The sequence below is a fragment of the Ahaetulla prasina genome, chromosome 2 (genome assembly GCF_028640845.1).
Source record: "Ahaetulla prasina isolate Xishuangbanna chromosome 2, ASM2864084v1, whole genome shotgun sequence".
NCBI lineage: Eukaryota > Metazoa > Chordata > Lepidosauria > Squamata > Colubridae > Ahaetulla > Ahaetulla prasina.
In genome coordinates this window covers 125,261,540-125,464,925 of record NC_080540.1, presented here as the reverse complement: position 1 = coordinate 125,464,925, position 203,386 = coordinate 125,261,540, and the positions used below count along the sequence as shown (strand labels likewise).

Genomic DNA, 203,386 nt, shown 5'->3' with positions numbered 1-203,386 from the left:
GAAAGACTGTACAGTGTTATACCATTTTGGGCCATAGCTTCCACAATCTCTTGTCCTTGGTCTACTGGTTGGGATTAATGGCTATTGAAGTCCAAAACCTAACAGTTAGAAGAGACCATTAGACCCTCTGTTCAGTTCAGGAATCCAAATTAAAGCATACCCCAAAGATGCTGATCAAGTTTCCATTTGAAAGTCTCCACAGCATGGAACCCCGCCACCCACCCACAGTAATGGAACCCCGCTGAATTTTGAACTGCTCTTACAAGCACAATTTATTTATTCAATCTGAAAAAGACATCCATTATTCTGTGTCCTGTGTTCAGGAACGAGAGAGAGCAAGTCTTGAGATTCTTCTTTGCAACTTCTTTGAGTACTTCAAGTTCTCTTGCCCCCCTCAGTTCCCCTACACCCATGCCCAGTTTTTCAGCCTTCCTTCATAGGATTTCATTTCCAGTCCCCAGAGTAAAGAAAAGCAATTATTTCCTGTAATATGGAAACTCTATTTCTGTTTTATGTTACCTAAAATTTCATGAGCCTTCCTATAGCTCTTAAATGCTATTTGAAATCAATTACTCTTTCAAGATCATTTGTCTGGTGTGAACAACCAAACCTACATGAGTAGAGTTCAAACTAGTTACTTTATTGTTTTTTGCCTGTTATACAGGAACATCTCCAGACTGGTAGCTTTTGCCCGAGAATGACTAGATAAGGATCAAAGGCATTGAGGAGGAGAGGGGAGAATCAGACCTAGCCCTCTAGTGTTTATGTAGTGAGTCCAGGCTCTTGAGCTGTCTTCCCATCTGGGATGGTTGCTCTCCAATGCATTTTCTTAAATATTACAAAGCAATGTAGCTCACATTTAATATCTTCACATCTGATTTCTGTTTCCTAACTGAAGAACTTTGTAATTGTCTCTATTAATTTTCCTTCTGTTATTTTCAGCTTATTTTTCTAGTTTTCTAATTTGATTTTAAATTTTACTTCAAGAGTGTATTAGTTATTCCGCCCAATTTTACATAGACTGCAAATTGGATGAGCATCTTTATTCAAATCGTTAATTTAAAAAATTGAAGCATACAGAACTGAAACTTTTGGCACATTATTTAATACCACGCTACAATTCAGTGAGGAACCAATGATGATCCCTTGCTCCAAACAAGCAAAGTGCTTGTTTGCAAGTGCTGTAAGCAAAGACCATTTTTATATCTTTTTGACACATGTAATCATTGCCACATTAAATAGGACTACCTTGAGTAGCTTAGAGAAAGAACCACAATGTTCTCATTGAAGTTGTTTCAAGTGAATCAGATGGCCTTTACTATACTTTTGGCACTTTAGGTATTTCATTACAAGAAGTTAAACATCAACTTTTAAGGTCACCACTAAAAATACTAAATATTGGCTTCCTTTCAAAAATACATTTTTGAGGCAAGAAAAGTAATATCTCTCGAATCAGACGGACATGCTGTAAACAAATCAACCAACCAACCAAAAAAATTCAAATTATAGTGTATATCAAAAGAAGGTAAATTTGGTTTGCAACATTAAGATAAACAATGTAGCTTGGAATACATCTCTTCAATGACCTATATGATTACTTTTATTTACATAATTTCTTTATTTTTATTATAGCCAGAAAAGTCATGAGCAAATTCCACAAGAACCTGTAGGTTTACTGTAAACATTTTCAAAGAGCTAATTTCAGGAATGTAGAAGTACCTCAGGTTTCAATTGTAAATAAAAACATTTTTTTGCTATTTTGAAAGGAGAAATGTAAGATATTTCTAATAATTCATCTAAGAAGATACATTTAATTTTAGGGAAGGAGAATGTGCCTATGCACTCAAAATAAATAGTGCAGACTAACTTTTCAATACTTTCTCCATCTACTTTAAGTTTCAAGTTCTGATATACTTGCCATCTTTCCTCTTTGGCCAACTGCCCCCTTTCTATTCCATTTTTTTTCTTTTATGTTAGTTATAAGATGGCTTTTACATAATTCAGCTGACACCATGTGTACACTAAGCCCAAGCAAGCTTTTAGAAATAAACTAATCCTTTCAACAATAGACTTCTGTATCTTTAATGTTAAAAATAAAAGGCAATGGATCTTCATTTTGAGACATTTCATAAGAGCTAACAAGCTTTGAAGGTTAAAATATGTCAGATTTCTCAAATCTGTCTCTAAGAGAATGAGGGCTACAGAAGCTTGTTTTTTTTTAATGAATTAAAAAATAACGAAATTTCATGAGTTATAATTCCCATAATCCCTGGCTTGTCATTATGCAATCAACGTTGTCTGTTAAAATCAATAATTGTTCCAGTGCTTCTCTCCCGTTTTTTTTGTTACCAGTTAAACCAGAGAGATCTGACTTTGCACAGATATAGGAAATTAAAATAGGAGTGGGAAGGCTGCTAAATTGAATTATCTTCTACTTGGCATTTCCTCTCAAACCTTTATTCCTTTCCTCAAGCTTCAGAAGATTCATCAAGAAGTCATCTGAATTTAAGCCAGACTAAATTCCACAACAGACTTGATGAAAGCTAGAACAAAGCAATACTTTTTCTGAAACCCAATCCTTAAATAATTCCTATGATCATCGTATGCCTGTACAGATTCAAGCTGGGGACAAAGCATTTCTCTCATGAGTTATCTAGCTGTGCCTTTCAAAAAGCTGTGTTTGACCTTGTGCATCAAGAGGAGAGCCCTCGTCTCCCTAGCAATATAATCTAGTAAAAATCACCCCATGAATCACTGCCCTCTGAAAAATGAGTTCTCCCTCCCTTGCTGTCAACCAGAATTTATGTGATTTGTGGGTCACTGGCTCCCAAATGCATAAGGTATTGAAATAAACAAAATGGCCATCGCATAAGAAATTCACAGTGAGGGGACCTATTGATATATCATCCTAAACACCAGCAATCTCCAGGTTTGGAAAGGGAATACAATTTTTTTCTCAAACTTTTTTTTTTTTTAACACATCTCCCCAAATGCAGACATGTCTGAACAATCTGTTTGAATATTTGAAATAATAACATTTGAAATCCTTGTTCATGCCCAGGAGCATGATAATAGCTATTTGGAATCCTTATTTATCCCCAGGAAGGCATACCAAGAAAAAAAAAGAGAAGAGGAAGATTGAGAGAAAGGCCAGGTTAACTTCCTCTCCCTCCTCCCCAATTTCTTTTATTGAATTCTGGAAGGAGAACAGCTGCCACATTCCACATCTCCTCCTTGGAATTCCAAGCATAACTGCTGGGTTGTCATGCAATTGTTTTTAAAGAAACTTTTGGATGTTCTTAAATCACACTTCTCAGCAGGTCTGGCCAACATGATCCATGGTGAGGCGACTTAGTAGTTGCAGCTTAGCAATAATTGGAGAATCTTTCATTTTCCATCACTAAACAAAAAGAAGAATGGAGAATGGGAAGGAACTAATTGCTGTTTGTCTGTGTTGACGCAGAGGTTGATGACTAGACTTTGTGGGCTGAACAAACCCTGAAAGGAACAATCAGCAGGAAAAAAAATTCAATTTCATTCATTTCTGATACTTTCATGCTGCTATCCTCCATAACTGCTGCGAGAAGAATACAACAGAAATAGAACTTAAAAATATTAAGGTGGTGACTATATACTCGTGTGTGTGTATGTTTGTGTGTGTGTGTAGCTTAATATTTCACTATTTTTAATATATGTATATTAAAGATACATATTCCCTCTATGCCTGAAGACAACAGTTTTCAATCAGAGTGTGTGCCAGTGAAACATGGACACTAACCTCACAATCAATACAAAAGCTGTGATTGCTGCGAAGAGGCATGGAAAGATACATGCTTGGCATTGCAAGACAAAATAGAAAGAACTTCACATGGATTAGAGAAGAAAGGAAAATATATGATATCATCAAGATCGTAAAAGAATTGAAATGGAAATTGGCTGGTCTCATAGCAAGAAGAACTGATGGCAGGTGGACCAAGGCAGTCATAGAATGGATCCCACTTGATAAAAAGCGTCCACAAAAGAGACCTAAAACAAGATGGATCGACGACATCAGCAACTATTGCAGGCCCAATTGGCAAAAGAAAGCTCAGGACCATATTGGTTGGAAACATGCGGAAAAGGCCTTCATCTTTCTGCAGTGGATAGACAATGGCTACTGGCTGACCATAAATGAAAACCTAACAACCTCAAAGAATTAGATTCACCCATTTTTTTTTTCAGAAATTCATTTGGGAAGAGGTGGTTCTTGTATGTCAGGGCAAGCCTTTCCAGAGGAGGGATACCTCCACTGAAAAAACCTTGCTGCGAAATATCTGTAAATGGAATTTCTTTCGAAATAGGCACTTCAGAAGATGTCTCCCAATTAGGATAAGCAAATTCATTTTGGAGAGAAGAGTCCTGGAGGAAGCAGTTCTTAAAGGTGATAACCAGTGGTGGGATTCAGTTTTTTTACTACTGGTTCTGTGGGCATGGCTTGGTGGGTATGGCAGGGGAAGGATACTGTAAAGTCTCCATTCCCTCCCCACTCCAGGATATGGCAAAATCCCCATTTCCTCCTGATCAGCTGGGCCTTGGGAGGCAGAGAATAGATGGGGGAGGGGCCAGTCAGAGGTGGTATTTACTGATTCTCCGAACTACTCAAAATTTCCGCTACCGGTTCTCCAGAACTAGTCAGAACCTGCTGGATACCACCTCTGGTGATAACTAGATTTTCATCATCTTTGTCTGCCTCTCCTCTGCAACACAGACACTTTAATTTGGATTCCTGAACTAAGCAGAGGACCTTCTATGGTCCTCCAGCCAACCAAATCTTTATTACACACTTGAAGGGCATAACGAATAGCTTGGAGGAAGCAGAATTGCATCTCTCTGTCATTCATTCAGGGGCCATTTATAGAAGTGACATTAGGTCACCTCTAATCCTGCAGACCACAATTCAGCTGTATTTATTATCATATTAGTGATGACTTGCTTTATTTCCAAAGGGGCCACATTTTAATTCTGCATTTCATTTGAAGGGAGGCAAAATGTTGAAGATAACGGATAGCATCTAGCGAAGGGGAATAACTGGAATTTGGTTCTGTTTTGTATTTTAGGAGTTTTACTTTTAAAAGGTGCTCACAGGTACTCCTCACTTAATGCCCCTTTGTTCAGCAACTGTCCACAATTACTTATGGGCTTGCCACTAGTCCTTGAAATTTTAACCATTACAGGACCCTCTGGATAAATGTTCAGGCCAGCAACATTTATAATAGCCCCTCTTGCCCCTACTCCCCCCAATTGATTTTCATCATTTTTGTCTGCCTCTCCTCTGCTGGGCTCACCATTCTTTTTTTTTTAATTTTAATTTTATTTTGTCACAACAGTATAAGTAAACATCGACATAAAGCAACAACACATCATAAAATAAAAACATATATATAAGTAAAAGTATGCAATAACTATATTAATTTGATATAATGAAGGGAACAATAGGACAGGAATGGTAGGCACTTTTGTGCTCTTATGCACGCCCCTTATAGTCCTCTTAGGAATGGGGTGAGGTCAATAGTAGACAGTTTTTTGTTGATGTTTTTGAGATTATGAGTAGAGACTATAGAGTCAGGTAGTGAGTTCCAAGCGTTAACAACTCTGTTACAGAAGTCATATTTTCTGCAATCAAGTTTGAAGTGGTTGACATTAAGTTTGAATCTATTGTTTGCTCTTGTATTATTGCGATTGAAGCTGAAGTAGTCTTTTACAGGAAGGATATTGCAATAGATGATTCTGTGTGTTAAACACAGGTCATGTCGGAGTCGGAGGAGTTCTAAATTTTCTAATCCCAGGATTTCAAGTCTGGTGGTATAAGATATTTTGTTGTTTTCAGAGGAGCGGAGAACTCTTCTTGTAAAATATTTCTGGATGCGTTCGATTATATTAATGTCTGAGATGCGATATGGGTTCCAGACAGGTGAGCTGTATTCAAGAATAGGTCTAGCAAATGTTTTGTATGCTCTGGTTAGTAGTGTAGAGTTTTTGGAAAAGAAGCTGCGTAAAATTAGGTTTACAACTCTTAGAGCCTTTTTTGCTATGTAGTTGCAGTGGGCTTTGGCACGTAGGTCATTTGATACGAAAACTCCAAGGTCTTTAACAGGGTGGGGGTCACCTTTAAGGTAATGTCCATCGAGCTTGTACTTATTGTTGGGGTTCTTTTTTCCAATATGTAAGACTGAGCATTTGCTGGTAGAGATTTGGAGTTGCCAAGTTTTAGACCAATCGGATACAAAGTCAAGGTCTTTTTGAAGGGTTGAAGTATTCTTAGTGGTGTTAAATAGTTTGACATCGTCAGCAAAGAGAACACAATGACTTGAGATAAGGTCACAGAGATCATTTATGTATAGTATGAAGAACGTTGGTCCAAGAACGCTGCCTTGGGGAAGGCCACTTTTGACAGGAACAGGATTTGATAGAGCGTTGCCAATTTTGACCACTTGTTGTCTGTTTGACAGAAAGGTGTTTATCCAATTGTGAAGAGGTCCTGAAATGCCGTAGGATTTTAGTTTTAGGAGAAGTTTATCATGTACTACTGAGTCAAAATCTTTGCAGAAGTCTATGTAGATTGCATCTATTGCTTTTCCTTGATCAATGTTAGTAGTCCATATGTTTTTGCAGTGGAGAAGTTGTAAGTTACACGATATTTTTTTTCTGAAACCAAATTGTTTATTAGAGAGTAGGTTGTTTGTTTCAAGGTGGAGTGTAATGGATTGGTTTATGATAGATTCCATTACTTTGCATAGAGAGATAGGTCTGTAATTTTCAATAAGTAATTTTCAGTAAGGTGCTTCTTGTACCTTCCCCACATGGCAGTATGGCCGTTAAGTGAACCCAGGTTTCTCCATTGACTCTACTTGTCAGAAGCTCCCTGGGAAAGTCAAAAGTGGCAATTGTGTGACCCAGGGATGCTGCAACCATTGTAAATGCATCCTGGTTGCCACACCAGGAGCCCTGATGGTGCAGTGGTTAGAATGCAGTATTGCAGGCTAACTCTGCCCACAGACTGGAGTTTGATCCTGTCTGGTTCAAGGTTGACTCAGCTTCCATCCTTTTGAGGTTGATAAAATGAGGACCCAGATTGTTGGGGACAATATGCTGACTCTGTAAACCATTCAGAGAGGGCTGTAAAGCACTGTGAAGCAGTATATAAGTCTAAGTGCTATTACTAAATGCTATTGATCATGTGACTTTGGGGATGCCGTTATGATCATAAGTGCGAGGACCAGTTATAAGTCACTCTTTTCAGCACCGTTGTAACTTCAAATGGGTATTAAATGAACAGTTGTAAATTGAGCACTATCTATATGTGATTATTCTATCACTAATTGCTGGGCTCCAAGCAGGGGTAAGTCGGGTATATTTTTTTGAAGTTTTATCCCTGAAATGTTTACTTTTGCTGAGACCATGAGGTCTATAGAGAGCAAAAAGATTGCATCACATACCCGTACCAATGAATAGTTGTCTCTCCACTTTAAGGTAAAGGTTTATGACTTTACATAGAGAGAACCTGCCTACAAGATCAAACCTCAGGAAAATGTATCCTGACAACTTCCCCTAAGGCAAACCATGTCAGTGTTCTCTAAGTTATTCCAAAACAACTTGAAAATAAATAAGTATGCTGTAGCATATGCTTTTTGCAGGTAACAGCCTACCTGCCCAGAGGGGAAAATGGTGTAAATTACAAAGAGAACCTGTGTCATACGACACTATTCCAAAGCATCCCATTAGTCAGGAAATAAAACTAAGTCATATTTTGTGTATTGAGAAAAGAGCAATTGCTACACAGTAAGACTGTAGTCCAACAATCCTAAATTGAATGCTTTGCTGGTAGTATTTGTGTAGGGTTGGTTCATATTACTCAATTCATTCACACAACCAGGAGATGCCATAAAGCATTTCTTAAGTCTTTAGGGTGAAGTGTGCTGTAAGTTAAACTAAAACTAGTGTTTTGTATCTTTATGAAAATTGTGAAGTGAGCCAGCAAAATGTAACGTTTATAGTGCTGGGCTAGGCTCAGGCAGACCCACATTCAACTGGGGTAGCAGAGTCCACAAAGCATTAGAAATGCCTGCTTCTGGGTCAGCTCCCTCTTGACCTACCCAGAAGTAGATATTTGGAATGCCTCCATGGATTGATTGAACAGGATGATTTCTCTTCTCTCTAGAGGACACAAATTTGTACTACCTTGGATCCAGGGCTTTTTTAAATTATAATGATGATTAGTATTTGGAATATAAACCCAAAACAAACTACAGCCAATGCAACTCCTATAAAATTAGTGTAGTATCATTATGCAGTTCTCATATGGACCACCACGTTGCATGAGTTGAAGCTTCTGAGTACAACTTTATGACTGCATCTCCTAGTGATGGAAATTCTGATGTCAGTTGCTGTTGTAAGCTGAGGACTACTTGTATTCTTCAAGAACAGCCATCCCAAACTGAGAGCACTGGAGTATTTTGATTCTGAAGTAACAGGGAGAGACTGTTGCTGAAGCTTCCCACTTAAAATAATAATAATCTACAACTGGCACACTAGTAACCATAAGTGTAAGTATGAGTCCTAAATTAAGGACTTATTTCTTCAAGGAGAATACAATGCCATCCAGAGTTAATTTAGGGACTACCAGAGAATCTGCTGACACCACTCCGTCTTATGGTGATTCGGTTATAGTCTATTTTATCACATCCAGATTTTTTACTGGTGAGGCCACAACATCCATATTTTTTGAATAGTACAAGATGGAGATATATAACTGGGTATCATCTACATATTGATGATACCTCACTCCAAACCAATGAATGAGCTTTCAATTAGACCTATATAAATGTTAAATATGGGAAACAGTACTGTGCTTTGTACTGTGCACCCAGTAGTGAACTAACAATGGACTCAACCATTCCTTCCCCACTAAAATCACCTGGAACAGCCCACTTAGGAAAGAGAAGTATCGAAAAACAGTGACCCATAACTCCCTATCCTTGCAAGTTCTCAAGAAAAATATCCTTGTTGATGGTATCCAACACCACTGTGTGGACTGGGTGAGAAAAAGTTGTCATTAATATTGAATAGAAAAATGTCCTCTTTCAGTAGAGGCATACCACCACTGTCTTCTTCACCATTCCTCTAAAAAAGGAATTAATCCTCTCCTGAACCCTCCCACCCAGAGCTGCCTGAAGGAGCCAAATAGGGTAACAATGATGAATGGCCAAGATTGTGCTGCAGAAAACTCCATTTAATCAGTTTCTATAAGCAGGAGTCCTAATTACTCCTTTTGATTCTTCCTATGTGAAATCAAGATCTGAACAAATGTGAATTATTTATTAGTGAAATATTTAGCAAGCGTGTCATAGCAACCTAAAGGAAGGTCTTCCAGCCCACTTTCCCCACAGAGATACAGGTCATTAATAATAGAATGTCATTCTACTGATGGCGATAAAGATGGAGGAGTCATAATTTCTTGCCACCATTACTATTTTCGGTGGATTGTGCCTAAGGGTATATGGAAGAAGATGCTCATATACACTGCCTAGAAGTCCTGCAGAAAGAGGACATATTTAATACTGGACATAAACCAGTATTATCAAGGCAACTGGGAAATGAGCAGACAATCCAGAGGCACAGTCCATGAGGCCTGACCAGGGCATGTAATATCATTTACTTCTATGTAGAACACAAAAAATTAGTAACTTATAAAAGGAGACCATTAAGTCAACCATAGTGAGTAGACAAGACTCTGTCACTGAAATCCAAATACTTTGCTTTGCATTACTGTAAACTGGTAAATTGGCTTCCTTTGTGCTTTACCATCATCCCTAAAAATGGTCAATAAAAGTAGTATTGCAGTTACCTCTCTAAGATATTAGTTTCAAAAAGGTTCCATGAATTCATATATTGTTTCTTTATATGGCCTATATATTATACTCTGATGCGTCACCTTTGGATGAGTTTGACATTGTAAAATGTGTTGTAGAAAGAGTGTTTGTAAGTTAAAAAAATAATAATTCGGGACTTAATTTAATGGACTGTACAGTTTATTTTACATGAGATGAGACAAAGCTTTTCAACTGCATAATACAAATTTGCTAAAATAGGAAGAAAATACAAAGTTTATGGAAATGTTTGTACATAAAACAATTTTTTATAGCAAATACTTTCAACATTTAAAGGATAGATCTTTAGCTGGGGTAAATCAGTGCAACTCCATTGACATTAACACACAGGAGACATACCTGAACCAACAAAGTTTCCCTTGAATCTTAACAAGCATTTACCTCTTCAGCCACAGTATTTTAATGATACAATTGCATGGGACAAAAAGCCATATAACAGTGTTCACAATGATTAAAGACTCATTGCTATTATTAATACAGAGGGCTTACAGTAGAATTAGGTTTCTATATGCCAAAAATCAGCAGTAAAGTATTATGAAACTCAAAGCCATTACCGCTGGCAAAAGACATATTTTATTGTAAAAAATTAGAAAGTGTTTAGTAAAAGGGTATAGAATAAAAATACCAGGTGTGCAATGCCATTTTATTTTATTTTGTTATAAAAATCTGCCTTGGAGGAGAGTTGGTGGCTGGCCAAATCTATCCTCCCAAGCTAATATATTTGAAAAACAATTATTTGGGATAATGAAAATGAATACATTATCCGAATTTTTTTTTACCTATAGCTTGTGTTAAGTCTAAAACATTTGGAAATACAAGTATGAGTAAAACGAACTGTTCTGATATCAAGGATATACTGCAAATTTAGATAATTTAGAGAAAAGCAATGAAAAATAGATTCTCATGAAAATTAGTTTCAGAAATGAATAAAGTTTTTATCTGCCCTATTTCAAAAGCAATGGACACATATTAAGCATGATGATGGTTCCTATGAACACTTAAATGGAAATGTTTACTGCCTAGGAGTAGTAAATGTATATAGGGTTTAGGTTTTGCTAATTGTAATCGGTTATAAATTCATCTTGCTAAGTTTTTGATTGCAACCATTTTCACTTGCTTGTTCGGCAACCAATGTTATTGCTACTACATAGGAATGACTACTACTAAGTACTCTAACATTGAAGATGGTCTCTTTTTTTTCTAGATTTGATCTAATATGTTTTAGGTTCAAAAGATCATTCATAGCATAACAAAGACCTATGTTCCTTTATAAATTCAAAAAAATATAATATAATTGATTCAAACCATCTTCCATAAACATTTATTTGAAAAAAAACCAACCAGGTAATAAGCAGAATCATTTGTAAACAGCATCTGTTTGGATCTAAGATCACCAAGCCTGGAGTTTGCTGGTTAAGCATGATATGTACCAGTTGTAAAAAAAATGCCAAAATTTACACGTAATACTTTATTATTGTTAAATCTGTAATAAAAAATGTTCTATTAAAATTCGCAAAGTGGATTTTTACCTCACAAGTGCAAATTCTCTAAAGTCTCTAGTTATAATCCCATTCATCTATATTCAGGAAAATATAATAGAACATGTTTCTGCACTGACATGAACAGGACTGAAACAAATCATTTTAAAACATCATAATTGGCACCTGAATTTTAGCAAAAAACCAATATTTGACTCTATTATAAGAGTATGTCAAGATCAATGCAATCACATATCATAACGTGCTAATCTATTTTTGTTTTAATCAGGCTTCTTTTTTTAAAAACACACACACGCACAAGTTCACACATAGTATTATATTTTTATATATATAAAAATAAAAAGCATATTTTTAAACCACAAAAAATGGGCGCTTGGAACACCTAAGCCAAATTAAAAAAATGACATTAAAGCTTAGTGCAGAGGTGACAATTTCTAAAAGTTCAGGAGCCACAATTCAGGTTAGAGGTTGAAATATTTTGGTCTGTTTTGGGCTTGTGTGTCTATTTAATGACCAGAGAGCCTTGGAAAGCAACCACTACCATTCCTAATCTTAAATCTCTCCCAAACAAGAAAAATAACCCAAAGAATCACAATGAAATTTGGTTACATTGCTACTCAATTTTAATGATACGCTAAGATTACCACTTGGGCTCCTTAGCATTTCATGGTGATAAAATTTCATTTTATCTCAATTTCATTTTAAATTGTATTTTATCCAATTCCATTTTAAATTGTTTTTATCAGATTTTAGTAATGATTTGTGTCTGGAATTTTGCACTTTGATAAGGGCTAATCAATAAAGTAAAGTAAAGTGTGAAGGAGATCAAGGTCTGCAGGTTATCTAATCTCGGTTGGTGTAATATATAAAGTTGATGAGAAATTATTGTGCATTGTCCATCAACAGATTTAGCAAGCAAATCATGGTACATGAATAGAGAATGCATTTCAGCACTTGTCTAGCTAGAGGGTTGAAAAGATGCCACCCACCATCCCAAAAAACCAAAATTAAATACTTTTGAGTATATATATATATATATATAATCAGAAAACTTCATTGTCTCAGAAACAGAAACCTATAAGATCCCTGCATTGGAAAATATCAAACTAGCAAGGATATACTACTCTTCTTTTATAGCTATTATTGCCATGCCTTGTTCTTCAGGAAATGATACTGGCAAACTGCCAAGACATCTTTGAAGATGTTTCACATCTATTTTGGGTTACAAACATTTTTTGTTGACATATTTAGCTGAAAAGCAAATGAAAGTTACAGAAACTGTAAGCAAGAAAATCCATATAGCATTGGCAACATTAGATGCCATGTGGTAGTGCCACCTCCTGGTACAATATATAGTGTGCAAGACTACACTTAATAGCAAATGTCCATCATGTTGCTAAGAATGATTGGAGAGCATTGTGCAAGTTATCCATGATTTGTTTCAAATGGTCAGTTCAATCTGAATCATCAATTCAATTTAACTTTGCACAAAACCCCAGGGAACTCTAGAACTGATCCCAAAGCAATTGAAACTGAACTGAATCCTACAATTCAAAGAATGATTAAATCCAATTCCCACCTAAGCTTCATATAGCTCTTCTTTTCTTTTCCTGTGAATGCTATGTCTCTGAAGTTTAAAATCTATTTTGATCAATGCCAGGGCCAAAAAATCATCTCTTTGGGCTTATCTCAATATATTTAGCTATTTTTCCAGCTGCTTTCAGCAGAAATAACACCCATAATAATTCTTTGCTATGCTTTGACAATACATTAGTAAAGCAAAGAATATCTTACTGGTGGACAGAAAAAAAATTCAAGGTATTGGACTACATAAAATTTATTTATTTACACTATTCACATATCCTTATCCACATTATCTACATAAGCACTGGTATTAACGTTCATAACTATACTTCTAAATTATCCCAATAGATACTTCTTTTCTTCCGGTGGCTCTGGAAACTATGCTTCTGAACAGCAAGTTAAAAATCTTTAATGAAATGTTGTCACCAAACTATTAACTCCAAGTTTCTTTGAAAGAAGCTATAGCTTTTCAATGGATAAATCTTGTAAATATACATGGTGTGTAGAAATTTCCATCAAAATACTTGAAGTGCAAGTTTTTAATCCCGTTTTTTATATGAGAAAATTGTCTTTAACTAAATGTTCATCCTGCTGTCAGAAGAAAAGCACAACAGCATTCCAGATGATCCCATTTCATCTGTCTATTTAGAGGCATATGATGCAATGTTTAAGTAACTATTAAAAATACTTCAAGTAGCTTTCTTAAGTCAGGGACACTATAATACTGATTGAAAATTGAAAGAATGGGTTCAAATCAGGGGTGAAATCCAGCAGGTTCTGGAGAACTGGTAGTGGAAATTTTGAGCAGTTCGGAGAACTGGCAAATACTATCTCTGGCTGGCCCCAGGGGTGGGATGGGAATGGAAATTTTGCAATATCCTTCCCCTGCCACACCCACCAAGCCACGCCCCCAGAACCAGTTGTTGTGACCCATCAGCAGCCTACAGAGCTGTCGGCGGAATCGGACTGCGATCAGCCTGTTCCTAACGCCCGCAGAAGAGCTGCCAGAAGGCAGGAGCAGCTCAAGCAGAGAGGTCACCTCGGGAGTAGGGCCAAGAGATGATTGGCCCGTCCCATAAGGTTTAAAAGGAGATCAGCACCGATGTCTCAGTTTGCCGGAAAGCAATGTTGCAGCTGCGCTCTTTGCTCTGTTCTCTGCTCTGGACATTTATCAGAAAGGACCTTGGCAGTTATCCAAACTGAACTCAGGTTTGTGATAACTGAAGAACGTTTGTTTGTTGGTGAAGCCTTTGTTTTGTTTTGAGTTACCCGGCGCTGGAATAAATTAATTCTCAGCTGTTTGAATGAAGTGTATTTTTACTAAGGACTGTGTTTATTGCTACCTGCTTGGGTCTGGGTCACACCACCAGTAGTTAAAAGATTTGGATTTCACAACTGGTTCAAATCAATGTTTCAGTGGAGACACAAATTCCTTTAGAAATTGAAAAAAAACAACTCTAACTGCCACTGGAATTACAATCAGTACACCTCAGGAAGGGGTTTCCACTGTGGCCATCAGTGACTTGCTTTGTACAACATGCCCCATATTTGAGTGGTAACAAATCAGAGGCATCAAAACACATATTGTTGATTCTTTGAGAACATGGCCATTAATAGTCTAAACATCTATTTTCTAAATTTCAAATATTTGTGAATAAATCTATGAGGGGAAAAAAGGATCAGAAGGTATCCTAATAATGGTTTCTCTCAAAAATAACCTTAGAACAATTGTTATAATCTTGAATGTGATAGTGGCTATTTCTGAATATGAAGAGGAAAATCTGAACAAAACAGAGCAAGTAATACAGATTTGTCATTCCAATTCCCGCAAAAAGAGGAAATACTGTACGGAAAAGCTAATCCAACTATTTACTGATTGACACATATCTCCCATTTATTTACTAAACATTTTCTTTTAATCAATCTGATATTTAAATAGCTCAATCCAAACTCCTTCATGGGTTAATTGCTTGGGATATTTTTCTCTTGTGTTATCTACCGAATGACTTAAAAAAAATTCATCTGGCTATTCTGAGACAATGGTCTTGTCTGTCACTTTCCCTTTCTTTCAATTTTCTTGAAAGATGGAAACTTAAAGCTGTTTTTATGATGGCCTTTCTCTGCCACTTTCACATCCAACCCTGGGTTAGTAACAGAATGGAGACTCACCACGCCAGCAGAAAGCAACTGTGATGGTAGTTGACTACAGTGCCCATCAAAATCTGCATGTTCTTTGATGGCAATCAGTAGTTGGTTTTACCTTGCCATTCCTCCCTAGGCCTGGGCTAAATAGAGCAGAAATTTTTGCTGCATGCAGGAAAACCTGACAGAAGAAAATGTCCTTTGGTAAGATTTAAGAATCTTAACAAGAATCTTCATCCCTGCTGCAGGGGATGAGGGAAAAGAGAGAGATGTGCATAGAATTTGAACTTTTTCATACCTTTATTAGCCTGGGAGGACAATGCCTTAAAAGCATTGGAGGTTCTGAGTGCCTCCAAAGGTGTGCAACTTACAGCTGGAATTTCAGCATGCTGTGTCATTAATTTAACAACAACACTGTTGCTTTTTCCTTCCTTATGAACCATAAATATTGCTCTCTTAAAGATGTGTTCAATTCCGATACAGGAGAATGTAATTCTGAAGAGCAGGTAGGGTTGCACTAAGAAAAGGGAAATCTACTTGCTTAGGCTTTCTACCTGTATTAAAACAGAAATAATTTAAAGAAACTTATAAACAGAGCAGGGGTCCCCAACCTTGGCAACTTCCAAGACTTGTAGACTTCAACTCAACTTCAACTTCAGCAAAGCTGGCTGAGGAACTCTGGGAGTTGAAGTCTACAAGTCTTAAAGTTGCCAAGCTTGGAGACCCCTGAAATAGAGAAACCATACCTATTTTTGACCTTTCTTCACTGAATTCAGGATCGGAAATTCAGTATTAAATCTGCCCAGCCCCATTCACAAGAGAGACATAATATTAAAGTAAGAAAAGCAGGTGTATTGTTATATTATAAAGTTCACAAGAGAACAGAACCGAGATTACATAGCAGAGGATTTGCTGTGGTCAGTAGATTTGCTATGGAAGAACCAAACTAACTGTGTGCTCCAGATCTGATCTGTGACAAATCACACTGACAAGCATTGTGAACAAGCTAGATACTAACTAATCAGCAAAATAAAACAATAAGGATCAGCTTACTCATTGTGGGCAGATAATACAGGATGAAAATCCAAACAGAACCCAGAATACCACTTTCTATTCAGATACTACAAAATCTGTAAAGAACATTGTCATATATGAGGTGGTTTCTCAATTCTCTGAATGCCAATCCTTATATAAAATGCCACCATCTATTTTCAGGACAGGAGGAACAACAGATTCACGGGAGCCTCAAAGTTTGTAAAAGTGCAAAGATATTTATAGCAAAACTTTGGGAAGGAGCCCTCCAAATAGCTTAGTGAGAACAGACTATGTCCAGTGAACATGTAACATGATTGGACCAGTGGTGGGTTGATACTGGTTCGCCTGAACTGGGGTGAACCGGTAGTGGTGGCGGTGGGAGGCTCCGCCCACCTGCCCATCATCAAATATGATATGCGCATGTGCAGAAATGGTGCGCATGCGAGCGAACCGGTAGCAAAGGTAACTGAAACCCACCACTGGATTGGAAGGGTAAAAGAGTGGCATAGTCACAATATTAAATAAGAAGTCCTTCATACTACAACATTACATTGTTTATCTATGCTTGCATTCATCTCTAAGCCGACATGGAACTAAAAATATGCCAAATATTGCACTTCTATTTCAGTAATCCAAAGTGCTTCCTTTGGAAAAAAAATGCAATTCTCTCTTAATATTTTTCTCTCTAAAATACTTGATTAGAAAGAGAATTTCACAAAGCATTGCTATCTTGTGAATCCTGAAAGGAGAATAAATCAAATCTTGAGCATTGGGAATGTTTAAAGAATGGGAGCTATGCAATTAAGAGAGATTAAGCAGCTAGAAACCACATTAAACAAAATCAGGTTGTAAACGTCTGGCTAATCTGATGAACATCCAAGCTAAATATGAACGGATATAAACATTCCGAGAAGCAAAAGGCACAAAGTACACTTGAAAATCATCCCACAACTGTAAGTCATACCAAAATGTCATGTAACAGGAATGCAGTGAGTAAGATTTGCAAAGGAAAAATAAAACCCAATGGCAAATCCATTGCAATATAAAAGGGTAATAATAACAGGCACATTTAAAAGGCAGTGAGGTGTTGAACTTCAAAAACAGAAAAAGAGTCTCACAGGTCTGACATGCTAATCCTCTTCTCTCTCTGCGTCCCTAATATATGGGCTTTCGCATTCTACCTTTTGGAGTCAAGGAAGTCTAGATGTAGACATATCACCAGTCTAAAACACAAATCAGAAAGCAACTGAGCAGTGGAATGTTCCAAAGAGCAAAGCTTAAGAGAAAATATGCAGGTTTCACCCACAACTGCTTTCCATGGTGAAAGAAAACTTCAACAAGAACATTCAAGTGAGTTATATCTTGTCCTACAAAAAAGGAATGGAAAAAGTAGCACCAGTGTTTTTAAGGTTTTGGTTACTACCTTTAAAGCGCTCCATGGCTTGGGGCCTGGGTACTTACGGGACCGCCTACTGTTACCTCACGCTTCCCACCGACCCATACGCTCACACAGAGAGGGACTTCTCAGGGTGCCGTCCGCCAAGCAATGTCAGCTGGCGGCCCCCAGGGGAAGATCCTTCTCTATGGGGGCTCCTACCCTCTGGAACGAACTTCCCCCTGGCTTGCGCCAAGTGCCTGATCTTCGGACCTTTCGCCACGAGCTGAAAACGTATTTATTTACTCGCACGGGGCTGGCTTAAATTTTAAATTTTCAAATTTTAAATTTCTAGATGAATTTTAAGGGTTTTTAGATTTTAAATGTTTTAAATTTCGGCCAATTATTTAATAAGTTTTTTAATTTTGTTTTAATTGTAAATTGCTTGTGTTCTTATCTTTGGCTGTAAACCGCCCTGAGTCCTTCGGGAGAAGGGCGGTATAAAAATCTAATAAATAATAATAATAATAATAATTTGAGTCTGATGGGCCAAATAAATTTGAAAGCCCAATGGTTTTGAAGAAGCTGGCTAAAAGACTTCTACCAAGCTAAAACAAAGGGATTGGTGATTACTTTCCTTCAAATAACTACAGGTACTCCTCGATTTGCAACAGTTGATTTAGTGACCAATGAAAGTTACAATGGCACTGAAAAAAGTGACTTATGATCATTTTTCACACTTACGACAGTTGCAGCATCCCTATGTTCATGTGATCAAAATTCAGATGCTTGGCAACTGGTTCATATTTATAACGGCTGCCTTACTCTGTGGTCACGTGATCCCCTTTCGCAACATTCTGACAAGCAAAGTCAATGGGGAAGATTCACTTAACAACCATATTACTAACTTAACAGCTGCCGTGATTCACTTAACAAATGTGGCAAGAAAAGTCATAATATGGGCCAAAAACTCACTTAACAAATGTCTTGCTTAGCAATAGAAATTTTTGGCTCAGTTGTGGTCAGAGGTAGAGGATTGCCTGTAATGGATCCCAAATAACAGATGTTTTAAGTAGATCATCAACTGAGACTTTGCTCTCTCGCTATCACCCCATGGTTATGTTAATCATGGCCATACAGGAATAACTGCATGATTGCCATAAATTGCATGGACTGAGAGCATCTGAGCTTTGCATGACATGCTGAGGGCTGAACTCGAAAAGTACCGAGACTATGGTGACCTGAGGAATTTTAAGTAGTGAAATTAGCATTTTAAGCAATTGCAAGCTTACAACTCTCATGTTGGCCCTTAATAACTCAAATTCCCAAAAGACAGAGAAATGGTTCCAATCTTTTCACCCAAACCCTGCGGAGCATAAAAAGGAGTCTGGTGAACAATGTGTATTTTTCATCCTTCATATAAAATAATAATGTTTAAAAGACATGTAGAATTTGAAAGAAAACATAGATTAAGCTAGTCAGGAAAATACACTGTAGTATTTGAAATAATTAAAGCCAGAGACCTACGAATCTATTTACAAGCTTCTCAGGGGCGGGTTTCAGAATCCATCGCTACTGGTTCATTCATGGGCACGCGCGCACTTGTGCATACGCAGAAACGTCCGAATGGGTGGGTGGAGCCTCCCACCACCATTACCGGTTCGCCCGATCCAGGGCGAACCAGTAGCAACCCACCACTGAAGTTTTTGTAAAATTTTGGGAATTTTTCTGCAATCAAATTACATTTTGCCATCACCAATCACTGGAGCTTTCAGTGAAAAAAGAAACTAGAAAAGCAAAGTAATGGGTAAGATAATAATGAAAGATACAGAAAAAACAAAAAAAGAGACAATTGTTAGTTATAGAAAGCAGCAGATACACGAAAACCAAATGATCAGGCAGTGTTTTTACATTTACAATTAAGGTGCTTTGACTATTTTTTTATCTAAAAAAATAAGATGGATATTTTAAATTAAGTCAGATTTAAAATGGAATCTTAAAATATAATTTGGAAAGAGCAACTTTTGTAATATGCTACAAGCAGTTTGCTTGATGATCGTGAAGAAAGTTAGAGTGGAATGTACAAAGAATTGCAGTCCATTTTATCAAAAGAACATATAGTTAAACAGTATCAAGTATGGAAAACAGAAAAAGCCCAGGAATTAATGGGCAACAACTAAAGGAAGTTCTGAAAACAGTCAGTTAGAGAAAGGTTGCAAGGAATAATGAAATATCACAAGCTTCAAAACAGGAAAGGAACTGAATAGATGCCTTAGAAATTCTTTTTATATTGTTTTTGATCCAGGCCTTAATGTACTCACACATACCAGCAGGATAAATTGTACTTTTTTGCAAATCTCGACAGTCAGTTTCTTGGGAAAAAGACAAAATATATATTTTTATTATAAACCTGTGATGCCTTTGGAGATGAAAAAAGAGATTTTGTTGATAATAGAAAACAAGCCGAAGGGAAAGGGAAAAGAATCAATCAAATGAGGGCACATTTGAGTGGTAATTCACAGGAATAGCTTGTGTGCCAGTTTTCTTCATACTGTATTTATTAATGTAAGCATCAAATAATCCAGCAAAAACAATGCCATCTCTTACCCCAAATTTCCTCCTATATGCTTTTAAATTTAAGAGGCTCAAGTTATCTATATTACATTTCTGTAGTTAAAGTTAAAACCATTACTTTGAAAACAGAAAGGACAAGAGCTATAGTGCTGATGGAAAGTCTGGTCGAAAAACTGACAAATGCATTCCAGGAAAAAAAAAATTAAGAAATAAAGAAATGAATAGTAGATGTTTGTGACACATGTTCAAACAAAATACTTGGCAGTACAAAAAAAATTAAAGCTCTGATACTTGAAGCAAATATTTGTCCTGTACAAACACCATTGCAAGACAAATGAAAAAAGGAGGGGAACAAAGAACATGGTGGTTTTTCCCCAACGGTTTCTGAAATAAAGGAGCTCAGGATCAATTGATAAGGCCTTGTAGTACCATCATAAATAGCTGCACTTCTGAAAATATCTAGCTGTATAATGCATCTTTGGCTGGATTCATATAGTCACATCTTAACTCACTTGTGCTGATTTTTGACCATCTGATAGTTTTATAATGAGACTTAATATGGCCTGAACTCTGTTATAAAATAAAACACTTTTTAAAAAAATAGCTGCCAGAGTGTGGGAACTCAAGAGCCAAAGGCTTGCAAAATCTCCCCCCACCCCCCGTACCCAAATTTCACTTGAATTTTGCTGTGTCATCAATGCAGGGATCTCTGTGACATGAGCCACAAAATTGGAAATCAGGGAAGACATATTGGCAGAGGCAAGATCCTACACTCTAAATAACCTAACACTCATGTAGGTTATTTTGCAGGTTGCGATTCACTTTGAATTTGGTTTCTTGCACTCTTCCAAAGACTCTTGAAGCACACATGACAAGAGGCAACTGTGTCTTGAAAGTGCTCTTTTTCTATTGGAGGGGGGGTGGTTTCAATGGTTCCAATTCTCTGATCATTTCTGCAGATCCTGGAGAAGTCAAAAGATCACAAGTAGCTTGAGGATTGCAGCCAGTTAAGTACCTGAGACAGTATAAAAGGGGGCCAACCCAAGCGTTTTTCTTTGGGTGACATTGTCTCCTGACCCACAGCCTCCTTTTCTTTACTCAAAAAAGCCTTTTCACTGTAGCCTTGCAATAGTATTTGCAGTTATAGGAGACAATGGTCATTAAAACATAACACTCTACACAGATATTATCCTCACAACATCCCTGTGAGGTAGGTAAGCATTATGAACTCCATTTCATAAAGTGTAGGTGGGAGAGGAGGTGGGAGGGGGGACTTTAAAACCACCTCCCCAATCCCACCTAATTCAGTGGGGAAAGTTCAGGAGGATCTCCCTGCTTCCAGAATCACATTCAAACTCATCCGTCCATAGGTTTGGCACAGCCTTATTTGTGTCTTAACATTACAGTACAAAACAGAGCATCATGCAAGGGGAGTAGCACAAAATAGATAACCACAGAATAGCAAGATTCTTTTTGTACCAGCAAACAGACCCAGCCATTGATCATGGGAGCTGCACGTGCTTGGCTGCTAGGAGCCAGTTTCAAAAAGAAGGAAAAAGAGTAGCTTCTCAACCCTGGAATGTTGGATGTTTAAGGCATAGCACTATAGGAATGGAATAATGATCAAACATGACAGAAATAGTCCCTACAGACAATAATAAATAGATACGGAAGCTGACAGTGGAACCTCTCTCCTGTTCCTCCTCTTGAAGCTGTATGGAAATCCCTCGAACTGGGTGGACTCAAAAGCCCACCTGGTCACGGAAGTCTATATCTCCATATCCACAGGTCTGATGTTACCGGTTTTGTGTTCTTTTACCCACAGTTCTCTGTCTTTGGCTGGATCCACTTTCTGAAGCAACTGATCCACAGGTTCCACTGTCTGAAAAACACAAGGGCCACACGCCATTGTTTTCCAATATCTACAAATGAATACCTGGTAGACAGTTAAGAATATAGTACACTTGACGAGCCCATTTATTTTTCTTCTTCAACATGCAGGTCTGCTCTTTTAGGTTTGACTTCATGGAATTAGGCATTATAAATGCCCACTTCCAATGTGGGTCTTGAATCCTGACTTTATACTGTCAAGAATCTCATTTCAAGGGCTCCACGTGACTGATCCTGACTCAAAATAAACAGTACTTATTGAGAGAGCCGAGTTATCTGCTTTTATGCAGTCATATACATTAGCAGACAAAGGATTCTACATAAGTTTTCAGATTTCTATAAAGCTTGCAGAAGTACAGCATGAGAAAGGATTCCAAGATAAGTAGACTCACACTTTGGTTGAACATGTCTGTCTCGTGTCGCAACTGTGTATATTGGCAAAGGTGCTGCCGAATCATTTCCACCCTCTCGACTTCTAGCCTCTCAAGTTCCTGAAATGAAAGAATGAAATACGTTCACTAATGGATAAGGAATAAAGCCCCACCACTGTGAATCAAATATAAAGCAAATGATTATTCATTTTAGTCTGTTTTGGTACTTTGTAATTGCTCCCTAAAGCAAAGGTGGGCAATCCACAGATAATGGACAATTTTTATGGCCCTTGGGAGCCCCCAAAATCATGCTATCAAAATTAGATGGCAAGCCAGGCTAGGTGTGATTGTTCATTAAAAAGTAAAATAAAATCAGAAATAGTACAACAAATTCCTTGATAGGTTTAATCCCTTAAAATATCTTATTTTATTGAATGCTGACTTTCAGTAATACAAGCAAAACAAATCAAAATTTCTCACTATGCTACACTGTTGTGACTCCCCTTGAAAATTTCTCCTTTCCTTTTTCTCTCCTTTCCTTTTCTCCACACTTCAAATATAATGCATAGTTCTGATACGAGTGGACAAATAAATATTTTCTCAAAAATTGTAAAATTGAAGATAGGCATGTATGTGCTAAATGAGTCAATAGTGTGAAAAAAATACAACTTATTTTTTATGTGTTTATATTTGTGCTGTCAAGTCAGCTTTTTGATTCCCTGTGACTGTCTAGACTAGTATCTGCAGTTTTCTTGGCAAGGTTTTTTGGAAGTGGTTCATCATTGACTGATTCCTAGGGCTCAGAGTGACTGGCCCAAGGTCACCCAACTGGATGTGTGCCTCAGACGGGACTAGAACATTTTATAATATTAAACAATTTTAAAATGAAGACATTAAAAACAGTTAAAATGGCAATTAAAACAAGCTAGTTGAAAATGTTCATCATCGCCTTTAGAACAAAAGAATATATTTTTAAAGGCATTTTTTTAAAAAGTTCATAAAGATGCCAGGGCCCTCAACATTGCAGGCCATGCATTCCAAAGAGCTGAGTTAGTAACCAAAAAGGTTTAATCTTGACTCACCACCAGACAAGTTCACAGAAACTGTTGACAAACCTCCTCTAGTGATCTCTTAAAGCATGGAGGTTCATATAGGAAGAACCATTGCTTCAAGTGGGGGATCTACATAGTGACATGATATGGAGCAGTTTCTAGACAGAAGGCTAGGAAATGTAAAGGGCAAATATGGGGATTTCTAAACATGTGATGGGACTGCTGGTTCCAAAGGTAGCCCTATTATTATTATTATTTTTAAAAAAAGATAATTTTAGTCTAAGGAAGGGAGAATATACAACCAAGTTTGAGCAAAAATTCAAGTACAGGGATTTCAGAATTGGAAACACAGTTTTATATATAAAATCGGCTAAAGGTAAAGGTAAAGGTTCTCCTCGCACATACGTACTAGTCGTTGCTGACTCTAGGGGGCAGTGCTCATCTCCGTTTCAAAGCCAAAGAACCAGCGCTGTCCGAAGACGTCTCCGTGGTCATGTGGCCGGCATGACTCAACGCCAAAGGCGCACGGAACGCTGTTACCTTCCCACCAAAAGTCGCCCCTATTTTTTCTACTTGCATTTTTACGTGCTTTCAAAACTGCTAGGTTGGCAGAAGCTGGGACAAGTAACGGGAGCTCACCCCGTTACATGGCAGCACTAGGGATTCGAACCACTGAGCTGCCAACTTTTCAATCGACAAGCTCAACGTCCTAGCCCCTGAGCCAACGCATCCCTTTAAAATCGGCTAATATAAGTAATTACACCCAAGGTGGGAAAAAACCCATTTTACTTCTGAAATATGCACTGTAGGACGAGGCTATCATTTAACTTACCAGAGAGGTGGTTACCATTTCTTCAAACCATTTTGACTGAGCTTGGTTATACAAATCCACACAACGCATGAGATCATCTCCTAGAAAACAAATTCCCCAAAGCATCATGTGAGTTCTTCTTGCAATTCATTCACCTACCCAAAGGGTGCTTTACTATTAATATCAATATGCCATTATGATTTTACTTTTTGATCTTTCCTGGAATTGTATTGCAGCTATGCAGGGCAACTGTGCAAGTTTAGTGAAAGATGCTGCTGCTTTGAGGAAATGCTATGTGACAAGACAGGTATTACATAATTGCCTTCTTGCATATCAAAACACTTTTCTGCCTTTCAGTATGAAGCACTGCACTACACAGCCCTAGTAGCTAATTCAAACTAATTAAGAAAAAAGCAAAAACTAATCTCTTCATCCTTATTAGAAGTGAGAAAGTCATTAAGAAACATATTGCAAATTCAGCTGGTTGATCGGCATGTCTCATTAACTTCATATTAAGAATGTTTAAGAGAAGATGAAGAAACAAAGTTCAGTGCTATTACTGCCTACCCTTTTTCCCCCTTTAAGGAAATCTCCCTAGGTTTCCCTGACCAAAGAATAATGAAAAATAATATTTGACTACAAATGAAAAAAAATATTGTTTCCTTCCTTTGGAGATTCCAATTTATAAATTGCATTCTTAAGTTCAGATACTAGTGATCAAATTATACTTAACAAAGAATCCTTAGGTGAACAGAGGTGATACACCATCCACATGGAAGTTAAATATAAAATCCTTCTGCGATTTGATTGCATACTGCCTAGTTTTGTGTAGTGGATTTGAATTTGAAATAATGAAACAGTCAGTCAGTACTTTATAACACTGTTTATTGGGCAGAAACAGAAACCTTCAAATTTCTTTTGAAATTTTCACTGTACTTTGCAGAATTGCACATAAATAGTAAGGATGTGTTCAGATTTGCAGAAAGATGTCCTGTTTAAATTTGGACCTCAGCTGTATACAGCCTACGTCAACTTCTATTCACTTCAGGATTCAATGAAACATACAATTTGACCAGCAGTAAATAAACTTTGCATGCAGCTGTAAACAGAGGCACATATTAGAAAACTAAATGGGAGGATAATTTAACCAAGACTAGATGAATCTTCACACAGGTTTGCCTATTGGCAGTTTTGCTGCCTGAAACAAACACACTTTTCAGTGGCTTTTGTATGCTTGTTTCTTTCTAACCCAGTAATTCAATAAGCCCCAAATTCTGCACTGAGATAGAACAGTAGGATCTATATTAACGGTATACAATAATACATATAAATTTATTGTAAAGTTGACTTAGGTGATAATTTGACTTTCTCTTTCCTGCCATCTACTGTACAATGCAAACAGTATTATTTTTTTTTACAAAAGCAAATATAAGTAATTTCAAATTGAAAAAATATAAATGTTAGCTCCAATTCTGTTTGTCATGGAATTCAGATAGATACATAAAAAAGAGAAATATTTTAAATTGATTTATTTCTACAGTACCCAAAAGTTCACATGATTCAATTAATTTAAGAAATATTGGTACAGTGATGACATAGGTGTGGCTTGCCTTCTGCAGCTGATGCTCTCCAAGTATGTTGGAGACTCTCAAATCCAACTGATAGACCAAGGAGGCCTTCCTGACTGGAGGTATAAGAGATGGTCCAACCCAGCTGAAGATTGTGCTGGACTCATGTCCTCTAATACTGGCTACTTTTCCTTGATTTCCTTACATGCATCTTAAAAGTGAAAGTATGGGATAACTATAATGGTCTATAATGGAACTAAATCCTGGAAACAAGATCAACAGGGTCAGAAGATCCAAACTGGTTTTTCATATATGGTTTATCAGACAAAATATAGATAAAAACCTAAAGAATGAGTTTTGATCAATGCCAAAATTTAATGAATCATGCTTTTCTTCCTAGCTAAATCAATAGAAGGATTTTTATACCCCATTTCCCTTTGACATTCAAATTTCCTTCTTTCTGTGTCTTTGTACCGCACAGTGTCCTCATTCTACATACACTCACCAGCTTGAGTAGACTTCCGCCTGGCCTTTTTAATTTCCTCTTCTGTCTTGTTGCTCAGTTTTATCTCCAACTGCTGTGTTTTCATCTCTAAATCCTTTTGCCTCTCTGTTAATGCTTTTCGAGCCTTGAAACAAACCAAGAGTCATAAATTTCTTCACAGAAAGAAATATCTGTCTGCCTTTTCCTTTCCATAAGATTTATTCTTTTGCAGACTAAATCACTGCAAAAACAAAGTACGTGCTATGATCTTTGTAGCTAGAACATCAAGGAAATGAACAGGTGTACTATCTCCTTTATGAGACCTTGAGCACCAAACTATTAGGAACCAAAGTACCACCAGTGTCTGAAAAAAGGTGGTATCTAGGTGATACTATTGAGGAGCCCTAGTGGCACAGTGATTAAGTGCAGTATTGCAGGCAAACTATGCCCACAGTCTGGAGTTCGATCCTGATGGGGCTCAAGGTTGATTTAGCCTTCCATCCTTTTGAAGTCAGTAAAAATGAGGACCCAGATTGTTGGGGGCAATATGCAAATAATGCTAACATTGCAACCCGCCCAGAGAGTGCTGTAAAGTACAGCAGGTGATATTGAAGTCTAAATGCTATTGTTGTTTGGAACCCTATTTTATTTAGTTACTTTAAAACATTGCTGAATAGATTACGCTGTATTTCCACAAGTTGGCTCTTTTCAGGACCTTTTTGCCAGCAGAAGCAAAGGATAAAATTATTGACCTACTCATTTCACTTATCAAAGTTGTCCAAACTAGTAATTAAACATATTCAGTATTGTTTATGGGATAATAGGACAGCATCTTCTGTTATACATTAGAACATAGGACATAAAATATAGACTAGAGAACATGGCATAAATAATCTTGTCCTCCTGTCTCTATCCTGGTACTTTCTTTTCTTCCCAGGGTGACTTTCCCTGCACTAGTATGGCCAACCAGACCACTTGGAGTGATGGCTTATAGCTTGAAGAACCATATTTTTCTTACAATCAAATTATATATGCACTATTTTTTCAAATATCTGCCTGCCTGCCTGCCTGCCTGCCTGCCTGCCTGCCTGCCTGCCTGCCTGCCTATCTATCTATCTATCTATCTATCTATCTATCTATCTATCTATCTATCTATCTATCTATCTATCTATCTATCTATCATCTATCCATCCATCCATCCCAAGGATTTCTTTCTTTCTATCTATCTATCTATCTATCTATCTATCTATCTATCTATCTATCTATCTATCTATCTATCTATCTATCATCTATCCATCTATCATCTATCCATCCATCCATCCCAAGGATTTCTATGACAAGCTTTTGAGGATGCACACCAATTTTGCCTTATTTATGAGAAATTCTTACCTTTTCCACTGCTGCATATCTACTAACCAGCTGTTTTCGCAAATCAGCAATATGATGGTCATACTTTTTCATATCTTTCTTGAAGTTTTCACGGAAGTTGAGTAGTGGTTTCTCCACTTCTGCCTGGAGCTGGAATAAAGGAAAAAAAAGGGGGGGGATGGTTTAAGAGGCTTTAGATGCTAGGAACTGGGGCGGGGTTGGGGGAGAAATACTTTGATTTAGCATAGGAGAAATGGGGATAATTCTTTCTTTCTTTTTGAACTTCAGAGCCAATTAGTTTCTATACATTGTGGGGTAGCAATAACCAATGTTGGCTAAAAGCTAATATAAATGAGTCAGATTGGTTTATAGTTAAAAAACCCTAGGAAATATTGATAATTTGAACTAAAAAAGAGAGTAAAAGAAAAGTCCAATCTATCTCTATCCACCTATCAAGAAAATTATATGGACAGGTGCCTGAAGTTATTAGGACTTGAAGTTAACCTGAAAAAATAAATGCTATTCCTTTTGAATGGAAGGAGGAACTGAAAAGTGCTGTAGAAAGTTCTGAAAACAAGAAAAAAGGCTAAGTGATATAATCATGGATTTCATATCTATTTTGATCCTCAGATGTCTGTGTGAAGCAAACATTTCAAAGCAAAGAGAGAAAGAACATAATCCTGGAAATTTCAAAGCAGTTGCCACTTCTACAATGAGATATATATGAATTTTTTCTCTCTCTCTATGTTGAAGGGATGGGCAGGGTTAACAAATTATGAAACAAAAAATGAGCCCTTAGGATACAATTCATTTGATTCCTGCCAGTTAGAATAGCCTGTTCTAAAATTTCAGCATTTCAGAGAGGAATCAGTTACTTTCTTAACTGTAAATTAGCTACAAATTGACTGTTACTTTCTTAACTGTAAATTAGCTACAAATTAGCTACAAATTGAATCAGGACATGGTTATCTAGGCCTTTGTCCAAATATCATCAAATTATAAAATATTGAGATTGCAATCTTGTACGCGATGATGAAAACAAGAGAGGTTACTTACCTAATAAGTGGCCAGTTCTTACTACTATTACCACTACTATTGGTATCTTGATGAGCACTAGGATATTATTTTGGGGGGAGGGGAACTGAAGAAATGATATTGTTCAATCCAGAAGTGTCAAACTCACAATGTCACGCTGTCATCATGTGATGTATCGCGACTTTCCCCCCCTTCGCTAAACCGGGGGTAGGCATGGCCAAAGAGTGATGTATCCGGCCTGCGGGCCGCGAGTTTGACACCCCTGGTCCAATCACTGATAAACGTTAGCACATACTTAAATTTATTCTATTGCAACCCATAACTTTTGGGAATGAAATTTTGTCAGGATCAGGAATGAACAACGCAATCTCAGGTAATCCCAGGCCCATAAAAACATTTATTTATTTATTTGTTTGTTTGTTTGAATACATATGATATATATAAGTATAAGTTTGAACTGAATCCATAAAATGAATACAATTAAAGGGAACATTAGGACAGGGATGGTAGGCATGCTGGTACTCTTATGTACGCCCCTTACAGACCTCTTAGGAATGGGGTGATTACATGATTACATTTGACAATTTAGAGGAAATGATTTGATACCTTAGAGGAAAATTTAAGATGAACCTCTGCTTCATCAGCCATGCTTTTTTTTAGCTGAGACCAAGATTCGCCGAGTGTCCTGCAATGCATAAACCTGGTTAATAAGAAATGACTTTTTCATTAGGATCTGAAACTCATCATTACCACAGCTAATGGGTTTAGCTATTAGCCAAAGCACAACGTTTAACATTATTCTCAATAATTCTCTCTCTAAATGTATACTCCTATTTGAATTCAGCGAAGACATAATCATGAATATCTTTAGAAAAATCTTATCCAAATCTCAATATTAATAAATGAAACTCACAATATAAGGCTTAAAACTAATGCTTATTTCAAATAAACCATCAACTTTTTTGTGTTCTTAGTTTTAAATTCAGAAGATGAAACTAATGAAACAGGAGATTTGGGTGAATTAAATTATACTTTTGGAAAACCAAAAGTTAAATCTAATATAAATGTAAACATGTCATATGAACTGGCTTTAAAATGTGAATTAACTCCAGATAATTTTTCTATAAAACTCCCTTAAACTTAAGCTTGAAGATTGCTTAGAGCAGGGGTGTCAAACTTGATTTCATTGAGGGCTGCATGAGGATTGTATTTAATATATAACAGAGTTGGAAGGTACCTTGGAGGCCTTCTAGTCCAACCCCCTGCCCAGGCAGGAAACCCTACACCATCTCAGTCAGATGGTTATCCAACATTTTCTTAAAAATTTCCAGTGTTGGAGCATTCACAACTTCTGCAGGCAAGTCGTTCCACTTATTAATTGTTCTAACTGTCAGGAAATTTCTCCTTAGTTCTAAGTTGCTTCTTTCCTTGATCAGTTTCCACCCATTGCTTCTTGTTCTACCCTCAGGTGCTTTGGAGAACAGCCCGACTCCCTCCTCTCTGTGGCAACCCCTGAGATATTGGAACACTGTTACCATGTCTCCCCTAGTCCTTCCCCTCATCAAACTAGACATACCCAGTTCCTGCAACCGTTCTTCATATGTTTTAGCCTCCAGTCCCCTAATCATCTTTGTTGCTCTTCTCTGCACTCTTTCTAGAGTCTCAACATCTTTTTTACATTGTGGCGACCAAAACTGGATGCAATATTCCAAGTGTGGCCTTACCAAGGCATTATAAAGTGGCACTAACACTTCACGTGATCTTGATTCTATCCCTCTGTTTATGCAGCCCAGAACTGTGTTGGTTTTTTTAGCAGCTGCTGCACACTGCTGGCTCATATCTAAATGGTTATCCACTAGGACTCCAAGATCCCTCTCACAGGTACTACTATTGAGCAAGGTACCACATATACGACACCTGTGCATTTTGGGGTTTTTTTGCCTAAATGTAGAACCTTACTTTTTTCACTGTTGAATTTCATTTTGTTAGATAGCGCCCAATGTTCAAGTCTGTCAAGATCTTTCTGTAACTTGAGCCTATCTTCTGGAGTGTTGGCTATTCCTGCCAGCTTGGTGTCATCTGCAAATTTGATGAGTTCCCCATCTATCCCCTCGTCCAAGTCATTGATGAAGATGTTGGAGAGTACTGGGCCTAAAACAGAGCCTTGGGGTACTCCACTGCATACTTCCCTCCATGTGGATGTAGTTCCGTTGAGGACTACACGTTGAGTGCGGTTGGTCAGCCAGTTACGAATCCATCTGGTGGTGGTGCTGTCTAACCCACATTTTTCTACTTTATCTAGTAGTAGGTTATGGTCTACTTTATCAAATGCTTTACTGAAGTCTAAGTAAATTATATCGACAGCATTCCTCTGGTCTACTAATTTGATCTCGGTGGGAGGGGGAGCAGGTAGCCATGGCTGCGGTGTGTGTGATTAACTCAACATCACTCCTGTCAGGGGTGCCTGTGGTAGCCCAAGTGCTTTGCCAGCAAAAATGGGATCCCAAACTCCATTTTCAGCCGTGATGGTCCCCTGCAACTCACTGTCAGCAAAATCGGAGCTTGGGAGGGCCACCCTCCCAAGCTCCATTTTTGTTGGCAGAAGCACTGTGGGTCAGTCCTTCTCTGTTTCCAGGGCAACCCTGCGGGCCAGATCTAAGCACCCCGCGGGCCAGATTTGGCCCATGGGCCTTGAGTTTGACACCCCTGGTTTAGAGGGATGGACCTTAATGATTTAACTAATGAGGGTATTTTGGTTCTTTTGGCAAAATCATTTACTATGTAAAATAATTGGAAATAAATCATAAAAATACAGGTTTTAATTTGTTCTGATGACTGAAAAGAAACTAGATTTCTCAACATTAAATTTGTTAAATGATTTTTTATGCATTCTAAGCATAAGGGGCCATAATCTTAAGACATTTGATGTAATATAATTCAGTAGCTAACAGTGGAAATTACAAATCTATGGAATCGAACTTTACGTGTCATATTTACATATTATAACATATCAAGCCAAGAGTTTAGCACATGTGGAATGTGCATGATAAATTTACCAAACTATCTATATTTTGAGCATTTTTACAAATACAGCAGATGGACAATTTAGGAGAAATATTTCTATAGGCACTTAGAATACTTCAGAAGCAGGGGTGAAATCCGACCAGTTTGGGTGAACTGCTAGGGATTATTGGCATCGGTTCACCGAACTGGTAGTAATCTATTCCATATATGACTGTTCTAAAGGGTTTGAAAAATATTCTGTTCTTTCGGTATGGATGACATTTTATAGATTTGTTGTTATAGTGAAAGCTTTTATTTTAAAAATTAACTGGAAAGTCCCCATGCTTTGACCACATTACTGTATAAAGAGTCACCTTAGGTCAACTAGGTTTCTTATTTCAATTGCAATAAAATATGACAAGTTTGGACATCATTTTAAAAACCCAACCAGTTTGATCTTTGCCAATTCAATTCTTCCTTCAACTGCTATAATATTATATAGCTTACATATCATAGGCATATATGGAAGAATTAGACAAGATGGTCCAATAGTCTAATATTCTTCTTGTAGAAGAAGATGACTCTCCTAATAATGCCATCAATTTTAGAGCAGACTGTAATCTGGCAGGTAATTAGAATACAAAAATGCAAATTTACCCTTCTTCCTGGGCAGCCAGGGAGTTCTGTGATAGTTTAGATAGGTTCTTGGCATATTCTTCTTCAATTTTTATTCTGGGAAAAAAAATACCCACCATGACATCAGCCAAAAGCTATTATGTATTAAAAATGTAGCTTGTAATTACAATCAAATGCAGTACATTTAGCAACTCACCTCTTGGGAACCTGTATTTTTGTATATTTATAGATTTACCCACGAAGTTTGCCAAGAAAATTAATAATTTAATAATTTCACTAAACTCATGGATTATAATCACAATCCTATATAGGATATCCATGAGTGTAATGAAATTATATAGGTCTAAGTGCTATTTGCTATCCTATATGCCTCTGTTAACGGTAATTGTTCTGCAGTTGATAAAGCAGTGATAAAAGAGGGAGGAATAGAATAAATCTTAAACTAATACACAAGATTTGTATTGACCCACTTCTTTCCAAAAGTTTCCACTGATAACTTATTTGTCAAAAAAGTCCTTGCATGCACAAGGAAAGAACAAAGAGCAAAGCAAAGCATGATTTACAAAGTCTAACAAGTACAACCAGTTTTCAAGCTAAAGAACATTCCCTGTGCTCTGAAGAATGAAGATTTGTTGATGCCCATGTTTTGTCAAAGGGATGGTAAACAGTTTTTATACTTAAAAGCCTCCATTGAGTCATGAGAACATTTCACTATTAATTCGCCAAAGTATAATTGTAGGAAATGAACTGATGCTGCAGCCCCTTCATTTTTCTCTCTCTCTCTGATCAGGCAGACAAGTCCATTCATGGAACAGAATGTTCCAATCGCCAGTTGCAAGTTGCTCTCCCTCCTATTATTATATGGAAAACGATTTAGGAGAATGCTCTTTTTAAAAGAAAAATTATAAATAACGAACAGCTATAAATAATAACTGTTTATCTTTCTCTCTTGGTTTATCCTTCCATGTCACACAGGCATTTTAAGTTATTTAAACGACCAGAGCTAATGAGAGCATTTGGGTGGAAGGGGTGGGGTGTGGTGGAGAGATTTCTGAGATATGTCAAAATCAGCAAGAAGCATGACTCATCTGGACTCGGAATGAACTCAAGCAAATTACACTCCTCTCTTTCTGTAGCAAATATTTAAACGGGTCCTTAGTAATTATAAGAGCTGTTTTCGTATTTAAAAAAGCCACCTGAGGAAACAGTGCTTGCTGGTTTTTAATCCATCCAGCCTGCAGCAATGACATTATGAAACAGAGCTCCTGAGATTGAAATTCCTACCAAGGAAATGATTTTTGACAACTCCCTCTCTCTCTCTCTCAATGCTGCACTCTCTGAAAATCAGAAGGAAAAGATGCTTGAAAACAATATGAGGATAGATAGGAACTGGTATGATTAATTGAAGATGATGGAATTTTCTTAAGATACCCTCTTTATAAGAATTAGCATATTTGTGTTGCTACAAACTTTTGACTGTTGATATTTTGCTACATAGAAAAAAATCTTTTGCTTGTTTTCTCACCGTAGGTATCTTTCTGTATATAAAGTGAGAGAGCAGAAAGCGAGAAGATATTTATTTATTTATTTATTTATTTTGTCACAACAATATATGTAGGTATCATACAAAAAGATTATATAGTATATAAACATATATATGAGTAAATATAGGAGGTATAAGCATATATATATATATATATATATATATGAAGAAGAAAAGAAAAACAACAACAACAATAGGACAGGAACGGTAGGCACGTTTGTGCGCTTCTATTCTATTCTATTCTATTCTATTCTATTCTATTCTATTCTATTCTATTCTATTCTATTCTATTCTATTCTGCACGCCCCTTATGGTCCTCTTAGGAATGGGGTGAGGTCAATAGTAGAAAGTTTGGTTAAAGCTTTTAGGATTATGAGAAGAGATATTACAAGCAATGGCTGTAATTTGTTGAAGATGGAGCTATTTTTTTTTTCTATTTTCTATTTCTATTTTCTCTTTCTATTTTTAAAGACCACCCAGAAATTTAAGCTGGTCCAGTATGCAGCAACTCACATCTCATTTGCCCATCGTGATACTACTATTTACTCCATATTGTTGTTGTAGATGGATTGGCTACTACTAGATCTCCAAGTATAATTCACAGTACTGGTTACTATCTTTAAACCCATTAATGGCTTAAAGTCTAATATATTTCAGAGACTGCCTTTCCCAAATTTGCTCACCAGATCCTGCCAATCATAGAATCCCTGCTCAGGACTCTTGGGTAGCGTGACAGGAGGGGCCTTACAGGTGGACATTCTCTTTGACAGCTTCCCTCCTATGAAACCCTCAGCACAACTCTGGGTCATCCTTATCCTTACAGTCTTTCTAGCTTTTCTAGAAGGCCTTTCAGGACTGATTCTGGAACCCTGTATTCATTTTTATTATAATGACATTGATTCTATTTTATAGCTGTCTTATTTTTATACTATCATGTTTTATTATATATGTTGTAAACCACATGCAGTCTGTTTGGATTTGGAGTACACAGGGGGGTCCTCGGGTTACAACGGCAATTGGGACTGGAATTTCTGCCACTAACTTATATGGCTGTAAAGCACACTGCTTGACAATCCCAGCAGCCCCTGTTGCTGTTGATAAGCAAAGAACACTTAGCAAGTCTTTCCTTCTTAGGTGGCTAGCAAGCAGACCCATGGGTGAGCTATGAATGGGTGGAAGTCATGGAGCGTGGGTGGGCAGGACCAAGTAAATGGGGAGATAGATGGGGAGATAGATTCTACAGGCAGGCACGAGTGGGAGCTATGAGTGAGAGCAGGTGCAGGAACGTGTGTAAATGGGTGCTACAGGTGGGCATAAGTGTGTGTGGACACTACAAAGTGCAGGTGGGTGCTATGGAGCACAAGATCCCCCTGCCACCAGAGGCTCCTCTGGAAAAAAAGCAGCAGGAGTGTCTTGAACTTCTACTAGTTTTTCCATTGACTTTACCTAGGGGAAGCCAGTAGGGAAAATTGCAACAGGTAATCACATGACCTCATGATGCTGTGATAATTGTAAGCCCTCTGTTACAATTTGAACGGTCACTGAATGAATGGATGTTGAGAACTACTCGCATACCATTTCATCAATAAATATATACACGAAACTATTAGTGTTGTGTTCGGCGAGCCGCCATGTTAAATGAGAGACGGTATCCTATTGGTTAAGACGCATGGCAACCCAATGGGCGGGAATTCTTAGTGTGTTGATTGGCTCTCCTGTTTGACAGCAGGTTTATATAAGAGCTGTCAAACGCAGGGTGCCAGCCATTATTGTTTTGAAGTTGGCTTTCATTAAAGGTTGCTTGTTTACTACGCTCGTAGTCGCCTCAGTAATTCCTCGAACCCAATACACAATACTGGCGACGAAGGTGGGATTCTGAGGTGATTAGCGTTCGGACCGTCCAGAATTTCCCTCTTCCGATTCGAACCGGCCGTTCGATGGCTCCGCCTGTGTTTGCCCCGTTCCTTGTCAGCGCGGAGACGTGGGAAGCATACGAAGATCGTTTTGAATGCTACTTGGAAGCCCACGATTACACCGGTCTGTCCAGCAACCGTAAGCGGGCGCATTTCTTAAACGCGTGCGGTCCTGAAGTGTTTGCCACTGCCGGGCTCTGGTGGCCCCTCTGTCCATTCATGATGTTCCATGGGATACCTTGAGGAGAAGTTAAAGGCACATTACGCGCCAACCCCGTCCCGAATTGCTCGACGGTTTAAATTCCGGCATCGCTTACAAGAAGAAGGGGAGCCCCTGAATCTATATATAGCCTCCCTCCGAACCGCTGCCCTGGAATGCGAATTCCAGGACCTAGATGACGCCCTGTTGGAGCAGTTAGTCTGTGGCGTGAGGGATCTTCGACTGCAGCGGCGTCTGTTAGCGATGAAAGATTTAACTCTCCCGATGGCATTAGACGAAGCACGAGCTGCCGAGATGTCGGAAAGGTCTACCGCTGACATCCGGCGCTTCCAAAATTCTACCAGTCAGTCCACGGGGGTGCATCACGAAGGCGACGATCCTGCTGACACCTCGGATGAGGAGACAGAAGTGGACCGCCTGAAGACCTCACCGCCCGGAAAGAAAAGGCTGCAAAAGAAGAAAGTAGCTGCCTGCCTCAGCTGTGGGGAGTTTCATCCTCGTGCATCCTGCCGTTTCCGTTCCGCTATTTGCCGCCGCTGTGGCAAGTCGGGGCATATTGCCAAAGTTTGCCATTCTGCTGGGCAGCCGCCAGATGAGTTAAAGTATCGCGCCCCAGGGAAGCCCCCTATGGGTGAGAACCGTTGTGATGTTGCCCAGGGGCATGGGCCCACAGAGGTCGTATTCCATCAGCATAGTTCAGCTGATTCTAAGAAACTGTCATTGACTGTAAAACTGGAGGGGGTGGCATGTCCCATGGAAATAGACACGGGCTCTTCACGGTCCATTATTTCTTGGGCTATCCTCAAGCGGGTAGTTCCTTCTTTTCTCTCATGCCGGTTGCAACCCTGCCCCGTCCGCCTTCGGGACTATCAGGGCAAGACAATTCCTGTCATGGGCCAAGGTCGTTTCCATGTGGAGACAAAAAACTTCAAAGGGTCCCTTCCCCTAATTGTTGTTAAGGGCTCCCTCCCAACACTATTGGGGTTGGACTGGTTTAGTGCTCTGGGCATGGGTATCTCGGGCATCCATTCTGTCTCTGGGGATAGTTATGACTTCCTTTTTACGGAGTTCAGCTCTGTTTTTGACGGCTCCTTGGGGAGGTATACGGGGTCCCCAATTTCATTGAATTTGGATCCACAGGTCGCTCCCATTCGATTGAAGCCCCGGAGAGTTCCACTGGCCCTCCGTCCCAAAGTTGAAGCAGAGCTAGATAAACTAATTCGGCAAGGGGTGTTGGAGCCCACGGATCATTCTAGTTGGGAGACACCCATAGTAGTTCCCATAAAGCCTGATGGCTCTATTCGCATATGTGCTGACTTCAAATGCACGCTGAATAAGGCTTTACAGGCTCATCCTTACCCTGTCCCAGTGGTCCAACATTTACTTCATTCCTTGGGCCCTGGCACCGTTTTTGCCAAACTAGATTTGGCTCAGGCATACCAGCAGCTTCCGTGGATGATGCATCTGCAGAAGCACAGACCATTGTCACCCACGAGCTTTCAAATGCCGGCGCCTGCAGTTTGGCATCAGCATTGCTCGGGTCTATTCCAAAATTTGATGGGCGGTTACTTCAGGGATTGCCTGGGGTCGTCCCTATTTCGACGACGCCCTAGTCTCCGCTGGTGGTCAGGCCGAACTCGTCGAGAGGGTGAGGGCTGTGTTATCCGCTTCAAGCAGGCTGGTCTCAAGTTGAAACGCTCCAAATGTGTCATAGGGGTCCCTCAAGTAGAGTTCTTGGGGTATCTCGTGGATGCTAAAGGCATCCACCCTGCCCGCTAAGGTGGCCGCCATTAAATCTGCCCCTATTCCGACCTCAAGGACGGAACTGCAGGCATTCTTGGCCTCCTTAATTTTACAGTGTGTTCTTGCCTCACAAGGCTTCGGTGGCTGAACCTCTCCACCGCCTGTTGGACAAGAACACACCGTGGTCCTGGAGCCCCCTGGAGACTTCTGCCTTTCAAGCTGTCAAGGAGTTGCTCACTTCTTCGGCCGTATTGGTCCAATACAATGCTGACCTGCCACTTGTTTTAACGGCAGATGCTTCCCCCTTCGGTATTGGGGCTGTGTTAAGCCACCGTTTTCCCTGCGGCTTGGAGGCCCCTCTCGCATTTTACTCGAGGACTCTCTCTCCAGCTGAACGTAATTATAGCCAGCTGGATCGAGAGGCCTTGGCCTTGGTGGCCTCAGTTAAGAGGTTCCACGACTATGTGTATGGCCGCCGGTTCGAGCTTGTCACAGATCACAAGCCGCTATTAGGGCTTTTATCCGGAGACCGGCAGACACCAATTATTCTGTCGCCCCGTTTGTCGGTGGGCGGTATTTCTGGCCGCTTATAACTACTCCTGACATACCGGCCCGGCAAGCTGATCGCACACGCTGATGCGCTCAGTCGTTGCCCGTGCCTGGACAAGTCCACGATCCGGCACCGGTTCTCCGGTTCTCCTCATTGAGGACTGGGAGTCCCCGTAACGGCCGTTGACATTGCGGCTGCCTCTGCTGCCGATCCCATTTTTCGCAGGTGCTGGACTGGGTGGGCGGGGTTGGCCGTTGAACCCCGCGGCCACTGCGGCCGCGACATTCAGGCCGTTCCTCGCCAGACAGCACGAGTTGTCATCTCAGCGAGGCTGCTTGCTGTGGGGACATAGGGTCGTTGTTCCCCCCGCACTTCAAGTTCCCGTGCTTTCCCGGTTGCATGAAAGTCATCCGGGCATCGTCCGGATGAAGGGGTTAGCCCGGAGCTATGTCTGGTGGCCGTCATTAGATAAGGACATAGCTAACTGGGTTTCCCAATGCCAAGCATGCCAGATGTCCAGGCCGGCGGCTCCAGTCGCTGCCCGAGAGTGGGAAAACCCCAGGGCCCGTGGTCGCGGATTCATTTGGATTTCAAGGGCCCATTCAAGGGTCGCACCTTCCTAATTGTGGTGGATGCCTATTCGAAGTGGGTTGAGATAGCACTCATGGCATCCACCACTTCAGAGGCAGTGATACAGGTCTTGTCCAAGTTGTTTGCCACCCATGGGCTCCCTGATGTTCTAGTAACAGACAATGGACCGCAACTAGCTTCTGCCACCTTCTTGTCCTACCTGGCATCCCAGGGCATCCGTCACGCCCCAATTGCGCCATATCACCCGGCTAGTAATGGCCTTGCTGAAAGGGCGTGCGATCGGCCAAGGAAGCCCTGGCCAGGTTGGACACGGGACACTGGTATGAGAGGGTATCGGCCTATCTGTTGGCCCAGCACACGACACCCTGCCCCAGTACTAACAGAAGCCCTCTGAGTTATTAATGGGCGCCGCCTAAGGACCACGTTGGACCGACTCCACCCGGTTATTCACCCAGACCACCCCTGACCTGCTCCGGCCGCCCGGTCCTTCGCAGAGGGGACCACGTCTATGTGCAAAATTTTGGGGTGAACGCGTTGGCTACCTGGCATTATTTCGGGCATAACTGGTCCCTGCTCTTATAGGGTCCGCCTCGAAGGCGGCGGACGTGGCGGCGCCACGTGGACCAACTACGAGGGCGACCGTTAGCCATTCCCCTCGTGGCGAGAGGAACACCCGATGCCCGCCTGGTGTCGTTCCCTCTAATTCTGTTCCGGGTTCCAGCCCTCCACATGATGCCGTCAGCGACAACCGACCGCCCGACCTACCAGGGGGTGGAACTTCTCCCATCGTTGTGGCTCCACCTTCTGGGGCCTCTGCAGCGCTGCAGGTCCAACCTCCTTCCATTCGTGTCCAGCCGCCGTCCGTTCCTGAGTTACGGCGATCCACCAGACCGCGTCGGCCCCCGGCATACTTACAGGACTACGCATGCGCGATCCGGGGGGGAAGGAGTGTTGTGTTCGGCGAGCCGCCATGTTAAATGAGAGACGGTATCCTATTGGTTAAGACGCATGGCAACCCAATGGGCGGGAATTCTTAGTGTGTTGATTGGCTCTCCTGTTTGACAGCAGGTTTATATAAGAGCTGTCAAACGCAGGGTGCCAGCCATTATTGTTTTGAAGTTGGCTTTCATTAAAGGTTGCTTGTTTACTACGCTCGTAGTCGCCTCAGTAATTCCTCGAACCCAATACACAATAATTAGAGTAAAAAAGGGTAACAAACCCACCCTTCCATTTGCCGTCTGATCTCTGAATATTAGTTGTGTTTAACAGAAAATGCTCCACTAGACTTGTACATGGAGAGAATCAGGAAACATAAACCCAAACCACAACGGAGTCAATTTAGCTCATTAATGAGTTTTCTAAGTTACCTTTCTCGAATAAACTCTGCCATTTCTTTCTGCATTTGCTTCCCTTTCAGTTGTTTCTGCAGAAGAATTTCAAATCCCGAGACCGTACTGTTCCCTTGGGGGTCCTTCTTATCAGTCTAAAGAAAACGGAACAGCAAAAGAATGGGCCAGGTGAGATGTGTTAGAAAATGCAATCACATCCTTATACTGTTAACAGGCATTTGCAAATATGCTGGGAGATATCCAGCTGTCATAACACCCTCTCTTCCGTCCTAATATACCAGAGATATAATTGGTGCTAACAAATCTGCCAGGATTTCTTTAAAAAAAAAAAAGAAGAAGCAGCAAGTCATGGGCACCTGAGCTTGTTCTTGCACTCAGGAAAAAAGCCATTCAATAGCAGGGGATTTTACAATCACAAGAACTGACAATGACTATTGTAAAAGGATCTCATAATGGACTGCTTGGGATTGTACAGATTGAAAAAGGAACAGCCTCTTCTGAGGAGTCCAGGGTTTTGGTTAACTGGGAAGCTGAAAGAACATTCTGGAAAAAGGCAGTGGCAATCCAATTAAAATTAACAAGAAGTCTTCCTAAATGCAATCTCCAGTTCAAGCTATACTTTACTTTCTTCTCTGAGTTTGCAACTTCCAGGAAATTCTACCTTTTTTTATTATTACTACAAACATCTTCACGCTCACTTTTCACAAGTTCAAGAATGCTTACAACCCAGTATTAAAAATTAAACAAACTTGAAAGATTTAGCAAACTGGTGAACTCACTTCAGGTGGGCAAGTTCAAATCCAACTAACAAGTTGAATGTATTGAGCTCCAATCTATCTATGGGGTTATCTATGCCAGATGAATTGCAACAAGAACAAAACTGGTTGTATAGTCCCCCTAGTGGTCAGTAGTGAGTATAAACAGTTTGAATACAAACGGGTGGGGGGTGGTGTTGTACAGTGAGGCTTCTAATATCAGGCTCAGACAAATTGACATTTATAGGTCATTAATCCAGGAGTACAAGACAAATGAGAAGGGAGGTAGACCATTCATAGTACATTTGGTAAATTTCATTTTCTTTGTCTCTGCGTCAACCAAAAATTAACCAAAAGTTCTTGATGCTCTAAGGTAACATGAAATCAGTTACTTGATTGAGAAAGATATCAACCTAGACTTAGTATTTTATTCACCCATTTAGGCATGATCATGCTTATTGACATACACATTCCTTTCTTACTACAACTGTTTTGGAAACCATCTCTGGTGAATAAGACATGATGAGATAGATGCAAATGAGCTGAATGATACATAAAACACTATTTCTATATAAATTGTTAGGTTCAGATATGGCTGGACACAGTTTTATGGCTCTAATGGCTACAGTGATTACAGACTGGAGATGGAGATCATTACCCATTTATATGCAGCCACCGTCTCTCAAACATACACACACACACACACACATTCACTCTTCCTCTTTTCTTGGGCATATGGTCAACGAACAGAACAGAGAAGCAAAAAGACTTTTGCAGCATCCAATCTGGGTCGGTCACCGAGACCAGAGGTGACTGTTTACTGACTTGTGCTGGAGCCCTTCTTCAGGGAACTTTTCTCTCTCTGTGTTTACATAAAGTGTGTTACACTCCGCTAGTGAGAAGTACCCTGAATTATGCTCGAGCACAATTCTGAAAGCTCAGAAGACAAAACCTCTGGTCTCAGTGACCGACCCAGATTGGATCCTGCAATATTATCCTGGGATATGTATATTTGGCTTCATTAGTGAGAAAAAAACTTTTGATTGTCCCAATGTAATGCAACTTTCAGATTACTGGTTTTACACTATGAGAAATTGCGGAGGGAGAATTTATGCTGTGCAAACCCAAAGTTGCTGATCAACATTACTAGATAACAAGTGTTCAATCTGTGACTTTTGAAAGGAAGGCTTTTTTCTCCTTCCCCTTTTCTTCCCTCCCTCCTCAAAATAATTGTTTTTTCTCCAGCAACATATAATAGGAACCTACTGAGTGATCTGCTTGCCTGATAGGTGGGGAAACCCTTTTTACAGCTATGAATCACTCATCTCTTGTTTAGAGCATTGCAGACTGGAAGGCCAGGAAGTGATTCTACCTTTTTCCAGTCATTTGGTTTTAACAATATGATTCTGCCAGATTTCATACGTAAAGAAAGATAATAACTTTTGCAGTGTCTTATGCATCAACTTTTAGGCTTCAATTTTATCATGTTTGCTATCAGAGATGTTAGCAATATGTCTCATCCTGTGTAAAGCTCAACTGCTGCAGTAAACAGCATATGGGAAACTGCTCACTTACCCAGAAATAATCACAGTAGCTCCATTCAGAAGGTTTTAGCAACTGCTGTTCTGGCATTGTGTCAGGATGGGGAAAAGTCACACAGTTTATCTAATAAAAAAGAAAGTAATATAAATATGTTGGACATGCAAAGCAACTCAGAAACCGAGAGATGCCACATATGTAGAATCTGGATGCTTAAACAGGACATAGATATAGGCAGTTATTGGAGTGATTCTCTCTCCAGCCAGAAGATGTCATCAAAAGCAGGTAGAAAGAGCTTCCTCAGTCTGAAAGCTTCTGCAATATCTAGAAAAAAGACCCGGAACAAGATAGAACCACAATTTGAATTACATTTTTTTTTCCTTCAGAAAAATCTAGAAACCCTTCAAGACAAAGCTATTTCTTACAAACCATATGTACAGAACTATTCAGGTGAATTAATTCCAAAAGCAATTAAACCCAAAAAGATGGCTGTTATCAGAATATATTAATCACAAACACATGGTTATTAAGGTATATTTATTCAATTATCTATATACCTAGAACTCACTAAATTAGGGCACTAAATTCTCTATGAAACTTGCTAGGTGGGTATTAGTATTCTCTGAATCCCATGGGTAGATAAAAAATCCACATATAATTTCTTCAACTGAATGATAAATGCAGTATTTGTTTAATGTGATTGTTGACAATGATATCGCATGAGTTATGCATAAATCACTACAGGCAAGTGACTTCCAATAATTTTCAGATATATATTGTGGGTCCTTAAGAGAGAGAGAAAGAATAATAATAATTAAGGATTTCATTTTCATGCTTCTTTTCTCTAAAGTGTACAACTGATCGCTGGAAAATGTTCACTAGTTAAATTTATGAAGCCTGCTGAGAGACCGTTTATTTCCTTCATTTCAGGGAAAACAACAAGTATACAAAAACAAATACCTAAGTTTCCAATTATCATTGTTTTCAATATACAAGAAATACCAACTACATCAGAATGTTCTTTATATACCTTTTGAATCACAGAATTATAGAAGACGGGACCACTTATGGAGTGGGTCTTGTAGTGAGATCTAGTGAGATCTAGTCCAATCTCCTCTTCAATAGAGGAATCCCATACGATAAGACTTTCTTGCAGATGGCATTATACCTCCAGCAGATGAAAATCCATTATTTGCCAAGACAATCTTGTTTCACTGTTAAACAGCTTTTGCTATTAGGATGTTTAACCAAATACAAATCTTTTGTATTTAAACCCATTGCTTCCTATTTTGTCCTTGGAACAACCTGAACAAACCTACCCCATTTTCTGTGTGACATTTTTTTCAGATACTTCAACATAGCTGACAAGTCTCTTTGTTGTCTTTTCTTTCCAGACAAGAAAAATGCAGGCCTTTTTCATATAATGGAGAATATACTGATATTATCCAGTGTTATCAGTAATAATTGTGCAATTTTGTCATTGCTCCAACCATATATGATTCTATGCATTTTGTCTGGTAGGATGGACATGGAATATGGATGAGCATTTTTCCAAAACAAGAAATAAAAAATGTACAGATTATTTTTGTGGAGCAACAGGTATGGTTATTGGAGCTGTCTAGTGTTTCAAGACCTGAAACGTGTGAGTGTGATGACACTCAAGTATCACCTATTCGTAATTCCCTACAAATTTTTAAAAAACAAAACAAAACAAAACAGCTGCATCTTTTCTCGGGATCATGCAACAGTCCCCAACTGCAGCAAAATCTCAAGCTTGGTTACAAATAAATCACAGATAGATGCTTCCTGTATATCTCAAAAGTCCTTTTTTGCCTTGAAATTCAAAGCACCTAAGGGCCCAAGCATTACCTTCTGATTTTATAGGAACAATAAACCCAAGATGGTTGTAGCACTTTTATAAGATGGAAAATCTTCCTTCAAGCAGAATAGGTTTTTTAATCAAGTATTGCAGGAAGATGGAGAAATAGAGTGTTTTAAGAAAAAAGCATTTCTGTAACAAATTGCCAAAGGCACGGGCTATTGTTCTATTTTTGTAGAGTTATATGAGTGCTCATGCTCATAAACTATTTTTTAAAATGTAAAATACTTCTGGAATGTATCTTTATATGGTGGCTATATGTGCTATGTGGGCAGCATCTAAGAAGCATCTCTTTCCTTCATACTCAAAATAGGTGTTCCTGCTTGCAGTGGCACTGCCTATGTTTCTAGTATTTTAAAAATGTTTTCCAGGTCAGAAATGCTACAAAACTCTGAGAAAGTTAGATTGACCAGAAATTGATAGGCAGAAATAAACACAAAATGGTAAAATTGTCCATTTTAAGACTACTCTTACAACTCTGCCTATGAAAAATCATTGCCTGTTTTCCACCTGTTTATGTCCCTTAAAAATGGTTATTATGCTGTTTTTGTGAAGGAAAAGAAGAATATATGAAGATCCCTGAAACGAAGACCAAAATCATAATGAGTACTTCATTCAAGTCTCGGAACAGCATCATTGGGGACAGTCGAAAAGCTATTTAAAAATAGTATCCAAGGCATGTTCTGAAAGACAACATCTTGTCCAACATCTCTTGCTCGCAGTTCCTCTCATGAGGATTCCAAGAAATATTGAATGACTTCATTTACAGCCATGACTTCTCTATGAACACTTGTTGGCATCTGAAGGACGTGGCTGCCCAATGGAACATCATTTGGCCATAATGTGGTTCGGGGGCATTTCCAGATGATTTAAATACCGACTAAATCCTTTTAACAGAGTGTCAGTGTTGAATGTGACTGAGTGCCAAAAGCACAATTTCCTGTGAACTTGCTGGAGAAGCAAATGCTGAAAGTCACAGCTGCACACCTCCTTGGAATATGTATGTTGTGCAGGTGTACAACGTATATATTGCAGGAAAATGCAAAGAGAGTAAGAATAATCATTATGTTCACACATCAAAGGATCTTTGCTGATGCGACTTTGAAACGTTTGCCTAAAGTTAACAGTGTTCTGTGTAAAAAAGATTTTGGGCAAGAATCAAGATATTTCAAGTGTTACAGATTCCTGTTAGCATATGAGTAGGAGGCTGTGTAGTTCCATCTCCAATACTACATGATTAATTTTGTTCTTCTTTTCCATTTTCATACACTATGCACCAGCAAGTACAAGTGTAAGGCCTTCTTATCATGAATGTTGTATTTAACCTCTTAAGTTTCAAGAGTTGATTGCATAAAAAGGCACCCTGTTTGGGACAAAGGATCTATGTCACTATTCAACAGCACTACAATGTGGATATATTTATAGATATCTGATTTATCCACAATATTTTAATTGGAGGAACATTTTTTAATGAAATTATAATAATGGGAGCATAGGGAACTAATTTTTGACCACAGAAACACTTGCTGGGAAAAATCGCAGTGAATTGGTAAGTACTCTATATTTTCCACCAAAACAAAATAGCTGTTTTCATACCATATTTTAGTACTATGGGAATTAATCTAGGGATAGCATCTCCTCTTGTAGGACATCAAACATTTGTGCAACCTCCGATTTTCTTCAACATCTGCAAACCAAATAATGGTTTGTGCCTACCTGGAGACACTGCCATTATTTGGCTGTTCTTATACTAATGTCAACTTATATCTTGTTGATATGCCCAAAGTCAGACATTCTGAACTGTGATATACAAGGAAGAAGACAAGATGGGGACAGACAAGTGAGCCTAGCAATGATTGGTGCTAGTATCTCAATTTCCAAAACATGATTTCGTATTATTTATAAGCAGCATTCTCTGAGACTTTTTCAAAGTCTCCTGATCATCTGATATATTTTAATAGATTTAAGAGATTAACAGGGTTAGAGGGGACCTTGTAGGTCATCTAGTCCAACCCCCCCGCCCAAGATCCTACACCATTTCTGACAAATGGCAGTCAGGTCTCTTCTTGAAAGCCTCCAGTGATGAAGCTCCCCTAACTTCTGAATTTTTTATTCTGAAGCAAGAAAAATCAACAGATAGTTTGCGGATTCCAGTTTCTGGAAATCAATGGTGAACATCTGAGATATTCAGAAGAACATAGTTGAAAGAGACTTTGGAGGTCGTCTAGTCTAACCCCCTCCCCCCTCCCCCGTTCAAGCAGGAAACTATGCTATTTCAGACATTTCCTTTAGAAATGATGATATTTCTCAATGTTGAGTTTGGAACTTAAGAAAGGAATGGAAAAAAATCTGTAGTATTGGAGGTGCAAAATCAATCCACTTCAGGAATTAGGTTAAAGAATATAATAGTAATAACAAAGTACAATTTTTCTTTCGTTCATTTGTGACTTACTGTGATTATTCTGACTTTGTCAGAAAATGACATTGCTTCAGGCAAATTCAGAAACAATGATTTCAGAAGTAAAGTTAGCCGAGTTGACATTACTAAACACTTATTCTGGTGTAACAATTCCTGAAGTAGTCTAAAGCACAAATAAACAATAGAGTGAAGGCAACCAAATAAAAATGAATATCCTTTGTCAAAATTTGGGGCTGTTTTTTGGTAACCTGCTAGTTGGAAATCAATGTAAGGTATTTATTTTGGTTGCTAACCATTTCATTGAGAAATGAAGCAATCTGCAATTCATTCAGTAAATCTGATCCTATTGCAGCCCTTCATCAAAACAAATCCAAAATCGCTGTGCCACAATAGAGATGCATTCCAAAATCCAAATGAGCCCGTATTTTCACAGCCCAGTGTAAATCCGAAAAGGTCTAAGTTTATACAACACTAAAAGTACATTTCAAACCTGTACAAACTGAATGGATTTCAAAAAAGAACATCAACACCTATATAAATAATCATTCCACTATATACCAATTCCCTGGCGTTCTCTCTCTTACTCAATCATTGAGGGATGTCATGTTGCTTCAACAAATTTCTTTATTGTTTGCAGCAAAAAGGCAGACCTCACATATCAACAGAGAAGCATTTATAGCTTTTTCATCACTGCTTTCAAATTTTGAACATGTGATCCATGTTTATGAGCGACAATGGTGTGAAGAATAAGTTTACATTGATTTAAAAAACAGAATTCAAAATATAACATCTCAGCCATCCACACTGAAAAACAACTTCAAAATGTATATATTTTGATGTATGTATGTATGCTAGAGAAAAATAACTGTGTACGCACACACAAAAGCGTGCACGCACACGCATACACACACACATACAGAGAGAGAGACACAGACACACACTTATTTTTCTCTAGTCACTGAAATATGAAAGGAAAGCCATCATAGAAAACAGTTTCATGAAACCTTGGTGTCAACTTTTTGCATTGTGTACACTGTTCACAAGAACGCTCCATTCTTTATATGACTTCACTAGCAATAAATTGTTTGAACAAAACGAACAAAAACTGCTCCAACTGCAATTTAAAAATCCCAGCACACAGAAGGGTCACCCACCCTCTCTTTTGCTTTCTGATGTTTCTTTCCTATCTCTGTGTAACAGGCTTTTTGCTAGCTTCAGCCTTTTAAACATGGCTTCATTGCAGCTACCGCTGAGGAGAGGAAGAACCATGTTTACATCTGGAAAACATGAGGCAGACCCCAGCACACAAAATCCTGTCTTCACCCCCCTCCAGCCCGGCCTGCAGTGCTACTTGCTGACTGGATCACCATAGCAACTGGATTGGTGATTATCACTCCAGGATTCTACTTACCGTAAAGGTGTTCTCCTTATTTTGCTTTCGAGTAGGTGATGGAGACCCAGGACTCTGAGGAGAGAGGCAAGAAGCATCATCAAAACTGCATTCCACATCCGACATGGTACGTTTCTTGGGAAATTGTGTGTGTGTAAGGATATGTGTATGGAGGTGGTGTTTAAAGCTGTACGCAAGTCAATTGTGAGCAGAGTCCCTTCTGCTTGATTCCTGGGTTAGCCTTTTCCCATGTCTGGAAGTGTCACAGCTTGGCAGCTGGGCTTTTGCATGGGAGAGTTCTGTACTGTGATCCTGAAGCAGCACATAAGCTCTGTATGGCCAGATAATTCATTCGAAAGAGGGTGACCCCTCCCCTTCCAATCACTGCTTTGCTTTGGAATTAACCCTTCAACTGCACACCAACGCTGGATTTGGACTCTCTTGGTACTAAGTCTAAAGAGTTATCAGAAACTCCACATGTATATACCGCGGTTGGTGTATATCAACAATGTTTTGACTGTAGGTTCAGACACCTTTCATTCCCCCTTCTCTTTCTGACGGCTTTGAAAACTCAGTCAGAAGAGGTAAAGACATATTTCCTAAGTAGAGATAGGGAAGCAATTCATTTAACACAAGCTTATCTAATTGGCATTTTCCAGAATTAAAATCTGCACTCTTTCAATGTCAAGATACAGCTCTCCAAAAGAGTGCATAGTGTGGTCTTTACATTAGTGGAATGATTTGCACAGAAATGCATGCATTGATACAAAAAAATAAAAATAAAAAAAAAATAAAAAAAAATCCAACACATTTAAAAAACAAACAAACAAACACCCAGCTGCCTTGAAAATAAATAAACACAGCCAGCCAGCATTAGGAAAAATATGGTCTTCTAAAATGCAAACTGTTATAAAAACACGTGAAAATGAACAACTCGGAAAACATTAAACCCTGAACAAAAGTAATTGCTTCATCCAGCTATAGCTGTCTGCATGTGAAGCTAAAACTACAATGCAGCTGTCCCTCAGGCTTCCTCTACTTATATTTGCAAAAGACTAAAAGCTTTACAAAGCATTCCTTGCATAAAACTGACAGACACAAAATGAACTAAACAAAAAGCACTGGGTGCAGCGTTCTATCAAGGAGACAGCAGCTATATGTTTAAAGCTGACATTTGCTCTGCTATTCCATCTCAAACCCCATGCAACAGCTAACAGCAGCATGATGGACATGTCTTGCTCCATCCTTAATTGCATCCATTATTCTTGAAAGGTTCATTTATTGTCTATATCTCTTACAAAATAAAGAAATAAATGTACACTGTATAGCCCAGCACTACACAGAGCAACAAAAAAAAGTACTTCAAAAACAGAGCTCACCTGTTTTGTTTTGTTTTGAATTGCATATGATAAATTGATAGACAATAGTAACAAAAATCTAGGAAACAGATTTAATATAAAGAATAACCAATTCTTTAGGGGCCATATTCCTCAGGTTAGAGCATCTCGCTCTAGTCCATCTTATCTGCATTATAGTATAGTCTGGAATCAGTGGTGGATTTCAAATTTTTTTACTACCGGTTCTGTGGGTATGGCTTGGTAAGCGTGGTAGGGGAAGGATACTGCTATCCCCTCCCGACTCCAGGGGAAGGTTACTGCAAAATCCCCATTTCCTCCCAATCAGCTGGGATTTGGGAGGCAGAGAATAGAGGGGGGCTGGGCCAGTCAGAATTTTACTACCGGTTCTCCAAACTACTCAAAATTTCTGCTACCGGTTCTCCAGAACCGGTCAGAACCTGCTGAAACCCACCTCTGTCTGGAATAGAGCATCATGCTCTGCCTCCTCTCTGATTTCTGGGTCAGAATTTCTTTTTCCTTCAAAGCATCGTTATGTAAGTGAATCAGCTTCTCTTAATTTCATTTTAAAACAAAATACATCTTTTATCAATCTTTAATCCAGGGCATGAATGTGAGAGCCAAGAAACGCTTTAATCTCTCACACATTCATATCTTAAAATGTCTCAAGGGATTTTTTTTTTTAAAAAATAACACTGTTAGCATTAGTTGTTCACATGTAAAGAAAAGGAATCACCAAGCAGCAGGCCAGTATTAGTTCTACAACAAAATTAGGGCTGATTGCTAATTTTACTGGAAAGAACCATATAATGAAGAATTCTAAATCCTCTGTTTTCTTTATAAAAATAATCGTTAAGAGCCAGTTTGGTGTAGTGTTGAAGGTACTGAACCAAAAACAAGACGACTGTGACTTTTAGATGTGCTATGGCATAAACAACCGGCTGGATGATTTGGGACCAGTCATTTCTCTCAGCCCAATCCACTTTACAGAGTTGTTATTGGGGTGAAAATAGGATAAATACACAACCGTGAGTTGTGTATTAAAAAAAAGGGCAGAATATAAGTAACAAAAAAAATTGCTTTAAAGCTACCAGCTTTGCCTGTATGGAATGTACTTTCATGCTCAATAAACTGCTAGCAGCTTCAGTAGTAAACCTAAATTATCTGAGGTTTCAAACCAGCAAATTGCTTTGGTTAATATCAAAACTTCTTTGAACCAACTGTTTGTATCACATTAGCTAAAGATATTCCCTTTTCCCCATCCTTTCCAGTTGGCTGACTGGGTTGAGTCTTGCATTTCAAAGCCAGTATAACAAAAATCATTTGAGCCTTGCATGAAACTGCTCTGATGACTGACTGGCCATTTCAAATCACCTACAGCTAATGCGAATATGAAATCTATGCACTGTATATAGAATAATAAATAATGAATAATCTATATTTTTTTATTTATTTATTTTATTTACATTTATATCCCGCCCTTCTCCGAAGACTCAGGGCGGCTTACAGTGTATAAGGCAATAGTCTCATTCTATTTGTATATTTATAAAGTCAACTTATTGCCCCCCCCCAACAATCTGGGTCCTCATTTTACCTACCTTATAAAGGATGGAAGGCTGAGTCAACCTTGGGCCGGGCTTGAACCTGCAGTAATTGCAGGCTGCTGTGTTCTAATAACAGGCTTCTTACAGCCTGAGCTATCACGGCCCTATATAGAATAGTGTGCTCAAAAATCATCTAATTCTGTGCCATTCAGATACAATCCTAAATAAATCCAAAATAAAGACCCTTAATTTAAATTCTTACACCAAGACCAGATGAACTCAACGTGATCGCTATCCTGGGTGCTACAAAACAATGACAACAACAAAGACCAAGATAGACACACACAAGAAGTATCTACAAAGCAAGGTTCACTCCCAAAGTGTTCAAAGTGGTGAGATATGCCAGAGACATAAAGGAAGATACAGAATATAGTAACTATTCAATCTGCCTTTTCAGCTAGAGAGAATGAATCTTCAAGAAAAGTAAAAACTCAATCCAGAATTTGTTTGTTCAGTGGACCTATTCCAACCATGCATTTATTTTAGAAATGCATTTATTTCAAGTAATTGTTAGATTCAAAGTTTTGGAGAATGCATTCAATTTCAGACTTAGTTTTGTATGCTAACTTTGTGATTTTCTACATACATCAAATGAAAGTCCTATTTAATTCAGCATTCTGTTTCCATAATGGAAATATCAAATACCTACAGGAAGTCCACAAGTAAGGTGTGAGAAATCTTCACACTTGCATTGCACTCTCAGTGTAAAGCCAACAGTTTGCACTGAGAGATATATTGCTTTTAAAACTATAGGTAATACACACTATGTATACTATCAACTATGACTGATAGAAATTGAAAACTTTATATTTTTTTATTTGTTCCTTTGAAAGATATTCAAGTTGGAAGTCAAATCCTAACATGCAACAGTGCATTTTATATTCTATATGATAGAATAGAATAGAATAGAATAGAATAGAATAGAATAGAATAGAATAACAGAGTTGGAAGGGACCTTGGAGGTCTTCTAGTCCAACCTCCCTGCTTAGGCAGGAAACCCTACACCACTTCAGACAAATGGTTATCCAACATCTTCTTAAAAACTTCCAGTGTTGGAGCATTCATAACTTCTGGAGGCAAGTTGTTCCACTGATTAATTGTTCTGTCAGGAAATTTCTCCTTAGTTCTTAGTACTTAGTTCTTCTCCTTAGTTGCTTTTCTCCTTGGTTAGTTTCAACCCATAGTTTCTTGTCCTGCCCTCAGGTGCTTTGGATAATAACTTGACTCCCTCCTCTTTGTGGCAGCCCCTGAGATATTGGAACACTGTTATCATGTCTCCCCTAGTCCTTCTTTTCATTAAACTAGACTTATTTTATTCTTATTTTTTTAGTAATTATAGCCTATTTCTCAGTTCCTGAAACCATTCTTCATGTTTTGCTATATGAAGTACATCCTCTTATATACCCTGAATTTTTTAACCTTATTGGATGAAACAGCTCTAGAATTAAATTATCCTCTCAGTTTTCACCTTTAATTGTTTAACACCGCTTCCATTTATCACTTCCTTTTTCCTATGCTATAGTAGCCATAGATGTTGTAAACCTTGAGTCTAAGAAGCAGCCCTTGCCCTTGATAATTTGGACTGTCCACTGTGTTTACAAGAGCACTTACCTCAATAAAGTAACCCAGGAGAAAGGAGGGGGAGGGAATTTGTTTTGATGCCTCAGGAAGGTAATGTAAAAAGTAAGGTGTGGACTGAGTCAGGTGTAGCCTTATGAAAGGCTAAACATCAGCAGAATCCCCCACAGTACCTACTCCAAGAGTTATGGAAAGAAAGAAAAGGGACTAATTTTTGTTCTTAAAACAGAATCTTCATTGTTTAGGGTCCACCCTGTTAGCATCTTTAACATGCTTCATGTTGCAAAGGCAAAATTAATCTAATTTACAGTGACACTGCAAACATTAACAAAAATACTGGATAATGTTAAGAATGAAGATACTGCCAAGTATTGGAAATCTCAGCTGTCAGTGGGGCCTCTGCTTTTGGCAGCACTGGGGGTAGGGAGGGAAGACAGAAAAGATTGAGAGGAGGAGAGATTGAGGGCCCACGCAGTGTAGAAGGCCAGCAGAGCTGTTTTGACCAAGTTCTTCATGTTCTAAAAGATATGACTTGCTGACTCAATCAAAGCTTACAGTAGCAATTTTTTCTGAACCACCATCCTCTAACAAATTAATTGTGTTGGCAGCACATACTTTCTGATTTGCTATTCTGCAATATAGTACATATTCAAGGGGCCTCACAAAATGTTGATGATGACAATGAACCTTTCAATAACTTACAGGAACTTCCTAAAAATGGTGCTTCCTAGGTATACCTTGCAGAAGGTACACCTTGCAGATATCCAAGAATTTAACAATGGCAACAAGACAGCTAGTTTGTTTGTTTTTTCCATAGGAGAAGCTTAGGTTCATATTGCTATTCAATGATGTAGCTAGTCTGTGCAAGTAATATTAATTTGCCTACTTTCCTGAATAATGCCAGAATGTATTAAACAGAATTCATACCTGTAGAGGAAAGCCAGGGTAAAATATAACCAAATTCTATGAGCTGGAACGTATTACATTGGAGGTAATAGCTTAGACTGATGTTTTGTTTGTAGTGTTTGCTCTAAGATTGCTTTATCATTCACACAATGTAAACATTTGGTAGATGTAGAACAATATAAATTTTCCCTGACATTTGTCTGAAATGCTGATAATAAATGGAAAAAGGAAGAAATGGTAAGAGCCTAGTCAATGTATCTTTTTTATTGAAAGAATATGCAGAGAAAATGCAAGTATCACTTGTGAAATTGCCCTGCAAGTTCTTTCCCTTAACATTTGGGAAGGAGCTGTATCTTATCAGTGGCCAAATAATAAAATAACAAAAGAATCTGATAGGCTTTAGGAAGAGGTTCATAATTACATTTCTAATATGCTATTGTAATCTGTGATGTAACATTTCCTCCATTATCACCATGTGGGTATTGTAAATGAGAAACTGAAATTGACATGTAAACTGCCAAAATTACTTTGCAATGTCATGGCTGGAAATGACCAAATGTATTTTAATCCATAGAGGTGCAGAATGGGGATTTAAATTTTGGATTCAGTGTTGCATTCTAGAATACTGGGTCTTTATAACTCAGCTATATTTAGTCATCATGTCTCACCTTTTAAGACATGCAGAACATTCAAAGCAATTTCCTCATCACTCTGGAAATATTGAAGAGAGTGACAGAAGATTTCTAGGACTTGTACTTTACATTTTTATTAATCACTTGGATGGCGAGATGGAATGCAACTGATTAAATCTGCACATTATATAATATTAGGGAAAGGGGAGATAGCCAGTATCATAGAAGACAAAAATAAAATCTTGTTATAGACAAATATGCTTAATTTTTTTAAAAAAAAATGAAATTTAACAGAGACTTATGCAAACTTAGGAAGTATGATTTAAACGTACAGATATAGTTTGGTTTATGTATGGCTTTGTAATAGTACTTAAAATATTTTGGAATAGTTGTTGATTACAAGTTGATTATGAATCAATAGTCTGATGTGGTTGCAATAAAAGTTACTACAATTTAGGTTTCATGGGTACTACAATTTTTACTTTATTCTGAATCGGTTGGCTCACAGCTCAGGCATTATGTTTAAAGTACTACACTTTAGGAATTCAGATTACTGTAAGTAGTGCAGGGTCAGAAAAGGACAACCAGTGATATCAGGGGACTAGGAACAATAACTTCCATTGAAAAATTGGATATATTTCATCTTGAGTAGATTTGAAACAAAGAGAAATAAGAGCGTTCTCCAAATTCTTGAAGGATGTCACACAACAGAAGGTTAAGACCTATATTCTATTGTCTCAGCGGTAAGGACACCGTGTAATGGACTTAAATTTGAATTAAAATGTAAAATGATTATTAGAAAAAAATGGCTAATCATTAAGAGCAAATTTTATAACAGTGGAAACTATTATTATCCAGAATAATGGTGTCCTTTCCTTTGCAGGATGGGTTCTAGGCAACTATCTGTCCGAGAAGCTTTAATTTGGATTCCTACAATTAGCTGGGTGGGGGCTACATTCAGTGGCCTAAATGTCCCTTCCCATTCTGTGATTTTATAAAACCAATCGGAGTTGTTAATGAATGGCTGGAAACTACCGGGAGCACTGGGTTGCAATTTAGTGATGCAAAGATCACTTCAGGATATCCTGGTGTTTAGAATGTAGGAAAGTGGAAATTTCTCAAAAGCCTCCTAGCACAGCGACATGCTGGACTGGTGTCAAGGACTGTCATTATCACCACACTGTTATACTGAGCACAACAATTATACATAGAATTCTGAGGCACGTTTGACCTAAAGATCTAAACCACGTATTTCTGCAAGAAAACTTCAAGCCATCTTTCAACATGTTCCAAAATAGTAATAAAAGAGGCTCATGGAGGATTTCCAATACCCACTTCCCGAGTTCACACATATCATAAAAAATGTGAGAAACATAGATTTGATTGAAGATTTTAACCAACAAAAAAAAAACCAAAAAAACCTCCATCTATGAGGTAAGGACCAAAGAGCAAAGAGTAAGCAGACAGTTAGTGTAATTGCAATTAAAACTTGGACAGAAAGAAAGTACATTGCACGACTTGCCTGAAGAACTTCCATGATCACAGATGGCCAAAACTGAATAAGATCAATAGGAGCTTTGACATATAAAAACAACAGAGAAAGAGAGATAGAGAGAAATAAAAAGAGAGAGGGGAGAACAGTAGTGGGTTTCTACCAGTTCGCCCCGGTTCGGGAGAACCGGTAGTGATGGCAGCAGGAGGCTCCACCCACCAGCCCAGACATCATCACGGATGCTCTGCGCATGCACAGAATCTGTGCATGCGCAGAAGCGCTGTGCGTGCACTCCCATTCTAAACCAGTAGTGAAGGTAAGTGGAACCCACTGCTGGGGGGGAGGGAGGAGGGAGGGAGAGAGGTACTTCAGAACTATTAAGACTTTGAGATTCACAGTATAAGCTTGGACTTTGCTGTGGAGTAATGGTGATTCACAATTTTTTTTTAAAAAAAAAAACAAATTTCCAAGCTTCCTTGTACTTTAAGTTACCACTAAACCTGTTTGTAAATAAAGCTAAATTTATTAAGAGAGGAATCCTGAAGCACATTATGTGAGTTTACCTGAGGGTCACTGCTGATTTTGCGGAGACTCATGTGGCTTGGCTCTAGCTGGGATGCCAACGTGCCTGGTATGTGATATCCGTTCACTGTAAGAAAAAGACATGAAGTTCAGACCAAGGAGGCAGGAAAAGAGGGGGTGGGTTTTAAGTCACGTTAAAATCAAGTATTTTACTTGACCTTCCTAAATGGTGATTAACATATTATTTAACACTCTCCAGAACCAATTCAGTAAATGAAATACAGTATTCCACAGATACTATCCATCTCGTTGTTAAATGAAGAAATATTTATTTTATTTTGTTTATTTAACCTACTTGTGCATGCTGGGGGTGGGAAGGAGGGCTTCCAAATGTTTTTTTTTTTAAACATAAAACAGATTACAATTACTATTAAAATAAGCAATAAATATTCCAGCAATTAAAAATCAAGTTAACAAATGTTTTTTCTAGATGCTAAAAGAATGGGGACTAATCCCTAACCCAAAGGAGAAGATTGCATAACTGAGGAGAAATGAAGGTGCTGGGGAAAGGAATCTCTTCAAAAGATTTTTCCTGTATAACCTGGGAATTTGGGGTTTTTCAAACTCTATTCATGGAAGAGATCTATAAGGATCTGAATGGCTTCTGCAGAACTAGGGGAAAAAACTTTTCTGCATGGAACTACAGAACAAAAACTCTTGGCAAGGGAATAAGGCTTATTCTCTTGAACAGAAAGGGTTTTTTTCCCTTTAGTCTTTTGAGGAAAGGAGATTTTTTCCCCCTCTTTGTCAGTCACTTAGAAAAATTACTACAAATGCCGCTGAAGAACAGCATCGAGATGAGAGCAGATGGCTTAAAACTCTCTGCAAGGGACGATGGGCAAAAAAAATCTGAACGTATTCATTTTACCATGATGCTGCTCTTTGGGATGCCAGTTTTTTAAGGTAAAGCAGAAAGGATGAGACTTGTCAGCTGACATTGAAAAGCCTCAGGGATTTTTTTAGAAAAAAAGTCAAATAGAATAGTAGCTGTCCAGGGCTGTATGTGGCTTATGGGATGCCAATTGGACACGCCTCTTTAGGCGTTGAAAATAGTCTCTCAGCATCACCAACAGGACATTGCTGAAGTATTTTCAGATTTTGAAACAAAAAGCAACATTATTTGTTAAGACACACTTAATGGAATGTGATTATTGTAGATAAATCTGCCTTTAAAATCATATGGCAAAATTAGGTAATGAAGTGACACACACACACATTTGTCTCTCTCTGTGTGTATGTATAGCTATATGTGTATGTATATATGTGTGTGTGTGTGTGTATACATATACATATACATATACATACATACATACATACATACATACATACATACATACATACATATATATATATATATATATATATATATATATAGGTCTTCGCTTATTCGGGTTTTCTCCCGTGTAAAATTGGAAGTGTCTTGGCGACGTTTCAACGAAATCCCATTCGTCATCAACAGGCTGGGTGCTTACAGCTTCGTATTTCTAGGAGAAATGTATGATCGCAGCTGTTTCTTCCTTTTAACTGCTAGTGGGGGTTTGAACTGATTGGTTGGGAGCTTGGCTGTGTTCTGATTAGTTGGGGGTTTGGCTGTGCTCTAATTGGATGGTGGGGTTGGCTGTGCTCTAATTGGATGGTGGGGTTGGCTGTGCTCTGATTGGCTGAGGGTGTGTTCTGTTGGGGGGAGCTTGGTTGTGCTCAAGTTGGTCTGAGATGCAGGGGGATTTGAATTGGTGAGTTGCATTGCTGTTGTTTGGCTTTGCGTTCGTGGTCGTGCTACATCTTTATGGTGGGTGTCAGTCTGTTGCATGTATGGATTGGAGGGGTTTGAAATGGCTAATAATACAGCTGCGGTCTGGCTTCTGGTCCGTGGTCGTGCTTCATTATCGGTGTGGGTTTGAGTTTGCTTTCTGTATGGATGTGTGGTGGTGACATGCTGTGTGGCACTCGTGAGTGTGGGTCTTGCATCATTCTTCATGTTAGGGACTCGTTTGTCGATAAGGGCGGGTTTCCAAATGGCTGGTAGGCGGGAGGTATCATCTCGTTTGTTCATGCTGTGTGGGCGTTTTTCTATCTCGATGACTTCTCTGATTATTCTGTTGCTAAAGTGTTCAGTTTTGGCGATAGTTCTGGTATTTTTAAAATCAATTTTATGTTCTGTGGCTTTAAGGTGCTGGACCAGGGAAGAAGTTGGTTCCTCTTTTTTGATTGAGTTCTTATGTTCTTCAATGCGTGCACTTATTCTTCTGTTGGTTGTCCGATGTATGTGGTGCTGCAGGCGGTGCATAGGATTTCATATACTCTTTGATTTTCTAACTCAATTTTGTCTTTGGGGTTTCTTAGGATGGTGGATATTTTTCTGTTTGTGCAGAATACTGTCTTGATGTTGTGTTTGTGGAGGATCTTGCTGATTCTGTCTGTGGTACCTTTTATATATGGGAGGATGGCTTTGCCGTTTTCTTGTTCTCTGTCTTGGATTTTAGTGGGGGTTTCTTTATGGATTAGTTTGGTAATCTTATTTCTTTGGAATCCATTGAATGTTAGTACATTAGTGAGAGTGTATAGTTCGGTTTTTATATATATATGTTTTCTGAGGTTTTCGCGGGTGTTTGTATGTAGGTCTTTGGTTATTCAGGTTTTCTCCCGCGTAAAATTAGAAGTGTCTTGGTGACGTTTCGATGAAGTCTCATTCGTCATCTTCAGGCTTCAGCTTCATGCTTCTAGGAGCAATGTGTGATCGCAGCTGTTTCTTCCTTTTAACTGCTAGTGGGGGTTTGAACTGATTGGGTGGGAGCTTGGCTGTGTTCTGATTGGATGGGTTTTTTTGTGCTCTGATTGGCTGGGGGTGTGTCCTGTTTGGGTGGGGGCTTGGTTGTGTTCAGATTAGTCTGAGTTGCAGGGGGATTTGAGCTGGTGCATTGCTGTTGTTTGGCTTTGTGTTCGTGGTCGTGCTACATCTTGATGGTGGGTGTCAGTCTGCTGCATGTATGGATTGGAGGGGTTTGAAATGGCTAATGTTGCAGCTGCGGTTTGGCTTCTGGTCCTTGATTGTGCTTCATCATCGGTATGTGTTTGAGTCTGCTTTCTGGGTGGATGTGTGGTGGTGACATCCTATGTGGCCCTTGTGAGTGTGGGCCTGGTGTCATTCCTCGTGTTAGGGACACGTTTGTCAATAAGGGCAGGTTTCCAAATGGCGGGTTTGCTTTCATAGGAAAAAAAATGAAGGCAATGATGAGGATTTTCCAACAACAGCAAGGATTAAAATTGTCAAAGCAATGGGTTTTTTTTTTTAACAGTAGTAATGTACTGCTGTGAAAGCTGGACACTGAAAAAAAGAAAGACAATGAATTATGGATCCGGGGATAGTTACTAAGACTGTGAATCAATTCTAGAAGGAATAAAGATTGACTGCTCCTTTGAGGAAAGTGAACAGCAAGCACGTACTTTGGTTCAGAAGAGTGGATAATGGAGTAGAAAAACAACACTCAGCAAGGAATGGAAGAATGGAAAGGTAACTTATACGGTGGGTAATCAGGATCAGGGATATCATAGGAAGATCCTTGCAAGATTGCAGATTCAGAATATGTCAAGGTGGTAGGCATATGCAGTGGCCACGCAGAATTCCATTATTATTTTGAGGGGTTTGGTGACATATTTTGATTTCTCCTTCATATTAAGAAAAGTCTAGAAGTTTAGATTTTATTCTGAGTTAACCTGTCTGTTTTTTTAAACTCTTATTTACTGAATAAAAGAGAACGGATAGGAGGGAAGGAGAGTGTCTTTACATAGCTGCAAACCTGTGAAACTCATATGCCATTCAGTCAAAGCCAGGTCTCATGACCTTAAAAGGGCCAGAAAGTCATGGTATCCTAGTTTTTATCAAAACCTGGAATTGTTGTTGTTTGTAGGTACCCTCTGCACAAAACCTAGCACTGGGTACTGTGGAAATTGGAGTTCTCTGCTCTCATGTTTAAGGAGCTCTTGACAGCTTATTAGAGATTTTGATTTCATCTTGTTTGGTATATATGCTTTTTACGCAGTGGTGGGCTGCTGCTGGTTCAGACCGGTTCAGGTGAACTGGTAGTTCCAACCAGGTTGGGCCTGCCCACCCACCCTGATGCTATCATGTCCTAAATAATTGCTGGTTTCTTGATGCCGTGCACATGTGCACGCTCACATTTTTGGTTCTGGGCGAACCAGTTGTTACAACTGGCAGCAGCCCACCCCTATTTTTATGTTATGCTTTTAAATTCTTAAAAATCTCTTTATTCGCAGGTGCCCTTATTGTCTCTGGATCCAAAATAACCAACTGATGGGGTACTTGATCACTGTCTTGACTCTTGGCAAAACAGCACACTGCATTGAGCCACTGAAGTTTGAACCTGATTTGATGGTACCTAAATATTACTCACAAGCCATATCTCTGCCAAGGAAATTCCGTGCATTCTCCTAGTGCTACTTTCTCTCTAAAGATAAGACAAATATATCACAGGGATTTTCCCATTTTAATGCAGATAGTAAGAGCTTTTATGATCCCCTCTCCTTTTGCAGAAACTAACTGCATGCACCTGTGGATGATTTGTCCCCTACCTGTAGGCAAGGAGTTCTTCTGGCTCACAGAATTCTTTGGAGTTCCAGGAATACTGCTTGGTCGCTCCCAAGTAGTCTCTGTTAAAAATAGTAATAATATCAGTATCAATAGTCACAATCACTAATAGGTGCACATAAGGCCTTTGTTTTCTACTCCACTTCTATACAACCACACATAACGGATCTTATAAATGCCAATCGTCACCAGACAAAAGTGTTAATTCATGAAGAAATGGGCTCTTTCATATAGTGTTCAATGCCAGTTCTTTCAGAGAAAATGGTATTCATTAAGATCCCTTTAGGCAGTCTTCCCACTTAAAGGAGGAAGTTGCTCTACAAGCTCAACAGCCTACTGTGATTCTAGTCAGTTATGTGTCAGATTGAAACACCCTACACGTCTAGACTGTGGGAGTCAGAAAAGCTGGAAGAATACACCTCAATGCCTACAAATCCACAGACTGGGATTGTTTATATCTGTTATTATATTAGCCAACCACTACCGTTTTCTACAATATGTCAACACTCATTAGAACTGAACTATCAAACTGCCTTGAAATATGTAAAGGAAATAGCATAGGTAGAGTGCATTTCCTATGCAACTGAAGAATCACAATTATGATGTCAACAGGCTTTCCTTTAGAAAATAAGGGTGGTCTGTGCCTAGCTGTTTAGCAGCAATCATGTCCCCTTTCACTGATGTATGGTTTTTTTTTCCTACTTCAAATCAAGCATTTTTTGCTGAGTGCAAAAATGTCTCTTTATTTAGCTACTGGAACATGAAAACATCATCTATTTCATCATGCATTTCATAACATCTGGGCTGAACAGGGATGGAAACAAAGTGTTAAGGAATCACTGCAGCTGTTTCCAAATAATAATTGCAGACAACATCTCTGACTGTAGATGGTGCTATCACTTTGAATTAGCCAGAGACTGCAGCTCCACCTTCCAGGTTATTTCTGCAGATCAGGAATTGCTGCAAGTAGAGATGATTTAAAGCATCTACTACAGTGTTTGTATTGAGAAGCTGTGTGCTTACTTTCTAAGAGCCAAACAGGTAGTATTCAAAGAAGGGAGCAAATCTACATCTAAAATCTACATGTGAAAATGCTGCCAAAAAAAAAAAAAAGTAGGGAGGAAAAGCTTGGAAGAAAGGGCACTGATAAGCCAACACACATAATAATTGATTACAGACTACTGAAAAAATAGAGTTATGTACCAGCAAGATTTGGTGAATGATGGCCAATGAAATTATCAAAAACTGTAAATCAAATATCTGCGTAGTTTAATACTACACCAGGCCAGCAAAATACTATGCTGACTTGTTCTTTTCCTATTATTTTTTTTAGATTTCCAGTTATTGTTTTCTCAATCTTCCTTTTTCTTTGGACACTGATGGATTTGTGCTAATTTCTGATCTGTGTAGCCTGCATAACCAGCTTAGTTCCTGCTTTGCAATCTATCTTGTGGCATTATAATATCAGGTTTTGTGTGTCTCACTGGTTTCACATACTAGTAAACTATAAACATTCAGAATGTCTTTCTGCCAGATCACACTATGTTCACATGAAAAATGGACAAGTATCACTCACTGATTGCATGATTTGTTTTGCTTCTATTGCAACAATAACACAGTTTTCTGTACACTGTTTTGCAACTGAATTCCCTCCAAATATCCTGTCACGTATCATAAACACCATCTCCTGGTCCGCAGTACATAAACGTGAATAAGAGGGCATTAAAAACACAAGAAAGACATCAGTATTAGCTATTGAATACCGTTTTCTAAGCCTGCTGCTACCTTTTAAAAAGTATAAAAGATAAAATCCTTTTTATGCAGATTTTAATACACATCCTACTTCTTCAGAACAATATATTTTAACTGGAAAATCTAAAATTTCATGAAGCAATTCCACAACTCTGCCTGCTAAGACCTTTTGACTACTGTAGAGATGACAAAGCATCAATATGAATCATGACACCTGTAAATATACTGCACAGTGGCACTGCCACTTACATATTGTCCTTTATCTTAAGTGATAAACAAAAGATGTGATAACACTTACAGCATAACTAAATCAAAGCTACCATAAACACAGCCTCCCCGAAGAAAAGGTCTATATGGAAATACCTTACGTGATTATTCACATGTTCTCATGCTTGGGGTTTCTTTTCTTTCCAAATTATGTTTGTGGTTGATGGATCATATAATCATCCCTCGTGAATCATTACATTTTAGTACACTGCAATTAGTAAGCAGACCTCTGGTTCACATGAAAAAAATCCACACTTTTCATTTGTTTGCAGTGATTCAGATTATGAATCCATTCGCCCAGTTAATGTATGAAGATAGACCATGATTCCTATAGCCATAGTGTAAATGGATGCAAAAGCTGAATTATGGATGTGTTAATGGATAAACTTGTTGCTTTTCCAACATACTGTAAAAATATTTACAGATCCCTCACATCCTGGACATAAACTGTTTCAACCCCTACCCTCAAAACGAGCTATAGAGCACTGCACACCAGAACAACTAGACACAAGAACAGTTTCTTCCCGAAGGCCATCACTCTGATTACCAGGCTGAAGGTAATCAACAACTGGTAGATGACCTGAATGAGTTTTACTGCAGGTTTGAATGGAAACTACAGCCACCTATCTCCACAACCCCCATCTCAGACACACCAACAACAGCCAAGCCTCCTACAACTGACCCCATTTCATTGGGTTCACAACTCCTAGTGATCACAGAAAAGGAAGTGCAGGACCTATTTCACAGACAAAAGCCAGGAAAAGCTCCAGGCCCAGACAAGATAACTCCTTCTTGCTTAAAAGTCTGTGCTGACCAATTGGCCCCCATCTTCACCCATATTTTCAATAAATCACTAGAGATGTGTTATGTTCCTTCGTGCTTCAAACGCTCTACCATCATCCCAGTGCGGAAGAAGCCCACCATCAAAGAACTGAATGACTACAGACCAGTTGCTTTAACATCTGTAGTCATGAAAACCTTTGAAAGGCTAGTGCTTTCCTACCTGAAAACCATCACGGATCCGCTGTTAGACCCCTTGCAATTTGCATACCGAGCAAATAGATCAACAGATGATGCTGTTAATATGGCTCTGCACTACATCCTACAACATCTTGAGTCTCCAAAGACCTGTGCAAGGGTCCTTTTTGTAGACTTTAGTTCAGCATTCAATACCATCATTCCAGACATTCTTCTAACTAAGCTAAACCAGCTACAGGTACCGGAACAGACTTGTAAGTGGATCACAAGCTTCCTAACAAACAGGAAGCAGCAGGTGAAGCTAAGCAAGATCACATCAAATACCTGTACAATTAGCACAGGGGCCCCCCAAGGCTGTGTGCTCTCCCCACTTCTCTTCTCTCTGTATACCAATGACTGCATCTCCAATGATCCATCTGTTAAGCTACTGAAGTTCGCAGATGACACAACAGTGATTGGTCTCATTCGAGACAATGACGAATCCGCATATAGACAAGAGGTCGAACGACTAGCCTTGTGGTGCAACCAAAACAATCTGGAACTGAACACACACAAAACCATAGAAATGGTGGTAGACTTTAGGAAGACCCTTCCATACTTCCACCTCTCACAATACTAGACAACACAGTATCAACAGTAGAAACCTTTAAATTTCTAGGTTCTATCATATCGCAAGATCTAAAATGGACAGCTAACATCAAAAACATCAATAAAAAGGACAACAAAGAATGTTCTTTCTGCGCCAACTCAGAAAGCTCAAACTGCCCAAGGAGCTGCTGATCCAATTCTACAGAGGAATTATTGAGTCTGTCATTTGCACCTCTATAACTGTCTGGTTCGGTTCTGCAACCCAACAAGAAAAACACAGACTTCAGAGGATAATTAGAACTGCAGAAAAATAATTGCTACCAACCTGCCTTCCATTGAGGACCTGTATACTGCACGAATCAAGAAGAGGCCGTGAAAATATTTACAGACCCTCGCATCCTGGACATAAACTGTTTCAACTCCTACCCTCAAAACGACGCTATAGAGCACTGCACACCAGAACAACTAGACACAAGAACAGTTTTTCCGAAGGCCATCATTCTGCTAAACAAATAATTCCTCAACACTGTCAGACTATTTACTGAATCTGCACTACTATTAATCGTTTCATAGTTCCCATCACCAATCTCTTTCCACTTATGACTGTATGACTATAACTTGTTGCTGGCAATCCTTATGATTTATATTGATATATTGACCATCAATTGTGTTGTAAATGTTGTACCTTGATGAACGTATCTTTTCTTTTATGTACACTGAGAGCATATGCACCAAGACAAATTCCTTGTGTGTCCAATCACACTTGGCCAATAAAATTCTATTCTATTCTATTCTATTCTATTCTATTCTATTCTATTCTATTCTATTCTATTCTATTCTATTCTATTCTATTCTATTCTATTCTATTCCATTCCATTCCATTCCATTCCATTCTATTCTATACTGGCTGAGAATTCTATGAAGTGTAATACAATACACTTGTATTACTGAGGTTGCCAAGTAGTGGAAGATTGTATTATATTATATATTTTGTTTGAATGCAGCTGTTTCCCTTATAATATTTGTTTTATTCTTAACACTTATAACAACAATAGAAATATATATGGGAAGATATAGGTAGGAAATACAGGATATAGAAAAGCTAACTGATCTACCACCATCTGCGTTATTTCTAGGGCTATTCATTCAAGGCTTTCAAAAGAAGTGCTTTGCAATGGGGAGGAGCACGTACAAAACACCTTTTCTCCAATCATAAAAGAAGTTGCAAATCCCAGTTGCTTCAGAAGCTTCCCTGGCTCTCCCCACATGTATGTATATGCACAGCCCTAGTTTTCAGTACTAGTCATTCAGCAGCCAAACATCCATCATTTTAGTCAAACATCCATCATTTGGAGCTCTGTTAACTGAACACTCTTTAAAAAAAAAAGCATTGCCGCCAGTGATGCAAAAATATTCTTGGCTTAACCATTCAAGTGCAAATTATTAGCCTCTGCAGGTTAAACATAAAATAAAACAGCACCAAAGGCAAACAATTAGCAAGTGTAATATTATTAATGCTAAAATTTGCTTGGCATTCCATTTCCTGTTTAACTGTCTGAGTTAGCAGCTTTTATTTTAGACTTGTTTGGAATGTCTGCAGTGTGTTGAGATGGTAATAGTGAGTCACAATAGGTTATTGCAATGCAGAATCCACAGTGCAAAATACAAGTACTTGATTAAAATGTGGAAGCATTAGCATGATTTGCGATTTGAAGATGGAAAGAAAAACACTGAATAAGTAGTATTCAAGGAGCCCGAAAAATCAATAAATTCTGTCTCTGAAATCTTAACTTATCCTGAACTGTCTGCTGAAATCTCCACATTCTTCTATTTTCTGCTATTGCTATTTCTGCTATTGTCCCTTAATTGGAGAATATTAAAATATATCTAGCTATTTTAGGATTAGGATGAGGAAAGAATTTTCATCCTTTCTTGGTAAAGTATTAATCTTACATGTATTTATACATTTACACATGAAGTGCTGATTGCACCTGATGTATTTGATGTTAATAAAATGGAATTTAGATATGAAAGAATAGATAGATAGTAGCTAGCTACCTAGCTAGCTAGCCCCATTCCAGCAGCTCCTTTCGTGATAAGAAAATAGATCATAAGTTTATGCCTTAAAAATGGTAATAATTGTTCTCCATGGGAAATTGTAAGGCTATAGCTTTTCAATTACTCCCAGGAAATATGTCCTTTTTTGATAAAGAAATATTCAGCCTTCCTGGATTCATAAGGAAAACCATGAGAGTTGCAAAGAAGTTAAATGCCACAGTGGTAGTGTGAGCTACAAACACTTCTACTATTGTTTTAACACCGAGGGAAGCTATTGGAAAAACTTTCTTGAGAAGTTAATTGTCTGAGAAAATACCCATCTCCACAGGAGAAAATGCTTTGAAAACTGAATAGAGTATACTACTTATATAACTCAAAATCTGGGGTCGTTCTGCACAAGAATAGTGAAAGAGCATAGGATAGCTCTTAGGAAGATCTGCCTTAAAATGGAATTATATAGGAAATAATCTAGCACCTGAAGGATGTTCTACTTTGTAGGGTACTTTTTGACCCTCAGGAATGTGAGAAGATAATTAGATTAGATTTAGATTTATTAGCCAACAAGAAGCAATCTTTTCGTATTTTTAAATTGGTTGCAAAATGAGAGTGACATTTACCCACTGTGAGAGTTTTTGCTAGAATAACTAACTGGAAGAGCATCAAATGCTTACAGGATGATAATCATTAGAGACTCAGGACTGATCTGCATTTTTTGCATGAAGAGATCACCTTACAGTTTAGGAAGGGCAGGAAATGATGATGCCATCTTCAGCTTGCTGTTGGGAAGGTGACTTACCAGTTCTTATTCTACACCAAAATCAATATTTCTTCCTTCTGTCACATATTAGGAAGCCAATCCACCTGTTGCACCTCATTCCTCTTCCAATGCCCCGGTCTCTACTGTAGCGACTTTGCCCTTCTCCGGGTCCCCACTCTACCTTGATGACCATTTCATATGAGCTGCCTGCTTTGAAAGAGTGGACTTTCTTTTTCAAGTTAAGTTGTGGAATGGTGACATGCTGGTTTTTTCTTAATTGGCTGAAAGTGAGAACTGTTAACAAAATAAAATAGCAAGAGCATTTAGATTTATATTCCCAGTGTTTTACAGCCGTCTCTAAGTGGTTTTACAGAGTCAGCATATTGACCCCAACAATCTGGGTCCTCAGTTTACCGACCTCGGAAGGATGGAAGGCTGAGTCAACCTTGAGACTCAGTGAGACTCGAACTGCCAAACTACAGGAAACTGGCAGTCAGCAGAAGTAGCCCACAGTACTGCATTCTAACCACTGCAACACCATAAAATGGGAAGGGACTTTGTAGGCTGTGTAGGCCTTGTGTTTTTCTAACATGATTGTGCTTGCTTTTCTAACATGAGTGGGAGCAGAAAGGGAAGCAAGGCAATCCATCAATTAAAAGCTGAGTTCAAGGTGGTTGGACAGAACATCTGGCCAGCAAAAGGGTGACCCAAATGGGTTGAAATCTGGAAAGGGATTTCAGAAGCTGGTTTTATTTCAGCTTAATTACAGAAGGCAAGCTGCTAAAGGCTGAAGTGAGAAAACCCACAGAAAAAAAAGAAAGAATTTATCTTCATTTTTATGATTATTGAAAAAAGTTAGAGATGAAGTAAAACATTTAAGTTGTAGCAATCAATGTCTTTGTCTATGTTAGAAAAGATGTGACAATTCAATCGATAAGGGTTCCCCACCCCAAGGATAAGTGGTGTATAAAAGAGTGAGCAGATAGAATAAACTTTCCTAAAGAAGTTTTGAGACCTTATTTAGATTCAGATAGTCCCATTACAAAAATAACAAAATCACATAAGGAATTGCTCAAATGATACCCCAGTAACAATGCAGTATGCATCCATGGGGGTGATGATAGTTTTTCAATATTTTTGCAAATTATGTCATGTGAATTTAATTACTACATAAATAAATCAAGCCAACACTGCTTATTTTTTTAAACCTTTCAGTATCGAATGCTGATCAATTCTTATTTTCTACAATCTGTCTGTGTGAATGTGTTTACGATTCAGATCTAGACCTATTAATTTTAATATAGTTGTTGCTTTAAAAGAATTCAGAAATAATTAACAGGAGCAAGCTCATTTCCTCTTCCTAACCTTAAGGAAATAAATCTTTGAAGGGAATTGTAGCACTTTTGTCCCTTCAGTAGTAACATCTTGTATTTTCATGCTTTTACAGAAAAATAATTCAGCCAAACATTCTGAATTTTACACATGAAAAGATAAACTATACTGGCACTGCTATCTAGCAGTTATGTAACCAATGATTCCATGTCAACCTGCAGTGTTACACTGCCGAATAATGGCAGCTACTAAAATAACAAGGCACTCCATATTACCGCAGTTAGAAGAATCTGGCTTTTTAAAGAAAAGGCTTGTCAACTACTGGCATATAGAATGATTTTGCACTAAATTGTTGTATTTAATTGACTTAGCAGCCAAACCCAAGTGAATTATTTTAGCTTGCTCCCGAGTGTTAGTAAATTTATTCAATATACAAGATGGCAAAATGCCATATAGCATGTGAAATGAGCACCTCCTGGAAAAGGGGATTATGTACGATGGAGTGGAGAAAAGTTTAATGGCAGAATAGTGGGAGGTGGTGGTGGGGGTCTCAAAAGAGACAGGTATGGAAAGTATCCAGATAACCATCCAGCAATTTTCATAGGAGAAATGCCATCTCTACAACATGGCAGAGGCATGATCTCATGTCCGATCTTTGTGCCATTTGTGTGTTGATGTTACCTGCACAGGAAAAAAGTGGCTTGAACTAATAACAGATTTAACAGTTTAACAGAGTTGGAAGGGACCTAATAGGTCATCCAGTCCAACCCCCTGCTCAAGCAGGAGACCCTATACCATTTCTGACAAATGGCAGTCCAATCTTTTCTTGAAAGTCTCAAGTGATGAAGCTCCCACAACTTCTGAAAGCAAGCTGTTCCATTGGTTGAATGTTCTCACTGTCAGAAAGTTCCTTCTCATTTCTAGGTTGAATCTCTCCTTGGTCAGTTTGCATCCATTATTCCTTGTCTGGCCTGCAGGTGCTTTGGAAAACCGCTTGATCCCATCCTCTCTGTGGCAGCCCCTCAAGTATTGGAAGATGGCTACCATGTCTCCCCTGGTCCTTCTCTTCACTAGACTAGCCATGCCCAGTTCCTGTAACCGTTCTTCATATGTTTTATTCTCCAGTCCCCTAATCACCCTGGTTGCTCTTATCTGCACTTTTTCTAGAGTCTCAACATCTTTTTTATAGTGTGGTGAGCAAAACTGGATGCAGTACTCTAGGTGTGGTCTTACTAGGGCTTTATAGAGTGGTATTAGTACCTCACTTGATCTTGATTGTATCCCTCTGTTAATGCAATTTAGGATTGTGTTGGCCAATTGTGATGCCATGCCCAACAAGTTGCAGATTTTGGTCTCCCACCTGCATGCCTATGTCATACTTTGAATATGAGGAGGACAACTACACTTGGCTAGCTATGCTGACATCATTAAGAATAGATCCTGTCTGTAAAGATATTCTCCACATAAAGGGAAATTTTGTTTGATTTTAAGATTCCTCTACATACTGAGACGTTTACATATATAGGCTTCATTTTGGTGATGGTAGCATAATTCAACTTCCACATCATATAACTAGTGAACATAAGAAAGAGTTGATCATGAAGAAAGGGGTTTTTCAGAAGTTGTCTTTTATCCCTATGAGGTTCATACTTAATAAAATGATTTTCATCATAATAATCCATGGCTGAAACAAAGCTCCTTTGGAAAAGTGGCAGATGAAACCTCCTCTCTCTACTGTGTCAGCTAGTTATAAGGTAACCTCACAATCTTTTCAGCAACTTTGTCTGCAGTTATTTAAAAATTTCACCCATTCATGGCTTCTTTTCTTCTCAGTGAATGTAACATGACTCACCTCAATTCACCAGAATTTATTTTAGGGAAAAAACCCTAATTAGATAAACTTGACATATGTGATAAGTATCAGTAATAAATAATATTAGTACTCCAGTAAGGTGCTACATGCTACATTCAATAAATACCAAAACATATGCACAATTATGAATACTGTTAAGTATAATCCATAAATTGTCTCCTGACAGTGATAAAACTGACAGAATAATTGATTGGCTGAAATTTAGTAGTTACATTGTTCACCTTAAATTACTTAATATAATAACAAGTCAAACAAACCTTCAACTCCCTATCCCCCACATTTTTTTAAAAAATCACCGTTTTATTCCTTCTTCTTTTTAGCAAGATATTGAAACTAATTAATTACATGATGTTGCATTAAATATACTTATGCACAGCAACGGCCTCCTCTAAATATTTATTAAATGCAAATAAATCATTATAAAAAGGAAAATCTCCCTATCTAGATTGGTTTAGTGTGTTGCTCTTATTATTTAAAATACAACTCCAGACTTTCAATCATGTTGCTTAACTGTTTACTTTGAACTTTTATACTACTATTTTTTTTTTTTTAAAAAATTGCAATTAGCTAACTTTGATGTACTCTCCCCAGCGTCAAATACGATGAAATGAGTTACACTGTAAAAAGAAGGAAGGAAGGAAGGAAGGAAGGAAGGAAGGAAGGAAGGAAGGAAGGAAGGAAGGAAGGAAGGAAGGAAGGATACAGTTATATACAAAACAATACCGTTTTTTCAAGTGGTTGGTTGAGATATGACAGGATGTGTCTCCTTGGAATCTTTAAGGGAGGCTCTAAAACATGTAGAAGCAATCCTGCTTCCCCCTTCCCACAACTGTGTCAGTCATGTTTCCACCAGTCAATTTTCTCCAGAGAAACCCTTCTGTATCCAGAGAGAAGACAAATGGTTTCTTCCATCATAATTTATGTAGGGTGGGTGTGTGGCTTAAAGTCTTTCCCCAGAATAAATGTTACTGATTTGTTAAGGCCATATCTTTATGGTGTCTGTCAGAGTTAAATAACAAAAGAATGTTGAAAAGGCACCAAAAGAGAAGAAGAAAGAAGAAGAAATGAACAGTGATGTCTGCAGAGGTTAATTTCAATTGCTGTTCTTTCTTACAACCCAAATCGTAATTCATAAAATAAAATCCAGTCGTAATCTGCATCTAGCCTTCATTATTCCCTGGCTTGCTCCCTTATCTTTAACCCAGATGTAATAGGGCTTCTTTTCTCATTTAGCTTTCAGCCAGCCAAAAGTCCTGCTAAGAGACAAAAATAAAATGAAGTTTGCCAATCTCTTTGATAAAAATCTCACTTGATTGGGAAGGTCATGATTTATTACTGGGTTGGCATGCATTTTTGTGGTATGGAGAAGCGAAAATACAAGGGTACTTCAGAAGACACTTTTTAAGAGAGGCTTTATTACTAAATTGGGAAAGAATCAAGAAAGACAATTGAGGCATTCTCATATTCATTAATATTTAGAAAGGAACAAATTGTTAGATATAATGAACTGTTAAATGAAAAGGGTGAATTAAAAACAATTCAGGATCTAGAAATACAAGGTATAAAGTTGAATTGGTCTTCATATTTGCAAATATGTTCTAGACATGATAAAGATGCTAAAACAGAAGGTTTCTATAATAACTTGACCAACTAGATAAAATTTTAACAGATACAGATGATAATTTAATTAGAAAGCTATATATTTATTTATTAGAGATTAAGTTAGAAGAAGAACAAGTGAAAGAGACTATGATTGCTTGGGGGGAAAACTTTGGGCATGGTATTGACTTAGAAATATGGCAGAAATTGTGGACACAAAATTATAAGATGACAATGTCTAGTGCATATAAAGAAAATTTGTATAAGATGTTTTACAGGTGGCACCTACCTCCGGCAAGAATAGCCAGGATGGGATTCCGCTTGGCGCCACCTTTCTCGCTGGGTGCTAATTTATGGCACTCCGCGCTGGATATTGTAAAAGCCAGTGTAAATAGCTTCGAACAGTTGTTCCTGACTTAATTTTCCCTCTCTGGTTGAGAGAGCAGGGGAAAGAGCAAGGGGGGAGAGAGGTAGCCTAGGGGCTTTGTTTTTGTTATTCAAAGTCCCGAACGGGTCGAATCCCTTTGAATTCCTTCTGCACTCCATTATCCAGCGCGTCTCTTGCAACAGCAGGAAAAGAGGAAGGTGTCCAAGTTCTGCTAACAATTGATTTCTTTTTGTGGATTTCTATAAGTAGGCAGAAGGAGCATGAGTGAACAATTATTGGTTTGCAAGTATTGTTGATTTCCTGACTTCCTCCTTTTTTAAAGAGAGAAAAATTATTATTTTTTCCTTCTCTTAAAATGGCGTTTTAGACTCTGCAAATAGATCAGCCTTGCTGCAAAATCGAAACTGAATGGAGACTTCATCATATTGTGTTGGATTCTGGATTGTTGGATTATATTACGTTGTTTAAGTATTTCATAAGGGGATTTTCAGTAAGAACTTTGCCATGAAGGTTTTTTCAGAAGAATGGATTCGTGACTTTATACAGGATTACACAGAAAGAATGTATTTAATTATTCAAAAATACGAACTCAAACAGGACTTAAATGCAATGGATGAGATACAAATAAAAATGGATAAATATGAAGATATGATCCTGAATAAACAAGTTGATGTAAAGAAGTTTCCTTTAAATAGTTTGGATGAAATGTCAGAATTTGTGCTACAGGAGGCTGTCTCCCGAACTGAAAAAATTTACAGGCTTAATGCTTTTCAAGAATTCTTTCTTTGGATTGATGGAATATATGGTAGTAATTTGTGGATTTTTGAACATAAGGATTTATTAGGCAATATTGTGACTGACTTTTCAAAAGGAGAAATGAAGGAAAGACAGAGATTAATGCATCAAAAAAAATGGCAAGAGACAAAAGTACTATCCTTTGAATTATTAACAGACAAAAATATTACTGTCCCTGAAAGACAAGTGAGGAAGATCTGGAAGAAATGGGTTGATTATATGTTTTATATCTATTACAAAAGACTAGGTATTTGGATTTATACTGGATTTTGACGAGGATGGACTAAATTTGAATAGCTACTGTAATTTTTGATATTGAAATTTTATAATGAGTTGTATTGTATTTTGAATAGAATAATTTTGAAAGAGTTTATGTAAGAAAGACCTGGGGGAAAAATTATATGGTTATAGAAGCTATAAGGGAGATATTCTTTGAATTGGATTGGATTTTTATGTTTTAGTTGGTTTTAAATACTTTAGGATTAATTTGTTTTATTGATTTACATATTTTGTTATTCTTAATTGTTAATTCTTTTATTTTTTATTTTTTTTTCTTGAAGGATTTTGGTTGTGTTAGGAGGAAGTCAGAGCTAGAGAGGGAAAATTGGTATAATAGTTTTGGGGGAAAATCTTCTTAGCATATGTTTGCTTTATTTTTATCTATACCTTGTGCTTCATCTGGGAAGTCAGGGGGGAGGGGGGAGGGATTAGTGAAGGAGGGGGTTGGGGGGGAAAGGGAAAAAATTTTTTTTTGTAAAACATTTTGAATAAAAAAAAAAAAGAATAGCCAGGATGTTCAAGAATAAATCCAGAAAATGTTGGAAATGTCAACAGATACCTGGAACCTACTATCACATGTGGTGGACTTGCATGGAAGCTAAAAGATATTGGACTAAAATAAATACATGGTTGGAGAAGATGATAAAGGAACATATAGATTTTAAACCAGAAGTCTGTTCATTGGGAATTATACCTGAAACCTATAGTAGAGAACTGAGGTATCTGATTGTGAATGTAATAACAGCAGCTAGAATTGTATTTGCAAGGAATTGGAAAAATGAGAAATTGCCATTGCAGGATGAAATTATAAAGAAAATTATGGACTGTGCAGAAATGAGTAAATTTATGTTTGAAATTAGAGAACAGGAAGACAAGCCATTTTATAAAGTATGGGACTTATTTTACCAATGGTTAGAAGGGAAACTATGATAAAGAAAGGCACAGTTTTTAATAGGTTAAAAATCATTGAAGGATATAATTGTCTCAAAATGATGGACAAAATAGGGTAATAAGATAAAATATTGTTCCAGAAGGAACATTAGAGATTGATTAACCAAAATATTTCATTATAATTGGATGATAAAATGGATGATTAAACAAATTAACGATAGGTAATTGTTGTATGCACAAAAATGTTATACACACACACCGGCACATTGTATTTGAAATTTGAATGGAATACGCTTTTAAGTTTGTATGTTTTTTAAAAAAAACTTTCTATAAAAAAATCTCATTTGATTGGGTTATCAGGATTTCATTTACCTTTCTTTCACTCCATCCATTAGGATTTCATATTGCTATGAAATACTAAAAAAAAGGGTGTGTGTGTGTGATTTACAACAAATCACACTATAAAGATGGGGACTTAGATGGGGAAATAGAAGGGGAACTCATCAAATTTACAGATGACACTAAACTGGTAGGAACAGCCAATACGTGAGAAGACAAGCTCAGGATCCAAAAAGATCTTGACAGACTTGAACAATGGGTCCTATCCAACAACATGAAATTTAATGTGGAGAAAAGTAAGGTTTTACACCTAGGCAGGAAAAACCAAAGGTACAAGTACAGATTAGATAGAATGTGGCTCAAAAACTGTGAAAGGGCTCATGGAGTCCTAATGGATGAACATGAGCCAGCAGAGTAGCAGCAGCCAAAAAAGCTAATGCAATCCTTGGTTGTATAAACAGAGGCATAGACTCAAAATCATGTGAAGAATTAGTACCGCTTTATAAATCCTTAATAAGATCACACCTGGAACACTACAACCAGTTTTGGTCACCACATTACAAAAAAGATTTTGAGACTAAAAGTGCAAAGAAGAACAACTAAGATGATTAAGGGCCTGGAAACAAAAAACATATGAAGAATGGAATTGGGTATGGCCAGTCCACAGAAAAGAAAGACTAGAGGTGATATGACAGCAATATTCAGTATCTGAGGGACTGCCACAAAGAAGAGGGGGTCAATTTATTTTCCAAAGCACCAGAAGGCAAGACAAGAAACAATGGATGGAACCTACTCAAGGAGAGAAGCAACCTGGAATTAAAGAGAAACCTCCTAACAGTGAGGGCAATTAGAAAGAGCTTGCCTTCAGAAGTTGTAGGTGCTTCATCACTGGATGTTTTTAAGAACAGACTGGAAAGCCACCTATCTGAAATGGTACAGGGTCTCCTGCTTGAGGAGGGGATTGGACTAGAAGACCTCCAAGGTCCCCTCCAGCTCTATTCTGATTGAAATATATTTTTTAAAAGTTGATGAATAAGAGGGCAATACATTTTATAGTGAAATCTGTAACTTATTCTTGCTTACAGCATGATTCTTCTTTTTTTCAAGTTTGTGCATATATATGTGATAATTATCCCTGTTTTATGAGGTTGCTAAGAGTCAGCAATGGCCTGATGGAAAAGGAGCAATCAATCATACATTGTAAATACTCTATGCACATTTTGCACTGAATGCAAAAAAGGGCCAGCAACAATGTCTGCGGCTAGCTTCATTCCCTTGACCTATTGGCTCAGCTATGAGTGAAAGGACTTGCAACACTTCGATATTTATTCAGGTTTCCCCAATAGAACAGCAAACTTTTTATATTAAGGTGCTTTATAAAAATTTAATTGGTTCCTTTTGGAATAATCAACCATATATTGGATTGGAATTATTACTACTATAGAATGAAAAGAGAAAACACGCCTGCATGCCTTATATCTTTCATAAAGTTAACATTTTCAAGGATGTGGTTCTCTAAATTAAATAAAGATGAATGGTTATCAAATGCTGAATTTTTAAAAATATCCATCAGTTTAAAAAGAAATCTATATTGAGCCTCCTTTTTGCTTTTATAATGCAGCTATACTATAGATTTGTAGTTTGCATTATGATTTTTAAAAAGTTTGGGTAGCTTTTAAAATTCAGAGATTATAGTTTACTAAAGAATACCAAACTGACTATGGCCTTTTTGCTATAACAAATATTTTTATTTACAAAAACATTCCTACTCCATACTTTGGTTAAAATGCTGCGTGCAAAAATTTAAAATCCATATTGCAAAAGTAAATCATCAAAACCACACAAAGTAAATAGCTTGAGCACAACAGGAAACTGATAACTAATTAAATTCAGCAGCAGGAAACAAACAGCGGGTACAACAAACCACGAAAATGTCAAATTTGGAAACTCTCAAAAGTATTTCTTAAAAGTTTGGCATTCAAAGATCAGGAGGGGAGGATGGAGAGTAGAATAAACTTCTTCTAGGATAGTGTAACCATATATCAATGCCACTGTGAAGATAATCAAGTCAGAAAAGTTCCAAGCAATTGCTGGGGAACTTGTACGAAAAACTCAGAAGATGATTTCAATGGACAGCAGATTTTTCTTTTAAAAAAGTCTTAAATCCTTTTTACACTTCTCAAAAGACAGGAAATATTGCAGATATTTGTATATACATATACCCAAACATATACATAGTTTCTGATTATAGCAAGACTCTCCACAGGAAGATCATGATTAAAAGTATCAACAAAAAGATCATACGACATATGCTAAACTATCAAAAATCTACAAAGCAACATCAAGTCGGTGTGGAAAGTATAAAAAGAAAGAGGGGACTTTTTATCATCCATTGTGGACTTGTAAAAAAGCAAAGAAATTCTGGGTGCAAATTCATCCAAAGATGCAAAAGGTATTACAGACTAATAAGGCAATGAAAGTGGAATTATTTCTACTGGGTTTTATGGACACTGTACTAGAAAAAGAAATATAACAAACTAATACTGTGAATAGTAACTGTGGCATTATTCAATGCATAAAAATGGAAGAATAATGAAACATTAGTAGATTGAATTATAAAATTACAGAGTTTGCAAAAATTGCAAAGCTTACCAGTTTGGTCAGGGGAAAAAAGAATAAAAACTTAAAAGAGTGAAAGCCTTAAATGGGCATTTTTAAAAAAAGAATGAATCTGGGGTTTTGGGATTAAAAAGAGTTAAAAGAGGCAGGGAAAACTGAGAGGTAATTACTCACCTGAAGAAGGGAGAAAGTCACAATTCTTTTTTCATTTTTTAATTATTTTTTCTCTTTTTTATTTTTTTATTTTATTGTGCTGAAAAAGTTTATTAAAATATTTTTTAAATTAAGATAGTTTCAACAAAAAGAGCCACATACTCATATGTCAGCAAATATAAGTTGAACTAAGGGGGCACCAAATGCCTAACAGACTTAAACACAAGACTGACAAAAATCAAAATGATTGATATCACTGTAGTATCACTGAATGCTCAAAACTTTCTAAAACCTAAATAAGGAAGGTTAGACATTAGTCTAAAATTATTGGCTCAGCAGGTTGAGAGTAGAAGAATTGGTTTCTTCTTTTCTTTTCCTTTTTCCTTCTTTTAAAAAAATGGTCCCTTCACAGCCTTCTTGAAAGCTACAAGAATTATTTTCCATCTTAGAAAATAATGTACTTCCAATATGGTTGAACTAATCAGAGCTCTTCCACGAGATTGGCTGCATGGACACAGCACAAGAATCATAGTAGTCATGGGTCTCAGTACTCAAGATTTTGTTTCCAGATAACAGAAACTACTTGTTGTAGGTTTATGTATAATTAAACAAGAGAAGAAATTGTTATCATCCATCACCATTCCTATGCTTAGCTAGGACTACTGAAAATTATGGGTCATGACAAATGAGGGAAGCTACAAAGTCTATCTTCTGAAATAGCCTTAAACTTAAAAGGTATGTGTTAGTGAATGTCTGGTTTCTTCCTCCAACGTTTCTCAAACTACTATTCCTACTGTTCCACCGCCACAAGCATCTCAATGAGCCAGGAGCTACTCACGGATAAAGCATATGAACTTATGATCCCTGGGTTACATGGGACATATCAAGAAATGAATTATGGCGTGCTATATCACTAGTAAATTTTAATTTAAAACTTTTAAGTGTGGAATTTTCAGAGAACCCAGAAGAGTGCAGAACATAGAAAGTCAGTGGCAGTTTTATATACTTAATAAGCCAGTTACAGACCTATTTAGTGTAATGAGTCTAGTCTTGTTCATGAAAATATAGAGAAGGCTAATTAATGAAAATGAAGGAATGCTTCATGGTGGTCTGAATTGTAAATCATGTGAAATCTTATTCAAAGTAATAAAGGGTGAATCTGGACTGTGATGCGGAATTTTCAAAAGTACATTTTTTGTTAATTGCACTAGAAACATATCTAAGGAGCAACAAGAATAGAATCAAACTGTTTTATGGGCGTTTTATGAATGATTTTTAATGCAAGAAGACTGAACCTAGACCATACTTGCATAACTATCCGAAATAAAGCAAGCTGACTGTCAAAGAACTGTCTGTTTCCCAGGAGGAAGTACAGCAAATCAGGAGAGCAACCTGTTGTTGGTAAAAGTGGAAATTGTTTGTACTCCAGACCACATTCCTCACAGTTGAGAAAGCTTCTACGCATACCGAAATCCTACACCATTGTTAGAATAGACAACTGATACTTCTTTGTATGGAGGCAGCCTCCCAGCTCCATTTCATAACAATGAATGTGTCCTGTGCTGAAGAGATCATCAACAGACTGACATCTTTCTATCAATCTTCCTTTTCTAGGCTTTGTGCTTTTAGTTAGAAAGTACCAAAAAAAAAAAGAATTATCTCAACTCTAATGATCAATGTGGGCAGTTCCAGAAGATACTATAAGATACTACATTTTCATCTCACTTGATAATTGAATTCATATTTTTATTAGGGCTTTTACTCTCAAGGAGTCCAGAGGCAGATGACAAACTAGTGACCAGCATATAACTCTAGCAGGTTAGTAGACAAATAACCAGGTTATGAATAGTATCTGACCTACAGCAATTCACCAAGAAAGGAGTTGGGCAGGATCTAGAGAACAATGTTGCATCCTTTTCTGGATCACAAGTCTCTTCGTGCAGTCATTCCTGCAATTGGATTGCTGCAACACCCTCTATATGGGGCTACCCTTAAGTGTTCGAAGCTACAACTGATACAGAATACAGTGGCATGACAATTATGGAGGCCCATCAGGTGCATATATGACATCACTGTTATAAGAGATACATTGGTTGTCAGTTTGCTATCTTTAAAGACATCCATGGCTTGGGACCAGGTTAGCTGAGGGACCATCTTTTCCCAAGAATTTCTATCAGTCTAATCCAATGCAACAGATTGACCATCCTGCAAATTCCCACCAGCCAAAGAGTATCAACTGGTAGAAACTAGAAGACTGGTTTTTTCTGTCGTAGCCCCTGACTTATGGAATATTCTTCCTTCAGACATTAGAATGATCCCAGCTGGGTTTTTGGCTATCACATCAAAGAGAATCAACCCTAACATGGGATTTTTACAAGTATTTTAATGTGGTCCATAAACAAGTCTGAACAAAAAGCTGTAACTGTTACAGCTGTTAGAGAACATTTAAGAATCTATCCCAGAAATCAGTTTTGGCCCTGACTCCAAGGACACCCTAACTCTAACTCTAAGGCTAGTTAGTTTAATATTCATTGGCAATGGGATTTTCCCATGAATTTTACTGTGCTCAACAGCAAGTCAGAATGAAATTCATCACTTTTCTTAGAGATCCACTAACAATTTATGCCTTAAATAATTTTTTTCCTTTGACTCCAAGGAGTTCTAACCATAACCTAACCCTAATTTAAGGCTCATTTCATATTCATTGGCAATGGTATTTTCCCATATATTTTACTGTGGTCCACAAACAAGTCCGATTGAAATGCTGTCACCATCACTTTTCTTAGAGAAGCACTATGTATCTGTTCCTGAAATCGGTTTTAGACCCCAACTCCAAGGGGATCAAAGTCAAACCATAACCATAACTGTGGTGATAGTTTAATTTTCAATGGCAGTGGAATTTTCCCATGAATTTTACTTTGGTCCAAAAACAAGTCCGAATGAAATGCTGTCACTGTCACTTTCCTTAGAGAACCTCTAAGAATTTATCCCTGAAATCATTTTTCAGCTCTGACTCCAAGGAGACCTAACCCTAACCCTAATTTTATTTTCATTGGCAATGGGATTTTCCCATATATTTTACTATGGGCCAGAAACTAATTAATTAAATAAATGCTTTCAGGAGCTCAAGATGATATCAAAAGCATCCCCGCCCTCTGTTTTCCCCTGAACAATCCTTTCTTGAAGTAAGGGAATGATTGTCTTGAAGATGAGAGTTGTCTGAGAGAAGGTGACAAAGTCATCCACGGAGATCCATATTGAGTGTGGATTCCCTTAGGATTCCCTTATTCCATTTCCTTAACTATCACTTGATACTAATTCTGATTTTGGTTTGCAAATATTATATCAGAAATACAAAAAGCTATATTATCATTGTAGGATACATTTTTTTAAATTTTATTTGTGTTTAGGATTTAAAAAGTAATCATAAATTGCAAGGTTATCTAAAGATATGCAAGATTTTTTAAAAAAGTCACATCTCATACTCCACTAGGTGGCATATTATTATTTTCTCAAGTAAAATACAAGACTGAATTTTGCCCAATACCCTGTTTCCACCGAAATAAGACATCCCCTGATAATAAGCCCAATAGGGTTTTTGAGAGCTTGGCAATAAGGCCAAGCGCTTATTTCAGGATTCAAAAAAATATAAGACAGGGTCTTATTTTCAGGGAAACACGGTAAACAGAAAAAAGATACAATTTTCACAATATCTGATTGACAACTTAAACTTGGGTAATATGCTGAAATAGCAAAATGGTGCAGTCATTTCATTGTTTGTTGTTCATCACATATTCACAGTTTGATCTCTTCAGTAATCAATAAGCCATCCTGGCTATACTAACTTCGGTGTATCCTCTTCACTATCCTTCAGATATTCTTCCAATGTCCTTTTTTCTTCTTCAACTGTTTACTGCACTTGCTCTTTCATGTTTTTTAAATAACTCTACAACCTTGTCTATACCCTGCTGGAAATAAAGTGTCCTGGTAGTTAGATTTTTTTTTTCTTGAGATTTAATCTGACTTCTTTTACATATTTCTTTCTGGTCTTCTGGCCATCCATGGTTAGTTTCTCTTTTCCCCCCCCTCTCTTTCTTATAGTTGCCTATATTGGAATAGATAGAGCAATATAAAACATGTCACTGCTATCAAAAGGGGAAAAATCCTTCTCTAGCAATTACAAAAAAGAAAGAAAGAAAGAATTGGGCAACTCCACCAAAAATTGCAGTGGAAGTAAATTTGATGGTTTAGACATTTTTCAATTAAAAATCATTCTCAGTTGCTGTTGAAATAAAACCATAGGAAAGCATAATTTGAAAGCCTCCACCAGGAATTCCCTTCTCTGAGCTAAATACTCAATTATCTATTTACAAGCACTTCAAGAGAAAGAAGCAGAATCATTGAAAGAATATTTTTTATTCTCCAAGTGCATTCTTGTAGAATGAGTTCTTTATCAAGAATTACCCGTTATAGCATTGTACTCTGAAGTCCTTGGTGCTTTCTGGGCTTGGTTGTTTGCTTGCAGACATTTTATGACACCACTAGGTAATATCGTTAGTGCTCTGAGTGAACAACCAAGCTCAGAAAACTCCATAGGAGCTCCAAAAACTTCACAGTTCAACCTTAAGCTACATATATTCTCTTCTATTGAAACATTGTACCTGTTCTCTTTAACAGTCATGATAGTTGTCATTCAGGCATGGTTTTTATTAAACAATCAACAATCAAGAAGTATCCTAATCAAGGATCTACCAAGGAGAAAACCACACCCTTGACAAGGCAAGCTACTCCATATAAACAGCGAGCAAAACCCATACTCACCAGCTCTGATGGTATTGTCTAGTTGGGTAATAAAACCTCTGCAAGCAAACAACCAAGTTCAGAGAGTACCTAATACATCACAGTTGGACCTTGAGCTCTATATTCTATCAGAAGATTGCCAAGCTCAGTATTTATCTTAAAATTACATAATTTATTTTTGTCCCTGAGGCATCAGCAGGCACTGCTTTAAAATGGTTTGCAATTGAAGTGTGAGCTCTGATGTTTACTGCAGCATAGTCCCATTCCCTTGTATTGTCTCATCTCATTTTTGGAACTGTTTACCTTCAGAGCACAAATTCCATCAACTACTTCACCAATGGATGGAGATAAAGAAGAGACACTTCGCTCTGAATCGTAACATTTGAACACAATCAAAATATTTTCATTGCAATTTATTGCTGAAAGTGGTGTACATATTAGCATAGTGTCTTGAGTCCCAAATAAAAGGCCTTTGCATGATTAACTGTAACTATTATTTTATGTATTGCCTTTTACCTAGAGTCAGAACTGTATAGTTTTGGGAATATTTATGACAACTCTGCAAAATAACAGTAAAACATTTTGAAGATGTCCTGCCAAGATAAGAGGAATAAGATAAATAATAGAAGTTATCCATTTGGCCCTCAATCAACTGTCACCAACATATGCAGTTTCAGTACCAGGAAATCTACTAAGACAGATTTAGATCACCATCTACTGATTCATCAATTCTGAGTCTAAATAAATCTTCAACTAGTTTAATACTAAGAATCCCGACCAAGTAAACTTTACCTTGAGCTAAGCTTTGCTCCTGAAGACTATATAACTACATCCATATTGCTTGCTTAGCAGTAGTTCAGAAGTTGTTTACTACATTTTTCTGGATTTTTAAAAAACTTTCCAGGGTAGCCTTTAGCCCTGCATTTCCCACCTAGTTCATTTCTTTCAGACAACTAAGATTGGCTAAGTGTTGCCAGGTATTGCCAACTCCTATACAGGATTGATCCTGTTTATCAGTAAAATGGCAGATAGGAAATATAATTGGCACTAATCCTAATACTATCAGCAACATTTTTTTCTGTCATTATGGTCCCAAGAATTGCGGTTGACAAGATCTGTGCATGATTGTATATTATTTGCACTTTTTCATGCAACAGGATTCGTAACTCAAGAGAAAAATAAGTGGCATAAAAAAGGTCACAAGCCACAAAAAACTGTTTAAAATTTTACAGGTCTCATTGACACAAGAAGAAAATACTTTCAGAAACATATTATTCCCCAAGTAAATGAGGTGTTTTCAGGTATTAGATTTGAAAATGTGCATGTTTTTCTTGTACAAAAAAAAAAAGGAGTATCTATCCTCTTTCCTAATGAGTCATTAGTTCCTTGTATTTATTTGAGAAAAACCCTGCTTTTTATCATCTCAATATGGGTCTGCTTCTAATGAATCTTCACCATAACTTGGCAACAAGTGCTACCTTAGCCTTTCATTTATCAAATGCCAGAGCAACGGCTTTGTTCTGCTTCTGCAACTCAGCAACATCTTGTAACATCTTGAAAAGCCAGAATATAGAAGGAAGGTTTTGAAGAACACTTCTGTTATTTGATAATATGCTCACCAAAGAAGTGCACTTCCAAATAGGCAGATCACTTGAGTAAGGCAATGCAAGCAACAAATATAAAAATAAACCAAAAATGTAAATGCAAATTGCACATAGCCATGCTTACTAACTGTTATTAAGATAATTTTGCCTCATTTTACAACTTTTCTTGCCACATTAAGTGAATCACTGTAGTTGTTAAGTGAGTAACACAGTTGTTAAGTGAATCTGGCTTCCCCATTGACTTTGCTTGTCAGAAGGTCACAAAAGGTGATCATATGACCCTGGGACACAGCAGCGGTTATAATTATGAAAATCAGTCATAAGTCACTTTTTTCAGTGGTAGTGTAACTTTGAATGGTCGTTAAATGAACTATTGTAAGTTGAGGATTACCTGTACTAGTTTTTTAATAATTTATATTAAATAATATTAAATAATTAAATAATAATTTAATAGCAATGTCATCCACTGATTAGTATGCTAGCATCAAGACACAGCAGCTGTATTTGTTGGAAAATATTTTGCTCCAACCAGTCATGGATCTAATTCAATTTCATACAATCAGAAGCCTCTACCTGCAGTTGATTAAAACATCATCTACAGTTCTTTGGTTAGAATTTGTAGAAATAGAAACTGAACTAGCAAGAAAATACTGGTTGAACCAAATAATGTGAAGAGAAAAAGAATATCGTTCTGGCAATAAGAGCCAGTTTAGTCTAATGGTGAAGGCACCAGATTAGAAAGCAGAAGCCTGCGAGTTCTAGTCCTCCTTATCCATGTAAACCAACTGTGTGACCTTGGGCCAGTCACTCTCTCAGCCCAAGTCACCTCACAGAGTTGTTCTTGTGGGGAAAAATAAGGGAAGAAAGTGTGTTGGATATGTTTGCACTTTGAATTCTTTGCAATAATAATAAAGGTGGGTTATAAACAAACAAACAAATGAAATCTTGATAATTCAGAATCTGAAGAGAGTTTCAAGCAAGCATCATTTTGCTAAACTAACTGTTTTGAAAGAAAGTGAATGATGAAAAAGACAATCCAATTTCTCTAAGTTAAGCAAATCTGGAGAAAATGCAAAAGCAATTATTTCATTTAATGTAACTTAAATTGCCTTAAACTGAGACTAAAAAAGATATAGTTGCTATGCTGAAGCTTATGATAATCAGATAACCATGTAAAACTTCAACAGGTCAAAAAAAAAAGGAGGGTAAAGGAGATAGGACAGATGCACATACTTTGATAAGTGCACATAGCATTATGTGTGCAAAATATTACTATGCACATGGTGCCCTCAGCAGGATCTTTACACCAAGCATAGCCAACCTTGACAATGTTAATATTATCTATTATCCAAGGAAGTCCATCCATTGGCTTTACCTTCCCCAAGATGCGGGACTGACATTTTGAAAACTTATTGATTTGAGCTCTGAATCAATGTCATGGTGAAATAAAACAAGGAAGCCACTATATGACTTTAATCTGACTTTATTTGATTTTCAGCAAAATCGCTTCTTTTTTTTCTTTTTTTAAGAAAAAAAATTTCTTCTAAATATTACTGGCAATGGATTTGAGGAACGAACATTTTAGCAATATATGCTGGAGTAGCTGGCTGGTTGCAACATTTGGAACACCAAACGTTTATGCAATAGCATTAGTAAGAGAAACACCCCGTTGTATTTGTACTGTCTAGCAAAACCTCTTGCAATATAATTCTTTAGACTGAACCAGAGCCAAATACAGACCTAGAAGACACTCCCTAGAACTGTTTAATACACATAGCAAACAGTCAACAGGAAAATCCTGGCTAGCCTACAGTCCTCCAGAAAAACAACTGTACCAATTATGTCTATATGAGCAGATTGGGGTGGGGGGGGGAGAATAATGATAAAAGTATCTAGACAACTCAGAGAAGTAGTACTGATATACTTTTATTCTTCATGCCAGGTTTGGGAGCCAGAAAACATCCCAACCCATAGGAATTGCTTATAGGGAAGATTTCATTAGTCTTTTTATGTAATGTGACATCCTGGTCTCACAGAGATAAGCTTTGTGGTAGTATCCCAATTAGTGCAAAATGAAATTTCAAAACTCTCATTAAGGCTGAGAATTGTATCTTATGAGAATAGTTAACCATGAGATTTGAGTTGCTTCAATAAAAAAAAAATAACTTGCCTTCTTGCCTCAAAATTAGCTGGCAAAATTTATGGCTCTTTTAACTTCTATCTTTTTATTTTTAACTGGAGTTTTAATATTGTGTGTGTGTGTGTTCTATCTTGAGTTCCACAGAACTGGAAGAGAAATACTTATTTATTTATTTATTTATTTAAAGTTAAAGGCTGCCAATTTCTAGATGACTCTGGGTGGTATTTGCTGTAAAGTAAAAAAGAAAAGAAAAGAAAGCAAAAACAGAGAAAATCTTGAAAGCCTAGACAAATACAATGTCCCCCCCCCAAAAAAAAAAAAACCAAAGAAAAACTAACAGGTACTCGGTAGCTACTTTACTTCTAGACCCAATAAACTGAACTAAAGCATCCTACTAATCATTAATGTATACAATACCATTTCTTAAGAACTTGTGATTTACATTTCCAATGATCCCAAGTAGTTTTATTTTTATTTATTTATTTTGTCAATCATATATAAGATAACTGGTAAAGGTATAAACATGATTTGGATAAATGAAAAGAGTAAGTAAAAAGGAATATTAGGACAGGGACGGTAGGCACGCAGGTGCACTTATGCATCTCAGACTGTGAGATGATAGATGTGGGTGGGATGGGATGGGTTAGGGTTAGGGTTTCCCTTGCTAGGGATAAGTATTATTTGATTTAGTGAAGTTAATATTAAGGTTTCATAGATTTAGAAGTTCATCTTGCTTATTAAGTTTCATAAACTCGAAGGCAGAACAGTACGGTGAAGAGCAGAAAAGCTCACATTCCTGTTACCATAATCTCAATCCCATTGAAAGCCAGTTTAAGGCACCAGACTGGAAACCAGGAAACTGTGAGTTCTAGTCCCACCTTAGCCAGTTGGTTCTACAGGTAACAAAAACAGAAAGATATTGTCATGGCTACAAAAGATAAAAGTGGGTGTAAACAAATATGTAAGTGCAGGGAGCAAGGCAAAGAGGTAGGAAAAAAGTGGTAATTTCAGTTAATACGACTATCTTGGTATTTCATTATATAGTAATCATGGCAGTTCCTTTTAAATATTATTTAGTCTAAGCACAATTCCACATGACATCTTCAACCTGCTTCTTTCATGTTCTGAAACTATCTGCAAATTTAACTGGCTTAAGAAATTGCTCTCCAGTTTTCAAGCTTCAGCAACCACTCAGACTAAGCATTCTGTCCAGATGGCAGTTACCATGATCTGCAATGGGTTCGCTTTCCCCTGCTTCTTTACCATTGTGCTGAGAAAACAAGTGCCAATTGCTTCCCTTCCTGTGGGTGGGTTTTTGAGGATATGTCATTTCCATTTCTGTTTGCAAATGAAAATCCAGAGTTCATAGAATTATAGAATTATATTTGAGGGGCTGCCACAAAGAAGAGGAGGTCAACGTATTTTCCAAAGCATCAGAAGGCAAGACAATATACAATGGTTGGAAATTAACCCAAGAGAGATGCAACCTAGAACTAAGGATAAATTTCCTCACAGTGAGAACAATAAACTAGTGGAATGGTTTGCCTTTGGAAGTTGTGGGTGCTCCATCATTGGAGGCTTTTAAAAAAAGACTGGACAACCATTTGTCTGAAATGATATAGAGTCTCCTGCTTGAGCCAGAGGTTAGACTAGAAGAACTATAAGGTCCCTTCCAACTCTGTTATTTTGTTCTGTTAAATGTAAGGGTCAGTCTCTGCTTAGAGTAAGAATTGCTTGTTCACCATGGCAACAATGGACCAGTGGGGAACAGATATTCTTGCTGTCCATTGAGTAAGGAGCCAAAGTCTTGTCAATGTCACCCTGCAACTTGAGCTCATTCCGTAAATACACTTTCCCAACATTTAACTTTGTAAGACTCATTTGGAGAGGTTCAACAAAAGCTTTATTACTGTTAGGGATTTCTTCTTCTTCTTCACAATTATTAGGAAGAGGTTTGGGGTTTGCTTGCTTCCTTGCTGTACTTGCCCACATATACACACAGAATATTCTTCTTCCCCTACCCTTTCCTCTCCTTGCAGCCTTTCCTTCTTCTCTATCAGCTACCAAGCCTTTTGTCCCTCCATTGTTTCCTTCTTTTACGTCATTAAAAGCAATGAAGCAAGAAGAAAAAGGCCCACTATTTCACCATAGTCCTTGTTAAAACAACAAATGAAAACAAAGAAAGATCTACCATTCCACCAATTTACTAGTGGACCATGAAAGGAAGGTCCACAATTTTACTGACTGAGCAACTCAGAACAAATGGCTATGGAGGCAGTGACCAGGCCTGGCCAATTGGAATAGCCACACTATTTATTTTGAAATAGGGCAGAACAGATAAGACTGCACAACACCAGTTTGGCAGCAAACGTTTTGCTGCAGGTACAGTTTGCCTTTCTACTGGACTATGGGGCAGGCTGAGAACACCATGGTCTCCAGAATTTTTAAGGGGGACACCACTACACCTTTCCTAAGGAAAAAGCTCTATACAGCCACACTGCATAAGAAAATGATATTTATTGCCAGAAAATGTAAAGGGTATGGAGATGAAAATTTAGCAACTAAAATAAAAGTCTACAGTACTTTGTGGAAGTAGAAGAACTTGGTTGTAGTATTCAGAAGACGGTTAAGGGAAACCATCCAATCATTTTTGATTCAACAGATTGAGCATGGAATCAATTACTTCTTCAAGTCACATACATAGCATATCAACTCTTTAAGAATAATAGATGCTTAATAAACAGCATGAAAACTATGTGCCACCCCAGTTGTTTGAGATGAACAAAAAGAAGGCATTCAATAAACCGTATCTCAGAATAGCAAAATAAAGCACTCTTGGGAATGGCAAAAACACAACTATTTTTTTGTCTAGAGACAGAATGAATGTGTTCTCTGAAGGATTTATCCCTCAACTGTATAGCGCAAGGATCACAGCTGAATTACATCAGTAACAACTATAGGAAAGTCCTCCAATGCAGAAAAATACCTTCTAGATGAATACACCACCCACACTATAAAAAACTGTGGCCTGCTTCCTAACATAATAAGAACACTTTAACCACTTCCATTCTTTTACTAGTAGACCATGAAAGAAGGAAGAGGAATCAAATATAGTTTTAGCAAGTCTGAGAACTAAATCAACTCAACCTTGAATCAGACAATTGTTTGTTGTACTTTAATTAACTACTGTATTAACTTCCTTAACAAAGTGTAGTAGTCATACAAAGGCATAGGCTATCTGGAGGCGACATCAGAGATTATCATTTCCAAATATACAAACAATGAATTATTAATCCACCTTGGCTTTAATCTGAAATTTCATGAATTCAAACAGCTCTCAGTGGATGACTGGACTACGGGAATCTCAAAAAGGGAAACAAGCAAGTCAACTCTTGCAGAAATAGTTGCCTTTATTTATTTATTTATTTATTTTTATTTTATTCAATTTCTATACCGCCCTTCTCCCGAAGGACTCAGGGCGGTGTACAGCCAAGTAAAAAAATCACAATATCAATATTAAAAGAAATTAAAACAAGCATATTATAAAATGGCCAAATTTAAAACAAATTAAAATATTAAAATATAAATAACCCAATAAAATTTTAACCCAATAAAATTTTAAGCCAGTCCCGCTTGAATAAATAAGTGCGTTTTCAGCTCACGGCGAAAGGTCCGAAGATCAGGTACTTGGCGTAAACCAGGGAAGCTCATTCCAGGCGTGGGAGCTCCCACAGAGAAGGCCCTACTCCTGGGGCCGCCAGCCGACATTGTTTGGCGGGCGGCACCTGAGAAGGCCCTCTCTGTGAGCGTCTGGTCGGTGGGAGGCAAGCGGTAACAGCAGGCGGTCCCGTAAGTACCGGGTCCTAAGCCATGGGCGCTTTAAAGGTGGTGACCAAAATCTTAAAGCGCACCGGAAGACCACAGGAAGCCAGTGCAGACTGCGCGGGAGTGGTGTTACATGGGAGCAACGAGTTGCTCCCACTATTACCCGCAGCTGCATTCTGGACTAACTGCAGCCTCCGGGTGCACTTCAAGGCAGCCCATGTAGAGAGCATTGCAATAATCCAGGCGGGAAGTTACGAGGCATGGTGACCGTGCATAAGGCATCCCGGTCAAGGAAGGCGCAACTGGCGCACCAAGCGAACAGTGGAAGGCCCTCTTGGAGCGGCCGCCAAATGATAAATCAAGCGACAGCCGCCCATCAAGAGGACTCCCAAGTTGCGCACCCTCTCCGTTGGGGCCAATAACTCGCCCCCACAGCCAGCTGCAGCTGCAGCTGACTGAACAGTGCCGGCATCCACAGCCACTCCGTCTTGGAGGATTGAGCTTGAGTCTGTTTCTCCCCATCAGACCCGTCGGCTTCCAAACACGGGACAGCACTTGACAGCCGTTGGGGTGGTCCGGGGTGGAAAAACAGCTGCGTATCGTCAGCGTACAGATGATAACTCACCCCAAAACCACTGATGACCTCGCCCAGCGGCTTCATATAGATGTTGAACAGGAGGCGATAGAATCGACCCTGAGGCACCCACAAGTGAGGCGCCTCGCGGTCGACCTCTGCCCCCTGTCAACACCGTCTGCGACGGTCGGAGAGATGGGAGGAGAACCACCGATGGCGGTGCCTCCACTCCCAATCCCTCCAACCGGCGCAGCAGGATACCATGATCGATGGTATCGGCCGCTGAGAGATCTAATAGGACCAAGGCAGAGGAACACCCCTGTCCCTGGCCCTCCAGAGGTCATCCACGCGACCAAAGCTGTCTCCGTGCTGTGACGGACCGGAAGCGGACTGGAGCAGGTCTAGATAGACAGCTTCATCCAGTGCTGAAAACATGTTCAATTATTTGTCCTTTTTTTCCACCTGTGAAATAAGTGAAAGTGGGGTGGGGAAGGCCTGAACTACTACTCAGCCATAAAAAGACAATTTGATATTTAGAGTCTGAGTCCTATGAAATCAGTCAACAGATACTTGACAAAACACATTTGCAAAGTGCTATACTGAGAAAGGTTACTACCTTTAAACTGTTTTCCAGGATCCCATTTCCATTAGCCAGAGATGGCATGCTTCATGCTCTATGATGTTGAAAGCTCTAGTCCAAAAATGTCTTATTTATATAAGTAGAATCTTGGCAGTTAACAAAACCAATACAATACATACATACTATGGTAGGTCCAAACTGTAAAAATAATAAAACAGTGTCATAAAAGTGAAGCGATGATAAAAGTAGATTGCATCACTTCATTTTCCTCTGAAAATGGCTCTCTGAAACATTTTGAGTTTTTAAACGTTTATGGAAAACTACAGATGGCAATCTCGGCTCCTGAGGGCTAATGCATTCCCACTGAGAAGAAGCACCTGTAAGCTTCAGTCTTCCTCACTTATGGAGATAGGCAATCACTAGCCATTTCTGTTGCCATAAATGGAATATATAGTCTAGGTCCACCTTGCAATCAGTATCTTTTTTACACAAGCATGCCTACCACTTGCTGCAGTTTTCAGTAATTGCCTTAAGCCAAAAGGTAGTTTTTTTCCTCTTCATGAAATGAACTGAGATTTTGCCCTGATGCGGAACAAAAGGTTTTCTACTAAAAATGGATAAATATTTGCCATGCAACACATAATTAACTTTATTAGTACCAACAGTTAACATTTATCTCCAATTTATCTCCAGCTTATGCTGATGTGTCTCAAGATTCTAAGTCACCAAGAATACTTGGATATTTGGAACTGCGCTAGGACACATTGATTTTTGTCCATTAACTTTCCACTTTAGTGTACATCTTAAAACATAATGAAAAGGAAAGAAAAAGCATATAGCTCAAGAAGGGTCTTTCTCTGCTTGAACTTACCTTGTTTCTCTCTTCAAAAAATGATTTAAGTTGAAATAATCAGATTTTAATCTCAGACATCAGCCATGAACATGGGGTATTTAACTTCTGTCTCAAACAGGGAAACTATCTCTATATTCATTCCTGCCACTGAATTACGTATGTGCTCTGTCAATCTTGATTTGCTCACAAAAGGACAATTTTCGCAATCTGACCAAGCCCAGAGTTATATAATTCCTGAAATTCTAGCAAAGTAGAATCTCTAAATTGACATAAATTGGCACAACACAGACGTGGCTTGATTCACCTAAAAAAAAAGGGACCCACTGATAATGGCTGAGGAGTTACTTAAAGACAACACAATATCTATGTGGTCCCAAATGATCTCCAGACAGAAATAATACAGGCAATGGGGTGTGGGGGTCATACTGAAAACAAGTGCTTTGGGAACTATAGGATATATATCACAGTGAACTTGGAGAACCTATTATAGCAAAAGCTAAGGGCAATAATACTTTTGAAATTATGTTACAGGCATATGGAGATCAGTGTTTCAAAATTTTTTACTACAGGTTCTGTGGATGTGGCTTGGTGGGCATGGCATGGCTTGGGGGCGTGGCATGGCTTGGTGGGTGTGGCTTGGTGGGTGTGGCAGAGGAAGGATACTCTAAAATCTCCATTCCCACCCCACTCCGGGGGAAGGATACTGCAAAATCTCCATTCCCTCCCCAATCCTGTTTTTAGAACACAGAGCCTGCAATTACTGCAGGTTCGAGTCCGGCCCAAGGTTGACTCAGCCTTCCACCCTTTATAAGGTAGGTAAAATGAGGACCCAGATTGTTGGGGGGGCAATAAGTTGACTTTGTAAAAAAAATATACAAATAGAATGAGACTATTGCCTTATACATTGTAAGCCGCCCTGAGTCTTCGGAGAAGGGCGGGGTATAAATGTAAACAAAAAAAAAAAAAATCCAGGAGAAGGTTATTGCAAAATCCCCATTTCCTCCCGATCAGCTGGGACTCAGGAAGCAGAGAATAGATGGGAGTGGGGCCAGTCAGAATTTTTACTACCAGTTCTCCAAACTACTCAAAATTTCTGCTACCGGTTCTCCAGAACTGCTCAGAACCTGCTGAAACCCACGTCTGGCGGAGATGCTTTTGTCAAAAAGAAAAAAAGAAATTTCATATTATCTTTCGCCTCCCTGTTTAAGACAATCTAAGAAGTGTGAGACGGAGAGCAGAAAATATTATCCACAAATATAAACGTAGGTATATGTATGTAGGGTTTCCAAAGAGAAACTTCCTGATACTCAATAATACAATTATGGGATAAATGGTTTTGAATCCTCAGAAATAGGTGTCCCAGCTTCTCCCGTTGCTTACTCTGTACAACCAAATTCTGCATTTTCTGAAGTAATTTTTCTTAAAACTGGAACCGCCTTCCTGCATAAGTTACCCATCAGAATTCCATAGCAGCTTGTTCCTGAACAGAGGTGAGCCAATTCTGCAGGCATGAAATTCTTAAAGAGGTTGCCTATTTTAGTTTCAGAAGGGTCACATTAAAGCTAATATTGTGATCACCGTACATTTCTCCATACCGCTTCCTGCTATTCTCACAAAGCTCACTGTGGCGTGGCATAAATCAGGGGCAACTGTAAGACATTTTTTCTTCCTTTCAAAAGACATAAAGCACCCTATTTTCTTGTAGGAGAAATGGCTGTTTGGCCATCTAAAAAGTGATACTGTATGTACCAAAACATACAGTAGCTAGGAAACAATTGTCAAAACAGAAATAGGAAAGCATCAGGTTTACTTGTATTAGGAACAGTAGTTGACAGGAGGGCACTAGCTTTCTTTTTAAAACAGAGTCTGCCATTCTTTCGAAAACTGCAAAAAGTTGTAATTTTTTCTAAAAGCCACATTACTTTTTTTCCCAAGGGTAACAACATAAGATCGAGAACTCTTCATTTTCCAAACAACCAAAGACACAAGCAGTAAGCCAGAACTGAACATGAAATTCCCACACTCTGTGAAAGGAGTGTATTTTCTCTTTCTTGGGTACAAAGTGAACAGATTTCCATGAGAGGGTCTGACACACCAGAGGCAATTGTGTTTATATCATGTACTATTAGGTTCCTCAATATCAGAATTATATAGAAGTAGTTCTCAATTATAACTGATCGTTTAACAAATATTTGGAGTAACCTCATGCTTTTTCGCCAATAAAGCACTTCTGGCTATCATAAAATGTCCCACTGCTCCCCTTCCCCCAGACAGTCACATGACTGTATTTGAGTGCTTGGCAACTGGCTCATATTTACAAACAGTTGTGTGTCCCACAGTCACATGTCTGTGATTTGTGAGATTTTTTTGCTGGTTTACGGGTTTTTTTGGCCAATTTCTAGCAAAAAAATGCCCACTCGGGAGAATGAATTTATTTAATAATTCCCTTAACCATGATTCCCTTAACCATGTGACTTGTACTTACAAACTGCCTGATTCACTTAGCAACCAGGGTAAAAACAGTCACAAAATCAGGTCCAATTATATGGATGCCTCAATTTATGAACGCCTCAACTTACAACTGAAATTCCGTTTCCAAATACAGTTATAATTTAAGGATTACCTGTTTTAGAAACAAAAACATGCTGGTAGTATTTTCAATGCATTTGTAATATAAGAGAATGTGGAAGGGAAATAGCTGTTGTTTGGAAACATGTTAGAGGAATATTTCAATACACTCCATCCCTTTAGATTTATATCATATGTCAAAGAGAGAGACTCCAGTTTAGACCTCACTGCCAAGCTTGAAATAACCTTGGATTAAGAAGGAACAGAAAAAGAACATTAGATTATTTCCTTTTTCAATCCTTTAAATACCCATGGCATGCTGTGAGAAACAGCTCTAGCATTCTAGCCCTAGGCCCAAAAAAGTATTTTTTTTCCTTTCAGTGCCTTAGCAAAGAACCAGAAGTCACTGAAAACAGCCCACAACAGCAGTAGACCAGGAACATGAATCCAATTCCCACCAGCAGCAGAGTATATTTTGTGATTGGGCGATGCAAGGAACCAACTGTTTGAAAAAAATTGAAAGTCTTTGAAACTCTTCCTGTGTGACTTTGTTTGAAAAGTGGGACGTGCTCCAGTGCAGCAACATCCATGTAGTATTTCACCACGGAGACAGATATTATGGTACGGCCTTGGTTGAATGTGCTGAACATGAAACTGTCTTTCAAGGGTTATTCACAAACTTCATCTTCTCCCAAAAGTAACAACCTGGTTTTTAATAAGGATTCATTCTTGAGAACATTCTGTACCTTTGCAAGCAGTGATATTCTAAGATTAAGTCTTTCCCCAGCTCAACTGAGAGTGATGATAGGACTTTTATGAAAACCTGGAATTAACACCATACTCTGAGATTCTCCTGTAGAAGCAGCTCTCAGTAGACGGCAAATAAGCTTTAGACCATAGCAGAACCAAAACAATTCACTTGTCACTGCCCCCAAAATAGTGCAGAGAATCCCACTTTTAATTTCTATCTACAGCTGCTTATTCTAATCATATGGCAATGCTAATTATTGAGCTGAGTGGTCCCCTGTATTTTCTATTGCATCAATTTTGGCTATTAGAAAAATTACTGTTTTGATATCATCCTTCTATTACTAGCTTTTAGTTTAGTTCTATCAATAACTTAGTAAATCTGTCATCTTAGTAAATCTACCTGAGATGCACAGGTAGTCCTTGATTTATGACCGGTTGCTTAGCAACTTTCCAAGTTGCCACCTGCACCACCTGTCAAGTGATTAAATGCTCAGCAATTTACAGATGATTCCAGCGTCCAACAATTAGGTGGCCACAATTTCTTTTCTTTTCTTTTTTTAACTGGAAATCGATGTTTATTTCCAGTTTCTGACTCCTCCCCAAAGCCTTCTGCGGACAATGGATTTGCTTAATGACCATGATGTTTGCTTAACAACAAAGGTTGCAAAAAAGGTTATAAAATTAGGTGCACTCCTGTGGTGACCTGCTTAACTCTGCTGGCATGCCTTACAAACATAATTCAATTATGGTTTAAATCAAGGACTACCTATGTTATTAAACAGGGTGTATGGAGTATTCAGGGTGGGGTAGCACCTCTCACATGCATTGACATCTCCCAATTCCTATGGACCTTTAAAGTCCTGTGGCGATGGGCAAGTGACGAAGCAGCAGGTGTGGATACACTGGGAGCTGTAGCCACGGACCTGCACACAGGTGACTCAGGTTTAATGGTCGTCTTCTGGCTGACCAAAGCAACAGCTGGATTCGGCGTCTACCTGAGTGACTGAGCAGCCCTCTTTAGGACTGCACTGCTCACCTCCATAGTAAAAAGAAGGTGCCCTAAACATTGTTGCTTCATAGAACCCTGGCCTAAACTTCTATACTTTCAGCCATTTGCAATAAAAGAAAAATGTGATTACTGTTAAAAAATCCAGAAAGGAAGGTAATATTTTAATGATAGGTCAATGTGAACTCTAAATTAATTTTCAATGTGCATACACTTAAGATGAAATCTCCAAAACGTTACTACACTGCTCATGTTAAATGGGTGATAATTTTATCTAATATTATTTCACCCGCAATTGCTAGATCTCATTAAACATGAGGCCAAAAGATTTTGATGCAGTAAGAATTACTACTTTTCCAATTTATGTTTGTTGTTATCCAGCTTTAATTTACAGCGATTTATAGATTTCACTTACAGCAGTTCATAACGGGAACAAAGTAATACTCCCCAAAGAAGAAAAGATCTATATTTGTACCAGCTAGGAAAACCAACTTCCTTTTTCTCTTTTAAAACCTTAAAGAAAAAAAACAAGTTCTCATTTATATATAATTTGTCTTTTCTTCCCTTTCCCCAGCCTCTGTATTTATGTTTCAACCAGTCAATGCAACTTTTAACCAGTCTAGCATATTGAATGCCAGGCTCTGGCTAGGAATAACCCCCTAGAGCAAATACATTCCAGGCTGACTCCAGACAAAGTCATGCTTAGTGTGTATTGATTTAAGTCCATGGGAAAAGTTAATCATCACTAAAGTCCCACTGGTTTCATTGGCTCTAACTTTAAGCATCACTTGGCCCGAATTCAACCTATTGTTTGTAATGCAGTACTATAATTTTTTTTAAGTCTATAGCACCTTTTTTCCCCTCAGAGTCACAGGGCACTTTTTCTGGGGTAAAATTCATTGGACATTTATTAATTTTAAAGTTCAAACCTCTTTGAAAGTAAAGCTACATAAAATCTGATGAAATATATATTTCACTTTGCAATTTTGATCTTCTTTGTTCCTGACTAGAAAGTCAAAGTTAATTTATAGCCGACATGCTATCCCTAACCGTAGTTGATAATCCAAGAAAATCTGAAAAATGGTCTAATCTTAACAAGAATTTGGGGTGGGAGGGGGAATAAGCTCCCCTCTGTATATGCTCATGTTGCAGTCAAATTTTTTATCCTCTTAAGGTTTCCTTCAAGAGATAAACCCACCCCCGTGAAAGTGACTGCATTTTAGGAATACAGAATATAGAAAGGAGCCTATGGTTCACTTTATCTACAGGAGTCTTCGACTTATGACAAAAACTGGGAAATAAATGTTGCTGGTATCCTTACGATTTATATTGACTGTTTCCTAATATGATTTGATTGCTTATTTTGTTTCCTTTGACTATCATTAAGTGTTGTACCTTATGATTCTTGATGAATATATATTGTACACTGAGAGCATATGCACCAAAGACAAATTCCTTGTGCGTCCAATCACACTTGGCCAATAAAGAATTCTACTGAGCATTAAGCAAAGTGAAAATCAAGGAACTCATCTTGTGACCAGATCCAATTTTACGACCATTTTTACCACATTGTTAAGCAAAACAGGCTTACCCTGGTGACTTTGCTTATTGGAAGTTGGCTGGGAAAGTAGCAAATAGTCATCATGTAGCCACAAAATGCTGCAGTTGGTCGTAAACATGATCACATGGCAGTGGAGTGGTTGAGTTGCAACTTCAAGGTCAGATCATTTCAAGATCAGATCAGTGCCATTGTAATTCCAAATCATCATTAAATGAATTGTTCTCAGTAAAGGCAAAATTATACTTCTATTTGAACCAAATTCAGACACGAATGAAGACGAATATATGTGTCCTGGGATAATGTTGCAGGATCCAATCTGGGTCGGCTGCTGGACCAGAGATTTTGTCTTCCGAGATTTCAGACTCGTGCAGGAGCCCCAAGTTCAGGGAACTTCTCTCCAGCTACAAAAAAGTTCCCTGACGATGGGCTCCAACATGAGTCCGAAAGCTTGGAAGACAAAACCTCTGGTCTTGGTGACCGACCCAGATTGGATCTTGCACATTCAGATAGCTCTTTTTCCTCACAGTATATACACCCAGAAAGGTCGTGTATATTGTGTTGGCTGATGTATGGAATCAGGTGGCCCAAATTTTCTCCTCCTTGGATAAAAGCTGAGCAATTGTCTGTGTTTAGGTGGACTAATGAAAAGCTATCACACATCCATTTTCTTTGGTCCACAACTTTTTTTCATATCCCTACATCCTATTATTATTCCACATGAAAATAATGTAATGATACTTTGAATTTATTGCCAAGATCACAGTATATAATCTTTGCTCTTCATTTTTATCCCGGGTGATGGTCCTGCTCAGGGCAAGTATGTTGCTTATTAATGCCAGCCTTGCTATATTTCATTATAACATTTCACTGATTTGGATGACTAGAAAAATGTTTTAGGAAGGTTATATCCCATGACTCCATGCACAAATGTTGGTTCCATCTATGAGAATTGTATAATAATGATTGTACAAACTTAATGTTTAGAATGGCTTATGCTAAGAGATACCTAATTTTCTATATCTATATTGAAAAGCATATTTATTTTATTTAGTTTAGTATCCCATTTGGACCCTACAGAAGGAAGTAGAAACTAATCATTAATCAAAACTAATGAAAACATTTTTCCTTCACCTTTGAAGTGAAGTTTATATTTGCTTAGAATAGGAAGTGTTAGGTGTATAAAAGTAACATTTCTTATGATTCCATTCCTATGAAAAGGAACATCTAAATATTTATATAGCAATAATTTATAACAGGCTTTCCTAAAATTCGAGACAAATTAATCTGGTGGTTAAAAGATTGAGAAGAAATCCCGGAGACTTTCCTAAATACAGCTAAAGATAGTCCACAAAGCAGAATTTCCACATAAAATGAGGATTAGGGATTTGTTTCATGTTAAAAAAAATCTTGCTTGAATATGACAATTTTTCAGAATGGAATCTGATTAAGGTACACAACAAGAATACTTCGTAAAGAGGGAAAACCCAAAAAAGGATGTGTTAAATTTTTGCCTGCACTGATGCAAAAGGAACTTGTAATTACTAAATATCCTTCTTTCTATGGGATAGATGATATTTCAACAATACAACTATAGTTGCAAAACATTTCAATACCACTTTCCTTATTTCAGGTCAAATAAGGAACTGTTCCCCTTTTAAGTAGAAACCTCAGTACCTGGTTTGATTTTAACTTGTAGTCTTTAATGTCTAATGATAATTTACCCTCAAACTATTCTACTGACTTGTGCACTTATTTTCTATGAAGCCATGTTTAAGAAGTTTCTTTGTCATGGATGACATTAAACTAGAATAACTCCCATATTTTGATTTTATTTTCCTATTGTTCTTCTTTATTATTATTTTTTTCACTTCCTGATAGCATGGATGTAGTTTTCTTTGCAATAATATGGAAGTGATTTCCCATGGTTTTATTTCATTTTTTTCTAATCTAGTCTATAGTCCTCAGTTTTCCTAGTGGGGTCTCATTCATGTACTGATCAGCTCTGACCTGCTTAGCTTTTTCTAGATGCCTCAGGAAGAAGAGGGGGGAGGAGGGGAAAAAATAGAAGTATTAATAGTAGTATTACTAGTTGAAATAGAAGTATTAGTTCAATCCACACCCATTTTCAATGAGAGAAGGAAAATAAAAACGAATATATTGCATTATGACATTTGTGTATAATATGAAGATGGATAAGGATCAGACCCATAGATGTTACATGATCTATTTTGCAGAATAGATATCGCCCACTTTTTTTTTTACTTCTGTTCAGTTGTGCCTAGTTCTCAGGCACTGCCTGGGCAAGTCCCTGCAGTTTTCTTGGCAAGAATTTTCAGAAATGGTTTGACACTGCCTCATTCATAGGGCTGAGACAAAGTGATTGGACTAAGTCATCCAGATGGCTTTGTACCTAAGGGAGGGTGGAGGGCTAGAACTCATGGTTTCTAATCTGGTGTTTTAAAGGCTACACCAAACTGGCTGTCTACTTTGCCATTTTATTTAACACCAAAACTGTCCCACATATTAATAGCAGTGTGAAGAGATATGCAGATGTGCCTTTTCTGCAGTGTTTCTTGGACTGTAAGACACTGTATGATCACATGGTTTTTCAAGAGAGCTATAAATCTTCAAAACTGAGATATTTCCAATGTTGAAAAATATAAGATCCATGTACTGTCATTAGAGATGTATTTATCATGGGGGAGGCGTGATAGGGCAGGGGAGGCCCAACTGTGTGAGACTCAGCAAAGTAAGAAGTGGGTCCAAGGACTATGGGGACCCAGCCAGATGAGAAGTAAGCCCAAAGGATTCAATGATGTGAGATGGAAGAACGATAGGCAAGTGGGGGCAGTGTCCCTGTGGTCAATTGTAAGGGTAGGTGGATTGCCAAGCACCCAAAATGTGATCACGTGACCATGGGCCGGATAGCTCAAGCTGGTAATAGCTTGTTATTAAGAACACCGAAGCCTGCAATTATTGCAGGTTCGAGCCCGGCCCAAGGTTGACTCAGCCTTCCATCCTTTATAAGGTAGGTAAAATGAGGACCCAGATTGTTGGGGGGGCAATAAGTTGACTTTGTAAAAATATACAAATAGAATGAGACTATTGCCTTATACACTGTAAGCCGCCCTGAGTCTTCGGAGAAGGGCGGGGTATAAATGTAAAAAAAAAAAAAAAAAAAAAAAAATGGGAGCAATGCAACAGCTGTAACTTTGGTCCAGTTCATAAGGCCCTTCATTCAGTGCCATCATAATTTCAAATAGTTTCTGAATGAATGGCTACTTGTATACTGTACATACAGCGCAAACCTTTGAAGCAGTGTGCTTCAAACCTGAGGGAGCACATACAAAGCTCTGTATAGCAACCATATATTTTTCCAAATCCATGTTGCTGTTTTGGAAATAAGTCTCCCCATAAGCATGCACACCACTTTGCTATGCTGAAATCTAGGAAAAGAAGCATATGCTTTAATGATTCACAAGTACTGCTTCGTATGTACTCCCTCATGTATAAACAAATTTGCTGAAAGGTTTTACATGATCCTACCTGCAACTTCTTCCATCACTTTGATATGCTAATCCCTTCATTAATTTACCTGCCTTGCAGCAAACAGAACTTCTGTTTCCCCATTTTTTGTAATGGGGAAGTGGTGAAATCTTTTAACTTTCCAGGGAAAAACAAAAACTGCCTCTGTGCCTGCAAAAAGCTAAGAGAGATGATTACAGTTAAACTGTGAGCCCAAGGAGAAAGGAAAGAAAGGAATTCAAGGATTCTGAAGTTTTTAAGCTATGTCCATTATGGTGTAAAACTCTATGAAAACATTCCTCAATTCTTTTTAACCAGTTATTTCAAGCTCTTTTTCATTTGCTTAGAACTTCTGAACTATAAGTTTGTTCTCCCCAGGAGTTATCCTCTCAAAAATGATTTATATTTTTTTAAGAGCATCCAAATTATTTGGTCACTTGAGAACTGAAAAGGAAATACATAAAATTTAAGCACTAAATATTTCTAGGTCTGACTCTAAACAGGAAATCAGTAAAATGTCACATAATTATTATGGCTGTTTTAGGTGCAGAAGATTGAGCTAAGCTTGATTTATGTTGAATATTTTCATAATTTATAACTACTTGCATATTTACATGCATAGCAACCCAGAAAATGTTAACATTCAATTCTTAGACATCCAAATGCAAGATACAAAACAAATTAAGTCTTCCTTGAATTGAGTTTGATTCCCGATGGTTGTATGGATACAGCCAGTCAGTTTTCTTAGCAATAGCACTTAGACTTATATATACCCTTTACAGCCTTCTCTAAACAGTTTACAGAGTCAGCCTATTGCCCCCAACAACTCATTTTACCCACCTTGGAAGGATGGAAGGGTGAGTCAACCTTGAGTCTGGTGGGATTTGAACTGCCAAATTGTAGGCAGCCGGCAGTCAGCAGAAGTAGCCTGCAGTACTGCATTTTAACCACTGCGCCACTGAGGCTCTTAGAAACTATATGGAAGTTGTTTGCCACTGCCTTCTTCTGGAATCCTTTTTTGATTTCTCAGCTTGGACTTCTTTACAGCCTTGCATTTATGTTCTAAAGGGATCTGCTCCTGCTTAGCTTTTCAATCAAAGTTGGCTAGAAGTTACCGCCTGCTATGATGCAGAATGCAGGTAGTCATCAACTTACAACCATTTATTTAGTGATTGTTCAAAGTTAGAGCTAGACTGATAAAAGTGATTGGGCGATTATTTTCGCAGCATCCTTACAGTCATGTGATCAAAATTCAGGCACTTGGTAACTTATGATAATTGCAGCATTGGGGGAGGGGGTTATGTGATTACCATTTGAGACCTTCCCAGCGAATGTCCGACGAGCAAAGTTAATGGGGGGAAGCAGGATTCACTTAACAACCACATGATTCACTTAAAAACTGCAGCAATTTGCAAAAATGGTTGTAAAATGGGGGCGATTCACTTAACAACCACCTCACTTAGCAGCAGAAATTCTGACGCCAATTGTGGTAGAAGGTTAAAGACTACCTGTAAGTAACTCATCCAAATATGATTCATTTTCTTGTTGAATTAACTGGTTAAAAATGTTAACAACTATAAGTGCATACATTTTATTATCATTTGCTGTGCAATTAATATATTTGGCCTTTCAAGGATGAGTGAGAAATTTAAAATTGAATTTTTAAAGAAATTTAAAAATTCACAATATGAGCCTCTTTGGGGTATTTATTTATTTATTTACATTTATATTTATTTACATTTATATCCTGCCCTTCTCCGAAGACTCAGGGCGGCTTACAGTGTGTAAGGCAATAGTCTCATTCTATTTGTATATTTACAAAGTCAACTTATTGCCCCCCCAAAAATCTGGGTCCTCATTTTACCTACCTTATAAAGGATGGAAGGCTGAGTCAACCTTGGACCTGGTGGGACTAGAACCTGCAGTAATTGCAGGCAGCTGTGTTTTAATAACAGGCTTCTTACAGCCTGAGCCACACCACGGCCCTCCGCAGGTAGGCTGCTCCATTGGAGTCAGCTCTGTTCAAAATGGCTTTCAGTATGGTTGCTTTGCTCCTTCGTTCTTACTGTCTACATTCAATTCCTAATCCCAGTAAAAACCCTTCAGTTTTGGGAGGAAACGAAGTAAGACATACAAAATTCACCACTTTGAGAATAGAATATTTTGCAGAACTGCAGACTGTACTGAGTCTCTTCTGGTATGTACCACTCCGGCAGGCAGTTTTTAAAAATTTCCAGAAGTAAATCCTCTGAATCAGAAGAGGTTCAGCATGTCCCATACCTAGAGTTTTGACAAGAAGCAGACTTGTTTCCTAGTCAGATACCCAAGGGCAGCTCAAACAATTTCTGGCTTACTTCTGGCTTACTCCTAGAATGGCATGGTCCAGGAGAAGTTTAGCACAAATCAAGATGGAAAATAGAACATTTTCAAAACATTCTGTCCCAAAATTGTACAGAGAATGTCTGGTAAGAGAACAGAGGATATCACTTTCTTTGGCAAAAAAATGAAAGTTTTATTCTGGGAATAATATGAGAAGAGATTGGAAATCTAGAGAAAGGCAGATAATCAGGTTCTCTACAATGACCAGCCAAGAAGCACAGTTAGTTTATGGATTGTATAAGAAGGTGTTTGGCTACTCTTCATGCTGTTAAGTTATGTTTCCTACCTTTTATGTTAAAGGAAAGGAGGAGGGTTTTCTAAACAAATAAAACTAGTGTGTAAATGAAGCTTACCATTGGTGAAGGTGTTCACATAATATCTTCGCCCCTGAGGAGACATATAACTTTGCCAGCCAGGTGGAAGATGACCATTTTGAGAATCTTCTCCAACTTGAGGAATGACCTTCCTAGGTTTCTGTTGAAAGAATGACAGAAAAAGCAAGGTTTTTCAGAGAATCTTCAAAAGAGTTTACAGAAGAGGTTATAGAATGAAATTCAAACACACCCTTAAAACTTCCTGGGAACAGAATATAGTAGTTTGAACACTCAATACTTTTCAGATTCCAAACATCCCAATTATCTTACCATCTGCAGTTTGGGAAATCTATTCAGGCCTTTCATAAAAGAAACATTACGAGGGAAGAGGGAAGATAATGGAATGTTGTGGAACCTGTACTGTAGCAATTCAACAATATTCTTATGGTGGTTGGAAAAGAAACATACTTCATGCCCTGCCTGAAAGGCAAATTCATACATTGTCTATGTTTATACTATCCGTGTGCATCAACAATGTTAGTAAAATCCACCAACTGGATGAGTTTTAGCAACCAAATGCTGCCCCTATAAAACCATTCTGCAGAACTTAGGGACCAACAGCTGTATAAATATTTTGCTGGTGACATTCATCATAAACTGTTTGTTAGGTTAGATACAAGGAAACTGGCTCACGTCTTTCCAAATCAACCAAAACCATTGTTCAAGCATTCTTAAAACAACAACACAAGTACCATCTTGCGGATTCACAATTTAAAGCAAGTGAAGCTCAAGACTGTCACTTTGCTTCTATCCACCTAACACTTTAGGATCAGGAAAATACTCAACCTCCTCACAGCATATTGCTACATTCTCAAGACATAATTCATCATATATTGTCCAAAAGAGACTTCTGCTATGGTCACTGAAATATGCAAACATTGAGATATAGATGGCAGATTTGAGAAAGGAAGAGGCAGGAAATGATGGAAGAAGTGGATGTGAACCCAGTTGCATCAGAAGCAAGAGAATCTGTGGGGATAGCAAAGCACTTGAACCTATAAGAATATATTCAATTACACTGCTCAAAAAATAAATGGAACACCTCCCAACACAATGTACTGTATTTAATAAGAACATTTCACTCCTTCAGATGTAGGATGTCTTACAGTATTTTTGTGTTCCCTTTATTTGTTATTTTATTTATTTTTTATACTGTAAGACATCCTAGATCTGAAGGAATGAAATATTTTTATTAAATACAGTGTGTTGTGGTAGGTGTTCCCTTTATTTTTTTGAGCAGTATATATTCAGTCAACAGAAAAATTGTTGTAGTTCATGCATCGTTACATTCCTTCCTGCAGCTTCCTGAACAACCAAATCTGCTCTGCAGTCAGAGGTGGGAACAGTGGGATTATCCAGGTCAGAAAAGTACACAGTATACTGCATTAGAGAAGATAGCAAGGACAACTCTCATGCCAGAAGTAGACTTCTACTCAAGCTAATGTCACGTATAGTAGCAGTACCAAAGCACTGCGAAAATCATCATCTGTGTGACAAAAGAAGAAATACAGCCTTTTTTCAAATCCACAATCATACTTCCCATTACCGCAATTATACAATACAAGTACATACCGCACCCGGTAACAAGGGAACAAAGTGCCATGCAAAACAAAGCAGCCTATGGATTCTTTTACCAGGCTGCGTGGAATGGGTGGAGAAAACAAACCAATTAGACTTCCAGCTCATCATCTTACAACATCCCTATGCAACTGCAGTGGAAGAAACAACAAGTTGCAAAGCAGAAACATGGCTGGGCATTGCTCCAAGTTGATTACAAGCAGCTGTGCATTAATAGCTTTTGGCTATGTCCATTACAGCTGGGAGACTTGGGGGCCAGCTCTTCTCTGACCAGCTACAGTACTACTCCAGCTCCAAAAGTAGGCTGCAGGGAAAGACAAGCATAATACTAAGGCCCTTAAGTCTCATTATCACAGTAGCCTAACAGTATTACTCATTACAATGGTATGTGCTGCACATGACTCAGTTCTGCTCTTATGCACAATACTGCTGTTCATTACCAGGTGTTCAAGACTCCATATAAGTCAGGCATTCATGAAAGATTCCACTAGGTCACCACGACCACGGATATATTCCACTGTCTTAGGGCTTTCCTGGTGGAAAGTAGGATCTCTTCTTTCCCATAAGCAGAATCCACCTTTGGAATCTGAACTCCTGGCAATGATTTGGTTTCTTTACTTCAACTGTAATGTGCTAATGCTATAGGTTCATGCTCCTTTCATAAACAGATTGGCAGAACTGAAGCAGATAGAACAGGTATATGGGGTGTTCTTGAAGATTGAGCCACAATGAAGAATTTCAAGACTTTCCACCAGTGAGTATAGAGAGAAAGAGAGATTAAAATTTAGATTTTAATGAAGTTCACTAGCTTCTGTTTTCGTTTTGGATTGGTCTTACTTAATAAGCTAACAGACTGCCTCTTCAAACTAGCTCTAACACATAAGAAACTTCACAGGTAAAATATTTGATCCATCCGGTTCAGCACTGCATGGAGTACATTGACTAGCAATTGCTCCCCCAGGATATACTGGATACATACCTTACATTCTATGCTAAGGTCACTTTGACATTATTACCATTTTAATTTCTCCAAATCTCAGAAACATTTTGAAGGGGATCAGACTTCAGTGGAAAGAGCACGCAGGCAAGAAGTAATGAAAACAAGGGGAATTTGACAAAATAATTATCTGCTTATTTTGCCTGAGCTACTGAAGGGGACTTGCAGAGCTCTCAAGCTACCTTTTCCTTTAAGGACCCAAAACTTGGGGGCTGGGAAGAAGGGTGAGAAAGAATTCCTTCATTTAAAATGTTCCTTTCAAATGAAGCCACTCTACCTCAAAGAAACAACCCCGCCCAGTTTCATGGTGGTTTCAACTATACAAGGCTGAGTCAAAAATGCTGCAAATCAGGTCAGTCGCATTCCAACATTGCTGGTATTGTGGAAATATACAGGTCCAGGGTAGCCTGCAACCTGTCACAGAAGACCCGTATGGAAATTCCATAACAAACTCTCCAGTTTTAACTTCAGTGTGGCTGCTGGACACTCTTTCATGCACACAAAACACACAACATTGTTTTGAAAGGCAGAATTTGTTTTATCTTTCCCCAGCCAAATAGCAACAGAAAGGAAATATTGACTGTTGGTCAGTATTTTTCCTTCCAAAGTAAAGGGAAGAAAATGCATGGGTAGAGTGGAGGATAGGCAAAGAGGGAAGAGAGTATATATTAAAAAATGAATTTGTGATTCTACCTCATTGCCATTTTTACAGGGAAACTCTGAATGTATGGACATTTGATAAACCAAAAGCAAGACTTTTGAGTATTCCATTCATTCAAATGGTTACTAGTCATTGGAGAGACTTTATGTTGATAAGCAAGATTCTTTATTTTTATTTTATTTATTTATTTATTTATTTTGTCATATCAGTATATATAGGCATTAACATGAAATGAAATAGCTATATAATATATAAGCATATATATGCATAAGTATGTAATAACTATATTAATTGGATATAATGAAAAGAAACAATAGGACAGGAACGATAGGCATTTTTGTGCTCTTATGCACATCTTGGAAGATGTCACGCCAATGTTATGTGAGTGCTCTAGCTGCCTCTTGTTTTCCACATATTTTCAACTGGTTTTAACTTCTGTAGCAATTTGGCACTGAGTTACTTGATGGAATACGTGTACTTTCAGGAACTGTTTGGAAACTTGCCTGTAGTCCTTATATACGCATTACACAAGGAGAAGCTTTTCATGTACAGACTTCTCCCTCAAGAAATGTATTTAGCATTGTTGTTGTTGCTGTTGTTGTTACTATCATTAATACCTAAAGATGATTCTCTAAAGACTTATTTTTGGCTTAATTAATGTTCTTGATCTATTTTGGAATATTATCTGACTAATTTTAGGCTAATGCTTCACTATATTTTATACTGCTTCTCAGCTTTCAAGGATTATTATAAAGATTTGTGACTATAGTTACTGTTTTGGTTGTTATTGTACTATTAATTTTTAAATGATGGTCTATTGTGACAGAACTCTCGTATTAAAATATCTGTAATAAATATTCACATAGAAATGTTCCTCAAAATGAGAGACAGTTTACTTTAGTTGTTAAAATGTTGAACTAGAAACAGAGAGACAATGAATTCCAGTCCTCTTTCTGGCACAGAAACCTGGATGACGTTGGGCCATGTTCCCTCAGCCAACTCACCGCACAGGATTATTGTTTGGGGGGGGGGTACATTATGTATGCCCCCATCAATTATATAAAGAACCAAAGATATAAATCAAATAAATATATACTGGACGGGATGAGGATTGCAGAGGAATATTCAGGTTTATGGTACTATAACAATCTGACATTAAGCAAAAACTCTTTGAGTTGATAAGAAGAGTCCACCCCCCATTTCCTAAAGTCCATAGTTAAATCTCTGGGATTTATGGACAACTGGAAGAATTAGGCTTTCTTTCCTGAAACCAAGCAGGTGGGATAGTACAGGACACTTAATAGAAGACCCTGAAGTCCTCTTCCAGTGGCCAGTGGGAGGAAAACAAACAATAATAATGCTGAGTTTGGAACCTCTTGTGATAAGGTCATCATTCCATCCATATTCTAGAATCCCAGCAGGGTATTTAAGCAGTCACAGCTGCATGACAATCTATAACTGTATAATCAAGTCTAAAAAAGCTACTACACTGTACAGTTAGAATCATGAAAATAAATCTGTCTACTTATTCAGTAATTGCAATTTTGCACCCTCTCTTAGCACCCATCTGTGTACATCTGTCCATACAAAAAGTGAACAATTTAGCTTTCTGTAGAAAGACTCATTTCTACACATAGCCAATCTGTGCATATGCTGCTTTCCATAACAGCATCATGTGGGGTTGCTACTTTTCGCCAAGAAATTAAAGTATACATCAGCCAGCTTGAAGAAAATAATTGGTGTTCCAAGGAGGGCTATAGAAGCAGCAGTGTAGAACTTTAAAAAACAAACTTATGAAAGGTTTCTGTTTCAAGCAGAATCCAGGCAAATACACAACACATGTACTGTTGAATAGAGTCTGTGACTTTTAGAAGATGCTCAGCTGTTGACAAAAACAGACTGTTACTGCATGTCTCTTTCTTCTATTCAAGTGTGCAAGAAGATATCATCTCACAAGATGAAGAGAAGAACAATCATCAATACAACAACAGCATGTTATACATTATTTTTTTTAAATTATAACTATAGGGGGAAAATATAGGGCTGTTGCTTATATGGTTTCTCTTTAAAAAGTTATTCTTCAATGAACATAATCAGTCAATCCTAAAAATGTAGCCGAGATGTTTCTGGATTCAAATGAGCCTGGGAATTAATCTTATCTACAAGATTTATTTACTACTCACTATGTAGATCCTATTTGAGGTTATCCAGCAGTATTGGTGAAGTACTGGAAATGTACGTATATGTTTAAATTACTTCTGAAAAAGTGTTCCAAGATTAAAACATTGAGACTTTTTATCCTGAATGTAAAAACAACTTTGGAGGATATAACGATTCATTTATCTCCCTTACATACATCAGTGCTTTCATTTAATATGCACCGAGAAAGAATCTTTCAAATTAGAGGCAAAAACTGGGAATAGCACATTCTACAGGAATTGATTACAATTCTACTGTGGTATGTTCACATATAACTGCTAAGTTGTTTGTTTGTTTGTTTGTTTATCACATTTGGAAGCCACCCATCTTCCTCACAGAGCAATTCGGTGCAACTCTCACAGAGAGCTTCTCCAATAGTTCTTGAAGTTGAATGCCTAAGAGTTGAATATCAGGAGAATTCCCTTGTCACCTCTCCCTCAAAATAGCCCTTGAATTGTACATCAAAGAGGCAGCGAGGTATTTGTCCATTAAGCAATAATGTTTAGAATAAAATGAGAGAATGACGTGTGCCAAAAATATTGTTTATAACAATTGGATATATAAACACTGAGATCCTCACAGTGAGTTCCAGAAGATGAACTGGCTATTGTAAATGCAGTCTAATAATGCCTATTCCTGCACATAGTGCATACTTCATGAAGAAATGTATTGTGAATCTACTATGTAGAACAGAAAATGAGATTCTTCTGTTGTTTGTAACACAGTCATTTTTTTTTTTTGCAGTTTTCTGTGTGGAGGTCTAACAGTGTTTCCTCTGTTCTTTGCATATTAGTAGAATTCTGGGGCAGGAGGGGGTTAGGGAGCTCGTGGATATGATATGGGTGTTTTGCATGAACAATGCCGCTATCGCATATTTTAAAAGTCAGTTAGCTTCTTCTGACACAATCTGTTTAAAAAAGATACAGAATATTGCCCTCCCACCATCAATCTCAACCGTCAGGATTTCGCTCTAGGAGTCCAAGGACATATTTTGCTTTAATCATACTCAGCAGCTTCCTGCCAACCCACAAATTTGCCCCAATTTGTTATATGTTCCCAAACACAAAGAATTTACTCTCCCACACAATCCCAACATTTTTTTCATCGTCATTATTTAGCAAGATCTTTAGCTTGTTTACAAAGCCTATGTCTACTTCTTTCAGCAATGCTTACACAGCTCTTTATAACCGTTTAATGGACACTGCACTAAGCCTGCATTAAAGATGCCCCTTTAAACGTGCTTTTTCTAACAAGTAGTAAAATTAGATACATCCTGACCCTTCATACAGTGTGGGCTGTTTTAATCAGAACCACTAAATATCTTACAGTGGTGACTCTCAGAATTCGATCTAGGTCTTTTGCAATTCCCAAATCCATGCAGAGCCAAAAAACTCAGATTAAAAACTGTGTCCAAAAGTATAGGTATGACTAAATTTCAAGTTGAATCATCTTCTACAGACATATCAAATCAAGCATTTCTCAATGTATCAAATTTACCCCTACAGAATGCCATCTTACCAATGGGAGCTTTTGCCAAACCTCTTGTAGAATCTATGATCCAAGCAGAAATGACTGAAACCTTCCCTTCTGTTTGCAAGATGAGGACGGAAATTACCCACTGCCTGTTTTGCTGTCCAGGCACAATTAAACAGCCAATGCCTTATGTGAAAACTCAGAGGAAGAGCAACTACTTAAAGGGATCTCTTTTTATGTGTCAACACATTTCAGCACTTCACTCTTTCTTTGGAAATCAAAAGGGTGCATTCTAGAGGCTTTCCAGATGGGAAAGCTAGTGGAAGTCTTGCCAATTTTCAAATGTCTGTGTAGGTGATGTAGAGCACAAAGCAAGGGTCTGTATCACTGACCTAGTGCTCCCTATATACAGAAAGGCTTTGTCCAGCTTTCCTTGGTCCGGTCCCAGCTTCCTTGGCCTTTTGTATAGCCTGTCTGTCTCCCTACAATCTTTTCCCCTGACTTCATATAAAACCAAGTCTTTGTACTCAGAATAACTCAACTTTCAAACAGTGTTGTAAAATTAAACCCCATCACATGATTCAGTGGGCACTGAAAGAATGCAAGACCTAGGAAATATAGGATGAATTATGTTTGTTTATGCAGTCCTGAAGTGGGCCCTTATCTCTACTATTTTCCAAAAGAGGAAAGGTGCAAGCATTGCCTTTTTATACAAGAGAAAGAGAACATCCTGCTTTCTGCCTTCATCGTGAATTAACTTTTTAACGTCAATACATAACCAGTGTTATAACATAGTATAGGTATACTCCTGCTTAGAATCTTTTAGAAAAACAGTAGCTGTTGACAATGGCCTTGAATTAAAGTGATATGACAGAATGTAAGGATATATTACAGCACAAGCTTGAATTCCACACTTCCTGAAAAAAATGTTTGTAGATCTTTTGGCATAGCATTAATTTTTGTGGAAAAATGACTGTCCAATTCCACAATGTATTATATTACAGTGATACTGAAAGTCTGAACTGTTATAAACTGTACTATCAGCAAGATATTGGCAACTTTTTAATTAACAGAAGTGTTCTTAAGACACAAAAGAGCTGAAGACAAAGGTCTCAAAGGATGCTACCAATCTAACAGTCAAAATTTCCATAACTTCAGGTTTTGATTCAATATGCACAAGATGTATATCATCTTATGATAGATAGAAAGATAAGATAGATTGATTGATAGATAGATAGATAGATAGATAGATAGATAGATAGATAGATAGATAGATAGATGGATGGATGGATGAATTAATTCATTTTTTATTGGCCAAGTGTGATTGAACACACAAGGAATTTGTCTCAGTGTACATATAAAGACAAGATACATTCATCAAGAATCATAAGGTACAGCACTTAATGATAGTCATAGGGTACAAATAAGCAATCAAATCATGCTAGGAAACAATCAGTATAAATCGTAAGGATACAGCAACAAGTTACAGTCATACAGTCATAAGTGGGAGGAGATGGGTGATGGGAACAATGAGAAGATTAATAGTAATAGTAATAGTACTGCACTTAGTGAATATGCTGGTTACAGTTTCCACATTTCAGTATGAATTGTGTCAGAAACTGCTATTTTCTTTTCCTGACAAATGTAAACTTCTGTTTTAAACCTCTTGAAAATATTTATCTCTCTGCCAGCTTTATCATATTGATAGTGTATTTTCCAATTGAGATTTATTTTGCTTTGCTTTTTTAAAAGACTTTTACATGACCATTTTGAAATCAAAAACATAAATTTAGGAAGGAGAAACAACTCAAATCTAATCAATCAACCAATCAACTTATCTTTTTAATTGAAATTTCAAATGTAACATAAGATCCCATTTGATGTGTTTCCCCATAGAGAGGATACTTTAGCATCAATTTATTTAAATGTTATTCAAGACTGGCAGCTCAAAATCAAAAGTACTGTAACTTTCTACGACAAAAAGAGGAGAGAGAAAGAGAGAGAGAGAGAGAGAGAGAGAGAGAGAGAGGGAGAGGGAGGGAGGGAGAGAGAGATAAAAAGCCCCCAAAGCTATCTTATACATCCTAGTGTTAATCATTAATTTGGGAAGAGAAATGGTCATTGGTCATTCCACCAACTATTTGAAATATCCTGTCCAAAAAGGGACACTTTTGGTGCTTCTTTTAATATTCTGGTGCTTTTTATATTCTCCCTTTTATTTGTATTCATCCACATTAAAAACAAGAACAAAAAAACTCCCTGAAGTCTATATTCTCAGTGGTTGTATCATATTTTAATTTAATAATGATTTTATCGCATATGCCCATTAGTATTCTGCTTGGTCAGTAGCTGATTGATACATTTTATAAAATTTTGTTCTATAAAATGAACTAGTCATGACAATGACTAGTGCTGCATATGGTGATTCCTCAGATGAATCTGCCACGGAAATGGCTTCACATGATTTCCTGATTCATCTTGAAAAGGATACCCTTCACAGTGAAAGTTCAACACTTGCTCAACAGAAAAAAATACTTCTCATTTACAGGAAACCCCTCGTAGAACACAGGGATCCTAAAGAGGAAACATCTGTGTATTCATAATGGGAATGTATTTTGCACTCTGAGATGGCTAATCCTAAGAGTTCACTAGTATCCAAGGCCAATTTTGCAAATAACTCTAGATATAAAGAGATGTATAGGCAATACAATACTCTGGAACTGTGAAATATTGCTAGCACAAAGCAAAGCTTTTTAATAGCCATAGCAGTTAAATGTTTAATAATTTATATACTATAATAATTTACATACTATACTTAAGCATTTAGGGGCGCCATGGTGACTAAGTGGTTAAGATGCTGGGCTAGTCGGCTGGAAAGCTGGCAGCCCAGATTCAAAATCTCAGTTCCACATGATGGGGTGGGCTACCAGCCTCGCCCTACCTCCTGCCAACTGCAGTTCAAAGCAATTGATAAATAGGTATCACTTTGGCGGGAAGGTTACAGTGTTCTGTGTTGTCATGCTGTGTTCTATGTTGTCATTTCCACAGTCATGGTCACATGACTGTGGAAATATGTATTTGGACAGCACTGGCTCAATGGCTTTGAAATGGAGATGAGCACTGACCCCTACAGTCAGCAATGATTAGCAGAGTAAAATCCGCAGGGACTCCCTTTTTACTTAAACATTTAATTATGAATACAACAAATATTTGGAAACACTAGAATCATTTGTATGCTGTTCTCTTCTAAGTATCCACTAAATGCCAATTCAGTGTTGCTTCTACATATAATGAGCAAAACGCTTCTTAACTAAATAGGCATCATCTTATAGATATAAGATATTTATCAGGGGTGGGTTCTACTTACCTTTACTACCGGTTTGCAACGGGAGCACAGGTGTGCATGCGCAGAAGCCCCTTGATGACGTCGGCTGAGCCTCCCACCAGTTTTACTACCGGTTCTATAGAACTGGACAGAACCGGGAGCAACCCACCACTGGTATTTATATCTAAATATTTCATGCTAGTCTCAATTATATCTCATATTTGAAGTGAAGTAATGAAAAAGATTACCTATTCCTCACAATCTTATTTTCAATAGAAATCCTTAAAAAAGAAGAGGTACATTATGGAAGAGTAAACTTTAAATGGTTAAATATTTCAAGTCATTTTAACTTTATTTACAAAGAAGATATAAAAATGAAAAACATACACACAGGAAAAGAGAACAGAAGCTCCCACATGTTATATTGACTAATACAAAAGAGGAAAGTGCTTCATATCACTGGACTTATTTTACTAAAATGGTACCATTACAACAATTTCTGCTTTATTTTTATGATAACAATTCTGAAAATCAGGAAGGGGAAAGCACTGTTTGACCTTATTGTATGGCTTAATTTTGAGATTCACCTTGGTATACAGATGTACATGGAAAGCATATACATAGACATGTTACTAATCTGTAGAAAAAGAACAAATATGACACATACTATGCCAGGCTGACCACTGAAATCTGAAGCATCATGTTCAATTGTTTAAAAAGCTACAAACACAAACCAAAACACAATACAGATATCTCCCAGCCCTTTATATACCAGATTATATGGTTCACTATAACTAAAGCTTTCAAACAATATGTAACAATTATCTTAATTTTGGTGGTGAAGGTTGTCTAAAGACCTTATACTTTAGCCAACGTAATAAAGTCATTAGCCATTAGACTGGAAAAAAAAAAATGAAACCAAGATAAATCACTTTAGAATTTTTTTTCCACCTGGACTGCTTTTCTTCTTTCATATAACCTGTAAGCCTTTTTCAATTGAAAAACAAACTGAAATCAAAAGGTGCTTCACAAAGTATTAGTTTAAGGGTGTGCAAGCATGTTACTATAAGTTTTGTTTTTAATTTTCCACCCTAAAAAAAAAAATTGTCTTTTAATTGAATCATACAACTTGTAGGTTATATTAGAGGTGGAAAAAATTCTGAAGTGATTTATCTTGGTCTGGTTTTTTTATATCTCAAACATTTGACATTTTAACGTGGGCTCTGTGTGTGTGTGTGTGTGTGTGTGTGTGTGTGTGTGTGTGTGTGTGTACTTCACATCCACTGTATCTATCTAAATTGAATCTATCTTTCAATTCAATAAAACAAAGAATTGTTATTCCTTAGGTCCTTCAGTAGAGAAAAACAGCAGGAAGGTGGAAGTTGCTCCTGCTCCCACTGCTTTTTTTGTTCACCTGTGGTCATTCTCTTTCTCTGTTAAGGTAAAGGAATATCTGTGAAACCACGAATCATTGGGCCATGGGTTGTCTAGTCTAAACTGTGAGTCTTCATTGTCAAAAATACAATGACTGCCAGCTTTAAAGGGAGATTAAACAATTTTTTTAAAGAATAGAATAGAATTTTATTGACCAAATGTGATTGGACACATAAGGAATTTGTCTTGGTGCATATGCTCTCAGTGTTTTATGAAATATATAGCTATCAATAACTACCAGGCACACTGAAAATAAATTATATTCACATTCAGTGTCAGTAATATCTCTAAATACCACTTACTAGGGATCATAGGCAAGGAGATGCTATTATACTCATGTCTTGTGCGCTTCCCATAGGGATCTAGGAATAGATGATTGGATTAAATACACTTTAGGTCTAAGTGGTTGGTGCTTATTGGCTGCATAAAGCATATTAATATATTTTATTACATGAAGTGCAGAAATTACTGTCTTCCAAAGAATTCTGGCATGAAAAAAAAACCTAACTTTTTCAATTCCTTGTTTGTAGCACAGTGTGTAATGCAGATGATTTCTGGTTGTTCTTTCAGTGATGCTGAAAATATTATTTAATTCAAATTGACCTAAATCTTTTCCATCTCAAAATTTCAGGTACTGAAAATGAGCTGACCAAAATTACATCTATGCTTTGCAGAAAGTTCAACCTTCTGCACCTTCAAGTAGAAAATTACTACAGGGGCAAGAATGAAAAAGAAAAACCAATCAAGTATTGTGAAATCTGGCCTATGAAAACTGATAGTCCAATTCAATATAAATCAGCTTCTTATTACTCAGATAACAGAAATGATCAATACTTAGAGCATATCTATGACATAGTGTGGCATTTGTCTCATGTTGTAATACAACACATTACAAACAATACATGGACAACTATGTAAATGTGTTGCTTGTTAACCAAATCCAATAAAAAAACAATATAGGAAAAGTCACATGACCCAAGAAATCTTTCTCGCTCTCCCTCCTCCCCCCAAAATAACCAATAGTTTGGGGTCTCATATGGGAAGTAAAGAATAATTTTATCACTGTGGTAATGTCCACATCATTCCTCAGCACCCTTAGTTCTCATGTAGCTGAAATTTTAGTTGTTTCTTGCAACTTTATAGAACATTTGGTTTCCATGGCACCAGATATACCATGTGAGATTAAGATTATATTTAGAAACTGGAACAAGGAACATGTGAGCACCCAAATAGATATGCTACTGTTGTTATAGTAACCAACAACTTCTACCTATCAAACTGAGATTTTTTTCCCCCTGTTGATAGAATTCCTTGCTGAACAAAGACCGCCCACCTCAGAAATTTTACATTATCAGGAAATAAACCCAAGCTTCCTTTTATTCCTTAAAGCAATCAACAGAGCCTGAAGCAATGTTACAACAGCTATGACTGGATGTCATTCAACAGTTGTACTAGGGTATGTCATGAATTTGATGATATTATGGTGCCACATGGCCCCTGATGACCTTTCTGGAATTATTCAGCCAGCTGAATGGTTCTGTGCCAATAGTATACCATTCTTCCTACGGATACACTCTTATGATATTGGCAAGATAGCTCAATAAAGGGCTTTGTTGCCCTTCTCAATTGTATAAAATAAGTCTGTTGTTGTTTTTAGTAATCCTTGAAGGGAGTCACAAGACAACAACCAGGCCAGCTGCAAAACAAAAGCTTTATCTATGGCTTGCATCACTCTTTCAGAGAGAAAACAATGCAACTTAACAAGGAATATGTCCCAGACTTAATAAACCAGAGATATTCTACTCAGGGCATGTCTAGAAAATAATAATTTGTGACTTCTTCAACATCAGGATGGGAATTAAATGTCTATTAAGTCACCTCCTTAATCCAAAGATTTAAAGACTTTCCTTTATGCTTTTATCCAGACTTCCCACGCCCTAACCAATTAGAGATTTAATATATTTACAGTTTCCTTTAGTTATACATCTTTCCAAATAATCATGTGTGTGTGAGAGAGTACATCTCCATATGCAAAAGTAATGTATGTTTATCTCTTGCCAGTTTTGGCTCAAGTCATTTTATACACTGAAGCAGATGGGCCTACTGCAAGATAATACTTTAAAATGACTTGCTAAACATTTCAGACATTGATGTCCAAATTCTACTGATTCAATAATCATTATCAGCCTTTATGAAGCCATCTGAAGCTTTTTGCTTCATCTAATACATAACGTCTTGTTCTATTTCTTAGTAATTTGCTCTGCCATTGACAAATAGTGCAAAGTTCTTGTGCACTCATAACTACATCTATTTTCTATAAGTGTTTCCTATTTAAACAAGTGTAGGAGAGCCCATTGCTCAATGTTCATGAAGCTGTGTGACAACCTGTTTCCTTAATTTTACCAAGTACAAAGCTCTTCAGGGAGTTGAAACATGGCAAATAGCTGCACAGTCTTCATGCTGGAAAAAAAATGCATGGGAATATTGCTAAATTACACAGTCTTTAATGGCTGATATAAAAGGAAATAGGCAAAATCAATTTCATAAAGAAGGATCAATGGTGCATTTTTCCCCTTTCTTATCTGGATTAGAGCTGATGATCAAAAGAATCCTTAGACATCAGAAACTGAGGTAGATATAAGCATGAAAAAAACTTAACTTATTAACCATCCCTTTGAGTTTCAGATTTTTCTTCTTAAAATATACATTAAAATCCTGTATATTTTAACAGAAATAGAAACCCTGGCAGGAAAAGCCATAGAGTATAAGATTCAGCTTTCAATTTATATAAACCAGCCACAAGAACTAGAAAGGACACAAGATTTATTAGGAATATATAGTTCCTTTGAAGTAAAAACATTGCCCCAGCTCAAAAAAGAAAAAGAAAAAATGGAAGATATCTAAAACAAAATAAAATCTCAATGAGGATCTTCCAATTGTACAAAACTTAAGGGAAAGGGAAAGTTTCCCCTCGCACATATGAGCTAGTCGTTGCCGACTCTAGAGGGTGGTACTCATCTCCATTTCAAAGCCGAAGAGCCAGCGCTGTCCGAAGACATCTTCGTGGTCGTGTGGCTGGCATGACTCAATGCCAAAGGCACACGGAACGCTGTTACCTTCCCACCAAAGGTGGTCCCTATTTTTTCTACTTGCATTTTTACGTGCTTTCGAAACTGCTAGGTTGGCAGAAGCTGGGACAAGTAACGGGAGCTCACCCTGTTACACGACAGCACTAGGGATTTTGACCCACTGAGCTGCCAACCTTTCGATCGACAAGCTCAACGTCCTAGCCCCTGAGCCACCGCGTCCCTTTGTACAAAACTACAACTATATAAATAAATCTTAAAATTCCACATAGTATATTTCTTGCAGTAATACTGTTTCATGCTGTACTGTAGGAAGAAATTAAATGTCTGTCTGTCTATCATATTGGTATAGCCATCCATCTCACAAGAAAGTGACTCATCCTTGTAAACTTGGGCTAAGAGAATGTGTGTTTGGTCCTAAGTGTTTCCATAGTTGAGAGTGGATTTGACCTTCAGTTGAACTGGATTTTACACCTTAATCATTATTCACTACCATTAATTTAGGCAACACTTTCATGTTGTCTTAACGAGAACTTGCTCTTAGTGTAACATCAACTTTGGCTTCAATGCAATAGCTAATAAGGCATGATGCTAGTCAAAACTAAGAGAAGGAGGAAGAAGAGGCTACATGGCTGCAAAGAGTATGTTCCTCTGCTTTCATTAGCCAGGTGAAAAGTGTCATGATACTGCTTTCAATCACTCAGCAATAGCTTGCAGCGAAAGGGGATTATTTTCATTATTCTTTCATTCCTTGCTTAGGTTAACTGTAAGTTTGAGTCCTCCGGCTGTGCTCCTGGGTAAGAGGAATTAAAACAAAAACAGCCTAGTTTCTCTCTGCTTGGTTACCTTACAGGCTAGCAAGCAAACATAAACTTGGAAATAGAAAAGAAAAAAACATAGAGAAGAACTACACATCAGGATAAAACAGACATTATAGCACAGGGGTGTCAAACTGGTGGCCAGTGGGCTGGATGCATCACGCGCAGGCCTTGCCCCACCCCAGCTCCACAAACAGGAAAAATTTCGTGAAACATCACGTAACCGCAATGTGATGCAGCAAATTTGCCATGTTACAGCAGTATCTACATGCCTTCCAAAGTTTCCCAATTGACAACGGTGACATTTCTATGCAAGAGTGAATGAACTCCCTCTAGTAAGTCTACTGGACGATTGCAAGGCCAATGTATTGTCTGAAATGCAATCTGAAGTCATGCATTGCAGATCACTCCAAATAAAAGAACATTAGGCAAAGGATAAGCAAGTCAAGTATACTCAAGTACTACATAGCATTTACATCATTTATTGGCTCACATTATACCTTTGGAATTACTGACCCAGCAAAGAAGTCAGTGAACCCATGGCAGAAAATCTATAACCTGAAAAAGTAGATGATAATGAAAAGGTGCTTCATGTAGAGGTTTTTCTTCTAATAAACTCCTTTCTTTCCCTCCCCACACACATATATAATGGAAAAGTAATAAGAGATCAAGCAGAGGATCATAAAAGTATTTAAAACCCAATGAAGCAAGGCCAAGGGCACTTTTCCTACAAAAATATATAGCAGAGCTTTTGGAAGTATGTTTCAGAAGAATATTATGCCCTCAACTAAACAGATTTAAACTAATTCATGTGCACATAAATATATATTTAGAGAATACATAACACCAAAGAAATTAAATAAAAAATAAAAAGAGCCAAACTTTGAGGGGGGAAAATCCACTCTTCACATCTGCCAAAATGCTACTCGCTGGCAAAGTTAATAAGCTCTACTATTAAAAGCAACGAAGTCTGAAGCTTCAGAGATGAATACAGATCATCCAGCAAATGGCAAGGTGATCCCCTCTCTTTTCTCAGCTTCAAAATTGGGAAGAATATCAAGAATTGTTCCCCAGCTGCACTGCCAAGGCACAGACTAGCACTTATCACCACTATGTGCTTTGTTTGCTTTGGAACAACAAAACAAGAAAGGGAGATGTTCAATTTCTACCCATAGTCTTTGTACCAGAAAATAGTCAGAGATGGACATGCTACTTCTGCCTCTAGCTATTAGAATAAGAACTTGGGTGGAGTATCTTTCTGATGGGAGTCTGGCTCTCTTTCACTTCAGTTTTTCCACATGTAAAGTTAGAAGTGGCAGATAAAACACTGAAGGAACATGGTATGCTTTTCTATAACAAAGATACAAAAAATACCTTTGTGAAAAGGATAATGTCAAATAAACAGCAGTACACAGTCAGCAAGCACTGATGTTGTTACCTTGTTGGGTAATAAAACATCTGCAAGAAAACAACCAAGCTTAGGGACCACCAAGGACTCCTAAGTACACAATTTAACATTAAAGCCTACATTATGTGGGTCTGTCAGGGTATGAAGAACCAGGTCCACAAAGGATAGTATATTACATTAACTTAAAATCCAGAACTTCTGGGCCTAGAAAAGAGGTTTTAATCTTCATGTGTGTTGTCAGGAAAAAAACCAAAACATCCGCTTTGTTCCATTCCACAAAACAACCCATTCCTTACATTCCTTTCAAGAACTCTTCACACACAGAAAAAATTCCATTTCAGAACCTTCCCTTTCCCCTTCCCTTTCTAATTATAAACAAGCCATCTCCCCTCTTTAATTTCTTGCCTTTGTGAATTCACACCAAAATACATCAGGCCTCAGATTATAAATCAATTTTCAGTACTGGGTGCACATCCTAAAATGCAAGTATAAAATCACCTCTGAACATGTGCAAAGAATTTGGTCTTAAAATTCTTCTGGGCAGAGTCTCAGACCAAAGTTTGCAGTACAAGTGTGAAGCCCATCATGATTTCTTTTCCAATTTTCTCCCATCCACCTCTATTCTCAATCTCTTTGCTGTCCTAGCAACTTGACATGATTTATTTCCAAAAAAAGCAAACAAACCTGTAAAAACATTTCAATGGACATTTCTTAACATAGTATTACTTGATTTTGGTAGATATCAGAGGAGTTGGAAAATGAATGAAACTATTTCCTTTGAGTGATGTGGTGGCTCAGTGGCTAAGATGCTAAGCTTGTCGATCGAAAGGTGGACAGTCCAGCGGTTCGAATCCCTAGTGTCATGTAAAGGGGTGAGCACCCGTTACTTGTCCCAGCTTCTGCCAACCTAACAGTTTGCAAGCAAGTAAAAAATGCAATTAGACAAATAGGGACCACCTTTGGTGGGAAGGTAACAGTGCTCCGTGTGCCTTTGGCATTTAATTATGCCAGCCACATGACTACGGAGATGTCTTCAGACAGCGCTGGCTTTTCTGCTTTTGAAACGGAGATGAGCACCGCCCTCTAGAATCGGGAATGACTAGCACATATGTGCGAGGGGAACCTTTACCTTTACCTTATTTCCTTTGAAGAACATCTTCAGCCATCCACTTCTCTCAAACATCAGAGAAAAACAGCCCATGGTAGCACTACTTAAGTTACATTTAGTATTTAAAATTGAAGAAAAAAAACTTGGGAGAGGGATCTATATTTGTATTCAAAAGAAGTAACTAATCTAGGAGGTATAAAACAGTCTGGGTCTTTTTTTTTAGCATCTGGGATACAGGTAGTTCTCAACTTTTAGCAACTGTTATGATAGACCCCGAAAAAGGGACTTGTGATCCAGATTCAAAGTTCTAATGTTCACACCGCCCCCCCCCATGGTCATGTGACAACATTTTGGGTACTTGGTAACTGGGCCACATTTATGTCATCTGCAGCACCCCACAGTCACGACTGCCATTTATGATGTTTTTGCCATTGGCTTTTACTTCTAATTTCCAGCAGAAACTGCCCCCTAGTAGTTCGTTTAATGTTCCCTTTATGAGCACCATGTGTGCTGAAAGACTGCCACATTTACTTAACAACTTCCTTAACAGTCATAAAATCTGGTACAGACATATGATGACCTGCTTTGCAACCATCACTACTTACAGCTGAAAATTACAATTTCCTGGAATGGGAGACCCTTCCCAGAATCACTTGTGTCTTAGTGACTGTTGATCTGGATGATTATAACTTGGAAATGGACAATGTAGTGGCACAAGGGGTTATAAGCATACCTCAGAGCGACCATGTAACAGTGCTGCTTTCCAAGCTGTATGGTTGTCCGTAGATTTCCAAGAGCTAGTTGTGACTCATAAAGCCTTTTTATGGCACAGGACCTGCTTATCTGTGGGATCACTTGTCTGCAATTACTTCTGTCCATCAGATAAAATTTGACAGAGTGGACATGCTCCAGGTGCTATTACTTAAGCAGTGTCATCTGGCAAGATCTAGAAGTTACACCTGAAATTCAGGTTAGCCCTGATGCTACCTGCCTTTTGAAAGGGCTCTTATGACATGGCTTTTCCACCAGTCACTGCATCCAGAGTTTTGGAGCCTTCCATTATAGTTTTTAAAATGATTTTTAGATAAATTGCCTTGTTTTATTACTTTTGAATGTTTGTTCCTATTGTTGTTTCATTGTGTGTGGCTTTATTTGTGTATGCTGCCCTGAGTTACAGGTCAATTAGGTGACTGCCTAAATTGGCTGAATAAATAAATCAGCAGACAGATAGACAGACTATAATGTGATTTAATAAAGAGTCAGATATTATCTAGGAATATTGTTTTGCTGCCTACAATGGGCCTCTGTAAAATACAATTCCATGCTTATGTTATCACAATTAGCATCACTAGTGTAATATGATTAACTTGCTCTGACAAATAAGCAAGACTTTTTTTTAGAAGCTGTGAGCATCTTTCAGTTTTGTATAGGCAAAACTGTAATATAAAATTCATTTTTATATTATTCCTGGGAGACGATTGATCATGAAACAAACAAATGATGTTACCAATATGCCTGGTAGGTAAGTTGAAATGAAAGTATTGTCATTTTTAGTGCTTCTTGGCTTTGTTTCAAGGTTCCATAAATGAAGTGATTACATTTGCAAAACAGTGGCAGAAAATTTAAGAAGTCAGCAAAAGTTCAGAAACTGCAGGGAGTATTTTTAGTTCCTAGTTGAAAAAAGGTAATGTAATTACCCTTCAAATACCCAGCCTAATTCTTAGAATAGATCCTGCAATTAATTACAAACCTGCATGGATTTAAGGGTGCTACCGACTCTTAATCTTTTGAAGCAGCAAGGCTGTTAGTAACAATGCATAAGGGAGAAGCTTTATCCCATTACATCATCTGGCCTACTGAGCTTCAGGTGGAAACAATTCAGATCTATGATTCACATTTTCTTGAGATTAAGTTCCCACTGAATAAACTTCTAAATTACTGATAGGGGGTTTAAATGGGTTTAAATAATTTAATGATGATTCAGACATGTGAATCTTCTTTCACTGAGTTTTTCTTCACAGCCCTATTATGTCTTTCCGATACTTCTTTTGGGCAGTGCCAGCATAAATTGCCCTTATTTGGTTTTGCTGAGTGGTGATCTCTTTAAAACTTTCATGTTGGACAATTTAAGAGCAACAACTGGGAGATTCCTTCAATTTTACTTTCCTTCCCATATAGCATTATCTATTAGCAGGAATATTATTTACCAATTAGTCTCCCAAATGTGATCTGGGACTGGGATTAGAGATGAGAAAGAAAACAGTCTAGAAGGTTAAACTGATAGTTAGCCATAACCAATTCTTGCTCTGATTTTCAAAAATATGTATATTAATTTAACCAGTGGATCATTAGACGGAGAGAGTTTGTCTAGTGAAATTCAAAAAAATTAAACCAGAAGATCACATTTGATTTAAATAAAACTTTATTTGAAAATTTGGATTATTTCTGATCTGTGATCAATGAAAACTATAGACACTTATACAGTCAACAAACAGATTTGGTTGCAATGTCCTTTTTCAAAATCTACTTGTTTCTTTCTTATTTCCATCCTGACATGTAACTGTTTTGCTAAAACTTGAGGCAGAGGAATGAGATTTTTGTCCACGGCTCTTAAACTGAGCAGTAGTTCCTTCCAAGGGAAATCTTTAGAAGAGACTCATCTGCAAATTGCAGACCATTCTAGGAATAGTCTTGCCTTGAATATGAAGTGCTAAACCTAGTTTTCCCTATGCCACTATGGAGAATCACACTAGCTATATTACATATGCACACATTTTCTCTTACATACATGTGTGCAGGATGATCATTTAAAAGGGCATTCACTTTGCTTATTTTTTCTACATCTATATCTACATCTAGCTATATCAAATGAATGGGTGGGACTCTTTAGCACAATTCTTTCCCCTTCTCCTGTCTTGCATACATTCATACAGATATGCACAGCTACCCACCTCAATTCCTTCCCTTCCGCCCACTTCCACCTCTTCTCCAGACCATAGGATTTGCAGCTGAAGTACAAATCAGTTAGAAAATAGAGTAGCCATTGTGCTAAATTCCTAAAGTGAACATTCACCAGCCTGCAAGATCAAGAGAGTCAAAGTGTATGAACATACCCACCATAGATAGGAATTTGGGTCCTGCCAGACAACAACTATTGCCTTATACACTGTAAGCCGCCCTGAGTCTTCGGAGAAGGGCGGGGTATAAATGTAAACAAACAAACAAACAAACAAACAAACAACCCAATGACTCAGACATAGGTTGTAATTTCTACAGTTTATGGTTACAAAGAAGAAGCACTAGTGGGAGTAAGATTCTCTGCATTCCCTAAAATAAACCAAGCCTTAATTTTGAAAAACTATGCGTAAAATGAGACTGCGCAGATATTTTGGCTGCCCTAAATTTGAGGAATAAAGGATATGGCATCCCATCTCACTTTTTTCCACACTGTATCGTCCAACCTATGAAAATTTGACCTGATGCATTACTAAGTAACTTGTGATAATCTGACCTGATGCACTACTGCATCAAAGTCCCACATGTATGCATACATCCCAGGTCAACCCAATTTTTAAGGAACAGGTCTAATGTTTTTTATTTTTTCAAAATAACTGTAAACTTTTCAAAAGAATAGTTTATAAGTAACCTGCCTAACTCCGAGTAATGCTCTGGAAAGCACCATTCAAACATTACAGGGGGAAGATGGCTTTGTAAAAGCTAAGCTTCTTCTGTTGCCCAAGACAAAATGGCTCAGGATCAAAGAGGAGATAAGCCTGAACTGGCCAAAGGGAGCTGGACAAATCCCAGCGTTATCAATGTGATGCTGTATAGGGCAAGGCTTGTGTTGCAAGAAGGAAAACAGTATTTTAAAACTATAACAGCTAAAGATTACTTAATTAAGATGCTTCTTTGGTAAGCTCAGGATAAGATGATGGCAATATCATATAGATATGTCTTTTTAAAAAACGGTTAGCAACACATTTCTGTTGTAGCTAATGGGCAAATTCATTTTTTCTTATATAAACTATCAGATCTAGGGTGTAAAACAATGGATGACCACTAGAAGGATGAATAACATTTTATCACTTTGTTGCACTTACTGGTGGTCCATATTTTTGCAGTCTAAAGCTGAGGACACATTTGTATATATTTGCATGCTTTATAGCCAAATCAATTAACTATTAATTTTCTTTGAAATCACCCCTTCCTGTCTCTCCCCATTCAACAATCAAGAATTGTTTTAGGACTCTGAGTGTGCCCTGGAAAATCAACAGCATTGATCAGGACCCAAAGTTCCCAGCATAAGTTTCTAGCCAGCATCCCAGTCTAAGCATGACTGTAGCAGGTTTAGGCATCTATACAAATTGATTTAATAAATTTACTGGGCATCATGGGAATCGTAGCTGTGATATATCATGAATATGAACTGTCTAATTAGTATGCATGGTTTCTGGCACAAATCATTCCCATTTTTAGGGTAGTATAGTACAATGGTTAAAAGCTCACTGAATGACTTTGGATTTTTTCTCCATTTCTTTCATATGGTTGCATATATATATGTGTGTGTGTGTGTGTGTGTGTGTGTGTGTGTGTGTGTGTGTGTGTGTGTACAGCAGCGGAGCACTGAGGCTAACATGAACAGAGATACTTGCCTTGAGCTCCTAGAGAATAGACATGATGTACAGTATATTTCATAAACAAACCCCATTAAAACAAGATTTGAAGTGGACAGCACTATTAAAAGTCATTTAGTAAATAATTGCAAAGTGGTTTCCAGTCACTGCTTTACTTACCTGGGTCTTCTAATAAATATGGGTAGGAATACAGGTCATGTTCCAGGTTGCACAATACACTTACTATAAATTGCAGCTATTGACCCATAATAAAATACGGTGGCACACTAATGGACATTTCTCTTGTGGAAAGGAGGTTAAGAATGGTATCTAAACAGAATTTCTGGATAGATCGTGACCCTTGCACATGTGAAGAAGGCTGACAATATTGTCAATCAAGTACAGTTTCCAAAAACACTATAACCTACTCATGATTCATCTGAGTCCAGTAGTTTCTAGAAGAAATATTATTTGTACATGTTATAACAATGCAACAGCCAGACAAGCAGAAAGTATTAAGAAATAAGGTGAGTAAAATGTCTCATGGGATGGAAAACCTGGTTCTAGGGTTCAGCTTAGTATTGTGAAGGTGTTTCTTCAGATCTATCCATTTTATAAGAGCAGTTCATAATATTAAATCGCAAGTATTTATAATTTGTAAATGAATATAATTGTGACTTTCCACAAAAGGACATACAATTCCATAAAATTTATAGATTAAGCTGCTACCTTTCAGTGAATTTCCCATTATCTTCATGTCAATAATGACATCCTAGTCCCTGGTACAAGCAGCCTTAGCAATAATAGCAGTCAAAGGTTGAAATACATTTATCTGGAAATAACTGCCACCAATTTGATACACCTTATTCCTCCATTAGACATGCATAGGATTGTTCTGACAGTGTGTTATTTACAATGCTTAAAAACTGTAATCTTATTCTCATGTGAGAATAAATGCCACCAAACTCAATGGGGCTTCTAAACATTTTCAACATAACCCCTTGGATTCCAATGCAGTTTGCCTATGAGAAACAATCTAAAAATATATGATCTGATTCATAAGAGTATTTGACTTAATTAACAACCTTTCTTTCTGTCAACCCCATCTCTAATAATAGGAACATTTTAGCAAAAGACGGTGCTGGAATAGTCTATACTTATTCCTAGATCAATACTAACAGTGAAGTATTGCCAAAATTAATGGTATCAGCACACACATAGAAACAGAAATTCAAAATATACATTATTTGGTAGTACTTTTGGCAAAATGCCTCATATAAAGTCTATTCTTAGGATAGCAGAATATGCTCATACCAACACAATTTGATTTATTTGCATGTTGACATAGTTTTCAGCTCTTGAAATAGTATGCATTATTAAAGTTGTGAAGTGCTCTAGATTTTAATAGGAATAAATACTCTGGAGCACCCAACAACATATGCATAAGCAGCTGACGGTAATTTCTTACAGCAGCTGCATCATTTTTCAGGATTATGCTGCTGCTAAGGACCACAAGAACTCTTGAAAAAACATAGTGATTATCAGGAGTTGCTGACAAGGCTGCACAAATGTTTCTCCCCTTGTATACATGTATATCCGCACACTCACACACCCTGGAGAATTTATTTCCCTTCAATGCCAAAGTTCTGCACAACTCTTATAATTAATAAAGCTGTAGGACTCCGTGCTGTCAGGAGCTCTACCTTATTCTTAACACTTTCTGCTTGTCTGGCCATTGCATTGTTATACTCACAATATGTATAAATAAGATTTCTGAGCTTGAGTAAGAAAAAAACTAAGAAAATAAAATGCAAATTACTAAATAGTATAAACGCATGGGACTCACAGGGTAAATCCACCCCTTATCAGTAGATTCATGTTAACTACAAATCTCTTATTATTCTGAGTATTTGCATCTGGTCCTCATCTGTTGTGATAAAAAAACCTAATAATGTATATACTATAGTTTGCAGAAAGAATTATGATTTTGAATATTGAAGATTCTCATACTGCAAACTTTATCTGTTGGCAGGGTGATTGCTGACATTGAAAAAGACATTACAGAAAAACAAATGGTTCAGAGGAATGGAACAATTCCTCCTATTGAATGAGAAAGCTGAAGTGCTTGGTGTCTGTGTTGCTACTTAAAAGGGGGATAGCCAAATTTAATAGGATTAATAATTATGGTTATTTGATATTGGTTTAGAAGAGCCAGTTTCGTATACTAATTAAGGGACTGGACTAGGAACGAAGAGATTGTGACTTCTAGTCCCATCTTAGGTAAAATGGCAGCTGGGTGACCTTGGGCCACTCACTTTCTCTCAGTCCTAGGAAGGAGACAGTGGCAAACCTCTTCTGAAAAACCTTGCCAAGAAAATTGCAGGGGCTTGTCCAGCCAATCTCCAAGAATTAGGCATGACTGAATGGTAAAAAGTAAACCTTCAGAAGCAGTATGCTGAGGAGCTTATTTGCCAAAGATTTCTGATTGGCAATTTTGGCAAGAAAATCCTGGATTTGTTTCTGGCTTTTGTTCAGGGTCTTGCTAATCATATTCCAAACAGGATGAAGACAGAGATAACAAAATCCTTAGCGACTATGGGTGAGGAAAATGGGAGTCCCTAAAGTTCTTGGACTAATTGGGTCACCTGATGCACAATGCATCGTTTCTTCAACTCTGGCTGAATGTGAACTGTTCTGTGTGGGTTTTATTTCTGGAGGTTTGGTATGTGACCAATGTACAGTACCAAAGGATAAACAAGACTGATGGGGTAATGCATATTGTCTGAAATTTTGATGCAGTGTGCAGAAGTGACTCATTACATAAGCTTTGTTGTTCATTCAAGTTGAAACACGCACTTCAGATTATAAAAAGTCCTTTGTGAAGTTTGGGTTTTATTTACCCATAACAATTTAATATTTTCTTGAATTTCAACTTGTCTCCTACTCTGAGTTAAGTACTGAAGGACTGCCTTTATCACAAGGATTTGCCAAAGACCCAGCCTTCCCCGACTTGTTAAAACTAGGTGAGCATTTAGTCATTTCTAACATGTAATCTATGTAAAATACTAGTGCTTGAATAAATACATATGTAATTTTTACATTCCGAAGAACATTAGGAAAGTGGCAACCCTATTTGGGGTACTATAATCCTATGAATATATAAATCCTGCAAAAGCCCTCTTTATTTGTTTAGGCTGCTGTTCAAAATGTTCCTGCACATGACAGAATGCTAGAGAAGTAATGCTACAAAACAGTGGGCAGCAACCATGCGTTTTTCATGAATCTGATGATTATCTCCCACAACATTCTCCAACACACTATTTCACGGAGCAAGTTTTGAAATAGAACCATCATTTAAACTGTGCAAGGCCTACATGGCTAGAAAGAGTGGGGTAGAAAATAAGACATCTGACAGGATCAATCTAAACATCAATTGATAGACCTAAACCTGATGTCCTCCAAGGGCACTCTGAATGAAATGCTCCAAATTCTCAGCAGCACAGACTTTTGCTATGCTGGCAAAAATTTTGGGAACGGCAGCCTCACATCATTGGAAGAGCAAAGGGCATTGTACTGGGGAAGACTGATACAGAGCAAGAATTGGCAGGCTACTGATATATGTCAGGGTCATGCCCACATACAGTGAACTTCCCAACACTATTCTTCCCCCCCCTCCCCCCCGCCACTCCAGCTGAGTGAACTTCCAACATCAGAAACAAACTTGGCAAAAACAATACTTAGAAATGGCTGGGGATACTGCATTTGCAGGTAACAATAGATATACTTTGACCTCAAAGCCACACTTCTGTATTTTCCAGCCTCGAATCAAGACAAAAATGAACTGAGTGAACTGGGCAAAAATGAAATTTGAAAATAACTGGCAGGTACAGAATTTGCAAGAAAAGCCTTCAAATAAGGAAATGTGTAAGTCTTCCACATCTGGGACTATTCCAGTCTCAGATCAGAATTGCAAGACAAAAATGGAATATCTTTTAGTACACGGTTATACTGAAACCCTAAACTAAGAGTCATATGCTATCAAAAATTTCCATGCAGGCTTATGGAGGACTATCATTGCCATTTATTGATTTGATTTGATTTGATTTGATTTGATTTGATTTGTGAGTTACCCATCTCAACTAGAGGCATCTTCCCTCCCTTCTTGGTACATACAAATCAAGCAAGATTCTTTTATGTCCAGCAATGCTGATCTAATAGGGGTTGTTTTTGTTTTGTTTTGTTTCAGTTTAATAACGGAAGATGAGCCTTTATAAAGTAGTTTAATATATCTGTACATACATTTTTAAAAATCTAAATTTTGTTTACATCATTGCAGAATATGTCTATACATGTTTCTCTCTCTCTCTCTCTCTCTCTCTCACACACACACACACACACACACACACTTTTTCTTGCCAATTTAATCTTGAGTACACCTAGATCTCAGTCTGCTTTCCCGTTTCCATACTTGCTCAATCTCCTTCTCTGATTCAGCAATCAGCTACTAGTTTCTATTTTACTTTCATCTCCCTAAAGATTAAATAAAGACTATTTCAAACACAGAAACAATCCAGGAGGACATGCTGCTATTGAGTGATTGCTAATAAACTTTATCTACATAAAAAGCAATAGCAGTGGCATAGTATGGCTTAGTTGCTCTTATGAATTTCCTTTGTTTGGTGGGAAACAGAGAGGCTCCGTCTTCTATAACCATAAAATTGACATTCTTCCCCTCATATACAGACACATACTAATCTTCCTATATACAACGTGGGCAGAGGTTCGATGTGGAAATAATAGGGCTCCTGGGTGGCCTTAGACAAGTCACCCTCTGTCACAATGTAAACTACTTTTCAGACTTTGAGGATAAACCAAGACCTGGTTACCTTATAAACTGTTATAAGCCTTTGGGGATGGGCAGAAAATTAACACACTGGATCATTTTCAAAAGTTACCACACTAGACAAAAAAACTGTGCTGTCAATAATCTTGATTCAACTAGTCACGCTCAATATTTCTGATTTTCTTTTTCTTAAAAAAAAAAAGCAAATATAAGCAAGAAATAGAAGAACAAGACCTTATTGATTCTTCTGGGGTCCTTGTGGCTTTCAGTTCTCCAACTATGCTACTTTTCGGAAGCTTTCTAATTTGGATGCAGGTCTTAGGATATTTCCAAGTTTATCTGGATGGCCAGAAGATAATGGGTTGAGTTTCTGGTTGATTTCACTGTAGTTTTGTTTTGGGTTCCATCAGGATGAGTGAATGGAGATATAAAGTATGGTGTCATCAGTCTGCATCATGCCACAGAATTTCTCTTTCATCACATCCAGCCAGTTGCAACTTGATATGGACAGAGACACTGATAGCTTTGCTTCCTCTTTCTGCTTATATTACCATGTATACAAATTTGAATATATATGTGTTTGTGTGTGTGTAATAGAATGTAATATAATGAATGCTGTAATATTTTCAAGTTTATCCTTGAAGCAACCCAGAAACATTACTTAGCTCAATAAATGATGGTTCGAGTACTCTCTGGAAAACAGGCTATTATGATCTTATTAAGTCAGAATACCATTATTTGTACAGCTCAAAATTTATTTATTTACTTACTTAATAGCATTTATATATAATTCAAATCTTTAAAAAAACCCTCTGGACGGCAAATTATTAAAAATTCCAAGTAGTCATAGTCATAGTTTAATTAAATGGCCACTCACCAAAACAAATTTTCAGTGAATTACAAAATGTGAAAAGTTGCAGCCTTACCTCTAGAGGCAGCATGTGGATTTACTTATTTTATTTATTTATTCATATTTTTATACCTCCCTATCTCCCTAGGGACTCAGGGCGGTGTACAGCCATCTAAAAACAACATAAATATACAAAGTAAAACATTAGTCTAAAAAACTTATTAAATAGGCCGAATATTTAAAATAGACATATAAATAATAAAACCCCAAGGGATCATGTTTAGAACACCAATCCCTGTGTATATCACCATTTTCAGCTTTACAGTTAATAATCAGGACATTGAATTGGGTTCAGAAACCTACTGATAACTAGTGCAGGGACTGCAAGTTAGGTATAACTTTGCAATAGTAAGATACCCGACTGTTGCATTTGAAATCAACTGGGGCTTCTAGTTCATCTTAAGAAGAAGCTTTATATAGAATATGTTACAGCTTAAGTTACCGTCTTCAGGATTTCCTGAACCCAATAGAGTCATATCTGATACACGAGTCTAAATCAGTTAAAGGTCCCAACTATGGTTTCCTCTTGTTCAGCAGAAGCCATGAGTCCAGAAGGATCCACTGGAATAGAAAACAGGGCCAAAACTGTTTGTGTAGGCTCCTTCTACTTTACCCATCCTTGTATTCTTGCTTAACCTCTCCATTGGCCTATATGATTCCACTCAGCAGCAGCTATCAAAGCATCTCATTTAGTACAGACTGCAATGTTTAGCAAGCCATGCAATATTCTCAAGATGTCCCACTTCACCCTAGTGCCCATCCACTATTCTAATTTGGAACAATCAACCATAACTCTTCTCTCAACCTTCCCTGCACATTCCAAGTCTAAATCTTTCCAGAGGGCCCATAATCCCCCCATATGTTAACTCAGCCACCCAAGCATTTTAGAGGCGCCGAAAACGTCACTCTTCTTAGTTACAAGTACCAGTAGTTATATATGTATACTTAGTTACGTATCTTGCATATCCTTGAATTTGATACTAAAATCAGTACTTCACAGTTGGCTGTTGTTGCTGGATTCCTGAGCTACCTGGTATTTCTCTCCCTCTGCAACCTACAGCCGATGCAGATTACACTTAGGAAGCTAATATCAAGGCTGCTTCTAAATTTCTGTTGCTCTGGTTGCTGCTCCAACCTGTTCCAGCCTCTAGTTCTGGCTTTCTTCACTGTCTTGAATGCCTGTTCTAGCTTCTACTATTCTGAATAGTCTTTGCTGGATTGCATGTCACTGTGTAGGATCTGTTTTCCAAGCTGAATTTTCTGCATTGTTTCTCCTTGTCTACATAGTATCCTCCTTTCAAGCGTCAAAAACTCCTTGGTCATTTCTGCTTTAGAGACTTACAGTGTCTTCATAGCATCACTCACTCATCACTGAGGTGTTACAAAGCATGGTTCCATTACTGTTATTTGGAAGAATAAAGTTATTTGAGACAGATGACTCTAGACATCATTATTGTTAGTGTGGAAATGACCCCCATTTCTGCCACCATCTGGTCATGATTCCATTTTACTTTATCTTTCTAAAAGGCCTCAAAATCAGCTCTCACTTCATATCCTTCATATGTTCCCTTTTCCAACTTTCCATTACCCTTTCAACAACCTCTCAATCCTCAAACCATCCTCTAGTCCACCCAATCCTCTTTCTTATCCTTCAGAAGTCATTTTGTAAAAACATTCTCATCAAAAATCCTCCCACCAGCTTAAACATCCTATCTTACTAGCTCAGTGATATCTTTAAAAAAGTATTTTTCTTGATCTAGTTCAAAATGTTACTGTTATCCTATATAACTCTTTGACAAATTATAGCTTCTTCCCATATCTGTCTATTCCACACTGTTATCAACATAGCCCATCATACTAAAATCTGTGAGTGGTATGTGACTAGCTTAGTAATTTACGAGTGGCATTTTTTATTATCTCCCAGTTTTAGAGTATAGTTATGTATGTATGTGTGTCTGGTTTCCCATTGCCTCCTTCCTAGAGCTGAGAGGCAGTGATGGTTCAAACTTACCCAGCAGGTTTTGTGCCTAAAGTATGTCCCAATTTCTAGACATGTGCCACAACCTCTAAACCAAACTGGCTCTTTAATTCTTTGATGTCTTTTAATTTTCTTGTATTTTGTTGCTATGCTATATCTTTTAATATAGTCTTCATGGTTTAAATGTAATATTGAATTATTTTGCTTTTAAGGATTTCCTCTGTATTTTTATTTATAACCATGTAGGCTTCTAGCCGAAAATAATAAATGTTGCAAAGACATAACAAACAAAATGATTTTATATTAAAACAGAAAGGCCAGTCCTTAATAAAGGATATAACATAAAATATGTTATATTTTGAATTTAAAAATATATTTTGAATTAAGAATTTAATTCTTTCATAGAATACACTTCTCTACTGCCCCAATATGTCCATTATTTTTTGTATATAGTGCCGTAGTGCTTTGTCTATAATGGGTGATTCTTACTTTTTGCAATGTTTATATAACCTAATCTTAAACTGATTCTGCTCCAAGACCTCAAGCATGTAAGTGATTTGACTGATAACGGTACTTAAATATTCAAGGATTATTTCAAGCATCAAACGTGGCATTCCTGGCATTTAAGGCATCTTCTTAACCATGTTTGTTGATCTGAGATTTATTCCTTCTAACATGAATAATAACCCTGCAGCCTTCACAATGTAGCTGTTCATAGCAATTTACAGCACAAAATTCAGGTGACTAAAAATCCTACAAAACAAGGGGAACTTACAGAATATGGCAAAATGTTGTTGATAACAAAAGGAAAAGCAACCAACTCTATAAAAATGATGTTGGATGCTGTAAATACAGAATTTCACTATGAACAAGAAGCAAATCATAATGGAAAACTAAAGAGGTCAGAATTATGGACAGGAAGTAATAAAATGAGATTCAGTTGGAAAAATATAGCTAAGGGAAACATTAGCTAAACAGAATTATTCAGCAGAAGGAAGGTCTTGGGAGAAAAAAAAATTCTAGCAAGTATAATCCCTCCCTCCTTCCCTGCAGCTGGGAAGCATGTGTTACTCTACCAAAATACTGTACAATAAGTGAGAATATATAATCACACTACTATATAGTAAAGACAATTTATAGAAACAAGCTTCTAATCAAAATCTGAAGTTAACACAATTAACTTTGTGTAAGATTTTATTTATTTTTATTTATTAAATTTTTATACTGCCCTTTTCCCAAGGGACTCATTTTATTTTCTGAATTCAAAAAGGAAAATAAAGTGAAATAATACTCTATTTAGAAATAAACAATTTAATATTCTCATGAATGAAGATGAATGTACATGTCCCAGGATAATGTTGCAGGATCCAATCTGGGTCAGTCACTGGGACCAGAGGTTTAGTTTTCAGAGCTTTCAGATTCATGCTGGAGTCCATCTTCAGGGAACTTCTCTCTAGACCCGATGGCAAACCTATGGCACGCAGAACATATCTGTGAACACGCAAGTGTTGCCCTAGCTCAGCTCCAGCACGCATACACGTGCCGGCTAGCTGATTTTCAGTCCTTCCAGGCCCACTGGAGGTCAGGAAACAAGCCTTTTCTGGCCTCTGGAGGGCCTCCAGGGGGGTGGGGAAAGCCATTTTCGCCCTCCCCAGGCTCCTAGAAAGGCTCTGGAGCCTTGGAAAGGCGAAAAACAGGTCTACCCACAATGCTGTCATGTGCCAAAAGCGGGGGGGGGGGGAGAACGGGCCGGTCGCCCGTAAATGCATGAAAGGCACGGCGCATTGAATTATGGGTGTGGGCCAGGGATAAAATGCTCCCGGTTTGGACCGGATTGCGTGATCCAGTAGCGATGGGGGTGGGTAGTTCGGAGAACCAGTAGCAAAAATCCCTGCCCCCTCCACCACCCATGCCTTGCTGTTCCTCTTCTCTGTCCCTGAAGTGCTCGGTGGTGATATAGCTGCAAACGGCCTTAAATGACTGCCGCGGCGCTTCAAAGGGTCCCACTACAGCTGATCAGCACTGTAGGCAGCTAGTAGACCAGTGCCTCTATTTTTAAAGAAGGTAGACCGGTGCATTCCCCAAAAAAGGCAATTAGTAGACCGGTGCCTCTATTTTTAAAGAAGGTAGACCGGTGCATTCCCCAAAAAAGGCAATTAGTAGACCAGTGCCTCTATTTTTAAAGAAGGTAGACTGTTGTGCTCCCATGTTTTGTATACTTTGTTTATTATTTTTATTATTTATTATTATTGGCCATGTCCATTCAGTCACCTGACCACCAAGCCACACCCACTGGGTCACCTGGCCAAGCCACATCCACCAATTAAGCCATGCCCACAGAATCGATAGTGAAAATTTTTAGATTTCACCCCCGGTGTGGGCACACACATGAGCGATCCCCCCGCGCTCCCCTTGCTTTTGGCATATGAAAGCAAAAAGGTCATCACTGCTCTAGACCGACCCAGATTGGATCCTGCAATTTAATATTCTTCTCACGGGGCAGGAAACTAAAGTAGAAGATTCTCCAAAAGGTTTCTTTTGAATACAAATATGCACAGTTATCCTTTCAGATGAAATTTCTGAACTTTATGTATTTAAATAATCACACATGCACATGCACACACTCAGAGATTGTTTCCTTTCTTGTAAAAAGTGGTCTACAATTGAGTATTACCAGTTTTATTTTTAACTCAGATCTACTTTCTCATATGGAAGAGCTGACATGCATACAAACATGCATACAAACATATTACCGTCAAGTAGAAATCAGCACATATCATACATATGATTTAATCCTGCATATTATTTAAAAAGGGATGTGAATTTATTGCTCTAATTCAAATACAGATTGCAGAATTTATACTGTAGTGTTTACAAATTAAGTGAGTGGTAAACAAAGGATTAACCATGCCTCTTCAGTCTGCTGCTTATCCTGCCAAACTGCCCCCTCCTACTGAGGACTATTATACTATATATGTGGAAGCAACCTGGATTTGGCTCCAAATCTGCTGAGCTAGACAAATCAAAACACACTAGCTTTGGCAATGCCTAAATAATTCCTTTAAGTAATCTTCACTTTGTACAGGAAAAAAGAATAACAGTTAGCTAAAAGGTTTACAGAAGTGCAAACTGAGCACAATTAGAAAATGTTGTAATTCAAAAGCGTATGAACAGATTAAAAATTCATGGGATTGATCATTTAAACATTCTTCTATACTGTATGTTGAAACTTCGGGCAGCGATGAAAATTTGTGGTTCCATTATCTCAGAAGATGATACTGTCACCAGATTTGGGTAATGACATGTTCAAAAACACTTTTCTAAAAGATTTTAAGATTATAACAATGAAATTAGCCGTTAAATATAGATCTCAACTGCAAAGTTTATTTGTAAGAAATGAGGCAGACCTTCATAGTGAGTGTTATGTATTATGATTTCATTCTCCAGAGGTGAGAATTTCAGGAGTATGAACTACAATGAGCAACTAATAAAATAATATTTCAGATCAAGATACTTATCTGTTTTAGCTCAGCCAAATGTTTGCATGGATTGTCCTCTACCATATGTGAGGCAGCATACTGAATGAAATGCTTCCAATAAACTGCAGGAAGTCTTATAAAAAGTAAAAACAGCCATGCTGACCATGAGAAAAACAAACAAGTTTCAAACTAAATTTTTTATTAGCTCAATTCAAGGTTGTCAAAGAGTGTACAAAGTTTAAAAAACAGGAGGAGGAATAAACGTGGTTTCAGTTCAGTTACATGATACTAGATAATGAGAGTCTGTTTTAAATTCCTAATAGTCAAGCAGAACATTGACCCTCCTTTTAAAAATAGCCTTACATAAGAAACTTTCTTCCCTTCACAAATACACTTTGATTTCAGTTACTGTGTCTCATACACAGGTAACTCAATCAGCTGTGTTATATTTAAACCTAATAATAATTGCTTAAGTACTGTTCAACTGCCAGTAACTTTGGGCAGTTTACAATTGTTAAAAAAACATTTAAAAGCGGTAACAATACAAAAATATAAAAAGAGCACAAAGAAAACTAATCAGACGGGAAGAAGGAAAAGGAAGAAATGAGCATCAGTCATCCGCACCAAAGGCCCAGGTGAAGAGACTCATCTTCAGTGTCATTTGAGGGTGGCGGCTATTTGAATATTGGGAGGAGCCTCATTCCAGAGGTCAGGCACTGCTACTGAGAAGGCATGTTTCTGGGGTCCCGATTGGTGGCATTGTTTAATGAATGAAAATTGGAGTGTGTCAAGTCTGCAAGACTGAACTGGCCAAGCAGATATTATGGAAGAATGATCGTCCTTCAGACCTTGTGCCATGTAGGGCTTTGTAGGTAGCAAGCAGTATCTTGAATTGTGTAAGTTAACATCTACCTCGAATTTGGGTAACACAAAGCCAGAAAAACAAAACTGAGATTCACTAGTATGCATTCATCTTTTACAACTTACTTCTGACTTTCAGAAAGATAGGCACAAAACATTTAGAGTATTATTTTGGTAAGTCTGCAGTGGCTACTTTCGTAAGAAAAGTTTAGTGCAAATACTTGAAGCACTCTGGCATTATTATTCTCAGAGGTATCTAATGGGATAAAAAGTCTCAGAAAGGCACACCTTCATTACTAAAACATCTTATGGAGCATTATACCATGAACTGTGGAGAAAAGTCAATGTACATATCCGATGATATGTGCTACAATAAAAATTAGAAGTGACATTCAGCACAACATAGTAAGTGAAGAAGATATGCTCTATTTATTTATAGAAGGCATATTAGCTTCCTCAGAGACTGGAATGTTACAAGGTTAATTAGTTGGTTTTAATCAACTCAGGTTCAGCTTCTGAATGAATATAAGCTCATCACCTTGACCTGACTTTAGTATAGGACTACTATATAAATCTTCTGAAGACGCTCCAGTAATCCCTTTGATCATGTTCATCCACCTTATTAGATGGCTTTTCTTTCTACATCCCCCAATTTTACCAAGCATGACCTTTGTTTCCTAGTCCATCATCCACTTGCAAATGTCTCCAATACAAAGGTCTTTTTCTTTCATTTTTCTCTCCGTATCAGTTTTCACAGCCACACCAAAGTTTTGATCTTTGTTAATATAAAAGTATTCTTATTTTCTTCCCTAAAACTAACATCATCTTTATTTCTCTTAACATCCATTATCTGTTCTTGAGTTGTTCACCCACCCACCCCAAAAAATGGGGGAACTACCACTTTCACTTCTTACCATGTGAATTCTATACTGAGAATATCTTTACTTTCTTAACATTTAATTAACTTGGATTTTTCACATTCCATTTTTACTTTCACAGCATTTTTTTTAAATTTTCTTTTACAACATGCTGTTATGTGCATCTTAATTTAATTTATTCAGTTTAGCCACTACCCAACTCCAAATTGACTCTGGACAGTGTACATTAAAATCAAACTAAAATATCTCCAATTCCTAATGCTTATACCTCCAATTTTTATTCCAGCTGCCATCTCTTTCAGTCTGCCACTCTAATATTATACTTGTTTTTATAAATTAAACAGATATTTGGACAGTAGATATTGTTTACTTTCTTTTCTATTCTGAACCATTCTCCCTCTCCAAATTCATTTGTTAAAGCAATTACTTGTTAATTGTGACTCTTCTTCAGAAGAATAATTAGACATCCTTGTATACCAATGGTGGGTTCCACTTACCTTTGCTACCGATTCTCAACTGTGACTGCATGCGCGCTTTGTGCGTGCACAGTGCTTCTGTGCATGTGTAGAACCTTATGTGTATGTGCAGACTGTCCGTGATGACGTCCGGGGTGGGTGGGCGGAGCCTCCTGCCGCCACTACCAGTTCACGGGAACTGTGACGAACCGGTAGAAGCCCACCACTCTTGTATACCAATTAGTTTTTAATAAATTTCACATTTGGGCATAATATACAATTCTACATAATTGAAAGCCTTGATGTCATCAATGAAAAAAGGTAAATTTCCTTCTTCTGTTTCATTGTTCTCTTCATTATCTACCTTAGGTTGGCTAGCTCATTTCCCTCTGACTCGTATGACAGCTGCCTATGCATCTCACATCTCACATCTCTCTTTGTCTCTCTCTCTGTCTCTCTCTCTCCCTTTCCCTTTCCCTTTCTCCCTCTCCCTCTGAGTGTGTGTATCACTTTATTATCCTTTGTATCCTTAAGAAAAACTTAAGTAAAAAACAGTAAGTTAGGAATGGCTGCAATCATGGTATACATCCACACTAATATTTTTCAAATTCCAGGATTTCTATGGAACCTTGGATTCCATACATAGAGCTGTTAGCACTGTAATTGCCTTTTCAGCTTTAAACAATTCATTGGATATATCATTTGACTCTTGTGCTTCTTATTTGACAGTCAATCTGTTTTCTATCATTTTCCAATAGAACGGATGTCTGGCTACATTTACATTCTACAGATGTTTCTATTATTCTATAAACTTGTTTATAAAAGTACCAAACTATCTATTTCTTCATTTTCATTTTCCTCTATCAGATCCCTTATGGGGTTATTCTTGAGTATTTCTACTACAGCTTTAAATGTTTTTGATGTTTTTAAAGACATTTTTGTCCCTTTGTTACATTTTTCAGCATAACATTCTCAACTAAATTTTTGGGTTGACGTATTAAAAACATGCATTTAATTGCTGTACATCCTTCTCGATCAAGCTTTTCATCCTCCATTTTTCCCTGGGTATCATAACAGTTTGAAGTGAAAGTCAGTTTTTTTTTCACTTTGAGATTTGAGGAATGTTTTTTCTGCTTTGGTTTTCACATATCTCTTACCTCTTTGTGTAGCTTCTCAAGCTGTCTTTCATATGAGTTGTGTTCCAGACTTGTCCTTTGTACTGATCTTTTCTTGCCCTGTTCTTATATTTTGCCAGTATGTTCTTCAGATCATATCTTGCTAGCACATCTACTCTTTGATTTTATTTTAGCTTAATTTATGTTCTGTTCAACAGAAGTTCTATTTGTCTGGTAGTGTCTTGGTTGATGGATCCCACTTCTTCTTCTTTTTTTTTTTTTTTATTCAAAAAGTTTTACAAAAAAATTTTTTTCCCCTTTCCCCCCCTCCTCCCCCCTCCCTTCGCAACCCCTCCCCGACTTCCCGGAACGAGCACAAGGTATAGTTAAAAGTAAAACAAACATATGCTAAAAGTTTTCGTCCCAACTTAATTATACCCTACAATCATCAATTCCTAACTTCCCCAAAAGCAATCAAAATAATACATCATAATCATTCAAAACAGTCTGATAACTCTTAGTCTGATATCTACGTTGAATATAGTCAATCCATTTTTCCATTCCTTTAAGTATCTTTTCTTGCGTATTGTCTTTCAAAAAGGCTGATATCTTCGCCATCTCAGCCAAATTGGCAACTTTCAATATCCATTCTTGTATTGTTGGTACTTCTTTTTTCTTCCAATATTGTCCTATTAGTAATCTTGCTGCAGTTATTAGATTTAAAATCAATTTAGTCTCAATTACTGTACAATCCGTAATAATTCCCAACAAGAAAAATTGCGGCAGGAACTTTATATTCTTTTTCAGAACATTTTGTAAAATCCACCAAATTTTTATCCAAAAGGCCTTTATGTCCTTACAAGTCCACCAAATGTGAAAATATGTAGCGTCATCACAATTACATCTCCAACATTTTGCTTGCATTTCTGGATACATACACGATAATTTTTTAGGATCTAGATGCCATCTATAAAACATTTTATAAAAATTTTCCATCAGATTCTGTGCCTGCGTGAATTTAACATTTCTAACCCAAATTCTTTCCCACGTTTCCAATAATATTGGCTCCTGAAAATTTTGTGCCCACTTTATCATACAGTCCTTTACCAAGTCCCTTTCAGAATCTATTTCAAGTAACACATTATACAATCTCTTTATATGCTCCTGAGACTGATTTCTAATTTGCTTTACCAAATTTCCCTCGTTCTGCTCTATACCAATTTTTTGATCTCCCTTCCATCTAGCATGTAATTGCTCATATTGAAACCAAGTATAATTTTTCCCTTCCTCTCTTAATACTTGCAGAGATTTTAACTGCAAATTACCTCTTTCAGTATACAAAAGATCTTTATATGTAATCATTTCCTGCTTCTGTTCTATGTTTATATTTTCTACTGTATGTCTAGGACATGCCCATATAGGAACCTTATAATTTAGTTTATAAGAGTATTTTTCCAAACACATGAAGGGCATTTCTTAGCACATGATTTTTAAAGGCCTTATCCACTTTTTGTCATAAATTAAATATGCATGCCATCCATATAACAAATCATAACCTTCTATATTCAAAATTCTGTCCTCTGTTAAATTAAACCAATCACTTATTGCAGAGAGCAGCTGCTTCATAATATAATTTAAAATTAGGCATTTTAAACCTCCCTTTCCGAGAATCTTGAATTATTTTCATTTTAACCCTAGCTTTTTTACCTTCCCATATAAATTTGTTAATTCCCTTCTGCCATTCCTCAAGATTCTTATCTTTCTTAATTATTGGTATCATCTGAAAGAGGAATAAAAATCTAGGTAAAACATTCATTTTAATAGCAGCAATTCTCCCAGCAAAGATAATTGCAATTTTTCCAAACAATCAACTCCTTCTGAACTTTTTGCCATAAAACCTCATAGTTATTCTTATACAATTTCACATTTGATGACGTAATATAAACCCCTAAATACTTAACCTTCTTTACAATTTCAAATCCTGTTACTTCCTCTAGTTTTTCTTTCTGTTGTCTGGCCATATTTTTTATTTTCACTTTTGTCTTTTCTGATTTACCTTAAACCCTGAGACATTCCCATATTGATCAATTATTTCCAACAAAGATTTACTAGAATTTATAGGGTTTGTTAAAGTAATCACCAAATCATCTGCAAAAGCTCTTAACTTATATTCATACTGTCTAACTCTAATTCCTCTATCTCCTTTACTTCTCGTATTTTATCCAATAATGGTTCTAGAGTTAAAATAAACAATAATGGTGATAAAGGACATCCCTGTCTTGTTCCTTTCGCAATCTTAAAAGGTTCTGTTAAGCTACCATTGATTATAATCTGTGCTGTTTGCTCTCCATAAATTGCCCTAATTATTCTTAAAAAACCATCTCCAAATTGCATCTTTTCTATTAATTTAAATAAAAAATCCCAATGCAATCGATCAAAAGCTTTCTCTGCATCGAGAAAAATAAATGCTGCTGGAATAAAATTTTTCTTTTCTAAGTACTCCAGTAAATTAACAATCTGCCTAACATTATTCCTCATCTGTCTCCCTTTTATAAATCCAGATTGATCATTATGAATTCTTCGCTGCAGAATCAACATTAATCTATTAGCTATTATTTTAACAAAAATCTTATAATCATTATTTAAAAGTGAGATTGGCCTATAATTCCCAGGTTTAGAACAATCCTGTTCCTCTTTTGGTATCAATGAAATAAAAGAGGTTCTCCATGAGGGGGGAATTCCCCCTCCTAGTTGTATCTGATTAAATAATTCCTTAAGTGGACCTAACATCTCATCCTGTAAATTCCTATAATAACTAACTGTAAGCCCATCCGTACCAGGAGTTTTCCCCAATTTAATTGTTTAATTACCAAAATAATTTCTTCCGAGGTTATAGGCCGATTCAATTCATCCGTTTGTTCTAAAGTTAAATTTTTAACCTTATATTCCTTCAAATATTTATCAATATCCCTATTCAATATATTATCTTTAAGATATAAATTTGTATAATATTCTAAAAAAGCTTTTTTAATTTTATCCTGTTGATATCTCTCTTTACCTTTGTATTCTATTTTTTCTATAGTACGTTGTTTTGTCTTTTCCTTAAAGTGTATGCTAACCACCTACCAGGTCTATTTGCGTTACAAAAGTATTATGTTTGGCATATTGTATATTTGTTGCCACCTGATCAGCCATTATCATATTAAATTGATTCTGTAGTAACTTTATTGCATCTTTAAGTTTTTGATCATGTGGGTTATGTATTAATAATTGTTGTTTCTTATAAATTTCCTCTTCTAAATACCTCGCTGTCTTTGTTGCTTATTTCTCTGTCTATTATTAAGATATATTAATACACCTCTCATAAAAGCTTTACTGCAGTCCCAAACCATTTCTATCGATGTTTCATTATTCAAATTATAATCAAAAAATTCTTTCATCTGCTTTTTACATTGATTTACATTATCCTGATATCTAAACAAATTTTCATTTAATCTCCAAGTTCTTCTACCCTCTTTTCCATATTGCAATTCCATCCAAACAGGACTATGATCAGACAAACATCTTGGAAATATCTTAGTTTTCTTCACCCTAAAAAGCAAATCATTAGAAATTAAAATAAAATCAATACGTGAGAAGGATTGATGCCTATCAGAGAAAAAGTATAGTCTCTTTCCTCCAAATTCCGCAGTCTCCATACATCTCTTAACTCAAAATCTTCTATCATATCAAAAAAGGATTTAGGCAGCTTTGCATGTGCAGGTATCTTCTTGGAAGAAATTCTCTTGTCCTTTCGTGTATCTATTACTCCATTCCAATCTCCCAATATAATACACGATTTATAATCCCATAGATCAACTTATCATATAACATTCTATAAAATTTTTCTTGTTGCTGGTTGGGTGCATATATACCAAGCAAGAGAGTCCTTTTGTTTCTATTGTAAGTTCAATAGCAATATATCTTCCATAAATATCTGCCTCTATTAACTTGGCTGGTATATCTTTTCTCAAATAAACCACTATGCCATGTTTTTTCTCCAAAGCTGAAGCAACAAAATGTTTACCTAACTTTGAGTTTATTAGGTACTTTTGATCTGATAATTTAATATGCGTTTCTTGTAAGCAAATAACATTTTTAAATTGTTTCAAATAATGAAATATTTTTCTTCTCTTCTGAGCTGAGTTCAAACCATTGACATTCCAAGTCAAGATTTTATTTGCCATTACTGGGCTGCTGAAGCCTTTGGGCAATCAACTGAAGATCGTCCTCCCGTATCTTCGGCCGTGCTCCTCCCACCGCTTCTGTAGCAGAGTCCTGAACTTTACTTTGAGTTTGTTGCTCCTTTTCTTTACGCTTAAGGGCTCCCCTCGTCAGTCTTTGTTCTTGTGGTTGTTCCTCTGATGGTAACATCACTGGAATCACCTCAGCTTCCACACCCATTTGAGTCTCTTGAATTCTTTTTTCTATTATTTCTATTTCAAATTTCAGCACTGTAGAAAGAAAATCTTTGGCCTTAAGCACTGTGTCAATACGATATCTTCTTCCCTGATAATACACTGTCAAGCCAACTGGAACCTCCCATCTAAATTGAATCTGGTATTTCTTAAGTTCTTGTGTAAAAAATGTAAAGTCTTTTCTATCCCTTAACATCTTGGGAGGGATCTCTTTCAAAACCTTCAACTCCTGTTCCCCTATTTTCAAGTTTTTCTGAAAAGCAACTTGCAAAATTTGATTCCTCACTGTTCTTTTCAAAAAATAAACCACAATGTCTCTAGGAAGTTTCTTTTGCCTAGCAATCCAAGAATTAACTCTATAAATTTTGTCAATTTGATAAGCAACCTCTTGTGGATCAAGTTCAATAAATTCAGCCAGAGCTTCTGATAAAATTTTTTTTAAATCTTCCCCTTTGTCTTCATTCAAACCTCTAATTCTCAGAGCTCCTTCCATCATTCTATACTGCATCACCACCACTTGATCTTCATTTTATCCAATTTGATTTGCATTCCCCATTCTATTTTCTATTTGTTGATTTGACTGAACAATTTCTTGCACCTCCTCCTCCACCACCTCCAGTCTTTTGCCAAACCTTGAAAAGCCATCAAGATATCTTCTCTTATTTTTTATTATTCTCTTTTATTTCTTCTCTTATTTTCTCATTATTATCCATAATCTCCTTAAACCTTTCTTCAGACACTTTCCTTGCTCTTTAATCAGATCTTCTAAAGCTGGTTCAGAACCCTTCTGCCCCCAGTCTTAGGTGGTTTAGTAGCCATTTCAGTTTTAAAATTCACAAAATATAAGTCTAGAAACTTCTCTTTCCCTTTAAGTATAGGAGAGCTCAGTTCACTTCATTAAAATCCACACATAACATTTCTTATCTTCTTAGTTGCACAGACTGTTTAAAATTCCATTCGTCATTTTCACTCCCGTTCAGGCGCCATCTTAGAGTCAATTAGAACAAAGGAAAAAAAAAATTCTCTTTTTTAGAAAGTAGAAGTCAGGAAATCAAAAATACTTGCAATCCAATAATCGTCCGCTTGCACTCATTCCGTCTGCTTAAAGAGATCCATAAAGATAAGACAATTAGCAGAGATGGACACCTTCTTCTTTTCCTGCTTTTGCAGACACGCACTGAAGTCGGAGATGGCAGAAATATTTATGGGACCCATCGACCCTTCGAAGCTCTGCTTAATTAAAACAAAGCCTCTGGGGAGGTCTACCAACATTCCTGCGCTCTTATCTTTCCTCTTTCATCCAGAGAAAAAGATTAAAGCCGGCTTTTCCTGGCTTTTACGATGTTCAGTGCGGAGCCCCTTTAATTAGGGCTCAGCGAAGAGGTGGAGCCACCCGGAAGCTGGATCCCACTTCTTCATCCTCTGTAATAAAATCTGTTTGATTCTAATATTGTCCAGTCAGGGAGTTCCACAGGCAAAATTTACATTTATGGTGCCTTAAGCCAATGTTGGCAATAAACAAATAACCCCCTTCACAAAATTTTATTAACTTACCTGATACACTTTTGAATTTATCCAATCAAAATCTTCCTGTAATTGCAGACTCTTCCATTTCTGTCTATTATATTCCTGCTGCCTGTTAGAAACACCCTTCCTTCCTTCCTTCCTTCCTTCCTTCCTTCCTTCCTTCCTTCCTTCCTTCCTTCCTGTCAGGGTTCCAAGTAACACACCCAACTCAAACTCTGAGGCTTTCAAAGCTAACTTTTATTAGAGATGTCATATTGGCACATCTGGGAAAACCTGAATCTGAGAGCTTTGGGGTTTTCCACACCCAAAAGAAACTTCAAGACCTTGCCCCTCTCCCACATGTCCACCACACATCCAATCAATTGCTGTCCAGAACAGACAATACCTCCTCCTTCTTCTCCACACAGCTGCAGGGCCCCATGCCCTTTACTTTTTATAAAGAATTTTATTGTGACTACGTATCTTCTCTCTATGCAATCCCCCCTCCCAATTTCCCACAGTAGGATTTGTGGCAGGCCTGAAGCCTGAAGGCACAAAGATAGAAATAGGGCTTCCAGATCTGACCCTTCCTTCCTTCCTCCCTCCCTCCCTCCCTCCTCTCTTTGATTCCTTCTCCCTAATTTTGCCTGTACTATTACTTTGTATTCAGGGGTACTTGTATTCAGGGGTACTACCCTTCTATCAACTGGTTCGCCCAGAACCAAAAATGTGAGAGCACGCACGCAGAACCTGGGGGTGGAATCAAAACAGAGATCAGCCTAGAATCCATACATAGACACAAACAGACAAAGTCCAGCCTTCCCTAAGGTTTATTGACCCTTATTTAACTCCAAGCAGGTGATAAATGTTAGTTGAAAGATTCCTGTGCACAGGCTTTTTAGTAGTAAATCAGTTTAATTGGACTTGGTCTTTCATGCCTGACACAGTTGGCTATTTACCTGACTCACCCAGCAAAAGTAGCATTCTATTACTTTGGGTCTCCACCTGCAGCACACTGTTTGCCAAATTTTGAAAACTTGAAACAAACATGTGAGAAAGAGATTGAGGAACTAAAATGTGGAGGAAGCTCCTTTCTTTGTATGATCACCAAAAAAGACATGTTAAGGATCTCCTGTAAAATTCTGCACAATCAGCACAATTAGATGAAATCAGAGCGGTGTTAAATTTACTTGCCATTGTTTTAAAGCTCTATTTCTTCCTACTATTCTTTGAAACATCGGATAGACTAGTTAAGAGAGTTCTGCTTTAAGAGACTGGAGAGGGAAACAAGAGCTAGGAACACATCCAAATTTTGTATCAGTACAAAGGTTTAATATCACAAAATGCAGTTCATAAGCCACTTGGAGAAGAAAAATTTATTTATAACTATACTTACAACAAATGGTCCTTAGCCTGACCCCAAATGAAAACTGTACTATATTATTCAAGGAATTCATAAAACTATGACCTCAGATATCTTGTGAGCATGTTGATTCTCCTTGTCTTTGACAGATCGCTTAGGAAGCTGGCACAGACACATGTTTGCAGCATAAAACACTATGTACAGAATTTAACTATCAAACCATCAAAACAGAAAAGTATCCACCATCCTCTTACACACATTTTCCTTTCCTAATGTTTGTTATTCCTAATGCCTCTTATTCCACATTCTGGCTTGTGGTTATTCTACAGTGCAGTGTCAAACTCAAGGCCTGGGGGTCGGATCCGGCCCATGGGACACTTAGATCTGGCCCGCGGGGCTACCATGGAAACAGCAAAGGCCCAGCCCATGGTGCTTCTGCTAGAGAAAATGGGCTCCCGAGCTCCATTTTCAATTGCCACTGCCTCCTGCAACCCTCGGCTCGAGAGGGCCGCATGAGGGAGCCCATTTTCACTGGCAGAATGCTCGGGCCATCACAGGCACCCCTGACATAGTGACATCGAGCTGGCCACAGTTACCCTGGCCACACTCACCCCAGCCCCCCAAGGTCAAACACAACCCTTATGCCGCCCTCAAGTTTGACACCCCTGTTCTACAGCTTCTGAAATAGGTTGAAGTTTCCTTCCAAGACTGTCTTTTCTATATACCTGTAGCTATTGTAGTGCATTGTTTACTTTCTGATCCGCCCTGCCTAAAACTTGCAGATCTTCCACTGAGGTAGTGAGAACAGGCATATTATTAGAAAAATTAGGATCTGGCAAGATCAAGTCATGCTGTCAAGCATTTCATCTAACACTCTCCTCAAAAGAATACAGTTGCCTACTCCATCTGCCTTGACATAACATACATATTACTACTCAGCTTCAGCTGATGTTAGGAATCCGTGAAATGATTTTTAAGACCTGCCTATGTCTGGCTCTGAATTCTGCTTACTCAGGCTGCAAAGAGCTTAGTTTCTTTATTTCTGTCCTACCTGGATATTAATTGTTCAATATCATTCATAAATTGTTTACATAATACTTTAACCAGAAGCAATAAGCAGAGAATTTTTTTTAATCATGGTAAAATATATTCTAAGGTAGTTCATAAATGCAATTTAGGTATTCATGATGCCACTTTGATTGTTTTATTGATTTACTTTTATTCACTTGAGAATTTTAAATTATCTTTTCCGTAATCACATTTTCATATTGCCTATTCAGGAATCACTCTGTAACATTTCTTTAAATTATAGTTCAATCTCTGTTCAAAAGATTCTTTTCTGAATCTAACAATCATACTTAAAAAGTATGGTATAAATATTCATTAGATATATCTAAGGTCACTTCCCATATCATCTAGCTACAAACATCTGGCTAAAGGTTTTGTTCAAAGTCTCAAGATCACTTTTTGAACTGTGTCCGGAGAAAACATCACACTGAATCAAAACCTGCAAATATCATGTTTGTTTATTGCAAAGCAGCACCCGGAAGAGCAAATCAGACACCAACTATGTTATTGTTAGGTCAATGCTTATTTTCAAGATTGGAACTCCTGAAACTTAATTTAAAAAGAAGCATTTAGGACAAATAGCCAAAACAAGTTGATTAATACCATGATGCTGAAACATTGGACAAGCGCAATGGACTATAGTGCAAATACATAACTTGAAAGATCATGCAATGAATAGCACCTCTTTCATTTACTATAGAGATTGCTCCTGATAATATTCGGAGACTATATACGAACCAGGTAATGAATACAGAAAGAAGTTATACCTGACATAATTGAAGGGACAACTGCAATTAATGAATTGCCATCAGTAACAGCTACCCTAGACTCTAGGGGCCTAGAGTATTAATGTAATGGGTGATTGCACCAGTACCATTAGACATATCATTTCGATGTTCCTATTTAGTTGTGACAAATGTTATTCTATTCGCAGAGAAGCTACCACAATGTCTAGACTTGTAAGTATGATAGACTCTATAACTTCATTGGGAGGGGCAAAGTATATAGGTTTATTGTTATCACTGGCTGATTACACATACCTGTGACCTAGTATTATTTAATTACTCTGGGGTGTACAGATATGTTGTAATTCAGGCTCAATAGAGTTGGTACTTCTAGGGGTTTCGTTAAAGCATACAACAGAGAAATCAATTCCTGACACTAGTGTTTTCAGCTGATCACCACTAAAGATACAACAGGTGTTTTGTCAAAAGCACAGGGGTACAAAAGCCATTAAACACTCAAGTCACATGAATTGGCCTTATCTGAGGCCAACATTTGGCTTCCCTTTTTTGTCTGCATGCTACAAAGAGAAACTATAATAAAGCTTTCTATTATAAATGGAGCTTTCCATTGTAATCTAGAGGTCTCTTTATAATTTTTGGATGGAGGTGGCACGTACATGCGGGCTCAATCTTTCCCATCTCTTAAAGGGTGAAATTACTGAAATTATTTTTTCTATAACATCACTGCAAAATTTCATAAGCAAAACACACATAACAGCTATACTATTCAGAAAAGGAAAAATCAAGTTTCTGTAATGTTTTTCTTCTTCTGCCTGATAGTTGCCATGGACACCAGATGACTGTGTATATATCTGTGTCTAATTAGCCACCCCCACATTGCACCATAGCAACATAGCTAATATTGTTCTCTAAAGAATTTTTTTTTGGGGGGGGGGAGTTTAAAGCATATAGATTTATAATAAATTATATAAAAGTAAGCAATTGCTTTCTTTAAAAGAATAGTCTTGCATACATAAAGTAGTAAAATAAAAAGAAAACATAAATATTATAATATATAATAGGAAGTCAGGCTTGGCTATAAAGCCTTTTTTTTCACCACATTCTTGGCTTGAAAAGTGTTTTCCTGAAGGATCAACACAAAAGAATCAAGATATCTTCAAGATGCTACTCTATTGTGCAGTAGCCTGAGATAAAAAATAATAGTCAAAAATTAGGGACAAAGCTTGAAGGAAGCCAGCGAGTAAAACTATCTTATCTTCTATCTTGTATTATCTTTTTTTTTTTTGAGTCAGTTAACAGCAGCTAATGTCTTGCAAAAAGGAACAAAGGAAACATAAGGGACATGATAATAATCCATATGTTATGACACTATCTCCCACATATATCTTATATCTCATCTTCACATTTCTTTCTCTTCTTATAGAATCATTACAAATCATTTAACATGGCAACCTCATCAAAAACTCATACCCGCTCTACCATTATGGAAAGAAGGTACCTACTCCAAGAAATGTTTATTGTTTAACACATCATCATCATGTCTCTTATCAAGTCCTATTTTCTGACTATTTCTGTCTGGAGTCAATAGATAGTTATCACAGTTTATCAAATCTACATGCTCTGATACGTGTAATGATCTCTTCTTTTGCTTGTACTTTGATTCCCACCAAGCCAATTTCAGTAGAATACCTTTAAATCTTATTTTCTAGAAAATAAATTCCAACAGATGGGTGGAATTATTTTCCCATGTAACGATATAGAAACATGTAGACCAAGTGTCTTTCTGTGCTCAGATCTTCCAGTTCTCACTTTGGCTTATGATATGACTTTGGCTGTACACCGTCCTGAGTCCTTCGGGAGAAGGGCGGTATAAAAATTTAATTAATAATAATAATAATAATAATAATAATAATAATAATAATAATAATAATAATAATAATAATAATAATAATAATTCTATCTGCTATGTCAACAAAGCTAACCAAGAAATTTTAAACTAACTTCGAACATACCTGTACCAACTCAGCCCTTTGGTAAAGAGCATTTTCTGTTGCATTCCAAATGCAGCTAAACAATTAGCTTATTTCTAATATGCATCTTTAAAAAGTACATAACGAAGAAAAAGGTCGTAAAAATGACATCTAAACTGTTATTGTGCTATAATTCTATGTTATGAGCCATTCAGAGAAGTTGCATGGTTGGGCAAAAACCTTGGGCCATCTCAGTTTAATATGTTTGTATGAACAAAGCTTTTCTTATTAACTATGCTGTATTTATGCAACTGAGATCTTATTATGAAATTAGTAATAATTAGCATTATCACACATCTCCATAAACTTGTAAGCTCAGTGCTACTACAATACACAATCATGATAAAATATCTTTATGCAATACAAAATAAACCAAACTATCACTAGCACTCAGTTATCATTTAAACAGTGATTCCATCATCAGGGAATACTCCGACAATAATGGAAAATAAATCAATATACAAGTGAACTCTTGCCTAAAAGACAAAGGAAAATTTACATTTTTATCACCAGTTTAAACCTCATTTGTGATGCCTAAAGTGAATAGAATTGGTGACAGGAGACTATTGAAAAACAATAGTATAATGAATCTCATATTCAGACAATATAATAAATTTCATACAATAGCTCCTTTCTCTCCCATTAACAGTAAAGGATTCTCAACTACACACTGGAAATAAGTGTGGACTTTTCTCATTGAAAAATCAGAATCCAATGGGAAACTAGGCATGAGAAATAGGCATCAAGCTATGAGGACAAGCATATCATATGAAATATTATGACCACATTTGTTAAAAGCTTACTAAAACCTAAATAAAGAACAAGAGGCAATAAATGAATTGGCATATAAAAAGAAACAATAATTTTCAAGGACAGAAAAATATGATGATGATCTCCTGTCACCAATTTCTTTTTTATAGTAATTTTGTTAAACATTGCAGTTGAATAAGATAAAAGCTAATATGAACTAAAAATAAATCAATGAAAAGAAAAAAAATGGAAAAGTAATTATTAAGGCATCAGCCAGCTTTGTTCGTATATCAAGCGTAGCACCATTCTTGTAACCTGTCATTTTTAAAACCACTTTAAAGATCTATCTTGACTTTCTACCTGTAATGGCAGACACATTTAAAATTAACTTCTGGGTCTACTGTTCACAAATATCTTCACTATGTCCAATGTTAAAGTATTTTACTCCATTCTCTATTAATAGAATGGAGCAAATTTAAATATTCTTCACCTTTACAATAATAGTAATATTCAGTTCTTTCTGGTTCCCTCTAGTGTCCAACCTTTAAAGTCCAGTCCTATTTTTTTAAGGACTCAAAACAAAAATATTTTCTCACAGGAAGGAATATTATCATTAATTCCAAAGTTTTATTTCAAATGCATCTGGACTCTTAGTTCATTGGTAACTTTCCAAAATCAACATTCTAATCACCTATTTGCTTTTATTCCCTACCACTACCAAAAAAAAAAAGTCTGTAACTTGTATTTAAATGTTCTTTTCCTAAAGGTTGAAGGAAATTCAACTGGTGCTGTAAAACCTATTGATCCAAAGATTCCTAAGGGTTGAAAAACAGTTAACAACTCATTTCCAAAAGTCATTAGAAAAGGAAGTATGGAAGCATAGTGTTCTTAAATGTCTCAACTGTGGAAGATAACTTGCTCTCATCTCCCAGAGCTCTAAATCTGCTGGAGACCACTGCCTTCTGGTCTTCTGTCTAGAGCACTTCAGGGCAATCTCAAGTCCTCTCCTTTTCTGGAGAGGAATGATCAAAGAGCTGGTCTACCTTCCAGCTCTTCATTCTGCTGTAATCAAGTTCCACTTTTAGAAGAACTGCTTACAGATTGCCAACTTTTCCACAGAAGTCTTTCTTACCTTCAATTCTTTCTATTGCTCAATACTTCTTACTCTTTTTCTTCATTTCGCCTCAAATAGAATAGTATAATTGCTAGATCTATCTATATCAGGGGTGTCAAACTCACGGAGTCACACTGTCGTCACATGACATATGACTACTTTTTCCCCCTTTGCTAAACTGGGGATGGGTGTGGTCAGCGTGTGATGCACGCAGCCCGCAGACCGCAGGTTTGACACCCCTGATCTACATGTACATACTAGGATATTTTTCTTTTCAAGCAAAACAGTATTTTTTTTTTATTTACATTTATATCCCGCCCTTCTCCGAAGACTCAGGGCGGCTTACAGTGTGTAAGGCAATAGTCTCATTCTATTTGTATATTTACAAAGTCAACTTATTGCCCCCCCAACAATCTGGGTCCTCATTTTACCTACCTTATAAAGGATGGAAGGCTGAGTCAACCTTGGGCCTGGTGGGACTCAAGCCTGCAGTAATTGCAAGCAGCTGTGTTTTAATAACAGGCTATCTTACAGCCTGAGCCACCACGGTATAATTAAAGTATAATCAAAGATGTGGCAAAGATGGATTAGAATTAGAATTAGTATGACTGAAACTTGTTGCTGGCAATCCTTATGATTTATATTGATATACTGACCATCAATTGTGTTGTAAATGTTGTACCTTGATGAACGTATCTTTTCTTTTATGTACAATGAGAGCATATGCACCAAGACAAATTCCTTATGTGTCCAATCACACTTGGCCAATAAAAAATTCTATTCTATTCTATTCTATTCTATTCTATTCTATTCTATTCTATTAACAGAGGTCTCCAACCTTGGCAATTTTAAGCCTGGCAGACATCAACTCCCAGAATTCTTCAATTGGGAGTTGAAGTCCGCCAGGCTTAAAATTGCCAAGGTTGGAGACCACTGGATTAGAATTTACAGAGTCCAGTAAAACAACAATAAAATATTTCATGATTTTGCAATTGTACAGGTAGACCTTGCTTAGCAACTGCCTCAGAGAACAACAATGTACAGTTACAACAGTAATGAAAAAGTAACTTTACGATCAATGCCCACATTTACAACTTTTGCAGGTCTGTAAAGCAAAGAAAAGCTGAAGTAATATTATAAGCACAGTCATGATTTCACTTAAATATCCACTCCACTTAATGACCAAATTGCCAGACCCAGTTGTGGTTGACAAACAAAGATTATCTGTATTCGAAAACAAAATGAAGGCTCTTGGGAAATTTGAATATTTTTACTGCTTTTGTTTTACAGAAATTTGCAAACTACTTTAATGGAAAGAATATTTAGTAGCACACAAAATTAGCGGAGACAGCATTTAGGATTATTCACATAAACTCAGCTGTATACAAAAATCCTTATAATCCACATTTCTATATGTTTATTAGACATGAAAACTGAGAAGTATTTTAAGATAAAGGTAAAATGAAGCAGTGTTGCACTGTATTTTTTATCAACTAAGCAGAACCGTCTTCATTCTATATTCTGCACTTGGACAGTGGATAGTGCTTTGTTTCAGGTATAAAACCACTGAAGCAAAAGCCTTAGGCAGTCTTAGACCTAGGCCACTAAAGGTTCATATGTCTACAGCCCAGACAGCTTCCAATTCAGTGCCAGAGACTTTTTAAAGAATCAGGGTTTTAATTATGCTCATCTTATCGCACCCTTTACCCCAGCATACATACTTAAAAAACCTCTGGAAAGACAAAGATACTGAAGGCATCCAGCTAAAAACAGAGAGAAAAAAGAAAAGATTCCTGTGATGAAGCTTGTCAACAAGAGTGGAATGGCGCGGGGGGGAGGGGGAGAAAAAAAAGAAAGAAAATGCACACCTACAAGGGGCAATGAGGGTAAAGTTCAGAGCCCACTCAAACCTGTAGTATCCATGGCACTGGCTATCATCTAATTAGTTTTCAATCAATAAAATCACCCCTACATTATTTATAGTGGAATTATGACATGAGCCAAATGTTCAGAACTCATCTGTTCTAGGCAAGCAGCCATTGTTGAGGAAGACAAAATAAGCCCATGCTGAATCATTTTCTGCAGCACATACAATTTCCCAACACACGTTAGGTGAACAGTTCAGCCAGAATCAGACCTGGCAGCCAGCACCAAACTCTCCTTTTTAATTCTTTTCAGAATACTGGACATTTGAGAAAAAATTAAGGAAGAAAAAGGAAAAGATTGGATCTTTTGGATAGAATTGGATTTTCCAAAACAACTGGAAAACTGTAGCACAATTCACCAACAGATATACAGTACTAGAAACAAGTCAAAATTAAGTGTATAAACTGGGCATAAGTTAATCATTACGAACACTTGCTTCATATGCACTGCTGCACTGACTTTGATGTACAATTGGTTTCACTCAGCAATCTCATTTTCCCACAATCTGTACCTGCTAATACCAAAATTGGATTGTATAGTTCATGCTTCATCATACAGTCTCTCTCAATTAGTGCTTTAGTGCTTTCATCTTTTTTCATGTGAAAGTAACTAACCCCATTATTTTTGCATAATGCATGTAAATTATTGGCATTTAGGAGTGCATATATTTAACATAACTTTAAATATCTTTAGAAACACATGTTTAACAAAAAAACAATGTAAGGCCAGTAAGGGATAAACTAAAATTAAGTGGTAATAGACTGCTGAAAAAATCTTCCAGCAGCAATGAATAGGAAATAAATTCAAGGTTGTCCTCTAGAAGTCCTATATAGAAGCAAGAGTAGTTTTGAACTCAACACAAAACAAATATACACTTCATCTGATGTAATAATTAACCAGACTAATCATATAGAAAAAGTAAATATTCATTCATCCTTCATAGGGGTTCGGTTTAAAAGATATCCTTATTCTTAAGCAGGTGGTACTGGATAAGAAGTTGGGAGGCTGGTGACAACTTTGGCTTGTAGAAAGCTCCCTCCTGTTGTGAATTGCAGTTCCTAGTTACAGCTGGCAAGATCCTAACCCTTAGCCTTATGTGATATGTTTCTATGAATACCGCAGAGCAAACAAAAAATAAAAATATGACTTCTCTAAATTTGATTCTACCACTTCCTAAGTCAATGCTTGTGTCATGCCATCTGCCTGTTTATCTAAGTCACTATTCCACTAACTTCCACATTAGTACTGCTCTACTGCTAAAAGGAAAAACATCCCATGGTAGAAATTTACAGCAATCATTAACTCTATCAACAATTCAATGTGTATTCATGGATGAATACAGTTTGGTAGATCAGATTTGTTCAACTTGCACAAAGTTCTATGTACTAAAATTACATATGTCCATTTACTGTATAAAAGTGTTTAGAGATTCCTGTTACAAGAAATTTCAAACCAAGTTTAAAAACTACTGTTATCAGAAATAGCAACGAAGGTTAAATTTTCATGGAAATGTCTGGTGTATGTAATGAAACAAACAATATTCATAGAATCATAACTTAATTTAAAAACATCATCATTAGATGAATTTGTAACTGGCTGACAAATTGTACTCAATGAGTTGTCCTTAATCTACCTACATCTACCTGGAGGGAAATAAGCAATGGGGTACCACAAGGTTGTAACTTAGGCCCAGTTCTCTTCCATATCTTCATAAATGATTTAGATGAAGGAATAGAAGGGGAACTCATCAAATTTGCAAATAATACTAAGCTGGCAGGAATATCTAACATCCCAGAAGATCAGCTCAGGATCCAAAAAGATCTTGACAGACTTGAACAATGGGCCCTATCTAACAACATGAAATTTAATGTGGAGAAAAGCAAGGTTTTACACTTAGGCAGGAAAAACCAAAGGTACAAGCACAGATTAGGTGGAACCTGTCTTAAAAACAGTAACTGTGAGAGGAACCTTGGAGTCCTAATGGATGATCACTTAAATATAAGCCAGCAGTGTGCAGCAGCAGCCAAAAAAACTAATACAATCCTTGGTTGTATAAACAGAGGCATAGACTCAAAATCATGTGAAGTGTTAGTACCACTTATAAAGCCTTAGTAAGGCCACATCTGGAATACTGAGTCCAGTTTTGATTATCACATTATGAAAAAATGTTGAGACTTTGGAAAAAGTGGAAAGAAAACTAAGATTATTAAAGGCCTGGAGACAAAAACATATGAAGAAGCAGGTATGGCCAATTTAGAGAAAAAAAGACTGAGGGAACATGATTTCAGTACCTAATCTATCAAATGTTTGGAATTAACTGAAAAGTATTGCTTGGTGCACAATTCTACGAACTGTTGAAGACTCCTTTGTGAAACACTGTCAAATGATATGCTAGGTTAGAAGAATCCACACAAGCCAGAATATTTTAGCTCTGTCATGCAGCTTAGATTTTTGGTATTTTTCTGCTATACATTTTGGGTCATGATGTTTCAATTAACAATAAACTCACTTGTTCTGCTATTGTACGCATTCTTATAAAAATTGCACAATAGAAAGAACATAGCAGAGATACATCACAATGAAAATATGCTACAGTGACTCAAAAATGGGAAGAGAGGAAAGGATAAAATAATTTCTTTCAGTAATCCTCTAGTCTGTAAGTCTTCAAAACCTACCCAGTAAATTTATGTTAACAAGCAGAAACCACACATTTATCTCCCAAAATGACACTTAGCTTAGTAGGTTCCTTACCAAGAAAAATCATTCAGCGGTATTTTGTATAATATAGCAAGGGTCCTATGTTTCATTCTATACAATAGCTAAAATATCAATCCTTGTTTTTTACAGTTACTTCAAGAATATTCACAACTGCTAACTTCTAATACCTTAGTTGCTATTAAGTTACTATAGTGTACACTTGGAGACAAATTAAAAAAACAGTAGTATTTAAGATTTCATAATAAAGGAAATGGACGTTGGTCTTACCTGAGACGTCCTTTCTCAGCAAGGAGGAAAACGGCAGTCAGGCATGGGTTAACTCTTGTGTCAAGCTTGTAGGACCGAGTCTTTAATTTGTTTCAAGCCCCGCCTTATCCTGTTGTCTCTCCAGTTTTTGGCGAGGAAGCTGCTCAGACTCTACGTGTCTTCCTGAAATGACAAACAATTAATGTACGCCCCCCCCCCCATGGATAAACATCGGCCCCAGAAGGGTGGGGCTGACTGCCGTTTTCCTCCTTGCTGAGAAAGGACGTCTCAGGTAAGACCAACGTCCATTCTCCAGACAGGTGGGAAAACGGCAGTCAGGCATGGGACATACCAAAGCTAGGTGATTGTCCGGGAGGGTGAAGATAGGCCGATGAGTCATGGGTTGTCGTGTACACTTTGCAAAACTCGTCTACCGAAGGAGGCTTCTGCCGATGCATAGGTATCGAGTTTATAGTGTCTGATGAAAGGCGACGGTGAAGACCAAGTTGCCGCCCTGCATACTTCCTCTAAGGGCGCCTGGGTCGCCCAAGCTGCCGAAGTGGAGGCACTCCTCGTGGAGTGTGCTGTGATGTTCTTTGGCCGAGGAAGAGATTGCAAATCGTATGTCATGGCTATGGTGGCCCGTATCCATCTGCCAATGGTAGGTCCTGAAACTTTGGAGCCTAACGAAGAAGGTTGGAAGGAAACAAGGAGAGCTTCCGTTTTACGAAATGGAGAAGTACGATGTAAGTATATCTTTAAGGCTCTTCGGACATCCAACGTATGCCATTCATGTTCCTTTTGATGTCTGGGTACGGGACAGAAATTTGGGAGAATCAGTTCCTGAGAACGATGAAATAGTGAATTAACTTTTGGAACAAAGGTTGGGTCGAGACGCAGAACTACCCTATCGAGGTGAAAAATGCAAAGGTCTTTGCGTGTTGAGAGCGCTGCCAATTCTGAAATGCGGCGAGCTGAAGTTATGGCAATAAGGAAAGTCACCTTGAAAGTCAAGAGTCGTAAAGAAGCCTCTCGGAGTGGTTCAAATGGCGCTCTCATTAATGTATTAAGAACTTTATTAAGGTTCCAGGATGGGTACCTGTGAATAGTAGGAGGATGCAGGTTAGAGGCTCCCCTCAAAAACAATCTGATGACTGGATCCTTTGCCAGGGACTCTGATGAGCTGAAGGTAAGCACCGAGGAAAGAGCTGCGACTTGGCGTCGGAGGGTGTTAGGAGAGAGACCTGACGTCAGGCCCTCTTGTAGGAAACCAATGATGTGAGATAGGTCAGGATTCCTAGGTGAAATGGACCTCTTTGAGCACCACATCGAAAGCTTTCCAAGTGAATTGGTATATGCGCTTCGTGGATGGCCGTCGTGCTGCCTGAATTGTCGGTACTGCGTCTGGGGGATTGTTGAGACCCGCTAAGATGTCCCGCTCAATCGCCAGACGGTGAGTTGTAACCACTGAGGTTCTGGATGGGTGAGAGCGCCCTGACTGAGAGCAATCTGGTTGTCTGGTATGCGCCAAGGTGTTGTCACTGAAAGAGCTTTGAGGTCCGCAAACCAAGGTCTCCGAGGCCAATGAGGAGCCACTAGGATTAGTTCGGCCTTCTCTTCCAGGAGTTTTCTGATTACTTTGGGAATTAATGGAAGCGGAGGGAACGCATAAAGCAGTTCCGGTGGCCATGGTGATCTTAGCGCATCGACCGCTTCCGCTCCTGGGGACGGGAACCTGGCGAAGAATCTGGGTAGTTGATGATTTGAGGGAGTTGCAAATAGATCCACCTTGGGAAGACCAAATCGAAGGGAAATCTTTTGAAAGAGAGCTGGATCTAGTTTCCACTCCGCTTGATCTATTTGCTGGCGACTGAGGGCATCCGCCCGAACATTTGCTGTGCCTGAAATATGGGAAGCTCGAAGCGAGAGAAGGTTGAATTCGGCCCAGTGGCCGAGGGTCAGTGTCTCTGTCATGAGGGTTCTTGAATGTGTGCCTCCCCATCTGTTTATATGGGCTTTTGCTGTTGTGTTGTCTGTGAGCACAAGAATGTCCTGACCCTTCACTAAGTCGTGGAAGTGGAGAAGGGCCTTGTGGATTGCTCTTAGTTCTAGAAGGTTTATATTGAGTTTGCGTTCCTGTGCTGACCATAAGCCTTGAGCCATATTTGGACCCAGGTGGGCTCCCCATCCTGTGAGACTGGCATCTGTCGATAGGTCAATTCTGTTGGGTTCTCTGAATCGACTGCCCTTGGACAGAGCGTCTGATAGCCACCACTGGAGTGATGTCAGTGTCTTTGGTAGAAGACGAATTCTTGTTAGTGATGTGGACTGGCCTCTTCGTTGATACGGGAGCAAGGTCCATTGTAGTTCCCTGCTGTGTAAGCGAGACCAGGGTACAATTCCAAAAGTGGAAACCATCTTCCCCAATAGTTGGGAAAGAGATTTCAAGGAACTGGATCGGGAATAAATGATCTGTCTGACCAGATCCTTGAGACTATTCTGGCGATCCTGGAGAGGAATACTAATGACTGTTTGGAATCTATGATAGCTCCCAGGTGTAAGATAATGTTGGAAGGTGAGAGGTGGCTTTTGGCCCAATTTATGGAAAAGCCATGTTCCTGTAGTATATGAATAGTGGTATTTAGGTCCCGATGAGCCAAGGGCTCAGATCGGGACATGATGATAATATCATCCAGGTAGAATTGGATACGGATGGGATGAGTGCGAATGTGACCAATTAAGGCTCCCATGACTTTGGAGAACACTCTAGGGGCTGAAGATAAACCAAACGGAAGGGCCCTATATTGAAAATGTTGGCCATTGTAACAGAAACGGAGGTATTTTCTATGTCCCGGGGCAATAAGAACATGAAGATAAGCTTCTGTTAGGTCTATTGAAGCCATGAAATCCTCTGGGTGAATGGCTTCTAAAATAGAATGTAAGGACTGCATCTTAAATTTTCGATAAGCAATGAATTTATTTAAGGATTTAAGGTCCAGAATTGCCCTCCATCCCCCCGAGGGTTTAGCTACTACAAAAAGTCTAGAGTAAAACCCCTTGCCCTGATGAGACTGTGGAACCTGTTGAATAGCTTTGATATTGGAGAGATGAGTAATGGCCTCTTCCATGATAGCACGGTTATGACTGTCGTGAGAAATGGGACAAGGAATAAAAAACCTAGGGGGAATAGAGGTGAATTCTAAAAAGAGACCTTCCCTAATAGTCTGTAGAACCCAAGCATCCGAAATAGTAGATTCCCAGTGGGCGGAGAAAAGGGACAGGCGTCCGCCAATGGGAGGGAAGAGAGTGAATTACTTAGATCTACGGGAGCCCTTCCCTACCCCCACGGAAGGGCTTTCGGGAAGAAATCTTGTAAGGTGTTCTGACCTGATTGTCCTGCTGAAAGGAGCCTCTGGGTTGAAACGGTCTGTGTTGCCGTGGCTGGTAGAAGCTGGAATCGGAACCCCGAAAGGACTGATGACGAGAATAAGGAGTTGAGCGAACGTCAGAGCGCCTGGACAATGATGGGAGAATCTTCCGCTTATCTTTTGTTCCAATCAAGGGGGGTTCAAGTGACTCCCCAAACAATTTTTCTCCTGAAAAGGGTGATGAGGCTAGTCTCCATTTGTTTTTGACATCTGCCTGCCAATTACGAAGCCAAAGGAGCCTGCGTGAAGTGATAGAAGACCCTATGGCCTTGGATGCGAAACGAGCGGCATTGAGTGTGGCATCTGCCGAGTATTCCAGTGCTGCAATGATCTTGTTAAGGTCCTGGTGGGATCTTGTATCAGCTGGGTTTGTCCTTGCTTGTAATTGCTTCAACCAAATGATGGTTGCTCTGTTGAAAAAGGATGCTGAAGCAGCCGCCTTCACTGACCAAGCTGCCACCTGATGCCCTTTTATTAGAACCTTTTCAGCCCTTTTATCTTCAGGACGAAGATATTCCTCTGGGGGTCCCGTTATGTGGGAGGTGGCAGAAAGAGAGACTATAGGATTGTCTACTGTCGGTACCTGTAGGAGGTTGGACATTTCAGAAGTCATATTATATAAGCGTTTGTCTAGGCTGTTTGGAAAAGGTCCAGAACCTGGGACACCCCATTGTCGTTGAACCACATCTGTAAATAGTTTGGGGGACGGTACAGCGTCTGCTGTTATTGCTGGTTCAGAAAATAAAGTAGTAGAGGGATCATCCCCTTTCTCCCTACTAATTCTAGTTGTGGCCACTTCTCCCAATCGGGTGGTCATTTGGGCCTTATGTAATAGTGATTTAAAGACTTGAGGATTAAATAATCCAATGAAGGCTGGTTGTTCAAGATCTAAGCCTTCATCTTCTGAAAGGGCCTCATCCCTAGGGATCTCTCCCTCTGACAAATATTCTTGATCTGAATGGTCAGGAGATACCGTCTGACCGTGTTCTGACATGATGTCTTCAGAACCTAGATGTTCCTGATGAGATCTGGCTGGAGGAGCTTGAGGCCTAGACTCCTGCTGATAACATTGCCTGAAGCTGGATCGAATTGCATCAGCAATGAGAATCCCAAACTCGGAGGAAGCTGTAAGCCCCTGGCCCTGGATAGGATTGGAATGGGCGCTGTTTGAATGGGCTCCTGGTATTAGAATGTTGGTTTGGTCTTATATCATTTCTTGGCATAGCCTGAAACAAAGGGGCCCCATCTATAGGGACTGGAGTAGATCCTGTAGTTGGTTGATCTGGTGACCAATTAGGAGGTAAAGAGGTAACTGATGCTGCCCTGTGGGGGGACTGTTCCTCCTCCCGTGAAGGAGTAGTACTCACAGTGGACTGAGGTCTGGAAGTGAGAGAGGCCTGGTGCTGGGCCTTGGAGACTGCCTTTTCTAATGCCTTATGTCTCCTCCTTTCCTCCACCGTGGGTTTGGGTTTGAGTTCAGATCCCTTACTTTTGGAAGATCTGCCTGTAGGGGCTGATGTTCCCTCCCCTGGGACATCCTCAGGAACCCGGGAGGTGATATTTCTTTCTTTATTGGTCTTTTTGCTCATTTTTTAATAATCCTCAGGAATAAGCAGGCAAAAGCTTAGTAAGAATCGCTTCCCAATATGGCGACCAGCTAAAGAACTTTAATTGCCTCCAAAATGGCGCCCGGAGTCGCGCCAAAATTAGCCGTTCCGAGAGATCGCGCCAATATAAACTGCCCCTTGTGGCCTCAGAGGCAAAGCTCAAGTAAGAGGCCCCACTCTACTTCCCCCACGATTTCACCAGCCGGTGGTATACTTGCGTGAGGAGGGTTCTGTAGCGTCAGCCAAACTGTTCTCCGCAGCTGCAGCTGAGATCGGAAAGATAAGGGCTGTAATAGATCTCTCGGTGCGCCGTTTTAGCTGCTCAGCAAAGGCTGTGAAACGCAGCTTGCAGAAAAACTCCGCCCCCTTTGCAGAGTTGGGAAGCTAAGCAAACCTCTCTGAGCCCCGGGAGGTTGCTGAGGAATGAATCTGCCAGCCGGCAAGATAATAGCTTCTGCTGCTCTCCTTTTGCCGATTGAAATCTGAATCCTTTGTAAATATTGTAATAACGCTGAAAACTTGATTAAATAAAAGCACAAAATAAAACTAAAGCTAGAGCTAACTTAGGAGCTCAGGAAGACACGTTGGTCCAGCTTGGGACCGAGTAAAAAACTGGAGAGACAACAGGATAAGGCGGGGCTTGAAACAAATTAAAGACTCGGTCCTACAAGCTTGACACAAGAGTTAACCCATGCCTGACTGCCGTTTTCCCACCTGTCTGGAGAATAATTATGGTATCTATAAACTTTTGTTCAGTATTAAGGTTTAAGGTTCACGTATATTTAAAATCAAGATACCTTTTTCTTCCTATATATCACTCTTCAGTTAGGGTGAAGCACCCATTCTATGAAAACTAGACCATCCACAGACTTACTCACCTGATACCTATTTTCTTAGAACTCCTGCACACATGTCTTTATGAAATATCTTATCAAATTAACTATGCTGACAGCAATATAAAAACGTAAGTATAAATAATAAGTAATCCAAGTTTAGTTACCCATAAAAACCATCAGCTTCTATGTCATATAAACAGAGCCTATGGTGCCATCTTCTTAAAATGAAAGCTCATTCTAATTTCCAGATGAAGCACCATTAATTTGTTGCTCTACAACCTATTTGGAAAGTCATTCAGACAATACAGTGATTGTAAGAAAAGGATAATCAGGAAAAAGTAAATTAATGAACCTGAATAATTTCAGCATTTGTTATTTTAGCCGCTACAGGCTTTTTTATTAAGCAAGCTTTTGTAGGATATAAAGAAATATGTACAGCTATCTCTCTATTGCACAAGAGAGGTTCATTTTCATGAGTTAGAAGCCTAGTTTTGTTCTAGTGAAAAGAATTGCAAAAGCCCACAGCTGCCAATCAAAGGAAGCTATAATCCTACGCTGTTGTGATGCATATTTATAAGCAAAAATAAAAAGGCAAGCCCAAATAAAATACCTGCAATTATAATCATGCAGCCAATTCAGATGGTATAAGCCAAAAAACTGCATCCTTATAAAAGCAAATCACTGGTTATTGCATATAAAAATGTTCAGTTCTAGAAAATTATGCTGACACCAATAAAATGAACGTGCTTTGGGGCAAACTAAGTTCATCATAACTTTGGGAATTCAAATTAATTATGTGAGTGATTGCTCAATAAACTTGAATAAATGAGCAGAGACGACTTCTTTTTTTTCCAGGGGATGAAACACACTCCTTTAACATCTATAGCATTTAGTACGTGATCAGTTGGAGAAGGATTGGTTTATATAAACCAACTTCTGTTAGGTATTATTCACACTGTCTAGTCTAGGAATGGGAAGCTTGCAGATCTCCAGCTGTAGCTAAATAACAACTCCCAGCAACATCAATCAGAATGACTAATGCTGGAGAGCGTGGCTGAAATCCAATTTCCTCATCTCTGATGTACTCAGAAACACAGTTAGATCTGGACATTGACTACATGTTGCCTTTCTTATGCTTCTCGGTTCCATGTCCCATTCCTTCACCTTACCAATTTCATGAGCAAACCCTAAATATGCTGAACCCTAGATGGGGAAGTGGGGCCAGATGACAAAATCAGGGAAAATACTCCAGTGAGAAGTCCTGCTTCCCACCCCACACACACTTTTTTGCCTGTTATAGAGTTCAACGAAAGGTTATATCTAATGACAATATGTCTGTGCATATCGTCTGTAATGATAATATGATTTCTGTACATTCTGGAGGCCATATCATTCTGGAAAGTGTAGAATAGGGTTTGCTCTGCAGAACATTCTTATTAAACATTAAGGCTAGCACCAGACACTGCTGAGGTTAACAAATGAGAAGGTTTACAATGGGAATGAGTTGGAAGTATATATATTCCTATTGGTCACCCCTATTCAAACCTCTTTTGATTTTGAAACTAATGATGAGTAAATCGCATTTGATGAACCATCCCTAAGGAAGCAAATTTGAAAAGAATTCTTTAAAAAATGTTTTTAGCACACAAGTTGGCATAGTGAAAACAAAAGAAATGTGTTCAGTTTTCTAAAAGACCAAAATAAACAACTTATAGTGATAGGACTGAAGAAGTGAGCTAAACCTAATGCTTGATGAGTAAATGATGCAAGAAACTTAGGAAAATATTGCAAAACAATAACCAAATTGTTTGGCAAAAGAGAAAAGAAAAGAAGAACCATATTAAAACTATCATCTTGCAGTCAAACTAAATGAGAAATTAAGACATTTTGCAATTGGACCCTAATTTCCTATGTTTTGCTTGCTTTCAAACTGAAACAGCCACAAGTTGGGCATGTGTAACTGGGTTAAATCTATCCCATAAACTGAGCTATCGTTCATCTACCTCAAGGGTCTGGCCCGTCAGATGAGAATACATGTAAAGAAATCTTAACCTTTCTCTCCAGTCTGTCTGAGCACTGCACTGAGCACTTGTATTTGAAACATACAGACACAAAGAAAAGTTCCACCATCTCTTCTAGTATAGCTGAACTAGACAGTCCAAATGGGCTTATATACTGAATTTGTACCATAGTTTTCCAAAAACGTATAAGATACCAAGAAGCAAATATTTTCCATTTCACCAAACAACTTTATCCCATGAATCAATATTTCTTCTATTTCCACACTGCTCATCTTGGATATTTAGAACACAGACAGGTGGCAGCAGCAATGGTGGTGAGGAGGGGATGGTTTTGCACGTGCAGCCTAGCTCCTGTGCATGAGCAAAATGAAGCTTGGTGTACTTGTCCGTCGCTTGCCCAACACAGTTCCCAACCGGTTCACGGCCCAGGGGTTGGGGACTCCTGCATTAATGAAAAGGCCTGAATTTATTTCATAGAAAACAAAAAAATAATAAGTTTAAATACAAAAATAAACCTCTTTAGATCAGTGGTTACCAACCAGTGGTCCATGGACCATTGGTGGTCCATGAGAAAATTTTGGTGGTCCACAGAAAAATTATTTGCATTTTTATATTGCATTAAATACTATTTATATTTTTTAAAAAATCATATTTGTGGTCCGCAGGATTTAAAATTATGAATTTAGTGGTCCCTGAGGTCTGAAAGGTTGGTGACCCCTGCTTTAGATAATAGGTATTCATGGTATTTTGCAAGCCAGCTCCAAGTTGGAGAGAAGTCTTTGTAATAAATTAGTTCTTTCCTAAGACAATGCTACTGAATTAAATTGGGACATACAAAAAATCAGCACAGTATCCTGTGCAGTTCTAGGCAGTGCTGGCCATAAAAGATGCTTGACAAGAGCCTGAAACAGTTGTTCAGACAGAAATTGTGCACCAGGGGATCTGGACAAGCATTTGCAATGGAGCCTATTAGTTTACTGGGGCTGAGATAGTCATCTCCTGTTGTGAAACATCAAAGAGCAAAAAACACTTTGTCTGAGCCACAGGAGAACTGTTGTTATTTAGAAGAGACTGGGCTGGGTAAAACAGCTTGTTCTTTTTCCAGACTCACGTAGTTCCCTGTTCAGTGTTCATTCTATAGAAAACCTGAGCTTGGTTCTTATATAATCTGCTAAATATGATTGCCATTGGGGGTGATACAGTAGGAGGCCTGTTTTGCTTTTGTTCGCATCAGCATTTTCCATTCGTTTTCTTTTCTGCTATTTGTTCACAAAGGGGACCAGGCAGATTAAATGAGACACATTTTAACACTGGTGTATGTTACAGATTTATAAAATACTGGGTGGGCTAATTTAGGATATTGAGATATAAACAATTACCAGGGAGATTCATTAAAAGTGTCTCCTATCCCAGAGTCCAATTCTCATAGTTATTATTTCCTGGATTATTCTAGATTTACAAGGCATGTGAAGACAGATGCATAGTAATTAGCCTGTTTGGAGCTGCAGTATTTTATTTAAGCAAACAATATTATATCTATTCATCTGTCTCAAAGTAGACAGTCCTAACGCCTTTCCAGCCATTTGATTTTAGCATAAAAATACCATAGCCATTAGTCTCTCCACACCCCAAATGCTCTCCCTGAAACTAGTACACCTGTTGTTCAGATAAAGTCGAAAGATTGTTGTATCAGCAGGATACATTTTCCAACACTCATATTCTAACATCTTCTATTAGAAAATAGCCATTTTTCTCCAAATGGCTTTTCTTGCAACTGTGAACACGCTGTGGAATACAACCACTGCATAAATGTTATTTGTGCCATTAGCACTCCAGGAACAAGTGACAACTCTCCATGCAGCAGTGGTAACTCTTCGTCACAGTTAAAAGTTATTGCTTTTTAAAATACTTTTAATCACCAGCATTCCAATTCAAGCACTAGGCTGTTCTAGCCTTACAGATGGGTTTAAGAGAAATCCACACAGATTACTAAAACAATGAAACTTTTTCAACATGAGTGGTGCTGGACATCTGGTGTGCCTTGTGATTTTCTACTTTAGTTCATTGCCAAAGGCCCTTCAAATCAAAGCCAATTTACACCATGAGGTCATACAACTGAGAAAACGTTATGTGACTCAACCATGAGATATAAAATTTAATATTCTTACATTTATATCTTATTTTTAAGATATAAATTAATAGCATATAATAACAACCAATAATAAGATCTCTCATGTTCTTATTTTTTTACTTCCTATGAGACCACCAGTACAACAGAGAACCCTAACATATCATATGACAAGCAAAGAGGGTGGGAAAAGGTGGGAAAGGAATTTTATATATATTTTTTTTATATTCAAAGTTTGGCTTCAGAACATTTCCTGAAACAAAATTAGTCTGGAACTGCTTAAGTTTAAAAAAGAATTCAGCTTGCTGAATTCAGGCTTTTATATTGGACAAGGTGGTGTAACTTGGAAAGAATCCAAAGGAATGAACCTGCTTAATAGCAGACCCACAGGAAATAAACTTGGACAAGTCTGGCAGTATTTGTGGTTTATTTATAAAATCTTTACACTACCCTTCAGGATAGTATTAAAAATCAATAAAACAAAATACCAAATAAAACAGGAAAGGCAGAAGACAACTTGAAAATAAGAGGACTTAAAAAGAGCTAGAAATGAATGCATATATTCATACATATATATGATTTGATCTCACAATATGCATTTGCCAGAAAAACATGAGATATTAGACAAGAGCCGGATTCCAAGGCACCATACTCAAAAACTAAAATAAAGCCATACAGATAGTCATCGACTTACAATTTGTTTAATAACCTTTCAAAATTACTTATGACCAGTTCTCACACTTATGACCACTGCAGCATCCTCACAGTCACGTGATCAAACTTTGGGTGTTTGCCAACCAACATGCATTCACGATGGTTGCAGCATCCCAGTGTCCTGGGATTGTCATTTACAACCTTCTTGGAAGGCTTCTGAGAAGCAAAATCAATGGTGAAAGGCAGATTTGCTTTATAACCACATTATTTACTTAACAACTGTAGTGATTCATTGAACAACAATGGCAAAAAGTTCATAAAATGGAACACAAGACATTTCACAACTGTCTTTCTTAACAACAGAAATTTTGGGCCAATAGTGGTCGTAAGCAGTGATAAGATCCTACCGGTTTGCTGAGCGTGCGCATGTACACTTTAAAGAAAATTGAACTTCTGCATTGCTGAGAGCAAAAAAAACAGCTGAGGAGCGGCAATCCACTCTGCCACCCCAATCAGCTGGCTTCGGAAGCAGAAATACAGGTAAGTATAACACAGGGGTGGGTGGGGAGGCCCACTTCAAAGAAAGAGAGAACAGTTTGCTCACAGCTGAAAGTCAGAGCAAACAGTTCTACCGAACCGGTCTAAACCAGTAGAATCCCACCAAAATTGGTCCTATATTGAGGATTACTTGTATAGAAAAACTTGGGTAAAGGACTTTCCAATAGATAGTACTGGAAGATATAGTACTGCATATTGATTTTTATGTAGTAAGTCACAAGAAAGTGGCCTTTCAAAGCCAAACAGTGATGGTGGTAGTGCTTGACAATATAAGGTTTACTGATTAGAGAAGTAAAATATACTTAAAAAGATGAAATTGACCTTCCACTTCTATTTATTTATTATACCCTGCTTTAAATAGTGAGAATTAAAGGGTACATAGTACTTTCAGCGAGAACTTCATTGCAGTAAATATTCAAATCCCATCCCCATTAATTAAATCTGTAGCTTTACAGCAGGATCTTCTCAGTAGTCTCAGAATTATTTAATCCACTTTTATTAGTTTTAACCAGAATCAGGTTTGTAGGTTTTTACCATGTTCAAAAGCCATAGTGTTCTAATTGGCAGCTATTTCTAAGAGATACCATAGTTTGTGTTGAGCAAAGTAATGCTCTTTCCCCTAACTCCTACATTTGATTTGACATTTTAAAAGACTTTCCTGGTTAAGCAGCAAAAGAAACCAGATCGAAAAGAGCCATATTCTCATATCTCTTTATTGAGCGAATTGCTCCCATATCAATTGCTGTGTAAAATTTAAACTTGAATTGACTGGTCATTCTCTAGAACAGGGGTGTCACACTTACGGCATCACGTTCTCATCACATGACGTATCATGACTCTTTTTCCCTTCACTAAAACGGGGGTGGGGGTGGCCAGCATATGACACATCTGGCCCGTGGGCCACAAGTTCAACATCCCTGCTCTAGAAGATTTGCAAAAGATTAACAAGGGATTCTAATCTCAGCAGAGGCACATATATGTGCATGGCTGTGGAGATATATATATATTTCTGTGGAGACATATGTATGTTTGTATGCTTTCAAAGTTCCATCCTTGTTCCGAACACATATTCCTGGGTTAAGCATATGCCTGGTGCCTCATAATTTTATACTTGTTTTCCAAAACCAATATTTGCATTTACTACCAACTGTTGGGCCGTGAGAATCTAATTAAAAATAAATTAGAACCCATAAGAATAATGTCTGTCCATAGTTAGCTGTGAAGAGGGAAGAAAGGCATTCAGCTAAGATTCTGTTCTTATCTATCCATAGAATAAAATCCCTGACAAACTTGTCTTTCTTCTTTAGACAACCCACTACAGATAAGGACAGCTCAGCAAATAGGGGCAAGCAGATCATCCAGTTGCAAAGCTCTCTCGTCATTCCTGGAGTTATACATTATTCTTCATAAAAGAGCTGTCCAACCACAAGAGGACACAGCAGCTATAAAAAGCGCTAATAGCCTACAGTCGTGCAAAATCTATCCTGCCAGCTGCTTCTTCACATCCATGAAGGAGAATGAGAAGGAGTAGATTTGATACATATAACAAAATAATCTTCTCTGAAATGAACAGATGCAAATGTCACCATTCCAAGATCAGCTGCATTTACTACCAACTGTTGGGCCGTGAGAATCTAATTAAAAATAAATTAGAACCCATAAGAATAATGTCTGTCCATAGTTAGCTGTGAAGAGGGAAGAAAGGCATTCAGCTAAGATTCTGTTCTTATCTATCCATAGAATAAAATCCCTGACAAACTTGTCTTTCTTCTTTAGACAACCCACTATAGATAAGGACAGCTCAGCAAATAGGGGCAAGCAGATCATCCAGTTGCAAAGCTCTCTCGTCATTCCTGGAGTTATACATTATTCTTCATAAAAGAGCTGTCCAACCACAAGAGGACACAGCAGCTATAAAAAGCGCTAATAGCCTACAGTCGTGCAAAATCTATCCTGCCAGCTGCTTCTTCACATCCATGAAGGAGAATGAGAAGGAGTAGATTTGATACATATAACAAAATAATCTTCTCTGAAATGAACAGATGCAAATGTCACCATTCCAAGATCAGCTGCATTTACTACCAACTGTTGGGCCGTGAGAATCTAATTAAAAATAAATTAGAACCCATAAGAATAATGTCTGTCCATAGTTAGCTGTGAAGAGGGAAGAAAGGCATTCAGCTAAGATTCTGTTCTTATCTATCCATAGAATAAAATCCCTGACAAACTTGTCTTTCTTCTTTAGACAACCCACTACAGATAAGGACAGCTCAGCAAATAGGGGCAAGCAGATCATCCAGTTGCAAAGCTCTCTCGTCATTCCTGGAGTTATACATTATTCTTCATAAAAGAGCTGTCCAACCACAAGAGGACACAGCAGCTATAAAAAGCGCTAATAGCCTACAGTCGTGCAAAATCTATCCTGCCAGCTGCTTCTTCACATCCATGAAGGAGAATGAGAAGGAGTAGATTTGATACATATAACAAAATAATCTTCTCTGAAATGAACAGATGCAAATGTCACCATTCTTGGGACCTGGGTACTTACGGGACCGCCTTCTGTTACCTCATGCCTCCCACCGACCCGTACGCTCGCACAGAGAGGGCCTTCTCAGGGTGCCGTCCGCCAGACAATGTCGGCTGGCGGCCCCCAGAGGAAGATCCTTCTCTGTGGGGCTACTCTTTGGAACGAACTCCCCCCTGGTTTACGTCAAATTCCTGACCTTCGGACTTTTCGCCGCGAACTGAAAACATATTTGTTTGTTCGTGCGGGGCTTTCTTAAATTGTTTAATTTTAAATTTTCTCTCTGGTTTTAATTGGGGTTTTTAGATTTTTAATTCTTAATTATTTCGGCCATACTGTATAATAAGTTTTTTAATTGTATTTTAACTGTATATTGTTCTTTTTTATCCTGGCTGTACACCGCCCTGAGTCCTTCACATCCATGAAGGAGAATGAGAAGGAGTAGATTTGATACATATAACAAAATAATCTTCTCTGAAATGAACAGATGCAAATGTCACCATTCCAAGATCAGCTGCATTTACTAAAAACAGTAAATTCCATGAAGCAATTCATTGGGTAGGCCTAGGTTTAGTAAGCAGAGAACTATTAGCTGATATAGTAATATACATACTGGTGCTGACCACCCAACCCTACAAGGCAGCGATGGCAAACCTTTTTGGCACCAAGTGCCCAAACCGGAATGTGCGTACATGGGTGCGTTCATTCATGCAGCCACCAGAGCCTCAGAAACTTGAAGACCAGCTGGCCGGTGCACATGCGCACCCCAGCCACCTGGTCTTTGGGTTTCCGGTGCGTGTATGCGTGCATGCCAGCTGGTCTTCCCGTGTGCCGAAGCACTGGAAACCCGAAGACTAGGTGGCCAGCATGCGCATGCACACCAGCCAGCTGATCTTCAGGTTTTTGGGGCTCCGGCATGCACAACGATGCATGGCGGAAACCAGAAGAGCAGCTGGCGACGGCGCACGTGCCCACAGAGAGGACTCGGCGTGCCACCTCTGGCACGGCTGCCATAGGTTCATCATCAAGACTGTAAGGCTAGTTCCCTTTTTTCTTTCTCCTCTGAAATGAACCTGCCCATCCTTTGCATTAAGAACATACTTTAGATTTTTAGCTTGTGAGACAGATGGGGGTAATGAGAGCAGAGCTTTCATGCAGTCTTCCCGTTACTGTAGTATCACTTACCTTCAGAACATTGTTTCAAAAAAGCAATTAATAAGGGGCGTGCATAAGAGCACAAAAGTGCCTACCGTTCCTGTCCTATTGTTCCCTTCATTATAGTATTATATGCATACTTTTACTTATACTTTTACTTATATATACTTTTTCTCTCATGATGGATTATTGTTTTTTTTTTTTTTTTATATAAAAAGTTTTTATTGGTCAATAAAGATTTATGCAAATACATATCAGGTATGGTAAATTTTCATTTTTCTTATACATGATAAGAATTTTACTCAGAATTTTAAACACATACAACAGCCATATGGCAAGCAGGTGAAACGAAGTAGCTAAGTTTCAATCTTACATACACAATGAGGAAGGGTCAAGAATAATCAGAATATCATACGAAAGAGAATAAGAAAAACCAACACAATACCAAATATCTTTATCACTTCCTAGTTTTGGATCTCAGAACTCTGGGTTCAGCCTGACCCAACCCCAGGGCCGCAACAGCGGCAGCCGCCTCCGCCCCATGGTCTATAACCTCCCTTCTTCAATTCCTGGGTCATCTAAATCCAGGAGGGCTTTGTGTTCCTCCACGAGGCCGCAGCCTCCGCAATTGTACTAATTTTTTCGTAATGCCCTCCCGGAAAATCATCAATCCCTCTGGCATCAGCCATCTGAAGCCCACTCCTTCTGGTACAATTTGCTTGATAAAAGTAATATTTCTTTCTCATTTCACGTACCTGTCTGGGAATCTGCCTCAGAATGGCTATCTCCTGCCCCTATAAGTCAGTGCCCCACTCCTATGTTTTCTAAGAATTTCATCTCTCGCCTCTTTTCACAAATTTGACATGAACCTCTCTAGGAACTGCATACGTGCTTGCATATTGTGAATTAACTCTATAAACTCGATCCACATCCCAATTCATAAAATCAACACCTCTCCCAAGAAATTCTCCCAACAGTTTAGTCACAACATCTCTCAAGTCTTCTTGGTCCACTTCTTCCAAATTTTGAAACCTAAGGAAATAAGACATTTTATCCACCTGTAGTCCAGGCACAGCATTGCTTGTCGCCTCCTCTTTCTGCACCGCCCGCATCTCACCCTCCAGACCTTCCACTTTCTGCTTATTTTCTGCTGAGACTTGTTGAGTATCCTTTAAATCCTTTTGGATAGTCACAATTTCTGCTCTTATTTCATCCAGTTTCTTGTCCATATTAGATAACTTTTCCAGAATTCTCTCCATTTCTCCAGCAGTTGGTCTCTGACCTTTTGCCATTTAAAAATTTCAAAATCCTCAGGCAGGCACAGTATCCTTATAATTTCCTCCGGATCCACCAGGGGGCACTCACAGGAGCAACGAGTCCAGAGTATAGTTAATCAACCAGGAAGCCGAAGGGAAGTGATGTCATCAAAATTCTCATAGTGAAGGCGGAAGCTGGACGCCACCATTGTTCCCCAGAGGGAGGGGGGGCCTCAAACCCTCCCTCCTAAATTTCTCCATCTCCTCTTCTCTCCAGAGCTCCACAAAACCGGTAATCTTGTTATTTTAAGTTCTCCTCTCTCCAAAGTGATTCGTACTCTTTCCAGTCGCAGGGGAGAAAAAAAAAACCCCCCCGCACTCCGGAGTACTCCACTCACGTTTGCCGATATTCCTTCCTTCTTCATTCCTCAATTCTTCTCCGCTCCTGTTCACCACCAGGCTGCTGCAATTATAAATCCAAAGCCCCGTGTCACTGGCACAGCGCCCAGGCGACGACCAAAGTAATGGCCGCGGCCTGTGGCCTCCGCACCCCGCCGAGCCTAGGACGCGCCAGCATCGGTCCCCCCAGTCCTGTATATCGGCTGGGAGACCCCTGGCGAGCCGTCCGTACGGCAGGTGTCCTTTTCGGAACACCTGGCCCCTAAGGGCCTCGGCGGCGGCCGGATTCGGACACTGGAGGCAGGAGAAGCCTTCCAGACGTCCGTTGCCACCGGATACCGGAAGTCGTCTCATGATGGATTATTGTTTATGTTGATGATTGTATACTGTTGTGACAAAATAAAATTTAAAAAAAATTATCTTGTTCCAGGCATTTGAGAACTAAGGAGCATTGGCTGACTTTCACTAAACTTTTCAGAGTTTTTAATATTTTGACCTTTTTTTATGTAGGAGTCTGGGTTGTTTTTAATGGTATATTGTTGTAATAAACCACCTGGACTCTGGTGAAGGAGTCATATACTAATTTTGTTTTATATATACATGTGGGTTGGTGGGTGGGTGGATGGATGGGTGAGTGTATTGGAACAATTTAAACTGCCATCCTATGAACTGTGACTATTTATTTGGGATAAATCCTACTAAGTACTGAAAACTATGCATAGAATTGAACATAGAATCCGAACAACTATGCATAGAATTGAACTGCCCAACCTTACAGTAAATAAAGCAGTTCAGACATTAAGTTTTCACTTTAGATATACATATACATATACATACATACACACACACACAGAGAGAGAGAGAGAGAGAGAGAGAGAAGGCTACAGCATACACAACACTGTATTTTTCCCGTCAGTTCACTTCTTAATTTATTACCTAAAAGAAAAAGCTGGGATTCAGGATGCATGCTGGCAAGATTTCTTGCCCATTTAAAAGCATGTAACTCATACCTTGCATCCAAATGAGACACCAGGAAACAGATTGGTTAATTTCTTAAAAATGAAATGAAAATCGTTTACTGAAGGAGGATATTCCATATGAAAAATGTGCATGGAATATGTGCCTTCGGGTACATGACCCACTTTTTCTGTTCTAGGTTTCTGCTCCAAATTGTAAAAATATATTCTATTTAAGAGGACTATAACATCTTGAATTGGGTATCTTAAAATTCATTAATTTGATCATTTATTTGTTAATATCAATTACTGAAACTCTGGAATTCAGCCGCCCCCCTAATCTATTTCTAAATATTTTATTTCTGAATGAAGAAGGCTTGAGCACAGTTTGAAGTATCAAGTCTTCTTAATATTGAAGTTAGTTTCACACCAAAAAAAAAAAAATTCCCAGATGAAAGAGAAAGAGAAATGGGGGAGGTTCAAACTTAATATTTACCATGGGTAACCTGATTTACTCAGTACGGTAACCCATTCATTAAATATGGATTGTTGAATTAATCACAATTGGCTGGGTTCACACAATATATCACTAAAACTAAACAACCCATATTATGCCTTAGTACAATATTTGCATAGAGATATCTTCTCATAACAATAAACCATGGTATAATGTTGACACTGACTGCAGCCCTAGCAGAAAAATTATTTTTTCTGAATAAATCTTTTTCAAACAAATGCTATCTGCAGCCCTCTACAATAATAGAAGAACTGGGCTCTTGTATTAAATTAAGCTTATGAGCCGCGGTGGTGCAGTGGTTAGAATACAGTATTGCAAGCCCACTGCCCACTCCCTGGAGTTTGATCCTGACCAGTTCAAGTTTGACTCAGCCCTCCATCCTTCCGAGGTTGATAAAATGAGGACCCAGATTGTTGGGGACAATATGCTAACATTTGTAAGCCACTCAGAGAGTGCTAAACCAGGGGTCTCCAACCTTGGCATCTTTAAGACTTGTGGACTTCAACTCCCAGAATCCCTCAGCCAGCAAAGCTGGTTGAGGAATTCTAGGAGTTGAACTCCACAAGTCTTAAAGTTGCCAAGGTTGGAGACCCCTGCTATAAACTACTATGAAGTATTATATAAATCTAAGGAAATTACTATTATATTATCTGGGCTGCAAACATATTGACAGCTGACAATTTTTGCTATCATGGTCATCCAGATTTTTACAGCCTGGATATGATAGCCCAACTTTTACAGCACGCACCAACTCTCATTTGTGATATGTTGGTGGGTATGGAAGAGCATGCATTATGTCCACACCAGGATATTTTTAATTTCTAGTTATTGCTTTGTCTTCATGCATTTTAAAAATCTACCATCATAATGTGTTCTTCAAGCCATCCAGGTTTGTTTTTTTTACATTTCAGATTCATTCATGGAAGCTGTTCACATCCTTATTTTTAAAAACCTTGATTCCTAATGTCTGGCTTTGAGCCCACTTTGTAGAACCTGACTTCCAAATGAATGGCTGGCTGGTTGGTAGGCTGTTTGGCTGCCTTCCTTCTCTGAGAGCTACACAACTAAGAAGCCACCTCTTAATAAAGAAAAGAAAAGGTTCCTATTCATTTTGGTTCCATTAACCTCTCTACCGTTTAGATCCCAACTTTATAAATAAGAGCTGGAAGAAATCCCAAGACGACATTGAGACTAACCCACTTCCAGACCAGAACACTATTCCATCACTTGAAAATAGGGATTGTTTCATCAGACTAGTTGTAAAAGAAAGCAGTGAAAACATACATGATTAAAAGCATATGGTCAAAGCAAAGTTATAATTTCCCAACCCCACAGATGTTTTGCCATATCCTCTTCTTTTTGTGTAATCGCCTGGCTTATAATTAGTCTCAACAATATTGTATGAATTTATATGCCTTACAGCATAAATAGGGTTGTAGGCATTACCCTTAAACAGGCTTAACAGGAACAAACCCATTGAAGGCAATTATATTTTTATGGTGAAACAAACAGCCTCTAATAAGAAGCAGTTCAGAAGCATGGTGAAAAGAACACCAATGAGGAGATTAGATGTTAGTGCAGCAGCCAAAGGGTTTTAAGCTTCCAAAACAGGAAAGGGAGTGAACTGTCAGGCTACATCAAATTACGTTCCATATGCGAATGTACATGAATCCTTTCTCAAGTGTCTTTTACAACCTGGCTCACAGGTTTTGGTTATTTTATTTAAACATACAAGCATAAATATAAAGCTACAACTGTTTTAGTGTTAACTTAAATGGTGCTCACGGAAAATTGTGCATAACTTTGCAAACTGTCAATTGCTAAAGCTTCTAAGACTGTAATTACATAGAATTTTATTCACTTATAAAACACAATTTCTAGGGTTTCCCTTACTTGTTGCAAGGAGCAAGCAACAATATTAACAATCACTGCATAATAATCCTGTAAACAATAGTAGTAGGCAGGACAATTTTCAACAGAAACAACATCTAACTAATTGGGAGGCAAAATTACCTTCACAAAAAGAAAGCAGCATTTTAGCAAATTCATGCATAGAAATGTACATAGTTTTTTTCCCCAACACAGCGACTGGCCAACCAATTCAGCGATTTCATTAGCTTATCATATATGGCACAATTGGAAGGCATGATGTACAGCATTATATTAAAAGGCAGAGCCTGATCTAGCTCATTGCTAATATTACAGGGGAAGTAAAAGTGTCCAAAACAATTATGCCATGCTGACATCAAAATGACACATGTATGATAACATCATCATGCTAATAATGTGAATTATATGGTCACATAACTATGCAAAATTATTTGAGTACATAATTTGTGGTACATACAATATCACTTGTTCCCTCTTATACTGTCCCCACTGTGGACCTCCACAATGAGCACCTATTCATACACATCTCTATTTTGTTTGGAATTTATGGACAAATTTAAAAGGTTGAATACAAAGTTCAAATGAACTTCACAGCCTAGAATTTCATATCACTATGAAGGAAAAGTAAACAAAATAAACCACACCCATTAAAGCAACTGTGGAGTATGGAAGCAGAAGATGTTTATTTGATATGGCCTACAAGGCACACTACAGTAGTAATTATTGATATAATGCAGTGGTGAAATGCAGCCAGTTCTATCTGGCTCGGGCGAACAAGTAGCACCGGCAGCAGGAGACTCTGCCCTCCTGCCTGGATGTCATCACGCCCCATTTTTGACGCTATACGCATGGGCAGAAGGTCCTGTGCATGTGTAGAGGTGTTGCACGTGAGTAAAGTGAGCGTGCTCATGCTCCCATTTGCGAACTGGTAGCAAAGGTAAGTGGATTTCACCCCTGATATAATGTGTTTATCTCCCAAATAAAGTTCATACAAGCTGTATTTCCAAAAACCACTAAATATATATTATGATATATTGGATTTTGGTTTAGTGTAAATCTAACCAGTATGGTATGAAAATAATTGTTCATGGTTATTGCGTTGCAACAAATTCAGCCAACTATGTATCTTTGAACAGTGTGAAAATCAAGTCACAAAAGATTTCCTGACTGGTTCCCTGAACTATTCTACTCAACCAGATGGCTATTACTGTGGTCACATAAGTATGTTTTAAGCCACACTAAGCATGATTTAGATTGCTATCCAAAACCACAAACACATTACTTGAAGAATCATTCCCATCTACATTTCATAAATATGCCCCATTATTTACAACTGCATACTAACATTAACTTCCTTCGCTAGAAAACATTCCAAAATTGGAATGATGGTCAACTAAGACCCATATTGCAGTCAGAAAAACTAATATTATGCCATTACTGTTGGCTTGTCTAATTCATCATGGAAACCTATCACTTCTTAGCAGCATGTTGCATTTTTATGATATGTGCATAGTTCCCCACTAAAACTTAGATGTGAAATCAGTGATTCTGGTTTTGTTAGATGTCTTTGTAGTTTGAACACTATATTTTAAAGTAGGATTACATCAGCCAGAAACTATTTTAAAAGAAATCTACATACAGGTACAGTACAACTTTTGGCAAATCTCCCAACTAGAATCCAGAGTTAGCAACCTGTATATCATACAGTATCAATTGCTAGGGAACATGAATTAGAGAATGCTGTGGTACTCCTACCCTGCTTTTTAGTACTGACAGACATTGTTTGGCCTCTGTGGAAAGAGAACCCTACTTTACACAGCAGCGCTTGTTACATTAGACAATCTGACAAGGTAAAAGCATTGCCAACAAGCTTTCTAAGCAACCTGTGAAAATATTATATACAACAATGCAGCTGATGGAATTGGCTTAGTGGTGTTATAGGACCATATTATACTGACACCACTCAATTATATTTGCAAAATTGTACACTTTCTAGAATAAGATTGTGTGAGCAGAGCAGTGCTGATACTGATTATTTAAGACATACATCTAACCAAAGTAAAAATATATGTATTTTAATGCTGAAGTTTAAACAGGAGATCTTGTCATTCTCTTTTAGCCCAGTAGTGCTCTGTAAGAACCTAACCGTACATAAATATTGCAGTTTTCCCAAAGAAATTTGGAAAGAGTAAACCTATGTGTATTACTATCTGTATGTGCCTGTTTGAACATATTTATAGTGATCATATTGATGATCATAACCACAAGAAGGCAAGATGTGCAACCTAGGAAGAAGTACCCATTAAAAAAAGAAGCAGCTGGCTGCCCAGCACCATATTTATACTACATGAATATGTGATAACTGATTACAGGGCAAACCAATTCTCTGATTGCACCTTTGCACACCAAAGCCCATTTTCATAGGAATACAAACAGCTGCCTTATAAAAAAACAGATCAATTGTCTGCTAAGCTAAATGGGAAGAGATTTCCAAGGTTTCAAATAAAAGTCTTTCTTGGACTTAACCTGGAGATGCCAGCACTGAATAGACCCTTTCCTTAAACTCCTTCCTAGCCAATGGAAGCAATGGCTTGGAAATCTGGGGGAAGGCGGGGGTGTAGTTGAGCCAAACATCTGAAGCTGGATGGAGCAACAGTCTGACTCAGGATAAGGCAGTCTATCTTCCTGCGCAGGAGGGGAAGTTACTCACTGTCATGAGCTGAAATGAGCTTTAGCAGTTTCATACCAAAAGCTTTAACATGAGGAGGGGGGGATGGGGAAGAAGGGAACCCTTGGTGCACCTTTGGAACTCGCTGTGTAAGGAGGAAACAAGGCTCCACCATAAAGTGGAAGGGGAGATGGCAGAGTCCTTGGACAAGCTGGAGAACATCTGTGTACAAGGCAGATAAACCTCCAAGTGGCCTCAACGACTTGCTAAAAGAATGCAAATGACCAGCTTGTCCGCAAGGAGTATAAATCTTCCATTCCCCACCACCCAGTCAGAGCCGATAAAGCTTCTTGGATGCGAAGCAAAAGGTCTTCAAAGAAAAACCAGAAAGTCCAGTTGCCTCTTGAAAGAAAGAAAAAAAGCACTTTTGGGACAACCACGACCTGGGCGACTGAGAATCTCCATAAGACATCTGTGGGGTTTGCACAACCTCAGCTTGTCATCCTTGGGAAAAGAAGCCAACAGTCCTTAAAAACGAGTGTTTTTTTTTTAACCTGAAGTAGCTCCCAGCATGCCTTTTGTACAGCCGCCCACCACCACAGCTCTCCCCCCCACACCCGCTTCGCACTGGGGAGCAGCCCACGCGCCAGCTCTCCTCCTCACCGGGTGATCTTTCCACCCACCCAGGCTACGAAGGAATCCCGTCCCGCCCCTCACGCTCAACAGCGAGTCCCACAGAACAGGCTTCAGCCCACACCCCACCTCCCTCCAACACACACACACACCGCCGCAAATCTTGTAGCGGCTTCCGAGTCCGGGGCCAAGATGCGCGCCCACAAAAACCTCACTCCCCAAAGGGACGCCTGCTCTGCTGCAGCCCAACATAACCACCCCGAGGGTTTCCCAACCAGCGCTTGCAAACGACCAAGAAGAGCCTCGCACCGACCTGGCAACTGCACCCCAGATCAAAGGCGGGGAGCAAACTTCCCCGGACTTCAATGTGCAGCCGGGCAGCCGAACCACGGGGGGGGTGGTTAATGACACCCCGTTCCCCCGATGCCCCCGCGACAGGCTTCTCCTGAAGGAGGTTCTGGAGCAATATCCAACACCCACTCTGGGCGCTCCCCCGAGGTCAAGCCAAAGATAAGCCCACCAATGACTGACCTCTCCCCTTCGTTCTTTTCCCCCTCCACCCCGCCTCTCACCTCAATGAGCTGGACGTAGCTGGCCGGGAACCAGCCTCTCAGCCCTTCGGCCGTCTCCCCTTCCCACCAACCGCCGTCGGGCCCCGCCTGGAGGACGGTGAGTAGCTCGCCCGCAGCGAAGCGCAGTCCATGCCGATGTCGCTCTCCGGAGAAGGGGTAGAGGGTTCTGCAACGCGCCCCCAGCACAGGCACCACCCGCTCCTGCCCGGGCGGTGGCATCACACAGCAGCCCTGGGGACTTGCTCAAGAAACTCGGCTCTAGCCGCCACAGGTGCCGAGCTGATCCGCCTCTGGCTGCCGGGAGTCCGCCTGCTTCCCTCTCGACGCTCCCCAGTCAGCCCAACTGGCGGATTGGCCGCGTCGTTTCCCCGCGCCGCCCCCTGGGACAGGCGGACCGCGGCTCCGCGCCCGCCCTCTCTCTCTCTCTCTCTCTCTTTTCACACACACACACACACTCCCCCTCTCCCTCCCTCTCTCTCTTTCTTTTCACACACATACACACTCCCCGTCTCCCTCTCTCCCTCCCTCTCTCTTTTCAAACACATACACACACTCCCTCTCCTCCTCTCTCTCTCTTCACACACACACACTCCAATTCTCCCACCTCTCTTTTCACACACTCACCCCTCCTTCCTTCCTCCCCTCTCTCACACACACACCCTCTCCTCCCTCCCTCCCTCTCTCTTTTCACACACACACACTCCCCTCTCTCCTCCTCTCTCTCTCCCTCACACACACACACCTCTCCTCCCTCTCTTTTCTCTCTCTCTCTCTTTTCACACACACACACTCCCCCTCTCCCTCCCCCTCTCTTTTCACACACATACACACCCTCTCCCTCCCTCCCTCCCCCTCTCTCTCATACATACACACACTAACCAAAGCGGGCCCTCCCCTTTACGTTCGGCTGAGATTGCAATCTTAAACTGGGGTGGGGGGGCGTGGGCGAGAGGCAAAAGGAGGACGGGGCGAGGTGCGGCGGATCAGGAGCGCCTTCTCACCCCCGCAAGTTTGGCTTCCCCGCCCCCGAAACGGAGACGCTTACATTTCGCCGAAAGGAACCTGGCGTCGGACTCGCCGTGAAACGCTCTACAGTAGGAGGCAATCAATGCATCCGTGGGGCTTTCATTCAGCCAACGCGTGTTTGGTACAGGTGCGCGCGAGAGAGGCAGGCAAAGCCTGATGCCCATCAATTCAGTTTTACTGTCAGCCATATGTGTAGGCGAAATAGCAAAAAAATAAATAAAAAAAATTCCGTCCCTCCCTTCAAAGTGTTCGGTTGAAACAAGCAAGTGGATAAACCCATTGGTGTAACCCTCATTCAGCAGCAAGACGCCTGTATAAATTGTTCTATTCTACCAGAGGAGAAAAACCTAAAATATCAACAAAACATAGAAAGATGTCATCCTAGCCTACCAGTGGTTTAAGAAATGCTAGATAAATCACCACCACCACCACCACAAATGGAAATTGTAGGTTATATGATGGATAAAGTGTTTATTTAGGGACAAGTCATTTATTTTAGTAAGGGAGAGATCAGGGAGAAAAATCTGTCTCTGCGGTTGCTGAGAGTCCATTTTGACTTGATGGCAAGTATATTTCACTAATTTATATGGCTGTCCATCTCACAAATAAATAGGGACGTGGTGCCTCAGTGCCTAAGACGCTGAGCTTGTCGATATGTGCGAGGGGAACCTTTACCTTTATCTTTACCATCTCACAATAGTGACAGTTGTCATTGGCTCGCACTACAGATTCTGTATGTGGCACTTATTGGCCCATGGCAAACAAAATTAGATAATTAACACTGAAATGCAAAGTATAATTCTACATCTTATTGTTACAAATATAGTGATTATATTCACAATACACTTGGCCTGTATCTACAATGACAGCTAACGATGATAAATTGTTGACTGATAGAATTTTAATAAAGTTTTATGAGTTTTTTTGGAGCAACTATATTTGACAGTAACCCGTCCATGATAAAAGTCAACATAGATAAGGAAGGTGAGTGGCTCAGCGGCTAAGATGCTAAGCTTGTCGATCAAAAGGTCGGCAGCTCAGCAGTTCGAATCCCTAGTGCCGTGAGCTGCCGTTACTTGTCCCAGCTTCTGCCAACCTAGCAATTCAAAAACACATAAAAAATGCAAGTAGAAAAATGTTCCATGCGCCTCTGGTGTTTAGTCATGCCAACCACATGACCACAGAGGCATCTTTGGACGTCTCTTCGGCTTTGAAACGGAGATGAGCACTGCCCCCTAGAGTCAGGAACGATTAGCACATATGTGCGAGAGGAAGCTTTACCTTTACCTTTAACTCTATTTGTTTCCAGATGTCCTCCCACGTGATTGCAAGGGATTTTTTTTAAAAAAAGCAATGGTGGGACTAGAAGATCTTTAACTCAATGAAAAGTGATTAGAATGAAAAGTTAACTTATGTAGAGTTTCTGGAACCCCAGTTGGTATTCTTTATTGGAGCTCAGTTGTATGTGTATATATACACTTTTTAAAAAAAAATGGGGAGCCAGCACTGATGAAATAGTGAGATCACCTATAACGGGTTCCCAACACCGGCCCATGGACTGGCACCGGGACCCGCATGCCAGAAACTGGGCCATACAAACTAGTGAAACCCCATCCATGGGATGCAGGCAGCATGCAAACCATGCTCCCTCTGGTCCGTGGAAAAATCTCTCTCCATGGAACTGGTTCCTGATGCCCAAAAGGTTGGGAGCTTCTGACCTATAACCCCTGAACTTTACTAATTTGCCTAAGTATACATAACTCAGTGTTTAATGAGTGCGGAGTGCTCGGTGTGCGTGCAGGGAGTGGCATTCACCCTGATGGTAAGCAAGCCATCCATATTATCAATGGTTACATTCAATCTAGAAATTAAGCCTGGAGTTTAATGGGATCTTGGCTATCAACAGGCAAGCTTTGGGGCTCTCAGAGCGAAGAATGTTTTAAATTAAATGTTCACAAATTGTAAATTGCATGCTTTGAGAGGGAGATTACTTTTTTTTTAAGCAGATCAGGTTTGACCAGGCAAAGTTGGAGCACTGTCCAAACTGACGACTCGCTTGTGTTCTTGCAGTCTGGTAGTTAGGAGTTAGAAGTTCAAGGAGACCCAAACTCATTGGTAGCCCCACACTGAGGGGCAAAGTGTGATGTGAGTTGCGTTACTATAAACAAAGTGAGAATCCTTTCAATCCTGTCTTGCTTTGCTTGGGGAAGCCAGAAATAAAGCCTAGGGTGAGTTTTGAGAAATAGCTAAACCCAAAGGTCTAAGCCATCTGTCAAAATTCCACCAATCACAACAATACTGTAACTGACAGATGAACTTTGATTGGCTGGTGACTTCCAGCATGGCATACGGTAGAACGTCTGTGCCTCTATAGAATGTATGTATATGTTTTAGTGATGGTTGTTAAATTGTTCATCCTTTTAAATGGGAAAAATAGTATGTAAAAAGCTAAATATAGGCAATGGCACAGCACAGTCAAAATAAATGTAAATCAAGAAAGTACGATGGAATATACATATCATTTAGTAAATGTTAAACATGCTCATCTCAAATCCCAATGTAATTACTAGTTTTATCATGGGGATTACAAATGAATTGATAATTTTAGAAAAGTCATGGTACTGTAAAGTTTGAAAATCCCTGTTCCAAATCATGCTAAAATTTATTTATTTGTTTATTTAAAACATTTGTATACTTGTCCATCTTTCAACTAACTGGGCGATTCCTAATCAAAAATTAAAAGACAATATTTTATAACTCAATAAAAACAATAAAAATTAAGAGACATATAAAATCATTGAAAACTATAAAACTCAACTGATTAAAACTAAAAACAACAAAAACCAGGCACCAAAATCCTTTGTGCAAGACCTATACATGTATTATTCCAACACTATTACTAAAGCAACACATTACAGAATATGACATTATGCCAATGTTGCTGTAATATTATGAAAGCATCGTAGGCAGATATGCCAAGGCAAATATTTTACATCAGTGAATAAGAGAGATAAATGGGGCAGGTCAGAACATTTCTTTTATAAGGCACACTTTTATTTCCTTAATCAAGTTTTCTATTAGGTAAAGTATACCTTCACCTACCACCATCACCACCCCGCTATCAATGAGCTGCTGGAATTAGCCCTATAAGAATAAAGTGACTATTCATAAGCTTGAAATGAAAATATTGGTGTGCTCTTGCTTTGAAGCATTTTCGTAATGATAGGCTTATATCACTCTGAATTAGGTAGCTTGAACTGATGAAACTGATAGCTAACTTATAAGGAGATGGGAAATCTATATTTGTTATTGGGTTTTTAAATTTTGCATTGTTATTGCAGACCTTCAAGACATGAATCATAATTTACCAGTTGTCGTTATCCTGTAACATGTTAAAAAGCTTAAGATGCCTCAGAATGACAGTAAAGTGTGAAGCCTTTAGACAAAAGAGGACTTTTGTTTAATTTGGGCCATGGATGTTTAATTTCATGTCTGATAAATTTTACTGTCTGTGGTTTTAAAAATCAGTATCTTGCACATCTCATTCCAATAGAGGCCAAAGGACTCACATTAGACAGAGATCAATTTCAACTAAACATGCATACTTTCGCCAAAAGACAGAGAATATGGACGTCATAAACTGCTAAACCAAAACCTACATTACAAGAGAGCAGGAAAGACAGGTAGTCTCGACTTACAACATTTACTGGTAAGAGACCATTCAAGTTGCAACGGCACTGAAAATGGTGACTTATCTCCATGATCATGTGATCCAGATTCAGACACTTGGGCAACTGGTTCATATTTATGACCTTTGCTGTGTCCCAAAGTTATGTGATCAACTTTTGCGACTTTCTGACAAGCAAAGTCAATGGGGAAGCCATATTCGCTTAACAACCGGGTTACTAACTTATCAACTGCAATGATTCACTTAATAATTGTAAAATGTGGCAAAACTCACTTAACAAATGTCTCACTTAACAACAGAAATTTGGGGCTCACTTATGATCGTAAATTGAGGACTACTTGTATAAGAGCAATCCAGAAGTAATCCGTTTCTTCTCTAATTAATGTATTTGTAGCAATTGTTACTATTGTGGGCATTTTCTGTTGTATTGATAGTTTTGGTAGTAATTTACCAAAGTACTGCCGCACACAATTATTTAAACTGAGCTTCCTGAATAGATTTAAGGAACAACTTCCCTTTAATTTCAGTTGATTGAAAGTAACTGCTGGTTGTCTCAGACGGATTATTCAGGACCATTAGGAAAAATGGGTGTTTGCAGAAAAGTCCATGTTCCTAATGATATAAGCAAGGAAGCCCTGCTGAATAAGGTCAAAGGTTCTTCCGGTCCATCAACCTGTTTCCTGCCGTAACTTTCTAAGTTCATCAAAGAAGCCCACTCTAGCTTTTTTTTCCCCTGCACCTTTTCCAGTTCTGTGATACCCTTCTTGAAAGCAGATTATTTGTATTGCTGCAGAATTGCAAGTGTAAACTCAATTCCAATTTGTTTTATAATGTTATGATATTGGCAGGTCTATTTTCAGCTCTAATGAGCTATAGATTCAGAGTTGTCCCACAGTGTTTTCACTGAACTGGCCACAAAATACAGCCCCTTGTTAATCATTGCCAACTGAGCTCCATTCTGTATATTTGGGAAGGTGGGTTCTTTGCTTCCTTGTGAATTTTTCTGCAGATATATCTATTGACTTTCATTTGTCATTTTGTTACACAGTCAGCCAGTTGGTAGACATTCCTTTGGAATTATTCACAGCCTGCTTGGGTTTTAACTCTTTAATAATTTGGTGTCACCTGCAAGCTCTGCTATTTCATTATACACCCTAACTCTAGGCCATTCATGCAAAAAGTTAAACAGCACTGATTCTTCTTTCACACATCTCATTATTCTACAATTCAATATATTAACATTACCACTAATTTACCTGGAGGAAGTAAACAAACTAGCCTATAATTTTCTGGCATTTTTTTTTAACTAAATCAATGGTTACATTCCAATTTGATATGAAGGACAGGCTTAAAATAGTATATTACTGATAAAGTTTCAAATCTTGTATGTGTTCTATAGTACTAGTAAAAAAAAAAGCAACAGGCAATTCTTGTCATAATATGCTATTTCAGAAAGGATCAGGTAGAACTTACATTCTATACCAGTGATAGCTAACCTTTTTGCCATTGCGTGCCAGGAAAAGGGGGTGGGGGGTTGTGCGCATGCATGCCCACACCCATAATTCTATGCGCCCCACCCCCAGACATACATACGTGACCCCCTGCTCCCCCACCCCCGCTCCTGTCACGCGATGGCCTGGTAGGCCTGTTTTTCTTTCTCACCTGGCTCCAGAACCTTTCAATGAGTCTGGGGAGGGTGAAAACGGCCTTCCCACCCCCCTGGGAGGTCATCCGGAAGCCAAAAATGGCCCATTTCCCAACTTCAGGTTGGACAGGAAGTGACTTTTTTTGCAGTCCCCAGCCTCCAGAGACTCCTAGAGAGGCTCTTAAGGCTGGGGACAGCAAAAAAGTCACTTCCTGTCCAATCGGAAGTTGGGAAACAGGCCGTTTCTGGCCTTCGGAGGGACTGGGGGAGTGGGAAAGGCTGTTTTTGCCCTCCCCAGGCTCATAGAGAGGCTCTGGAGCCAGGTGAGAGAGAAAAATGGGCTTTTCCCACCACCCCCCAGGCCCTCCGGAGGCAGGAAACAGCCTGCTTCCCTACTTCTGGTGGGCCCAGAAGGCCTGAAAATCAGCTGGCTGGCATGCGCACCAGAGCTGAGCTCGCGTGCCCACTGATACGGCTACATGTGCCACCTGTGGCACACATGGCATAGGTTCACCATCATGGTTCTATACCCTCCATTAGTATTTCCCCCTATATTAATATTCCTTCTTTTCACAATTCCATCTACTCCCACTGCTAAGGAATTCTAGGTAAGGAAGTTGGATCTGGGATATCAGGCACTGTTACACTTTGCCCCCAAAGATTCTGCTCTGTACTGAGAAAAGCATCTCCTCATTTTGCTCCATTTATAAAAACTTGACTAGATAAAAAAATGAATATTGAAACACAGTCCTTCAGTGCAGCTCAGAGCAGCAGGCTAGTAGCTGAAAACTTTTAGCAATGCAATTCTGCAAATCTGTCCTTGACCATCTCAGTTCTTCTCTCCATTCATATCTATACCATGTCCCTTTAGCATCTGATGATTGAGGCCACTGTCTTAAGGTTGGCCTTGCTTTTTCTCAGGATGAATATCATGGAACCACTTCTGCTGCCCTCTTTCTGTTCCTTCTTTCCACTCTTTATCATTCCAATCCTTTCTGTGTCTTGTTGCTCCTACTTTTGCCTTGTGATCTACTTTTGCCTTGCAATTATTTTTAGCTCTCTTCGTTTGACCTTCTCATCTTCAGTTCTCATCTTTACCAGCTTCTCCATTCTCTTTATTTCTTCTTCAAGTTACATTTCTTCTATCTACTCTTCATAATTGCATTTGCCAAAGATCTGAAAAAAAATGTTCTTGTGTCTTTGGCATGTGAGATTACTTGTATAACTGTTCTCTTGGGATGATCGTTTATTAAAATCCAGAAATCTATTTTTTCCTAAGCTGCAAGAAAGAGACCAACCCCAAATCAGTAAATTAATAACCAAGATTTCAAGGTTAAGAATGGATGCAAAACTTGATCTCCCCAGTTCTGGAACAGCATCTAACCACAATAGACTGGATCTTATTTTGACCATTAAACCATGATTAAGAGCCATGTGGTACAGTGGTTAGAAAGCAGTACTGCAGCTACTTCTGCTGACTGCTAGCTGCCTGCAGTTTGGCAGTTCGAGTCTCACCAGGCTCAAGGTTGACTCAGCCTTCCATCCTTCTGAGGTCAGTAAAATGATCACCCCGATTGTTGGGGACAATATGCCGACTCTGTAAATTGCTTAGAGAGGGCTGTAAAGCACTGTGAAGTGGTATATAAGTCTAAGCGCTATTGCTATTACTAAATGTCAAATGCTGGGGTCTCTTACTCAATTTCCTTCTGACACAGAGCTGGGTTGACTTCTGAGTATGAATGCCTGCATTTTGACTTTCCCCACTCCCCTTCTATAGCCAAAGAGCTTTCAAGACAGCAACAGGTATAGTGTCCACATGTCGAATTTCCCATACCTCATTTTCATGGGTTCTGTTGGGAGTCTGCATGTCCCAATTATTTGAGATTAAGAAGTGGTACAGGATGCTCCTAGCAGTCATCCTTACTAGTGAAATCTTCCAAACCAGTTCCTGATTCATATGCAAAGTATTCTGAAAGCACTTTAATTTCTATATGCTTTTTCCACAGGTTGACCTCATCATTTCTGGAAGAGACATTGCAGGGAGGTTATGGTCCAGAGTTAGAGTGGCTAATCCTAATTAGCTGTGGGCTATTAACTTTTCTCCAATGCCAAACTTCTACCAGTGTGTGAATATGCAGAAAAAGGAGAAAAAGCTTATTTTCACTTTTATATCATGGCAGTGTTCCAGACATCCAGCAAGCCTCTCCGTCTTCCCCACTACAATTTTATTCAAAAGCTCCAAGTATTTTCCCCCGCAGCTGGAATAGAACTGGAAGATGTGGCATGTAGTATAGTACATGTTCATAATACAGGATAACTTACTTTGTTCTGTATCTGGGGCAAGCTGTGGAAACATGAAAGACCTAGTTATAGCACAGTGTCAAAGATCTGTATTTTGTAGAATTTTGCAGCATATTTTCCTTTGGTTGATGCTGAGATTTTGTGATGGGTAAAAATGTGGTCAGCTTCCAAATCACATTAAAATCTCTGTCTGATCAGCAATATGATATATGCCTGCAGAGCTAGGTTGGATATAAATGTTCAGAAATAGGTACATGCAATACTGTGCAAGAACCTCTGTATTAAACTTGTGTAAGAACTTCTGTGTTACACCTAACATTGTCATCATCAAGCGGTCAACTAAATAACAAAAACTACAGAAGGCTACAGTATGCCTTAATATGTTTATTAGTATTTTTGCTGCTGCAAGTTTTTCTTTTTGCTCCTTGAAGTTATTTTACATATTGACTCCACCTATATTATGACTTCAGTCTCCATCAAAATGTCCTGCCATTTGCCAGTGACTTTCACCTATTCAATCAATCATAATTTTTCTCTGAATACTCTGACTTCTGTTTGGCCAAGCTTGACTCTTGAGTCTGGAACATAAGGAGTGTTGCACTGAATATTATGTCAGTTTGCTAGGCCAATCTAGTTAAACATTCTGCTGCCAATGAGATGGTAATGAAAATTTCACAAGAAAATATGAAAGCAGTGCTCTTTTTATCTGTTCCTGAGTCAACTGGTATGAAGATGCTTGTTGTCTGTTGATAATGGAAATAAGATATAGTGGACATGAATACTAACAATTGATAGACTTATCCTTGAATAATTTGCTTAATCGCTTTTGAGTTTGGTGACCAATATTGTCTCTTGTGTAGAGAATTTGAGAAATTAGCTGTGATTTAGTGAGTGAAGAAAAGTCATTTGAATGAAAAAAGTAATATATTAAAAAAAAAGACTTATCAACTGTTTATAATCCATGCGCAATTTATACCCTTCTATCACTTCCCCCATTTCTCATTTTTTTCTAAATACAATCAAATGCCTCCTTGCCTGTGCCCTTGATAATTTTGGGTATCATTTTCAGTGTTTTCCCCAGATCTACCATATTCTCTTTGGAGTGTTGTTACTTGTAGAATTGTACACATTATCATATGCATGATTGCACCATGGATTTATGCAACTATATGACTACAGTACAATTATTTCTACTGATAATCCTGATACAAGACAGTATTTGTATCTCGGAGTTGAAATGTGAGGTCCCTGAGCTTGGTTGTTTTCTTTCAGATGTTTCATTAGCAAACAAGGTAACATCATCAGTGCAAATGGAGTTTGCTTTCATTTTATATTTTAGTGGCATACTCTTGTCAGTTGATAGGAGCAGTCTTAGTGGTTCCTTGATTCGGCTTATTTTTTATTGTTCACTTGTTTGGCAATTCCTTGATTGGGATATCGTTTGCTTCTTGATTATTGGTGTTAATCTCTGCCTAGCTGAGTGTTGATTGCTGGTGAGGAAGTGTTTCTATTTCCATGTTAGCTTTTTTATTTTCTCTGTTGAATAGTATTTGGATGTTTACGTCTGTTTATGTTTAATCTCTGCTCATCAATACCCAGATGAGCAGAGATTGACACCAAGATTAACATCAGAACAATGATCAAGAAGCAAATAATGCCCCAATTAAGAAATTGCCAAACAAGCTAACAATAAACAACATTGGTGAAGGGTGCTTATGGAATGCTTTGCTTTGTAGCATGGATCTAACTTCCTTCCCTCTTTAGGGAGTTGCCATCAGCTCAGATTATATATACAGTATCTTTGTTTATGTATATGAATGAGTTTTTTTGCATCAACGTGTTTTGTACTTTATTATTTATTATGAGTATTATAATATATATTCCCCACTTCTGGAGATAATTTTGTGGAATTCTTCATTATCTTATTTTGTGGTTGTGACTGCTATGTCTTCTCAATATTTATAAGCTATGTACAAGTTTATTACACTTGTTTTTCCTTTCTTCAAACTACCGAGGAAAAATAGCTATCTTTCTTTTTTTTCTAAATGTTAAATTTCTTATGATGATTGATGTTTTCAAATGACTAGATTCCCACAGTGCACCAGGCCTAATTGCATGAAGCTTTGATGCCTTATTCAACAAACCAGTCTATATATATATACCTCAGCTTCTTATCAGGCTTGATATCTTGGACTCACTAATTTGTGGCACAAAGACATAGGCCACTAGTGAGATGAAGAGGTTTCTGGCAGTAACAACACTTCAGCAGAACATGTAGTGAGGTAGAAGTTGAAATGGCTCCTTGCATGAGTTTGTATCCAGCTCCATCTGCTGGGATGGGAATACAGTAAATGAAAATGAAAAAGGGTAACTTTAGGATTGCATTCCATTTAGAATTATCTTCAAGGAAAAGGAAGCCTTCTATAATTCACTCAGGGAATCATTTTCCATAATACATGGCGAGTGATTACTGCTCTTCCTGCTTTATTCAAAGGATTAACATATTCAGATTCAATAGTTCCAATGAGAATAAACTATAAAACATTACATTGAAAACAACAAGTTTGATTGCCAAATGTGGGAACATAAATAACATGAAATTATTATTACTATTAAATGAAGTAGTAAGTTACCTAGAACTTTGACAAGGATGAGAAAGGTCTAAAATAAGCAAAACCAACAGCAATTAAAGACATAACAATCTAAACTGGTATATCTATGAGTTAAACATTTATCCAAGAAAAAAAAAGTCCAGAATGAAGCACAGCAGAATACATAGAGGACCATCAGTTTTTTCCAAGGACCTTTGAATGTTCTTAGTATGACGTTGTTAATAAAAGAAAGAGAAATAGTGGGGAAGTTATTTTACAATGACATACACAGTGGTGGAATTCAAATTTTTTTATTACCGGTTCTGTGGGCATGGCTTGGTGGGCATGGCAGGAGAAGGATAGTGCAAAATTCCATTCCCTCCCCATTCCTGGGGGAAGTATATTGCAAAATCTCCATTCCCATCCCACTCTGGGGCCAGCCAGACGTGGTATTTGCCGGTTCTCTGAACTACTCAAAATTTCCTCTACCAGTTCTCCAGAACCTACCAGTAGCGGAAATTTTGAGTAGTTCAGAGGTTCTAACAGGTTCTCCAGAAGCTGTCAGAACCTGCTGAATTTCACCCCGATGATACAACTGTAAAGGCATTGTATCTTGTATTATTCTAATTCCTGAAACTAGAAGAACATAAACAGAACACATGTCAATGCATTGTTGTTGTTGTTAGTTGCAAAGTCGTGTCCGACCCATCGCGACCCATGGACAACATTCCTCCAGGCCTTCCTGTCCTCTACCATCCTCTGGAGTCCATTTAAACTCATGCCTATTGCTTCAGTGACTCCATCCAGCCACCTCGTTCTCTCTCGTCCCTTTCTTCTTTTGCCCTCAATCTTTCCCAGCATTAGGCTCTTCTCCAGTGAGTCCTTCTTTCTCATTAGGTGGCCAAAGTATTTCAGTTTCATCTTCAGGATCTGACCTTCTAAAGAGCAGTCAGGGTTGATCTCCTCTAGAACTGATTTGTTTGTTCGCCTTGCAGTCCAAGGGACTCGCAGGAGTCTTCTCCAGCACCAGAGTTCAAAGGCCTCAATTCTTTGGCGCTCAGCCTTTCTTATGGTCCAACCTTCACAGCCATACATTGCAACTGGGAAAACCATAGCTTTGACTATACGCACTTTTGTTGGCAGGGTGATGTCTCTGCTTTTTAGTATGCTTTCTAGATTTGCTATAGCTTTCCTCCCCAGGAGCAAGCGTCTTTTAATTTCTTGGCTGCAGTCCCCATCTGCAGTGATCTTGGAGCCCAGGAAAATAAAATCTGTCACTACCTCCATTTCTTCACCATCTATCTGCCAGGAATTGAAAGGGACGGAGGCCATGATTTTAGTTTTCTTAATGTTGAATTTCAAGCCAACTTTTGCACTCTCCTCCTTCACCCACATCAAGAGACTCTTTAGTTCCTCTTCGCTTTCTGCCATTAGAGTGGTATCATCTGCATATCTGAGGTTGTTGATATTTCTTCTGGCAATCTTAATTCCAATTTTTGATTCATCTAGCTCCGCCTTTCTCATGATGTGTTCTGCATATAAGTTAAATAGGCAGGGTGATAGTATATAGCCTTGGCGGACTCCTTTCCCAATTTTGAACCAATCAGTGGTTCAGTGTCCAGTTCTCATTGTGGCTTCTTGACCCGCATACAGGTTTCTCAAGAGACAAATAAGATGGTCTGATACTCCCATCTCTTTAAGAGCTTGCCACAATTTGTTGTGATCCACACAATCAAAGGCTTTAGCATAGTCAATGAAACAGAAGTAGATGTTTTTCTGGAACTCCCTAGCTTTCTCCACAATCCAGCGTATGTTGGCAATTTGATCTCTAGTTCCTCTGCCTCTACAAAATCCTGCCTGTACTTCTGGTAGTTCTTGATCCACATATTGCTGGAGCCTAGCTTGTAGGATTTTAAGCATAACCTTACTAGCATGTGAAATGAGTGCAATGGTGCGATAGTTTGAACATTCTTTGGCATTGCCTTTCTTTGGAATTGGAATGTAAACTGACCTTTTCCAATCCTGTGGCCATTGTTGAGTTTTCCAAATTTTCTGGCAAATTGGATGCGTCGTCTTTTAAGATTTTGAATAGCTCAGCTGGAATACTGTCACCTCCACTAGCTTTGTTGTTGCTCAGATTTCCTAAGGCCCATTTGACTTCACATTCTAGGATATCTGGCTCAAGGTTAGTGACCACCCCATCGTGGTTATCAGGGATGTTAAGCTCATTCTTATATAGTTCTTCTGTGTAATTTTGCCACCTCTTCTTAATCTCTTCTGCCTCTGTTAGGTCCCTGCCATTTTGGTCCTTTATCATGCCCATTTTTGCATGAAACGTTCCCTTCATATCTCCAATTTTCTTGAATAGATCGCTGGTCCTCCCTATTCTATTGTTTTCGTCTATTTCTTTGCACTGTTCATTTAAGAATGCATTCTTATCTCTTCTAGCTATTCTCTGGAATTCTGCATTCAACTGGGTGTATCTTTCTCATTGTGGCTTCTTGACCCGCATACAGGTTTCTCAAGAGACAAATAAGATGGTCTGATACTCCCATCTCTTTAAGAGCTTGCCACAATTTGTTGTGATCCACACAATCAAAGGCTTTAGCATAGTCAATGAAACAGAAGTAGATGTTTTTCTGGAACTCCCTAGCTTTCTCCACAATCCAGCGTATGTTGGCAATTTGATCTCTAGTTCCTCTGCCTCTACAAAATCCTGCCTGTACTTCTGGTAGTTCTTGATCCACATATTGCTGGAGCCTAGCTTCTAGGATTTTAAGCATAACCTTACTAGCATGTGAAATGAGTGCAATGGTGCGATAGTTTGAACATTCTTTGGCATTGCCTTTCTTTGGAATTGGAATGTAAACTGACCTTTTCCAATCCTGTGGCCATTGTTGAGTTTTCCAAATTTGCTGGCAAATTGGGTGTAGCATTTTTACTGCGTCGTCTTTTAAGATTTTGAATAGCTCAGCTGGAATACTGTCTCCTCCACTAGCTTTGTTGTTGCTCAGATTTCCTAAGGCCCATTTGACTTCACATTTTAGGATGTCTGGCTCAAGGTTAGTGACCACCCCATCGTGGTTATCAGGGATGTTAAGCTCATTCTTGCATAGTTCTTCTGTGTAATTTTGCCACCTCCTCTTAATCTCTTCTGCCTCTGTTAGGTCCCTGCCATTTTGGTCCTTTATCATGCCCATCTTTGCATGAAACGTTTCCTTCATATCTCCAAATTTCTTGAAGAGATCTCTGGTCCTCCCTATTCTATTGTTTTCTTCTATTTCTTTGCACTGTTCATTTAAGAATGCATTCTTATCTCTTCTAGCTGTTCTCTGGAATTCTGCATTCAACTGGGTGTATCTTTCTCTTTCTCGCTTGCCTTTGCTTCCCTTCTTTCCTCAGCTATTTGCAGAGCTTCCTCAGACAGCCATTTTGCTTTCTTGCATTTCTTTTTCTTTGGAATGGTTTTAGTTGCTACCTCTTGTATAATGTTGCGAACCTCCATCCATAGTTCATCAGGCACTCTGTCTATCAGATCTAATTCTTTAAATCTGTTTGTCACCTCTACTATATATTCATCAGGGATATGATTTAGTTCATACCTGAGTGGCCTGGTGCTTTTCCCTACTTTCTTTAGTTTAAGCCTAAATTTTGCAAGAAGAAGCTCATGATCTGAGCCACAGTCAGCTCCTGGTCTTGTTTTTACTGACTGTATAGAGCTTCTCCATCTTTGGCTGCAAAGCATATAGTCAATCTGATTTCTGTGTTGACCATCTGGTGATGTCCATGTGTAGAGTCGTCTCTTAGGTTGTTGGAAAAGAGTGTTTGCTATGACCATCGTATTGTCTTGACAGAATTCTATCAGCCTGTGCCCTGCTTTAGTTTGTACTCCAAGGCCATACTTGCCTGTTATTCTGGTTATCTTTTGGCTTCCTACTTTAGCATTCCAATCTCCCATGATGATAAGGACATCATTTTTGGTGTTAATTCTATCAGGTGCTGTAGGGCTTCATAGAACTGGTCAATTTCATCTTCTTCAGCACCAGTGGTTGGGGCCTAGACTTGAACTACTGTGATATTGAATGGTTTGCCTTGGATTCGGACTGAGATCATTCTGTCATTGTGGGGATTGTATCCCAGTATTGCTTTTCCTACTTTTTTCTTGATTATGAAGGCCACTCCATTTCTTCTGAGGGATTCTTGCCCACAGTAGTATACCTGATAGTCATCTGAATTAAATTCGCCCATTCCTGTCCACTTTAGTTCGCTGATTCCTAAGATGTCGATGTTCAGTCTTGTCATCTCTTGTTTGACCACATCCAGCTTGCCTTGATTCATGGATCTTACATTCCAGGTTCCTATGGAGAAAAAATCTTTACAGCATCGGACTTTCCTTTCACCACCAGATACATCCACAGCTGAGCGTCCTTTCGGCTTTGGCCCAGTCGCTTCATTCTTTCTGGCGCTACTAGTACTAGCCCTCCGCTCTACCCCAGTAGCATATTGGACACCTTCCGGAAGATGAGGGGCTCATCTTCCGGCGTCATATCTTTTTTCCTTTTTGTACTGTCCATGGGGTTTTCATGGCAAAGATACTGGAGTGGGTTGCCATTTCCTTCTCCAGTGGATTACGTTTTGTCAGAACTCTCTGCTATGACCTGTCCATCTTGGGTGTCCCTGCACGGCATAGCTCATAGCTTCATTGAACTACGCAAGCCCCTTCGACAAGGCAGTAATCCATGAAAGGGTGTCAATGCGTAGAAAGAAGTTATTAAATGAAGGTGTTTTAAATTCACAAATCGTAGGTTTTGTGTGTGTGTGTGTGTGTGCGTGTGTGTGTAGATCTTGGCGTATTCGTGTCTTTTCCCATGTAAGGTTGAAGGTATCTAGACGATGTTTCAAGGAGGTCCCACTCGTCATCTTCAGGCTGGTGCTTTCGGCTTCATGCAAAGCTTGCACAAGCACGAAGCCGAAAGCACCAGCCTGAAGATGACGAGTGGGACCTCGCTGAAACTTTGCCTAGATACTTTCAACCTTACATGGGAAAAGACTTGAATACGCCAAGACCTACATACCTATATCCTTGAAAACCTACGAATATATATAGAGATAGAGATAGAGATAGAGAGATAGAGATAGAGATAGAGATAGAGATAGAGATAGAGATAGAGATAGAGATAGAGATAGAGATAGAGATAGAGATATCTCAGGGTATTCAAAGGAAAGAACTAACATAAATCATCCTGAGAAACAAAAGGCAGCTAGTGGAGAAAATAAAAATTCCCCATTTATCCTGACAACGAGAGCAATTAAAGAAAGCAATTATGCTCCGTTGCGGGAGCTTTTCAAGAAAAGATTGGACAACCATTTGTCTTTGGTGGAATAAGGACTTCTGCCTTGGGGTAGAATAAAGACTTTTGGACTAAAAGACCTCCAAGGTCTCTTCCAGCCCTGTGATTCTATGAGTCTGTCCAAATGTCAGGCAATACCATTGGAGTCTATTTTAAATCAAATGCTCAGTCTTACATATTGGAAAAAAACCCTAAACAATAAGTACAAGCTTGATGGACATTACCTTACAGATGACCTCCACCCTGTTAAAGACCTTTGAGTTTTCATATCAAATGAACTAAGTACCAAAGCCCACTGCAACTACATAGCAAAAAAGGCTCTAAGAGTTGTAAACCTAATCTTTCATAGCTTCTTTTCCAAAAACACTACGCTACTAACCAGAGCATATAAAACATTTGCTAGACCAATTCTAGAATACAGCTCGCCTGTCTGGAACCCATACCACATTTCTGACATCAGTACAATTGAACGTGTCTAGAAATATTTTACAAGAAGTTCTCCACTCCTCTGAAAACAACAAAATACCTTATCCCACCAGACTTGAAATCCTAGGTTTAGAAAAGGACCTAAGTTTAATTCATAGAATCATCTATTGTAATGTCCTTCTGGGTAAAGACTACTTCAGCTTTAATTGCAATAATACAAGAGCAACCAATAGATTTAAACTTAATGTTAACTGCTTCAATCTAGATTGCAGAAAATATGACTTCTGTAACAGAATTATCAGTGCTTGGAACACATTACCTTACTCTGTGGTCTCTTCTCATAATCCCAAAAGCTTTAACCAAAAACTTTCTACTATTGACCTCACCCCATTCCTAAGAGGACTATAAGGGGCATGCATAAGAGCACAAACATGCCTATTGTTCCTGTCCTATTGTCTTTTTTCTTATATATATATGCTTATACTTCCTTATATTTCCTCATATATATGTTTATATACTATATAATCATTTTGTATGATGCTTATATATATTGTTATGACAAAATAAATAAATATAAATAAATAAATAAATCCAAAGTACAAATTTCATCTATGAGATGCATTTTAATGGTTGCTACAGAGTAATTTTAAGGCTTTGGGCACCCTATTTCACAGAAAGGAAGAGCCCTCCAGAGCTTTTTGATTAAGATGCATTAAAAGAGATTAGGCTATGAGTACAGAAATCTCAGCAGTTGGAATGTTCCCTTCCTTTAGAATTCAATTTTTCCATCCAGATTTCTAAGGTGGAAACTTTTTCAGTCAGTTACTCATGGCATGTTTAAGAACTGATGAAGAGGCTGTTTTCTTAACTGATAACGGAGGAATGCCTGGCAGATTAGAAAGGGAATCTCTTTCTAAATGCACCATTATAATGCATAGTGGAGACCTCACCCTTCTTGCCTCTTGCATCGTAATGACACTGCTCATATTTCATCTGACCCTTATTGAAATCAGCTGGATTTGAATAGTGTAATAACATCCCAAGCAATCCAGTTATAATTAAGTCTTGGTTTTGTTGGTGGGCACACCTTGTTTAAGGTTGAGATAATTCAGTTAATTGCATCCAGACTCACTATCTCCAAATAAGAGTTTCCCCCTCATTTTATCTGGATTAAGTTTTGCCTACATCCAGTCTTCCATTGCTATCTGCATTCGTTCAGTGTTCAAAACAGTTGTTTTTTAATATATTATATATTAAATATATATAATACTGATATATATATCAGTAAACACAATTATCCTCATATTTTGAAACAAGCTTCCCCAACCAGATGACCATCAGATATGTTGAACTACAATCTTCATCATCCTCAGCCACCACAAGAATAGTACTACTGGAGGACATCAGATTGTGTAAGAGTGAGTTTCCAACTACCTGTGCCCCCTTTCAAATTCAAATTTTTATTTTGGCTATTACTTCCTCCACTGAGGAAGTCTGGATTTTCCCACACGGATAGTTAAACACTCTCTTCAAGGTAGGGTGATTTTGTTCAGGAAAATAATGCAAGTATTCTCCCCAGTAGCCTACAAGACCATTATTTTTATCAAAACTCCCACCTGTGATTTTGAAGTACTGATAACAAAACACTGTGAAGCATCATAAATCTGTGGCAGGACATAGATCAGAGCAATCACAGATCTCAACACATTTACAAATTAGTTTTTAAACACATGTTCAAATTACCCTCTGATAGATGTCTTAAACCATTATCTTGCAGGAAGTTTTGGTTTATTTTGGGGTGCTCTGATGCACATGTAAGGACTAAGACTACTTTTTAAAAACACTAAAACTGAAATTCCTTACATGTAATACTACAAAGAATACCATACTAGCTGCTTGTTGTATATTGGAATTTTTATAAGGAGATTTTTTTTTTATTTATGCAAAAATATGTGTGTCAGATTTCTGTGGTCTAGATGTACAGAAATGTACTTGTATCTATATGACATAAGCATTTCAGTATTTTTCTCTGAATGGTGTATCTGTTCAACAGCCATCTGTATATAAAGCTGCTATTCTCTAAGCATGACCTATGAGTAAAAATCTCTACAATTAAATATAAAATGCCATGTTTGTAAAATGGTACAAAAAAAATGGGACCCTAATTCCTTAAACCCAAGAAATGAAGAATCAATACTGTCATAAAAACTTTAATCCTTCAATATTTGCATTTGGTAATGGATGAGTAAGAAATCCTGCCTAGCAGATCATCTTAGATACTGATCTAGGACTTGAACACATCATTAGTATCCATAACAGCTGTTATGTTCACTTTTAGTTCCTTGATAGAAGCTGTTAATATGCAGACCATTCCTTTAGCTTTTCTCCTTCAACTAACTCCTCTCTTTAATGCTTCCAACTTCCCTCTTTCTCAGTGATCATTGCCTAGTCACTTTTATTTAGTGGAGTGCTAACTGAACCACGAGATGGATGACAAATAAATTTGATAAATAAATCAAATTTTTATTTGACTTGTCACTGAGATCATTCAAGCTCTGAAGATCATGATTACAATGAACAAAAACAAGGATACAAACCATACTTTAAAAAACTTAAACCTGCAAATAAAATATAAATGTTCCCAAATGCACACATCTATTTATCTAGTAATTAATCGTCAATGAGCTGCTAAGTTTAAATACAACAATTTAGGGATGGAATGCAGGATAGCTAGCCTGATTTACTAGCTTAATTAGTTAAATGTCTAAGTAAAAAACCCTAGAGACCTCTGTATTTAACCTTCCCTTGTAATTTGATAGCAGGAAGCATTATAAACATTTTAAAATAAATGTTCAGTCTATACTAGTATTATATATCCTTCCTATTCAATAAACTTTTAGCAGTTTTCAGAATTCCATTCGTTAGTTCTTTTAGAATTTCTTTTTTTTTCTTTTCCTTTGTTTACCTTGATTTTTGAATTGGGTGTTTAATGCTTTATAATGGCTGGGGAAAGTTATGATTTCTGTATTAAATTTGTTGCTCATATTCTCAAACAACTTTCCACCAATTTTTTTAATGTTTTCACAGATTTGCGATTTTTGATGTGATATTAAAAATACAAGTCTGTTCTATTACATATTTCTATCCATCAAATACTATATATGTACACTAGAAACCCCTACAAGATATCTGTACTCTTTTGCTATT

The 203,386-nt window shown here is 38.2% G+C and overlaps 1 protein-coding gene across 5 annotated transcripts; it reads right to left on the bottom strand.

Moving 5' to 3' along the window:
* Positions 1-10,049: 10,049 nt before the first annotated feature.
* Positions 10,050-183,540, bottom strand: GAS7 (growth arrest specific 7). 5 transcript variants are annotated; one of them, XM_058173192.1, is made up of 14 exons: positions 183,152-183,540; positions 104,186-104,306; positions 60,984-61,061; positions 56,375-56,460; positions 48,266-48,319; positions 42,593-42,682; positions 40,281-40,396; positions 32,375-32,449; positions 29,321-29,399; positions 27,701-27,829; positions 26,333-26,456; positions 24,281-24,360; positions 22,418-22,516; positions 10,050-22,017 (listed from the first exon to the last, which is right to left on the bottom strand). In XM_058173192.1, the coding sequence occupies exons 1-14, from the start codon at positions 183,368-183,370 to the stop codon at positions 21,904-21,906; spliced, it is 1,464 nt and encodes a 487-aa protein (XP_058029175.1). In that variant the 5' UTR covers positions 183,371-183,540; the 3' UTR covers positions 10,050-21,903. The 5 variants fall into 5 exon arrangements, with proteins under 5 accessions (XP_058029175.1, XP_058029179.1, XP_058029177.1 ...); XM_058173196.1 differs by lacking the exon at positions 183,152-183,540 and adding an exon at positions 141,468-141,654; XM_058173194.1 differs by lacking the exon at positions 183,152-183,540 and adding an exon at positions 132,676-132,705.
* Positions 183,541-203,386: the final 19,846 nt, after the last annotated feature.

Excerpts from the sequence above, each read along its gene's own strand:
- GAS7 (XM_058173192.1), bottom strand. The coding sequence starts at position 183,370 with ATGCCACCGCCCGGGCAGGAGCGGGTGGTGCCTGTGCTGGGGGCGCGT. Across the intron at positions 42,683-48,265 it reads ATAAGGAGAACACCTTTACG|ATAAACTGTGTGACTTTTCC; the intron begins GTAAGTAGAATC and ends CTTTTTTATTAG. Across the intron at positions 24,361-26,332 it reads GCGGAAGTCTACTCAAGCTG|GAGATGATCTCATGCGTTGT; the intron begins GTGAGTGTATGT and ends TTTGTTTTCTAG.